This window comes from Tenrec ecaudatus, chromosome 14, assembly GCF_050624435.1.
Source record: "Tenrec ecaudatus isolate mTenEca1 chromosome 14, mTenEca1.hap1, whole genome shotgun sequence".
NCBI classification, from domain to species: Eukaryota; Metazoa; Chordata; class Mammalia; order Afrosoricida; family Tenrecidae; genus Tenrec; species Tenrec ecaudatus.
In genome coordinates, this window is record NC_134543.1 from 121,770,960 (window position 1) to 122,059,317 (window position 288,358).

At 45.3% G+C, this 288,358-nt stretch overlaps 3 protein-coding genes across 3 annotated transcripts; all 3 read right to left on the bottom strand.

Annotated features, from left to right (window-relative positions):
• Positions 1–18,401: 18,401 nt before the first annotated feature.
• Positions 18,402–77,621, bottom strand: ICE2 (interactor of little elongation complex ELL subunit 2). Its single transcript, XM_075532102.1, has 16 exons — positions 77,484–77,621; positions 76,697–76,816; positions 74,694–74,798; positions 65,364–65,625; positions 64,138–64,257; positions 57,152–57,289; positions 55,231–55,347; positions 54,895–55,054; positions 52,867–53,048; positions 49,756–50,758; positions 48,555–48,730; positions 43,734–43,863; positions 31,102–31,186; positions 29,739–29,789; positions 24,527–24,785; positions 18,402–21,136 (listed from the first exon to the last, which is right to left on the bottom strand). Exons 2-16 carry the CDS (start codon positions 76,735–76,737, stop codon positions 21,008–21,010), a joined length of 2,958 nt encoding a protein of 985 aa, XP_075388217.1. The 5' UTR covers positions 76,738–76,816; positions 77,484–77,621; the 3' UTR covers positions 18,402–21,007.
• LOC142426191 (small ribosomal subunit protein uS8-like) lies at positions 35,405–36,361 on the bottom strand. The gene has a single exon (XM_075531646.1). It carries the CDS (start codon positions 35,860–35,862, stop codon positions 35,464–35,466), a length of 399 nt encoding a protein of 132 aa, XP_075387761.1. The 5' UTR covers positions 35,863–36,361; the 3' UTR covers positions 35,405–35,463.
• Positions 77,622–97,526: 19,905 nt separating the features above from the next.
• RORA (RAR related orphan receptor A) lies at positions 97,527–209,992 on the bottom strand. The gene is made up of 10 exons (XM_075532325.1): positions 209,815–209,992; positions 147,430–147,515; positions 128,746–128,887; positions 125,713–126,108; positions 119,149–119,270; positions 116,873–117,005; positions 116,132–116,239; positions 113,221–113,331; positions 112,194–112,306; positions 97,527–106,402 (listed from the first exon to the last, which is right to left on the bottom strand). The coding sequence occupies exons 1-10, from the start codon at positions 209,843–209,845 to the stop codon at positions 106,238–106,240; spliced, it is 1,407 nt and encodes a 468-aa protein (XP_075388440.1). The 5' UTR covers positions 209,846–209,992; the 3' UTR covers positions 97,527–106,237.
• Between the last annotated feature and the right edge of the window lie 78,366 nt (positions 209,993–288,358).

Sequence of the window (288,358 nt, forward strand, 5' to 3'; positions counted from 1 at the left end):
GTTCCAAAGATGGGCTCTTGGTCCAAGTGCAGTGAGCACACCTAATGCTCTAGAATTCACATTCTTCTCAACATTAAATATTGTTCGTTATGGTCCACACAGTTGAATGCCGTTACATAGTCAATCAAATATAAGTGATTATCTTACTGGTATTCTCTGCTTTCAGTCAAGTTCCTTTTGACATTAGCAATTATATCCCTCATTTTTTGTTACTCTTTTTAAAAATAATCATTTTACTGGTGACTCACACAGCTCTTATCACAATCTGTACATCCATCTTCTGTGCCAAGCACATTTGTACATTTGTTGCTACCATCATTTTCAAAACATTTTCTTTCTACTTGAGCCGATAGCCCTCTTTCTATGTCTGCTTCTGAGTGTGGCTTGAATTTCTGGTAGGTCTCTGTTGATGTACTGAGAATTATCTGAGAGGCGAGACTATATGAAGAAGAATGTGGGATCAGGATTGTAGGAATACTCATTCACCTGTGTATTCAGATAACACAAACTTGCTTGCTGAAAGGAAGAGGACTTGAAGTGCTTAGTGATGAAGATCCAAGAGTATAGCCTCAATCTGAACCACACCACACCATAAAGAAAATAAAGTCCTCATAACTGGACCAACAAGCCACATCAGGATAACAAGACAAAGTACCAAAGTACTGATGTTGTGATGGATTGTATTTTACTCATCTGCATGAGAAACTGGACATGAGTAAGGAAGACCGAAGACAAATTCACGTCTTGGATTTAAGGCGGTGCTGAAGAAGATCTGACTGTACTATGACCCGCCAGAAGGAGTACAGCCAGAACACTCCTGAGAAGTGAGGATGAGCAGACTCGTCCTGCTGACTCACGACACAGCATCACGAGAAAGGCATCCTTCTTGGTGCGATAACAGCAACACAAACAAAAGCAAGCTCACTGTGATCGAGTCCACGCTGACTCATAGAGCTCCTGCAGGAGAGCGTAGAACTGCACGGCAATACCGTATGGGCGGAGGCAACTGCATCTTTCTCCTGAACAGTAGACAAGTGCTTCCAAACCAGGTTCTCTGGTGAAATAAAGAGCCGGTGGAAAACAGGACACTCTGCCATGAGATGGACGGAGCCAAGGGCGGCGATGGCACAGGCCTGGGCAGTGTGTTATTCTGTGGGCGAGGGGTCACTGTGAGTTAGAACCAGCTGGATGACACCTAACAACCCCGTACCCAAGAGAAACTCCTTGAGGACAGACGTTCCGTTATTTCATCTCATCTTTGTGTCAGCATGGTCTCAACTGCTACTGTTACTTTTTGGATTTCTCTCCATCAGTACATAACTTGGTCCTTGTTTGCATTTCAACTCACCTGGCAAAAATCAAAAGTTGATGGTTTCCATATAGAAATGGCTGACAAAATGCCGGCATGGAGTAGGGAACCAGTGGAGAGGTCTGAGGGGCCGGCCCCAATCCCAACTACACAGACAGCTGCCCCTCCCCCAGAAGAATTTATTTCAGAGGACAGCACTGAAGCCACAGCTCCTGGAGAGGGACATGTCTGATCAGAACACACGGGAGCAAATGAAGGGGGAGGAAGAGAGAGTGGAGCACATTCTGGCCCACCAAGCCTTAAGGATAATATCCCCGCTCAGAGGAGCCAATCCACACAGAAGACCATGTGGCTGGCCCCACTATGATATAGGACATCCCTCATGATCCATAGCCCTAGAGGGGACAACACCTGAGACACAGTGTGGGAATTCCACCCGATCTGGTCCCACCACACCAAGGCAAAACACTAAGGGCATGCAACAGAACAGCAGGGGAACAGAGCAATGAAGTCCCTAGGGAATGCCAAAAACAGACTTTGGAGCCAGGGCTTAGCGCCCCATCAGACTCAACTGGAAAACCCGCCTAAAGGCCAACAAACAGTCCTTGAACTAACTACAAGCTTTTCCCCCCTTGTTGTTGTATATTATTTTCTTTTGTTGTCATTGGCTTGGTGGTGCTGGTGTTTTGTTTCATTTTATTGCTTGGTTTTGCTCTGTCTTGTTTTTGTGCAAGTTAATATCTCCGCAGGTCTGTCTAAATAAGATAGGCTGGATGAACAATCTAGTGGAGAAAACAATGGGACCAACAGTTCAGGGGGCACCTGGGTTAGAGGGTGGTGGGGGAAAAGGAAGTGGTGTTAACAAACCCAGGGACAAGGGAACAAGTGATCCAAATCAGTGGAGAGGAGGGTGTAGGAGTCCTGGTAGGGTGTGACCAAGGGTAATGTAACCGAGAAGAATTACTAAAACTCAAATGAAGGCTGAACATGATAGTGGGACAAGACGAAAGTAAAAGGAAACAGAGGAAAGAGCTGGGAGGCAAAGGACATTTATAGAGGTCTAAATAAAGGCATGTATATATGAAAATATATTTATATATGAGGATGGGGAAATCGATCTATGTGCATATATGTATAGGTTTAGTATTAAGGTAGCAGATGGACATTGGGCCCCCACTCAAGTACTCCCTCAATGCAAGAATACTTTCTTCTATTCAACACACATTTCATGATGCTCACCTTCCCAACACAATCACCGAAGACAAAGCAGGTGCATAAGCAAATGTGGTGAAGAAAGCTGATGGTACCCGGCTATCAAAAGATATAGTGTCTGGGGTCTTAAAGGCTTGAAGGTAAACAAGCGGCCATCTAGCTCAGAAACAACAAAGCCCACATGGAAGAAGCACACCAGCCTGTGCAAGATCATGAGGTGTTGAAGAGATCAGGTATCAGGCATCATCAGAACAAAAAATCTTATCATAGTGAATGAAGGTTGGTAGTGGAGAGTGGAGACACAAAGCCCATTTGCAGGCCACTGGACATCCCCTTACAGAAGGGTCTCAGGGAAGAGACCAGCCAGTTAGGGTGTGATGTAGCAATGATGAAACTCAACTTTCTTCTAGTTCCTAAATGCTCCTCCCTCCCCCACTATCATGATCCCAATTCTACCTTACAAATCTTGCTAGACCATAGGATGTACACTGGTATAGATGGGAACTGGAAATACAGGGAATCCAGGGTGGATGATCCCTTCAGGACTAGTGGTGAGCGTGGTGATACCAGGAGGGTGTAGGGAGGGTGGGGTGAAAAGGGGGAACTTTCAAGGTTCTACATATAACCTCCTCCCTGGGGGACAGACAACAGAAAAGTAGGTGAAGGCAGACGTTGGACAGTGTAAGATATGACAAAATGATTTATAAATTATCAAGGCTTCATAAGGGAGGGGGGAAAGGGAAGGAGAGGGAGGGGGAAAATGAGGAGCTGATGCCAGGGGCTTAAGTAGAGAGCAAATGTTTTGAGAATGATGATGGCAATGAATGTACAAATGTGCTTGACACAATTGATGTATGTATGGATTGTGATAAGAGTTGTATGAGCCCCTAATAAAATGATTTAAATTTTTTTAATGTTCTAGTCTTGTTATAAGATGGCAAATTTCACTTTTGTCCAGAAACTCTTCAAAGAAAAGTTAGAATTTTTCTTATAAAGAAGCTTGGAATCAACCTCACTTCTGAAACACTGAGCATAAATTATCCCTTGAGTCCTATCTATTAAGATTGTTCTGAAATGTTGACTGCCTAATTTGAAGAAGAAAAATAGAGATGTTCAAAATATTTATGAAAATCGTATCAAGTTTTCCATTTGGGACACTTTAAATTGTCCTCTCTCTTTCCATATATGAACGTTTACCATTCCCTTTTGATTTTCCGCTCTTCTCAAACTGTGCTCTGACTTTCAGTATCCAACCTGTCTGTAGTCTGTGTGTATTGCACAGACTCCCATACTCCAAGGAAAAATCTGTCATCTAATCAATGCTAACTCCTAGTGACCCTACAGGACAGAGAAGAACTACCCCTTTGGGGTCCCAAACCTTAAATCTTTGAAAAAGGCTGCAGAGTAACAGGGGGTTCGAACCATTGACCTTATGAATAGCAGTTCAATGCATAACCAAGTAGCCACCATGGTTCCATATACAGCTTCCCTTGGAAGTCCTTTAATACCTAATTCTTTTCAAATATTTCTTGCCTTTTCAAACTTATCCTGTAATTTGTGGGTCCGGTTCTTCACATATTTAAGATAAATCAATAAATTTTTATGACCTAATAGCTGAAAATATAATGGAACACGATATCTAAGAAACTAGAACTGATGCAGCCTATGCAATTTGATTTTATGAATCAGAACCCCAAATAAACCAAGGACAGGCCTAAATTCCAAGACACCAAGAAAACATGTGTGTGTATGTGGGGGGGCACAGGTTGTGAACCCCAATTAGGTGGGGCTAAAGTTAACATATTTAATATCCCATACACACACACATATATATACACAAAAAGGTTTGCTAAGCAAATTAATATGATAACTTGTGGCATGAGGTTTATGGGAAGAGTAGAGTTGATGACTTATAACCTTTGTATTATTACTTGCCATTTCTTATCTCACAGTGCCATGACTGTATATACACCAGGCTGGGAGCTACCTGATCATCTTTGAAATGCCACCACCTCACGCCATGCTGGGCCCCTAACTGGCTCTCCGTATTTAGAGACCTGATTGTCTTGGATTTAAGTCTATTCCAGGGCACTGTGTTAATCACAGAAATCAGAACACCTGGGTCTGTTCCTTGCTCCTGTGCGCATTAGTGTATTTGCCCAGGCCACCTCACCTCAGTGGCTTTCAGTTTCTTCTCTGAAAAATGAGAAGATTTGACTAGATAATCTTCAGGGTTTCTTTCAGCTCCTGAAATCCATACTTAAGAGGGAAATCGAATGAATAAATGATAGTATTTGTGAATAATAAAACTGTATACATGCTTTCCAAGTTGGTCAATAAATCATTTTTCTCAGACTTCCATTTTGTCTCCATTATCTCATTCTCCAAACCAGGAAGGCCATCCCTTGTGTTAATGAAGATGCCCGTATAAGGATGCTGCTCTGCAGAACATGAGATTACAGTGTGAAGCCTTGGTGGTGTAGTGGTTACACACTGGGCTGTGATCCACATGGTCAGATGTTCAAAACCACCAGCAGACCTGCAGACCTGAAGGAGAAAGACTGGACTTTCCACTCCCATAAAATGTTACTTTCTCAGAAACCTTAGAGGGCATCGCTGCAGAGTCAGCATTGACTCGATGGCTTAAGAGAGAGGTCATTCAAACATACACCTGTAACTGAATAGCACAACTTTAAAATGGGGCTGTTGAAAACATTATGAAAAATAATATTAACAGACAAGTATCGCATATCCCTAATGTTGCCAAGGAATTTAGGTTTAGAATATTGCAAACCTATGATAACACACTAGCTGGGAGATTTTACATGGGTGATACACATCTACAGATGCCAGTATGATCAATGATTTTTTTCTCTCCTTTCTGAGGAAATAGTGACAAAACACTGGGAGTTCCAAGTCTACTTTTTTAACTTGAAAGGCCAGAGTTGTGCATGCGTGCTATGGAAGGACCTTAGAAGTTGAGGCAGGTCTGAGCCCATACAGAAGCAAACCAAGAAGGAGTGAGAGACTAGACTCATCACTGGCACACCACACCCTGCGATGACGTCCCTGCACGGGGCTGCGGGGGCACTAAGAGGAGCAGAGCGCTGACAACAGCTCAACGGGATTTCCCCTCACTGGAACATACCAAGACAGAAGACAATACTAGCACACACGGCAGGGACTTAGTCCTGTCTGACCACCCCACAGTGGGGCAAACCAAGAAGGGAACATAACAGATCAGCAACAGGGGCAAAGCCAAGCCAAAAAGTCCCCAAGGAGCCCCCAAACAGACTTCAGGCTAGGAGGGTCAGTTCCCAGAACCCCCCAAGACTGGTGGGAAGATAGTCATAAAGGTCAGCAGACAGACCTGGAATTATGTATGCTTTTTCATTTTGTTGTTGTTTCTCTTTTTATTCGGTCTTTTGTTTTCTCTTTGTTTTGTCTCCGTTATTGTTGGTTTACCTACCTATATAAGATAGGCATGGGACGCAAGCCTAAGGAGACAGCAATGGACCCACAATTCTGGAGGGACTTGGGGGGAGGAGGAGGCAGGGGACAGGAGCAGTGAGCAAACAATGCCACAGACAGGGGAACAACTAGGGAACTAAAATGAACAATGAGGAGGATATAGAGATACTGGTGGTGTTGGAGCAACAGCAATCTGGCTGAGAGGAATTACTAAGAGGTTGAAGAAGGGCAAGTATGGTGGTGGGGTAAAAGAAGGTAAAAAGAAACAGAGGAATGATCTAGGAAGCAAAGCTATGGATAGAGGTATAAACCTAGGTGTGCCTCTCTCAACACAAGAACACTTTGTTCTAACAACCTGGCTTTCTGTGATGCTCACCCTCCCAGCACAATCTCTGAAGACAAAATGGTTGCATAAGCAAATGTGGTGAAGAAAGAGGATAGTGTCCGGCTATCAAAAGATATAGCGTCTGGGGTCTAAAAGGCTTGAAGTTAAATAAGCGGCCACATCGCTCCAAAGAAACAAGCCCATGTGAAACAAGCACAACAGCCCGTGTGAACAAGAGGTGCCAACAGGATCAGCAAACAGGCATGAAAAGATCCAAAACAACAACAACCTCCCCCCAACATTTTGTTGAGACCGAGAACAGGATCAGAGACCCAAAACCCATCTGTAGACAATAGGACATGCCCTCACAGAAGAGTCACAAGGAAGGGGTGAGTCAACCAGGGTGCAGTATAGCACCTATGTAACACACAAATATTCCTCTGGTTCTTTGAGGCTTCCTCACCCCCCACTCTCATGACCCCAGTCCTGCCTTTCAGTTCTGACTAGACCAGAGCATGTCCACTGGCACAGAGAAGAGTGCATGATGCATGGGACCCAAGTCAGATAAACCCCTCAGGAACAGCAATGGGAGTAGTGATACCGGGAGGGTAGGGGGAAGTTAAGGGGAGTAGGGAAGAGTGGGAGCACAATGATTGACACATTATTCCCCACCCCCGCGGGGGGGGGATGAACAACAGAAAGGATGACGGGAGACAGAGGTTAGTGTAAGATATGAAAATAATTATAATTTATAATTTATCAAGGGTTCATGAGGGTGGGAGGAAGGAGGGATGAAAAAAAGAGGAGCTGATCACAAGGGCTCAAATAGTAAATGTTTAGAAAATTATGATGGCAACATATGTGCATATATTCTTGATAAAATTGATGTATGGAATGTTATAAGAGCTGTAAGAGCCCCCGATAAAATGATCTTTAAAAAAAGAAGCAGAAATAGACAAACCTTGGTTAAAAATAAATCTCTCGATCTCCTGCCCTCTCTGTTGAGGTCATGGCCGTGGAGGTCATGGCCGTGGAGGTCATGGCTGCTGAGGTCATGGCCGTGGAGGTCATGGCTGTTGAGGTCATGGCCGTCTAGGAGCCACAGAAGTCCTTGAACAGTAACACAAGCAGGTAAACACTCAGTGGCTGCTCCAAAGGTTGATGGCTGCACCCATCCAGGGGTACCTCTGCGACGTGTCTCTCAAAGGTCCCAGCCACGACAACCCGACTGAGCGGTCCTACTGTGCACCCACAAGGTTGCTGGGAACCAGAACCCACTGGACAGCACCTGGTTATTTGCAACCATATCGGGGTGTTTTTTTTCCTCAATTATTTTTACGTTGACCTTTCTGTACCCTTCTGTCAAATATAATAAACGCATTACTCTTTTCCTGGCCCCCCCCCCCAAAAAAAGGGGCAGCAGAAGTTGAGGCAGAGCTAATTTACATAGCAAAGGAGGCTGTGATCTCTCAGAAAGGCACAGGACAGGACAAAGCGGAATCAGTGGAGGAAGTCGAGGGTCTGCAGCTGGCACAGCACCCAGCAAGGAGAAGACCAAGGAGGAGCATGGTGGTAAGTGACTGTTGATGGTATCCTCGTACCTCTGGGTGCCAAAGACCTGGGAGGCCTTATGTGGGGGTTGGTCAGGGGTGGTGGGCTGAAGGCAGGCTGGTTAGCATGAAAAGCTGGCATGAAGGCTAAACCCAGTTCTAGCATTTCTTCAAAAGCCAACGGCATACAGGCGAGGGGAGGAGGAGGAGGAGAGAATGACAATACTGAAGGCGGAGGAAAGTGTTTCGGAAAAAATGCTGAGAGGCTCTGATACACAGAGAGAGGAACTGAGAGTCCACAATGCGCCCCAAGGCCCATCTGGAATTTCTTAACATCTTAATCTTTGTTTCGGCAGCTCAGATGTAAACGTTTGAGCCTAGAGCATATCTAAGATCCTTGCTCGCTCTTAAAACCTTTAAGGTAGGAAAAAAATTAATAAATGAAGAAAAAAATGAAATAAGAATGGTGGGAGGTGGGGAAAGGGGTAGGGGGAGCCCTCCAGATGCCTAACCCCTCAGATCTCAACATTGGTCTGCGTGGCTGATGTAGGAGGAAAAGTGAAACCGAAGCGCACTTGGAGGCATCGATGACATCCAAGTTCATGTCAAACACATGGAAAGACAATCATAAATTGATCAAAATCTCTAAGATTCAGTTAAAACAACCACCGAGGGATTCCTAATCCAACTTCATGACTCTGGAAGTCAAACTTGCACTGGAAGCCTTGAGATTTGGGCGTCTGGTCTCCCTGACTCCAGGCCCTTGGTAAGAATGCTGATTGCCTGCCAGTGGGGCGGGGTCAGGGTTGCTGGAAGGAAAATGCAAAACAGATGTGAAAGTTGCTCTAATCAACTCTGGTCACATCCCCCCCCTCTCCCCCACGAGCCCCTCCTAACCACACCCCCCCCTGATTTTTTTTTTAATGAGAGGTTTGTCCTCTCCAGCTCCCAACGCTCTGCTCCCTAATTTGGAAAGGAACCTGATGATTTCACCGGTACTTCCCTCCTCCGGTTTCTATGATTCATCAGTCACAGCAACTAGGGTGTGGTCATGACACAGCCCTAGGATTTCGGTTAGATTGCAGTTCCGAGGGAAGAAAGCTCAGGAAAACGATTAGGATTCCCAGAGAGGACAGCTATCAATCTCGTTTAGAACCTATCCCCAAAATATTTCCTTGGATTTCTTCCCACATTCCAGGTCCCCTAATTTCCTTTCATTACCGATTGCATACCTGGTTTAGAAAGTGTTCTGCAAATGCTTTTCTGGGCTTGAGTCAGGAAGTGCTAATTCTAGGACAGATGGGAGCCCATTGTTTCTGACCACGCGGACCTCTGGAAAAGCTGCCCATTACGCTCTACAAATCAGGAAGCTTCCTTGAATGTAACAGAACTTGACTATCCACTAAATGCCAGGCACTGTGGCATGTCTTTGTAGTAGAAAAAACCACCTGGTGCTTCCACCCACAAGGTAAATTAAGTCATTATCCCTTGGTAAAGGTATCAGGAATGAAATCAAAGTGCTTGAGAATGACTAACCCTACCAAGGACAGTTAACCATTAAAGACAGTAAGACATTTCGTCTTGACCAATGAAATTATAGTGACTCAGTTATTCAAGGTCATTGCTTAACCATAAAAGAGGAAGTAGAAACATAATCAATGTACTCTGTATAAGCAGAAAGATCCAGGAAGAAAGTTATAAAAACAGCTAAAGAGAATTAATCCCCAGATAAGCAGGATATTGGTTTCATTAACGATACCAGTGTGAAAATAATTTGGAATTCCTATATTACCTTCAAAGTCTGATCACATGAGAGAAGTTTTGAGGGGCAGCAGGTCATTCTAATCCACACCTAGTGACTAAGTTGGGCAAAGACTAGCAGGAGCACCCACGTACCCATTGGGATACTGGGGGTGCCAAGGCAAGGGCCTTGGAAAAGTTCAGGTAAAAATTCCCTTATCTTTAAATTCCATTCTTCCTTGAACTTTTTGAAGACCCATTGGACAAGAATCTTTCTGCCCTTCCTATCAATCAAACAGAAAAGGAGCTGGGTGGGGCACTCGCTGGGACGCACACGGGCTGTCAATACTGGTCTCCGTATGCTTGTTTGGCGTTCACTGGTGGAATTCAGTTTTCTCCATTGTAAACACTTGGGCACTCACATGAGCACATTCTGAGGAGGTGGACACAGCAGGGCATGCCCTATTTTCCGGGCCCTCGGGGAGAGCAATTTGGGTTTCATTTGGAGCATCTGGATTCAGATTCAGCTGTTTGGATACTTCTAGGCGTGTTGTTTCCTTCGAGAGTGGAAAGTCCAAGTAGTAAGAGAACTGGAGAGACTAAGTAGAGAAGAGTAGTCTTCAAGGAGCTAGCCATTCTATTCCAAGTGACTTTCACTGGAGGGACACTCGCCTTTTTCTACTCCCAAGGATATAATTTGAATTTCATTATTTTGTTGGGGGCCAGAGGAAAAGAAGAAGGGGGGCCTGTTGTACTTAGCACAGGCGTGGCAGGTGTAGTTGTGAGCACAGAAAGGAGGGCAACGCTAGATGCCTGTTCCCAACCCCATCCTCCATTTGACTTTTCATCTGAGGATAACGGCCAGTCTTTAGTAAAGTGGCCAAGGCTTTCTCTCACAACTTCTCTCCGGCCACCTTCTTTCAGTCCTAGTGCTGGTCTACCTGAGGATACTCAGCCACGCTGACTCACTCCCCCAACAAGCTCCGTGTGCTAATGCCTCTGTATCCTTGCTCATCTGTTAGCCCCAGCTGGAAATTAATCTATCGGGTAAATTCCTCCTTATCCTTCAAGTTCTAGAGTAAATGACACCTTCTGATGACTTTGATCTGACAAGAGTTCACGTTTATCCAAACTTTACCAAAGAAATGACTGAAGCGCGAAGAAGATGAAGAGTTTTCATAGCAAATGGACTTGAACCTATAAGTCAGTGTACACACACACACACACACACACCCCTCCGCCCCCCCCTTCCCCCCCATCTCATCCAACACATTGCAACTCTGGGATGTCTACTTCTAAGACTCAGTCGCTCACAGGTCTCGGCTCTCAAAGTTGCAGCTGACAACTGAAGGCTCTGGACTCCCCCATGGCTGGGTGTGAATTAGCTCCAGCACTGGGCCCCAGGGAAGCCGGAGGCTTCCTGACAGCAAGCTCAGCAATCCCCTCTATGCAAAATGACATTTTGGCCTTAGGCACTTACTAAGTTGCACGGCCCTGGCTCCGTGAGAGTGGAAGTTTTCAGGCACCAAGTGTAGCATGAGCAGAAGCCACACTGAATTAGGGACTGACCTACCGCTTTGTTAGTCCCTCAACATGCACACATCGACAGAGGCATCCGAGCCTACTGCACTGTGATTTCAGTGTTTCTCTCTGCCCTCCTTTCTGAAAAGAAACTCCTTGTGCAGTTTTGCGAAGCTGAATATTGGGACTGACCAGAAACTATTTCCAGCTAGCTGCCCATGCTGGATCTTGAGAAATTAACATTTGCATCACTTTCGGTGGGGCAGAGGGCAGACATTATACTTGCAAAATATGTTCAATTATTTATTTTTCGCATTAGGAAAACTGCTGTTTGCACATCGTTGGGACCCGTCAGTAAATAGTTAACAATAAAGCACAAAATCCGCCAAAGACAAGCTATTCCTTAGTCACATGAAGATTTTTAAATTTATGCTGCCACTACGTCACGTAGATTAAGATTTCTTTTTCTAACTTGTATCTCATGTTCACTTGAAAACTTCAGGAGCAGATGTAAATAATGTTTCATGAAGGTTGATATGTTCCGGGGGGCCGTTTTCAGACGGAATGTTCTATGTATGGACAGAGTCCCATCTAACAGAAAACAAGAGTCAACTACGTTTCCTTTCAGGAGCTTAAGTTGGGCAGAGGTTAGTTGAAAGACCAGTTTGCCAAACTGTGGATGATTTATGTTTGCCTGACATTGGGGAACATGATTTGCAGACAGAGAGGCTTCAAAGGTTGTGTAAAAAGAAGACACATTCTTTCCAGACCATCTGTGATTGGATACAGCACAGGGCCTCCCTTTGGCACGAGATAAGCTTTTTATTCCTCCCCCTGCCCCGGGAGAGATAGGAGATTACAGATTCATGTTTAGACTGAGTCTTGACTGCTGGGTTGAATGTTTTTAAAGAGGTCTTGCAAAATGCTGTCTTCAGAATTATTAAATCTAACCCGAATTGCACTTTTTTAAGTTGCCGTTGCTCTTAAACGGTACAGAGTACCATTACACGAATTACACACTATTATGAACATGTATCCCAAACTTGGAATTTTTGTTTCTTGAGTGGTTAGTATATGACCTTAAATTTTTATTTCTCTTCTTGCAGAGGGCTCGTAGCGCGACCCTTTAACACAGTTCCTCGTGTTGTGGTGACACCCCAACCATAAAATTATTTTCATTGCTACTTCATCACTGTCATTTTGCTGCTGTTATTAATTGGGTGATTCATAACCCCTGTGAACGGGTCGTTAGACAGCCCCCCCCCCCCACCAAGGAGTCACGACCCACAGGTTGAGAACCACTGCTTTAAAGTGATTCTTGTGAAAATGCTGGCAAAGAACTGTGTCACATATTGCTTCATGGGGGTACTGTCAGGGCTCAGCATAATTCAGTTCTTGTTGACTATCCACCATTTGCCTAGCCTCGTGTTGAGCCTTTGGTTAGAAACAGGCATAAAAAGACACCATGATTACTCATGAGCTTACAATCCGTTGAGGGTGTATGATGTAGTAAGGTACTTGAACAAGAATGACGCCAGGGGACTGCTGGGGGAAGCTGCCGTATTACAATCGGGAGAGTAAGAACTGAGACGAGGAGAGACTTCGGTGGACTTGGAATTTGAGGACCGTGCCCTAGACACTAAACAGGAAGCCCTGAATTTTGTTCTATTGCATCAGTTGTTGGAGAACCACCTCCTCATTTGTTTCTTTATCAGTTAGAATATTTCTAGAGATAAGTAACAGAAAACCAAAAACCAAAACCTACTGCCATAGAGCCAATTCCGACTCATAGCAACTCTATAGGACAGAGTGGAAGCACCCTGTGCATTTCAGAGGCTGGCAATCTTTAAGTTTTTTAATCGTTTTATTGGGGGCACATACAACTCTTATCACAATCCATACATACATCAATTGTGTCAAGCACATTTGTACATTCATTGCCCTCATCATTCTCAAAACATCTGCTCTCCACCTAACCCCCTGACATCAGGTCCTCATTTTTTCCCCTCCTCCCCCGCTGACCCCTCCCTCATGAACCCTTGATAATTTATAAATTATTATTTTGTCATATCTTGCACCACTATTCTGCTGTCCGTCCCCCAGGGATGAGGTCACATGTAGATCCTTGTAATTGGTTCCCTCTTTCCAACCCACCCTCCCAGTATCACCATTCACACCACTGGTCCTGAAGGGATCATCCGCCCTGGATTCCCTGTGTTTTTGGTTCCTATCTGTACCAGTGTACACCCTCTGGTCTAGCCAGACTTGCAAGGTAGAATTGGGATCTTGATAGTAGGTGTGTGTGTGGGGGGAGGGGACGTGGTGGAGGAAGCATTTAGGAATTAGAGGAAAGTTGTATTTTTCATTGTTGCTACATTGCACCCTCTGGCTCATCTCTGCCTCACAACCCTTCTGTAAGGGGATGTCCACTGGCCTACAAATGGGCTTTGGGTCTCTACTCTGCACTCCCCGCCTCATTCACTATATTGTTTTTTTGTTCTGATGATACCTGATACCTGATCACTTCAGCACCTCGTGATCTCACAGGCTGGCGTGCTTCGTCCATGTGGGCTTTGTTGCTTCTGAGCTAGATGGCCGCTTGTTTACCTTCAGGCCCTTAAGACCCCAGACACTATCTCTTTTGATAGCCGGGCACCAACAGTTTTCTTCGCCACATTTGCTTGTGCATCCACTTGTCTTCAGTGAGCGTGTCAGGGAGGTGAGCACACAATGATGATTTTGTTCTTTGATGTCTGATAACTGAACCCTTCGGCCCCTCGTGGTGACACAGGGTTGTGTGCTTCTTCCACGTGGGTTTTGTTGCTTCTGTGCCAGACGACTGCTTGTTTACCTTCAAGCCCCCAGATGCTATATCTTTTGAGAGCTGGGCACCATCAGCTTTCTTCACCACATTTGCATATTCACCTGCTTTGTCCTCAGAGGTTGTGTCTGGAACATGAGCATCATAGAATGCCAATTTAATAAGAATGTGTTCTTGCATTGAGGGAATATTTGAGTGGAGGCCCAATGTCCTTCTGCTACCTTAATAATAAACCTGTAAATATATGCACATAGATTTCCCCATCCTCATATATAAATATATTTGCATATATGCATGTCTTTTATCTAGACCTCTATAAATTCCCTTTGCCTCCCAGCTCTTTCCTCTATTTCCTTTGACTTTCCACCTCTCCACTATCATGCTCAGTCCCCAACAGGGCTTCAGCAATTTAGAGGCTGGAAATCTTGATAGGGGTAGAAAGTCATATCTTTCTCCCACACGGGGGCTGGTGGTTTGGGGTTAGCAGCCCAACATGTAACCCCCGATGCCACCAAGACTCCAAGTAACAGGAAAGCCTGCTCAAACTGGCTTATAGGAAAAGACGGGTCCACCATCATTCATATTGAGGGAGAGGTGCCTCATCCTGTCAATCGCTAACCAGAGTCCTAAGCCTTGTCCTGATTGGACACTATCCCCAAACCATGCCACAATGGATGGAATATAGGGTCTTTTTGGTGGTGGGGATGGGAGGGGAAAGGAGGTTGGAGAGGACAAGAAACTTCACGTTAAGCCTTTACATATAGGATCTTGATCTTTTTATCCACCTGCATCCTTATCCCAAGACCTCCCAGTTTCTCTACCAAGTATTAGCCCTTTGATTTGCATCTGCTGTCACTTCCATTTATAGGTATAATTCCCATGATGTAGAAAGAAAAATGTCTGCACTAATCTAAAAACAATGCTTCTCCTTCTGGGTTCACTTTCCAGTTGCTGATCTATCTTGCTTCCTCAATAATTTTCCTGAATTGCATTTCTAAGTGGTCCCCTCCCTCATCTCTTATTTACTGCTCAGCCCACGCTGTCTTGTTGATGGCTTTGCAGCAGTTCACTGGTCAACTCCAACAGCCTTTTAGACTCCTCTCATGTCATAGTTACACACACACACACACACACACACAACCGTTTCCTGCGGTCCCTCATTCCTGGTTCTGCTCTTCTGCCCACTCCTACCCTCACCCCTATCAGCTTGAAGAACAGGCACATGGGTGTACAATACACATTTATGGAAACCTTCACCATTCACCAGGCTCTGTTCTGGATGCTGTTAACGCCGGCATGTAGGTTCGGACCCAGTGACCCTACCCACAACAGGATGTGTGTGATTCTAGAGAGAGGGGTGCAGGGGTCCTCAAACTTTTTAAACAGGGGCCAGTCCACTGTCCCTCAGACCCGTTGGAGGGCCGGAGTATAGTTTTTTAAAAAAAATAACTATGAACAAATTCCTACGCACACTGCATATATCTTATTTTGAAGTAAAAAACCAAATGGGGTAAAAACACACGGCGGGGCCAGATAAATGTCCTCAGCGGGCCGCATGTAGCCTGCGGGCTATAGTTTGAGGACGCTTAAAACATGATTTTCAACTCAAACTTCACTTTAGAATTTGTAAAAATTCTTTTGGGGTAGAAGCAACTGCCATTCCTTTTCCATAATCTAATTACAAAACTTGAATTTGGGGGCACACATTTCACAATATTCTTCACTGTAAACGCTGGTTGAAGAGGACTTTTCATCCCCCTTGCGGTCTCCCACACCCAGCACAGTATCTTTTATGAAGCTGTGACTCAGTGTCCTATTAGCAAACACTCATTTGGAGGGTCAGATCTCATCAATGCTACCTTTAAAACGATTGTCTACTCGACATCTCCCCGTTATGCCTCTTCTTTATTCTTTACATTTTAACCTTCCTGAAATTGATCATGCCAACTTGCTCAAAGCTTTCAATGTCTCCTGACTGCTTCAAGAATAAGTTTGGGGGATAACATTCAAGACGTTCCACTCTAAGATTTAACTCACCACTTCAACTTTTCCTTTCTATTGTCTTTCATCCTTCTGCTTGTGTGGCAGAACCGTTCTTAGGATTTTCCCTTATGCTGTAACACCCCGCTCCTCTTTTGGTCCACATTCATATTCTACTGGTCTCTCAACAGTTTCAATGTCACTTGTACCATGCCACTCTCTTACTTCTAGGCCTAATATCAACACTCCCCCACTTTTTCCCTTCACTCCCATGCACTATTGTTCTTCTTGAACATTCTAAACTCCATTATAGCTAAGTGTGCGTATCTCTAGCCCCAACTGGATTAGGAAATACCCTTAAGGCAGAAACCAATCTTATTCATCTTTAAATCCCGTGAGATTGGGAATAATGCATTACACCCAATGCACGCTCAAAACTGCTATCAATAGACAGGCCAGGTTTTGATAGGTGATGATGAATTCAAGCAGATGTAGTTTCACAAGCGAGAGCATGCCGGCAGGGGCAAGAATGTCTCATTTGTGAGCTGGTGAATCTTGGCTGCAGCAGATGCTGCATTAATGCAGGGCTCTGGAGGGAATGGAAATCCATGGCTCCAGTATGGTCCTGCCTGACTCGAGTGTGACTCCTAAGGTTACCTTGTACATACGTCCCTGTGCTGGATATTGTAGGGTAAACAAGATCTAGGATAGGAAATACAGAATATTGCTAATTTCCCCCCAAGAAGCACCTATTCCCCAGTAAGGGGGTAGATTCAACTAATTACAGAATCTCTGGGGCTTTCCCTTTCAATGCAATTCATACTCGTTTTTTTCTTCATTCCTTGGGGAATTAAACAGGTCATATACCATGCACCGGCAGCAAAACCAACTTCTTGTGCACCGTTTGCTTGTTCACTTTAAATTGAGTTCATGTATTTAAGACAAATACAGCGACCATAGTGAACCCTTGACTGTTTGACTCTTCTTGTTTGATGGAGCAAATCAACCTAGTTATCTGACCCAGGAACTGTGCTTCAACTCCTAGGGAGCTTTGCTTGGCAGGTCAGACAAGAGAGTGTGCTCTTAAGGATCTTGATAGACTGCACATTAGCCAAGGGAACACGGCATGTGAAAGGACCAGTAAAATACATCCTCATACATCTACAGCTCAGAGAGAAACTCAATAAACATTGCTATAAAATATAACATCTTCTTGATTTCTTTCCTTGCACACCCATCAGGAACTTCAGATCGAGCATTTTGGTCACGAAACATTTAAACGAGTGTTCTCTTGGTCCTAAACTTGATCCCCTTCTGTATATGCTGTGGATTACAAAATGTAACGGAATCCAAGCAGCAGGATTAGCTCTTCTTAAAAAAAAACAACACAAGTCTTTCTCTTCACACTAAAAGGGTTTCTTCTTCTATATCCAAAACTGTTCCCGGCATGTGTGGTGGCTTGAAAATACATGGTAACTTCTTTCACAATTCTCCCATCCAGAATTGGAGTATAAGCATGTGGGCGTAGTGACTGACCTACGGGCAGTTTAAAGACTGGGATGGAAGTGATGTGTACGGTCGACACGACTAGGTCACAGAAGACATTGCAGCAGCTTCTTTGCTAGTTCTTGGCTTGCTGTCTAGGGGAAGCTAGCTGCCATGCATGAGGACACCCCAACAGACTCAGAGGGTGCGTGTGGCCAGCAGCTGAGGTGTCCTGCCAAGAACCAGTGAGACATGGAAGTCTTTAACCAAGAGCCATGTGAGGGAGACTTAAGGAAGCCGATGCACCAGCTCCAGGCAAAGCCTCTGATGACTGCGACCTTCCGTCAGACCTGGGGCTGGACAGGCCCGGCTAAGTCGTGGCTGGGTTCCTTACCCAGGGAAACTGTGAGACAATAATGTATACTGCTTTACGTAGCTGAGTGTTCCCACTCCAACCCCACTCCTATTCTCTCAACGAAAGGGTTACAACTACCAATTACAAAAGCGGGTGAAGGGGGACAGCGGGCAGTATAAGAGAAAATAATAATTTATAAATTATCAAGGGTTCACAAGGGAGGGGGGAATGGGGAGGGAGGGAGGGAAAAAAATGAGCTGATAGCAAGGGCTCAAGTGGAAAGCAAATGTTTTGAGAATGATGAGGGCAACAAATGTACGATGTGCTTGACACAATGGATGGATGTATGGATTGTGATGAGTTGTACGAGCCCCCAATAAAATGATTTTTTTAAAAAGGGTTATAACTTACCCAGTGTCCCCATTGAGAAACCCAGAAGTCGTACCTGACCCTCACAATCTATGGCATCACCACGTTCTCTTTTCCCTCTGCCTGTTATCACTGGAGGCCACCTCTCCTAACTGCTTTAATTCAGGGGCTTGTCTGGCTTTTTCAATGATCTGATGCAGCGTTCCCATTTCTCTCATTCCACTCTCTAGATAAACGCCAACAAGAGCTTTTGCAAATATACATGTGATTTTATTAAGATCCATTACACACCACCTGTTTTGGGAGAAGGGCAGTGAGAATGCTCCTCAGAAGTAGGATGGCAAGCTTTTATCTCACACCCGCTGGACAGGTTAGCAGGAAGGCCGGTCCTTGGGGAAGGACATCATGCTTGGCAGAGTGGAGAAACAGTCAAAGAGGAAGACCCGGATTGCGATGTACTGACACAGTGGCTACCACAATAGGCTCAGACAGTGACTGTGGGGACGGGGCAGGACCAGCAGTGCTTCATTCTGCTGCGCCACAGGGTGCTCCAAGTCAGAAAGAACTTGATAACGCCCAAGAGCAACAAGTATTGGTTCCCCGTGGCTTAGGACAAAATTAAAATGTCTTAGCATGGAATGTGTGTCCTTGTCCCAACGCTTCCTCTCTTGTCTCAGTTCACACCCCAAGTTGGGCCATCTTCCAGCCTTCACATCTGCTGCTCCTTTCTTTGTAGAGCATCCTTCATTCTTCCTTCATACCTCTGTACACGATTTATCTTAGGAAACGTTCCTTAATTATCAGGTTTAGGTCAGATGTGTTTGCTATAATACTTTATCAGAGCACTCAGTGCATAGATTGATACTGTTTACTATCAAACTTATGTCTTCTTTATATCTACATATTGATTTATTCGTGCATTTGACTTATATGTTATAAGCAACTACATGACAGGCAGTACACTAGGTATTTTCGATAAAAGGGTATAAACACAGTTAATATGCTTTTGCCCTTGTGGAGCTTACAGTGTATTCAAGAAGACAGTTAATAAGTCAAATGCTGTGAGATGCAAAAAAGAATTTTATGCAAGAGTTAACAGTAGAGATGTACTTTAGGTTGCATAGTATAAAATGCGTACTGATCAAATTGTTTTCCAGTGTATGTAAATTTCCCCTTAAACAATGGAGTAGAAGTTCCCAGGTTCATTGTATCCTTGACACTACAGGTAGGGTTTAACCATTAAAAAAAAAAAAAAAAAGAAATAGTTTTGCTTACTTATGTACGGTCAATACTAAAAGAAAATATATATATATAGGTCAAGTTCTATTAAAATTTTGATTATGCACAAGTAGATTAACTATATATTATCAAAACCAAAAAACAAACTCTCTCCCATCAAGTCAATTTAAATGTATGGCTAATATAATTTTTAAAGCCATCACTTGTAAGACCATACATTTTATTATGTGAAAAATACTATTTAAAGAGTAGAAGTCAAGTCTTTCTGGTATTCAGAAGTCTGTAGCAATAGTCGTTCAGCTTTTTAAAAAGAGGAAATTTCAAGGGAATCCCTGCCACTCCCTTGGCTCAGTGCCGCATGATTCAGGACTGAAATATTATGGGATATGTGCAAATGTGACTGAAATAAAGCTTTCGAAAAAGAGGTCATGTTCACTAAAATAACGACAGCCAAATTCTAATCACTTAAACAATTAAGAAAGTTTTATACTTGACTGAAAAACCACAACTAAGTAGTTGAAGATAAAAGATTATTTATAACAGTTAATGACTTTTAAAGACCTAGTTACCTATGTTAATATAAACCACATTTTCAAAATTCTGAAAAAAGAGAAAATATTGCCTTCGGTAAGGAAGCTTGTGTTTTACAGGCGACATTCATTTCTGAAATATTTAGTGCATATTAAACAACCAGGGGACAAAATTTTAGATTTTGTTCCTTAACTCCAAATGGATTACAGTTACGTCACCTGATCATACCCCTTTCCACAGTATTCTCTTTAAAATATGGTCCTGGAAAATTTTTATGAATGAGTACAGGTGAGAAAAGACAGCTCACGTCTGACCACTCATCAACTATTTTGGTGGGCACAATGGGCTCTTTCTGGAAAACAACCCCCTCGCTTCGCTCACCCTCTTGTGCACAGAGGAAGAGGCACTCACAGCCAACCTGTCACATCACTTGTTTTGTTTTTAAAGCAAACTGATTGCACACCAACAAAGCACAACGTGCATGGCTTCTCGGCCTCTTGGCTCAGCTCGGGTGAAGAAAGGACAACACGCGACTTTTCAGAGGCAGCTCACAAATAAACCTGTTGGGGGCCTCCTCTGTAATAGATGCTCACTAAGTTTTGTTTTTTAGTTTTTAACTTTATTAATCGGCAGCAACCCTAGTTTTAAAGTGGTCTATAAAAACTGTCACTAAGGGTCAGGAAGGGGTGACACTGTTCTGAGTTATCTGCCATTGGCCAGATTTAACCTTTTAATCAATCCAATCTCAACAGAATGGAGGTATAACTTAAATTATTAGCATAATATTTAATGGTAAACTTTGTTCTTTAAAAAAGCAAGTCTGTCTACTATTTACAACGCTTAGAAAAGGTCTACTATAAAGAGTTCCTTGTCCATTGATTCCCTGCCACAAGGTTAAACACTTGGAGACTCCCCCCAGCGTATGAGTTCTCATTCACATGGCCCGCATCCTTTCTCAAGACGCTCTGGGAATATCGAGGTCACTTACATGAAACCTGTCCTCAGGCCTACTGATATTCTAGGCATCTTCCTCCCACACCTTTCCCAAATTTAACATCGCTACAGCCGTTTCCCTGGATTTCGTTCACTAGTACAGCCCTTAAGTTATTTTTCTTTTATTTGTAGCCGCTCCTCCATGTTCAACTTGCTGAGCAGACAAGCATCTGCTTCTGGTTTCCATGGAAACTGGATTCCTGAGGCTACGCGTAAGCATTCTCGTTCCACCAACCTAGGAGAGAGGAAGCAAAGAGCAGACAAGCTTAACATATTTACAACATACCTAGTGCACAGCCAAATCTGTCTAATTTACACACGTGCTAATCACGTTGTAAGTGAACCTTTCCATATTGTTAACCCCTGGCCTCCTGGTTGTTTCTGAACAAACTCAACTCTGACAGTTTCAAATCTCCGAACTTGTGAGTCTCCATGAGGGCCGGAGTTAACAGACCTGAGCAGAGTGGAATGGACTGAAGGGGACACACTCCTGGTTCATCTAGGAGGGGCAGAAAAACTCAACTAGAGAGTGAGGGAGCAGCACCCTTCTGAGCTATGTGTTGCTCTGCACTGAGGAAGCTAAAGGGCTGCTGGAAGGCAGACAGGAGAGATGTCAGAGATGGTAAAAAAATAACATGTGCCCCACCGCCCACCATGATGATCCCAATTCTACCTTACAAATCTGGCTGGACCGGAGGATATACACAGGTACAGATATGAACTGGAAACACAGGGAATCCAGAACAGTTAAACGCCTCAGGTCCAATAGTGAAAGTAGCGATACCAGGAGGGTAAGGGAAAGGTGGGGGAAGAAAAGGGGAACCAATCACAATGATTGACAGACAATAGAAAAGTGGGTGAAGGGGGACATAGGATAGTGTAAGACAGGAAAAAATAATGATTTATAAATTATCAAGAGTTTGTAAGGGAGGGAGGGGGAAATGAGGAGCTCAAGTAGAAAGAAAATGTTTTGAGAATGATGAAGGCAATACATATGTACAAATGTGCATGACACCATGGATGGATGTAGGGATTGTGATAAGAGTTGTACAAGCCCCCTGGATTACAAGGGTCAGAAGCAAGATAGGGAAGACGGGAAAGGAAATGGAGGAAGACATCAAGATTAGGAAAAACAGAAAGCCCCAAAGAAAAGCGCAGAGAAGAGAAGCTAAAGGGGAAAGGACAGGCTGCGGGGAGGGAGAGTGGAGAGGAAGAGAGAACGCAGACCGGGAGGAAGACCCTGAGAGACTCTGAGGGCAGCAAAGGGGAAGCCATGGCTGCACAGGGGTCTGAGGGCAAGACTGAGCGTGCGGCTTCTGCCTCAGCACAGGCTGGCTGCGCGTCCAGTGCAAGGGCTGAGGTCAATTCTGCGGACCCTAACCCTGCTGAGGATGAGACATGAAAACCCTGCAATCTCTTTGGCCACTGAGAATGGGGAAAGGTTTTAAAAAGAGTAGTTGAGGAGGTCAGTGTTGGAGGACACCCCCCAGAATCTGCCTCTACCCTTCCAGCGTCCCTACGTCGTGTCCACTGGACCCCAGGCTGGAAGGGATGGGCTGCATGTGCATGTATCCCCTCTGCTGTTCGCTGTCATGCACTTCTGACTCCAGGCCACCCACATGTGGCCAGCAAGACTGCTCTACAGGCTTCTGAGGCTGTGGCCTTTGGAAGCAAATCACCAAGCCTGTCTTCTGAGGCAACTATGAGTGCCTTTGAACTGCCAACCACCAATCTTTCAGCTACTAGTTGAGCACTCAAATGCTCGGGCCACTCAGGGACTCCTCTCGTAGTCCTATGCCACTAAAAATAGCACTGGGTGGCTCTCTGTGACTACTGGCTCACTAAGAGTGGATCAACTCAAGTTTCCCTCACCCACTATCTTCTGTCTTTTGGGGGCACTTTTTTGGTTTACTATTATCTGAATCAAGAATCTCCCAGTCTGTATGACTCTGGTAATCTTTTGTAATGGTAACACACTGACTTAAAAACTGCCATAACTTTTTAGATTATGCCGCTCTAGACTCAACTGATAAATGTTAAGTCAGTGGCATTGCCTATAAAAGTATAATGCATCTAATTATATCTACTGGAGACAGTGAGGCTCAGTGGCAACATTCTTGTCTTCCATGCTGGGGCCTGGGTTTGATTCGCAGTCAGTGCACCTCAAGCATTGCTACCAATCATCCGTCAGTGGAGGCTTGCATGAACGAGCTTCAGGAGAGCTTCCAGACTAAGATGAGGAAGAAAGGCCAGTTGATCTGCTTCAGCAGCCAGCCAATGAAAACCCTCTGGATCCCAGGGGTCTGTTGTGCATGCGGAGAGCATGAGTTGGGGCACAATTTGATGACGAGGACAGCAACAGAGCAACTATACGGAAAGTAAACATTGTGAACACTTCCATTGTGCAATCATCTATGTGTGCATGCCTCTATGTGTAATGAAAGAGAGCAGGGATGGGGACGGACTAGCAGTGGAACAAATAAGGAGTAGCACACGAATCCAATGAGACCCGCCAACAGAAATCTGTTAAGTGCAGCTGAGCGGGAGATGCAGGTTATGCTGTTTCCCCTGACTTAATACCTAGGGTTCGCCATAAAGGAGATCTGAGTTCAAGTGGGCTAGGGCCTAAGGAATCATATTTGAGGAAGAAACATTTGTTGTATGCATTTTACACTGTGACATCTACGTGGAAAACTGATCTGCTCTCTAAACCACCCGACTCACAATAAAGAGTTAAAAAAGAAAAAAAGGAAAGTCATTCAACTGTTATTTCTGGAAAGGATTCTGTAGGGGCAGTAACAATAATTGTACCTCACTGAGCGGTGGCCCAGTGGGTGCTAATCACCAGGTTGGCAGTTTGAAGCCACCAGCTGTTCCATGGGAGAAAGAAAAGGCTCCTACTCTGCTGAAGTTGCAGTCTCAGAGGCGCACAGGGCAGTCAAATCCTGTCCAACAGGTCACTGTGAGTTAGAATTGACTAAATGGCAGTGACCTGAGAAATATTTTGTCACATAACATTTGACAAAACAAAAATTAGACCTTAAGACTTTAGTGGCACTTTTAATAAAGTCCCCCATTCACTAAGTATTAACACTTGCTTGTATGTATATACATATATATACCTCATCGGTTTTAGTAGAATGTTTAACTCTATAAATTTCACCAAATATTTTATGAAATGAAACAGGACCACAGAAATTACAAAAATTGCCGTCACCATTAAAGATGGATCTTCCTGTGCCTACACAGATTCACAGCCTAGAAAATCCACAGGGGAGGTGATACCATTGCTAGGAGTTAAAACTGACTAGATGACAGTGGGAGTTAATGAAACAAAGGAAGCACAGGGATTACATTTGTGGACACAGCACCCCCATACCCTCACTGGGGAAGGCAACAGATGTTTCCCCAGGTGACTTGTGAATCTGATACAAATAGAAGGTTCCACTGACATGAAGACCAGACTCAGCAGCACATCTCTAACCTCTCTATGGATAAAGGTTTTAGAACGCTGCTGTGGTAAAATATGCCAAATGTGAACATTAGGTAGAAATATTGTATAATCAGCAAAATAGTACAAATAAATAACTAATGAACATTTCATTTTTAAAAAAAGGAATCTTACCTTTTGTTGTGCTTTCGGACTTACTGATTTAGGTGGGAAAGTACAAGGTATTCTTCCATGATGGACATGATAGGGTAATAGGAGACCAGGGTCTAATGGGACCCAGGGAACCGAGAGACTGGAAGGTACAGCAGGCAGGTCAGCGTGGGCTTTGTACAAATTGTATGCAGTACGAGTAACTTTTCCATCAGAGGTCTTGTAGATCAACAGCGAAGAATCTTCTGCCGCATGAGACAACAGGTAGGAACCTTCCTGCAAGCTAAATCCATACAATACGACTCAGCTCACAGGCTCACTGTGCCAACTTCAACAGCACTTTCTGAAGCACAGACTACCAGTGACACTGAAAACAATGGTGGGAAATGGAATATCACCTCTAACAATACTTTTATAATAAAAGAAATTTAGAAATAATTTTAGCTATTTTCTTTAAAAAAATCATTTTATTGGGGGATCCTACAATTCTTATCACAATTCCTACATACATCCATTGTATAAAGCACATTTGTACCTTCGTTACGCTCATCCTCAAAACATTTGCTCTTCACGTAAGCCCCTGGCGTCAGCTCCTCATTTTTCCCCCTCCCTGCTGCTCCCTCCCTCATGAACCCTTGGTAATTTATTGTCATATCTTACTCTGTCGACGTCTCCCTTCACCCACTTTTCTGTTGTCTGTCCCCCAGGGAGGAGGTTATAAGTAGATCCTTATAATCGGTTCCCCTACTCTACCCCGCCCTCCCGGTATTGCCACTCTTACCACTGGTCCTGAAGGGATCACCTGTCCTGGATTCCCTGTGTTTCCAGTTCCTATCTGTACCAGTGTACATCCTCTGGTCTAGCCAGATTTGTAAGGTAGAATTGGGATCATGATAGAGGGTGTGGAGGAAGCATTATTTTAGCTATGTTCATGTCTTTTGGTCAACAAATTAAAAATTTTTCCTTGAAAGTCCACAATTTGATTATTTTCTTTTTACTGTTATATCAGTCAATTTGTAAGAAGAGATGTCAATAACTTACACCTGTAAATAAAGTGGCAGAAACAATCATTAGGAAAACTGTAAGACAATATGAGGTCCTACTAGGATGGCAGTAGAACAAGGACCCGTAACAGCAAAAGGCCTGGCGCCGTACCACCAGCGGCTGTGTGGCACAAAGATGAGGGTGGTTTCTACTTGCATTAAGAGCTACACTGCTGGAAGCCTGCAGAAGCAGGTATGTACTACTTCTGGCTCACTGTGAGTCAGAATTAACGTGATGCCAGTGAGTCTCAGTTTTGACCTACTATTTATGGAGCCTTGGTGGCATAGTGGATACACATTGTGCTGCTAACAGGAAGGTCAGCAATTTGAAACTACTAGCTGCTCTGCAGAACTAGCTTTCTAGTCCCATAGAGTTAGTCTTGGAAGATCAGTTCTACCTATAGGGAAACTAACTATGAGTCAGAATCTAATCGATGGCAGTGAGTTCTGAAATTACAGTTGTTCGTGTGCATTTTCTCAGTGAGTTCCCCCAACAACCCTACAAGGCTAGTATTATTAAGCCCTTACCAGAGATGAAGATATGAGCATTAGAGACTTTAGGCAATTTGCCCAAAGTAGTGATTCAAGGGCTGAGATTGAAACCCAGGCCATTAAATGTCACAGGATATCCCCTTCACTAGGATCTGAGTTATTTAAAACAACAAATTCTATAATTTTCCTTCTTCTTTAGAGAACTTAAGGGATTCAACAAATTATCATAAAAAGCTAAATGGATATGTTTTTTTGGGGATTCCTCCTCTGAATTTAAGTGCTAGGGAGGATATTAATTCTCTCCCACAATACATTATTAAAAATAAAGAATACTCATACGTTATGTGGATAGACCTACAAGCATAATCAATTGTTTTCATTGACTTTTCAAACAGAAAAGTAGCAAGTGTTGACAAACGAGGGCCACAGAATTATTTTTGTGCTCTAGGCAATCTGCCTCCCCAACCCCCACATTAAACAAATAGTAACTGATTTGGTAATAGAAACAAATAGCTTCTCAATGAAATCATTTATCTAATGACCTTGACTAAAAGATGTAATTCTTTTTTTTTTTACAGAAAAATACATGTGACTCACTGAAAATAATGAGACACACTATATGAATGGCCACAACTCTGTGTGGCAGAAGGAGGGCCTCTCCAAAGCCTAAGTTCTACACCCAGAGCCTGGGGATATATTATATGGTATAAGGGAATTTGGGTAGCAGATGGAATTAAAGTTGCACCTGATTTTAAAATGGAGAAATCATCCTGGATTATCTGAGTGGTACAATGTGAGAACAATTTGGTTTGCTTTTGCAATTCTGAAAGGGGAAGAGGGCCATGGGACAGGAGTGAAAGTGGTCCCTGTGAGCCAGAAACGGTAAGACTCGGAGCCTACAAAGAGGAACAAAGTCCTGCCAGCACCTTGATCTTCCCTCGGCTGGACAGATCTGAAAGTTCAGAAGTACTGGACAATGCCTGTGCAGTGCTTTGTCACTGCAGCGATGGGAAATCACGACATTTCAAACCCACTGGTCCATTTGCATGTAGGCACGTGTTTCACCTGAAGAACAGAACACACAACAAAACTTCTACCACAGAATCTCCGAACTGACAAGCACCTGAGAGACTCGTACGCTGAACGCCACCACTTTACAAATCAGGAAAGTAACATCCAGTTGGATAATAAATTAAGTGGACTAGAACTTTTGAGAAACGGAAGCTCTGAAATGGTTTTCTGATTTATCTTCTGGTAAAGGCATAGCAGAAGAAATATTAAAAAGTTCCTATCGTGAAACAGCTTAATGAATTATGATGCAAAGACTATATAATTTAAGATTCACAAGTCTTTTAATTATTAGGTATGTGTTGTACCCTTATCCTGTCAATCCACGTAATATATGGTAGCACTGACTCCTTCCAAGTCCATGTTCTGATCATAACCTGAGAATATATTGTCTTCTATGGGTTTGTAGAGGTGCGAATATGGCAGGTGGGTAGATGATAAAATCACAAGTGTCTTACTAAGTGAGGCAGAGGGAGCCACCACTGCTACAGAAGGAAAACGAGAAATGTGTTGACAGGAGCAGAGATTGGGTTGGGGCAATATGAAGACAGAGGAGCTGTAAGAGGGGACGCTCCCCCACCCCAAAAACAAACAGAAAAAAGCTCCAGGGGGTGACCTTTCATAGCACGTGTTTTTCCAGCTAGTACCTCGGGTAGTTTATAAAGATGACATGTCCTTGACTCAAGTCTGAGGACTATCCGGGAAGGAGGGACAGTGAGCTGCCCCTGACAACAGCTGGCAAAGGCACTGGACCCCAGCTGGAATCGCCCTCCACGAGGGTCTGTGGGGGTTTCGTTCTCCATCCATCTAATTTGAAACCAAGATCCAGGCTTCTCTATTTGTGTGCACATCCATTGGCTCAAGTTTGTTCCAAGACCACGCTCTCTAAGTGGCAGCTGAAGGAACAAGTATGGGTGTGTGTGAGACACATAAATCGAGGTACCCAAGAACCAGTGGAATTGTGCTGCATCAAACAGAGCTTTCATAGCGGGCAATTTCCCCACGACGCGAGCACTGAGCAACTCGCTCTGAGTTAGTGCACCCAGGACGCCACCCGGGAAGGTTCTCTCTGGTCACAGTGAAATTTTTTGCGAAAGCAGTTTTGCCTAATACTTGTTTTTAGTGATGGCTGATTTAAGAGAACATTGCGTGTGGCTGTGAAATGTTTCTTGTTCGGGAAAAATGCTGCAGAAACTGTTATGATGTTGAACACAGCTTACAAGGACCATGGTATGGGAAAAACTCAAGTGTATGAATAGTTTTCTCAAGGTGAAATGTTGATTGACACACCTCATTCTGGAAGTCCATCAACTTCCCAAACTGACAAAAATGTTAACTTGTAGTGCATTTGGAGTTCATTTCACCAGGTCAGACTGTTAATCAAGCTTTCTATTTAGAGGTTTTGAAAAGATTGTACAGCAGTGCGCAACAAAAAAGGCCTGATTTGTGGCAGATGGGGTACTGGTTTTGCCACCACAAAAATGCACCTACCCACGCAGCCATCTCAGTGCACCAGCTTTGGGCAAAAAAAAAAACAACCCAGCATGCTTCTGCCCCATGTAACTGACTCATCTGTCCTTGCTCTGTGTGACTTCTTTTTGTTTCCATGAATGCAGAGGGACATGAAAAGTCAGCGATTTAATAATGTCGAAAAGGTGAAGAAAAAAATGAGGTAGATGGTGTTAGCCATCCAAACAGAGAGTTTGCAAAACGTTTCCTACATGGGAATTACAGATTTGACAAATGTATTAAGCATAATGAAGAGTAACTTTGAAGGTGATGATTGCTTTGTAAAAAAATTCAAATACATAGCTTAGAAAAAAATATTTATTTGATCAAGGGGTCACGAGGGTGGGGGAGGTGCAGGAAAGGAAAAAAGAGGAGCAGATAGCAAGGGCTCAACAGAAAGTAAATGTTTAGAAAATAATGATGGCAACATATGTACAAATATGCTTGATACAATTGATGTATGGATTGTTATTAGAGTTGTAAGAGCCTCCAATAAAATGATCTTTTAATATATGTTAAAAACAAAAAAATCCTGGTTTTGGGGGGTACCTCCTTGGATAAGCCAAAGAATATGAGGGGGCTTCAAAATATTTTGAGGACAAATAACATTATCCTTCAATTCTGTTTTTCTAAGAGCTTTTGAAAACCTATTGTGCAAGTGGTACTAGAAATTGGGATTAAAAAAAAACCCAGAGAAATAATTCTCTCCCATTAAGACCAGCACGAGAAGAATCAAGCCAGACTGACACTGAGGCTCGGCCCAGTCAAGCTTGCTTTGGACTTCTGACTCACAAAGCCGGCACGGCTTCAGTCTATGGTTTTTTAACCATCACATTTACAGTACCTTGTCACATGCAGCACCAGTGTGAAAGAATACAACTGTCTCACAGGAAAATGCAGTGCACGCCCACTGAAGGTAAAGGCCATCACAGATGGCTTCTCCACTTATCTCCGTAAACTGGATTCCAACACAATTTTAAAACTATTTTGTATTTCTAAGTTGTTTTCCTAACTATGCATGTAAAACTTTAAATTTTTAATGAATTTTATTCAACAAAATGAGATAGATCAAAGTAATGTTCAAAAATACTTACCCTCCCCCCACCACAAACAAACAGACTTACCTACTTAATTTCTTTAGGATGTGTTGGAGGATGTTAAATAAACTTGAAATCCTGTAAAAATAAATTAATATAAAATTAAAGCACACGAAACAGCCCTCAATAACAAATGGAAAAAGAACATGTCAAACTCAGAATCTCAAAGCTTATGTCTATTTGGTTTAAATTATAAAACTTATTTTTCTTTGCCATTTTTTGTTTCTCTCCATAATCATAAAAGTATTTAGCTTTTTGCCAGAGGAACTGTACAGAGATCACCATTTTATGTTCGTTCACGTTGTATACTTTGAAACTTATTCAGAAGGGTTTAGCAGAATTCAGCTGCAAGAAAAGGATGCTTTTTAGAAATGGTGGTAAATTCACTTCCAGAGAAACTGATGGGTGCACTAAGTTCTGCTGACGGAGAAGCTACTAGGTGGCAAATCAGAGGCTAAAATACAAAAGAAATCTATTATTTTATATATTTTATTAATATTCTAATAAGATTTATTCGTTTTCACTCAGAAGCTAGGGCAGGGAGCTATAGGGCATGTGAAAACTTTTTTATTCACACAAACTACGTTCTTCTTAGGAAAAGCAGTCCCCACAATGGAGTGGACATCTGTAAACACAAGCAGGAGTCCTCAAGTTTAAACCTGGGCCTTTAGGAAACCTGTGCCAAGCTCCAAGGCGAGCCTTAGACAGCCAGCCAGTCGGCCTCATAGGTCAACTGTATGTCTGGGACAAGTCACCTTCAAGTCTCAATTTCCTCACATCGAAAACGGAGAGCCTTTCCATGCAAGTTGTGAGATTTAAATGAGATAGTTCTTCAGAAATCATTTTTCTTTTGGATTTAAGCACTCAAAGTTCTGAGCATAAAAACCTAATTTCCCTCTGTTGTCTAATAATCCTTGGTAAATGGACAAAGTTTTAGATGTTAACTCTCAACGCCATCAAATCACTTTGACTCACAGCCACCCTACAAGATAGGGTACAACTGCTCTGTGGGTTTCTGAGACTGTAACTCTACGGGAGTAGACAGCCTTGTCCTTCTAGTGGCTTCAAACTGCTGACCTTGCAACCGCATTGCAGCCCAATGCATAACCACTATCCGAGTAGATAATCAGGGAGCGAAGAGAGGGTAACTGTCCGGCCCCAAACCTCCCCAGTGAGCCACTCTTATTCTATCTCCCATTATCTTATGTAGAAAGGCTGTTGTCCTAGCAACACATTTAACTTGGAGATGATTAACACGGTCGCATTTGGGTAAAGGGAAGCCTCAATGTATAAAAAGCCTTGAAAATAACTTAACCAATATTTAGAGATAAAGGAAAAACAATCGTATTAGTAAGCTTTTCTATTGCTACCACAAAGTAAACTTTCTTACTTGAGAGCTGACAACTTTTCTTTTAATTCTTCGGAGGTAATTTCCTCAAGCAGGAAGAGTTTTGAAGTAAATGCGTCAATATGCCCTAACACAGAATATCAAAGTTAAAAAAGTACTGCAGTATTTAAAAACCCAAAATCTAATGAGTTATTTAATTTCCTTAAAAGATGTCTTTATAACATATTAATAATGGGAAAATATCTTTAAATACATTCTAAAAGAACAATAAAACTTATGTATGTAACGTATTTAAAAGACAAAATATAATATGTATTCATTATCACATATTTGCTAAATGGTCACATACAAAATTCACCTCTAAGGCCAAAATTTAAGAATAACAAGTATTAAAATATTGGTGTTTCTAATAGCAATTAAAGTTACATAACAAAGGAATTTCTTAACGAAAAATGTGCTATTGCCAAAGGAAGCCAATAAGGCCAATATTGGTCACAATCTGTTGCTTCTCTCATTCTTCGGGAAAAAACAGTGGCTTATTATTTTTAATTGAAATGGTCCATAGGATTTCCGAAGGCTAAAATAAAAGTCTGTTGGAAAAAGTCTTACTTTAGTACAAACATGAGATAACTCTAGAATTCTCAAAAGACAACATAGCAAACTTCCTTTTAAAAAAGTAATGTGTATACTCCTAACACAGGCAGTAACACAACACTGGGGCCTTGGGGTGTACCAAGGAAGATTGCCGAGAAAGACAATCCTCATCACATGTTCTATGGTTAATTCAAGTAAAAATAACAGAGAGGTTATTGTACCATCAATTGCCCTGAGTATAACCTTTCACCAATGCTAAAAACAATACTACTTTTGTTTTTATTTTTAACTTTCAGTATTTAATTATTAAAACAAGTTCCCTGGGGAGCTGACATCATTAAGCATTATCTAACATCTCATTTTCATATCTAGCCCCCTTTTATTCATTTGCTCTGTACACATAAAAAGATTTACAAATATTTTTAAAATGTGTGTTCCTTCGAGGACAACAAATCCCCTTGCTCCCACGCCCACTTGCTACTTTCCTGTGTCAAGCTGTGGCTTGGCCTCTGCCTTTCTCAGCCTCACGAGACAGTGGTGCTTCCACTAATGATGACATATTTTATGGGAGCCCAGATGGCGGTGTGGCAGACGTGGTGGGCTGCTTATAACCTGGACCGTTGGTGATTCAAATCTCATTAAGATTTTCAATCTTGGAAGCCCTATATAGTGTCTTTGTAAGTCAGAAATGACTTCTTGGCAGTTGGGTATCACACACTTCAATGGTTTAATAACCGGGAAAAAACTCACACTCACAGCCAAGGTGTCAATGCCGACTCATCGCAAAGCCCTGCGGGTTTCTGAGACTAACCGTTATGGGAGTAGAAACCCCGGGCTTTCTTCCATGGAGCTCCTGGTGATTTCAACCTGCTGATGTTTCGGATTATAGCCCAACTCATAGCCACGATACCACCATAGGTGTAGACAACTCCAGAATTCAAACTAAATCCACTGCCATCGACTCTATTTCAGCTCACAGTGACCCTACAGGACAGAGCAGAACTGCCCCGTGGGCTTCCAAGGCTGCCACAATCGAGGGGAGGAGAAAAGAGCTGGTGGCTTTGCCCTGCTGACCCCGCGGCTAGCAGCCCAATGCAGAACCCCTATGGCACCAGCGCTCCCTCGGAAGTACAGGAAAGGGGGATCAAGTACAACTAACATTGTAATACGCACATTAAATATATCTTTGGGGATACTCGTGAACAATTCTTACCTTTCCAAAGGTATCTCACAAGAAGTACGTACTATTGTATATGTCAAATACAGGTAGTCAAACATAAGAGGGGCCTCAGAAAGTTCATGGGAAAGCAGAACGAAAGGACAATGGGATTCATCCCCTTCCCTAGGAATTAGACACACATGCGACGAACACCAAGCGAAGTGCTAGGACAACATAGAGCATCAAGGAGTTGACCATCTCTGAATTCTGAGGCTTTCTAACCTGTGGGCCTCAAGTGAATCATACATGTGCTTGAGATGTTTTTCTCTTCAGTCAGTCTTGGTCTGATCATTGCTCGTCAGCCATGAGCAATCTCTTCTGTATCAGTGTGTGCTCTATACTTTTAAAAATGTGCATCAAAGTTGGGAAGTAGTATCTTATATAATACTAATACAAATGAAGTACGTTTGTGAATGCATAAAAACCTAAAACAAAACACTGCTATGGAGTCAATTCCGACTCATAGCAACCCTACTAGGACAGAGTAGACCTGTCCCTTGGGGTTTCAGAGATTTTAAATATTTACAGGAGTAGACAGCTTCAATTTTTGCCCCCATGGGTAGTTGATGGGTTCGAACCACTGACCTTGTGGTCCGCAGCTCAGTATGTAATGCACTATGGTGCCAGAGGTAGTCCCTCGAGCAGCAACAGTGGGACAGTATGATGCACATAATGTATATCGGACTCTAACTTGAAGATTGGTCAGTTTTGCCATTCTGCTGGGTATAAACGTGAGCCATCTCAGAAACGAGATCAGAGAATCCAACACTATCAAGAAAAAAGGGCCACTAGCAGAGTGCACGTCAGATCTCTGCCTGAAGTGGCGCAGGCAGAAGAGGCGCTAGGGGCCGCTGTACTGAGACCATGAGATAAAGCAGAGGAACTAACTGTGCACCAGAACAGCAGGTAAGCTTCCTGTCCTGGGGGACGAAGAACAGACCAAGGGACCACAAGGCCAAGAAACCAAGGACCAGAGCAGGACGAGTCTTCCAGGACGGCAGAGACAAGGCTCTGTGGACAAAAATAACTGTGTGCTCAACACTTTCCTTCCCTAATAAACTCCACAGTCACGAGCATTGTCTATGAGTTGTGTGTGGCTACTGCAACACATTATCAAGCCCAGGAGAGAAATAGAATGTTTGGGAGAGTCAATGTCAGAATAGGGCAAAGGAAATTGGAGTGGAGTCATGTCTGGTCTCTGCATCACAGGAATCGGCCTTGGGCAAATGTGGCATTAGATTTCCCTTTTCCTTTGCCTACGACCCATATGCTATTTCATCGGGTCAGAAGGGAAGTTTGTACTTTATGAAAATGTTCATAGTCAATATAGCAGGGTATCTGTATGTCAGTTGTCTATAACACAGATATGTAAGACCGGAAGGTGCATACAGAAGATGGGATAGGGCTCCCTGGGAAATTTCTGTAGACAGGTACATCTTAAGGCTCTTATGGTGCTACATGATAAAAGGAGTACTAGAATCTCGAAGAGAAAATGTTCATAACAAAGCAACAAAAAAAGCAGTACAACTATCTTTTTTTCCTGAGATACAAGAGCAGTAGTTCTCAAGTATGGTCCCTGGACCAGCAGCATCAGCATCAGTGTCATGTGAGAACATACTAGGAATCCAGACCAACAAACAGATGCCAGGGTCAGCGATCTCTACTTACAAAGTTCTCCAAATGATTGCGTCGCACACTAAAGTTTAAGAACTACTCAACTAGAATCCTGTAACACAAGACGCTCTTCAGTTAAAGGAAATAATTTGTTTCCTGAGATAGGTCACTTATACCTCATAAAATATATGCCTAATCTGAATCTTTAAATCATGTAGGTCATCTCTACCTCTATTGGTCATTAAAAAAAAAATCTTTGTAATGACCATCAACCTAATTTCTGAGGAGAAATGATCTTGAAATTTCCGTGAAGTCTTGAGATTATGAGAATGGACTGGGGAGATGTGCGATCAAATAGTTAAACAGAGGAGTGGCTAGCAGTGGTTGGATGTGGAAAATCCAGGTCACAGCTGAGAAAGAAATATGGAGCACTGAGTGCATGAATGAGAGGGCAGGAGCACATGGGAATCTTCAGGCTAGATTTTACAATTCTAAGACACATGAGAAGAGTCCTGGTGGCACAGTGGGAGCATGCTGATCTGTTAACCACATAGTCAGCAGTGCGAAACCACCAGCCAGTACTCAGGAAAAAGATGAGACCAACATGTTTTGAAATGATATAAAAATATACAATGTATTAGTCATGCTTCATTTTCACTTAAGTCTTAGTTTAATAAATAAATACTGTGATGCAACTATGTGAAGTGTGTATGTATATATATATATATACATACCTTAAAAAAAAAAAAGGAATTTTACCCCCGTAGGTATGTATTTGAACTTTTTTACAAAACAACCTTATCACCTTCAAAGTACTCTCCGTTACACTTAACACATTTGTCAAATCTGAGATTCCATTCTTGGAAACATTTTTTAAACTCATCTGTTGGGATGGCTGACAGCACCTTCCTAATTTTTTTCCCTCACTTTTTTTTTTATCCAATTCGGCGTTTTATTTGTTTCGATGCATTACATCCCTAGAAAAAGAAGCCCAGGATTTTCCCTCCTGTGTGTTTCCGCCTGGCTTCCTCGTGGTCCATGATGCCGGCGGAGGGCGTCAGCACGATGAAACCGAACTGCCGGGAAGGGAGCAGGTTGTTCTGCCACTTTTCTAGATCTTTGAGCTGCACGTCAACTCTAGGGCTGATCACTCCGCACTTGTTTAATCTTAATCTGCCCGTGAGAGTCACTACAATTTTCCCAGCTCTGTGGTCATCAATGATTTCAAATTCACCAATGTAGCCGTGCTTCACCAACACAGTAAGAAACGGGACAATGACCTTGGAGCACGGCCTAATGAGAACCTGGCGCTTGCCTCTCTTCTCGGCATTATTGATGCTCTTGAGAGCGTCGGCCAGGACGTTCATGCGCACCATGATGGCGGCACGGAAAGAGGAAGCCCCTCACTTTTTCTATGTCATCAGATTGCTGTCCTTTCCAGCCCCTATGCAACTGTGGAAACAAAAAGAAGCCACACAGAGTGAGGTCAGGTGAATCAGGTGTGTGAGGCAAGAGAGGCACGATGTTTTTAGCCAAAATCTGGCACATGGAGGTGGCTGCATAAGCAGATGCACTGTCGTGGTGGCAAAACCTGTCTTCCATCTGCCACAAATCAGGCCTTTTTTTTTTCCCTGTACACTGTTAGGCAATCTTTCCAGAATCTCTGAATTGAAAGCTTGATTAACAATCTGAGCTGGTGGGATGGACTCCAAATGCAGTACGAGTTGACAGTTTTGTCGTCTGTTCGGGAACCTGGTGGACATCCAGAATGAGGTTTGTCATCAATCAATATTTTACCTTTTTTGAAACGAGAAAACCACTTGTACGCTTGAGTTTTTCCCATAGTGCTGTCCTTGTAAGCTGTGTTCAACATCACAACAGTTTCTGAAGCATTTTTCCTAAACAGGAAACAAAATTTCACAGCCGCACACAGCTCTCTTAAATCAGGCATCACAAAAAACAAACAAACAAAAAAAAAACCCAACTAACTTTGAGGAAAACTGCTTTCATGAAAAAATTCCTGTGACCAGAGAGAACCTTCCCAGGCAGCGCCACTGGGTGCACTGACTCAGAGCGAGTTGCTCTATGCTTATCTAGCAGGAAAATGCACACTTCAAAAGCTCTCCTCCACCCGGCACAATTTCGGATTTTCGAGGGGGCTTCCCCCTTGTATAAACAATGATTCTATGATCGATAGGGAACAAGTTTATCATTGCTATCATTACTAAAGCATGATGTTTTTATAAATACCATCCATCAGTTGCACAAAGGTTTTAGCTGAAATTTTTCTAGTAACTGTCCATCTATCCTAATGCTATTCAGGTTTTCTTTATTTTCTAAAAGATGCTGAGAGGGCTGCATTCCAATCTCTGAAGGCAGCTGCCACTCAGGGGACTCTAGCATCCACTCTATGACACAGTAGGAACTGTTCTATAGGGTTTCTGAGACTGTACATCTTTATGGAAGTGGAAAGTCTTGTATTCCTCTTACAGAGCGGATGGAGCATTTGAACTACAGATTTGCAGATAACAGCCTAAGGCTTACTCCACAGCACCACTCCATAGTTGCTGTAAAGTCTCGGGTTTTTAACTCCCAAGTCAGAGAAGGAACAGACGCCTATTGCCGGAGAATGTACTTGTTACAAGAACTAACAGTTCACAGAACCAGGCCTGAAACAACTTGAGGGCTTGGGGAGATTTTTAAGGCAGTTTTCATCCTTAATTGGATTCCAATCTTTAATAAACTTGCAGTATGATGCACTTTTGACAATAAGTGATATTCAACATTCTTCATTTCTGGCAACAAAATCAATGAACACATTTCAAGCACCTGTTTTCAAAATGCTCTTTCCATAGTATAGGGGACTTTAAAAGTTTGTGGAAAAACGCCATTATCTTTTAATTATATTTTCCTACCAACTTTGACAGTCCCTTATATTACAAAGTATCTTTCAAAAAAGTAGCTCATCCACATTAAACTCCACTTCTACCATGGAAAGGCAGATTATGTGGAAAAAGGCAGCAATACTGATATTATTAATAAATGGTCTTAAGATTCAAGGAACGATGAGCATATATGTAGAACTTTTGATTTAAAATAAATATAAGTCCAACAACTTGTTTCATTTTTCTTTTCAATTTTTTAAGTGCTGCTATAAAATAATCAGCAAACCTCTTGTGTTACATGCAAGATTGTCATGATCTCTCTCAATACCATCAATAGAAAGTACCTTATGTTTTGCATTATTATTCCTAATAAAGTTAATCTAGAGATGTCCTGTAGTGGGAAAGCACACTGTAACAACTTAGGGCACAATGTCAATCCTTATAGGATGACAAAGTAGTATTTTTTTCCCTCTCTGCGTACACAAGGATGCTCTATTGCACAACTCTGGGTGACGATTCTTGTGGGGTTTAGGAAACTGTCTCCTGAAGCCAGACGGAGATTCTCTCAGTATCGCTACAGATACTGAGGATTCCTTCCATGCTAACTGGGCAGGACTCTATAACAAACATTAAAGAGAATTCACCACTTGTCAAATGACATATGCGTTATGAGTACTACTTTTAATTTTTGTAGGGAAAATGAACTATTAAGAAATGGTCTGATATTTTCTGTGTGTATCCCAATGCTTTTGTTTATTCTTGCTTGGAACAGTAAATAGAGAATATGAATTTCAGGGTCAATTTTCTACCATTTCCTCTATCCTCCACTTTTACGGTTTCTTCAACCAAATACGGACGCCCACTTTATTCATTCTGTAAGTATTTACTGAATATTCCCTATGTGCTAGGTGCTTGTGATATCAAGTAGCGAAAGCAAAAGATAGGTAAGAAATATTGTAAGTGATGACAGCACAGAGAAACTAGGAAAGAGGAGTGGGAATATGTTTGTGAAGGTAGAAGAGCCAACACTTAGAGGAAGGAGGACTCCCATAGCCATAAGCCTGGCTCTGACAGCTGCTTCTAACTTATTAGTGTCTGTCAAATCGGGAAAAGGCCACAGAGAGGCTAAGAAACGAATGAGTTTTCAACAATCTTCTGTGATTAGGGAAGCAAAAACTGGAATTTAAGGACCATTAATGAGGTAAACTCTTACAACTTTGAATTGGGATCCTATGTCTGAGGTAGCCCAGACTACCCACAGGTTTTGTGACTGTCTATTACAGATCAGAGGACTCAGAAGATAAACGAGCTATAAAATTTTTTACAGTACCACTCTTGGCTAAGATTTGTAACAGCGAGAAGATACAAAGCAAAAGGAAGACCAGCAAGAGGAAATGCAGCATGGGGCAAAGTAGAGAGAGAGAGAGACACACAGGCAGAAGAGTCCTCCCCGACCAGGGCGCACTGCAGTTCTCCAGTGAGCTACGCACTAGCGCAGGGAACTGGTCAGAGACTCCATGTTCAAGATCGCACACCAAACTAGATTCTCGGGAAATAAAAGATATTTGGAATAAGCCACAGTGTTTGTACAATTTAGGCACACTGTACCATGTTTATGGGTTCGTGTACATTTTAAGTCAGTGTGGCCAACTGTTTGTTTGTCAAACTCCCAAGCTCCAGCCAAAGGCCAGCTTTGCAAAGAGGCCTTTCTAGAGACGGGCAGTTTCAGGTGTGCTACACTAATTCTTCTGTTCACAGGTACTGAATGGCTACACCTTAGTGAAACAAGAGCAAACCAGCCCTGTTCCTGTCCAGAGCCGAGGCTGCAATCATCTCAGTGCATGTCATTTGATTAAGGTGAGCCAGGACTGCCAGTGCTGCTGGCTGCTGGTCAAAAGCAAAGAAAAGCAATTCTATCAAAGGAAACAACTTAGTCCTCAAATCATTACTTTTCATAAACACTATCTGGCCCTAGTCTACAACATGGGGAAAAATACACAACAAAAGACAAATTTATATAGCAGTTACTAGAAACAGAAATAATTATACCTGTTTAAGAAAAAAGAATTTCCAGAGAGCTATAAACTATATATATGTGTATGTGTGTATATATATATATATATATATATATATATAAATTTTAAAAATTTAGAACCGTGGTTCTCAACCTTCCTAATGCTGCGACCCTTTCATACAGTTCCTCATGCTGTGATGAACCCCCAACCATAACATTATTTTCGTTGCTACTGAAAAACTGTAATTTTGGTATTGTTATGAACGGGTGACCCCTGTGAAAGGGTCATTCAACCCCCAAAGGGGTCGCAACCCACAGTTTGAGAACCGCCGATCTAGAGATTAAAAATACAATATTTGCAATTAAGGGCTCAACTGATGGCTTAAAAAAAAAAAAAAGAGTAGACACAGCTTAGTAAGGGGAAATAATAACAGATTTTAAAAGTTCCTGAACAGCAGTGTCAAATAGCATATAGCAAAACATATTATTAAACATAAATTCAAATTCATTAATTTGAGTAATTATCACAGTTCCTAAGGGCCCTCATGCTATAATTACATATTGCTGCTAACCGCAAGGTCAGTAGTTCTAAACCACCAGCCACTCCACAGGAGAAAGACAAGGCTTTCTACTCATAAAGAGTCACAGTCCTAGAAACCCACAAGGGAACTTCTATTTACACAAACCATGGGGTTAATGGTAGGGGAACACCATCAATACGAGGGCTGCAGTGCTTGATCTCCATCAGCAAGGGCTTCAAGTCTTCCTTAGGTTCAAGCAAGCAAGGTTATGCCATCTGCTTATCACAGGCTGTACATAAATCTTCCTCCAACCCTGACGCCGCACTCTTCTTCCTATAATCTACTCTGGATAGTGTGGGTAGATATTCACAAACTTATTCTAAAATTTGAAATGCAAAGGGCAACAGTAGCCCAAAACTCTGAAACAAATCATACGTCTAGTGTAATTAGGAAGGTGTGGTATAGACAACGAGGAAGGCCGGAGTCAGACCAACACGTATGACCTGTACACAGTGGCACTGGAGAACAGCGGGGAAAGGATGATCTTTCTAGTAAAGGACGCTACACACTGGCCATTCTATGAGGCCTCCTTTTCTATATTAATTCCAGGTAAATTATATATCTAAAAGGATGAAAACAATACACTTCTGGATGGGAACAAGCAGATTAACTTCATGACCTTGCTGTACAGGAAGATTTCTTAAGTAATGATAAAAAGTACTAACCACACAGAAAAGAGACTCCATGCCAGTTGAAAAGACACCATTAAGAGAATGCAAAAGGCAAATCACAAAACGGGTCGCAAACGTGTGTAACATACCTATCAAGAGGGCAGGCAGACAGACAACTCAAAAGAAAAACTGGTAGAAGGTATGAGCAGGCAACTCACAACCAAAATTCTATTTGAATCGAACAGCCAAGTGATTATGTAATCACATGAAAGAAGGCCCAACCTCATATATAACCAAGGAAGAGCAATTAAGGTACTCAGATATTAATATGCAAACTCGACAGCTACACTAAACAGACTGACAAGGCCAAGTAATTGGCCAGAATAAGAAGAAGCTGGGATATACACTGCTAATAAATGTGTAACTCTGAGTAAGCACAACTTCTATGGAAAACTTTGGAATTATCTTCGGAAGTTAAATGTATGCTTAACCTATAACCTAGTATTTCCAGCATTAGTACATATACTGTGTGTACACTGTACTAATACACATTTACAGGAATGTTTTTAGCTGCACTGAAATGGAAAGCACTCAAGTAATAAAGTAGGAGGAGAGTGGCAGTGAGTGATTATAAATCTAACCATGTTTGCTTTAGGTTAACAAGTGAATCCTTCATTTTTTCGTAAAATACGAAAACAATTTCATAATTGTTTATGATTAATCAATTTGGAAAAAATTCAAGGGACTGAAAAGAAGCAGGAAAGACACATTCCTAGAATGAAGGACATACAAAGGAATTCAGCTAAGCACTAAGAGAATATAGTTTCATCAGAAACTGGTCACAAAGGTAACACTGGCAGCAGCAGGGAGAGGAGGGTCTTTCTGATAACAATGACTTAGTAAATACTATCTAGTGGGAAGATGGGCTAGGGCTAAAATAAAAATCCACACGTAAAAATAAAAAGTACGCTGAGGCTCATGGAAGAGCAGCTAAGTGTAATGCATGGGATTAGGTATTGTAGTTCCTGAGGACAGTATCAATTATAGTGAACAAGTAATCCATTACACGAATTACACGAGGGGTACCCGAAGACGACTGGACTGGCGCTGGCGGAGCGGGGCTTTCATAAGACACATTTTCCCATTAGGAAAGCATCGAACAACTCACTCGAGTCAGTGCGCCCAGTGGCGTTGCCTGGGAAGGTTCTCTCTGGTCACAGTGAATTTTTCCGTGAAAGCAATTTTGCTCGAACCTTGTTTTTTGTGATGGCCGATTTCAGAGAACAGTGTGTGGCTGTGAAATTTTGTTTCCTGCTTGGGAAAAATGGCGCAGAGACTGTTGTGATGTTGAACACAAAGCTATGGGAAGACCTCAAGTGTACGAGTGGAGTTTGTTTCATCAGGTCAGACTGTTAATCAGGCTTTCTAGTAGAGGTTCTCTAAAGACTGCATTACAGGGTGGGACAAAAAAGGCCTGATTTGTGGCAGACAGGGGACTGGTTTTGCCACCATGACATGCTCACACAGCCATCTATCTCAGTGTGCCAGTTTTTGACCCCAAAACAGCATGCTTCTCTTGAGCCATGCACCTTATTTACCTGACCTCTCTCCATGTGACTTCTTTTTGTTTCTGGGAATGAAGAAGGACATGAAAGGACAGTGATTTGATGGTGTAGAAGAGGTGAAGAAAAAAGCGAGGGTGGTGCTGTCAGCCATCCAAACAGATGACTTTGAAAAATGTTTCCAAGAATGGAATCGCAGATTTGACAAATGCATTAAGTGTAATGGAGATTACTTTGAAGGTGATAAGGTTGTTTTGTAAAAAAATTTAAATACATAACTTTGGGAAAAAAATCTGCTTTTTAGGGGTACCCCTTTGTATCTACTGTTCATGAATTTGTGACCAACGCAATTTAAACCCTTAGCTATCTCATTTGAAAAACAAAAATTGTCAAAGGTCACTCCATTCAGAGATTTGAGATGTTTAAAAGATTATAACCATTTTAAGAAAATTTCAAAATAGGTTTAAGCTAATAAGCTAGTATCTTAAGAAGCTTGTTAGAAAACATATCTATATTTTAAAATAATTATACTGTACAATAAATGTTTTAATTATTAAGCTATCTTGCTAGCTATATAGGCATAGACTAAAAGAAAATCAAAACATTAGACATCACTAGCTCTATTCTGCAATTTAATTATGCAGGAACGGTGCTTTAATAGAAAGTTAGGTAAACAATCATGACCTTGGAAACACAAAACTACCTGGCAGCAATGGGTACAAGGAAGACAATGATCAAAAGTTCAACGTGGTGATGGTTACACAACCCTTTTTAATATGATTGAACGACTGAATTATATGATGTTAATTATAGCACAATAGAACTATTAAAAAACAACAGTTTGAGACTTGTGGTAGTTATAAAAACGTTGGTCAACTGGAGCAGATTCAGAGTGAAGAGGTGGAGTCTAGCCTCTCAATCAGATCATAGCCAAGGAGGCCTCTGGGTGGGCACGGCCTTCTCCTGAGAACTCTGGGAAATCCGTTATTTCCTCCTTGGAGGCAGGAGACACACACATGCTCTCTCTCTCTGCTCAGTCCCTGCGAGACATACTAGCTGACAAGATACATGGAACTACGCTAGAACCCTGGGAGCTGGAAAAGCCATGTGGAGACCTGTGTCAGCGCTGAGATGCTTACAACACCACTGGATCCACAAGACTTCCCACCCACTGGCCTGTGACCTTCCTACATTCCGCGTCACTTCATGTGTTTTGTGAGTCAGAAGAGGGCTTTATAGATTGGTACCGAACATATGGGCTAATATCAGACTTACGGACTTGATCTGGACTGGGCTGGGATGTTTTCTCAATATTCAATTGCTCTTGTATATAAACCTCTTTTTAATACACAAATGCGTGTTAATAAATTTGTTTTTCAAGTCAACCGGATTAACACAATACTAAATGTGGGCAGCTAAGCTCAATGTCCCCTTCACTGTGATTACAAAAAAAGTTTTCCACCTTCCCAGAGGTAACGTTCAAACTAAACAATATGCCAAAATCCACAAAAACAAAGCAAAAAAGAAAATACAAAACTAATGAATGGACAAGATTTTTAAAGGAGAAAGAACCAAAGGCTCTAATATAACTTACCAACATAAAATGAGCAGTTGGAATGCAATAAACTTTCAGTCCATAAACGACAAAGTTCACTTTCAGTCAGAGCTTCAACTCCGTAACAAGCTTGATATTCCACCTTTGGTAGCACATACACTGGAAATTGCTGCAATGCAAGGTTGTTCAATTTTTTTAAAGATCCACTGATTTAGTAGCAAATACATTTTACTTATGTAGCGGGGCTTCAAACAGGTTCCCAGGGATTTCATCATGGCAGACACAAGAAGAGCATATATGTCCCACGCAACAGGCACATTTCTAGTATGGTGGGATGTGACAGGCTGCAGTGCCCTGCTCAAAGATGACAGACTCCTGTGCTGCTCTGAGCGTGGGACGGCTGCCATCTTTCAGTGGGGCCCTGTTGCCTATTTCCTACTTGTCAAAATCCACTGAGAATAGATAGGCAAGAAGTGGAAGTAAGAGAGAGAACCTTGCACTCCAAATCAACATATTCTCCACATGGATGCACACATTCTACTTGTCAGGAAATACGACTGACAGCAGAAACCCTGGGACCAGTCTTATGAGACATCATTTGAGCATCATTGCTCAAAAGTTCACAACGAGATGCTGAAAGGCAATGAGTGTGAAATATAAAATTTATTCTCAAGAGGATAAAAAAGCGTAAAGATTCAGGTTTCTGCCCCTTCAAAGAAGGAGTCACATTGTATTAAGACAAATATTTGGAGAAAAATGTTTTCCATTCTATAAATACACAAGCATTAATACCTGCCTGGATACCTGTGGATGTCACCATCTTCATTAATACAAACGCTTTATTCCAGGCACTAAGTGTTGAGCTGCGTCCCTTCAAAACTATGTTGATGTCCTAATGCCACAGCTGTACCCAAGACCCTGTCTGGAAATAGGGGTTTCTTGTTGTGTTAATGAGTGCATGGGGAAGGTGGGCCCTAAACCTAAGCCCTTCTGATGGCCTCTCATTAGAACAGAATAGGCACAGGGAAACGTCATGTGGCAAGGACGGCAGATACCTGCAAGCAACCACTATCTCAACACGGCTAAATCCTCATTTGGAATGATAAGCTCCCAGACAGTGAGAAAATAAATGTCTGTTCTTTGTGGTGTTATTGCTACAGCAGCACTAGGAAACATATTATCCATTCAGAGTTTACTGGATACGGAATAAAGGACTATCTATTATTAGTTTAAAAGAGGATAGATATGTAGGGAATACAGGATCTTTGTGAAGTAATATAACTCTAGTGGTACCCACTACACTCGTGTTTTTATTTTTGTAAAAAAAATTATACTTTGAATCGAGGTCTTTCCATTTTCAGCTATGGTTAGAAAACGTTACGATTTAAAGGACTTAGGCAAAATGGTATGGTTAATTAGCACTTCTGAAATTGTCTTGAGCTTTCTTCATTCATATAATCGAGTCAATATTTCCACTTTTCCTGTTTTTCACAAAGTGACAAACTTAGTGGGCTTGGTACAATGGAGATGGTAAGAACAATTTAAATCCAATGGTATTTGCTGTCAACAGCACATAAGATGCATATTTGAACCTTTGAATGGTATAAAACAAAAGCAGAATTTCTTATAGCATGGTGATTTTATTAAAATGCAGATTCCGGGGTGGGAACCAATGTTTTTGACTTTTAACAAGTTGTACTTTTAGAAACCATACTTTGAGTAATAAGACCCTAAAATGTCGGAATTAAAAAATAAGTAAGTACAGTGATAATAGCATAATTATAATTTTAAAAGCACTTGTCTATATTTCTTTGGTAGCTGATAGTCTGCGTATAATGTATAATCTCTTATAGTACCTCTTACAGTAGATAGATGCAAGATTTTTTTTTTTAAGAAATCTACAAATTGAGAAACCGGCTCAAGGACATCTGGCTGGGTTAGAGCAGAGTTAGGAAAAGAATGACTAATAAGGCAAATTCTCTTTCTGGATAATGAATGGACACGAGAGCTAACTCCAGTTGGTTTTTTAACATAAAAAATATAAAGAATTCCTGAAAAAAAGTTACTTTGGGGGACTTTCTTTGATCATAATGCTCTATATGTACAAAATACAAGCCGTAAATCTGGTTTTAATTTCTATATGTAGTCTACTGCCATCTCCAGGAAGCCAGTGGAAAGAAAACATAAGTATTTTTTCTTAAAAATTAAAATCTTAAGTACAATCAGTTTTTAGAAAAACTAAATTTACTATTTGCTGGATAGCTCCTATCCCTGCCAAGGGCTAGGGCTGCTTGGTTCTCTGCTTCCCAATTTTTCACATACATCTTTGAAATGTTAAAAAAAAAAGAAAAATAATCTTTGAAATGTTTTTATATGAATTTCCAAGTCGCTATTTCAGTGAGCTGCTAAGCACAAGGTGAGTATTTTACACCCACAGGCAGCTTCTCGGGGAAAAGAGGAGGCTCAGCCCCCCTAATGGCTGGATAGCCTCAGACAACCTCAGGAGCAGCTGTCCTCTGTCCTAGCGGGCCTCTGAGTTGACCACAACTCAAAAGCAGTGGGCTTGGTTGGGGGTGTCTCGCTGATCCCATTAGCTATCTTCTTTCCTTCCATTTGGCATCCTCAGGATTCTTTAGTCTGGCCCTCAAATACCAATGCAAATTTCAAATTAACTGCATCTAAATAGTTGAACCATTTCTGGATACAATAGGAAATCTTGTTAACTGAGAATAGACAGTAACAGATACTAGCAAATAATTCAAAGTTACTCAGTCGGGATTTCGTAATTATGCGTAGGGTTCATGAAGTTACAGCTTAATCCGAAGTTCACATGGATCCTTGTCATAGCATTCCGTCATTTGGCACTGGCTTCTCTATTAAAGTTCTCTGAAGTACACCTCGTAGGTGTCAAGGAGAGGCTTCTGACAAGGAAGGGCACATACATGATCATGGAAAGTAAAATCTCAACAGCCATTAAAACAGAATGAATAGTCAAGGAGAAGCAGCAGAGAGATGGTTCTTGAATATCACAGGTGGAAGAAACTTACTAAAGCTTTGGCTAAAGTTGAACTGTAAGTAAGAAAATATTAAAGATGCATTCTTACCTAATTCAACCTTAAATAGGACCAACTTTAAAATGGCTTCAACCCTTTTAAAGTTCCATTCCTTTAACACCATCCCTGTTCTGGTGACGAAGACTTAAATCCTACCGAGAGTCGTAAACCCCGTGCATTAACTTATTTAATACAATGATAACTACAATGATCACAAGTACTAATTGCAATATTTAAATTCTACTCTAGGTGGGACAAATCAGAAAAACGTAAGATTTCTATTTAGCTATTCGTTGGGGCTCTCCTTTTTCCATGTGTTTTGATGAAGACTGAATTATTGCCTATACACAAAGTTATGTCTGCACAGTTACAAACCACACTCTAGCCCAGTGAATGACAAGGCCCTTAAGTCACTTCATTCGAGAATTAAACCAGTGTCCACAATCTGCTTGAGCTTTTTTTATTTAAGAGATAATGGGCATGAACCTTTGTTCTAAATATAGATAAAACGGCGGTTTCACAGGGCAAGATGTGAAAGAAACTAGCTGGCTTAGATCCAAAATAACTTCAGCTAGGTAACAAGAAACAATGGAAGGAATAAAATCTTGAAAATGCAACTCATGGCACTGATAATATAAATTTCCAAGGTGTTCATGAGCTTTCAGACACTAATCACATTAAATGATCAAAATTGGCAAATACAGTTAAGGCTGGGGGAAATTATCACACAAAGTCGAATCTTTTAGTACAGAGAACATCACTATGTATCTAAGAGAAGACTGATCAAGTCCGTAACAGTTTGGCATGTCTTCATTTCTATTATGAAAAGCACTGCTCTCAGGCACCTAATCCGCAGCCTCTTGGGCTCTAACATTTCTAGTGTGGACCAATCTTTTACTCGTTTCACTTCTTCTTGAATATGATTAAGTAGTAGTCAGGGACTTGATCCAGAACAATCAAAGTTGGAGCACCTTCATTTTTAAATTTACTCAATCCCTAGCCTAAACCAGAGACACTGTAGGGCTCACTGATGCTTCTTACTGGGTAGTGGGGTAGAAAGCGAGAGCACAAGAGTATACTACGACAAATTCTCACCAAGGGAAAAATACTCTTTTAAGTTAGAGGAAAAAATGTTCAATGTTTTTATGTAATCAATTGTGATATAAAAGTTCCTCTTTATTTACAAGAATTTAGTGGTCACACAAGTGTAAAAATCACACTAGTCTCAAAAAGAACTTCAAATTTCTAAAAGTCAAAACCAGCCAGTACTGTTCAAAGAATTATATTCAAATTGTGACAAAGTATTTTTAACTGTGGAAAAATATGTGTCAGGCCCGAAAAAACAAAAAACCAAACCAACAATAGAAAAGACAGACAGAAATTTGGCTTTCTAATACACCTAGAAAACTTTTAAATGTGTGTGCAGGCCTCTTTTCAGAATATGGGCCTTAAAATGAATCAGGAAGCCCCCACATGAGAGAGAGCGGGCTCATGTTGCCTACTGGAGAGCTAGATTCTCTGAGAAAGCAGGGGTATCAGCCAATCCAGGTCAGATGTGTAGTGGTACACCTTCCCCCCACAAAATCTATATAATCGACGCAACCATGCGATAGGTCCTCATGACTAGTACAGGTAATAGAATACTTTATCTTCTTAAAATTAATCTCAGTATTTTACTAAGAAATTCATGGAAATACTACTATAAACGTGATCAACAATTTATGAATGAATTTCACAATAATTACATATTAAATGTTTGCTGATTATCTACTTATGTTATCATATCCTAACTTCCAAAATAACTTACTCTTCTGATTTTCTTCCGTTTTTTAGAACGTGGTCTTGTCTCTATCCTCTGGACACTGCAACGCACGAGTAACAACAGGTCTTGAAGACTAAATAACTTATAAACAAAGTTTCCTTCCTTAGGAGCTACGTATTCTGATGTATCTTCAACATAGTCCTGAAGTTCATATGGCAATCCTTTAAAAATAATAGTCATATGTTCTTATTTGATTCTACAATAGATTAGCCCCTTATCCACCATAACTGAACCAAACCCACTGCTGGCAGGTGGACTCCCGACTCCTGGCCGCGATGCTACTGGGCAGAGTAGAACTGCCCTGCAGGTTTCCTAGGCTGTAATCTTTACAGAAGCACACGGCCGCATCTTTCTCCCACGGAGCCCTTGACGGATTAAACAACGGCCAATCTTTCTGTTAGCAGCTAAGCTCTCAACCACAGCGTGAACAAGGCTCCCTTTTGTCCACCATAATCCAAGGTAAAACAATTCAATTATTTACTGATAGGTGGGTCACAGAAAAGTTTTTCTTCAACATCTATAAATTTTAACTCTCGATTTTGTCTACAAGGCCCGGTGCAATTTTCCATTGCTGTTTACTTTGGCTAGAATTGCTTTAGGGCCTTCTTCCTTTTAACCACTACTTTCACTAATGCTCCGCAGAGTTTAACTGGTGAGTCTGCATATCAAGCAAGAAGAAGAATGCAAGAATAATATTATTCTTAATCTGGGCAGAGCTGAGATTAAGCTGCTATGGAAGCAGCTTTACATTTATTTCACAAAATGAGAAAGTACAAAAGAAACTGGACTCTCTTGGAGTAGAACTGTGCTCCACAAGGCTTTCAAGGGCTGCTTTGTTCCAAGTAGATCACCAGGCTCCCCCCCGCCCTACCCGAGGTGCCCCTAGAGGACTTCAACTTCCAACCTTTCAGAGAGCAGACAAGCATGCTGAGGATTTGGTAATATCCAGGGGTAGAGTTTTAGAGCCGCCGTTTACGTCAACTGAAAAACCCACACACTCTGGGTGCACATCTAGAGAGAGTTTGGAAGCCGAAACACTTATCGGTAGGTTAAAAATGAATCACCTTATCAATGATTATGTGAAAATTAAACAACAAATTACAACAAAGAATACGTAAAGGAATACGAAAAACTTAAGGGAAAGCGGTAAAACAGATAGAAACATTGACTTTAAATACTGACTTACGTCCTTTTGGCTTCTGAAAGGCAGATGGCCACGGAGACTTCGGCCAACAGGAGGCACCAGCTGAAGGGCCACAGGGTTGCTGGGGAGCAGGCGGCTCTGCAGGGTTTTCTAAATTCATTAAGGGCAACTCGTGTACTTTTCTAGAAACAGGCTTTAAGAGTTCATCTTGCATTTTCAAAATTTCCCCAACTGGATCAAACTTCTTATATACTCTTTTGATAGGCTTTTTTAAAATGCATGACTCCTCGGGACTAGAAGTGGTAGGAGGCCAGTTCGCTGCAGAAGCGCGGCCCGAGGAAGGACTTGTGACAGCTGCTTTAGAACTTGAATTAGAACTCACATCAGCTGTTTTCTCATTACTACTACTTTTACACTCCGTATCAATGATTAAGCAGTCTTCATCTGTATCACTACTACTATGAATTGCATCGTCAATTTTGTCTGCTTCTGAAGTAACGGTCTTTCCCTCTGAACTGCCTGCATTCTCAACGACACTGCATCTTTCACCAGCATGGACTTTACCAGGTGCCACGCCATTTTTACCAAGGGTTTCAGGTCCCTTCGTCTGAGAACTTCCTAATTGCAAGGCGGCAGGCGTTTTCAATTCGCTGTCTTGCATCAAAGACTTGTCAGGATTTGGTACTGGAGTGCCACGTGGTCCAGTTCCCTGATCACCGTCCTTCCTGCTCGGTTCAGGGACCCCATCTGCACCGGTCACCAGCTGTTTCTCCTTTAGCAGCTGTTCCATGAGAATCTGAGATAAACTTCGAGAAGAAGCAGACACGTCTGGAGGGGCTGGTGCCACAGGTGCTGGGGCCGCCTTGAGGAGGGCGGAAAAATCCGTCCTGTTTGTGGCTGTGGAAGCACTTGTTGGGCTTGGGGACTCTGATGAGCTGATGGTGGTTACTCCAAAAGTTTCAAGTTCTGTGACATCATCATCAAACTCCAGATCCACACTTCCAGGATTTTCAGTGTTCCGGCACTCATTAACTTCACGAGGCATCTTAGGAAAACGTATTGGTAAACTATTAGCAAAAAAGGTCTTTGTTTTCACCGGATGTCCCACCCCTAGTACAGTTCAAGGAACTTTAGAAAAGTCTAGCATCTCTGGAAAGTTCTTGCTTAATTCATTACTAATTATTTTTTGTTTTTATATTTTATAGTATTTTTTAATAGAATGCACAGAGTTATTGAGTGACTTTAAAACTTTTGTTACATATGATGGGGGTTTATCGCTGTGTGGTACCCATAGTGTCCTGATAGATTCAGTGGGGTGAGGCATGGGAAAAAATACGCACTTTAATGCTGCCCATTTTCAAACAGCGCACCTTCTAGATAACACGAGCAAGCAGTAAAATACTAACAAGCTGCCATCACACTGCGCAGCAGACCAAAGAGACACACTGACTCAATCAGGACTCAGCACTTCAATCTCTCAACTCAGTATGTCTCTGAGAAGCTCCTCTCTGGTTCACATGGTTACACAAGTCTTCAGCTGGTGCCAGGGCATAACGGGGAAAGCCTCCCCAGACACCCCACAGGACGGAAAAACAAGTGGTAATGTTATGTAACCACAGGCTAGTTTAATATTAAACGACTAACAGCTAATTTGCTCAAGAGTTTCTTCCCACCGAAGGGCTCATCACAACGCAAGCATATTTTCCAAGTTGTAACCGGAGTATACACTGACCCGATTATCAGCTGAGGCACCTAATTTTACCACAAAAACGGCATAAAAAATGTGCCGAAAAACTTGGCTTATACATGAGTAGATATGGTACCTCCAGAGGAATTTCCACTTATCAAAAAACAGACAAGACCACAGAGAAGAAATGCACAGCCAAACCAGAAGGCAATATATTTCCATCCGTGCCCACACTCTAGGCCAGTGGTTCTCAACCTGTGGGTCGCGACCCCTTTGGGGGTCAAATGACCCTTTCCCAGGGTGGCCCGATTCCTCGCAGTAGCACAATGAGAGTGAAGCAGTAGCAGTGAAGGCAATGCTGTGGTTGGAGGGTCACCACACGAGGAGCTGTCCTGACGGGTCGCAGCATGAGGGCGCTTGAGAAGCAAGCTCTCGGCTGTATGGCCGCCCTGGGGGAGCATGCCTTTCCTAACTCTGTCACTTTGAATCGCTCGCACCCACCCCACTCGGCATCGCACTGGTTCTTCTCTGACACTCACCTCACACGACTGTGGATTTAAAAGTCAAATGTAAAAGCAGCAAACTTTTAATAGTTGAAAGTGTTTTACCACACACCAACGTATTTTATAATTAAAAGGCAAATGACAGAGAAAAACATAAAAAACAAGTATGAGAGATAAAGGTAGGAGCTCAGTATAAAACAATATTTTATTTTCTAATTTTGTTGGCTCCTTTATTTTATTCAAGATTATCTCCACTGTAATTCCTGTCCTCAGATAGACCTTAATTGTTCATCTAAAATTTATCAATCTCACTCTCACACATTTTCTCCTTCACTTACCTCTTTCTTCAGACCATCTATACTGCCTGCTTCTTTCCTTTCTTTATACTGTTGCTTTATTAAATATCTGTAGCCTCCTATATTATTTTAACCTCCAAGAGAAAAAATATTTTGCTTTTATTCATAGCTATGCCCTAAGTCCAGAAGTTTATCAGCTGAATAAATATTTGTGAAATGAAGTCTTCGATAAACAGAATATCCTGCTTTTAGAGAGAAAAATATCTAAAAGTCTGCAAAATTATAAAAGATGTTATTTATGGATTGCCAGATATTGCTCTACATGTTTCATAAGGCCACTTAAATAAAACCTCACATTAATTATCAGCATGACTGTCACCACGATCACTGACTGAGTTCTTGATCTGTTCATGTTGAAAACTGTGTTGAGCATTTTATATACAATGTTGAACTTCATCCTCAGTGTGACCTTGTGATACAGGGAGTGGCATCTTTGTCTTATGAAGAAGGAAAGTGAAGTTAAAAAAGATCAAGTTAGTTACCTAAAGCCTTCCTAAGACGGGGGTTCAATTTAAAGTCTGAATTGAAACTCTGCATTTTGATATACTAGCGTGAGAGACGTGCAATGGGAGACACGCAGGGGTGGCAACAACATGGTGGGACTTACAGCTGCTTCGGCCGGCCACTCTTCAGGTTTGTCCATGAAGACTGCAGACACTGGAGCTGATGAGTTTTTGGACATCATGCACTTTAATGGAACTTCATGAAAGATTTGATTTCTTTCTCTCATTGTCATTTTCTTTTGAGGAAGTGGTGAATTAATATAAATTACTTTAACTGGTTTTGATCCTTAAAACAAAAACAGGACACGGTGATTAGTTTCTAAGTAATTAGGCTGGGAAAAACAAAGACAAGAAAAAACAACTGAAAACAGAGCAGTAAGTCCCATGTACCTGCCACCTTAAACATATTCTTTCATATCCTATACTTATGTTGTTATATATTATATATATTTTAGTTGGGGGTTCTTACAGCTCTTATTAACCATCCATCCTTCAATTGTATCACACACATTTGTACATGTTGCCATCATCATTTTGAAAACATTTTCTTCCCCCCCTCCCCCAGCCCTGTGAACCCATGATAAATTATCATGTTCATATCTTACACTGTCTGCCGTCTCTCTTCACCTATGTCTCTGTTGTTTGTCCTCTGGGGGGGGGGGGGTTGTGTGGAGTGAAAGGGCTTTATTGTCATCAGTCCCCCCCTTCTCCCCCTCCTTCCCCACCCTCATGGTATCGCTACTTCCATTACTGTTTGGATTCCCTGTGTTAAGGGCTCTTACCTGTACCAGTGCACATGCTCTGGTCTAGCCGGATTTGTAAGGTAGAACCGGGGTCATGAAAGTGGGATGGGGATGGTGGGTGGGAAGCATTAAAGAACTAGAGGAATGTTGTGTTCCGTCAGTGCTATTCTGCACCCTGGCTGCCTCGTCCCTTCCTTATGACCCCTCTGGGAGGGGGTGTTCAATTGTCTACAGATGGACATTGGGTCTCCACTCCAACACTCCTTGTTTACATCAATATGATTGCTTGTTTGGTTCTTCTAATACCTGATACCTTTGACACCTCGTGATCACACAGGCTGGTGTGCTTCTTCCATGCGGGCTTTGTTGCTTCCCTGCTAGATGGCTGTTTGTTTACCTTCAAGCCTTTAAGACCTCAGACGCTATAGCTTTTGATAGCGGGCACCATCAGCTTTCTTCACCATATTTGCTTATGCACCCATTTTGTCTTCGGTGATTGTGTCAGGCAGGTGAGCATCACAGAATGCTAGGTTATTAGAACAAGGAGTTCTTGCATTGAAGGGCTTGAGTAGAAGCTCAATGTCCATCCACTATCTTAATATTTAACATATAAATGTACATAGACCTATATCCCTATCGACAGAATAATATTAATTCTGGAGCCATGTCAGAAAATATTAAATAAGAACTCAAACAAGGGATTCATGTGTTGCAGAGAAATATATGTGAAAATGCCAATTCAACTGTCAATGCACACTCTCCTAAGCTTCGAAGTATAAGGTTACTTTAATTCTGGATTCCAACAATAGACCGACTGACTGTCCTGGCAATTCACCCAATTGAGGCTGTCTAAAGGAACCCAGGGAGTGCAGTGGGTTAAGTGCAAAGGGTCAATGGCTAAAGCCTATCAAGTCTTTCACGGAGAAAGATGAAGCCGTTTGCTGCTGTCCCGACCCACAGCCTCAGCAACCCTATGTAGCAGGCTGCAGAGGTGCCACGAGTAGGAAAGGACCCAGAGGCTTGGTTTGGGAGTGTAGGGGTTGTCTAATACAGCCCTGCATTCCTTTCATTTCAGTGGGAATGAGACCGAAGAACCCCACCATCAATTCAAGGATTTATGGCCACCTGATGCCATGACTTTTCTAACTATCACTCACCACCCCACTAGTCTGCCACAGATAGGGTGGCCCCCATCATTCATTGCCCAGTTTCTGCCCTATGGTAACCCGAGGTTGAACAGGTCTACCGAATGCCTCTATCAATGCACATCCTCCTCAGTCGAAGAGTTTCACTTCTTATTTGACAGTCATCACACATTGAGACAGCTGAAACAGAACCACACTAGAAACCCTCTTTTGAGAACATTACTTGGACGGGCAAATCACAAACCTGCAGCGGGTATTAGCTGAACACACACAGGAATTTCCCACTGTTCCTTATAGCTTGGTCCGTAATTATTTAATAAGGTAAATAACGATTGACTAGTTAGAACGATGTGTGGGTGATATCTTGAAACAAGTTTCTCTGCATTGGGATCTTTACTAATATCCTGAAAAACAACATGAAACTTGTTACTCGATTCTACTGGCTGAGCATTTGTTCACTAGATTAATGAAAACAGAGGAGAGACTTGAGGGGAGAAATGTAGCAGCATCAAGTTCCATGCACGTTGCCAGGGGTAACAGGTTACTTCAGATGATCCAAGTACTTGCCCCGGCTACTCACGTCATGCATAGCTGCAGCGAGCTGCTCTGGCGTTTCAGCGGAAGCCATGTTATCTTTGGTTAGCTGCACCTTTGCAGGCATTGAGGGAAATACTGTTTTCACATATTTTACATTGCCCTAAAGGGGAAAAAAGAGTTTCATTGCAAAAATGTTAATGTAATTTTATTTTCCTAAGTAAAGTATTTTCTTACCACCTGACAATCTACACTATACTGAATGAAAACGTCAGATTTCCAGACTCCTTTATAATAGCTTTCTGTTTCTTCCCTCAACAAGCACACTTGTTTTATGGAGAGAGAAAAGACCAGAAGAAAGGCTTCGTGAATCCTGATCTTCTTCCTTTACATTCTAACTTCTCACTGTGTGAGATACTAGGAGGAACTCGAAATTATCCTGTCCACACACTGATTTGCAATACGACGGTGAGTAAATCTCTTAAAAGAAGAGAGGATTTTCTGCTGGCACTCAAGAGCACTGTGAAGTGGGAATAAATAGGGAGAAAAAAACCAAGTTGGTGGTGGGATTTTTAAAAATAAAAGAGGATGAAGTTGAAGTATGGTTATCTATACACAAAAAACGATTAGTATACTTATTTTAAATGCTGTATCAGTACAAACCCCCAATAAAATGATTTTAAAAATAATAAAAATAAATCAACAAATGAATGGCTATACAAAATACATATACAATGGTATAGTATACAGCCATAACGAAAGACTAAGTTCTGATCCACCTCAGACATGGACAAACCTTGAAAACAGTATGCGAAGTGAAGTAAGTCAGACCTAAAAGAATGATATTATATAGTCTCATTCATATGAAATATCTACGACAGGAAAATGCTTTCAGATTTAAGTTTATCGGTGACTACAAGGGTCTGGGGCTAGCGAAAGTGGGGAGTAATTGTGAAAGAGATTTCTAGATGGTGGTAGAAAAAAAGGGGAAATAGACAGTGGTGATGATTACACAACATGGTTAGTGACTGTAATTAATATTGAAGCACACACTTAAAAATGGTTCACGATGGATTCTGGGCTCACACTAAATCCTAGCTCCAACTTAAGAACAACGAGTTCTTACATCATGACCCTGCTCGATATTCGCCCTCAGGAAGGGAACACAGAAAACATGGGCGCTATAGCAAAGTGTGGTGAAGAATGTAGATGGTGCCCGGTTATCAGAGAAAATAGCATCTGGGTCTAAAAGGCTTGTCTCCTAACAAACAGCCACCTAAGTGAGATACCAACTAAGTCCACATGGAAGAAGCACACCACCGTCAGTCACCAAAGGATTATAAATCATACAATCCAAAGTTGAAGGAGGGATTAGTAACAGGGCCTAAATAGTGAGAACCCGATTTGCAGAAAACTATGGATGACAGTGGGAGTCCAAGACTCATTTGTGGGGAACTGCATAGGAAATGAGCCTCCGGTGAACTCCCTCTACCCACAATCAAGGGATGCGAGGAAAGAGATCGCTGAACAGAGTGCCCTGGAGAGATGAGTACAGAAGACCAAATGCATAAGTTTGACTTCAACAGCTAAAACTTTGTCAGCTGAGAGGCCCTTTCTGATACAGGCTGAATCTGATCTGGTTTTCAACATTTTCTGTAGAAGGGTGACAATGTCAAGGAGTCCAGGAAGAAAAAGAATGCTTGGAAACTGACTGTGATAGCAAGTGTATAATTCTGCTTGAGGTAATTGAATTATGCAACGATCGATGTATTAACTCCCAATTAATAATACATTTTTTAAGTGGAAAAAAAAAGATCCACAGAAAAATTTGTTATAAGTATTTTACCACAAAAGCAGATAAAGCTAATTACTCACAGGTTATTTTAAAACACAACCAAACATTTCTATGAACTATGGAAGATGTTTCAGATAAAAAGAAGTTGCTATTGTGATATAGTAAACTTTACCAATGCAAGAAGAGTCTTTTCTAACTTTAATCCCATCTCTGTTTTGAATGGGAAGAATCCCATTAAGCTGGTCACTTCATGCAGAGTATACAATTCTGGGTAGTTTTTCACTTGTTCAATGCAAGCTTTTAAAATTTGCTAGGAAATAAAGATAAAAAAATAATTCATTGGTGGAATGTTTTTTTTCTGAAAATGAAACAAAACTGTCTTAGTTACATATAGCTACAAAATAATATTCCAAACATTAATTTCATTAATCAAACTTCTAATAATCCAGACATGCTATTTGTGCCTTTTGGATTTAATCCTTTGTTTTGTAGAATAATTTCCTTTTAACCTAATTGCTTAAAATACTGGTATTCAAGAGTACTAAGATTAGCAATATCATTAAAATTTAAAACTAGAGAATCCCCACTATATTTTCTAGGCTATTTAAGAAACTGTCAGAGAAATCAATGCATATGAAAATTTAAGCATAATAACTGCAATAAAAATGGTTATATGAATGACTAGCAATGTTTAATATCCTAAAAGGTTTGCAAGCACAATGAATTAATAAAAACAGTGGAGGCCATTCTATCTACAATATGAAAGATAAATGAGAAATGGTATAATTAATTCAAATAACGGATTTAGTATTTGTCTTCTCTGAAATGTTTTCAAACTATTGATGACTTACGAGGAAATGTCATAAGGAAATAAAATTCAAAGCTCTCGTCAGAAAGATGTGCCACTTGGATAACACTGAAATAACAGAAAGGCATAGTGGAATTTTGGGGGGAAGACTTATAATTAAAACATGCACATATATTAAAACATGTTTTTCCTTTCCTGTTAATGAATCCTTTTTCATGTATTTTAGCTCTCAAAGGCTTTGGTTGTTGTGTGCTTTTGAGTTGATTCCGACTCACAGCGTTGACTCTTGATGGCAGAGTGGAACTCTTTCCTAGGCTGTAATCTATAAGGGAGCAGACTGCTAGTTTATTTCTTCTGAAGGGCGGCAGGCGAGTTTGAACCACCAACCTTTCTGTTATGCACCAAGCGCTTAACCAATGCGCCACCAGGAATCCTTTAGGAATAAGCCTATCTTCCTACTGTCAAATTACAATGATCTAAATTCAATATATCTTTTCTGGTTTCACATACCTTCCCTGCTTCGCCAATCCCCATCTCCTGCTATCTTTCCTAACTCCCTCCTTTATGTACTTTTCCAAAGATGATCTTGATACTTAATTCAGGATATTTATTACTTGTCACTAAGGTAGATATGGGCTAATATAAAAAAGGTATTTTTAAGACCCCTCGACAGCTGACATGTACATCTGTTCCTTATTTATGGCCACAGTTAACTTTCACCCCTAAACCCCCTCCCCAGTGGAAATTACAAGCATTTGAGCATGCAAAGAAAAGTACATCAAGTCTATGTGACCAGAGACTTTTCTGGTTGGCTATTTATTGGCATCTCCTTTTTGATTAAACTGTGTAGGATTTTAAGTGTTTTCAGATGTATTTCACTATATTAATTATGACATGGTCAAGGTATTAAGTGCGTAAATCTCAAAGACGGCTTTATACTTGTTCTCAGGTACGTGAAGGGTCTTCAATAAGTTAATGGATAAATAAGATGGAATTGAAAGATAATAGAATTTTTCCATGTACCTTTTAAAGCCCCCCACCTTGGACCAAACCACTATCAATGTTATTTCACATTAGTAGGTATTTCAAGGAGGGGCTCTGATGCTGCTGTCAGGTAGGTATGCATTTCAAACCTCAAGGTCAGTGGGTCAAACCCAGCAGCTGCTTTGGGGGAGAACAGTGAGGCTAGCTATGCCAGATGTACAGTTTCAGAAACCCTACCCAGGGTCACTGTGAGTTGGCAATGCTTGATGGCAGTAAGCTTGGTGAGGCATTTTAAGTAATCAAGGGGTCGTTATTGATATAATAAAATGTTTTAAACTAATCATTTTACTTTGACCCTAAATAGGGTTTCCAAGACTGAAAACTCTTTAAAGGAACAGTCTTATCTTCCTTCTGCAGAGCAGGTGGTGGGCTTGAACTGCCAACCTTGGTTTTAGCAGTTCATAGCACCACCAGGGTGCCTATTGATCACACAGTAACACCCCCCCCCCCAAAAAAAAACCCAAGAAACAAAAACCTTGAACAAGAATACCTCATCATAAGTAAAATTCTGCAAATATATAAAGAACTTTCCTATTCGGTGAAAAGTAGGACAAAAAAACCCTTTGGCTAAAGTTAAAGACATTGACACACCAAGTGTTAGCGAAGATGTGCAGGAAGCGGCACCTGCGTGTTGCTGGTGAGACTGAACAATGGCACAGCCACCATCAAAAACAACTGGGTAGTTTCTAATAAAATTACACCTGCCATAGCATTTGCAGGTCTCCTGGTGGGGTAAAAAGTTTGCACTTTACTACTAACTTAAGGGTTGGCAGTTCAAACCCATCCCGGGGCACCAGGGAAGAGAGATCTGACCATCTGGTCTGTGAAGATGATCATAAAAGAATCCACGAAGCAGTTCTACTCTGTAGAGTACAGGGCTTCCATAGCTTAGAATCAACTTAATTTTCTCACACTAGTTTATGTCATCTATTGATTGGTAGGATTAGTAATCCTGAAGCTTTGGTGACTACACTGTGAGATATACAAATGAAAAGTTGTTTTTTTCCTGTTTGGTTTTTCCGTTTCCTTGAATATATGCCCTAGCTCTGTTCACTGCATAGTCAGAAACAATGGTTAACTCAGAATCCATAAGCATCCTCAGTGCCCAGACGGCAGTCTTGAAATACCAATTCCTACTATAAGAAACGAGGGCTTTGGGGAAATGGCTGCTTGCAGGGCAGGAATAAGCAAAATGCATCTCAAAGACTCCCAGTGTCATTCAAAAGGACTTAGCAACCAATAAAGAAGCTCACTGCTCACAAGTGATACAATTGGAACATTAAAACTGACACCCATCAAATATGTTTAACTCTATAATAACAATATCGATCATGGCTGGAGAGTAAGGAGAAATCAAACAATTCTTTCTGCTACAAGGTGAGTTACATGAACTGGGAAATAAATTAACACAAGGGGAAACCGTCACTCAAACATTCTAAACAATAAATGATGCAATAAGAATTACAATTTCACAACCAAAGTGAATGAATGGCTCTACTCATTGAGCATCGATAACTAAGAGCACACACACCAAGAAAAAACTAGGCATTATGTGTCACGGGATTAAAGAATGCATCTTGATCTATACATTTGATTCCTTTAGCCAGACCGAGTGTGACTAAGCCTGGGATCTGGCTGTCAAGTTGCAGAAAATACAAATGAAAGAGAAACATGTTGACTATCATTCCGAGTATGCACTTACCAAAATGTAGACTGTGGGAAATTAGAGGTCAAATGACCTAGGTTCAAGTGATCTAGACACTTTAATACATTTTTAAGGGGGAACAAAAGAGGGATTGAACCTGTGTCCAAGGTTTTAAAAGTCCCTGTGGCGAGTCTTCCCACATGCCTCCCTGCCATCCAGCCCCTCCTGACTCACACTGACCCAGCAGGGCCGCGCAGAGCTGCTCCTGGGTTCCGGAGACTTGAACTCTTAAACTCGAAAGCCTCATCCTTCTCCCCTGGAGCCCAGCTGTTGGGGTTTGAACTGCTCACCCTGAAGTTGGCAGTCCAGTGTGTGACCCACTATGCCACCAGGTCTCCTTCCACCTAACACTCTTATTCAGACGGTAGCCTGCACTGACCTGGGCCTCTGCCATGTCTCCCCTTGCAAGGTAAAAATTCATAGAAAAGTCATTATTTTCTAATTCAATTTTCCTATGAAAATTTTGCAGTCCCCTGTATGAAGAAACTTTATTTAACCCCTCCCCAGACAACATCTATAACCCACGTAGTTCTTACACTTTTACAAAGAACTTCCACATATAAACAAGCAAGATCGGCAACCTAGCAGAATAAAGGGTAAGACTTGAACAGTCAACTCACAAGAGTAAATCTAACTGTCCGCTAAGTGAAAGGTGCTCAACTTCTATGTGTGTATCACTCCCTACATACAGTTAAACTAAACTAACTGTAAATACGAATTGCTACCGCAGGTAAAACCTAACGGACTTCTTAAACACCGATGGCTGCTGGGAAAATTGGTAGTCACTTCAGAACACATTTTGACATTTTTAAACCTGAAGGTATGCATACTCTATGACCCAAAAGAAATGTGCATACCCAAAAGGGGTATGTTTGAGAATTTTCATAGCAACCGTATTTAGAATAGCTCCAAATCGGAAGCAAATGTTGACCAGATAAAGATTTGTCTATGTAATGGCAAAATGCTTAGAAGCGAAAGGAATGAACTTTAATTACACAAAATAATTACATTCACATAAAGTTAAAGCACAGGCAGAGGAACTCATAAACAAGCGTGGAAATCTCACCGCGGAGGCTAGGACAGTGATTACCTATTCATGGAAGGAGAACATTCTTACCTAGGAGGGGACACTCAGGGAGCTTTGGGGTTTCTGATAAATGTTTTATTTCTTGACTTGGATAACAGTTACATAGGTGTTCACATTATAATTGTTAAATTGTTTATATTTATTCTATACACTTTTCAGTATGCACACACTAATTCATAAGATAAAATTTTAAACTGTGAGAAGTATTAGGAAAAAAATTCAACGTGACTTTTGGCAGGGGTATAAAAAATGAGAGAAACTACTGCTTAACAACTTAATGTTTATTTCTAGCTGCCTAACAATGTACTTTGCTAATAAACATTTTGTTAGTGATTCAACAATTGTTAACATTGAGTAGTTACGATGTGCCAGGCACCATGCTAAGAATCGGGAATATGATAGCGAACAAAAAAGTCGTTACATACAGGCACGTAAAGAAAAATAAAGCAGGCAAGGGTAATGAGAACACCGAGGTGATGCTACGTCCTGTAGGGCGATCAGAAACATCCTCATCGATAGACAACATCTGATCAGAGTGACCTGGAGGAATCAAGGCACAAATCCATGCAGGTCTTTGCGGAACACGTGGCTGGGAAACAGATAGGAACAGGCATCTGGAGAACAGGTGTCTTTGCGGAAAGGTGGGAACTGCAAATGCCAAAGGTCTCAGAGCAAGACCACGCCTGCAGCATCAAGGACCAGCCAAGAGGTCAGTAGGCTGAAGTGGAACAACTGTAGAAGGCCAAGCTGGAGGGAGGGGTTAGGATCATGTCTGGTATTGAAAAACTTCATATAGGCTCTGTTTTTTCCTGAGTAAAATAGAAAGCAATTTTAAAGCAGAAAAACGAGGGGTTATAATATATACTTAAAAACATTGCTCTGGTCCACACAAAAGCACCATTACACTGAGAACAGCTGCCAGTGTCTTTTCCATATGAAAAACTACTGCATTCCATCTGAGGATGTAATACTTTGATATCAAGAGAATCATCATCAAGTCTTTCCTTTTAGGCTCACACAACTCTTCTGATTCACATTAAAGCCACAATTCTACCTTCATAAGTGTTTTGTTTTAAACAGTTAAAATAATCTCCATACCCATCCTAGTTTAAAGTGACTAGTTTTACATGGCTTAAAAAAATTTCATACCGGTAAGAGTTTATAGATGAGCTCTATTATACAAATAGAGATTTAACAGTGTAGTAATGTGCTCTAAATCACCCGTATTCCTACTGAATTATTACAGGATACAAGCTAGGGTCATTTACAGGCATTCATCATATGCTTGTGTGAATGCCTTACGTATCAAAAAACAACCTGAGATAAAGTATATCACTTGGTGAATGGTTATCATGAAGATAATAAGTACAAGTCCATGTGGCTGAATTTTAAAGGATCATTCAAGTTTTTAAGAACCATGAAAACTCAAACCTACTTTCTTTCACTAGGGAAATCAGGGGCTCAGATCAAAGCATACATAAGAGTAAACCAGAAATTTCAGACAGTCGTTAGCTCATTTAAAAAGAAATTAATCACACATGAATGCAATGTATAGCCAGTATCTGGGCTCTAAGTACCAGACTCAGAACGTGTAATTATAAGCACCTCCCATCTAAACACATTATATTAAAATTTTGAGGTACATACATGGTTTTTAATAACAAATGGCAGTGCACCAAAACATTCATATTATTATCATGCTAAAGATGTTTTAGTTTATCTGGAAGTGTTTGTTAGGAACCCTGATGGCACAGTGAGCTAAGTGTTAAGCTGTTAGGCACAAGGTCAACAGTTCAAATCTACCAGTGATCAAAAGGAGAAAGATGAGGTTTTTCTGATCCCACTAAGATTTATGGCCTCGGAAACTCAAAAGCGAAATTCTAATCTGTCCTACAGAGCTGCTGTGACTCAAAATTAACCTGATGGCAGCGAGGTGGAAAGTATGGATTTTTTTAAATGCATAGGACGATATATGTGTGTGTAAGTCTATACATATGTGTACACACACACACACACACACCCTCACTGCTGTTGACTCCAATTCTTAGTAGCACTAAAGGATTGAGTAGAACTGCCCACAGAGGTTCCAAGGCTGCAAATCCTTATGGAACCAGTTTGCCGCATATTTCATCGCAGAATGTCTGGTACATTCAAAATGCCAACATTTTAGTTAGCAACCTGAGCTCTTTCAGCTCTGTACCTCCAGAACTCCTTACAGAAAGGTACAATATATACTAAGACAAACCTTTGACTAACTGGCACTAGGTAAGAACACAGACCTAAATATTCTATGTACAGATTTGATATAAAAACAGATTTAGGAATGGAATCCATTCGTAACCCAAGAACTACCTGTCCTATGCAATTTGGGGTTGTAGTTTGAGTTGTACTTAAATACATGATGACTACGTTGATCTTGAAATTGCATATGCTTTTCACAGGGTCGTCACACATTTTGGAAAGCTGCTAATATCTGTTACTGTGCAGCTTATATAAATGTGATTTACTTCTTACCTCCGTGAAGAGACGAGCATCTTCAGTAACAATGTTATAATCTTGTGCGCATTTCTTTGCAGAATTCTGCAGAAACTTTAAAAATTCACTAACTTCTTCATCCACATTCTTTTTCATATCCTGATTTTGAAATAACAGACACGTTTTAGAATAAAAGGTTGGGTTCAGCAGAAACGTCCATTTCTCAGCTATTACTCGAGTAACTTGAAGAGTAAAGCAGCACATCCAAAGCAAGGACCACGGAGTCAATTAACATTCTTACCTCGTCATGATCGACCTGCTACTAAGAACTCCAAAAAATGAAAATGAAAAGCAAACGACTACTGCTGCCATTCATGCTTAAAAGCTGAGCTTAGTTTTACAGTGAACCTGTGACAGCGAGTTTTCAACAGAAGGCCCCTTTCCCTGGGTCTCACAAGTATTCCCCGGACAGGGCACAGTATCAGTACTTTCCTGTGATTTTCTATTAGTGGAATAGATTCGCGTTTTCCTTCTCTGTCAGGTGTCTGTCTTACATCGGTTGTAGCTTTTAAATGCTTTACTGTAAAATGATAGTACTATTAAAAATCAATCAAACATGCTAATGGGAAAAGTAGCATGCAGTATGCATAAGCAACCACAAAAGAAGAAATGAAAATGGCTAGCAGGGAGCCGTGGTGGCACGGCAGCTAAGCAGTTGGACATTAACTGAAAGATGAGCACTTTGAACCCACCAGCTATTCTGTAGGAAGATGACGTGGCAGTCTGTTTCCATCAATGCACAGCCTTGGCATTGAACAATATGTAAATGCAGAGGGAAGAATTTAAAAACATGCTAAATGAAGTCTTTCATCTGGCCACTTCACTTTTAAGAATTCCTCTTACGTAAACAACCATAGGTAGGAACAAAGCAAAGAAAGATTTGCTACAAAGCTGCCCAGTACACTATCCTTTACAGAACTTGGAATCTGGAAATGACAGTGAGTGTTCAGTAATAAAGAAACAGGTCAGTATATGATGCTACTTCTTAAGCCGTGAACTGGACTGAGACACGCTCAGAAGTAGGCAAAATGGCTACACTCTCACGAACCAACAAGCTTGAATTAAAGGGCCGTGCTCTGCCAAATAAACTCCTTAAAGTTCTATTTGGGTTCATATGAATGACCACGTGTGAAAATCTGGAAAACGTTTGAAAGTATTTCCCAGTTTTTAATATTTCCACTGAAGATGAGAAAGAGAACACATACCAGATATTGCACAAAGTCATTTTTACTTATTGCGACATCTTTGGAACTTGCCGGAATCTTTGCATATTTAACCAACAAATCCACGTACTTCCTCTGCTCTCGCTGTGAGAAGCGAGAGAAACGAGGATAAGGAACTCTTGGCTTTGGAAGGAGAACCATTCCAGTGGAGGCCGTAACTTTTTCCTTCGCGGGAGCTGTTGAAGGAGCCGCCGGCTCACTTTCCATAGAACTTGTGGAGGCATTCATATTTTCTCCTCTACGTCTGGAGAGAAACAATAACATAGGATTTACAAATAGGTGCCTTTTACATACAGATTACGATCACAGAGCTTCATGATTCTCAATCACCAGGGAGAATGTAGTGTGATTGACACAGTAAAATTCTAGATTACTATCTAACTCTGCCACCTGCATTTTTATGTTCCGCCATTTAGTGTAGATTAGGTATACTGCAGGATAGGCTGCATTGCAAACTTACCTTCAATTGCTCCTTGAAAAGGAAGAGATACACATGTTATACTAGTTATTCGGTGTGCAAAAATTTTTCCTTTATAAAAAAAAAAGCAAAATTGCTCTAATTTATATGCGGGTACTTCATACTCATCTTTTTATTTGACTATAATACAGGTCTAAGCGTTTTTTCTTTATCCAGTAAGATATATCATTTAATGACAGTAAATAAATCATTAAAAGCAGACTATAGGAGCGGGGGGGTTAGATAAAAATTTGTTAACAGTCATTAAAATCTGTTTTCCTTTTGCCTTATCTCAGGAATTAAAATAATAAAGAAAAATAGAAAAGTTGTATACTAGCCTCACTTTTGAGCCTTGCACAGATGAATTTTGGTGTACCTATAATAAAATGTACCAGCAGAGGACGTAGTGGGTACCAAGAGGGCCGTTACCACATTTGTGTAGGAAATGTTCCCATTCGCTTTTGCGTCCATGGGTGGAGCATATTGTTCATCCACTCCACTCTAAATGCAACTTTCACCCAGTGGCACTTCGGAAGACAGGCCTAGCCATCGACTTCTGAAGAGCCAGCATGAAAACCCTGAAAGCAGTTCTACTCTGAGGCTGAGATCGCCATGAGTAGGATCTGACTGGCCAGCAAAGCTCAATTTTAAAGAAACTTACCACCCCAATAAAGGTATGTGAATACAAAGTAGTGTAGTCAGATGTTGTTCTTAATCTAGCTCTATTTCTGGGAAAACTCATATTTTAAACAGAATCTTCATGTCTACATTTCCTAGGTCAGCACTCAACATCCATAACTCTAATTTGCAATACAACATATTCTCATGGGTGGTTTAAAATGTAACTGTAGCAAAACACACACAACCAAACAGTCCCCAATTCAACTTCTACACATACAACTCACTGCCAATGATTATACTCTTCATGTTACACCGTCATTAGTGATATCCTTTTTCCTAATTATTCTACCACCATTAACATAAATTAAATGATCCCTAAGCAATAACCTACCCTCTGTCACCCATGGTAACCATTGGTCACCTTTTTTTAAAGTACTTTTTGGGATATAATATTCATATACCACACACTTCCATGATGAAGTTGCTTTTAAAAAGAGTTGTATACACATCACAATCAGTTCTAGTGCTCCCCAATCTTCCATCTCCCTGATCCTCAATCTCCAATACTTGGCCCCTGTCGCTGATAAACCACTGTTATCAGTCTTTGTCTCTGTGCAGCCACTCCTTTTGTGGGTCATAAACTGGGAGACATAATAGAAACAATATAAAACAAAAAGAAACAGAAAGAAAATAATAATTTGAAGATAAAAAGAAAAGGCCATTATTTTTTAAAATCCAGAGGAAAAAATTTGTCATGGAACAAACAAGAAATATTTGAGCCTAGAGCAAATTCAGGTTGGGTCAAGAGGTCGGACAACAGACCCAATATATTACATATGGTTTAATCCGCCACAATCAAGCTTATAATAATATCTGGCTGAGAGTAAAGCTGTTCGAGTCCCTTGCTTGTGGCTATAGGGGACCTGCTATTTAATCTTAATAGATACACTACAGATGAATTTTGGGCTCCCACTGTCCTCCATCCCCTTCTACAAATTAGGAATTCACTCTTTGAGCTCTGATGCTTTTCCCTTCATTCTCTGGATCTTGTTATTGTCATCTTTGGATCACACAGGCTGGAGTGCTTCTTCGATGTGGACTTGGATGATGCCTTACGACCCCAGACACTATTCCAACTGATAGCCTGCATCATCTGCCTTCTTCACCACACTTTGCTGAAGCACTCAGATCTTCAGTGATCACTTCATGAAGGTCCTGACCAGGTCCATGTTATGAGAACTATTCTTGGGTTAGGGCTAGAATTAAATGGGAGCCCAGAATCCATCTTCTTGGTTTACAAATTATTTTTCCTCCTTTAATTAAAAGACCTACTCATAGTGACCTTATAGGGCAAGGTCTGCCTCATTTCCCAGACTGCAACTCTTTATGAGAGTAGAAAGCCTCGTCTATAGCTGGTGTTGTTAAATAGCACACTTTGCAGTTAACAGACCCACTACACCTACTGATGGCAGGTTTGTTTTTGGTTTAAGGAACTCTAGTAGTACTGCTGGGTAACCATTGGAATGCTAACCACAAGGTCACTGCTTTAAATCCACCAGCTGCTCAGCAGGAGAAAGATGAAGCTGACTGTTCTAGTAAATCCCTGCAGTGTCATGGAATTCAGGTCAGATCAACCCCTCAGGGGCAGAAATGGGAGTAGCCATACCAGGAGGGTAGGAAGGGGGAAAGGATCACAATGAACAACAGAAACGTGGGTGAAAGGAGACAGTGTAAGATATGAAAAAAATAATTTATCAAGGGGTCACAGGGTGGCAGGGGGGAAGAAGGGAAATAAGAGGAGCTAATACCAAGGGCTCAAATGAAAGTTAATGTTTAGAAAATGATGGCAACATATGCACAAATGTGCTTAATACAACTGATGTATGGAAATTAATAAGTTCTATAAGAGTACCAATAAAAGGATTTTTAAAATAAAAGATTTACAGTGTCAGAAGCCCTAGAGAGAGTGCCTATGATTCAGAATTGACTCAATTTAAGAGGAGTATGTGCCAGTCCTATGTTACATGATGGAGACACAACCAATACAGTGAGAAAGATGCAAATAACAAGGAGGGAGGGTATGTTTAAAACAATGCACATGGATATAAAACAAAATCCATGTCTGAGAATTATAAAGATACCATCATCAGAGATGAAGAGGTGAAAGGGGGAGCAATATCCGAGCAGTGGTTCCCAACCTTCTAGTGTTTAGTCCCCAAAGGCATTTTCGAAGCCTCAAGTTGGCTGCATCTGGCTGTCATAAAGGAAGGGGAGGCTATTGCCCATTGCTTACAGGTGCTGTGGATTGTTCTGACTCACAACAACTCTCTGAATAGCAGAAAATGTTGCTCTTTACTATATCATCTTCATACCTTGTTTGAGCCCACTTTTATAGCCACTGTCTGTCGTTCCATCTTCTGGAGGGACTTCCTCTTTTTATTGATGCTGTTTTACCAAGCAAGATGTCCTTCTCCAAGGATTAGTCTCTCTCTCCTGATAACATGTCCCAAGTGCATGAGACGGTTTCTTCATCCTCATCTCAGGAACATTCTCGCTGTACTTCCTCCAAGACAGATTTATTTTCCTGACAGTTAAAATGTAACAATTCCTTTAATCTTCCTTTTTGGTGGTCCATCTTACACATGCATATGAAGTGACTGAAAATACCATGCTTGGGTCAGGCACAGCTTACGAGGAGTTAACTCTGCGTTTTAAAGAAGACTTTTGCAAGAAATTTGTCCACTGCAATGCATTCTTTTGTCTTGACTGTGGTTCCTGTGGGCATTGATTGTGGAGCCAAGTAAAATGAAATCTTCGACAATTTTTTAGCAACTGTTTTTTCGGTTTATCGTGAGGTTCCTTACTGGACCAATTGTGAGGATTTTCATTTTCTTTACACTGAGTAGTGAAAGCAAATCTTTGATCTTTCTCAGGAAGTGTTTTGTGTCCTTTTCATGTTGGTCAAGCGAGGTGGTAGAACGTGTGGTTGTCGTGTTGCACACAGAACAAAACCAAGGACTGCACAACTTTTCAAAAGCCACTCCAGATTTTCTCTTATCAATTCCAAATAAACCTGGTCTCTTACTACTTATAACATTTTATTTTATTTTCCCATGAATTTTTTACAGTAGTTTGTCTCCCAATTTCTCTTAAATTTAAAGTCATTCATTTTAACTCATGCATGCATTTAACTTCATTCTGATTTCCAGTATACTAGGGCATTTATAGACTAAGTAGATACTTTATATAATAAACATATTATTTTAATGATTTCCTTTTATCTCATCTTTTACATTTAGAATATATTCTTAAAAGTTATATGTGCAGTCATTGTCTATAAATTCAATTTTAAGCTAGTACACCATGTGTTTTACTTCTTAAAAATATTTAGTATAAAAGGTAGTCTGTGATTTTTGCCGGATAAGGTTGAGAATGATCAATTTAGAGTTGTCAGGGTGAAGTGAAAATGACGTCAGGATAAAGGGTGAAAAACTATAAATGACGTGTTCCACATCAAAATTTCAATACTAACATCAGATGGTAATAATTTCAGAAGGTGATGAGAGTATTTTTAAAAAAGAAATGTAGGATCTTAAAGAGGAATAGTCTAGAATACTGTTAGAGCTAAGGCGTAGCCAAAAAAATTAGTCAAGAGAGCTGGTTGGTATATGAGAAAAGTATTTTAAAATTTTTATAGTTTTCACTATTTTTAGATTTTTTACTATGATTTGAGTGAAAGTTTACTGGACAAATCAGTTTCCCATTCGACAATCTGTACATATTTTGTTTTGTGACACTGACTGCAGTCCCTGAAATGTAACTGCACTCCTCCCAATCTTCGGTTTACTGTACTGGAAAGAATTCTTGAAAATTAAAATAAGGATGCTTTAAGTTCGTTCTGAAAATACAGGTGAAAGAAGATGACATACTTATCTACTAAACTTTCTCCAGAAACTAACTATATAAAAATAAGAATATTTTAGGTTAACAAAATGAATATTAACTGCTGATCTTGGGAGAAATGTATTACAGCAAATTGATTTCTCACTAAAAAAATGTCTTGAGAGCTATTCAAACCTAACAGTATTGTGTCCGCAACTCTTAACAATACTGCTTCACAGCTGTCTCCCTGAATATGAGAACCTGTCTGTCCTTGTGGCACACACTGGCAAATTTAATTAAGCTGCAGCAGCAACAAGATGCTGACTCAGATAAGCCAGCGCATGAATGTCAAGAAATTCTAGCAGTTTAAATTGGCTCCATTCAGCAAAGCACGGAACAGCAGCACATCAAGATCATTTCAGGGACAGTGCTGGCAAAGTCTTCATCAGGGTGCACACCCGAAGCGTCTGATAGGGTTTCTCCATCCACATTACAGCGTTCCATTTTATTTCAGTTGATGGTTTGAAGTTTCCCCCTTCATTTTGTCAACTACCCGCTCTCCTTTTTAACTGAAAGTTTCTACTGGGGGTGGGGGGGTGGGGAGAGGGGGTGGAAGACAGAATGGAAAACTTTTCATTTCTTAGCCTCCCAGTTTGGATAGCTCAAATCCAATGCCATCGAGTCAATTCTGACTCACTGCAGCCTCCTACATAGGAGTTTTGAGATGACACATTTTTACAGCAGGCGACAGCTTCATCTGTATCCCATGGAGCAGCAGGTGCGTTTGCATCACGGGCTCACTGCCGAATCTATAGCACCACCAGGGCTCCATATCAGTTTTCATAGTTTCTGAAGGAAGCAGAATCTGGAAATGGTGTTTTATGCCCTCAAAATCCACTTATACCTGCTAGGTGTGGTTCACCTTTCGACTACACATACTAAAGTTTCCCATTTCTCTACTTACAGTTACATCTCTCTATTGATTTAAAACGTTGTTATATATTATGGGAACCAGAATTTTTAATTTAAAACAAAAGGCAAACAAAGAATGAAAGAAGGCACAGTAAAACGTGTATAGGGGTTATATCTACATTCATGGCTCATAGAACATGTAACTTCCTCCCTTTGTTCTTAAGAGTACTTCCCACAGTCTACAATAAATGTAACTTGTTTTGTACCTCACAAAAATACCATTTTGTTTTAAACATCATTCATCTGTAATAAAGACATGATTCGAGTTGTCCTTTCATTTTATGAAGACTTATAGGTGTAAAAGGAAATCTTCTTATTGAAAAATAAAGTAAAAAGCCTTTTTGTGAAGGGAGACAAGTTGAATAAGAACTTTTCACCGTTGAAAGCAGTGCAATTAAATATACCAGTATTTTTCAAAATGTTAAGAACAGACGCCCCAACAATACCAAGAAACGCTAATAAAAATTTAACACCCTTCAAGGTTTTTCTCAAAACAAACAAAAACAGTTGAAAGTTAATATAGTCTGAAAATCCATTCCTATAACAGATTTTAATGAAAAATAAGGCTTAAGGAAAAATACTGGGAACATAGCAATATCTGTGCCTTTATTTTTTCTGTGCTAAAAGGTAAATTATACCAATAAATGGTATTCTGCTCTATAAACCATCTAAGAAAATAAGCATATATGCTAAGGGGAAAAAAAGCCTTTAGGCGTTAGGCACACCTAACCGCCAGGAAAGCCCGGTTATAAACCACAGCTAGGCTAGGATGAGCTTCAGGAGGTGGGACTGGACCAGCGGAACCATTACCAGTAACCAAGAAACAGCAGGCTGAAGATTTACATGAGAATCTTTAAAAATAAGAATATGAAGGTTGAGATGAAGCTCATAAAATGATGAGATTTAAAAAAAAGACAAAAGATATGATTACTAAATCTCAAGAATCTAAAAACTGCAAGGCCTTCTTTGATTCAAATATAAGCAATTCTTTACTTATTTGGTAACGAGTTACTCCAAGACATGAGACAAATCGAACAGAAGCAGTTTTTAAAAATAACCATAGCAAAAAGGAACAAATGGTAACGGCCAGGGCAGGAAGTGGCCCCCCCTGACGGCCTCCACGCTGCAGGGCACACACGGGGACCCGCACATCATCGGCGAGCACTTTGGCAAGAAGAAGGTTGTCTCTGAAAATGTCCCCTGAAAATACTCACTTTGGAAATTACCCCTTTAATGCAACCGCTTGCTTTTAAGTTACTTAGTCGCTGGATGGGATCAAAATGCACTTGCGTCCTTACTGTGGGTATGGCAAAATACAGACTGTCTTCAAGTGAGCACAGCCTCGTCCTCGAGGAAGTCTATCACACCCACACAAGCAGTTTGGTTTACCATACAAGAAGTACAAAAGGACCCTCACTGCAACAGACAAAGAATGGCAATACATGAAGAGGGGTCGATTTAAAAATTATGATGCACCCATACAAAATAGACAGATATGAGAAAGAACAAGGCTAACTGCTATGTGCAAACATGAAGAGATCACTGAATTACGTTGTGTGCTGTTGGTTCCAACATCTCTACGGGACAGTGCCACCCCAAAGGGTTCCTTCCCTAAGGCAAAATCTTCACAGGAGATTGCCAGACCTCTTCTTCTATTGGTGGGCTTGAATTGCTCATGTTTCCATTAGCAACGGAAAGTTTAACCACTGAGAAAAAAGTACAATGTGGACTACCATATACAATATGGTCTGAGATAAGGAGTGACTATAAGTGCACAGGGGTATTAATAAGGGGTTGGCTGCTAAATAAAAGGTTGGTAACTGAATGTCTGAGTCACCTGCAGAAGAAAAACTATGGCAGTCAGCTTCCATCACGCCTGCAGCCTTGCTAGAAAGGGGATCATCGCAGATGCAGATAGGTTAAAATGTAACACCTTATCATTTGATCTCCCTTTGACCCATTTTAAATTTGTACTAGTTTTTGCATTTTCCACTTTCTATTCAAGAGTTTTTCTGCTTTATTTTATTGCTATTGGTTTTTCTTTGGTATGTTTTTCTGTACATGAAATCCAGGCTCGGTAAATCTAACTGGATTAATGACTTCTTGGGAAGGTGGTGGGGGGATAGAATGAGGAACTAATAACGAGTACAAGAAGAGGAAAATGTTCTAAAACTGACTGCAGTAATAATTGTACAACTCTTCTTGATACGACTGAACTACTGAATTGCATGTTATGTGGATTATGTACAAATAAAACGGTTGAAAAAGAAAAGTAAAACGAAAGACTAGCCTTGGAGACTTAATGGGGCAGTTGTACCCTGTTCCATAGGGTGCGGTTACTATGAGTCAAAATCAACTTGATGGCAGTGTTTTTTCATTGTTTTGATAATACTATAAGTAAATACATTCATTGATTATAGCGGGATTTCATTCCCCAGATGCATCCTCGGGGGCTCTGGGTCAAAATATTAGGTTGAGAATAGAAAATCTGTGTTTTATAAAAGCTCCACTGACAGAAAGATGGTAAAAACTGAAAAATACCACAGTAACCAAAAGGACAACGAGGCGAGTGAGCTATCCAGACGGCCTCGTGCTTACTGATGATCCGAGAGTGGTGTCCATGGAGCGAGGGAGGACGCCGATTACAGTAGAAGGAAGTGCAGTGTGCTGTGCAGTGAGTGGAGAGGCAGGAAAAAATGAGTTCCCATTCATAAGCATGGTAAAGGATAAGGGAAAAGATGAGAGGTAAATGATAAGGTGCTCCCCTAACCCTTCCTTTGGTATATTTATATACCTTTCCAGTAAACTCCAGTAGTTGATTTCATAATTCACTCACAAGTCAGAGTCAATCAAAAAGAAGAGCAGCTGAGTAATAAGAAGTGAAAATAATCATGTCATAGGCATGTTCATACCAGAGAGAATAAAACCTTTAACAATTTGCCAGTACCTATTAAAACATACAATGTACACTATCTGGTGTAAACAATTCTGCACCTATTAATTAATCTTATAGAAATATTGATAAAAAGTTCACCAATATGATCCCTGTAATTACAAAAGTGGGAACATCCCAAACATTTAGCAATATAGTTCTAGCTAAATTATTTCAAATATATATATATTTTCAAAATATGTATTCAAATATATATTTGCAAATATTATATATTCAAAATATATCTATGTAGGTAATATGCAACCATTTAAAAAAGGCCATGCTATCTGTGTTGGAGCATGGAAAGACATACAAATTACCTTTTCCAATGAGATTTTTTTGTCCAATGAGATTTAACAGTTGTTTATAATATGAAAAAACAGTTCATTTGGTACTGAATAAATCAATACACACATATCAGAAAAATAACTATCAAATAAATAATTACCTGTTAGATAAAACACATAGTTCTTTTAAGCTTGGAGCCATGGAATAATCTCTATAATTCTCTCGAGAGAAAAATGTCGTAAGGCCATTTTTGGGGGAGATATCCCTGTGAAACAAAATAATTCATTTGCATTTAACTATTTAACATCTTATGAAACATGGTGCAACAATAATTTACAATTGTGTCTTTCCTAAGCAATCACCTTTTAACAATTTTAATTCCATGTACCAGACCTGTGACCTTAGATTTTTTCACTTTTTGGATCACTTCTATTCTAGGCCCATTCTGAAACTCTCCAGTTCTACAATCAGTCTTTTTTTTTATTTAATTCCCAACTAAATAAATCCCAGAGAGAGTTGAGAGTCAAGATAGGCAGAATGAAGTAAAATGCAGGGGTAGGGCTCCCCACTGGCTGGGAAGCATAAGATTAAAATATTGGAAGGCTGAAGAAATATGCTACTCAACTTAATCCTACCTATTTCCATTAATTTGGCAGATTTGTAATTCATTCACAGATTGGGTAAATGGTGTGATTTTGTGAAAACTGCCCCCTAAAGTGATTCTTATTTGATTTTTTTTGTAACATAATTTAGACTACCATGTTGTAGCCATTAGTCAATAGTCTGCCTAAAGTAAGCACTCAGTAAATGGTGGTTTGATGAAGGAATTAGAAAATCAGTAAAACTGAGAACTGCTGCTAATCTAGTGAGAACAAAGGCTAGGCTGCGTGGGAAGAATCCCAAGGTGACAATACCGTGCAAAGGCTGTAAGGCACCCTTGGTTCCACAGTCTCGGTGGTGTAAAAAGCATCCACACTGTCTCCAAACACTCACTTTATGGTAATGGCAAGGAATGCAATGCATACTTCTGAAAACCTACAATGAAACTTCTGAATGGCTGGCACATTCGCAAAATAACTCCGTCATCGGGTCGATTCTGACCCTGCCTATAGTCTAGTGTAGAACTGTCCCTGTGGGTTTCGCAGACTCACTCTTTACGGGAGTAGAAAACCTCATTGTTCCCTGTGGAGTTGAGTGTCTGGTAGTTTTGAACTGCTGACCCTGCAGTTAGCCGCTCAAAGCATAACTACACCACCACTCTAGCCTATTGTTCCATTCCACTGCTTATTGTTGACTCAGTAGTTAAGTGTTCAAATGCTAACCAAAACAATGGGCGTACAATCCTACCAGGCACTTCATGGAAGTCAGATGTGGCAGTTTGTTTCCATTAAGATTACAATTTTGGACATTCTACAGGCAGTTCTGTCCTGTCCGATAGGGTCACCATGAATTGGAATTCATAGGTTTGTTTTGGTGTGATTTAGGCTGGCCAGGAGTACATGCTCAGCAAATGTGCAATGAATTGAATCCAAGCGGCACACTCCATTAGATTTCTACAACGCCCATGTATGAATTCATTGGGTGCTCGCTCTACTTGCAAAATTCTATACTTCTGGAATGAGGGAGAAGCATTTACATAAACACTTGACATGGACTCCAACAGAGCACAAGGCTCCTGTAGTCTCAAGAGCAACCTTTACTATGTATCTGGAAATGGCTAAGGTTCTTAGACACAGGAAGAAAACATTCAAGCATCCCTCCTCTGCGAAGAAATCAATGTATGTGCATCCTTGAATTGGACCTAACAGCAATGTGAGTGCTGCGTAGTTTTCAGACTGGAAATGCAGTCGGCTCTGTCTCCTGGATAAGATGGACCGACACCGTGGCTGGGCAATGGGCTCAAGCAAGATGATGGAGAAGATGGCAGTGTTTGCTTCTGCTGGACGTACGGCTGCTGCGAGTGGGAACCGGCTGGAAGGCACCTAACAACCACAACGTATTTCCCAAGTGCTCACTCAGCATGTGACAAGGGGACGGGGTGAATTCTGCGACCCCTGAACATCGATCCTGCACCCTCCGAGCCTCTGCAGGCCGGAAACCCTCCCTAGCCACCACGCCTCGCTGGGGTGCTCCTCCGGGGGAAAACAAGCAGATGCAACTCACCAGTCCAGCCTGGGTTCCCCCAACACCATCTTGGAGCTCATGATGCCTAGATGGCTGCTTCACTTTGTTAGCTCAACGCGGCTGTCTGACAGTGCGGGCGTCCCCAGAGTCGACCCCCAACTGTGGAGGGGAAGGGGGGGAAGAAACAAAAGGTCAAGATCAAAAGGAGGGGCAGTTCACTTGGACGTAGGCAGAACTTCATCCCAAACCCCACCAGCCCGAATCGTTAGCACGAGAAGGCAGCAAGGTCCTAAGCTGCTTTGCAGAGGGGCGGCCAGGACGCTGTGCGACGTCCTTCCGAATCCGCGGGCGGCCCGAGCACCTTCGGTGGGGAGGGGGACGTGAGGAGGCGGGGGTCTGGCCTCGGGCGGCGCTGGGGCCCGTTCGAGGGGCGCCTGCGGCCGGCGATCAAGAAGCCTCGCCCGGGAGGGGCCTGGCGAAGACGGCCTCCCCTGTGAGGCGACGCGGCCTGGCCACGGAGGTGACTGCTGGATCCGGTGCTACCTGGACCCCCGACGCTCCCAGGGGGCCGGCCTCCCACCTAGTCCCTTGTACCCAGGGCAGAAGCCGTTACTGAAGGCGACCGAGCAAAAGCCACCTCAGGGCAAGGTGGCCCCAAGGCGAGGAGTTACACAGGGGCGTGCAGAGAGGAGGAGGTCGCGCCAACGCGGGGAGCGGAGGGGCCCGGCCCGCGCCAACGGAGCCGCCATGTCTCCTCTTCCCGCCCCTGGAGAACGCGCCCGCCATTCCGGCCGCGTCTCCACTGCAAGGCAGCCTGTCCGCCCACCTCGTGGTCCGCCGCGGCTCCGGCCGAGGGGCCCCCAAACGCCACCCCGCTCCTCACGCCGTAGCGCGCACTCGCGCGGTCGGGGAAAACCTTATATAAAGGACGTGGCCGCGGCGCCGCCGACGGCCTGCGTGATGACGTCACCAGAGGCGAAGTGGGTGGGGCCTGTACTACCTGAAGGGGCTGACCTCGCTATGCGTACTATGCGGGTGTTTCATTTAGCGGAAGCCGAAGGGTCTAGGTACAGTGTGGTTCTCGACCTTCCTAATGCCTCGACCCTTCCAGACAGTTCTTCATGTTGTGGTGACACCCCCCCCCAACCATAAAATTATTTTTGGTTGCTACTTCATAACTGTCGTTTTGCTACTCTTATGAATCGTCATGCAAATATCTGCTAGGCAGGATGTATTTTCATTGTTACAAATTGAACATAATTAAAGCATAGTGATTAATCACAAACTATGTAATTATATATTATGAAATATTTATTTCTAATGACAAATAAATGAAATTTTGTCTTGAAGCATGGTGTAGCATGGGTAACAGTCTTAATATAACAACAGTAAACTACATTGCTACATTTTGCGATAGTATGCATAAAAAGCCAACATCGGTGTGAAGGTTGAGATAGCTTCTTTCTCACCAGATCAGCATATCTGCATGTGGGCGGACCCCCTGGAGACGGAGAGAGGAGCCATATCAGAAACATATGTTTCCCGATGGTCTTAGGCGACCCCTGTGAAAGGCTTGTTTGACTCCCAAAGGGGCCGGGACCCATGGTTGGTCTAGGAGGTGCTTGTCATAGAAAGTCCTTGACCTTGGTGAAAAGTCTCATCAATTTCAGGTGATGAAATGAAAAGAGAACAATCTCATTTGTAAAATGCTGGGGATAGTGTTAGCATGGGGGTGGGGTGGGGGGCAAGGGCGGGGCTATTTGAAAGGATTAAGTTAAATAAGAGCTGAAGCTGTGCTCTATGCAGTATCTGGCACCTAGTACTCAGTGCCATCAGGTGGACTCCAGCTTAGACCACTCCCCTCTGCTCCTCTCCAATCCCACGTCTACATGCCAGCTCCCAGCGCTGGTTTTGTTTACGTTTATTCTGAAGAGGCTGGAGAACAGACAGAGAAACAGGGAAGTTGTCAAGGGTTTCATGCGCAATTGTGTTTGCATTCACAATCAACGCTCAAGGAAGAAGCAGTCATTGAGTAAAAAGTTACATTGGGTGGATCTGCTGCACAAATCCTTTTTTTCTTCTGCTTCAAGCTTTATTTATTTAAAAACAATTTTATTGCCACATACTTGATGTGTTAGTCCAGGTAGACCAGAGAAACAAATTCATAGACAGTCATATATGTATAAAAAAGAGCTTTATATAAAAGAACAATTATATATTGAGAAAATATCCCAGCCCAGTCCAGATCAAGTCCATAGTCCGATATTAGCCCATATGTCCAATACCAATCTGTAAATTTCTCTTCAGACTCACGTAACACTTGCAAAGATGCTGAATGCAGGAAGATCACAGGCCAGTGGGTGGAAAGTCTTGTGGCTACAGTGGCAGTGGAAGCATCCCACCTCTGGGGAAGAAGACAAGAGTTCCCAGAATCCTCAGGAGAAGGCCAGGCTCACAAAGAGGCCTCATTGACTGTGACCTGATTGGCAGGCTAGACTCCACCCCTTATCGAGTTGACAGATTATGTAACTGCCACACTCCACGTAGCATACAAGCCAATAGTTCAATCATATCAAGAAGAGTCGTACAATCATTAGGACAATCTGTGTTAGAACATTTTCTTCTTTCTTGTACTCCTTATTATAGGCTTCCTGTTTTCCCCACAGTCTCCTCTGCCGAATACCCAAGGAGCATCAATCCTCTAGCAAGGACGTTACTTTGAGAACTAAGGCGCTCTGGAACCAAGCCATTCTACTTTCAATTGCCTTATACGCATGTGAAAGTTGAACATATAATAAGGAAGAGACGAGGTAGAAGCTCTGCATCGACAGCTTAAAGCCAGGCCAGGGGCTGCCTGTGGAACAGACCATCAATCGCTCGTCTGTAAGTTCCGGTGAAGCCGAAGAAAACTCGAACAAGCATGTAAGAGCCAAAATAACCACCTTGCGTCTATCCCTCCTGAATTTTGAGAATATCTGAAGAACAAATTTGACGCATTCAACGCTAAGGTCCTGATGAGTTGTGGGGGAACATCAAGATCTCCATTCATGAAGAAATCAAAAGGTTCTCAAAGACGGGAAAGGAAGAAAGGATCAGATGTCAGAATAGACTGTGAAACCTGCTCTTAATGGTAGAAATGGAATTTCTGTAAATTGAACAAATGATTGAGTCAAAGAACTGAATAGAAAACTTCAAAGGGCAGCTCGAGAAGACAAACTCAAATACTACAAGTAAATGAATGTATAAAAATAGAATGTGATAAACGATTTATGATTAAATGTATTCAGAGAGGAGCATAGAACATTTTTGAATAGGCAAAGAGATTTATGGAAGACTTACTAGAGAGTCCTAGGCTCTGGTGGCATAGTGGTAATGATTTGAGCTGCTATCTGAAAATTCAGCAGTTCAGAACCACTAGTTGCTTCTTGGGAGTCAGAAGAGGCTTTACTCGGGTTAAAAAAAACAAAACAAGTTACGGTTTTGGAAACCCACAAGAGCAGTTCTACCCTGTCCTATAGAGTCTCTATAAATGGGCATTAACTTGATAGTAGTTAGGAAGAGAGGGCAGGGGGAAGAAGGGGGCGGGGAGGGGAGGAGGGAGAGGAGAGAAAAAGAGAGAACACTTTAGGGGCATTTGTGGGTAGTGTATTTATGCTTTGGGCTATTAAATGCCAGGCAGTTTGAAACCACTGACTCATGTCTCCCTTCACCTACTTTTCTGTTGTCCGTCCCCATGGGAGGGGGTTATATATAGATCATTGTCATTGGTGCCCCCTTTCTCACCCCACCTTCCCCTTCCCCTCCTGGTATCCCTACTTTGATTATTGGTCCTGAGGGGTTTATCTGTCCTGGATTCCCTGTGTTTCCAGTTCTTATCCGTACCCATGTGCATGCTCTGGTCTAGCCATATTTTTAAGATAGAATGGGGTTATGATAGTGGTGGGGAGGAAGCCTTCAAGGCCTAGAGGAAAGTTGTATGTTTCAACAGTGCTATACTGCACACTGACTGGTTTGTCTCCTCCCCTCGACCCTTCTGTAAGGGGATATCCAGTTGCCTACAGATGGACTTTGGGTCTCCACTCCACACTCCCTCTCATTCCAATTGATATGATTTTTTGTTTTGGGTCCCTGATGCCTGATACCTGATCCCATCAACACCTGGTGATCACACAGGCTGGTGTGCTTCTTCCATGTGGGCTTTGTTGCTTCTCAGATGGCTGCTTGTTTGTCTTCAAACCTTAAAGACCCCAGAAGCTCTATCTTTTGATAGCTGGGCACCATGAGATTTCTTCACCACATTTTTGCACCCATTTGTCTTCAGTGATCACGTGTGGGGAAGCTGAGCATCACCGAACACCATGTTATTAGAACAGAGTGCTCTTGCAATGAGGGAGTACTTGAGTAGAAGCCTAATGTCCGTCTGCTACCTTAATACTAAATCTATAAATATATGTACAGAGATCTATTTCCCTATCATTATATATAAATATATTTACATATGTACATGCTTGTATTTAGACCTCTATAAATATCGCACTATCATGTTCGGCCTTCATGTGGGTTTCAGTAATTCCTCTCTATTACATTGTCCTTGATCAAGCCCCACCAGGCATCCTACACCCTCTTCACCATTGATTTTAGATCACTTGTTGTTCCCTTGTACCTGGGTTACCTAACACCCACTTCCATTCCCCCCTCCCCCTCTCTTTATGCCCTCCCACCCCCAGAACCATCATTCCTTTGTTTTCTCCTCCAGATGGTTCATCCAGTCTATCTTAGCTAGATAGACCTGCAGAGATAATAATATGCCCCCAAACAAGACATAGAAAAACAAAGCAACAAATGAAAATAAAACAAAACAACAAAAACAATTAAAAAAAAATAAAAGCCTGTAAATAGTTCCAGGTCTGTTTGTTGACCTTTAGGGGTGTTTTCCGGTCAAGTCTGATGGGGTGTCTCTCCCTGGCTCCAAAGTCTATTTTTGGTATTCCCTGGGGACTTAATTGCTTTGCTCCCCTTGCTGCTCTGTTTCACACCCTTAGAATTTCACCCTGGAGTGGTGGGATCAGATCGGGCACATTTCCCACACAGTACCTCCAGTGTTGTCCCTCGAAGTGCTATGGGTCAGTAAAGGACGTCTTGTCTTGTGGTTGGGCCAAACCTATGGTCCTCTCTGTGCATTGGGTGCTCTGAGCAGGAATACTGTCCTAGGGGATTGGTGGGTGGGATGTGTTCCACTCTCTCTCCCTCCCTCTTTGTTTGCTCCTATGTGCTCTGATCAGAGGCTCCCCTCTCCCTGAGATGTAGCTTCAATGCTCTTCGCTGAAGTGAGTTCTTCTGGGAAGAGAGGGTGGTGTCCAAGTAGTTGGGATTGGGGCCAGCCCCTCGGATCTCCCCGTTGGTTCCCTGCTTCATGCTGGTATGTTGCATCCAAGTCTTGGTGCACCGGGTTGAAGTCTGGTCCCTCTCTCCCCTCTCTTGGAGATCTAAACAACACCCTCCCCTTGGGTTAGTGCCCTGTTCTCCTGCTACCCATGTTTGTGCTACTTTATCTTATAGCAGTGGTTCTCCACTTTCCTGATGCTGCACGACCCTGTAAGATAGTTCCTCATGTTGTGGAACATAAAATTATTGTAGTTGATATTTCATAATTGTAATTTTGCTACTGTTATGAATCAGACAACCCCTGTGAAAGGGTCATTCGACCCTGAGATAGTTAAGGTTATTTTTCCAAGTTGACTAATAAAACACATGCAGGATAACTGAAGGACAGAGAGATAAATGGCTTGGTGAGCCTCACCTTTCTAGTTAGTTCTCGGGTCTCTTGCTTTCTGGTGGTAAGACCAGGGTGCAGCTGCCTTAGCCAGTTCCCTGCTTCTGCTGGAAAGGCTCACTTCCTGCAAGACATCCCTGAGGAGAAGCCACATGGACCTACCCCAATGCAGCCCTGAGTGCTGGAGCAGCCGTGTGGAGACCCACCCCAGCGCTGAGATGGTTACATGTTCACTGATTCGTCTTTCCTCCTGCAGTTGGCATCATTGCATGTGTTTTGTGAGATTGAGGAGGACTTTGTGGATTGGTGTCAGACATATGGGTTAATGTTGGACTTGTGGGCTTGGGCAGCACTGGGTTGGGATACTTTCTTAATGTATACTTACCCTTTATATAAAACTCTCTTATACATATGAGTGTCTGTGGATTTGTTTCCCTAGTTTACCCAGACTAACACAGACTGCTCAAAGGGTTGAGAAGCGCTGTCTTATGGGGTCACTAAGAGTCAAAATCAACTCCAGGGCATTGAGTGTTGTTTTGCTTTGTTTTGTTCATTGTTCAGAGAGTCAGCCAAGGTGCTGCTGTCAGGTAAAGGTTGGATTACCAGTGAACTGCAAGGTCAAGTGGTTCACCAGCCACTCTGCGAGACTAAGATGAGGTTATCTGCTCTCCTTGAAGATGCTCAGCCTCCTCCCCAAGTCCGTGCAGTGTCCCCCACATGGAGGCGCTCCTCTGGTGATAACAAGGCTGTTCCCATCCCTGGACGATGGTCATCCCTCTGACAGAAAGGGATGTCAGACAGAAAGCATTGTGAAGTGGATTCTGGCAGATGGTCGTTAGGTTGAAATTTAACTCTGTACCATTTGAATTCCCTTTGACCCTTTAAAAATGTTTTCCCTGCTTTCTTTTCAATTGAGGTTTTCCTCGGTTTAATTTTGTCATTTTTGTGTGTGTATGTTATGTTTTTCTTAAATATGAAATCCAGGATTGGTAAACCTATAGAGACAGTAACTAAATGAATAGGGTGACTGGGGCAAAATGGGGAGCTAAGCCAGTGGTTCTCAACCTTCCTAATGTCGTGATCCTTTAATACAGTTCCTCAAGAGAGGAAAGAACTAGGAGGCAAAAGGCATTTATAGAGGTCTAAATACAGGCTTGTACATATGTAAGTATATTTATATATGATGATGGGGAAATAGAGCTATGTGCATATATTTATAGGTTTAGTATTAAGGTAGCAGATGGACATTGGGGTTCTACTCAAGTATTTACTCAATGCAAGAACACTTTGTTCTATTAAACTGACATTCCATGATGCTCAGCTTCCCCGGCATAATCATTGAAGACAAAGCAGGTGCATAAGCAAATGTGGTAAAGAAAGTTGATGGTGCCCGGCTATTAAAAGATATAATATCTGGGGTCTTAAAAGCTTGAAGATACACAAGCAGCCATCTAGCTGAGAAGCAACAAAGTCCATATGGAAGAAGCACACCAGCCTGTGCAATCACGAGGTGCTGAAGGGATCAGGTATAAGGCATCATCAGAACAAAAAATCGTATCTATGGGAATGAGGGGGAGTGTGGAGTGGAGAGCCAAAACCCATCTGTAGGCAACTGGATATCCTCTTACAGAAGGGTCAAGGGGAGGAGATGAGCCAGTCAGTGTGCAGTATAGCACTGTTGAAACATACAACTTTCCTCTAGTTCTTTAATGCTTCCTTTTTCCCACTATCATGATTCCAATTCTACCTTACAAATCCGGCTATACCAGAGGTTGTGCACTGGTACAGATAAGAACTGGAAACACAGGAAATCCAGGACAGACAAATCCCTCAGGACCAATAATGAGAGTGGTGGTACTAGGAGGGGAAGGGGAAGATGGGGGAGAAAGGGAGAACTGATCACAAGGTTCTACATGTAATTCCCTCCCTGGGGGACGTACAACAGAAAAGTGAGTGAAGGGAGACATCAGACAGTGAAAGAAATGTTAAAAAAAATTATAAATTGTCAAGGGTTCATGAGGGAGGGGGCACCAGAAGGGAGGTGAAAAAATGAGGAGCAGATGCCAAGGGCTCAAGTAGAAAGAAAATGCTTGGAGAATGATGATGGCAACAAATGTGCTCGACACAACGGATGTATGTGCGGATTGTGATAAGAGTTGTATGAGCCCCCAATAAAATGATTTTAAAAAGAAAAAAAATACAGTTCCTCATGTTGTGGTGACCCCCCAACCATAAAATTATTTCCGTTGCTACTTCATCACTGTCATTGTGCTACTGGTGAAAGGGTTGTTCGACCCCTAAAGGGGTTGCGACCCACAGGTTGAGAACCACTGAGCGAAACAGTGAGTACAAGAAAGAAGAAAATGTTCTAAAAGCCGGTTGTGGTGGTGATGGCACAACTGTAATTACGTGATACATGAATTATACGGGGCTACTCCCCTCCAAAATGGAATTAAAAAAAGTTATGTATTTAAATTTTTTTACAAAGCAACCTTATCATCTTCAAAGTATTCTCAATTACACTTAATACGTTTCTCAAATCTGCGATTCCATTCTTGGAAGCATTTTTCAAACTCATCTGTTTGGATGGCTGACAGCACCTCCCTCATTATTTTCTTCACCTCTTCTGTGTCGTCAAATCTCTGTCCTCTCATGTCCCTCTTCATTTGCAGAAACAAAAGAAGTTGCACGGAGAGATGTCAGCTGAGTAAGGTGCAGGGGCAAGAGAGGCATGGTGGGATTTTTTTTTTTTTGTCACAAACTGGCACGCTGAGATGGCTGCGTCAGCAGGTGCATTGTTGTGGTGGCAAAACCAGTCCCCCGTCTGCCACAAATCAGTCCTTTTTTGGTCACACACAGTTAAACAATCTTTTCAGAACCTCTAAATAGAAAACTCGATTAACAGTCTGACCCATGGAACAAACTGCAAATGCACTGAGAGTTGACATTTTTATCCATTCCAGAAGTTGATGGACATCCAGAATGAGGTTTGTCATCAATCGATATTTCACCCTTTGGGAAATGAGAAAACCACTCATACACTTGAGTTTTTCCCATAATGCTGCCCTTGGAAGCTGTGTTCAACAACATCACAACAGTTTCTGTGGCATTTTTCCAGAGCAGGAAACAAAATTTCACATCCTCATGCTGTTCTCTTAAATCGGTCATTAAAAAAACAAAAAAACCAACCATAAGGTTCAAGTGAGCCTGCTTTTATGAAAAAATTCACTGTGACCAGAGAGACCATTCCCAGCTGACACCACTGGGTGCACTAACTCAGAGCGAGTTGCCCGATGCTGGCCCAGCAGGAAAAATGCAAACTACGAAAGCTCTGCTCTGCCCAGCACAATTCTGGTTTTTGGGGAGTACCCCCATGTAAGTCAATAACACTTTAAAAATTTTTACAGCCTCAGAAGCCCTACGTGAGGTTGCTAGGAGTCTTAGTTTACTAGATGGCAATGCAATTTGTTTGAGCTTTATTAAATTCTATTAACAAAAATTATGCTTATGCTTTTAAAATTCTCTTCAATAAAGAGCCCTTTGGGGAGTTTATTTTGGCTGTAATGCAAGGTGTGTCAAAGGGATGGTTGTTTTGAGATTCTGCCAAACCATTGCCAACCCATGGCGACCTCGTGTGTCCGAATAGCATTGCCCAGTGGGGTTTTCTGAGCTATAAAGGAAAAGTCTTTTTCCCATGGTGAGCTCAAACTACCACCCTGGTGCCTTAATGGTGTGTCACCAGTGCTCCTTTGTGAAGGGAAACAGAAAAGAGGGGCTTGGAAAAATAGGCTGGTTGGGCCAGATTAGAGACTCTTGAGAGCCAAACTAGGGAGTGCTTGTTGTATGGGAAGGGGAATGCTGCTTAAAAAACAAAATAAGACAAAACATACAAACAAACAAAACTACCTTATAAGCCAGCGGTTCTCAACCTGTGGGTCGCGACCCCTTTGGAGCTGAAGGACCTTTTCACAGGGGTCGCCTAAGACCATCGGAAAACACATATTTCTGATGGTTTTAGGAACCGAGACACCGCTCCTCTATCCGTCTCCAGGAGGGTCTGCCCACACGCAGATACGCCCACATGCACGAAGACTGTTACCCAAGCTACACCGTGCTTCAAGCCAAAATTTCATTGATTTGTCATTAGAAATAAATATTTCACAATGTATAATGACATATTGTTTTGTGATTCATCACTATGCTTTAATTAGGTTCAATTTGTAACCATGAAAATACATCCTGCAGATCAGATATTTACATGAAGATTCATCACAGTAGCAAAACTGCAGTTATGAAGTAGCAATGAAAATAATTTTATGGTTGGGGCATCACCAGAACAGGAGGAACTGTATGAAAGGGTGGTGGCCTTAGGAAGGGGGAGAGCCACTGTGATAAGCAGAAGGTAACACACTGAGAGCAGCTGTGCTTCAGGATTGCTTACCTGGTGATGTAATGTATGATTGAAGGAGGTCAATTAGGAGGCAGGGTTTGTAAATGCTTGCAACCAGCAGGGAAATGCCCGGCACTCTGTGAGTAGCATTTTCTATTGATGATTTGTCCAGCCATTATGGAAGCATAGAATTTGAAGGGTTGCAGTCACAGACATTCCGAGCCTTTAACAGCAATGATCATTGGTCAAGAATTCACTCTGCTGGAATGTACCAGCCCATGGTAGTGTGGTATAAGCAGCGTCACCCGCCATGCCCTCTGTTAAGATTCTCCATGGCCATCAAATAACACTCTCTGCCCTGGTGTGCCTTTCTGGTGGGTTCGAGATAGCACAGAGAAGCAGCATTTTCAAAGCAAGATGGAACGCCAGCTGGAGTTAACCCAGTCCAGCACTCTCATTCTCCTGATAAGGAAGCTGAGGTCTAGATTGCCGAGCGGCTTTTCCAGAACCACAAAATCAGTAATGAAACAGACATGCACAGTCAGAGCACTTCACTTTTGCCATTAGAATGCATTGTAAGCTAACAGTTATAATACGCACTGTCTTTCTTCTTTATGGCCTACCTTGTGAACTAGAAGCAGCTTCATAAGCAGGCCATGGATTTTGGGAGCCCAATGGCTCTATCTCAGTTGCGTATCTGTTTTTCTGCCAGCTGGCAGTTCAATTCCAAAGCACGTGGGACTTACGTTTCTCCTCCAAAGGTGTGGGGGAGAAACGAATAAAATTCCCAAAGATTAATTTGTTATCAATTCCCCAGTTGGATAATGGGCACAATAATAACTCATTTATAGGCTAATTCTGAACACTTGCGGGAATAGATAAAAAGTACATTGCAAAGAGTAAACCTTTAACAAATGGCAACCCGTCAGCGTTGAGCTGATTCTCAATAGGATTCCAAAGCTGTAATCTCTATGGGAGTGGACGGCACATATTCTCCCACAGAGTGATCGGTGCATTCCAACCCCTGACCTTTGCATTAGCGGGCAAGTACTTAACCACTGTGCCACTAGGGTGTGGGAAACAGCACTGGGAAGAAGTGTATGCAGATAAACTCCCAACATTCATACGTTAAGGAGTCTGGAAGGCCAAAGCTCCCACGGAGAAAACCTTCACATTTGTGGGTTGGAGTTGCATCCCACTCGCATTCTCCTAAGTAAAAGTTATTCCCCATGATGTCCCCCCACCCCAGAATAATGCCAAATCTAAGGTGCTGTTTGCAAACACAGGGGATAAAAGACCATTCCCCTGAAGTTGAGCTCAAAGACACCTATGGTCAAGCCAACTCAGGGATGGCCAAGGTTAGCCTGCATTCTTGACTCTAGATCCCACCCGTCTCTTTACATGGATGCCTTCCTGTCACATGTGTGCCTCTAGTGCCTCCCCTTATATTTCATATATGCCCCTAGCTCATCCCCCTCCTGTTACGTGTAGGCCTATTGCATAACCCCTTCCTGGTACATATGTGCTTAGCATGACCTTCATGCCTGAAATTATATAAGGCCGTGAGATTGCTCTCTCTGCTCAGACCTGGCTCCTGAAGTCACGACTGAGAGGTGAGCCCTTACATGCTTTATCTTGTCTGATAATTTACCCCTCAATTACACAACCACCCCATAGAGCCATTCAATTGTGTGGAGACTGGTCCCCCACACTAGGGCACTCTCAAGAAAAGGTAATTATTAGTAAATGCTTTCTTTCTATGCTAAAAAAGAAAACCAAAGATGAGTGAAACCCAGTAGGAAACAAAGAAGCGTGAAAACCATCAGTCCAGCGGACTAAAGGACCAGGAGACCATCAGTCTCCATGACCCTGAGAGCAGACACCGGACAGTGTCCAGCTACCACTACCAGCTGCTGTGGAAAGAATTCCATAAGCGTGGGAGAGAGCTGTGGAACAAAAGCTCAAACGCATGAAGGAGACGAGGCTTCTGATCAGAAAGAGACCAGTGAAACCACCAAGATTATGACACGTGGTCACTCCTCCAGCCTCGAGCTAACCCTTGTGGCTCAATTTTCAGACCAACAGTAGACAGGCTCAGGAGGCAGAACCATAAAACTAGTGAGCTGCGTGCACTTCAGAATAACCAACATTTGGGAACAGAAGGGCAGTGTTTACCCAAGTGCAAAGTTCAGAAGGAGGAATGGAGACAGGAAATGCAGGATAAAGGTAGGATAGGTGATGTCCCATTGACGGAATAGTTGTTACAGAGAACGTGATGAAACAGAACGTGTATGAATCATGGCATGTAAGGCTAATGTTCTGCTCCATAGAGCTTCTTCACCCAGTTCACAATACGGTTTTTATAAAGATCGCATGTTTGATGGTGCCGTTCAGTGATTTTTTTTTTTTTTAGTAAATGAATAGAGTTGGGCAACCATCAGTGTTCTGCAGTTTCAAAACAGGTTCATTACCTTGAAAGATGCTTTATGCCCACTTGTAATCAATCATCATTCCCGCTGTGAGCCCCAGCCCAGGCTGCCTGAGTCTGCTATCTCCAGAGATTTTCTGAGACATTTCTAGACATTTCATAGAAAAGGAACCCGCTGAAAGACCCACTGCTGTGAAGCTGATTCCAATTAAATTAGCCACGCTGTCGGACCGAGTAGAGCTCCTCGCGAGAGCTTCTGTGACTGCAAACCTTTATGGAAGTTGACTAGCCTCGTTCTCCCTTCAAGAGGCTGGTGGCTTTGAGCCGCCAACCTTTCATTTATTGACTCTGGAATCCTACACCCGATAGCCTTGTGCAGTTAGCTCGTTTCTCTCAAAAGCAGACTTGTATTTCCAAGGATCAGACATGTTTTGCAGCAGGCACCAGTTGTTCCTTCATTTCTGTGGCTGAAGATGACTGTGTATAGATCCATTTTTAAAAATCATTTTACTGGGGGCTCGTCCAGCCCTCATCACAATCCATCCATTGTGCCAAGCACAGTTGTACACGTGTTGCCCTCATCATTTCCAAAACAGCTTCTCATTTTTAAAAAATCAGCTCCTCATTTTTAAAAAATCCATGTGCTCCACACTAACGTGGTTTCCGTGTCGTGACTGTTGGGCATACTGTTAGACATGTGTACAAGTCTTTGTGGAGAGATAAGTTATTCGTTCTCTTGGCTAGATACCTAGGAATGGACTTGCTAAGCAGTATGGTAAATTCAGGTTTACCTTTTTTTTTAAAGAATTCACTTGTTCTGAGCTTTTGGGATGTTTCATCCACACATGTCAAAAAGAATTCTTGAAATCACTAACACCTAGCTAAGTAAAGTTCTAAGAAAAGTTATCAGATAAAATTAACATAGTTATCACAGTTGTTTCTAGATAGGAATTTCTTCCGGTGGGGGGGGGTGGCCAAATTAAGACAGAGAACTATAAAAGACTATCGCCCCCCGCCCCCATTACTAGAACCGAGTCATTTTCCCACCTCCAGCTAGCAAGCTTCCTTTGCTTGATTTGGGGTAAATTTGGTGTGTGTATAGCTTGGTGAGTGTATTGCTTGCTGAGTGCTTCACTCAGGGAATTGCTTCATGAGTTTACACTCATCTATAAGGTACTTTCAAAACGAGAATCCAGAAAGAGGCCTCCCTCCCACAAAGAGGTTGCAATCTGGTAACCGATCAGGAACTGTCGGAAAACACCGTTGCTAACAACAGCTTGTTCATCTCAGGCTTTTCAGCCATCGCTGGCATTTCTTAGGGGATGGAGTCACCGGTAGTGCTGCAGACTCTGGCGCAGGACACGCTGTGTCAGAACAGAGTGGTTCGAGTCCCCACTTTCCCCCTCGGAAGATAACACTTCTTGAAGTGTGCTTAATTGTGCGTGCATGGCATGGTGTGCAGGCTGAGAGTATCCAGAGAGATCCATCATTTGAATGGTGGTCTTTTATCAGGAGCTCCTAAGAAGTTCCTGGCGTGGGGTGGGGGTGCCGTTGGCTTGTTTGGCTGCTAACTGAAAGGTTAGTGATGGGAATCCACCCGGAGGGCCCTCAGAAGTGAGACCTGATGAGCTACTGGCTCAAAGTCACTTACTGAAGCTCCGTGGAGCTCCGTTCTACCCAGATCCACACGTGAGGTCGTGCGTTGGGACTGATTCCCTGGCTGTTGATTGTTGCCGTTTTCCACAGTCGTTTAAGTGTGTCCCAGGGAGAGAACAGATGATTCTGGGAAAACTGATTGAGAACATATTTATATCTGTTTTTAAGTTTGGGTGTGTATTTCAGTATGGGGGTTGAGAAAGAATGGCAGAAGGGGAAGATGTAGAGCCTGCTTGGGGGGGGACACTCATAATTAATATGGCGTGAAGCTAATATTAAAATGAATTATCCTCTAAGTGCAGGGCCAGAGGAATGGTGAAGTGGGTGTCTTGTTGGAGTACTACTTGCAAGGTCAGCAGTTCGAATCCATGAATCCTATAAGGAAAACTGAGATGTTCTGCTCCTGTTAAGATTTACAGCCTCAGAAACCCACAGGGAAAGTTCTACTCTGCCTGTAGAGTTACTATGAGTCAGAATCCACTCGCTAGTGGTAAGCTGGGATTCTGGTTTTGGTAAGCACAGAATCATCGATAGACAGAATCAGCCTTCCTCTGGGTCCCCACCCGCAATGGGGAATCGCCTGGAATGAAAAATGCCGTGTGAGCGGTTCATTGAGTGGGACCCAGAAGCAAATCAAACGCTCAAAGATTAATTTGCTCTCTTTTTACTCCATCCTCGTGCGAAATGACACGAGGGGGAAAACCAAACACAAGTACGGGATTCTTCTTCATCTTGGCGCTGGGGGCACTGCCACAAGATACGGTGACTGCTAACCCGGCAAGAGGCTTCTGCTACCATCAGAAGCAGCTGTCTTCTGTGGTGCCTCTGGGTGGGTGAGAACCACCAGCCTTTCTGTTTGTAATAATTCACAAACCACCGGTGTCCCGTGGGACATTATGAGAGTCAGGGTGCTTCCTTTGTGGTTTTCTTTGGCTTTGCCAGGTGTTTGCACATATTAATGCATCTGCATGTCTATCTAGGTGAGATAGGCGGGATAAATAATTCGGAGATGAAAAGAATGAGACAATGGTTCTGGGAGGATATGGGAGAAGGGGAGGTGGGAGAAAGGAAGAGGTGTGTGTAACCAAGCCAGGGACAAGGGAACAACAAGTAAACTAAGATCAATGGAAGGAAGGTGGTTGGATGCCTACTGGGGCTTAATCAAGGGCAATGTAGCAGCGAGGAATTACTAAACCTGAATGAAGGCCAAACGTGATGGTGGGAGCAGAGGAAAGTGAAAGGGAATAGAGGAAAGAGCCAGGAGGGAAAGCACATTTATGGAGGCCTAAATACAGGCGTGTACATATGCAAGTACATATATAATGAGAGGGGAATAGAACTATGTACTCATCTATATGTTAAGAATTAAGGTTGCAGATGGACATTGGGCCTCGACTCAAGTACTCCCTCAACACAAGAACACTTTGTTCTAACAATCCGGCATTCTGTGATGCTCACCTTCCTGACACAATGGCTGAAGACAAAATGGATGCATAAGCAAATATGGTGAAGAGAGCTGATAGGGCCTGGCTATCAAAAGATATAGCGTCTGGTGTTTTAAAGGCTTGAAGATAAACAAGTGCCATCTATCTCAGAAGCAACAAAGCCCACATGGAAGAAGCACATCAACCTGTGTGATCATGAGGTTTTGATGGGATCAGGTATCAGGCATCTAAGACCCAGAACAAAACCATACCCAAGTTGAATGGGGTTGGGGGGGCATGAAGTAGAGACCCAATGCCCCTCTGTAGATAATTGGACAATCTCTCACAGAGGGGTCACAGGGAAGAGACGAGCCAGTCAGGGTGTAGTATAGCACCGATGAAACACAACTGTCCTGTAGTTCTTTGGTGCTTCCTTCCCGCCACTATCATGACCTCAATTCTACCTTACAAATCAGATTACACCAGAGCATGCACACTGATACAGATAAGAGCCCGAAAAACAGGGAATCCAGGATAGATAAACCCCTCAGGACCAACAAGCAGAGTAGAGGTACCAGTAGGATTAGGGGAGGGTGGGGGAGAAAGAGGGAGCCAATCAAAAGGATCAACCTAGAACCTCCTCCCAGGGGACAAATAATGGAAAAGTGGGTGAGGGGTGATGGAGGACAATGTAAGATATGGAAATAATAATCTATAACTTATCAAGGGTTCATGAGGGAGAATGGGTAGGGGAGGGGGGGAAGAAATGGGGAGCTGATCTCAGGGGCTCAAGTGGGAAGAGAATGCTTTGAACATGATGATGGCCGCACATGTGCAAATGTGCTCGATACACTGGATGAATGTATGGATTGTGACGGAAGAGCTAACCAATAAAATAATTTAAAAAAGCAAATAGCAAAATGTTAGCATTTGTCAAATATCATCAATGTGTATATTTTAAAAAAAGAAAGAAAGAAAAGCAAGGCAAAGTCAGAGAGTGGGAGAGGGTTGCGGGAAGCGGGATTTGACTGAAACCACACACTGTTATTCTGAAATTGGCTGGGATCTCAGGACAAAAATTCTCTTAAGTTTCAAGAGGGTGGAGATACCTTTTTGGTTCTTCCCGTCTCAGATGACTTTTTTAAGTTAAAAAGGTATTGCTATAAATGACAGAAACCTTTTATTAAGCACAAATATCAGACTGTGAAGTGATTACTTCTCAACCTAGCCAGCATCTTGTTCTGTGTGCTTCATCTCTGAGACCTTTCTCTGAACAATCCTGATCTCCTCCATTTACATGTCGTCGAAAGCCAGTTTGGGCGGAGGGGCTCACGTCTTACTCCTTTTCAATATGATCGTCTCTGAATTTCAGGGACAAAAAGGAGTCTGCGGGGACACGATCAAGGCTCCAGGGTGGAAGGCTAAGGTTTCCCACAGGAACTCTGGTAGGACCGTCCATGTCATCTTGAAAAACGAGTGGGCGCAGCGTAGTGATAAGGGTCCTCGGTGCAACTTACCTTCTCTGTTTGTCAACATTGCCGTTTCCAAATTTCTGAAAACGTCTTCCTAACAAGCCCCGGTGATTATCCTATGTCTTTGGACAATAATCTATGAAGCTTATCCCTTGGGAATCTCCCCAAATAGTTCCTATAACGTTTTGCCTTGACCTTCTTGTCTTGCAGTAAACCCAGTAGAACCTGAGAAGTCACTGTTTTGATTGGACCTCCCCCCCCCCTTTTTTTTGGAAGGCACCCTACCAAGACTAAGAGAACGTGTCTGCAGTCATCCACCGATCATGAGACACGCCGCTTCGCTCACTCGCATCTCAGAGGAATGACCTCTTTATGACCAGGGGTCCAGCACTATGGAACCCCATCTCAAGTTCCTTTAGCACAAGGGGAAGACAAGGTGCTGAGCCACCTGTCAGGGCACCGGCAGTCCCCTGCCCTCGTCAGTGTGCAGCTGCGTTCGGATTTCTCACAGCCCTCCCACGAGAAGCAGGGGCCCCTGCACCCAGCTCCCTTGATTTCCAGTGCTCGCAGGGCGCCTCTAATTCATAGGACTGAGCTGCCTGATCTCGCCTCAAAAAGCAAAGCACAGCAGTAAGAGCAGCAAGCAGTAGAACCAGGTGGCTGGATCTGACTGGCCAGCCTGTGGTTATTACTTTTGCTTCCTTCCTTCCCATTTCTAGTTGATTAGTAACCTTCCCATTTTCCTCGTGCTCTCATTATGAACAGAGCACTCCCAACACCCTCTTAAGCTCTTGTTGAAGCGCCCTTCTTGAAGGTGAGCAAGGGAATCCAAGATGGCGCGAGGGGCGTGCACACCATGGTTTGCAGTGGCAATGGAAGCAGCTTGGAAAGGTTGGTCATAATTACTCCTAGAGGCACAGTGCCCAGTCCACACGGCTTCCTTCCGCTGATTTACTAGTCTGTAGCAAACAACCTCACATGGGCTGCACCACAGCTTTGATATGACGAAACGTGTGAAACTCTTCCACCACAAATTAATAAGGCAGCACAAGAAAGGGGCGCCGCCCTGCTTTGTGGGGGACTCTGTCCCTGGGAGGGGCTGTACATTTGAAGAGAGACTGCTTCTGTAGGAAGGTCCTGTGCGGTGGGGAAAGAGACAGGTGGCAGCCAGACCTTGAAACCGAATCTCTGCTATGGTGAGAAATAAGAAATGGTCCACTACAGATCAGTAAGGAAGCAGAAGTCAGTCTGTGCTTACTTTGCCTATCGGGCAATCCAACACTGATGATTTGTATTGCCTCTCGATGTTCAGAGACACTGGACAGAACTTGGTAGTCTGTCGAGATCCACAGGCATCAGCTCCTCCTCTCTTCTCGGAGGTGGTGGAAATAAAAGCAGTACTAGGACGATGCGCTAAGTCCAGCAACTCTTCCGACCCACTGAAATATTTAATGAGTGCTCTGTGCCAGGATATGTAGTCAGTGCAGTTTGTGTAAGGAGGAAATTGTGCATGAAGATGATTAAAAATCTTGGCACCATGGCTATCAAAAGATATAGCATCCAAAGTCTTAAAGGCCTGAAGGTAAACAAGCAGCCATCTAGCTGAGAAACAACAAAGAACACATGGAAGAAGCACACCAGCCTGTCCCAACTCGATCCCTGAGGACATAAGCAAAAGTGTTGAAGAAAAGTGATGGTGCCCGGCTATCAAAAGATACAGTGTCTGGGGTCTTAAAGGCTTGAAGATAAACAGGTGGCCATCTAGCTCAGAAGCAACAAAGCCCACATGGAAGAAGCACACCAGCATGTCCCGACAAGATTGCTGAGGACAAAGCAGGTGTATAAGCAAATGCAGTGAAGAAAGCTGATGGTGCCTGAATGGCAAAAGATATGTAATCAGGGTTCCCATAGACTGGAAGATAAAACAAGGGGCCATCTAACTGAGAAACAACAAAGCCCACATGGAAGAAGCACACCAGCTTGTGAGATCACAAGGCGTCGAAGGGATCAAGTATCAGGCATCAAAGACCCCCATCCTCTCCCCAAAAATCATAGCACTGTGAATAAGGAGAAGTGCGGAGTGGGGACCCAGGGCCCATCTGTGGGAAATTGGACATCCCTTTGCAGAAGGGCTGTGGGGAAGAGACGAGCCGGTCAGGGTGCAGTGTAGCAATGATGAAACATAAAATTTTCCTCTAGTTCTTTAATGCTCCTCCCCCGCCCCCACTATCATGATCCCAATTCTACCTTACAAATCCAACTGGACTGGAGGATGTACACTGGTACAGATAGGAACTGGAAAACACAGGGAATCCAGGGCAGATGATCCCCTCAGGACCAGTGGTGAGAGTAGCGATACCAGGAGGGTAGAGGGAGGGTGGGGTGGAAAGGGGGAACAGATTACAAGGATCTACATATAACTTCCTCCCTGGGGGACAGACAGTGGAGAAGTGGGTGAACGGCGGTGTCAGATGGTGTAAGATATGACACAATAATTATAATTTATAAGTTATCAAGGGTTCATGGAGGAGGAGGGAGCGGGGAGGGAAGGGAAGGGAAAAAATGAGGAGCTGATACCAAGGGCTCAAGTAGAAAGCAAATGTTTTTAGCATGATGATGGCAACAAATGTACAAATGTGCTTGACACATGGATGCAGGGATTGTGATAAGAGTTGTACGAGCTCCCAATAAAATAATTTTTAAAAATCTTGGCACCAATTAAAATAGAGGGATATTTACTAGTTGCCATGGTGTCTTTACCTCGTCACGGTGACCCTTGTGTATAGAACAGAACGTGCTCTACAGAGTTTTCCAGAGGGTCTTTGAGAAGCACACTTCCGGGCTAGTCTCCTGGGGTCCCTGTATGCAGGTTTGACTCGCAACCTCTCTGTCTTCCAGCTACAGCAGTTGAGCCCTTAAGAGTTTGCGCCACTAGGACCTCCCTATGATAACTGGATGATTTTTGATTCTAGGTGATGCTGCTGCCACTGGTCCATGAAACACACTGACAAGGGTCTGGCAGACCACGTACTGGTAGCAAGGTGTAACATCGAGAATGCTCTAGAAAACCAGGCACAATGCAATTCAGTCACCAAGAAAACAAGAGAAGCCAGGCAGCTGTTCCATTAGAAGCTGAAGTTTTATTATAGGATAATTGTACATAAAGCACATCTAAAATTGATGTGTTCAATGCACTTTTAATAAAGGTAATGTAATATTAAAGGTACAGTTTCTAAGTACAATATAACAACATTCATATTAGAATGAAAATTGGAGTATTTAAAAGACAACATTAAATCTCTCTTTTTTTTACAGCTTGTATTTACAAAATGAATCAAAATATTTTTTTAATTCAGCACTCAATAAAATAACAAACAGCTGGAAATAAGCAGATTACTGTAAGAGTGAATTGAAAGGAAAACCCAATGTAAGTGAAAAGTTGGAGGAGCCTCTAATAAAGATCATTAGCAAAGTTTTAGTCCAATACTATTTTGGGGATTCCCATACATGGCTTGCAATTTTAGTGTGGCAGAAAAAGGTTCTTTTTTTGTTTTGCTTTGACATACTGTACAAAAAACACAGAGCGTATACAGTACAGTATTACTGGTTCCACACTTGCATGTCTATTTACAGAAGGCTGAGTGTCGCTACTCACCACGTTGTGTGAACTTTGTGTGCTTAATCCTCAAGACCTACACACAATGAGAGCCAGCATTTCAGGGTTGGTTTTTTTTTTTTAATGTGGCTTTAATACTTGGTTATAGAAGAAATTGTTTGCCATAGGCTTGGTATGCTATATAAATTGACCAAAACCACCCAGGGTTATACTTGCTGTCAATTAACCTTAGTTAAGTATGGATATGTGCCGGCCCTGGCGCAGACTCAGAGAGATCTCAATCTCTATCCCCGGGAGGTTTAGGAGTGTGTGTGTGTGTGTGTGTGTGTGTGTATTTCTTTCTCCCCAATCTTCAAATGATTTCAACCATGTTCTAAGTAAAGCCATCTGGAATGATGTGATTTGTACTCACAGAACTTTCTCCCTACACTTCAGCCAATTCACTTCAAAAGGCTAGCCTGCTAGCATTCGCTCTCATTAACCACACATGACTGCATGTATCAGTAAGGTAACAGCGCCTCTTCCACAGAAATGGGTAATGCCTAGAATTATGGGTGAGTATGCAACGCATGGAAGCCATCCATCATGGCTTGAGAATTTATCACCTTCAATTACAAAAAGTGCAGTAAACAGAAACATTTGCTCTAGATTTATAAATTGCTCAAAAAATCTTTGCTAAAGATCTTACAAATTCGGTAATGTTGGAGAACAATTCTAAGCAATATTTAAGAAGGCTAACTACATCCTTAGTGAGATATTTGATATGCTCTGACTTTTGAGAGTGCCCCTACGTCTTGGGAAACTAGATGAAAGAGTTTAATTAAGGTTAACAATACATTACTTTTAAAAGGAAAGTCCTCCACTCAGTTCATGGAACTGGCTGAGGTGATTCAATAGAGCAGGACTTCCTTGTTGGGTTTTGCTGGATAGCCCAGGTCCTGGCAAGGGATGCCTCCATACGTCACGGGACTCCAGTGGGAAGGGAAAGGGATATTCTGCTTCCAGGCTACCGAGGATATTTTTGTAGACTCTTAATATTCGTCAAAGGAGCTAGGCACACAACTCTGTCAGCAGACAGTAACCCAATCCCTTCACAAGAGGTGAAAAAGCACGCTACTCCACTCAGTAGAGTGTTTTTTCAGGATCCTACAGGCCTGGCACATCGTTTTTCAGCTCAGGCGATGCGGTATTAAGCCAAGTAGCAAACGTAAAGTAACGGATACGTTTTCATATATCAATATTTATAAACAGATGTCAAATATCCATACTAAGGAAGTAATTTTATCCCAATTAAATATACTCTAGAATAATTTGTATAACGATATTATGTATTTAAAGAGAAAAGCGTACCCCAAATCCAGCACTCTGATACAGCTGCCAGTTGGGCACAGGTATGTATATATATATATATTTATATGTATATATATACACAAATATATAGTTATACTCAGTGAAATTAACAAGACCCAAAGGTGGTAGTTTCTAGGAATAAAAGGGGTTTTTTTTTTTTGTTGTTGTTCACAAAAGTAACTTATCTAGCACCACACATCAGAAAAACACAAAAATAGCACGCTCTAGTTCTAAACAGCTATGTCTAAAATAGATTATATAGTAAAACCTGTATTATACAGCATATTGTGGTATTTGATCAACAGATAAATATTTGCACTGAGTAGGCTGTTTATCATATAACATTTTTCTTATCTATACAGAATGAAAGCCAAAAAGTTAACTGTATAGAGATGTGCAGAACGACATTAAATATTATGACTCAAAAGCAGAGACAAAGGTAAATTTGAAAGGAGAGTAAGAGAAAATGTTTACAGGCCATTACAAGTTCTTAAGTTAAGAGTAAATAAGGAATCAATTGCTCAAGTTGAAGAAAGCAGTAAACAAGAGGTTGCATTTACATGCAGATGTCTAAAATTTGTATTTTTTTAAAATCTATGCACAAAAGTCATTTGTTTTATTGCTTGACATTCAGTTATGGCTAGATTATTTAACCTATTTTTTTTGTACTTTGGAAACAAGAATATTGTTAAAGGTGCCATAAAAATGGACAACATTGAAAACGGTTTGCAAATAAACCACCTAACACTGCAGTTCTTTATACATATCAAAAGCCTTGTCTGGGGTTTGTCATATGTTAAATATATTTAAACTGGGAAAATATGTTGCAGCTTGAAGCCTCCCATTGGCCCAAACATCCAATACAAAAACACGTCTCCATTAAAGGAGCAGGCAGACAATACAGGTACATTTAAAGAAGCAGCCAGCTAATGTCCTATTGTTTATAAATCGACCACTGTTTTCGATGAGACTTCAAACCATTGTGGATAAGAAGAGCCTTTTGGATTCAGGAAGGTGTGTACAGTACATACGAATTTTTTGTGTGAACGCTGATTCACTATATTGCTCAAGAACGATCTGCATTTACACCTGCAATCCGCTCCAGGATAACCAAGCTCCTAGGAAGAGTCTTCATCCACATGAAAGTCAGAATGAGCGAGAAAGGCCTCACACACACACACACACACACACACACACACACACACACACACACTGGAGAGGATCTCGTTGTTCTTCGAGAACAACCTCATGGCCTGTGCAGTGTGTCAAAGCGAATGGTGGGCGTACTGTCTTTCATTATTTCTTAGAAGGACCAGAGAGAAGGACACGGGGGTACTGCTTCACGTGGCAAAGCACATGGAGTGTAAAAAACAAGCACACATTCTCTCAGCCTCCTTGGCCAATCCTCCCCTGCGTGTTCTCCATCCAGGGCTCCGTGTTATGTGGCATCACTGGAGAAGAAGGATGGTTTCTATTTGGATTGAATCTTCCGTCATTCATGGATGCATAAATGACCGAATATATTTATTGCTCTAAGTTCTGAGGGTCTGGTTGAACATGGACACCACCCCCCCCGTCTGTGATGATGGCTTGGGATGAAGCCAGGCATCTGGGTTCCTTTTAAAATCATCTGAGAGCCTGACAAAAACGAACTCACCCAAACAAATGTGCAAACGAGCAAACCAAGGAACAAACGGGACCCCAAGGTGAAGCCAACTGCTCTGGGAAGGCATTGCTGCTCACCCTGTTCACGGCTCAAAGTCAGATAGTAAGAAAACATCCACCCCCACCTCACCCCCCTGAAATCTAGTCACACCTTTTCATAATACTAACATTTGGGGGTTAAAATGAAGACCTGGTTAGGGACTACTAGCAACAGATCCAGACTTACTAATCCCAGGGCAGTTCTTGGCACATAATTTGATCCGTCATATCAAGTTGCTTTATGGGGGAGCCTCTCGCAAGGAAGAAGTGACACTCATGTGTAATAACACGTAGAAAAAAACCCTCAATAATCTGCCTATATATGCATATATGGTGTGTGCCAGTTCCCTTGGGTTTCTTACAAAAAACAAGATGAAGTTATCTTTTTGATCTGTGAAGCCTGGAAGTTCTTTTGGTACCGAGAACATATGTAACATTGCCTGTGAATACATGGTTCAGGTGTGGAACAATGAAAGTCAACAAGAACCCTAAGGTTGACTGACACGATGGGAGAAAAAATAAATGAGAATATGAAAACAGGACTGTATTTCAAAACTGTGAACTGCCATCCTAAAAGCTGGTTCTGGTGTCGTAATACGGGCAGGTGTCATTTTTCAACACTAGCCTCTGAATTCACAGGTAAAAACCATGAATGTACTAGTAGAAGCATCATTGTACTTACAGGGATATTTGTTTCGCACCCTCCACCCCTATATGAGGACAGAGGGCACACAAGCATAATTACTGCCATTAAAAAAAAGTGCGTCATTTTTTTACCTACCTCACTACACAGATGGGTCTCTCACAGGGCCACTGGTTTTTAACAACTTTTAAAAAAAATTTGTAGTCTGCAGAGTTAGAATTTGAAATAGCTCTTGACACATACAGCTTTTAAGATCCTCGAGGAAAACGTTTTATTGAGTAGAGCTTGGCGAATGGCGAAAAGTGGGACTGCATATTGAGCGGCGGCTTTTTTGTCCTGACTTTCGATACGGATTTACCTTTCGAACAAAACTGGCGTGACTTCGCACTGCTTTGGAAGTGATTCCCAATGTCCAAGCACACAAGACCAAATAGTACACTACGTGCCAAACTCAACACAAAGAGATAGTAAGACGTCTACACTCACACACACCCCCACACACCCCCAGTGCTACACAGCTCACTTGTGCCTTTGAGGGATAGTATTATTATCATTATGAAAAGAAAAAAAAAAACACCACACAATTTGTCCCAGTAGTACTGGCCACCCTGTTTTAAGAGTTTTAGAAGATCCCTGAGCACATGGTTTCTGACTCTTAACCCCAACTCCAAAATGATAGGGTTTCTGTTGTTGATAGCAAGATGGATTGTCATTCACAGTAAGTCAATCATAAGGTGCTTATTTACCCTTCTCTCTCTTTCTCTCTCTCTCTCTCTCAGTCTCTCTCACCTATCAGCACAACGACTTGTCAGAAAATAACTTAAAGATTATTATTATCTTAAAAGAATAGCACTAGCAGGACACGTGATTGACACACTCAATGTTGGAAACAGTGGCTTTAGGATCATTATCTGGCTGCCTCCCACACGCGACGTCAGTCGACATTCCTTAGCCCGCAACCAAAAAGGCAAACAAACCAAAACACGAACAACAACCAAAAAAACTGTACACATATGTATTTTTTCCCTGAGGGATCAAGGTACACCCGCGAGTGCTCAATGTACATATTGCACTAGAGAGGAATGAAGAACATGTGCAAACAAGCCACGGCGAGAGAAGCTGACGGACGACTTCCCCAACCTCTTCACGAAAGGACTCTTCAAGGTGGGTTAGCATTTTGGAATGTCGGAACACAAGCTTCTATTCCTTAGTCTAAACTAAACACACAGATGTCTACTATGGCACATTCAATGAAATAAAAAGTTTCCCAAAGACAGATAGACAAATTCCATCAAGAAAATAATACAAAGTTTGTTTGTTTTGTATCTTTTTTTTTAGAAAATTACATTACTTTCTTTCATTGTTTCACATTACAAAATCTTTTTTTTTCTTTACACAAATCACATTTTATTGCAGGAATAGCTCAAGTGCCATCAAATATTTATAGAAGGGTTAAAAAAATAGAAATCTCTCTAAAGTGGTCCAGACAAGGCTTTGTATAGAATAAATCTTTTTTTTTCCATCTTTAAGTTTTGATTTAACTGTTTTGAATACATTTTCTTTTCCATTGACACTTAGTAGCCTAAGAAGCAGTCTGGCGCACGCACATCACACGCACGCACACGCGTGTACATACACACACGTGCGCTCACGCCTCACCTCACCCCACCGCACGCTCACAGAGATCTGGGAATCCACACTATAAAGACAACCAAACTTAGAAGCAGTGTCATAAGTCATGTTTTCCTTATCGCAGGAAGGGCGAATGAGGGTGTCACAGACTGGGGAACATCTGTAGCTGTCACACAAAGTAGGATGCTGGACACTTAAGGGAAAAAACAACAGAGCTTTAATGCAATTGACAAACTGCCCCCAAGCACTTTCATCTGCTCTTTTCTTGTCACTGTGCCAGTGTTTCCACACCTAACACAACTCTTTGGGCACCACTGTTCCGGCTTTCTCCCAGTCTCACTGATCCTACCTTCAAGAACAGAGAGTACGCATGCAGCACAGCAGCCAAGATGACAGGGACAGTTCCAATCCGGAAAACACTGGGGGATATTTAAATTTTGGAAACTCTACCTGTAACCTGGCGCCACCAAGCCTTTTTTTTTTTTTTTTTTAGGTGTTTCTATAACAAGGAAGGGGGAAAAAAAAAACCCAAACGCAACGTTTTCCACATAATTTTCTGGACCCTGTAATTTTTTTTTCTGACTGAATTTATGGTTTAACTTTACTTCCCAATGTAGATCCAAATACTCATCACACCTAGCACAGCCCCATGGTTCTGTTCCTACGTAGCCGGCGAACCTTGCTCTTCTCCCACCGAGCAGCAGGGTTACATCACTCTTCCCCGCTTAACTCTAAAGCAATGCCACACAGGAAGTGACCTCTATTGAGACTGGAGTATCTCTTTTCTTTTTGCATTAAGTACATGCAAAATCCTTCCTGGCAAAGGAATACCTTTTAACTTCCGCATTAAGTTCTCCCTCACCCTCTGCGGTTCTCCTAACGCTGATCATCTCATCGCGAACACTGAAAATAGGTTTAGTTGCTCTTTAATGCGCTAGCACCTGAGGCTGGTCATATTCAGAAAGCTTTGGTTAAAAAGAAGTTAATGAACTTTAAGGAAACCATTCCCAAATTGTGTGACTTGGAATGACCACCAACAAAACAGCACAGCACAAGATGCCCACCCCCAAACCAAACACATTTTACTCCAACGAACAAAGACTAGAATACAATGGACAAATAAATAACTGAACTAGGCTTAGAACTCTTTTTAGAGTATAAATACTATTTGTCTTTTAAAGGAACTATGCTTACTTAAATTTTAAGCAATTTGATTTAACCCTTTTTACCCAGATATAAATACTATATGCTGACACTTAACCTCTCTATATAAACACATAAAGTTTTATATATCTGTAAGAAATTTAAGTAAATATTACTCTCGTCTTCTAGTTATGGTTAAACTCTTACTCTATTTTGGGGGGAAACAACAACAACAACAAAAGACTGAGATGTTATTTAGGCTTCATACATACTTCTGTGTAAATCACTTCTTCCTTCTGCCAAGTCCCTTTGGAAATATGTTAAAAAGTCAGTGGAGTTTAAAGCACAATGAGGGCTGTGGGGAACCCAGGCTGGGGAGCGAGGCTGGGAATCCAGTCTCTCACATCAGGAGGCCCAAGGCCTGGGGAAAGCTCAGGAGGGATCCAAGGGACAGGCTAGACACTTGCTGGGTTGTAAAGGGCTCCTTGGAAACTCCCGTCTCTATGCCCTGGGAAGATGTTTCCTTTCTGTACAAACGAGGCTGTGGGGGTCAGCCTCGAGGTCTCAACCCCATACCCGGTGTGAATAACACATTCGAAATGCTCTGGTTCCTAAAAGATCACGCTCTTTTCTAAAACACGCGCACCTGCACACACATTAGACTTCTCCATTCCCCCCCGCCCCCCCGAATTGGGGACTATAAAAACCTCAAGAAGCCCAAACGAAAACAAATCAATAAGCCTCACCTGAGCACAAGAACTGAACAATCTTCAACGCTTTTAATAAAATAAATTACAGTCCACAGTTGTCTAGTGAGGATAAACCCACAAGTAAAGGCTTGCAGCTCGTATCAACTTCACTTTAAAGGTTTAAGATACCTATTCTGTAAATCAGAGAAAGCCCCTTCAATACCCTCCCAGCCTTCCTCACCCTCCCCATCCCTGTCTGGATGAGCAATCCACGGAAACGACCACACGGAGAGGTCTAGAATTAGTCCGCTCTGGACAAACTCTTAAACAGAAGCACCGCCCCCCCCCCCAAGGAATGCTTCCCATCCCCCTAGGTGGGGTGTGCGTCTCCGCTCCTGATAAAATCGTTGGATCCTTCTTAAAATAAAATTTGTAGAGAAGCGAGATTCTAATAAGTACTCGTGACTGATTTGCTCTCAAAGTGTTAAGGGTTCCAAATGGAGACCAAGTCCTTTGCCCGACGAAACTGCACAAAGAGCCTTTCCTCGGCCTCCGCCACGAGGGGCCATTGAAAAAGCGACCCCCCCTGCCCCCCGTGTCCCGCTCCCGCTCCTACTCCGGCAGTGTGCATGTTCGGGTAAATCCGCAACATCTACGGAAGATTCAGCTTTGTATGAAGCATAAACACATCGACTCAGAAGCTGACCCCAAAGCAAAGTATAATTTAGAGAGAGTTCCATTTCTAAATTCATGTCTATATATTAAAAAAGGAAAAAAAAAAAAGAAAACTCAACATGGTGATTTCTAGATATGACCAGCCAGTCTTTGAAAAGTTAGTCTGTACACAGCAGCATAAACATCTCCCAGCGTACCTTCCAAGCCTTCTCAGTTCAACTTGTGTTTCTGGTGCACATGCGACATGACAGTGAACACCCTAGTATTTAATTCAAAGAAAAAGGTGCGAAATGAAAGTGCCTTATCAATTCAACAGGAAAAGCTACACCAGTAACTACATTTTATATTAATTAAAACAATAATATAAACAATATCTCTTTTAGCTATATATAGTCTTCATGCCCATTTACCCTGTAATATATTATAATGCTATTTTGCTAGTGCTGTGGACACGTTTCATGCCGTCCCTGCAGCTGGCAATAATCGGTGAGCAAAACAAAACAGAACGAAACAAAAGCGGACGCACACACACACGCGCACACACAAAAACTTCCTTCATGAAAACAAAGAGCAAGTTGTGCAAAGTAACGCCGCAACCTCCGCGATGCACGCCGGCCACTGACGACTGCTGGACCCTGCTGCTCCGGGCGGATGGGGGATGCTGTAGAGAGTCTGTGGGCAGTGAGCTACAAGAAAAGGGGCTTCCCCGACCTTAGTACCCTCCTTCTGGGTGAACAGAGGTCAACGGTCAAGAAGCTGAGAAAGAAAAAGGGTCCATATCTGTGGGCATAATGGAAATCATACGCATGAGAAAAACAAGTTCAGCTTTTCTACGTGTCGTTGTTTTCCCTCGTTGGCCTGACCCTGACCGCGAGAAGATGCTCAGGGGGTTGGCGTTCCAGGTCTGTGCAGGGCCATAGAGAGTGTTTTGTTTGCTTTTCCTGTTGGTACGTCAGACATTCTAGAAGTGCTTAGGTGATTACGTTTACCCATCAATTTGCATCGCTGGCTCAAATTCTGAAGTGAACAACTCCTTGTATAACGGAGGAAAGTGAAGTCGCACAATGTCTGGGTATATTGCTTTAAACGCCATGAGCTTTTCCGTGTGTCGTCCGCATAAGGCTCTTAATGTCGACACCTTGCATATTAACTGTAAACGGAAAGGGAGACATGCTGTTAGGAGGCAGCGGGCATGAGAATCAAGGGGCGGGGGACGAGGAGGGTCGTGACCACATTCTTTACCCTGGTGAGACATCTGAAGCCAACTTCAATGTCCCATCACCACGGGCTGGCAAACAGTAATGGGGATGCAGTCGTGTCCTAGAATACCAGAGCTACTTTCTTTAAAAAAAAAATCATTTTATTGGGGTCTCACATAATTCTTATCACAATCCATACATCCATCCACTGTGTCAAGCACATTTGTACATTTGTTGCCTTCATCATTCTCAAAACGTTTGGTTTCTACTGGAGCCCTTGATAGCAGCTCATCATCTTCTCCCCTCCCTCTCCATTCCCCCCTCCCTCATGAACCCTTCATAATTCGTAAATTATTATTATTTTTGTCATAGCTTACACAGTCCGACGTCGCCCTTCACCCACTTTTGTGTTGTCCATCCCCCAGGGAGGAGGTTAAACATAGATCGTTGTAATCGGTTCCTCCTTTCTACCTCACCTTCCCTCCACCCTCCTGGTATCACCACTCTCGCCACTGGTCCTGAAGGGGTCACCTGTCCTGCATTCCCTGTGTTTCCAGTTCCTGTCTGTACCAATGCACATCCTCTGGTCTAGCCAGACTTGTATGGTAGAATTGGGATCATGATAGTGGGGAGAGGAAACATTTAAGAATTAGAGGAAAGTTGTATGTTTCATTGGTGCTACCCTGCACCCTGACTGGCTGGTCTCCTCCTTGCAACCGTTCAGTAAGGGGGTGTCCAGTTCCTACAGATGGACTTTGGGTCTTCTCTCTGCACTCCGCCTCATTTACAATGATATTATTTTTTGTTCTTAGATGGCTGATACCTAATCTCTTCGACACCTTATGCTCACACAGGCTGGTGTGTTTCTTCCATGTGAGCTTTGTTGCTTCTCAGCTAGATGGCCACTTGCTTATCTTCAAGCTTTTAAGACCCCAGACGCTATATCTTTTGATAGCCGGGCACCATCAGCTTTCTTCACCACATTTGCTTATGCACCCATTTGCCTTCAGCGATCATACTGGGAAGGCGGGCACCCACTGATACGATTTTTTGTTCTTTGATGCCAGACCTACTTTCAACGTGGTTTGGAAGATGCAGAATTGGATCACATGGAAAGTTGCTCATTAGCAAAAGTGGGCGCAGCCTGCTAGCGGCAGAGTTGAGATGAACACCGAGTCTTGACAGTTCTTTCTGTCCCAACATGCTTTCTGCTTTACCATGTTTCCCTTCCTGTATGAGTCAGAAATGACTGCGTGGCAGCGAGGCATATATTTTTTAAGTGTTTGTTATCAATTCTGGAGCAGAAGAGGTGTTAGGGCCTGAGACCACCACCAACATTCCCTTGTGTCACTTAGAACAAGGACTAGTCAACCCCAGTGTGACAGGATTCTCCACCATGAGGGACAGGGCTCGGCACCATGTAACTACGGGTTTGCACAAAAGATCCTGAGTGAAAACCAAACTAAGCTAAAGAAGGCCTGGACTTTACTCCCAGTACCGACCACTTCCTTGCTGGAATAACAATTATGATTGATAAACAGGATATGACATATATATATTCTCAATTAATAAATACATTCCAAAATGCTTGATAAACTTAAAAAATTTTAAACGTAAAACGCTTGTTACTTCGACCCCAAAAAACCAAATGCAAGAACTGTGTTCACCAGGTCCACAGCTCTCTTAAAAATAAAGAAAAGGACCCAAGGGTGCATTAACAGAACCCTGGTGGTGCGGTGGTTACAGCACCAAGAGGGAGGCAGTTCTAACCCACCCGCCTGCTCTGCACGTGGGAGGAGAGACCCAGCCATGGGCTGCCTTGCAGATGGCAGCCTACTGGGGTCCTGAGTCTGAAGCAACAGGATGGCCGTCTGCAACAAGGGCACCCTGACATTGGGGTCAGGGAGAGAGGAGAGTGCAACTCCCAACTCTTCTTTCCCCGCCACTCCCTATTTCTTCCCCAATTTCTCATTTACCAAAACCATAATAAAAAAAGCAACCCAGCAATTCACCTCCCACTTCCTCTATCCGTCCTTACACGTTCTACACAAGCTATCAGGAGAAAATAAAACAATGAACCCACGAGGCCCAACACGAAACAAAAGCTTTCAAATCCCCTTGTGAACATGAAAACACACACACCCTACTCTAAGGACGAGTAAAGCTGATTGTTCTAAAGCACACAATTCAAACGGCAAGAAGAGGAGTGCATCTTAAATTGATGCGAAAGCATTAAGAACCAAGGCGAAACCTTCTACTCTGAAGCTGATGGAGAAAGTACAAACGTCATTTACTAGTGATGACAAAGAACTGCCCCCCCCCCCCGCGCACCTTGTTTATAAAGTGAGGTCCTACACTATTTGCGGATTGGGTTATTTCACTCTGCACAATGTTTCCAAGCTCCATCCATACTATGGCATGGGCCGTTACTTCTGTTTCTCTGACTGGCTGAGTAGTCTGTAGAGGAACCGCGCTGTGTTCGTCTGCTGATGGGCAGGCTGTTCCCACCTCTGGGCCATGGCAATGAACAGTGTCTACTTTTAAGTCCCTGGGGTGACATCCTGAAGTCCGAGTGGACTTGCTGGGGCATTGGCAGTTCTAGAAGGAGCTCTCATGGTGCAATGGTTCCTTAGTGGACTGTTCACGCAGGTTGAGCAGTTCAAAACCCTCAGCTGTTTTTGACCTCCGTAAAGATGTATGATCTCAGACACCCACAGGGGGCGTGGTTCTACTCTGACCTACATACAGGTGCGCCCTGAGCTGGAAAGGACTCCCTGGCCGTGAGCTGGGTTTGGTAGTTCCATCTTTCGGAGGATTCCCCATACTGTTTCTCAGGAAGGCTGAACCATTTTGCTTTCTTGCCTGCAATGGATAAGGGTTTCAATGTGTTACTGTCTGCTTGGTTTGATGTTTTTATCATATCACCTATTGAGAGAGGCAGCTCATTGTGGTTTTATCCTGTGCGTCATCTTGCTGATGACTGACATGCATGAGCTTTCCCCATGTGCTCAGTGGTCATGTGAATGTCTTCTTTGGGGAGATGTCTATTCCAGCGGTTCTCAGCCTGTGGGTCACGACCCTTTTGGGGGTCGAACAACCCTTTCGCAGGGGTCGCCCGATTCATATCAGTAGCAAAATGACAGTTACGAAGTAACAATGAAAGTAATTTAAGGTGTGTGTGGGGGGGTCACCTTGACATGAGGAACTGTATGAAAGGGTCGCGGCAGTAGGACGGTTGAGAACCGCTGCTTTATTCAAATCCTTTGCCCATTTTATGATGGGTTTGTCTCAGTTGTTAGGTGGTCCAGGTTTTAGGTATATTTTGTTATTAGATTTTTGATAGATATGCGGTTTATAAATTCTTTCAGGTGGTAGGTAACTTTTCCCTTTTTGGCCAAGTCTTTCGATGCACAGTAGTTTTTAATTTTTAATGAGGTTTCATTGATTTACTTTGGTTTTTTTTTGTTTTTTTTGCTGTTTGTCCCTTGTTATCTTGGGTTGCCTGTTGTTAAAAGCTAGGTCTAACAGCATTGTCCCCTTGTCCTTCTAAGAATTTTACAGTTTTAGTTTCTTGCTTCGGTCCATAACCCACTTTGAATTTGTCTTTGTGGGTTGTATGACGAGGCATGGATCCCGTTTCATTTTTCCGAAGGTGGAAATCCAATTTTTCCGGAACCATTGTTGGAGAGATTCTTCTCCATTGGATGAACTTAGAACTCCTGTCAAAAATCAGGTGAGCACAGACAGACATGTGCGTTTACTTCTGGACCGAAGTTAGTCCTTCCCAACTCTGCTTAGATTTATTCCTAGGTAGTTCATTTCCTTTGATGCGAATATAACTGGAGTTATTTCCCTACATCTCTTTTCAGATTTGGTCATTGCTGGCATATAGAAACTCAGCCGATTTTCCATTTGTCGACACCGGACCCTGTACCTTTGCTAAATTCTTCTGCCGCCATGGGTTCATGTGATCCACAAAGAGAGAGACGCTGATTTCTTTTCCAACTTGGCTCTCTTACGCCCGCTCTCTCTCGCTTCATTGCCCCAGTCAGGACTTTTAATACAATATGGAAAAGAAGTGGCACCTGTTCCTTATTCCGTTTCAAGGGCAAAATTCTCAGTGCTTCTCCAGTCAGTAAACGTTGGCTTTTCCCATAAGCTCTGAATCCTATTAAGGAATTTCCCTTCTATTCCAGCAGTTTTTAGGACTTGCATCAAGGAAGCACGCTGGATCCTATCAAACACCTCCTCTTTGCATCCAGAGAGCTGATCATGGGTGTCCCTTCCTCTTGCTGTATTGATCCGGTGTGCTATGACTGACTTTCCTGGAATAACTCCATCACGATAGACGGCACTCCTCTGATTTGCCTTTGGAGGATGCGCACTGGCATTTTGCACTATATTGGCCTGGAGTTTTCTTTTCCTGTGGCGCCTTGATCTGGGTTGAGTGTCAGGGTTATGAGGCTTCATAAGACGAATTAGGAAATATTCCTTCCTTCTCTGTCTTTTAAAAGAATTTAAATAGCACTGGTGCTAAGTCTGCTCTGAATGCGTGGCACGATGTTCCAGTGACGTCATCTGGTCCAGGACCTCTTCCTTGGTGGGGATGGAGGTGGGGTCCCCATTGATGATTTCTTCACAAGTTGTGGGTCTGTTGGGATGTTCTATTTCCTCTTGAGTCAGCCTGGTTAGGCTGTGTGCTTCTAAGAATTTTTCCATTTCATCAAGGTTATCAGGTTATTGCCATACAGTTGTTCATAAGATTTTATCATACTTCTTTATTTCTATTGCCTCAGTTGCACGGTTCCCCCTTTATTCCTCCCTCGAATTTGATTATCTCTATTTTATCTTCTTTGTCAGTCCAGTTTTGGCAAAAGGCTTGTCAATTTCATCGATCCTTTAAAATAGTCAGCTTCTGGTTTTAATGATTCTATTGCTTTTCTGATTTCAATTTTCTTTATGCTCTGATCTTGGTTATATTCTTCTGGTAGAATGTAGTTACTAGAATTGTCCAGTTAGGCCGTTAATTCAAGATTGTTCCTCTTCTCTTTCTTCTTTTGGTTAGCATTTATTGCTATAAATTTCCCTGTATTATCTTCACTGCTCTTTGTAAGTGTTCGTATGCTACATTTTCATATTTATTTGCATCTAATAAACTTGTGATTTCTTCCTTAACCCCTTGGTACTTTTATGGTACGTTGCTTAATTTAATTACTATTGCCTTTCATGAAAACAGAGTGAATTAATTTTAAAGTATATAGTTAATTCTTTTAGCCTTCTAAATTCAGCTTTCTTTTAATCAATCAAGAACACGAGCTCAACTTTATCCTCAATTTTTATGGGAAAAAGACAGGACTTCTAGTTCCCTAAAGAGTTACAGTCTCGGAAACTCACACGGTCGCTATGACTTGGCATTGACTCAATGGCAGTGAGTTTGGTATTTTTGGTTTGTCCTAGAAGGTGTCCAGGATGTGCTACCGATTAAAACTAATTTCTCAGACTGTGTTCCTATTATTCAAGCTACTTTGTAACGATCATGAATATGATTCCATCTAAAGAATGGGTTTAGTCCGAACAACGTTTTAAAACATGAAGACAATTCTTTTCAATCGGGGGTTGCTTACAGGGACTTTTGGAGGCTTGTCAGCAGACCCATTTCTTCTACTTACAAGGGCGGCGGCTATCATGAGCCGTGCCAGGGAACAGTTCAGTTCCTGCCACTGGAGACCCTTTGTGTCTTACCTTTGTCAGTATTCCGTCCTCTCGGTGATTTTTCTGTAGGACGTGCTGAAGAGCTAGCTGGATTTTCTGTTGCAGCTTTTCGATTTTGACCTTTTCCTGCAGCCACGAGCGATCTAAACATGAAAAGTGACACAACTTAATGTTCCTCCACCGTGGTGTGGAGACACCCGTCTCCTTTGGACTCCTATGCACAGGTTATTAGGCCACGGCGCCTACTTCAAGGCGAATGGACCAGTGTCTACAGCAATGCAAAATCAACCTGGGACAGTCAGAGAAGAGGATGTGAAACCCTTGGGTGGTCACTGAGCCTTAAAAGGAGGAAGGGGCATCCCCTTTCAAAAGGACAGCCATGTAAATTTAAGGTCGTACCTGGAACGGGTACAAATAAAACCACAGTTCCAGAAGCCATCCCAATAATTACATTTCTCAATGAAATATTCAGGATTATTCTTGCTAATTTTTCTAGAAAACATGACCATCTCCTTTATAATCCAAGGCAACTAAAAAGTGACTTAAGGAAGGGGAATTCGGGAGAATGTTTTTATTTACAAGAATCCCAGAGAGAAGAGAGTAAATTTTCAAAAAACCTGATTACTTTCATGAGACTGAAACTAGATTAAATGCAGATAAACTTGTAGATGACATTCAAATGAATTTTAAGAAAAAGAAAGATGTCTTAAAAACCACCTCTTATCTTGGATATTGGGGTCATGAAAGACAACCTTACCATACCAAAGGCTTAGGAAGTTATTTCTAGACTAGATTTTATTTTTTTCAATTCTCATTTCTTAAAGTTTTATCAAAACAGCATGAGATCTTTTGAAAGGTGGCATTTGTGTGGGCATATGTGTGGGGGAGAGTGTGACTTGAAAACCATAAAATTATATTTCATAAAGGTAACAATCTTCCCTCCCCACACCTGCTAATATTCTACAGACACTAGAAGTTATGCACCTTGTTAAAAAAAAAAAACTCTTTACCTGGACAGTTGTAAAGGCGTTTTATTTTTAAATAAATAAAAGCTCACCTGCGGACATCAGCACAAATGCAGAAAATAATGCAATTTCATCTTCAGTCAGGTGCATAGAACATAAACTCTTCCCAAACTCAAACACAAAGCTAATGAAGTCTTCACAACCTGCCGAAATTGAAAGAGACAGGATTTGGGTTATTATTACAGCGGGAAAAGAGAAAGAAAGTAAGAAAGGCTGGTGCTGACTCCAAGCAATCCTACGGACACTGGAAGAGAACCCTGCCTGGTCCTGCGCCATCCTCAATCTTTGCTGGATTTGAACCCGCTCTTACAGCCACCCTGCAAGTCCATCTCTTGATGGTATTCCTCTTTTTCAGTGATTTACCAGGTAGGCTGTCTTTCTCCAGGTCCAGGTCCTGGTCCCTCCTGACTTCAGGTCCTAACGATGTGGACTTGAAGCGCCACCATCCCTCACCACGTAAGGAGCAATCTGCTGGACGTCCCACACAGAGCGGCCCTTTCTGTGGCCGTCTGAGCTGCATGCTATGTTCGTCATCCACACCGTGATCCAGAGCCAGCGCCTCGTCGTCGGGCTTCCTCATCCCCAGGCTGGCTGTCACATGCAGATGATGGCTCCCGCTCATCTTACTCTTCAAAGCGACAACTTCACGTTTTCATACGTTCAAGAGCGCGTCGGCAGCAGATGTGACCAGTGAAACATGCCACTGGGTTTCTTGACTGCTGCTCTCATGGGTGTTGACTTCAGATTCAAGTGCAAGGTCAACTTCAATCCTTTCTCTGCTTATCACGATGCTCTTTATTGGTCCCGTTGTAAGGATGTTTGTTTTCTTGATATTAAGCTGTAATTCATACTGGCTACCGTAGTCTCTAATCTTTATTAGTAAGTGGTTCAAGTCACCTTTACTTGCGGCAAGCCAGGTGGTGTCCTCTGAAAACTGCAGGCTATTAATGAGTAAGACTCAATGCCTTGCCATTCTCCATAGGGTCCTGCTCTCAGATAATTTGCTCAGCACACAGACTGAACAAGGAGGGTGAAAGAATATAACCCCTGATGTGCAATCCTTTCCTAACTGTTAAAAAAATATTTTAATGGGGGCTTGTATAACTCTTATCACAACCCATCCATCCATCCATTGTGTCGAGCACATTTGTACATTTGTTGCCCTCATCATTCTCAAAACATTTGCTTTCCACTTGAGCCCCGGGCGTCAGCTCGAACCTCTAGTTGGATTTGAACGACTGCCCCCTGGTCTACGTACAGTGTCTACATCAGCACCATTAGATAACTAATGAGTTGTCCTAGAATTTCATTCTTCACAACACTATCCATGATCTGTTATGCTCCACTCTGGATGCCATTACATAGTCAGTAAACGTAGCTAAATATCTTCCTGTTATCTCTCTTCCTCTCAGCCACGATCCATCTGCTATTGGCAATGCTGTCTCTTATACCACATTGTTTCCTGAACCTGGCTTGAATTTCTTTCAGGCTGCTTGTGAATGTGCTGCTGTCATGGTTTTGCATTATCTTCAGTGAAAGTTTACTTGTGTGTGGTATTAATGATATTGGATCACCTCTCCTTGGAATATAGATCTCTCCTCGATGATTGGCCTGGTAGCTATCACCATTTTTGGGAAAGAACATGCGTGCTCTTCCAGCTTCACGTCGTTTGTTGAAACATCTCAATTGGTCAACTTTGTCAACTCAAATGTATATCTGTTTCATGACTCAAATCCTGAAGTGCGTAACTCCTTGTATAATGGGGGAAAATGAAGCTGCACAATGTCTGGGTGTGTTGCTCTAATTGTCATTGCCCGTCCACATAAGGCTCTTAATGTCAACACTTGCCACTGAACACATGTCTAAATTGACACTATATTGAACTAGAGACACCATCAGTTTTTTTGCTTATTCCCCCCCCCCACCCGAAACCATCTAACAACATATAATGGGTATTTTCAATTCTTTTTAACAACAACAACAAACACATTAATAAACATTTGCTCATTTTCTCAGCGTTTGGGAGGCTAGAATCTGAATTGAGGGCACCAGCTACAGGGGAGGCTTTTTCCTGTCAGCTCCGGAGGAAGGTCCTTGACCAGGAGTTCCACAGCACAGGGATGGACGCCTGATCCGAAGGACACACTCACCTCCTGGCTCCTCTTTCTTGGTGGCAGGAGGTCTCTTTCCCTCCTATTCTTTTTGAATGACTACATTCTACTTTATTTGAGATTTAAACCTACCAATACTTAATTTACAATGGTCATGAGGTCCCTTAGCGATATTTTGTTTCTTTGATACCTGGATCTAATTGTCATTGATCATCTCTGTTGGAGGGGATAGAAAAGTAGACTTTCAGCTCCTTGCTTCCTTGCATACCTTCTAAGTGATCTGAGGGGTATATCTGTCATAACTCTGGTTTCTACGATCTATCTTATGAGTCTGGTTTCTGGAAGGACATTTAAATCCCTTTGATTGCCTACAACAAGATAAAGCGACAGGAGTCCTGATGGCAGAGTGGGTTACTTGGTGGGCTAACCACCAGGTCGGCGGTTTGAAGCCACCAGCAGTTCCATGGGAGAACTCTGAGGCTTTCTTGGACATCCACAGGGGCGTCCTGCTCTGTCCTGTGAGCACTACCACGTGGCATTGCCTTGATGGCGGTGAGTTTTTTGTTTGAGATAAAAAGATATGCTAGAACCTTTACACATAATATAGATATTAAAAAGCTGCTGAGCTGCGTTAATCTTCTATAGGGATTCAGTATAAAGGATAAGAGTACTTCACATGAGGCTCACCCGCAGACCCCGGCTATGGAGTAGAACCCTGTACTTTTTGTTCCCGAATAGCTGGTGTCTACTTTGTCCAATCAGAGCCTTCCCCCCACCCCCGCCTTTTCCTGCAGCCCTGATGTGAAGAGGAAGCACGGTGCAGTTTTCTCACCTAAGGATTTGAAGACCTCTGGGCTGGCATACTTCCCATCAAAGTAGACGGTGTTCGTCTGAGAGTCAAAGGCACGGCACATTCTGATGAACACCACCTCCAGGGAACCTGAGCAAGGCAGACACGGTCCGTCCAGATTAGTGCACGTGACCGCACCCACCCACACGCACCGTGGGAGGCGAGTCTGCTTTCGGCCCCAACGATCCTCAAAGGGTGAGGCGTTTGACTGTAATTAAAGACTATGGAACTGAAGCTGAGGACTCTCTGACAGGGGAGCACTGATTTCCACACATACCTCCATGGCCCCATTTTGCCTCACCTGGAAAAATTCTCAGCGTTGCTAGAAAAACATCCATGTATCGTTGCTTTGAAAAACACTCACCCCATACCAACAAAAACAGGACGATCTCTCTGAGTTCGACCAACACCCTTCATCTTAACCACTCTGTAACGGCCAGCGGGCCTGGGGTGCAGAAGCAACACAGAGACAAGGGCAAACTGGGGAACTGCAGGCAATGTTCAAATGACCCACTTTGCTCAGGTGGGAGCAAAAGGGAGGAGTTGGTTCTTGAAAGGAGCTTAAGAGAAATGACCGAGTACAGAGTTTCTGCTATGAGAAGCTTACGTGATTCTCACTGGAGGAAAACCACCCCCAAGACCACCCCCAGCAAGCATTTCTTTCACAAGTGGGTGAAAGGAGGTTGGGAAGAGCCCGCAAGATTCGCCTGCGAAAGCACCCACCTGCTTTTAGAAGCACGATCTGATCGTTCTGACACAGTTCCATAAATCCATCGATGCGTTTGGCAAACTCCACCACATACTGGATCGCCTCTGTAATCTTGATGGCACACAACTGCCACATCACCTCCCGCTGCTGGGGAAGAGGCAGACACCAACGGACGCGGTTACCCCTAGCCCTGGCCCAACCGGCCTTCCTAGTCCTGGTTCTGCGAGACTGGCGCTGAGCAAGGGGTTGAATCAGGCTAGGCAGGAGTCCGCAAACTTTTTAAACAGGGGCCAGTTCACTGTCCCTCAGACCCGTTGGAGGGCCGGACTATAGTTTTAAAAAAACTATGAACAAATTCCTATGCACACTGCACATAGCTTATTTTGAATTAAAAAAATGGGGCAAAAACACCCAGCGGGCCGGATAAATGTCCTCGGCGGGCCGCATGTGGCCCAGAGGGCCGTAGTTGGAGGACCCCTGGGCTAGAGGATGAGGACATCAAAAGCCAAACCCAGGGCCAGGCAGGGCCATCTGGGCCAGGACAGAGTACAGCAGCATTGTCTCTGGTTTGAGGGGTTTTAATGGAGGAAGGGAAAGAAAGGGAGTCCGTTAAGTTCCTGTGGACGTACTATGGACTGGTTTGCTCTATGACTTTCTTGCCTCACTTTGCTTTCACAAGACCCCATTTCTGTTTCACAGAGGTGGGTACTAAAGCTCACAACAGCTTCACAGCCAGGACATAGACAAGCTGTCATTCAGGCCCTCGTCTGTCTTACTCTGAAATCCCATTGCAAACGTTTTGCTACCTCAAAGTGCCGCCTTGACTTCCCTTCAGGGGCCCCGATGGCAGAGGGCTACGGGCGGGGCTGCTAACTGCAAGCTTGGTCGTCTGAAACCACGAGCTGTTCTGTGGGAGAAAGACCAGGCTTTCTACCCCATGGAGAGTGACAGTCCCGGAGACCCACAGGGGCAGTTCTACCCAGCCCTATTGGGCAATTATGAGTCGGCATCAACTTGCTGGAAGTGAGGCGTGTGTGTGTGGGTGTGTGTGATTATGGCTATCGGCACTGCATGTTCCTTAAGGACAAATCAATGGATGCGCTGCTAGTCCCTCACCTGCCCTGTTTAATTCCTGGTATAAGCTCACGCTCCAATTCCGCGACAGGGTGATCTCAGATGGCTGCACTGTTCGCTTGTTTCTTTAATCTCAGTTTAAGGCTATTTCTACCAATCTGAGTGGGTGGAAGAAACACTGATGGAAAAGCCAATGGTCGGTCCTGGTAGTGCAACACTTATGTGCTTAGCGGCTAACCCAAGGACTGGTGGTTTGCACCCACGCAGCAGACCCACAGGAGAAATGCCTGGCGTTCTGACTCAGTCGATGACCGCAGTCTAGAACACCTAAGGGTGCAGGTGTGCTGTGTCACCTGGGGTGGGTGTCACGCAACCACAGTCGCTGATTCTAGTTTGGATGTCTTCACTCTTCAGCCATGTGCCGCGGGGTCTTCAGTGACCTCACAGGGAAACGTGGACACACCTTTAGTCTCTCTGGGACTTGAGTTTCCGTGTGCATAAAATAAAGGGGCAACCGAAGCCAGGGCTTCGAATCTAGGTCGTCTCCAAGGGTCTGTTCAACCTTGAACTTGGTTGAGGGAAAAATGGCAACATGCTTTTTCATCAGCGACAGACGGACAATTGTAAGTTCCCCGCCTCCGTTCTTGCCCCCTTCTACCCCTGCTGGCCTAGTGTCTTATTGAGCAGAGGGTTCTTTTAGAAGAAGGTAAATAGCGACCTAATTTTTATAGTCTCACATTGCTAGGTTCAGAGTGGAGCTCAGACCTTAGTTATGATCCGGCCTTTTAAAACACATCGTCTTTAATAAACCCCCTCTTGTTCCTTTCTGGAAACAGGAAGCCAAGACGATGCTGTCACTCCAGCGTCCTGACCTAACACCCGCCATTGCGACACTGGGACAAATCCCAATTCCCCAACCTTTCGGACGGCAGTTTCCTCTGGTCGCTTGGGGACAAATCGCGGGAGAGATGAGCAGAGTTGTAAGCACAAAAGACCCCATCCATGACCACTGGAAGTTCACTAGCAGGTCTGTCGGTGAGATGGAAAGGCCCAGAGCAGTCCATCATCAGCTCTGCACCCAACTCTGCAACCGAAGGCTGGCTTCCCGTGAAAAGCCCTCTCTCTTTCGTGTGTTGTAGATGCTGGGCCAACTCTCCGGCACCCACACATCCGTCCCACGGTTCCCTCCCCCTCGGGAGAAGCCCTGCGATGATACCTTGTTCTGATAGTTTTCAATCTCCTCCTGCAGGAAGGTCTGCCACGTTATCTGCTGGAGTTCTTCTCTCAAGTACTGGCAAGTCTCCAGGTGCGACTTCGATATATTCTGTGCCAGGTGCTCTAAGGAGGAGGGAGAGGACAGCATGCACACGGTCAGTCAGGGGTCAGGGGACCATCGGTCAGCTCTGTCATACACACGTGGGCCGAGTCTAAAGGCCGGAGCTATTTGCAGTGCTGTACTTAACCTGTGCTGTACTAATTTGGTGGCATCGTTGGGCTGGGAATGGCAAGGTGGGCAGTTTGAAGCCCCCGGCTGTTCCTACGTGTGAGAAAGATGGGCTTTCGCCTCCAGGAAAGAGTTACAGTCTCAGAGACTCCAAGGGGCAGTCCCACCCTGTCCTGTACAGTCGCTATGAGTTGGCGTCCGCTCCGTGGCAATGGCGTTCGAGTGAGCACTAATTAGAAGCTCTTCTGCACTTGGGAGCGTGGGAGAGGAAGGGAGAGGGTCTGGAACTCAACAGTTCACAATAAGGCTTGGTGACTTCCACGGCCCTCCTGGCCTTGCCTTTGTTAGGTGCCTCCACACAGTTGTACGGGAAGGAATATATCGTGATGCTCACCACAAGGCCAGCAGTTTGAAACCGCCAGCAGCTACGAGAGAGAAAGAGGAGGCGGCTTTCTATCCCTGCACCTAGTTTACAGGGCTAGTGTGAGAATTGAGCCATTCAAGCAGCTAGGCAGGGCAGTCCTGTAGCATGAGCTATGCAAGCGTTAGTATAATAATGCATTAGGGATTTGGAGCTATTAAATAAATAGCTGTCAAAAAAAGGTGTTTTTTTTTAGGAACTTCTCATCCAGTGGATGTGAATGGACACCCTGGGTGGGCTGGGGGCTGGGGCAATTAAGGACAGGAGATCGTTGAATAGAAAACTGAATCCTAAAAGAGAAAGGGGAAAATAGAGATCAACATTGGCTTGGTGGAAACAGGGGTGGGCCTGAGGGTTAAGGGCTTGGCGGCTGGTTTGTTTTTGGGCAGAAGAACACTTGAGGAACCTGGTGGTGTGTAGGATCGGTAGGCAGAGGCCTTGGGTGTGGAAAGGGAGGCTAGTCCCACTGAGGGGGTGCATGTACAGAGGAGGGGGAAGACTTGCTGACGTGCCCAGAGCAAAACACACCTGGATAGATGAGCATCCTGGTCACCAAGAATCGTGAACGTCGGGTCAGAGTTTGGATTTGTTGCAAAAATGAAAACCCGGAGGGATTCTCAGTGGGAAGCCGTGGATTGGAAATAGCTGGGGCGACAGGGCAAGTAGTTCGTGCGTGGTGGGTCAGTGCAGGGGCAGGTTGGAGGCGGGAGGACCAGTGAGAAGGCTGTTGGGACCTAGCAAACAGCTAGGAGCAAGTGGACAACAATTGGTATAGATGAGAAGGAGGAATTCAACACGGTTTTTTTTTTTTAAAAAAAAGACCTATCATGTTCCCCGTTCCTCTCCTCTCCCCGAATCATGACTCCATTTCTCTGATCCTGAACACATGCTACAGAAGTGATCTAAACAAATGATGCTGAATTTCTTAGCTCAAACCGAGGCAGTCTTGTGCGGAGGGGGGTAGGGTGGGGGATGGGGTGGACAGAGCAGGCTCACCTAGATGGAGCTAGAAACTAGAATCTCCTTAGAGACCCAGAAACACAATCCACCTTCAAGGCTTTTGGCAACACACAGACACTGAGGCCACATCGATACATACGGAAGTAAAACATAAGTAAAAGGCAAAAAGCAAGGGAAGAAACAGAGGCAGAGTAAGGGGAGAGGGAAGCTGGAAAAGCTTGAGTCTGAGAACCAATAACATTTGGGGAAAGATGAAGGGAATAAAGACAAAAATAGTGTGGATTAGAGACACAAAAGCAAGTGTGAAAATAAGGTTGTGAGCTATCGCTTATCAAAAGACCTCTACGTTGATGAGATTTTTTAGAGCATCAGCCAATTTTCACTCAGACTCAGTGCCACTGAGTCAATTCTGATTTTTGGCAACCCTATTGGGCAGGGAAGAACTGCAGTCGGGGGCTTCTGAGAATATACATCTTTATGGGAGCAGGAAGTCCCATTTGTCTCTGTCTGAGTAGTCCCAGGGTTTGAACTAATGGCCTTGAAGTTAGCAGCCCAATGCCTGATCCACTGCACCACTTTAGTTTAGCTTTTAGCAGAAGGAATGGTGCAATGTGTGTATGCTACCAGCAGAGGGCAGTGGCTGCATTCTCACCAATCGCTATTAAGCCTTTGATTCCAATTCACGGTCAATTTGGCTAGTGTAAGTTTTTGGACACTACTATGTTTAAATCTCTATTTCAGCAAAGAAGAATATGTCAAGTCCAAGTAAAAGTGAGTGTAATAAGTTAGTGCGATTTCTCAGAAAAAACATCCAGGGATAGTGAAATACCCTGGAACGAGGAATTACGGCATAATTTTTGGCCTTCACTCAGTCGATCCCTTATTTTTGTGCTCACATTAAGTTACGTCACCTCCTTGACTATGATTATTTACTTCATCGATCAAAGCAGGGTTACTTGAGCTATAAAATCCTGGCTTCTGTCTTAGCCACAGATTTCCACAATGCGAAGGAATGGGTTGGAATTGACTTCATGGTAGAGGGCTTGGGATGTAGCATCTGCTACAGCCTCTATTTGATCTCTTTATACTATATGCCAAGTATAAAACAATGTATCTAATCGATGTATGACTTAGCCCTCCCAGCAACCTAAGTAGTCATATGAGCTCTATTGCACAGGTAAAGAAACAGAGACCAAATGGGGTTACGGTGTGCCAGCCGCCAAGAGGCAGAGCCAGGTCTCAAACCCAGGTTGGCTCGAGTCTGTGCTTGTCGACACAGGATACGGAGATGGAGATTCCATGGCATGTATCCAGGGTCTGTACCCCACACAAGGGGCCCTGGGGGCACGGTGGGTACATGTTGGGCTGCAACCCACATGGTCGGCAGTTGCAAACCACCACCAGCTCCTCGGGAGAAAGACTGGGCTTTATACGCCCATGAACAGTTTACAATCTCAGAAACCCACAGGGGGTCACTGTGCGTCAGCAGCGACTTGATGGCCGTGAGTTCTCAGATACCGCAGACAGTGCAGCTAGGACCACAATCCACAGAAACTAACTCCTGGTCTCTGGCTGTCCCTCCTGCAGGAGGCTTGAGTTTTCAGCGACGGCAGCAAGCACAGTTACATTTTGCTTGGAGTGAAGCTAAGCTGCTTATCTGGAAATGCACAATTCTAAAATGACTCAGCCGGGGTTGCATGGCGAGACCAAACTTCCTCGTAAGGGATGCAAATGCGGCTCCATCACAAGGCACCGGCTGTGGGCACAGCCACAGAATGACAAGCTGGGAGGCGCAAGATCCGCGAGCCTTTCAGATTGTGTAATAGGTTTCCTTTGTTCACAACTCACATCAAAAACGGAGCCTTAAATTGGGTTACGGGCTCCACTTGGAGGCAATACCAGGGGCCGTGGGGTGGCTTCGAAGAAGCAGCGGTGAAGTCTCTGGACACCTGGCTACTCTGAGCTTGCTGAGCAGCTCGGTGTGCGTCAGTGGAGGAGAGAGAAGTGGAGCGCAATTAGACCCTCTGCAGGTACGCTCTAGTTTCTTTTGGGGTTTGGGGTTAATCCTAGGGATGAGCTGGTTTTACTCATCCTGGAAAATGCCGCACTATGTTTGATTAGAAGAACGTAGAGGAAATACGCGGGCCCGGGGAGCCCAGACGGCACTGGAGCTGACAACTGAGGACCAACCTGGTGAGTGTGCATGGGGTCAGGGGGATTAGCCTTAGCCGCTGCTGGCCCTGCTCGCTCGGGCACTAGTGCACGCTAAGCCTAAAGCGCCCTGTTCATGGGCAACGCTCAGGGTTGGACATGTGACAAGCGGTCAGGAGAGGCCCGCTTGGGATCACAGTAAGGTGGAAGCAAACTCAGTGAGCCACGCCATTTTTTCACAGACTCCTGTGGGCCTTCTGTGAAATCCTTCTTTAGTTCTGAAAATGTTACTTTCATTCCAGGGCTGCTGAAGGCTCAGCCAACTAAGATTTCATGACAAAAATGGAAGGTTTTTGTTCTAGTTCGAGAGGGGGAAAAAAATGAAAAAGAAGAAGAGGAAGAAGAATCAAGCCCAACTCTGCCCAGCTTGACTTCTAGTTCACAGGTTTCTCTCTTAATCAAAAGAGCTGTGTTCCAACTTTAATGCTGTTCAGTAGTTAAAGACCGGGCTGAAAATGTCCCTGCTCTGGAGGACTTAAATTTAGACCCATGAAGAGGTGCTTGTGTAAAAACCATAAAGAACATTCCAATTTGTTCTATTTGGAGAAAGATTTAACTGGACATATACATTTTCACTTTAAAAATGTGTTATGGGTGCCTAGCGACTGCAACCAAACTGCTTTCGACTCACAGTCACCTTTGCAGGACAGAACAGAACTGATCCGCGGGTTTCCAAGGTGGAAAATCTTCCTGGAAGCAGAATGCCCGACATTTCTCCGGCTGAGCTGCTGGTGGGTTCGAACCGCCTATATTTTACCAGCAGCAGAGTGCTTTAACCACTGTGCCACCAGGCCGCCTCTCTGGGGTTCAGAGGTGGCAAAATCACCATAAGGAACATGACAATTATTTCTCTGAACTAAGGATTTCTGTGCTTCGGTCAGAATCAGCCGGCTTCCTTCCATCTGACTCCCTTCCATCTCCCTTTCAACTTAGCACCCGATTAATTACAAAGGCCTTGAGCCTTATGTGAAGAACCACAGACGGAAGAGTCACATCAGAAGGAGGAGATCTGCACACTGGAGAGGCCCTCACCAAAGTCTCCTTAATAATAGTGCCTTGAGTAGACAGCTCAGCCACTTATTGCTATTGAGTAGACTCCATCCTATAGTGACCTGTAAGAACAGTGTGGATCTGCCCATATGGGTTTATAAGGCCGTCACTCTACGGGAGTAGAAAACCTCATTTTTCTCCTGAGGAACTGTGCGTGGTTTCAAACTGCTGACCTCGTGGTTAGCAGCCCAACGCATAGCCCATGACGCCACCAGGTCCTTAACTCTATAGCAGAGAAGAGGAACACAACTTCGTTGGATAGAAGTGTTCCACGCTCTGTGTGACCCACATTTCTAGGCCACGCTTCCCAAGCAGCAGCCACGTCACGGCAACAAGGAAATAATGCTTTTGCTTTGGGCTTACTGAACGAGCCTTCAGTGAAGCGCTTCCACTTCACCGTCAGTATCCACCACCCAAACTCACAGGCACTTAAAGAAGCCAGTGCTTCTTCGCCGTCTAGAGTGGCCAGGCCACCTTCAGAGGTTTCCTGGGTTCAGTTTCAGGCCCCTGCCGCCACGGTCGAGGGCGGATCGGAAGAAGGCAGCCGCCTGGATTTTCGGTTGCCAGTGCATTAAAAGTAGAGTGTGCAATAAGAGCAGCGTGCGAGAAGTTTGCCGTGCTCTGGGGATTGCCAGAATCCAGAGACGTGGCGGGAGCACGTGCTGTTGACAGATGTGCTGAGCACGGGGTGGCTACAGGCCTTTGAGTCCTACCTAAGACAAACAGCAGAGCCTGCGAAACACCGACACACGAGGTGCGCCTGTGTGCCAGGGGTTGGGCAGCTGATGGGCGAGAAGTGAGCCCAGTTGTACACCAGGGCCGAGTTTCCGAGCCAGGGCCGGAGGCATTGATGAAAGAGGGTTCTGTGCAAGCTCCTTGTTTTGCAGGCATATAAGAAGCTCGCCAAAGGAGCTGGGAATCTGGGCTTTTCTTTGTCATTCTCCAGATTTTAAACGTCAGCGACTGCTTCGATAAGCACACAACTCTGTACACGTTACACAATAAATGAATGAAAAATCTTTCGTGGACCAGATTCAAGGAGCGCTGGCAGATTTGTGGGCGATGCACTGAGCTGCGGACCGCAAAGCCTGCAGTTCAAACCCACCAGCTGCTCTGTGGGAGAAAGATGAGGAGAGTGACAGTCTCAGGAACCCCAAGGGGCAGTTCTACCCTGTCCTATAGGGTCACTGGGAGTCAGAATCAAATCCCGTGAGTTTGATTTTTTTTAAAGAATGTATGAAGTGGATTTCATTCGATGGCTGCCATTTCGTGACCTGCGGCATACGCAACACCTGGAAAATAAATCACTCAGTACCTAGTGAAATCCACATGTCAAGCTTGCTCTGGAATTCCAGGGATGCTTTAAGGTCACCCTCACGCCACCCCCAGCCTCTGACACGGAGAGGTCAGTCCAGGAGTGGAACGAACCACGACCACAGCAGACAGTCAAGGGGACAGGGCAGGATGGTCCTGGGTGGGGTGGGGGTGAGGCAAATGGCGAAGATGAATTTCCCTTCTCGTTGCAGCGTTTTAAGAATTCGACTCTTGAGCCGAAAGTGGAAGGCGTCTGTCTGTCCCCTTTACTGCAAGAGGCATGGATGTGCTGCTCTGCCCCCAACACACACACACACACACACACACGCACACACACGCACACACGCACGCACACCGACAGGAGTGGCAGTGCCATTTACCTAATTCTGCCATGGACACGGTGGGGGACGTCTCTCCGTTGGTGAAAGAGCAGTAGGGGAAGAAGCCCGAAGCTGGCGTGTAGTCACATATCGGCTCTGGTTTGATGCCATTGATGTCCAGACCCGACTGGTCCGGCGAAGGCTGGATGTCCAGGTAGAAGCTGCTGACTGCAGAGTCTGCCTTGCTGCCCTCGGGGGTGTGCCCGTCGATGTAGCTGCCAAGGTCATCGTGGAGGTCTGTCAGCCCGTTGGCCGAAATGTTGTAGGTGGGCGTCAGCGGCTCGGCCTCCCCGGGCTGCTGCTGGTGGTCACGCTGCTGCTGCTGCATCCGATGCTTCTGCACCTCCGCGTACAAGCTGTCTCGCTGCTTTTTCGACATGCGGCCAAATTTGACGGCTGGAAGAAAACACAGTCAAACCACACGTCGCAAGCTACAGGCTTCCCTTCATTAGCCTCAGCCAGCCGCAAGCGAAAGCCGCCTGCCCGCCCCAGGACAGGACGACACCGCAACTCCCCCCCCCCCCCCCCATGGACGCTGTCCTGCATCGTGCAGGCAGCCCCACGTCTGGTAGCCAGAACACCCCACGAGGAACTGATGGGTCAGAACTAGACCCCTGGCAATGCCCACCCATGTCACGTACTCCAAGGTGTCACGTGCTAGTTCACTGTTTCTCCATGTAGCTGGCCACACTGCCTCTTTCCCTGCTTAACGGTCAGCCCACGGGTGCACGGATGCACAGGGATAGTTCCCTACTCTGTACCTTCTGTATGTTTCATGCATTTCTTCCCAGTCCATGAAGGAATGCTGAGGCCTTATTGAGAGACCCGACCGGACCGAACCAGTCTCGGTCATTCCTGAAACGAGATCCCAGAATCTACTGGACTTAGGTCAGGGTCGACCTAGGGTCCACCGTTCAAGGTCACTTTCTGTTGATATCCGTTAGCCTCCAGGACAAGGACCCTCGGGGCTTTGGAAAGGCTGAGCCCTGTGTGAGACACGGTGGGCGAGCTGATGGGGTGGTGCTTCTTGGCAGGCCAGGGGGCTTCTAAAGGTGCCGATTGGAACCGAGAGAGAGGAGAAGGGGTGTCTCCAGGAGACCAGCGAGGCCCACGCAGTTTCCTCCATATTTCACACAGAGCAACGTCGGGGGAACTCCGCTTATTTCCTTTCCCCAAGGGCATTTCCCGCGCCACCCCATGGCAAAGAAAAATAAAAAGGATTTCCTGGTCTGAATCCTCCCACTGATTCAGTTAATTTCTCCCCGAGACTCGGAATACCTAGGTAATGCCTGTGCAGGAGGGACTTACTTGTTCTAACAGAGGATGGGTAACTTAATAATGGAATTTATCTCTTGTCTCGAAGAGATAATTAATAAACTGATAACGGATTTAACTAGGGAAACTAATCGATGGTGGATAAATAGAGCACTATGGATGAATTCGTCCACATGGCTGTCGCACAGTCATGTGACAAGGTATGTCCACGTGGCAGGACAGATGGAAGTGGGGGGGGATGGTGGCAAGGCGGTGGCAGCTGGTGGCTTCTTTGCATGCCAAGGAGTATGATGCGCTGCCTTTTTACGCAGGGAGCGGGAAGCTGGGAGACTGGTCACTTTGGGAGCTCCACAATTCAGGTGACAGTTAGAGACACCCTTGGGTGGGGGTGGGTAGACAGCAGTCTGGCTGATATGGACCTGAGATTCGGGCTCATGCTTTTGTAAGTCCCCACACTCACTCAAGGTGTGTTGTCTATGGTGGGCACAATCTAAAGAAGGTAAACTCAAGACATTTTTTTGGTGGGGGGGAGGATAGACCAGGGCACCCATAAGGATGAGTACCCACGGGTGAACCTCCTTACACCGGGACTATGCGACTGCGCTGCCCTTTGCCTTTGCCCCCAGTATTATCAACAGTCCGATGCCGCCACATACACGAACTAGAAAGGCCCGCTCTTGAGCAAGGGTACATACAACTCGGGACTCAATACACAAGTTCAGGAAAGACCTGCCGGGTTGTGTCAGCTGAGTGCCCCGGGAGAGGGAATCGGGGTGCATCCTAGGCGTTTCCAAGAATGCTGTGTTGGCAACTTCCAAAGCCTAGGGTTCCACCTTGGCTCCTTACATATTCTGAGGGGGCCAGTCCACGTCCCGCTACTGGAGATTGCTGGAACAGGTGCCTGGGAGGATCAGCAGGCCCGAGAGTACCTGGTTATGGAGAAGGCTGACTTCCAGAAAGTCTGGCCTGCCTGGCGTTCAGAAGGTTCACCCTTGGGTGGGTGCTTTCAGAAGGAACCCCACTGGAAGAGACGCTCCCTTCCAGGGGGGGTGGGCATCCTATAAGGACCAGCTGGTATTTCAGGAGCAGTCCTTAAAATGGACATGCTGCATTTTCTGCCCAGTTTCCACGTATCAGAATAGTTGTCTTGAAATCTGGTGCACTGAAGATAATTTTCCAGGGAGATCTGGAAATGGTTTATAATTGGAGGGTAGATGATCGTCTATCTCTTAAAATAGCTTCATGTAACGAAGACAGCATTTGCCTCTGAGCCAGGCTCTGCGCTACTTTCACACATTCTGTAGGTACACATATTTGAACCGGACACGGGATTTAAAACATCTGGGTAGCATGAACACAAACCCATCCCATGTGCCAATAAGCTCAGGAATGCTACATGGTGGTGGGTGGGCAGTGCTTCCGACCGGGCAAGGGGAAAGCCCAGGCCCTAGGGAGGGTTTGCCTCTCCGATGACACTCACCGGCAGCTGCTTCATGCACCTGCAAGGGCTGAACCCTCAGAAAACGGACGGTGGTCTGTCTGCTGGGCCTGTCCTTCCCTCACCACCTCCCAGCAGCCACCCCGCAGACCAGGGGAGGAACCCACTGCTGTGATGCCCACAGGTTGGCCAGAGGAGGCTCTAGGAGAGTGGGGAAGATCCTATTTTGGCTGCTCTGGGTCCAGCTTCTGGAAGGCACCTCGGCATCCCTGACCCCCACAGCCGATCCGATCACTCAGGCTGGGGACCCCCGCACTCACCATCTCGGGACATCCCGACGGCAAGGCATTTCTGTAAGCGACAGTGCTGGCATCGGTTCCGACTAGTCCGATCAATCAAACAGTTCTTCTGCCGAGGACAGGAGTAGGTGGCGTTGCTTTGCTGACTCCTCCTGAAGAAGCCCTGTGATTCGGTTATAAAACACGAAGCAGGTTAGTGTCCGTTTGGGCCGTGCTGCGCTAAAGACCGTGGAGGACGCACTGAGCAGCATTAATATTTAATGGAGAATTAAACTTGTAGCAGCGTCATGCAGGAAACCATTAATGAAATTAAAGCGACTTCTTTTTCCTTCAGTAAAATTGATCCCAGGAGCCCGGTCCTCCGGTCCCTGACACATGCAAAACTTTCCCGAACACCAACAGACAGGTACCTCTTCAAAGGCACAGGGTCAGGCCCCGTCCGCGGCGTCCGCTGAGCAAAAGGAACATGCTGGTGGCGCAGCAGACAGGGGCCTATCCTGCACTTTCATCTCCAAACCAGTTTTTGTTTTAGTGAAATAAACACATGGCGCTTCTCTGCTACGTCAGAGATTCTGGAAGTGAAGCCGCTCCACCATCCAGGGAAGCTGCCATTGTGGCCTAGTGGGCGTCTGGGCTGCCCACTTCAACCACCACCCTTCTGGGCGCCTTGTGGAGGCAGCTGGGTGGTGCAGTGGTTGAAGTGCTCCGCTGCTGACGGAAATAGCCGGGAGCTTGACCCTCCGGCCGATCTGTGGGAGACTGGCTGGCGGCCCACTTCTAACAAACAGAAATCCAAGAGGGCGGCTCCGCTTGTAGGAGGTGGGAGCACCCTCAACAGCAGGGGTGTGTCATGGAGACAGCTGACTTCAAAACGGTGGGAAAATGGAACGACAATAGGGTGGGGCTTCCCTACTCACCTTTGGAAGCTCTCTGATGTATATGTGTGTATACAACAATAATTACCCCCCAAAATAAGAGATGTAAGCAACACAACTAGATGCTCATTAAGCTCCTGTGTAGATCGTGAGCACCGTTTGGGAAAGGAGAGGGCAAACCAAGACGGCCAAGGACGAGCTGCTGCTCTAAAGGTTGTAGTTTGTTAATGTCTTAAGCGGGATCTTCAGTTTCATTCTTTTGTTAAAACGATCAAGGATCTTTTTTTTTAATTGGGGGCTCATACAACTCTTATCACAATCCATACATATACATACATCAATTGTATAAAGCACATCAGTACATTCTTTGCCCTCATCATTTTCAAAGCATTTGCTCTCCACTTAAGCCCTTTGCATCAGGTCCTCTTTTTTTCCCCTCCCTCCCCGTACCCCCTTCCCTCATGAGCCCTTGGTAATTTATACATCGTTATTTTGTCATATCTTGCCCTATCCGGAGTCTCCCTTCCCCCCTTCTCTGCTGTCCGTCCCCCAGGGAAGAGGTCACATGTGGATCCTTGTAATCAGTTCCCCCTTCCAACCCACTCACCCTCCACTCACCCAGCATCGCCCCTCACACCCCTGGTCCTGAAGGTATCATCCACCCTGGATTCCCTGTGCCTCCAGCTCCTATCTGCACCAGTGTACAACCTCTGCCCTATCCAGACTTGCAATGTAGAATTTGGATCATGGTAGTGGGGGGGCGGGGACGATCAAGGATCTTTTGGGCTACATTTTAACTGGAACCCACATATTTTTCTACATAGGTTTCAGAATAAATCATTTGGAAAAGTATTTCAACGATATTTCAAAATTACAATTATTGATGTAGAAAAGTGAAAAAGATATATACACCTGAGTTTTAAAAAAAGCATGCTAAGAAGCTAAACCTACTACAATTCAATTCCTGGGTGGGAGATTAACACAGAAGAAAGTCTGGCAAGTTATGAGCCCCAAAACGGCTGTGATTGGTTGTACCAAGGTTGATTTCAATGTTTATTTTACCTGTGCTTTCTGACTTTTCCACAGCCCAAAGCACTATACGGATATGCGTATTACACATATGCATAACTCACAAAGTATGTGTATCAAAAGGGAAGAACCTTCTAGAACATCTGCTTTCTCCATGATGGTGGTGGTGGTGGGTCTTTGTGGATCAAGTTGATGTTTCTGATGCTAATGCTCAGTGCTTTCTTTTGAAAATCAATCTGGGCTTTCATCCCCCTGTGGCTTCCCTCCGCTGGGAGCTGGGACTCTGAGTGTGTGCCTTAGTCTCCTGGGCTTTCCAAGGAGAGGAGTGGGAGTGCCATGGTCAAGGCGAGATGACACAGTCTTCCTGAAGCCCGTGGTGCCTCACCCAGAGAACACGCTCCTTCAAATGCACGGATCTGCATCACCATCAGAGTGCAGAGTGTGTTCTCTCTCTCTCTCTCTCTCTTTCACACACACACACACACACACACACACACACACACACACACACAGAAGCTGCGGCTCACTTCCCCTCAGGCAAGAAGACCAGGTGTCCCAGCGCCTTAGGCGAGCTCCACTGCACTTTCAATCCACCCAACACCAGGTCCCGCTTTCTCTGCGAGACAGTCTCCCGCTTCCCCAAATACCTACAGCAGTGTGTTCAAACTGTTTTTGTTTATGGGTTTATTTTTCGCCCCCTCCCCTGAAAAGGAAGTGGAACGAAGGAGAGCTTTCTCAGGACTTGGTGCGGAAAAGTCAAGAAGATACGGATGGTAACGGCGCCTGGTAATCCTTAGCAAGGGCTACCCAGCGGTCACCTGTCTAGGTCTTCATTTTGGCCCGAGGCACCGAATCTGGGCCAAAGCCAAGAGGCGCTAATCTCTTTCTCGAAAAAGCCGCCGTCAAGCTGACGCTCCGTGCTTCCTATCACGGTCTGTGTACAGAGGGGTCTAGGACCAGGGCGGTATTTGCTGTTCTTGTCGCTGACCTTGAATTCCGCTCGCTTCACATTAAGCTGTGTGTGTTGTGCTCCAGGGTCACTGAATATGGAAACTGTCTCCACAGCTTCTTTCTTTCTCTCGATGGAACCACGTGGACGGCTTCTAACCCATCCCCCTGAGAGCTCTCGTCCATCACCCTTCCCTTCCTCCTGCATCAGGATCCTTTTTTTGAGAAGAGAAATTGTCTTTCAAGAATATAAAACAGAAAAAAAAACCAAACCCAACCAGCTCCAAACGGGCACAGCGTGAATAATGATGAGGTCAAAGAATGCTGCTTTCCAGTTTCCATGTATGAAGGGGTTTCAGAAAGTTCATGAAAACTGGAATTAAGTGATAATAGAATGTTACCACAGGAGCCCTCGTGGCATATGGAGAAGCCCCGGCAGAGCAGTGATTACGTGCTGGGCTGCTAACTGCAAGGCCAGGAGTTCAAAACCACCAGCTGTTCCGAGGGGGAAGGGTGAGGCTTTGTACTCCCGTGAAGAGTGAGAGTCTCAGAAACCCACAGGGGCAGTTCCCTTCTGTCCTATATACAGTAGGCCTGTTTCTTCAGACTCATGCAGCTAGACTGTAGGGTCACTGTGAGTCAGCATCTTCTGGGCAACAGTGAGTTTGGAGTTTTTTTTGGCATTTTCCTCGGATCTTCCCGAAGCCCCTTTGCTTTAAACTCAGGCTAATAACCCCCCACCCCCAAGGAAGATCCAGGATGTTAGCAGAGGCCATAGCTACCTTCTAGTTTGCTCCACCATTGGGGCACTCTGAGCTGGCCCATCGAGGATGCAGATGCGTGCATTTGAAGGAGCGTGTTCTCTGGGCGAGGCACCACGGGCTTCAGGTAGACTGCGTCATCTCACCTTGACCATGGCACTCCCACTCCCCTCCTTGGAAAGCCCAAGAGACTAAGGCCGAGACAGTCACTCACTCAGAGTCCCACCCGCGTGAGCCCGTGTGAGCTGACCAACATTAGCTCTGCTCAGACACTGGGCAAAGGGCTCCCCTCCACCTGCCTCCTGAACCAGGCTGGTTCACTTGACAAGTCCAGTTCCCCGATTCTACTTCCTCTCCGTCCTGATCAGAAGCATTATGGCTGCTCTAGTTCTCTCTAGTTGACTTTGGTTCCTTTATCATAAAGAAGTCAATATGATATTTACTTTTTAACTCTTTTAAGGGTCAAATATTTTCTGCTCCCAATGTGTTGCTGAAACCATGGTGTTTTTCAGTAAGGCATGTTGAATGAAAAGAAAATTCTTCCTTTTTTTTTTTTTTAACATAACACGGGTTTTGAAGCCATTAGGGGGACACAACAGCTGCTGCTGAGGTTGGTGGGCTGAGGCTCCTGTGTTCAGATCCACGCAATCACACCGGCCCTCACCGGATTGTAGCACATGCAGAGAGTGGGAGAGGGGCTTCCCATGAAACTCCAGAGGAACAAAACATAGGTGTGTCCTATATGTCCTTTGGGTCACAAAAGGGTCGATGGTGCCATCAACTGTGAAGGCAAACCACAGCAGGCATCTCCTATGGGTGTCCTGTAATGCCACTCTGGTTGGCACGAGTGTCTAGCTTCCAAGTGACCTACTTTGAAGTGGACTCTCCTGGGGAGTGGGCAAGCGCTCTCCTGTAAACTGTGGGGCAGAGTGGAAGTGGATCCGATAGGCATGTGATTGGCGATGCACACATTAACTTAGAGTTCCAAGGAGTCTCCTGTGTGGTGTCATGGGTTATATATGTGCAGGAGTTTAAGCCTACCTGCCATTCCTTGGGAGAGAGGGAGTCTACTGCCATGAAGCTTTACAGCAGCGGTTCTCAGCCTGCGGGGCATGACCCCTTTGGGGATCGAACAACCCTCTCACATGGGTCGCCTGATTCTTAACAGTAGCACAGTGGCAGTTATGAAGCAGCAAGGAAAACAATTTTATGGTTGGGGGGGGGGGGTCACCACAACATGACGAACTGCATTAAAGGGTCGCAGCATGAGGAAGGTGGAGAACCACTGATTTAGAGCCTCAGAAACCCACCGGAGCAATTCTAACTCTGTGCTATAAGGTCACTATGAGCAGGAATCAATTCGACAGCAGAGAGTTGAGTTGAATTTAATTTAGACACCTAAGCTTTGAAGAGTTAGGGGAAACCAGTGAGCAGACACTTCTTACTCTTTCCTAGATCATCGATTCCTCCACTGAGTCAACTGAGCAAAAGGCTCTGAATAAGATGTGGGAGAGCCATCATTGTGAACATGAGGTCTCTCTCTCTCTTTCTGTGTCTCTCTCTCTCTCCCCTCCTTGGGTTGCCAACCGTGTCTATGGAGCACTACCAAGGGGTCAAGCGGAGTTCCACTGTAATGAACGGAGAATGAGGCCTCTGTGTGTCACACACTCTGAGGTTGGCTGTTCAAACAGAAAGGGGGCTTGGCCCATTTTAAAATTCTGTAGAAAGCCCATCCTTGTGATTTCGCCAAGGTGTAAGTATTTGGGAGTCCAACAGATCAAGTGTTAAACACTGAGGAGAGCAGGTTAGAAAGAGGGATGAGAAGAGCCAGAAGGAGGAGGGGAAAAGTAGGAACTTAGAGGGAAACATTTCTTATAGACGTGGGATCTTGGCTGAGGGTGGAGCCATCCTGGAGAAAGTCCCACTGAGAGCTGAATGGGTGGAGAGGCACACTCTTGGGGTGTTGGGGAGACGGAGAGCACACAGAGAGGAAGGTCAGCACAAGCCAGTGCATGGAGACTTGGATGGAATGGAGGAAGGGTGTAGAAAGGAGGAAGTGCTGAGCTTGTGATTAAGGTATTCTGATTAGCTAGGGAAAATATTAAGTGCATAATTTGGGGTTTCATAATGTCTAAAAACTGGGTTTGGCTTTTGTAAAAAATCTCTTGTTAGGGGTGTGTACTTATAAACATGGTGGGCTTGACTCCATGGGCCACCATGGTGAAATTTCAGGGTAGGGTTGACTTAGTGTGACTGTGGCACACCACTGCCACCTAGCGGCAGCATTCTCACATGCAGCTAACACAAACAGTCCATTAGAATCCTGCAAACACCCAGTACCAAATATGCAGTGGACGCCTGCCCCTCCCGGCAGAAGAATTTATTTCAAAGGACGGCATTGAATCTGCAGCTCTGGGAGAGGGGCATATCTGATCGGAGCACACGGGAGCAGATGACGGGGGAGGAGGAGAGAGTGGAGCACAGCCTGGCCCACCAGGCCTTGAGGACGATGACCCCAATTAGAGCAGCCAGTCCACAGACAGGACCACATGGCCAGCCCCACTATGAGACATGACGTCCCTCACTGACCCATGGCCCCGCATGGGACAGCACCGGAGACACAGTGTGGGAATTGAACCCGACCTGATCCCACCACACCGAGGCAAAGCACTGGGGTAGTGCAGCGGAACAGCAAGTGAATGGAGCGGCGAAGTCCCCAGGGAATGCTGAAAGTGGACTTTGGGGCCAGGGCATGGTGCCCCAACAGACTGGACTGGAAAACACTCCTAAAGGCCAGCAAACAATCCTTGAACTAACTACAAAAAAAAAAGAAAAGAAAGAAAGAAATCTTCAGGTATGTTCAGAGAGTCTCGGGTCTTCTAGTGCTGACCAGATAGCATATGAGAAGCACCCTGATTGATTTTAAATCAATCAACTTCTGATTGATTTTAAATACATCTTGGCATGTTGGAACTGGAACCTTTGGGGATGTGCCTAGGCACCCTTATTAGTTTGAACAATATGAACCTATGATTTCATGATTATGAGCCCAAAGGGGGAAGGGACCAATTTTATATGCTTAATATGTTTACAACTCCACCCCCCCTAGGATTCTGATATCTTCTGCTTCTAGATCTCCTCTAGTTTCTGACTTGGCAGATAACAAAAATAAAGCTCCGGGTGGTAAGGCACTGGTGGAGGTCCCGTGGCTGGTGTGGGCCAGGGCTGGGTCTCACCCTGCAGAGGCTGGCTCTGAGCCCCGTGCTCTCTGACTTCAGGCTCCCTTCCTGAGAGTGCAACTGACACGCTGACAGCACAAGGTTTGGATCCCCTGGTGCACAGACTTCCTGCATTTCAACCTGGACTCATGTCCCCACTGTCACATGGAAAAAACTGTGGTGTCTCTCCATGGGTGTCACCCTGTCTTCCCAAGGGATGCTCATCGACTTTTAGTTCGGATATTCTGTTTTTCGATTTCTGGAAAATTCTGTTGCACAGTACTTGTGTTTTTTGTTTGTTTGCTTGTTTTGTTTTATAAACCCGAAGGACCATGCTGTTGTTCTTCGGTGCCTTCCAGTGGGTTATGACCCACAGCGACCCTATGTCCACATGACTAAAACCCTGTGAAATTGCTCACTGACCCTGCAGAGTTGGATCTCCCTAGAACCAGGCCTAGGCAATGGTGTGCGGGCCAAGGCTTGTGGTGACTTGCAATGCATGATTGCTAAAAGTTTCAGGAATTTTGAGGCTCTGACTATTAAGCATGCTCATTGCAGACAGTCTCTGGGTTCTGAGGCTTTGATAGATGTACGGGCACCTCCTACTCATCCTTTACATTTAACTTCCCTTTGAGAGAACTGAACCAACTCTTAAAAAAAACAAACCCAAACCAAACCTGCTGCCGTTGAATCGATGCCCAACCTTAGAGACCCCCTATAAGGCTTCTGAGACTAGCAATCGATAGAAGCGGACAGCTGCCTCTTTTGCCTTTAGAGCGGTTGGTGAGATTAAACCTTAGATCTTGTAATTCGCAGCACGACACCTAATCCGCAGCACCACTACCACGCCTTGAGCTGCCCCCTCCTCACAGCTAAGTCTCTTTATCACAGTCACCTCCAAATGCCGCTCATTTCAACTCACAGAAAAGGCTCGGAGACTTTTCTCACACTAAGGCAAGGCTAAATAACTGGATGCACCTGTTTTACTTGCCTACATCCTTCACTTAAGAGGCACAGGATTGGATAGAATTCGCAACCTGGGACTGCCTATATTAAAATGAACTTGCATAAACTTACACTTAAATAAATTATATTAAAAGCAAGGCGAATACACATTTCTCATACTTTCCTAGTTATTTCATGGGGAAAGATTCTTACACCATTAGTTTCGCTACTATTGCATTGCCCTCTGTGTTCTTTTACCTCGACGGTAGCTCATCGATAGAAAGGCCATCCAATGGTGGTCCATGCTCTATCTTTTCTCAACCCTGGATTGGCTGAGATGCCATGCCGAGTCACTTGAAACTAGTGATGTGCTGGGAGAATTTACACCAAAGAAATTGACACACGACGCAGATTCTGGGCTTCTTTGTTGTTTTGTGTCTACACCTTTGAGCGCATTCTCGGACCAAGGCTGGCCGAGGAACCCCCATGAAAACCGGTAACTAACCAGTTAGTTGCTCCTGAGTCGACTGTGACTCATGCTCCCCCCTCCCCACAAAGACCAGAGTAGAAGTGCGCCACAGCAGGTGCACGTGGTGAGGGAGAGGGCATTACACACTGCACTGAAGACCAGGTCTCCATCGAGAGAGGAAACCACATTCACCTGCTAGATTGACTGGATTAAAAAGCTCAGGAAGATACCTGGCATGACCTATTGGGGGGTTATTCATAGTTTTGTCCATGAGAGTGGGTTGGTGGCTGCCCAGCAGGGAGGTGGGCGAGCGGGGGACCAAGGGGAGTATTTCAGAAGGTCGAGCTCCGAGGGGGCTCCTCCTGCTGGGGGCTCCTTCTTGGTAAAGCATGGGCTGAAATGCTGATCTGATGTTTGGTCTTTTGACAATTTTCACTTAATGAATTGATTCCTACAGTTCATTAACATACCCACTTCCACTTCTGTATACACATATGTCTTAATTAGCTGCTCATTGGCTGTTTAATTACAAGAAAACAGCTGACAGCTGCCTCGCTGAATTCTAATGGCAGACTCTTTTGGATGGCTACACATTTGCCTTTGACAGCCCAGATTTATTCATAACTCTGTGATTTATTGTGAATGTTCAGATGCCTGCCCCAGTGATGGTACTTCCTAAAGAACTGAAAATGTGGGACTTGGGGGGCTTTGGGGGTGGTGTGTGTCTCCCTCAAAGCCCATCTCCAAGGCTGGGAAGAGCAGGGTACCCAAGGTGTTAAAAGGATGCCCTATGGCACAGCTTGACATGCCTTGGGGACCTTCTGTCAGGAGGGCAGAGAAGCATCCGGGAGCAGGGAAGGGAAATGCTTTGGGGTTTATTAAGTATGGAGAGGAAGTGAAGTACCCAGATAAAGGAGAGGGTAAGATGGCACCTGCCAACAGGTTTATTGAGGGGATCGTGGGTGGGGTGGGAGGAAATGATCAAATGAAAAGGATGGGGGCAGGGGTGATTCTTCCCAAGGGAGCAAATGGGGAAGTACCATATATACTCGTGTATAAGCCGATCCGACTATCAGCCGAGGCACCTGATTTTTTAAAAAATTTATTTATTTTAATCATTTTATTAAGGGCTCATACAACTAATCACAATCCACCCATCCATCCACTGTGTTAAGCACATTTGTACATTCATTGCCTTCATCATTCTCAAAACATTTGTTCTCCACTTAAGCCCCTGGCATCAGCTCCTCATTTTCCCCCTCCCTCGTGAACCCTTGATAATTTATAAATTATTATTCTGTCATATCTTACACTGTCCGACATCTCCCTTCACCCACTTTTCTGTTGTCCATCCCCCAGGGAGGAAGTAATATGTAGATCCTTGTAATTGGTTCCCCCTTTCTACCCCACCCTCCTGGTATCGCCACTCTCAGCACTGGTCCTGAAGGGATCATCTGCCCTGGATTCCCTTTGTTTCCAGTTCCCATCTGTACCAGTGTCCATCCTGTGGTCTAGCTGGATTAGTAAGGTAGAATTGGGATCCTGAGAGTGGGGGTGAGGAAGCATTTAGGAACTAGAGGAAAGTTGTGGGTTTCATTATTGCTACACTGCACCCTGAGTGGCTCATTGTCTCCTCCTGGCAACCTTTCTCTAAGGGGATGTCCAATTGCCCACACATGTGTCCTGGGTCCCTACTCGGCACCCCCCTTCATTCACAATGACATGATTGTTTTTGTTCTGATGATGCGAGGCACCTAATTTTACCACAAAAACTGCATTAAAAAATGGGCTGAAAAAACGGTATATTTGCTCTTGAGAAAAGAACAGGCTGCCTCCTTGGCCAGACTTGGAGGGTACAGCCCCCCATGCAAGGATCTGGCTGCAGTACATGACAGCAGCTCGGTTTCCTAAACAGCTCCTTGCTCCGTCCCTGCTAACAACGGGTCTCCGTGCCGAACTGTCTGCGCAAAGGGTCGCTGACCCTATGTGTCTACCTGGTAAGTGTGCATGTCTGGTTTGGACTGTACTTTGCCATTCTCAGAAACAACTCATGTGATCACACTTCACAACAGGCACTGTTGGGCCAGGCCCAGGGCGAGAGGCCTGGTCAGAGCCTCTGTCTGAGACATGGCCACCAGCCCAGTGTCTGCTGGAGAGCCAAGGCAGCACAGCAGTTCCATGATAAAGACCAAAGTCAACCAACCCGCAGGACAAACAAAAGCCCAATCATTTGGACACACGTGGGGGTCGCACACATTCCTAGCCAATGGTGCCTCCCATCGCCGGACGGGAAGATTCAGCTAAACCCAAAGGTGTGCTAATCACCAGTACTCCACAGGACTGACGGGCTGACGTCACCAAGCAGCAGCCACAGCCCACCATGCCACCCCAAGTCCCAGTTCCATTCACAATGAAATGGCTAATCCTGATGGGGAGGAAGGGGCAGGTGCTAAGGTTTAAACTGAAAGGTCCAGCACGAGTGTTTCATTGGTGAACGGGGCGCGGAACTAGGAACACTTCTATCATGGAAATAAAAACATTAGAGACTTTTACAAGATAATGTGGGTCAGAAAGGAATATTTTGGGGAGATTTATTTGCATATTAATACATATAAAATGCTTCAGAAATTGCTCTATTTTCTTTGGGTATGGGTGTATGGGGTGCGCGCGCACACACACCCCATAGGTGTTTTTGAAAAGGCTTTTAAAATTACAAATTTAAAAGACTACATTTGGTAATAGTATATTAGCAAACATAGTCTTTTATATTAGCAAGGAAGAGATTCTAAGCTCGCCCTTCACTAGGTGGGAGAGGACACTTTGTGCAGGCCATTCTCTTAAATGTGGTGTGTGTGTGTGTGTGTGTGTGTGTGCAGTCAGTATTTGACCCACAAAAGCTACTTTATTCTTTATCAAGAGCAACTGGTTCTAAATGCAACTCACTGGTTCTAAAAACCCCAAATCACCCCAATCCTTAACTGTACATTTTCATAAGTAAGAGTTGAAATAGTACAGCTATGGGGTATAAACATTATAAGGATAAAATGAAGGTCTTAACAATGAAAGTTTTTTTTAATTCCGTAATAAATTTTCATCAACTTAGCAATCATCGTATCTTCTAATGAAGCTAGAGACTGACGCGGAATGAGAAGTGTTACCAATTTTCAAAAGACATGTCCCCAACCAATGATCCATTTTATTTAAACACTTCATTTTGACATTTCGTGTGCGGATGGAGCCTTAGCCCCAGCGTGGCAAGCTCGTGTATTATTTCTGGCTTTTTCCTCTGCCCGACTGTTCCAAGACATGTTCCCCCTCCCACGCAGGCCCGCCTAGCTCACCAGCCTCCACTTCCTAGCTCTGACCCTGGTCTGGCCCTACATTCTATGCCCAGAGCTCAGACGTGTCTCTACAGAACAGACAGGACTAGCCCTCCGCAGGCCAGGACTTTAACAGGAGCGTCTCTGAAATGCTGTATGGAATGGCGCCTGCGCAGTGAAGAGTTTCTTCCTTCTTTCAGAAGAACAAGTAAAGCATCTTTGTCATAAAAATGTTGGCACGGCTTTAGAGGAAAGCATGTAGGGCCCCATGCCTGTCTGCTTTTAGCTTCCTCTCTCCACTGGCAAACGAGGTCATAAAGCAAGACAAAGCAAACCCAAACAGCCCTGTGGCCATCAAGTCCATTTTGAAGCCAGTGGCCGCACAGCAATTCTAGAGGACGGAGCTGACTGCCCTCTAAGGTCCCCATAGCAGCCATCTCTATGGAGGACCCATGGTAGAGGAGTGGGTTATGCTCTGGCCTGCTAGCTGCAAGGTCATCTGTTCAAATCCACCAGCAGCTCCTTGGGGAAAAGGCAAGGCTGCCTGCTTTGGTGAAGAGTCACAATCTCAGTTGTACTCTTGTCTGTTCTACAGGGTCCCTATGAGTCAGAATAGACCAGACGGTAGTGGGTTTCGTTTATGCAAGCAGATTGCCACATCTTTCTTAAGCGTGCTTGCTGGGTTCCAACTGCAACCTTTCAGGAAGCAGCCCTGTGCCACTAGGGGTCCCTTCTGGGTGATAGATCCACTGCCCTCAAAGGAAACCACAACCACTGGTCGATTGGATGTGTTATGGTGCTTGCTATGCTGCTGGAAGCTAAGCTGATTCCATCATTGGTGGCCAAGTCCCAGTGGATTTTCCAGACAAGACTAATGCCAAGACACAGCCAATGGAAAACTATGGATCACCATTGGATACTGTCTGGCTCGATGGTTTGGGGCAGCTCATCAGAAGCAAGCCATGGCTGGAGTCGCCGTCATGGCTGGTGAAGCAGAGGCCCTCAGTGAAGTAGATGGGCACCGCAGCCATGACAGTGGCCTCCAACATCCCCCTGACCATGAGGATGATTTAGGACCAGGCAGTGTTTCATTCTAAGAGCCCTGGTGGTGTAGTGGCCATGCGTTGGGCTGTGATTTGCATGCTGGGCAGTTCAAAACCACTAGCAGCTCTGAGGGAGAAAGACTGGGCTTTCTACTCCAGTTAATAGTTATAGTCTGAGAAACCCAGATGGGGTGGCCATGAGTCAACATTGACTTAATGCCAAGGAATTTTGTTTGGAGTGTTTCATTGGAGGAGCCCTGGTGGCCTCGTTCATTACACGCTGGGCTGCAAACCCCAAGGTCAGTAGTTCAAAAGCACCAGCTGCTCCAAGGGAGAGAGATGAGACTTTCTACTCCTGTCATGTTTTACAGTCTTAGTTTGAAAGCAAATGATTTGAGAACGATGACGGCAACAAATGTACAAATGCCCTTGACACAATGGATGGATGCATGGATTGTGATAAGAGTCATATGAGCACCCCAAAAATGATTAACAAAACGTTTTACAGTCTTAGAAACCCACAGGGCAAGTTCCACTCTGCTGTAGGGTTGCTGGGAGTCAGAATCGACCTGATGGCAGTGAGAGAGTGAGGGAGCGAGCGAGCATGCTTCGTTCTGTTGTCCAACATGTTGGCATGGGTTCGTGTTGACTCAGAGGCAGCTATCTACCGAAATAGAACCACAGCTTCTTCCATTCCTGGCTGTCTGTCTCTGCCATTGCCTGCTCCGCTGACTCTCCCACCCAGGATTTCCTTCCAACTCTCTTGCTCTGTCCAAATCCTCTTTCTTTATTTCCCAGCTCACTGTTGGTCCCTCTGCAATAAATAAATGCTTTACCTGATTGCATTGTGATTAGCTACGATGGAGCTGCAACCCTCATTTTCAGATCTGGAGAAACTGTAGCACAAGACAGTTGGCTACAGAGGTAAGTAGCAGAGCCGGGATTCAAACCCAGGTAGCTTGCTTGACTCTAGTGTTAAAGCTTCAGCCTGGCACAATACTGCCCCCCACACAAACCAAAAGGGAAGTACTGGGGGTATCCATAGGAAACGACTCAATTATTAACTGAAAAGTCAGTGATCCAAATCCACTTGGGAAAAATTTTTAAAGTCCCGGTGATCTAGTCCTTAAAAATCAGCCACTCATGTGTTAGTGTGTCAGGCGTGGTTATGCCTTTGCAGATGAGTGTTACTGAAAGTACTGCTGTATCCCCAACCCTCATGGCATGTGTACCTAGTGTCCAGTCATCTATGTCTTAAAGGTGTACAGGTTCGCAATTCATGTGTTGGTGCCTCACATGTATAAACCCGTTTGATCAATGGTGTGGCCTCACTGACTAACATGAATGTCACTATCAGTAGAATTACCTAAAGCCTCACGGGGATGATTTATGATGTACTAAAATAAAATGACAATTGTGTCTCTAAAAGTGAGCCAGGAACAAAGAGAAACCATAATTCTATGAAGGAATGTTGAGCTCTCACTTGATTGTTGCTCTAACAATTAGTTCTTAGGACATGGCCCTGCCCAGCATTCATGAGATTTTCACCGAAGACATGTGTGTCAGAGCCAAGTATGGTGAAGAAAACCGATGGTGCCGGGCTATCATGAAAGACAGTGACTGAGTTCTTAAAAGCTTGTCTCAAAACAAGCAGCCATCGAAGTGAGAAGTCAGCTAAGCCCACACAGAAGCAGCACACCAGCCTGTGCGATCTAAGGATTATAAATAAGATACAAGTCCAGAGGAGGGAATGGTAAGAGTGCTCAAATTCTAAACACTCAGTTTCAGAACACTATGAATTATAATAGTATCCACAAAGGGGGTGTCCCTTCATGGATTGAGTCTCTAGTGTGTCACCATGTCCATGGACCAGGAATGTGCACCATCCTACTAACAGAACATCGTAAAGGGGATTTTAGGAGCCGTACTTGGGCTGAAATATAACCACCTTGTCATTAGATCTCCCTTTGAACCCACCATGAATTTATTCTAAAATTTTAATATTCTCTGAGATTTCTCTTAAGATTGAGACCTTTCTATGATGATCGTTGCTAGGTCCTCATTTTTCAACCCCGCCTTGTTTCCTATCTATTTGTCTAGGGAAACTGGGATGGGTGGATGTATGAAAACAGAGCTGGATTTAAGATTGCCTGGGAGCATGGGTGGGGAGGGTGGGGGGAAAGAGCCAACACCAATGGGAACAAGAAGGGAGAAAATGTTCCGCAATTGATCAAAGGGACGACCTTGCTGGATAGGAGGGAATTGTATATGTTAATTCTAGTTTAAAAAGTAGATATAAGGGGAAAATAACCAGTCACTGAAAACCTATGGGCCACAGTTCTACTCTGACCACAAGGGGCCGCCACGAGTCAGAATCAGCCCGTGAGTAATGAGTCTGGTATTGCTCCACAGGGCGTGGGAGTGCGGCTAGGAGCGAGCCGCTGGGACAAGACAAGGAGCTGCTCACAGCAACCTTTTCTGCTGTCCAGGCGCCATCTTACCTGAGCAGAGCTGTGCTGAAACAGATAATTGTTTCAGTAATTAAACCGGTTCTCTAGTTTCTTAAGGTTTCAGGCAGTTGGCTTTGAGATGCAATTGGAAATACGCTCACAAAATGATTAGTTCAAAAATGACCGAGTCACGTTCTCGCCTCTCATTAAATATCTATTTAATATAGCTAATTAGAAAACGTCCCCATATCTACTTATACCATCACAGAGATACATTATTTACAATTGGTCATGGCAGAATCACTTTCACCTGCTTAGAACATGACAAATCAGTCACATCAATGCTGTGATTGGCAGAAAGCCCAGGGTTTTTTTTAAAACTGCGTCCTAACATCCTGTCCCGGAGTCAACGCTGGCTCACCGCCATAAGTGGGGACAAAAATATTAATACAGTGGACAGAAGTGATAACGCAGAACAAATATGATATGGATTTAACATGGACACATAACACTCTACAAAGACCTTGGCTGGGCACACGCCCCGTATCTAATTAGACTGTTTCAATGATTTACTTTTGTGGCTTCTGTTGATGTCAATATACAACTGAGGCCAAGGGCCATGGGTGACTGAGAACCACTTTTGTCACCGAGGCTGTGAACGGGAAGGGTTTGCAAAGGAATTTAGTGAAGAAAAAAAAAAAGAAATAATAGCTGTTTTTTTTTTTTTCTTTCCTTGTTGTTTCTACTTTTGTCATGTGTCAACTCTGGATGGGGAGGCATGAGGTCTGTGCCTGTGTCTGTTGCCATGGCGATAATCTGCCGGTCAGTTCAGGTGTGACTGACCATATATTCAATTGCTCTTCTAAGTTGAAGGGTATTACACAAAAAGGAGCCCCACCCCCAAAGGGCCCTGGTGGCACCATGGTTCAGCACTCCCCTGCCACCTTATCGGTCAGCAGGTGACTCCACCGGCTGCCTCACTCAAGAAAAGGCCCAGCCATCTCATAAAGACTGTAGCCTGGTGAAGCGACTGGCGGTCGGCTCGAACTCTGTTATCTGGGGTCACTGTGGGTTGGAATCAACTCCAGGGCACCAAGCACCAACCAGCATCCTGGCCCCGCCCTCCCCCTCTGCTCCTGCCCCAGACTTGATTCCCAGACTCTACATCGGCCCACAGGAAAGACGAGGGACAAGGGATGCGGCATTGTGGGGACCGCAATCAATGACAGGAGACAAAATGTGTGTGACGTGTTGAATGGAAAACTGATTTGTACTGCACAAACACCACCCCCATCAATAACACCCCAAAACTACACATGAAAGTGGCCGGATGTTTAGACAGCCTGAAGAGACATGAAGTGGATTTGCACCCAGGATGCTGCCTAGACCCCAATGCATTAAATAACAAAAACAATAACCCACGAAGGGGAGATGCCACATTCAGAAAGCAAGCCTGCTTGGGGGTGCAGGCAGGAACGTCGCTAAGGCGGTTTGACTTTCATGGGGGAAGGCCATTGACACAGCTTTGGGAGATGGTACCCTAAGGGATTGAGGGCAGAGGTTCACACCTCCCTGCCCCGCCACCTCTAAAAACCAGTGCTCAACGGTCGTCATGGCCGCACACTCTCGGCCTCACATCCTGGGACAGCACAGGCCAGGCAGTCCATTTCATTTTCATTTCCTTTTATTAAAAGGAGCCCCAGGGGTGTAGTGGTTGCACATTGGGCTGCGAACTGCAAGGTCAGCAGTTCGAAACCACTAGCTGCTCCTCGGGGGAAAGACATGGCTTTTTACTCCCGTAAAGAGTCTCAGAAACCCACAGGGGGCAGTTCTACCCTTCTCTATGGAGTCACTATGAGATGGAACAGACTCGATGGCAGAGTTTTTTATTTTATTTATTTTGAAAGAGGGCCGGTTGAGAAAGTAACAGGGTAGAACCTTTTCCCTTTCTACATATCTTTTAAAAATATTTTATTTAATTTTTTTTATCATTTTAGTAGGGGCTCATACAACTCTATCACAATCCATATCTACATACCTCTTTATGGGAATAAAAAGCCCTCTCTTTCTCCCAAGGAGTGGCTGGTGGAGGGGTTCTCATAGAAATGAATAATTCAAAAAAACCAAAAAGAAATGAATAATTCAAATTCCCCTTTAAGGTGCCAGGCAGGTGTTTTGTTTTTGTTAAATAAAGTGTGTTAGTTGGTGGGTGTGCAGAAATCTCCAAGGAAGAGCTTCCCTGGGATGGCTTCAACCTTAAGCATTTGCGCATGCACCATGGTCAACAGGCCAACCAAGAATGAAGGCAAACAAGACAATTTCCGGGAAGCCTCTGAGTCATGATTGGTCCATAACAGTGACTTTATGCTTGATGCCTCTTCTTTCTAATTTTTAGTGTTTTGCATCAGCCTCACTCCCACCTGGTGGCAGCAACTGGCTGTCGCCAGGGTTCCGACATTCTGAGAGAGCTTGTCTCCTGTTTGTTTTTCACAGTTTCATCTTCTAAGCTGTCTCGAGGCCCTTCCAGCAGGAGCAGGAGGATTTAAATCTTAATCAACTGAAATTTGAATAATGGGAGAAACCTAGGCTGGCTTGGGAGGGGGTCTCGCATAATTAGGACTGACGTCTCAATTTTCCATCTCCCTATTGGGCTTGGGCTGTATGTGTGCCCTGAGGTCAGTCATAAATAAAAGCAGTAACAACATCAATAATAAGGGCCGGTTCTTAAATGTAAGTAGCACTTTTGGGCTAAGAAGGACTCTCTATCTACAGTTATCAAGTGTTCATCAGGGAGGGGGGAGGGAGAGGGCAAAATGAGGAGCTGATCCCAAGGGCTCAAGTAGAAAGCAACTGTTTTGAGAATGAGGATGGCAGCAAATGTACAAATGTGCTTGACACAATGGATGGCTGGATGGATTGTGATAAGAATTGTACGAGCCCCCAATAAAATGGTTACAAAAAAAAAAAAGGTGCGAAGTACAGGTACCAGGCTTGATTTGGGGATGAAGGAGCTGAGTCCCCAGCTGATGAAGACCTGCCCCAAATCACGTGGGCAAATGGCAGAGCCGATATCAGATCGCAATTCTTTCTAATACCTTTCCTCTAATTGTATCGGCTGTGTCAGCATCCGTGAGCCAATAAGGCTCCCGATCACATCCCAGTGCGATTTACTGGGAATGCCTTCTGATGACACTTCTATGGGATATAGAAGTTGTCATTTTATCAATCTGGGGTTGAAGAGGCAATCAATACAAGTGGTGTCTGAATATGTTTTGGCAGCTTACATTTTGGAGGGAGGAGCTAAAATATTTTTGTATATGAATGCCTTCAAGGTTGGAGGTTCAAACCCACCAGCTACTCCTTGGGAGATAGATGAGGCCGTCGGTTCTCATAAAGGTTTACAAAGCCGTGGGAACCCTACACGGGTCACCATGACGCAGAAATGACTCCCCAGCAGTTAATTGTCACTGAAGACAGAAACAGTTACCACGATCTGTCATTTCCCATCACTCACAATCCCAAGGAGTTGAAGTTTTAGAAATAGTAGCAGTTAAAAAAAAAAGCAAAAGAACACACAACAAAACCAAACCCCACACAAGTACCTTCCAGCAATAATAGAAACAACACCACCAATTAAAAAGGCTTACCTTGCAGCCCTCACATGTAATGACACCATAATGGATTCCTGATGATTTGTCTCCACAGATCTTGCATGGAATAATTTCAATTTGAGCTGCAACAGAAGCACGCAACCAGTTAATTACATTTTCTTTTAAACACCTTATAAAAGCGGTCCCTGATCAGCATTTGTATGGTGAAAACTAATAACCTGCTAAACATTATACTGCATTAACTATTCATTGCTGAACTGTGAGGGTCCCCCTAGAGCCCTGGACTAAATTATGGCTGCTCGTTATATAATAGCTTTCGGGTTATTAAAATGGGTCATTTGAGAAGGTGTTTAAGAACCCACCAGAAGGCTGGGATCAGCATTTCAAAGCCTGCAAGAACCAGAGAGTTCGCAGTTTAGGCCTCAGAGCAAAGCAGATACTAAAATGTTTCCTCCGATCTCATTTTCCATCATTATTTTTAAAAGGTCATAAATCTGCCGTGGCTGAGCATTGTGGCTTGGCTGGTGGGGAAAACTCAATTCCAAAAAGCCAGGTCTACTTAGGAAAATAATTCAGAGCTCCAAACATTAAGATAGAAAAGTAAGTGAAGGATTCCGACTCATCTTCAGTTAATGTAGGTACCACGTGCTCACAATTCACCCCTCTACAGACCACCCAAAGCTCCCAGCCATGAACTCAATATTCTATCTGGACTTAACAAGGACGAACCCCCGACAAATCAGATATGTAGCTTCTGAGTTATTTATGGGGAAGCTGATTGCCTGCTACAGCATCCATGTGTTTCTGCCATATGATTGCTTAAAGAAGCTACACACTGGAAGATTAACCAAATAATGAATAGACATCACACCAAAGTTATCAGATATGATAAAGTGTATTCCTAAGCAAACCTAGGCATCTCGAGCAGCGCTGGAAATAGTACCATTAAGGATCAAGCACAACAATAAACAACCAACCCGAGGAGTAGAATAATTGAACCCCCATTTAAGTAGAATCTATACATAAAAAAAGATCCGACACCAAGCGGCATAGACGGTAATGACAATGTTTCCCAGCTCACCTGGAGTATTCCTTGATGCTGAATTTATTAGTCCAAGATTTCCACCACTAGGTATTATGCCAGGTTATCTACTAAACTCACACACACAAACACAATTGCAAGCACACTCAGAATGCCTCTTAGAAGCAAAGCAAGGAAGGCGGAACATCAGCTCATGGACTTTGGGCATGTGGTCAGGAGAGGCCCGACCCTGGAGAATGACGTCATGCTTGGTAGAGAGCTAGGGAAACAGAAGAGCGTCAACAGTGGCAGGAACAACGGGCTTAAACACGACAGAGATTGTGCAGATGGCGCGGGGCTGGGTGGTGTTTTGTTCCATTGGACAGAAGCCTGCTATGAGTCAGAGTCAACTCGATGCCACTTACTTAACCAAAAAACTAAAACCAAACCAGCTTCATTTTTATATAGCCCTAACCTAGCTCTAGACCGTGCACAGAGCAATGTCTACATTCAAAGGCTAGGCCTCATAATGGAAGAAATGTATAGAAGAAGGGAATCCCCCCAAAAAACCAGAATTGTGCTCGGTGGAGTGGAACTTTTGTAATACACATTTTCTCTCCTAGTGAGCATCAAGCAACTCGCTCTGAGTTAGTGCACCTGGTGCCGTCACCCGGGAAGGTTCTCTGTGGTCACAGTGAATATTTTTGTGAAAGCAGTTTCTCTTGAACCTCGTGTTTTGTGACGGTTGATTGAAGAGAACACTGTACAGCTGTGAAATTTTGTTTCCTGCTTGGGAAAAATGCTGCAGAAACTGTTGTGATGCTGAACACGGCTTACATGGGCAGCGCTATGGGAAGAACTCAAATGTAGGAGTGGTTTTCTTGTTTCGAAAAATGTGAAATGTTGACTGATGACAAACCTCATTCTGGACGTCGATCAACTTCCTGAACAGATGAAAATGCTGACTGGTTGTGCCTTTGGAGTCCGTTCTACTAGGTCAGACTGTTAACCAAGCTTTCTATTTAGAGGTTGTGAAAAGATTGCAGGTTAGTGTGCCACAACAAAGGCCTGATTGGTGGCAGACTGGTTTTGCCACCACGACAACGCACCTGCTCAAGCAGCCATCTCAGTGTGCCAGTTTTTGGCAGAAAACAGCGTGCCTCTCTTGCCCCACCTACCTTACTCACCTGACCTCGCTCTGTGTGACTCTTTGTTTTGGAGAACGAAGAGGGACACAAAAGGACAGCAATTCGACAACGTAGAAGATGCAAAAAACAAAACGAGGGAGGTGCTGTCAGCCATCCAAACCACTGAGTTTGGAGAATGTTTCCAAGAATGGAATCGCAGATTTGACCAAAAATGTATTAAGTGTAATGGGGCGTCCTCTGAAGGTGATAAGGTTATTTTGTAAAAAAAATTTAAATACAAGATTTGAAAAAAAATTTGGGTTGGGGGGAATCCTCTCGTGTACACACAGCCCCCTGGATATACTAAGATAACGTCCACACTCACTCACTCTGGACCTGCATGAGGGTGCATTCAATACCTAGAAAGAGCATGCCTGGCTGTGTGTTCCTGGCAACTTCCTTTCCCCTTCCACAGAGTGGGAACAATTCTACAGGAATCCTGGTGACGCAGTGATTGCGTGTTGGGCTGTGGTCCTCAAGGTGGGCAATTTGAAGCCACCAGCCGCTCGGGAGAAAGATGAGGCTTTCTACTCTTGTCAGCAGGCACAGCCTTCCAAACTCGAAGGGGACAATTCTACTCTGTCCTGGAAGGCCGTTCTGAGTTAGTATTGACTGGATGGCAGCGAGTTTTTTGGAAGCAATTCTACAAGGACAATTCCTTCACTTTTAGTGTGGACATGTAGCATCTTTTTGCTCAACCTGACTTAGAGATGATCTGAAATCTCACCCCCACTATGTTGCCCATAATCCTGAAGCTCTCCACGATCCCATTCATGTAGTGTTTGTGTCCTCTTTGATTTGTATAATCTCAGGTATGCACCTCAACATCAGGTTGCACTTAACAGAAATATGGCCATTGATAAGCCTGTCTCCCCATGTTAGCACCTCAGTTGATTTCTTCAAGGAAGATTCTTTCTGAATTCTGAAATTAGAATACCTTCAATATTTTCAATACACTCGATGCTATTGAGTCAATGCTGACTTGCAACCAGCCCCTTGCGGGTTTCTGAGACGGCAACTGTTTATGGGAGTAGACAGTCCAGTCTTTCTTCTGAGGAGCTGCTGGTGGTTTTGAACTGCCGACCATGCTGATCGCAGCCCAACGTGTAACCACTACGCCAGCAGGGCTCCATATTATTCTATGCAGTCAAAGAAAAACATATTGTGCCACAGACCGCCTCCAAATCTAAAGGGGGCCATGAGGTCCAACAGTTTTTGAAGATTCACAAGAGCCATGTGGAGCAAGAGAAACACTGAAGGGTAAGACTAGGAGCCAAGAGCTGCTGCCTGGACTCTCTCACATGAATCAACTAGTTGACAATGAAAACCTGCCTCCCTCACCTGGCCCATAAGGAACAGAATGCTTAGGCAAAACACAGTGCTCCACCACCTGCTCAACAGCATTGATGTGTGAAGTAAGACAGGCTGGCACTGAGCTTCTGCTTACAGCTCACCGTAAAGTGTAATCATGGAAACTGGAATGGGCCCAATGCTTTAAGTAAGCATTAAAGCCACCCAGAGCCATCAATTCAACACTGACACTAAGATTTGGTCTTTTCAAGAGTTATCGCCGTTCCGTCTTAAGAACAGGAAGACCAAGCATCACTACATGTCCTTTGTTAAAAATACGGTGGCCCTGGGCGAGTCATATTGGGAACGCCAAGTTAAACTGAACTGAGTCTGGGTCAAATTAAAAAATGACTTATTGCTTCTCAGTCAGACGGTTCTCTTGGCGCGTCCCCCAGGTCTATAGAAATGACTGCGTCTGAGGGCTTGGCATCAACGCCTGCTAACTGCTCCTCCAAACCCTGGAAGTTGCACTGAGATCTGATCAGGATGGGGTGGGTGGTCCTGGAGCTCTGGCAGGCCCTAGCAGAGCCCCCCGCGCCCCTTGGGGTGGTTCATGGTTGAGAGGTGTTTGTGTGATTGACATTCAAATTCTTGGGTTTAAACCTTGTACCAAATTCCAGGGTCTCTCAGCTTTGGAAGGTACATATGAGGGCCCACTCGTAAGACTTATGGAGACCAGTCAGCATGGTGCAAGTGGGTTCCTGTAGAATGACCTCGAGTTGCCAAGGAGGAGGGTATTCACCCAGACCTTGGCTTTCACTGGTCTGTGCTGAGTCCTGGGATGGACCACTGGCCAAAGTATAAGAATTCCCAAGCGCAGACATCACTGAGAGCGAGTCTCTCTACCGAGGCGATCGATAGTTCCTTTAGGTATTCTGACTGGTGGGATTAAACCGTGCTACCAGTTGTGTGGCAGTCCTCTCAGAAGCAAACCTCAGGCCCAAGTGTTCTTTAGGAAACAACTGAAATCCACTTGTTTACTCCAAAGGGCAAGGTGATGACACGTGATCTGATCGGACAGGTTGATATTGGCAGAGAGCAAACATGTGCACATGGGTGCGGGACACTTGAAAGTGGGCTTCAAAAAGTTCCTGGGGGGTAAAATGGGATTAAAAGATGATGAAAATTTCCCAGGAACTTTGGGGACATTAGCTCTCCATTCAATCGAACCTCTTAAGAAGATTAATTTACAGAATTCAAGTGAATCAACAAAGTGCAAGGTGGGTGAGAGGACGAGTAATGAAGGCCTTGTGGAGCTCTCAAAAGGAAGGTAGTAGAGTTCTATAAACTCTATTTTTCAGCTTAACAAGCGAGGAAAAGTCAAAAAATCCTGTTGCTCTGCCTCCCCCCCTCAGACATCTCCATTTCTGAGCAGGTAGTGCTGTGTCTTCTCTAAATAATTCGCTTTTAACACAAATTATACGAGTCTTGGCCCGTCTCTCTGCTGCACATATCCACCCAGGCAGCATTTCAAAGGATGAGCTCTGCCAGACACCACGACTGTCAACGCGTACAAGTATATTGATTAAATTAGCGCACATACATATTCATTGCAGCAAAGAGGTTTATTGTGTCATGGGGTATTTGAAGCAAGACGTGCACATAGAATCATGAATTGGCTTAACAATGAACAATCTTGCTATGGAAAATTCTAATTTGCCCACATTTTCAGCTCTATTGCCTAAATAATTCGCTCTTTTATGTGCCCTAAGTAATCCAAACAGGCTCTCCACACCTGCATAGGGAAATGCTGGAAGTTTCAAGGCGCTGACAACAAGTGGCTGCGGGGGGTGGGGGGGTGGGGGGGGGTGGGGGGAATGGGGAATCCTGGCCAGCAAGTGCACTAATTAATGATGGGGTCCTGAGGCCGGGCTGCCATCGAGCACTGTTTTTAGTATTGAAAGTGGGTTTCTATTCACAATTGTAAAATGAATGAGTTGGTGAACATTGGTCTGCTCAACACCTCATTTATTTCTCCAGACTTGTCTTGGGAGCTGTGTTGTTCCAGAGACAGACCCCCGCCTTCCCAAAGAGTTTGGAACATACATTATAGCACAGATGCACCCATCACTGCATTCTTGGGCCTCTCAATAACAGGCTGATGGGTTGACCATAGCAAATAGGATCGTCGGATGCCCGGGTACACAAGCGTGGCTGATCATTGGGGTCACGTGGGGACCCAGAGAAACCACAGCTCCTCGGGCTTCACTTGGCACCCCGTGAATCCGAATCTCTAGAGGGAGGGGCCCAGGGATCTGAAGTGTCACCAGATCCGCCTAGGCAGGCCCCAAGGTCGCTTGTGTGCATCATGTGCTGGTCCCTCTCCCAGCAGCCCGCACTGTTGAGACACACTTTACAGGTGAGAAAAGAGAGTTGCGGAGAAATTCAGTGACAACTTGGCCGAAGTCAGAAAGCTGGGAAGCGGCGAGACGGCGCGAGTTAAACACATTTTCTCGTTTTCCCTAAGGCAAACGGTGCGCTTGTCCCATCCCCCCCTTCCTGCCACACTGCCGCCCCAAACTCCGGCACTCACAGACTTCAGTGGCATCCTGCCTTCGGCGGGCGGTTCTTTGCTGAGGATTCAGACCGTGCGCGCACGTGAGCGGTCAGGCCCCACTCACCCACCACTGGGCCACTGGGGTCGCGATGCCCTTCTCGGGAGTTATCAGCCTACATGGGGGCTGGAAGCAATCCGCAAACGCTTTTCAGCCCAATGCTACAGAAGTTCTGGGTAGAGTTTTTGATCTTTACGGTGACTACAACTAAGATCTGACAATTCTGGCCAATCACTTACCCTCTCTGAGGCTCACTCTTAGTCGAAGATCAAATCATATGCCTGGATGTTGTACACAGGATCATTCTGATAGATGCATTCCACGCGGAAAGCACAGTCCCTGGAAAGAGCTAGCACTCAACAAACGGTAGTTATTATTATTGCTGTTGTTGATAAGAAATCCTGTCTTATAGCCAAATGAAATTCTTTTCTGCAGACTTTAAGCTCTTTCCAAAGGGGATAGAGCAAAGCTGCTTATCCTCCAAAGAACACGGCAGGCAGCTCACAGCAGGGGCCTCCGCAACCCTGTGTGACAACCGCACTTCACAGTTCGCTGCAACAACGTTGCAATCAGTTGTGGGGTGTGCCACAAGGAATCGGTTGCAATATATATATATGTTTAAAGTAGATATATGTTTATATATATATAACTATATATATGTTTAAAGTTTTATATTGGTTCACATAAGACTCAACTGACAAGGCTCTGCTTTCTCCGTCACCATCGCCACATGCTCTTAGGTGCATGTACGAGAGTATGCTTCACACACAAACACCGGTCAGTTTTGTTGTGCATGGCAAAAACCATCTAGAATTATTGTTTTTAGAAAAGCTATCATTCCTACCGATCTGTTGGCAGGTGTTTTTTCCCCCTTCTGGCCCCTCTTTGAAGGGCTGAATATAGGGAAGACTTTTCACTTGCCGTGTTACATATTTTTCTAATGTCTGAATTTTCACAAGCACCATGTATTACTTTTGTAAGCATAAAAACCAATAAAGATTAAAAAGGAAAACCCCAAGGCATTTGATTTTTATTTTTCAGTAAAAATGGCTTGAGTCCTTTATGGATTAGTCACTTTATTTTATCCCCCGCTTGAAACTACTGGGGTATTAAAGGCTTCTGCAACTGCCTGGCGGGGGTGGCCTGGACTGTAGGCAAGGGCGGCTGGCTGGGGCCTTTCAATTCTGCTCTCTGGAAGGAGCGCTGGGGGTTTCCTGGCTTCTAGAGTTTTGTGGTGAGGAGTCTGACGGTGTAATGGATATGCATTGGACTGCAAAGTCTGAGGTTCAAAATCATCAGCCGCTCTGAGGGAGAAAGACAGGCTTTCTACTCCCATAAAGAGTTACAGTCTTAAAAGTTCTGACCCAGTTCTAGCCTGTCCTACAGGGTCACTATGAGTCGGCCATGGACCCCATGGCAGTGACTTTGGTTTAATAGAGAGTTTGTGAGTCTGGCTCCTTCCTTGTTTCACCGCCTTCCAGGTCAGATGTGCAGACTGCGCTGCTCACTGGAGTCGGGTAGAGGGGGCCAAGGTCAGGGCTGAAATTCACCTGGCTGAGGGAGGGGTCCTGCTGGAGTTGTCACCAGCACCTCTGCTTGTCCGCCCAGGGGTCTCCTATTTTTCAAACCATTTTTTTTCCAAAGCAGGCATCCTTGTCTACACTGTGCACCCGTGTTGCACGTGTTCAGCCCGAACAAGCAAACAGAACCACCAAACTGCGGCAGTAGATTCTGACTCAGCCAGGTGTCGGAGGCCAGCTGCACCGGGCCTTTTTTCTAGGAGGCCTGGGGTGCACAGTTAAACACCTGGCCGCTATCTGAGAGGCTGCAGTTAAACACCTGGCTGCTATCTGAGAGGCTGGCAGTTGGACCCCCCCTCCCCGCCCCCGAGGGCTCCAATGAGAGAAAGCTTGGCAATTGATCTGTCCCACTACAGATCATCTCCTAGAACCCTGTGGGGCCGGTCCTCCCTGTCATACGGGGATGCTAGGAGTCAAACACAGACTACAGTCTAGACACTACCCGCTTCCTTCTGCAGGGCTGCTGAGTGGCACTGAAAGCCAACCTCTGGGTGGCCGTTATGTGGAGCCTCTGGGCCCTGGTAAAGCTCTGCAGAGCCCTCTCGTCACATCCCTGTGGGCACGCAGACCCATGAGGTCTGCTGGGGGTGTCGAGCAGTCCTGCACATCCTGCGGTGGCCTGGGAGCCAGCACCGCACACAGCATAGCCCGGGCATGCTTAGAGCCACTCTGGGCCAGGGAGGGTCCCAGTACAATCACAAATGGCGCAAGCTAGCAATGGACTCATTGTGCCATTTTTTGTCTCCTACATATATACGCACCCTAACACTAACACGTTGCTCGAACACAGGCCTTTCTTCTGTAATGATTTAGTTTATGACAATACTTCATCCCTGCTGTCCATCCCTGACACGATGAGAACCCAATCAGACCGCTCCTGCAGGCAGTGGCCTGACAAGTCAATGTCGGCAACAGTACTAACGCCCACGATTTTCAGGGTTCTACATAGTTTTAAACGTTTTTGTTCGTCTGAGCTCATTTTGATTTTAGTGCTCACAACAACCCTGAAGTGAGCGGATGGGTATTGTTATCCCCATTTTACAGATGTGGGGAATGAGCCTCAGGAGGTGAAATGGCTTGTTCTCTGTGTCTCAGATTTCCCACAGCTTAATTAGAACAGTGCACGTGTGCGCACACACATACACACACGTGCTGTCCTACCATTTGTAGGTGACCACTTGAGGAGGGAATCTCAAGGCCAAGTGAGACCAGGGAGGAAAAGCTGGAGGTTGAGTCAGCCAAGAAATGGAAGCTGGCATTTATGTCTCACTCTGACACCTGACTCCCCGGGTGGCCCCATGCCAGTCACTTACATGTCCACTTCCTCCATCTATAAAATGGGAATAACTCTTACCTCCCAGGCAGGTGGTGGTAAACGAGAGCTCACACAGGTCTTTGAAGATGAAAAGATCTATATAAATGTGAAGCTTAGGAAGCTTGGCATATCATTCCTGACAAAGACCAGGACGCTGTAGCCTTCCTACCCACACACGCTCTTCCACTTAGAGAATAAAGAAAAATATATAGAACTGTAATTTGCCTCTACTAACTAGTCTTATTCAATTTTTAAAAAAATCATTGCTTCCAACCTGCTTTTCTGAAGGACTGCTGGGTCCAGAAGTTTTTAACTTAGTCTTACTTTAAAAGGGGAGAAGAGTGGAAGCACCCAGGTGAGAAGTCACCTATCTATGATAGCTGTCACATGCAAAGCCACAGGACCAGACTTTAAGGTGTTGGGTGCTAATTGAAAAGTTAGAGTCAAGCCACCCAGAGGTATCTCAGAAGAAAGACTGGGTGATCTCATTCAGACAGAAAGCAGCCCATGAAAATCCTTCGGAGCAGTTTTACCCTGACATTCATAGGGTCATCCTGAGTCAGGCTGCTTGATGGCCATCTTCTCTCTCCTTCCTGTGACAGTCCTGGTGGGGCATCACGGGACATTTATGCAGTGCAACAAACATACTTGTCACCCTCTGAGCCACGAGGCTCTAGCAATTCCTCACACTGAAAAGACTATCAAATTATATCTGCCTTTAAAAAGAACTCAGCACTTTACTGTTTAAGTCACTTCTTAAAAGCTTTCGCTTGTTTATGACGTCTGCTGAAACTTTAACACTTAAAAAAATCATTTTTTAACATAACTGTGTTGCACACACCTGCCATATGCACAAACACGCCTCTCTTGCAAACCGACCGTAAAGTCAGGCACAGGTTGCTCACTGGAAGGTTCACAATTTTCCTTGATCAGTGCATATCTATATCTATCTAATCTATCTCTATCTCTATCTTTATCTCTATCTAGAATCGATCATCAGTTTAGACTTCCACAGAGAAGAGTTAAACCTGGGGTCAGATGGCCTGTGTGGATTCAGAGGAAACAGCTGTGCACGGAGAGAATCTCTGAAGATGAAGAAGCGGTGCACCTTCTCCCGTGGCTGTCTGCGAATATACGGGCAGTTCGGATGATGGGAAGTGATGGCTAGATTTTTTGGTAATTTATTTCTATCCCAACTAGCTTAAGCTTTCTGGAGAAACGGACTCACGTTCCCTGAAGCTTATGCATCTTTGCAAAAAGATAAATCCAAATGAGCGCTTTTGCCCCTAGCCTATGACTCTCGTCAAATCAGGGAGGAAACAGATTTCCTATCAAGAAAGAGAGGCTATGCCTTTGATTTTCGCCCTGATTCTTGGTAGGTACTTTAAGTGCACAAAATGTTTCCCTTTAAGGCAGCCAGTCTTCACTTCTTCTAACCAGCCCTGGCAATCAACTAAGGCTTGAGTAAGACATCCGAGCAGCCAGGACCTCAAAATGCTCCCTGTCATGGCGTTGACTCAGAGCAAGTCACAGCGACCCGATAGCACAGGGTGGAGCGGCCCCTGTGGCTTTCCGAGGCTGTAATTTGGAATTCCTCATGTGAGGAGAGGGGAAAGCCTCATTTTCCCTCAGAGCAGCTGGTGGATTTCAACTGCTGACCCTGAGCTGAGCGGACCACGTTTAAGGAAATTCCTCATAACTTCTTTTCCACCAACAGGTGTCCTTTCTATAGTGCCGACAGTGCTAGGAAGGAAGGAAAGCCACCGGACTCACACATCTGCATGTAATCTCCAGTGATCGCCCTCACTCTCCACACCAGTCCCTCCTTCCCCCTTAGAGGAGAACAATTACGCCACGTGTAGGTGAAGGCTTCCTTACTCACAGTTGAAAGCAATGGGGTCAGCCCAGGGCTCTCTTCAAGGCAAAGTCTGCTTTTCACATCAGAAAAGAGCATCTTTAAAACCAAGCAAATGTCGTGATCTTATCTAGTTTCTGCTGAACCAGAAACATCGGAATTACAGCTCCATCCTCCTTCACACAACTACCTCAACGTTGACACATCTAAGGCCAAGAAATAGCCACTCACCTTATAGGACTCTTAACTGGACGCCTGCCCATGTGTATGGATAGGTTGAGCTAGACCCATTGTATATCTTATTTTTGATACTTTTACTCATTTATTTTTAAATTGGGTGACTAACACGAGCACATCTGGTGATCTGGTTGCAAGTTATCATGACCCCAATTCTACCTTGAGGACCTGGTTAGACCAGAGGATGCACAGCGGTGCAGTAGGGATCTGGAAAGACAGGGAATCTAGGACGGATGAACCCCTCAACACCAGCGGTGGGATTGGCGACACCAGGAGGGAAGGGGGTGTAGACAGGGAGAACCGATCTTGGAGATCTATGTGTAACTTCCTTTCTGGGAGATGGGCAATGGGAAGGTGGGTGAGGGGAGACGCCGGGCAGTGTAAGATAAGATAAAATAATTATTTACAAACTATTTAGGGACCGGGGAGAAGGGGGGAGCGGGGAGGGAGGGGAAAGGGGAAAAAAAGGAAACTGAGCTGATTCCAGGAACCCAAGTGAAAGGCAAATTTTGAGAATGAGGAGGGCAACGAATATATAAGGGTGCTTTGCTCAATTGATGTATGTGTGGATTGTGATAAGAGCTGTATGAGCCCCAATAAAAAGATTTATTAATTTAAAAAAATTTAAAAAAAAACAAACAAATACAGGAAAAAAATCTTGGTGACACAGATATGAGCTTTCTAACAAGGAAGGTATTTTTAGAAACCATTTTATTGGGGCTCTTACCGCTCTAACTCCAAGTAGGGTGTTTTTTCAGATCTGTTTGTCCTGTGGCTTCATATGAGTCTGGTGCCAGACTCACATTGTATATTGAGCCACTGGTAGCAGAGTAGGCTGTGTTTTGGGCAATCAACCACAAGGTCAGCAGTTTGAAAGCACCAGCCACTCCTTGGGAGAATGATGATGGTTTCTACTCCCTATAAAGACTTACAGTCCTGGACACCCACAGGGGCAATTTGACTCTGGTCTACAGGCTCTGACGATGAATCACAGTGAACTTGATGCCAGTGAGTCTTAGAGTTTTTATTGTCAGTCCCAATGACGCGTTTTTTAACCCCCTCATTGTGTTATCACCAAACAGAAGTGGGCTGACGTAACCAGAATCCAGGTTAAATCGCTAAAGCTTACCAGACACAAAGATCTATAGCTTCTTTCTATTAACTTGTCTGTTTTTTTAACCATTGGTTAAATATCGCTCACTTAAAACAAGATGGTCATTTAAGAACCGCCCCCCACCTAAATCAACCAAATATTGGAAATAACTTGTAACTACACTTTAAAAATTCATTAAGTACTTCTGTATCAAGTCCAAAGGAACTCTGATGATGCAGCGATTAAGTGCTTGCTTGTTAGTAGAGATGTCAGGGGAATCTATAGAGACCAAGCCTTGGACACTGCACGGAGTCGTTCTCGTCTTTTCCATAGGGTCTGCAGGAGTTGCAATCAGCTGGCGCAGGCCTGGCCGTAAAGTCACGGAGTCCCTGGTAACGCACATGGTTAACAGAGTGAAGCTAATCAAAGGGTCGGTAGGAGCACACTCGAAGCGCTTCGTAAGAAAGGCCGGGTGATCGACTCCTGAGTCATCTGCCATGGAAAACTGGGGAGACGACTCAAGGGCAACTTCCTTTTCAACAGGAAGCCACAGAGGATTAAAACGACACTGGAAATTTCCCCACGTCTATAGATAACAGGTGATTCCGCAGCACACACCTCCAACTCCACCTCTGTGCAGCTCCCCCTTCTGAAAGATCTCCCTAGACCAGTGGTTCTCCACCTTCCTCAAGCCATGACCCTTTCAATCAGTTCCTCATGTGGTGGTGACCACCCAACCACAACACTATTTTCGTTGCTACTTCATCACTGTCATTTTGCTACTGCTATGAATGGAGCGACCCCAGTGAAAGGGTCGTTCGACCCCCAAAGGGGTCACGACCCACAGGTTGAGGACCGCCGCCCTAGAATGCCAAGGGAAATGGAACGGTGGGTGTGAGACCAGGCACCGACCTGCCATTTGTGACAAATCACATCTGATTTACGGATGTCAGTAGCAGAAGTGTAGAGACTGACATATTAAGACCAAATGATCTTGCAGGATTAACGACCAACTCCTGGTACAGGAGGTTAAGCATTGAGCTGTAATCTGCAAGGTCAGAGGGCCTAACACACCAGCATTTCTCAGGAGAGGGAAGTGGCTCTCTGTGCCCATAAGAAGGTACAGCCTTGGGGGTACAGACCCCCCATGCAGTCAGAATGGGCTTGATGGCAGTGTTTTTTCCCCGTCTCTCCCCTCTACGAGGAATAGTCTCCTGCTTTGCCACCTCCAATTTGCAGGACATTTAAACCAAAGAAATGGCAACTTCTAAACTTTCAGACACGTCACAGATGTATTTTTGGACAGTTGGTCAAAAGTATTGTGTAACAATCTCTTTTATAATGCTTTTCTGAGACAGTCAGTTTGGGCAGGCATAGGAATGGCTACACATACCGCCTGAGGGCTGTTGCTAATACCCTCTTAAGAGATGCCAGCTCTTGAAATTTGCTTATTAAAGAAACATTTCCATTCTTAATGACAATAACCTGGCCAACCAGAAAATGGGTAACAATATTTGCGGACAGCCAAAGCCCAGTTGTTTCTGTGTTTACTCCAGGGCTTCCAGGTGCCTCCCTGTGATTGGACCCCCTGCTAAGGATTTGTACACACAGAATCTGAAGCTACACCTTAACAAGATCTTATATCTACATAAGAATCACCTGGGGATCTTGTTAGACTGTAATTATGATTCAGTGTATCGGGGTGGAAAGGCAAAGTCTCAGCAGAATGAACTCCTAGGAAGCCCTGTCTCTTCCCAAAGGGAGAAAGCAGAGGTTGGCTGCTCTCCTTTGGTGGGGAAGTAAAGCCCCTTGGGCACACTGAGTACCTGAGATAGGAGAGGGAAGGTGGTGGGCCACACTAAGGAACTATCAGATTTATTCTAAGGTCTGAAAGCTGAGCATCAATTCAGAGAAGAGAACACTTAATAATTTCTCTTTTCAACTAAAGGAGATGTGGATCTGGGGTGTTTATCTTGAAGCTACCTGTTCTCATGTAAGTCATGCACTTGAGGTGCATTAAGAATGCAGAGCCATGTACAGGTAGCACAGCCAAAGGCTCCACACTGTCCTGAATCCCAAGCCATTTTCCGTCTTGGCTCCGAGAGGCCACGGGCCTTCTTGCAGTTGCTCTGCTGGATATTCAGAGCAAACTCCGAGCAGCAACCCAGACACCCGTGTGTTTGTCACTGAAGACAGAGTGAGCAAGTGCTACGATATGTGTGAAACAAGAGACTCTAATTTGCAGGAAAGTGTACCATTCACACTCTTTGGTACTTGGGTATGGGAAGGCTTTGAAATCCACTTCACCAGTGATGGTGGTACCGCTCAGCTTTCACGGAAGTACATTCAGACTGTTAACAACCACGCCGGGCCCGTCTTACTGTGGCAGCCACAGCTCAGAACAGCAGGTTCCCTTTACTACCATTGCCTGTTACCATCTCAAGTCCTGCACACACACACACACACACACACACGGGCTCGCACCTGGGGGCCCTTCAGCTGCCAGTCCTCAACCACTTGCGGAGGACCCGCAGGTCCGGGCCTGGACACAGGGCCCACCTGTGGCACCTGGTTCATCGCACAGAATTTTCCAGTAGAAGCGAAAACTTCTTAAAGGAGAAGAGAGTGGAGTATGACCTCTTGAGGACAGGTGTCAAAGTTGCAAGTACGAGCTCTAAAGCCAGAGGACCCGGGAATCCCTCGTCCTGTCACTTGGCTCCCTGTCTTGTCACTTACTATCCATGCTAGCTTGGGTAGCTTCCGCAATTGCTCTGTGCCTCCATTTCCTCATCTTCAAAAGGACACTTACCTCAGTCTGCAGGACACACAAGCACAGTACAGAATGAGTGTCTGGCACATAGGAAGTTCTCATGACATCTTTGAAAAAATATACATCCCCATCACCTATCAGAAGGTGAAAGAGGGATAAGCCACCCTAGCCCGTTGGCATAAAGACAGACATAGGGTTGGACAACTATGTTTCTGGACACAGAGGTCTCATGGGAGAAGCAATCCTAGGGGTGCACAGTATGCCGGAGAAGAACCCAGTGGGTTAAGTCAGCCAGCCACTTGCTGGGTACCGCCCACAGTTGGGTTGACATCTTGAAGATGGGGTACGAAGAGGATGTGGCAGGGTGCAGTGTAGCACAGATGAAACATACAACTCTCCTCTAGTTCTTTAATGCTTCCTCCCTCCCACAATCACGACCCCAGTTCTACCTTACAAATCTGGGTAGACCAGAGTATGTATGCTGGTACGGATAAGAGCTCAAAACACAGGGAACCCAGGACAGATAACCCCCTCAGGACCAATAATGAGAGTAGCCATACCAGGAGGGTAAGGGGAAGGTGGGGGAACCAATCACAATGATCTATATATAACCCCCTCCCAGGGGGAGGAACAACAGAACACAGCTTTTATACACCTGTCTTCTCAAAATGTTATGCCTATATGTATATATTTTTTATGTTGACGACTATCAGTCCAAGAGAAATCCTTCTGATAACACACCCTGCCGTCACCAGAGAGCCAGGACAACCCGATGTTAACACAGGACTGACTGCTGGAGAAGGAATGATGGTCTTCCTGCCATAGCCAAATATTTTTGTTGACTCTGCTGTGACAGAGTTACATTGACTTTGTTCTCTCTCTCTCTCTCTCTCTCTCTCTCTAAAAGCCACTAATAACGTGCTCTTGCTTTCAATCAATAGACGGCAAAGCTCATGGCAGGTGGTGTCAGTACTGAAAATCTCTTTCCTATTGTTCATTTTTTTCTAAACAAAGCAGTTTCCATAAGCAAGGCATTTTAAGATCTCCACTTGCATGGATCCCAGCTGCAACTGTGTGAGGGACTAGATGTGTGTAACAGGCCCAAGGCAAGGGCCATTGGAGAGTTGAGAAGTAACCAGAAGTAGGCACCGGTGATAACACAGCAGTGTACTCGCAGACAGAAGCCTTCCCTGAGAGGTTGGGGAACCAATAAGCAGCAAGGTTGGGGAACCAATAAGCAGCAACCAAGGCTCCAGAAAAACCAACCTAAGCACCCCCTGATTCGGCCTTCGCTGTGACCCAAAAGCACTTGGTGCATCTCTGAAAATGCAATTCCAAGAAATGAAAAAGGAGCTTTTGAGAAAGTGTTTGAATAAGTGGGAAGACATCCATATTGAAATTCTGAATGGGACATGATTTTTTTTTTCAGGTGAAGAAAAATATATATATATTATGAATCGCACTTCAAACATACCCACCAATATCCAGAATGACTCGCTTCCTTGCGACATTATTAGTCAATTAACACGTCCTTTAAAATACGTCAGGAAGATTAGTTTGCCTAGTCTTAGCTTATCTCCACCTTCCAAAGTAAACAAAGAGTCTGGCCAATTTCCTGTTCTTGGAATCAGAGTTTTGGTCTTCAGACTAGATGAGCTGATTACGTTGCAAAAGAACTTCCTGCAGCAGAGTAGGTTGGGTCGGCAGAGAAATACCAGCCATTTCTAAAGGTTCTCTGAAAGATCAGGCCTTTCCCTTCTTCCTCGTAGGTTCATGAAAATGGGGCATTCCATTGCTCAACGAGACAGCCTGGTCCATTTCAGAGGGCTTCCCTCCTGTTTCTTGAATATTTGGGACCCTACACCTCACTTATCAACTATCTCATCAACATTTCACACACGTCACAATAGTTTTAAAAATCCACTATGCAACCGTCCTGCACATTGACAACATCCAAAGCACAAGGTGTGCGTAGCTGTCGGTGATGTTCAACACCATCTGTTACATTGGCCAGACCACGATTCTCAGGTAGTTATGTAAAGACGTAGTCAGCCTCCATTTTCAAATCATGCTGATTTTCACGCGGCATACTTGGTCTTTGGAACTTGATTATGTCTTAAGTGAGGAATGATGTGCGACTCTCAAAGCATATTTCCTTTGGGCATGGTTTTATAAGTCTTCCGGGTGAACTAGATCAAAGTTTGAGACACACAGTGCATGGCCATCAGTAAGGCAGAGGAGATTTCCCAGCACAGCGCTATCTAAGACTCCAAGAGGTCTTTGTGAATTTTCCTTTCTATGGCTCCCCAGTAAAGGTTTAAGATTGCGATTCCAGGGGCTGTGGAGCCATCGGCTCCACTTCACACCTTGATTTATCACAATTTCCTAACTTTACACACAGCCACGTGACCATCTCTCTTCCTGGCAACGTTGCCAGGTCCTATTTTTATCCAGCTTTAACCAAAAAAAGTGAAGCCAAGAACAGATTATATAGAAGAATGTTGAAAAACCAGAAGTCAACTAACACAGTGCCTAATGATGTATTTTAATATCCAAGGGATTCAAATAGCTATTAACCGGAATTAATGGTTGGCTTATCTTTTGAGAGGAATTGCTAACCTGGTGAAATTCACCACAGCTATTTTTACAATGGGGCTAAATTTACAATGGGCCACAGGGCTTCAGGTGGTGAGGGATGCTTTTTCCCAAGAAAGTCGTCAATCACTGCCAGACACGGGTGTGTTCTGTGCCTCCCCCCTCCACAGCACACAATCTCACACACACACATATACACACACACACATCTGCAGCAAGCCAAAGCAGTCACTAGGGGCAAGTCACAGAGGCAGAATGATAGGTAGTAACTCCTATATACTCTTCAAGAACAACTCATCAGCTTAAAAAAAACCAAAAACCAAATATTTAAGACAGTGCAATGTTACTTGCCCAAATTGAGGCATGGAATACAACCACAGCCATACTTCCAAAGGTCATCTGGACTTCAACTGGAGAAGCTTCAACGTCAAGACTGAAAATTGATGCAGAATTCCCCAAGGCACCCTTGTCTCAAACCCTATGCCCAAGTCATTATGGTCTGCTGTGCTGAGCCCAGACACAAGGCTTTGTGTACGGACGGCAGCAGCACACTGCGCTGCTGTCCCAGGACCAAATGGCTGCTTCTTGGTGAACTCTACACGGCAGTCCAAGTCAGCATTCTCCTGTGATGAGCGTCAGGTTAGGACAACGAGTCACCCGGCCCATATCCTCCTGGGCAAGGGGTTCCCTCTCTCCCCCCTCCATGCAGCTTCTCACAATCCTTCCTGGCTGCACACACTTCTCAGCGAGGAGAGTAGTAATGCTGAGACGACAGAAGACATACACAAGGAATGATAACCCAGTTTAATTCTGACTCTCCCTGCAGGTGGGGCGATGCTCTTAGGCTCCAAGGGAAAGAGAAATGTTCAATGGCCCTTGTTGGTGGTGTGCTCACCATCAGCCAACCACCCGCCTTTTCGGGAAGCTGGAAATTAATGGGCAGTATCTTCTCCCAACCAAACCCCTATCACCAACTTTTCTTCCAACAGGAGGTTGATCGGCAAGCAGCGCTGCCGCCATCAATCCAAATGACCTTGAACACCACTGTTCTGACTGCTCAGAGTGCCAACTGGACCCTTTGAACGGGTTCCCTCTTGTTGGATCCAATTGCTGACAATTTCCTTTCCCACCCAGGCTATACTGGATCAAAAGCTCCCTCTGAACAAGATCACCAGGTGACATGATCTTGCTCGAATACAGATTCTGATTCAGCGTGTCCGGGGTAAAGACACACATTCTCACCAGGGCCCCGGAAGGGAAGGAACTGGTTGGAAGCCCTGCAATGAGATGACAAAGAAACTGTGATGGTTTGTATAGTAACAGCTTACATCTGGATTTGTTGAAAAAAGAAAACAGCCTGGTTCAATCGCCTACCTACTTTAGTCACTAAAATCATTCTGGATTGTCTTAAAAAAAAAAAAAAAAACAACCCAGATATACTCTTTCAGGAGAACAAGGGCCGCCATGTAGAAAAGGGTGATGTTGCTGAAGGAGTGGAAAGCTGTCCCGGAACAGGAATTAGGCTTGCTTTTGGCAGCGTTGTCCAGCGATTGGCAGAGATGGCTAGTCTCCCCAGTTGACTTCTTTGAAAGGGACCACGTTCATGGGGAAGCGTACCTTCTAGGACATTTGTTAAAATAAAATCAGCCTCATTGCCCGGTAGCAGAAATGACTGAGTATTGTGTTCTATTTCTCCTTACGGTACTGCTCAATTAGAGTGGGCTATGTGGAAACGCTGATTTCTTTACCCTCGCCGCTGCATTAAAATATGCTTCCTGATGTCATGCTCCCAAATAAACTATGTTGTTTGCTCCAACTACCTACACACAAATTAGAAAATTATATGACAAGGAGTTTAATACAGACTGCAGCTGGAACACAGGTTATTACTCAAAGTCCTCGCCGGCCTGGTTTCTAGTTTCGCAGTAAAAGAAGACGACTTGAAAGGGCTCAGTGGTTTTGAAGCTCTTCTGAAATGAAAACACGGAGTGACTGCACAGCGTTGGGCTGTCATTAATGTCACCCATGCGAAAACACTGTCTCCATGAGCACTACACTCATCCCCATTGAGGCCACGACTTTCCAGCCTCTGGCATTCCGGGCACTCTGCTAGGGCTTTTTCCAAGCGTGGGGCTCTGGGCGATCCACTCTAGGTAGTTGCCAAAAAGGCATCTTTAACTTTCACTGGGTTATAGTGTCCTATCCAGAAAATATCCATAGGCATGTATCAGTTACCAAACGAAGGGAATTAAAGGCACTGTCAGATGGTGGGCTGCTAACCAAAAAGTCAGTGGTTCAAGTCCCCTCCAAGGGAGAAAGCTGAGGCAGTCTGCTTTTTCTATGAGTCAGAATCCACTCAAAGGCAGGGGAAGGATTTTGTCAGGATCAGACTTCATGGGGAAAGAATTCATCTTTTGTTGTTTGCTTTCCTCACGGGCAGTCATCAGCGGATGCAAACGCACACACACATTTGGGCGACTCCCAAAGGGTCAATTTCATTCGGAAACAATAAAAGCTCAAGCAACGAATGGTTGAATTCACACCGCAACATCACACCAAACCCAGCAGTACAAAAAGAAGATTTCAATTGTGCGGAGATGTTGGTGCAGGAGATTTCGCTGCCTGACTCCCTTGCTTCTGCCAGCACTAGGCCACCAGGTTCAGAGAGGATGACACAGGTCTGATTTAAGGGGTAGCTCTTCAGCTCTCTGCAAGGTTTCTGCACCCAGGCTGCCCGGGGATTCCATAATGACCTCAATTAAGTAATAGTCGAGCTACACAGAGAATAAATACACAGCACATCAATATCACCGTGCACGTGTATTTTCAGCATTTTGGAAATGGCTAGTGAGGGTGATGCAGGGCACCGGTTTTCTTGATAAGCTCGTGTCTTCTAAGATCAAGGAAATGAAGGCCACGGAACAGTTCTACCAGCCTGACCTCCACCAGGGAGTGTGAGGACAGATAACAAGGAAGTAGGAGACAGCCCCTTCCGGAAGTAAGTGATTTTGATGCTTATTCTGTGCTCAGTTCCCACATCTTGGTCAGCAGATTCGGCTGGCTTGGTTAGAATCTGCTAGTTCTAAAGTTTTAGCAATTAGACATAACTTGGGCATATGATAAGCCTTCTTCTTGGTTTCTATCTCATTAGTAACCTCAGGAAGAGGCCATTTCTTAAGCTGTCCTGAAAAAGGGACATTTTTAAAAACTTCCAATAATTTCGCCGACTACCCTGCAGTGACACCCCAGTGGCCTCCTTGCTTGTCCCCAACTCCTCCCCGGGTGAGGCATCCAGCGGGGGGAGTCGCTACCTGTAGTGAATCACGGCTTTTGGTCTGCTTCGCTGAGGCTGAAGAGCCAAACGATAGTTTAGTTCATAGACTTCCAGACTGGTACGGACTGCGGAGATTAACCAGTGCAAGCCTCTGCTGCTCAGCGAAGCAAACGGAGGCTCAGAGAAGCCAAGCCTGCCCTGAAATGAGCAAGGGGAGCCCAGGCCGAGGTGGAGGTGGAACCACGTCCTCCCTCTGTTCCTGGTTCCTGTCATCCTCTCAACAAGTTTACCCCCCCACCCCAATCTGACAGACGGGGAAAACAGAACCATTGTCCACACAAGTAGCTCACTTGGGAGAGAAGTGGGTGGATGCTAGCGTTTCCAGGTAGTCAGCCCAAGCTTTGCCACCACAGGGACCTGATCTTGAGGACAAGAAGCTGGACATCTATAAAGGATCAGTGAGGTAGTGAGGTTATTGTGCCAAACTGGCCGATAAGCACGTGGGGTTAATTGAAGGGTGGAGAGATAAATGGCTCAGTGAGCCTCGCCTTTCTAGTTCTTAGGTCTCTTGCTTTCTGATGGTCAGACCAGGGTGCAGCTGCCTTAGCCAGTTCCCTGCTTCAGCTGGCAAGGCTCACTTCCTACAAGACATCCCTGAGAAGCCACATGGACCCACCCTGATGCAGCCCTGAGTGCTGGAGCACCCGTGTGGAGCCCCTGCCAGCACTGAGATGCTTACATGTTCACTGATTCGGCTTTACTCCTGCAGTCGGCATCATTGTGTGTGTTTTGTGAGATGGAAGAGGACTTTGTGGATTGGTGTCAGACATATGGGTTAATGTTGGACTTGTGGGCTTGGGCAGCACTGTTGTGATGTTTTCTTGATGAGCACTTACCCCTTATATAAAACTCTCTCTTATACATGAGTTTCTGTTGATTTGTTTCTCTAAAGTACCCAGACGAACACAATCAGGGACCGGGGCAGTGGGTAGGGGGCCGGGGTGTCAGGCAAAGCAGAGAGGGTCTGGCACAGCAAGCAGAATGCTGGATAGATGGGGGGCGAGCAGAGAGGTGTTACAGACAGGAGGTACCGGATACCTGGGAAAAGGACAGAAATGCCAAAGAAGAAGATGACGTAAGACCGGGTCGGTTTTACATTTTGCCTGAAGTCCAGTCCTCATCACAGATGAATGATAGACACCTACCGACGGGACAGCTTAACTTGCCTTCTCAAGTTTTCCTTCGTATTTGTCCCGACTCCACTGGAGACAGTCAACTCGTCCTCCCACACCCATAAATAAACCCGCCTGCTATTATACTACCTGGATGGCTGCTTATTTATTAGCTGTCATATTAGAAGGTACGGTGTACAGAGGAGGAACCTGTCTCTCTTCCTCATCCTGTATCCCAAATGTCTCGCTCAGAGCCCGACACAGGGCAGGTATGCAAAACAGGAATGAATAAAGAAAGGAGTCCCGGCCCTGGTGGTACAGCAGCTCAAGCGCACAGTTCCTAACCAAAAGCTGTGTGGTTCAAAGCTACCCCAGCTCTGAGGATCAAACACCAGGCAAGCTGCTCCCCTAAAAATGACAGGCTTGGCAATCTCGTGGCGCATTTGTTGCTATGCTGCCCTCTAGGGCTGCCACGAGTCGGAATGCCCTCGGCGGCAGAGGTTTGGTTTGATTTGCTGACATCTGCTTCTAGTATGTAATCCACCCCTTCCCCCCCCACTCTCTCTCATGGAAGGAAGGGGTTAGTAAAGATATTTTTGTGCCTTTCCTTCTAGGCTGATAACTCTAAGAATGAAACAATTCAAGTGTTCCCAGTTTATCATAAAATGAAACAAGCAAACCGAACATCAACGGGGGCAGGTATTTCTTTTCTGAACTACATTTCCTAGAGCACGTAGCTCAAAAGATGCCTAAAAGAATTCCGAGGGCTGAAGAAAGGCAGGGGAGGAACACTCTTCTGACATCTGCGCTGTGCTGTGAGGGGTCCACATCTGGCTACTCCAGTAGTGCCCCGTTATGACCAGGAGAGTGGCCTTCCAAGCCAGGCAGCCGAGGGCACAACTGCTAGGTCTGCCACGTCCTAGCCCTGGAGTCTTGGGCAAATCATCTCACCTTTTTTCAGACCCTGATTCCAAAGCTGTGCCGCGGGTTAACAGCAGGTCCCCTGTGGGCTTGTTATGAGGGAGCACACACACAGGGATGCATATGAAGCAACTGCTTGGTGCCTGGCACCTAATGGTAGCTGCAATTACTATTACTAGATAAGCAATTGGTACTTTTGTTTGATCTCAGATAATACTCAATAATCAAAGTTAATCTCCATCTGCTTTTCGGAAGCAGGAATTACTGCTTTATCCTGGGATTACGATCAGGCCATGATGGCAAGTGGGATTTGCAGGGGTTGCGGGCGGAAAAGCATTGTTCTGAGATTGATGGTAACGTCTGCCTAGGGTGTGGGGCCAGGCTCCCTGGTTCTAATACTAGAATTGGTAAGCCTCTGCCAGTAGCCTAGAGACTCGCCCTATTTTCATATTATATAGCACAGCACAGGGAAACGGAAAGAGTGGACTAAGGGGTGGTCTGGGCTTTAATTCTAGCTTGCGGCTAACTGGCTGAACAATTTCAATCCAGTCACTTCTTCTTCCCCATAAGGCCATTTCCTGCTCAACTCCTATGATGTGTGTATGTCAGTCTCTCCTCTCAAAAAATGTTGCTACTATACGAAGGGGTACCCCCTACCCCAAATCGGAAAAAGCTCTGCTGGGTGAAGCTTTTATAATATGCATTTTTCCTGCAAGGCGAGCATCCAGCAACTTGCTCTGAGTTAGTGCAGCCAGTGGCGTCACCTGGGAAGGTTCTCTCTGGTCACAGTGAATTTTTTCGTGAAAGCGGTTTCACTTGAACCTCTTTTTTTGGGTGATGGACGATTTAAGTGAACATTCTGTGGCTGTGAAATGTTGTTTCCTGCTCAGGAAAAATGCTGAAAAACTGCTGTGATGTTGAACACAGCTTCCCAGGGCAGCACTATGGGAAGAACTCAAGTGCAGGAGTGGTTTTCTCATTTCAAAAAAAGGTGAAATGTCGATGGAGGACAAATCTCGTTCTGGGTATCCATTCAACTTCCTGAACAGATGGAAATGTCAACTTGTAGGGCATTTGGAGTTTGTTCCACCAAGTCGGACTGTTAATCAAGCTTTCTATTTAGAGGTTTTGAAAAGAATGAGGGACAGTGTGTGATAAAAAGGTCTGATTTGTGGCAGGTGGGGGACAGGGTTTTGCCACCACGACAATGCACCTGCTCACTCAGCCATCCCAGTGAGCCATTTTTGGCAAAAAACCCAGCATGTCTCTCTTGTCCCTTGCACCTTACTCACCGGACCTCACTCTGTGCAACTTCTTTTTGCTTCTGCGAATGAAGAGGGACGTGAAAGGACAGCGATTTGATGCCATAGAAGAGGTGAAGATAAAGACTAGGGAGATGCTCTCAGTCTTCCAAACAGTTGAGTTTGGAAAATGTTTCCAAGAATGGAATCACAGCTTTGACAAATGTATTAAGTGTAATATCAAGTACTTTGAAGGTGATAGGTTGTTTTGCAAAAAAGATTTAAATACATAGCTTTAAAAATTTTTTAAATTAATTGAGGGGGGCGGTAACCTCCCTGTATATAAAGGACAGGGCCTGGCCAGCAGGAGGAGGATGTCCTGCCTGGGTATTTTCTGAGATCCTTTGAGAAAAAAGTAAAGCATCAAGCTTTGAAAAGAAGTGTGACTGCTAGGTATTATTCTGCCTTCCTTCAAAAGCGAGTCTCTTCCCACCAGTGAGAAAATCTATTTGAAATGAGAAAAGATGATAATATTTTTGACACTAAAAAAAGACAATCAGCTAATGCTTCACGATGCTGGAAGAAAGACGGGTTGTTATGAATAAGGCAGCCTTTTCATACCCAAGGCCTCATTTAAATATAGCTGGGATTAATTACAGGGCTAATGACCCATGGAAGGGCTTATTTAAATACCAAAGCCAGCACTGAACAGTCATGGAAAATGTGGCTTAAAAGGGTTTTGAGAGAGAGAGCAGAAGCCAGGACTTGCAGTTGCAACAAAAGCACAGTATCCCAGAACACTGGTTACTTTGGTGAGAGCCACTCAGGCAGGCCGTGGACATCTCGGGGGAGCTAGAGAAGCCACACGGAGCCATGGAAAGACAAGAAGATGACACACGGTCACCTGCTCGGAAAAGAAGGGCTTCGATTCAGTATTCATCCCGAGAGGGGAACCCCTTCTCCCAGGTTTGCTTCTCCCGTCTCACGCCCTTGTCTTCCCACTATGAACGTGCTGCAAGAGAACGGGAACGTTTCCACACGGGGAGCACTGTATACCCCAATAAGTCTCAGTGTATAATCTAATAAGCTATTTTAAAGCTGTACTCTCTCCCGAGTTTCCTGTGTCTCGTTCCCTGGGTCCGCACCATCACACGCCAAGAAGACAAGGTGCTAATCTTCTTCAGTCATGCCCTACTTGCCAGGCAAAAGCGAAACCGCTGCACTTCTTCGCTACTCTCTGTACCCAAATGGCCTTTGTGCCCATCCGTATCCCGGGAGCACTCCAGGTGGCCGGTGCTGGCGCGGTTTCATTATTCCATTCATGCCCATTTATTAAATGCATAACTCTTCCCCTTATTGACTGCAGCCCAGACACGCTTGGTAGTTGCCTTGGGACCATAAAAGTGTAATGGAATCAAAGGTTCCAAAGCTCTTGAGATCTCAAGGTGGGGGTGTGCGGGGGTGGCAGCGAGGCACTCCTGACGCAGATTGGTTTCAAGGAGCAAATATAAATTTTAGTATAAATTGCTGCTCACAATAACGCTTTTAAACCGGCAATTATTTATACTGTACGCCCTGAGGAACCCTGTAATTATTCTGAAAGCTCTTGCCAACGTCTACCCCTGTTTCATAATTGCCAACACAGCCTTGTTCACAAGAATTAGTGGCGCTGCTAAAACTCTGTTGTTGTTGTGTTGTTGTTTTTCCAGGATACTGTTTGCCACCAGAAGTGAGTGCACCGCTTTGCGAGACTGAAGCAGAGTGAGGGGCCCACTAGAACGGAAGGACACTGTCTTATGATGACAGGCAGGGAGAGGAGGCAGGCACCGCTGCTGGAAGGACAAGCATAGGCTCTGGAGTTGGTCTTAGTTTGTTTTCTTTTTTAATACCGTTTTCAAGGAATACTGTCATCGGTTGAACAAAAGACTTTAAGGAAACTTTTCTTAAAAAAATTTCAAGGACTAGTTATATGCAAGACAAACGATACCCCATTTCTATCTCTTCCTCATTCCTTCTTGCTCGGCAAATATTTTTCCACTTTCGGCCTTCGCTCCTAACATCAGTACGTGAATCTGATAAGGGCTTCGCGATCCACAACATACACATCTAAGGATAACTATCTGTGTCAGTCATGAGACTTTGTTGACCTATTTTTGGCTATTTCTCTCTATTGTACAAATCTCCCTCACATGAAAGAGTAGAAGTGGGTTTCCTTGCCTGTAAAACACGCACAGCACAGAGAGACTCTTGGGGTTTGCAATGAAGGCATTTGGGCCATTAGGCCTTTCAGGATGAGTGTTTAGCCAACCCCACTGTCGCTTTCATTCCACGGTCCCTGGATTGGTCATCCTCCCCCCACCCCCACCCCCCGCAACAAATCGCCCTGCCTCTCTTTCTCTCTGTCTCTGGTCCTCGCCAATGCGCCGAAGGCCCAGTTCCAGGAGCCGTAGAAAAGTTTGCTGAACCCGTCTCAAGTCAAGCCCACAGCGACCAACTTGCTCCAGCCAGTCCTACAGTGCAAGCAGTTGTGAGCGCTGGGAACTAAAGCCTGGGGCTGGTGGGCGGGAAAAGAGGCTGCAGCCAAGGACACATGTGGTTTGGCCTTCCTTAGGAAATAGCAGGAATCCTCGAGGGGGCTGGAGATTCTCCCAGAAGAAGGGCCAGGGGAGGGAGCATGTGTCTCGGTACTTTGTAATGAGATGCACGGTCAGCCTACACCGCTTGGGGTGGAAACATAAACAGAGGAAGTTCTGAGTGGAGTCCGCAGTTGGACCAGCCCCCTGTGCAGAATGAGCACATTCCCTTGGGGCCAAAAGGAAACAGGATGGATGGACACTAGGAGCATAGACGTCTGGGGAATTCTTTAAAGAATTCCAGGGAGTAAATTCTCCTAACGCTAGAAGTCTTGTGAACCGTACACGTTTTGGGACTTCTCCAGGACACATTGATATACATCTCTGGCTTTTGAGTGAAAATTATCAAAGAACTGAATTTTCAAATTGCTGAAGTTTTGTCCAATTAGGCACATCAAAACAACAACAACAACAAAAATCCAAAAGGAATAGTTATCATAAGCAATTCTAATCCCTTTTCCTCAAATTATAACGGGTTTCCTTTCTTCTTAAAAGTATTCTGGACATAATTTACTTTCCTACAATGATAGAGAATCATTCTACAAACTCACTTGAAAACTTAATTGAAAATCTCCTCCCTCATTTAAAAGCATCTTAGTCAGATTTCAAATTTTGTTTTTGGAAAAATTCCTCCCAATCAAGAGAGAGTAACTTCTGTCCAAAATAATCTTAAGGTGGAAGAAAATAAGTCATGATTTTAGAAATGGTGCAAACACATCTAAAAGGCCTTGGCCTATCTGTTACACTTAACACTGTTTCCTTTCCCCCCTTTTAACACTTAACACTGTTTTCTCCTCCCCCCTTTTAGTTTTATTTCTTCCACTTGTCAGCATATGGTGAATCATTTGAGGTCCTCCCTGTTATTGGTCATCAATATTTTATCTTAGAAGTGGCTTTGGGATCAAACCCCAACCCGAAAACCAAGCTTGTCAAAGGACCTACGTATGAACTGATTTTAAACAGGATGGATCGTGTCCAAAAGAATTCCCTCTAAGCCAAGTGTGCTGGCACTTGATGGCTGTTTTGGCAGCCTAGAGGCCTCGGGATGCTGCTTAGTGCTTAGGTCCCCCATGGCTCTTCATGTAAGGGTAGCGTGAAGACAGCTCCATCAAAGGTGAGACATTACTATGGTAGGAAGGCAACAGCGGTGGCCCAAAGACCATGCTCCTCAATCACCCAGAGACAGGGTGGTGGGCGTGGGTGAAGTTGTCTACCTACGTCTGTGCATCCTGATACGTCTCCGTGAGCTTCGGCAGCACATTCAGTCTGAGTCAGTTTCTCCGTCGCTTTTCAATGCCGTCAAATCGAGGTTTTTTTCAAGAACGGCCAACTGATTTAATATTTACTTAAGCCAAGCACATGTCATGCTCCAAAGGTAAAGGATTACAAAGTCAAACACGAGTGCTTGTTTAGATATAGAAATTTGCCTTCTGTTTCCTGCCCACTGGCTTCTTCTTTGCTCTCAATTGTCAAGCACCGGCATAGCTGCTTTTTCTTTTCGTTTCAAAAATCATTTGATTGGGGCTCGTACAGCTCTTATCACAATCCAGACAGCCATCTATGTGTCGAGCATATTTGTACATTTGTTGCCCTCATCATTCTCAAAACGTTTGCTTTCTACTTGAGCTCTTGGTATCAGCTCATTCCCACCCCATGAACCCTTGATAATTTATAAATTATTATTTTGTCATGCCTTACACTGTCCGATGTCTCCCTTTACTCACTTTTCTGTTGTCTGTCCCCCAGGGAGGTTATATGTAGATCCTTGTAATCGGTTCCCCCTTTCTACCTCACCTTCCCTCAACCCTCCTGCAATCCCCACTCTCACCACTGGCCCTGAAAGAGTCATCTGTCCTGGATTCCCTATGTTTCCAGTTCCTATTTGCACCAGTGTACATCCTCTGGTCTAGCCGGTTTTGAATGTAGAATTGGGATCATGATAGTGGGAGGGGGTAAGCATTCAAGAATTAAAGGAAAGTTGTATGTTTCATCGTTGCTACACTGCAGCCTGACTGGCTCGTCTCCTCCCCACGACCCTTCTGAAAGGGGATGTCCAGTTGCCTACAAATGGACTTTGGGTCTCCACTCCCCACTGTCCCTCATTCTCAATGATGTGATTTTTTTGTTCTTTGATGCCTAGTACCTGATCCCTTCGACACCTTGTGATTGCACAGGCTGGTGTGCTTCTTCCTTGGGGGTTTTGTTCCTTCTGAGTTAGATGGCTGCTTGTTTACCATCAAGTCTTTAAGACCCCAGATGCTATAACTTTTGATAGTCGGGCACCATCAGCTTTCTTCACCACATTTGCTTATGCACCCATTAGCCTTCAGCAATCGTGTCAGGAAGGTGAGCATCATGGAATGCCAAGTTGATAGAACAAAGTGTTCGTGCATTGAGGGAGTACTTGAGTGGAGGCCCAATGTGTGTCCATCTGCTACCTTAATACTAAAACTATAAATATATGTATATAGATCTATTTCCCCATCATCCCATATAAATATATTTACGTATGTACATGCCTGTATTTAGACTTCTATAAATATCCTTTGCATGGCTGCCCTTTTTTAACAAAAGAAACAAGAAGCCTCCACTCTGTGGCTTTAGTTCAACTTCTGAACCATGTCCACCATTCAAGTGCAGTTCCTCTCTTGCAAAGGACAGTTTATCAGAGCAACTCTCCACTGGGTTCCCGACGGGAAGGCAGGGGTCTCTGAGATGCCCACTCGCCAGTAAAACACTGGTGGCCTGAACCCACCCAGCGGCACCCGTGCAGACAGGCCTGGGGGTGCACTCCCAGAAGGTCACAGCGGGGTGGGGCTTGCTACTCTGCACACAGGGAATTAATGGAGGGCAGCTGACTGCAATACGTTTAGATCCTGTTTGAGAAATCACCTCACCTCCTCGGAAGCCTTAGGTGGACAATCATCGCGGAGCCCCCAACGCAGCTCAGTGGGATTGTTAAAAACGGTTGCCTGCCAGTGGCAAGAGGGCTTTCCTGGAAGGTGTTCTTCTTCTTGGCAAGAGTGTTTCCTGAAACCGTCCAATTCCTGTGAGCTAGTTAGGAGCACCTTTCCCTGGTCACACCTTTATTATTTCATTACTGAGTTGTCACTCTATGTTTGTTATGCTTTAGCTTTAAAAAAAAAAGAGACAGAGAAAGAAACCCCAAAGTAAACAGATGGCCAGTTCTGACTCTTAACGACCAAGGCAAAAGTGCCCTGCAAGGGGTTTCCAAGCTGTCAATATTCACCAAAGCAGACAGCCTCCCCTTTCTATCATGGAACCGCTGGTGGGTTCAGACCGCTGACCTTTTGATTAGCAGGCCAGCACTTTAACCAGTGTGCCACCACAGATCCGTATGTGTAATAACTCTATTTTCATGGCTATTCTTTGAATGTGGCTGCCTGAGCAATCTGTCCATCTTCCCTCAGAAGCAGCTGCTGGCACTGAACGGTGGTTTCAGGCTATCCGTTTTTCCTACTCTTAGGCATACTGAAGCGCATTTAAAAAACACACACACACACACACACACAAATGATAAGGAAAAAAGAAAACACGTATTCATAGCCATTACTCCTAGATATCACCAAGGCTTTAAAATAGGGAAAAATATATATACATTGCTGAAAACGTGTATAAGCATACACATATACTCATATTGCCCACGATGTTTGCAAGGCATGGGGTATCTTAAAATGGGTGGGTTTTTTTAATTATTAGAAAATGCATACTAATGATAAAGGATGGAGTTTTAAGCATGGTATTAAATAGTTTTAAGTATGGTGACAAGAACATAATGCGGGAAAAAAACCAATGAAGTATTTTAACGTTGAAACAGAGGTAAGAATTTCACCCGAGGATGGAGATGTAGGAAACTTTAAGCGGGTGCATTTGCCACACGATGGCTCCCAAGGACCTTGGCCCACTTCCATGAAGTGACAGGCTCAGTTTGAATGGTCAAACACCAACACCGTTCAGAAAGGATCGAGCTGTACCGAGTGAACGTGTTTGTCAATCCAAAAGTATAGCCCCAGAAGCAGAAATGTGCCCAGTGTGAACAGGGAACCAGCTGATTCCAGGAAAACCCAAATGAGGCCATCATTTGACTGTTCAGCCAGCAATCTGCAAGACTGACAAAGCAAGGACCACACATACTGGATTAGCACCCTATGTTCTGACAAGGCACACACCAGGGCTGCCAGAGACCTGGCCAGTCTTGTCAGGTCCTCTGCCTACCTACACACACAAGCGATGCTCCTCGTGGGTCTGCATTCCCTGTATTCTGCATGAATCACACAACGTCTTGAGACCTGGGAACTGGAAGGTGTCTCCCTTCACTTCCAGATACATCCTTCCTTGTGAGTTTGATTAGGGACCTCTGCCTTCATGCCAGGTTAGCCTCTGACGTACAAGGGGGCTTCAAAAAGTGTGTGGGAAGATGGAATAAAAAGGTAATGCCACTTTCCAACAGACTTCCTGCAGCCCCTATGAATGCTGTCAGTTGCTGTGGTCTTGAACGTGCTTAACGTTCTAGGCCTGTCCTGTGAGTATGTCTCAGGGCAATGCCTTTGACTCTCAGTATCTTTGGCTGCACGGGGATCTTACCGTTCACCCCAGCCCACGGTGGTCTAAGAAGAACACAAAGAGATAGTGTGGTTCTTGCTGGATTTAGGCCCCTCTGTAAACAGTAGCTCTTAAGATGTTGGGCAAATGGATCCCCAGAGGTTCCAAAGCAAAACAAAACAAACAAACAAACAAACAAAAAACCCACTATCATCCAAATCCAATGGCATGGAGTTGATTCCAACTCACAGGGACCCGATGGGTTACAAAGACTTGCTCCCCAGGGTTTTCTTGACTGCCATCCTTAGGCAAGCTGTGTGCCAAGCCTTGGTGCTGCTGAGCCACCAGGAGGGTTTGAATTGCCAACCACCAGGTTAGTGGTTGAGTACAAATGGCTTGTGTCACGCCGGAGGTTGAAACCAGAGCTTCTTCTGTGGGGTGACATCACAGGCAGTGTTTACCTGAAGACACAGACGGTGGCTTGTTCTTAGTGGCCATGGTAACTTTGCTCCAACAGAGCAAGCACGCCACAGGGAAAGATGGGCTCTAAATATTAATTGGTCAGTGAGCCTGGTGCTTAATATTCACTGAAACATTTCCAGAGGATTCTATGGTGCTTTGTCTTCGAATGTAGGAGGCTTCCCTCATTCCTTGTCACCATATACATCGATTCGTCTGTGACTTGTCTGTCCAGACGATAACACAGCCTGTAAAACATCAGCAAGCACATCATCGGGAGGTATCACAGCTGTCTCTGCGGCATGGTGGAGAAGTTGAGAGTGGGACAGACCTAAATTCAAGCTGCAGTCCACCCCGCTGTGTCAGCTTGTGCCAGTCACTTTCACCTCTTCGGCCCTCAGCTCCTCTCATTTGCCAAGTGGGGAGAACAACATTTCCTACATCAGAGAGTTGATGAAAGCTAACTATGGTCACGCATGTTGAGTGGTTAGCCTCTCAAACCAAAAATCCCGCTGCCGTCTGGCCAGTTCTGACTCATTGCGAAGATATAGCCCGGTGCTTGGCAATCAATGCCAGCTTGTGTGGTTGTGATTACTGACCTGGTCCTCCAACAATGCTCCCCGTATCTGCCTCATTCAATCAGTTCTGTGTTTGAAGCTCCTGGTACATTGTTGCTTCGTTTCTGAGAGGCATGAGAATCAATACAGAGCCTGGGTCGCTCAGTGATAAGGTCCCTTAGCTGCTAACAGGAAGGTTGGTGAATTGAGCCCACGGGCAGCTCCTTGGGAGGAAAGTGTGGGAAAGCCTGTGGGGGAGTTCTACCCTGTCCTACAGGGTCCCACTGCACTCAGTGGCAGTGGGTTGGGTTTTAAATTTTTAAATATAATGGTCTACTAACTCCTATCTGTGAGCTCTGTGAATCTTGCCCATTGTGGTCCACCAGTGTCTCACCAAAAAGACAGGAGTGTCCCAACGACCTCAGTCTGTGCATATGTCCTGCAGGGCTTCGAAGCGGAACATGGTCTTCTTTTTATGGGAGCTGATCGCTGGGACAATCCAGGTTGAACTGAGGACAGCCATTGGACTTGGAGGAAACTGGTCTCAAGAATTCGTCCATAAAGGTAAGGCCCATAGATATCACACCACCTTTTCCTCTTTTCTTTCTCATCGTTAACAGAGCTCCTGATTGGCCGCCAGAAGCCCAAGCGCCATGCTGTTCAAAGCGTAGGTTTCTGACATTGGTCAGGGGGCGAGCATCATTCTGCAAATGTCGCTCAAATAAACATAACCTGTTTTATTTGATCATTAGCACAGCCATTTGGAACGCCAAATTCCTGAAGAGGGAGACAAATTGCATTTGCCCAATAACCTCCCGTTCTCTATAACGTTTAAAATTAGCCTTGGGCCTACACTTTGGGTATCCAGCCACCAACTCTGTCTCATTCACAATGGATCTCTTCAGATGGATCTGCTTCATCTTAAAATGAACAATCAAGGTAGCTTTAAAAAAAAATGGAACAGGCAATAGCAACTTCTGAAATCATAGCCCAATGGGGATAACTTAACTATTAAGCAAGTCACCTACATAGAACCGAGATGATGCTAAAACACAATTTAGCTCAAACAGCCATAGGTATCACCTCTGCTTAAAAAAAAAAAGAAGAAGAAAGAAAGAAAGCTCATTATGACCTGACCTGAGAGCTAGCACACCCCCTGTAGACAATCATTCAAACACTTAAGGAAAATGAATTGCCATTGGTCTCAGGTCAGGTATTTGATGAATTTATGACTGTCACTTGCCTCCTGGCAGGAAAACAAGTTAATTCTGATTCAAGTTGCTTGCCCACCTACCCCCTTGATGTTGGTAAATTGCTAAGTAAGCATTTGGGTAATATGATGCAAAATTAATGAAAGAGGCCTATAATTAAATCATACTCATACACGCACTCTAAAAATAGGGGATCAAGGAAAGTCTTCCTCCCAGGCAACGAGATCAAGAATTAATTGGTTAATGTCTGTACAGCCAAGTGTATATAAATAAAATGTATGATTATTATAATTACGGAGAGCCTAGTTCAAAATCCACTTCGAGTTGAAAGAATAGTAATTTATACATCTAAGTATAGACGCAAATAGCCGTGTAAAAATACTTATTTTAAATGTTATTCCAAATGTTTAATAAGTACCGGTGTTCCTGGCATTTCGAAAGTACACTTCATGCCACCTTGCTTTCCTGGAAGACGGAAGACCTACATTAGTCCCAAGAGACCAAAAGGAAGAAATCCAGGAAGTGTGTGTGTGTGTGTGTGTGTGTGTGTGTGTGTGTGTGGTGGTGGTGGGGGGGGGGACTGATGGAAAAAAAGAGGAGCTGATACCAAGGGTTCAAGTAGAACAAAAATGTCCTGAAAATGATGATAGCAACACATGTACAACGTGCTTGACGCAATGGATGTATGGATTGTTACAAGATCTCTAAGAGCCCCCAATAAAATGATCATAGAAAACAACAAGAAATCTGGAAGATCTGTGCTTTCGTGAGGAAAAGGTGAACCGTGAACCCAGCATCCTGCTTTGGTCGCTGTTGTGGGTGAGGCAGCGAGCCAGGAGACAGGGGCTTCGACGACGGGGGACTAGCCAGGCTCCCTCGCAGCCACGGGGTCACACAGGGGAGATGTCTGTAGGCACGAAGTAAATATTATTTTTGGCTGTGTATGTTACTTGGTATGATTTTGTTAGGTTATTTCTGAGTCTCTGAGAATACTCAAAGCACCCTCCCCACCCCCACGTCCCCACCCCCACCTGGCCATATAAATGCCCGGCAATCCCCTCTTCCCTCTGTAACCTTCTGGTTACACACGGTTCACAGGTATGTACTACTTCTGGATGGCGCGGCTGGGGTGGGGAGCTGCACCACCCATCTGTCCCATTTTTGCTTTCCTCTTCTTAAAAAAAGCTTTCCATAATGCAGGAAAAGAAATCATAATTCCCTTACTGCATGCCAAACCAACGAAACACCCAAACCTGCCGCTATTGAGTGGATGCACACTCTAGCGAGCCTATAGGACAGGGTAGAATTGCCCCTGTGTGTTTCTGACTCTGGACCTCTTAACAGGAGTAGAAACCCCATCTTTCTCCTGAGGAGCGACTGGTGGTTTTGAACTGGTGACCTTGTGGATTGCAGCCCAACTTAGTGCAGTAGTAACATTCCAATGTTCTTTGCAGCTTTAAAAAAAAAAAAATATATATATATATATATATATATATATATATATATAGAGAGAGAGAGAGAGAGAGAGAGAGAGAGAGAGAGAGAGAGAGAGCGAGCCAGGTGAAAAGAAAGGGGGAATTTTTAGGTTACATAACTGTTGAAACTTTCTTGTTAAACACAGAGCATGCTGGCGGGCACTTAGGAGGTGGTTTAAATTTACCAGCGGCTAAGTTTATATGGAAGAATAAGGAATAAGTAACCTTGGGGGCCGATCCTCAAAATCCAATATATTACAGGGACCCAGGAGATAATCAGATGAGTACATGGTTGCAAAGATCCTGAGAACATCATCCAGAAAGCCCAGACTTTTGGCGGAAGATCATCAGGAAGCTCACGGGCCATTTGATCTGGGTGATGCCGGGTGAACAGCCTTGTTCAGGAGGCGGAGCATGGAGAGAAGGGGGTGGGAAAGCCATGGGGCGTTCAGAGAGGCTGACTGCACATCAAGGAGAGGTAAGGGACGCAAAGGTTCAATATGTGTAGGACGTAGGGAACCGATGGGGCGCGCCCCTAGCTTTGTGGTTGCTGCCGCTAGTGCTCATCCGGAGCTTCGATACTCTGCTAACTAGTTTAGACTTGATTTCAAAGTCCGTAAAACCTGGGGCACAGATTAGGCCCAGCCCGTTGGCAGTTTAGGATGAAAAGAAAGTTGTCTCTGAGATTTAAGAAGCCAGGGGTCACTGCTTTCCGGATCTCCGGATTCTGCTGTGATAGGGAAAGAGCGGGTGATGGTGGCCAGTTGAGTGCTGGTAACACCACCAGGCCCGACTCAGGGTTGGTATATGTGCTGTCGGGGGGGGGGGGGTCCCCTCTTCTCTGCCACACTCAGGTCACCCGACTGACAGCACTAAGCCCTTAGGCAGCACCTTCCCTTTCAAAGGGCCTGCATATCCTAGTGGGAGTCTCTCTACCATTACCTGCAGTAGAAACAATAATTAGCGAGTTAATTCTTTTGATCTTTGGCTTCTCCTGCTAACAACGCCTCCCCTTGCCCCCTGTTTTGGTCACTCGTGCCAATGAGATTGTGCATATATTCCTGTATGTAAAAGTGAAGACAAACGTTGGGAAAGGAATCTATTTGGCGGTGGTGGGGGAGGGGGGCAGACAGAGTCAAGTGCAGGCGGTCTGTGAGGAACACAGGGCGGAGAGCTCACTCCAGGGGAGGGCTTCTCGACCTGACCTCGGCACTGTTGACATTCTGGGCGTGAGAATTCCTGGTTGTGGGGCTGCCCCTAGGAGTCCCGGGACGTTTATCAGCACCCCTGGCCTTCCTCCAGGTGTCAGTAGCAGCCCCACTTGTGAGAACCACAGCCTCCAGACACTGCCAGATACACTCTATGGGTCACAGGTGACCCAGACTGAGAGCCACACACTGCTCTAGGAGCAGGGCACTTCCAGGGCGACAGTGCACCTGGCCCAAGCCACGGTGTTTACCTCCACCTCTCATTCAGTTGGACACGGAATCAAGAAGACAGAAAAAGAATCCATGCATTTGAACTATGGGGCTGGCCAAGATGTTGAAAGGCCCCTGGACTACCGGAAGAAGCAATCCATCTGTCTTGGGAGAAGTATAGTCAAACTACTCCTTAGAGGTATGGATGGCGAGACTTCGTCTCAAGTCCTTTGGACATGCTATCAGGAGAGACCAGTCCCTGGAGAGGACTCATGCTCGGCAGAGTGAAGGGGCACGAAGAAGAGGAGGGCTCGTGCCCATGAGACGGACGGACACAGGGGCTGCACCAATCACCTCCAGCGTAAGAGCAACAGTAACGGTGGTGCAGGGCTGGGTGGTGTGTTCCTTCTGTTGTACATAAGGATGCTACATGTTAGAATCAACTCAACAACAAGAAGGTCTGGGTTAGAGGGGTGGGCTCCCTGCTTGGGAATGCACAGGGCAATGCCTTGTACAACATGCTGGTATCTCTGCACCTGGACACTTTCCCATTCTAGCTGGGGCCAAGGGTGTGCCCAACCTGAGGGAGCGAAATGAACAGCCAGGCAGCTTCAGCTCGAGATGGCTCCAGACCTCTCCTACCTGTGTGAATCTTCAAGAGGTAGCCTGCTGGTGAAGCCTCCTCTCTCTGCTCGATTGCTGATGGCGTCGAGAAAGGACAGCCCTTGCCTTCTCTGTTCTCAAATCCAAACCTCGGCTCACACGCTGGTCACCGGTGCCATCCATGAGGAAGAGAGCCTATTGCCATCCAGTCGATCCTGACTCACAGCGACCTGAGACAGGGGTTATGAGACTGCACATCTTTATCGACAGCCTCATTTTTCTCCGGTGGGGTGGCTGGTGGGTTTGAAGTGCTGACCCTGTGGTTAGAAACCCAACGCCTAGCTTACAGTGCCATCAGAAACCTGTTTCCCTAACAAGGTATAGGGAAGTCTTGTGTGCCTGCTGATATCTGATTGGGAAGGAGGCCAGGTGCTGGTCTCAGAATGTGTGAGACCAGGTCCCCAAGGCCTCAGTCACAGAGCTCACCGAGCTCAGCGTGACTTTCTCCTTTCCTGTAAAATGAGTTACCTTGAATGTAAGCAAGATTGCTCTGTTATCAGACCCTCACGACGGTTTTATGTTTTCTTTTTTTTTTTCATTGTATGTTTTCATAGTGGAAGTTTTTGGGGTTTTTTTTTTAAGTTTCTTTTATTGGGGAAGGAGCAAGCGTGTTTTTGGTTTTTGTTTTAAAGTTTCTTTTATTGGGGAAGGATCAAACATGGAGTTGTTGAATAATCAAGCTGAGAAGTAGGTGACAACTTACTGAATCCTTTTCATCTTTTTTCACATTGATTTCTGTTTGGGTTGGTTTTGCCCTTACTCAAAAAAAAAAAAATCAAGATTCTAGCACTTCCCGTAGTCTTAAGTAGGCTGAAAATATGATTTACAAAAGCTCTTTTTGTGGTTAATATCTTTTCACACCTCTTCTGGCATTTAGAACCTAATCATTTCTCTCTGTGAGCGGTATTGGATACAGAAAATGTGCTGAATGGATCGACGTGAGCGCCTGGCTCCCTGTGCACCCCTTCTCAAGAGAAAGCAGGGTCCGAAGGTTTACAAAACCCACGTCTTCAGAGTGATGTTCAGGAACTAATACGGAGTAGCTGCTTAATATGGTTCGGCTAATGACAACCTTCGTTCTAGTTGCCACCGCCGTGGTCATTTAAGGAGCCCTGGGGTGCCGTGGTTAAATTTTGGCTGCTAATCTAAAAGTTGAGCAGTTTGAATCTCCCGTCACTCTGCGGGGGAGAAGCAGTCTGCTTCTGAGAAGATTTGGAGCGTTGAAACCCCGTAGGGCAGGTCTACCTGTACTAGAGGGTCCCTCTGGGTGGGAAGCTACTGGACAGCCATGGGCTTGGCTTGGGAACAATGACTTGAGGGAGAGAGTGGAGATTAAAAGTGAAAGGAGGGCAAGAGCAAAGAGAAAGGAAAGACGATCAGACTGCTCATTCCCTAGGGGGGGGAGCAAGTGTAACAGCACTACCACCCTCCCCGCTCCTCCCACCCCCCCAAAAAAAAAGAAAACCCACAACAAACAGAGAAGGGGCTTAGAGGCACAGCAGCTCAAAAGGAGGCGGAGAAGGGTTTAAGAGGCTTGCAGACAAGGACGGTTTTGCTTCTGAGTAAGTAAATCAAGCCTACTGGTGACAAAGAGTGCTCAGAAAGCAGGGCCGGGCGCTGAAGCATCCTATTATACACCATTCAATGGAAGCCATTCAAGCTGCTATGGTGTGATTAGCAGATACTAACTGCAGCTAAAGTGATACAAATACGTCAGCAAAGGGGTCAACACAATACACCCACACTGGCGCAAGGAGAAGCATACAGAGACTGACCTTTCAAGACAAGATTAGAGATAGACAGGACCAGAGGAAAGCGAGACCAGTCAGCATGCCATCCTGGACACAGAGGGAGGGGAAGGGGACAAGGCCAAGGAGACCTTCCAGCTCTCCGCCTGCGAGGCTCAAAGGCAAGAGAGGATCACTGGTCAGGGGACACGGGGAACGCGCAGTACAGCCCGGGCACCCAAGACGTTTGTGAACGTCTGAACGATCATGAGCAATCCCTCCCTTACTCACAAGCCTTTGTCTGGGGGAGAAGCTTAAAATCCCGAGCGTTTTTAAGGATGATTTCAAATCACCTGTCCATTGAGTGCGACTTCCATATGCTTCATCTGATGTCCCGGACGCCAAACCCATTCAATTAGAGGGTCATGGCACGGTGGTCGGAGCGTCGAGAGTCAAGAGACCCAGGCTCCAAAATTGGCTTTGCTGCTAAGTGTGTGATGCCGGTCCAGCTACTTAACCTCTCAGAATTTCTGTGTCCTCTGGAGTCACAGCCACGGCCAGCTCCACATAACCTCTCAGGCCCCTCTTAGCGTCCTGCATGTGCAGTGGTGCCCCTTTCCCCGCTCACCACACAGAAGCCTTCCCTCCCTCGCTTGCTCGCTTGCCCAATGTTGCCTGGCACAGAAAACATTTTTCTTTCCTCTCCCTCAATTTGCCAGCCAGTGGCTTGTCAACAGTACTTTATATAATCAATTCTGGAAATGTTTACCCATCTGTATTATCTGACGGTTGTTATTTACTGTGCTCGGGTTTTTTTTTTTTTCATTTTCCTTTTTTCTTTTTCCTTGGGGCGGGGACGGAATTTTGATGTGTCTCCCGCAGGGAGACCACAGCCAACAAGGATACATTTTCACCATCGTCAGCATGAAGGACGCGGAGCTGCTGGCTTCCCTGACACCGTCTGAATTCATTGTAATGCTGTATTTGAAGTGTTTTCCTGGGCTTTTAAAGACGAAGTGAAGGATGGGGTGCATATAGTCTTTTGTGTTCCTACTCTTAGCTGGGATTCATTTTGCACATGCGCACACACACACACACACACACACACACAGGAAGATCAACTGGATCTTTTGGTTAAAATGTATCGCCAAGCATCCAGCTGCTCACCGACTGATCAGCGGTTCGAAGCCATCCAGCCGCTCTGCCAGGTGGAAGAGAGGCTGGTGACCCATTGCTGAACAGGGAAACCCTGGGCCGCAGTCCCTGTCTGTGATGAGGCTGGGCTGACCACACAGCAACAGGGCTGACCACACAACAAGAGTCCATCACATGCCTTGCTCCGCTCCATTCGTTACAATGTTGTTGCTGCCCTTGAGTCAGTTCCTAGCACAGCAGAAGGAAACATTGGCGGCTATGTTTGGACCATTGTGGCAGCCCCGTGTCAATCCAGCTCATCAAGGGCCTTCCTCTTTTTCGCCTGGTGCCCCTTTCTCCGGACTGGTCCGACCTGATCACACGTCCAGAGTCTGATACCATATGTGCCTAAAGCCTCTGCAGAAATCTTTGGGGGGGGGGGGGCACTGCATGGGCAGTGGAAAATGGTTAGGAGAACCTGGCTCTCATCCTTAACCTGTCCCTAATGACTCCTGGGCAATTCATTTTTAATTTCCCGACTACCTGATTTATAAAGTAAATTAATCTGATTAGATGAGTTTTAAGGTTGCTTACAGGTCTCAAACCCAAACTACACCTGCTGCCATCAGGTACCCTTAGATTAGAGACACGGCAACTCAGAGAAGCCTGTCCCGCAGGGCTTCCAGGGCTGTCCATCTTTACCGACGTGGGTGACACCTCTTCTTTCCGGAGCCAGGTTCTTCTTACACCTGGCTGGTAGGCTTGGACTGCTGAGCTTCTTCTGGTTGCCACCCGCACACTTAAGCCACCGCCCTCCAGACTCCCTATAGATCTAATATTCTAGACCACATGGTGGTAGGCTGGGCAGGGATTGTGGTTTTTAGCTACGGCACCTCTGTACGATCCAAATTCTGCTCCAGCTGTGGAATTACCAAATGCAACCTGTCAGAACGCCGTGCAAAGCAGACGTCGACTTCGTCACCTTTCTGTTACCTCCTCATTCAAAAGCAGTACCCCCCCACCCCCCGCATGAGTGTGGTGTGTGAGGGTGATTTGTACAATTTTCATGAAAAGCCTGCTGCGATCGGACTGAAGCGTCTTCGTGGAGAGCTGGTTAAAGCACTCAGCCACTAGCCAAGAGACAGGCGGTTTGAACTCATCAGCCCTATGGTGGAAGCAAGTTGTGGCCGCCTGCGTCCGTAAGGTCGTACAGCCTCGGGCCCCGATGGAGCAGGGCTGCAGGGCTGCAATGGGTTGGCGTGGCCGCGGGGGTAGTGGTTTGCTTTTCTTTGGCCTAAAATACATTGCTGGAGACACAGGCGTTGCTCCTAAGTCTCAACCTTCCAAGGTGGGCAGAGGAGGCCAGTCAAGGGCAAAGCTGTTAGCAAGAGCGAGAGGATGGCCATTCAGTCCCATTCCCTCTCCCATCACATCATCACATCCAGTTTGCTAGATAATATTGATGACAAGGCCCCATTTAGTAAGGGGGCCAAATATCGCAAATGTCTGATCTCATCGGAATCCTCAATATTGTCCCACGGGGTGGATGCCATTACCATTCTCCTGGATGGGTGAGAGCTGAGCAGGTCAATCCACAGGCCTCTGTCCTGGAGACACGTGCCGACTTTCTGTTGAACACCAGGAGGAGAAACAGCCCGACAGGCACCTGACAGTGTTATTTACTTCTCCAGCGTTTGGGCATAAGTCCTTCCTAACGCGTATTCAATTACCAACCAGATCGTGAAATACTTGTATGCTACAGCAAGTTCAAATTCAAACCGCCGTCTCCAATACAATCATTACACGAGCCGAGGCGGGAGTTCAGCCGAGTGTGTTTTTATTTTAACAAGCTTGAGTAAGTGCAGCGTGTGGGCTGAGCTTTTTGCTCGACAGCCCATACTTGAAAGCTGGCTCCAACCTTGAGTTTAAACATCCACTTGTAGCACCAGCCTGGGCCACAGGGTTTCTGGTATCAAAGTCACACTCCCCCACCCTTTCATGGGGCAACTTCTGCAAGCAGTGTGATGGAACTGCGGCCCCAGAGAAAAGTGTTTCCCCTCCTCCCGGCAGCACCGGCCCCAACAGCACGGCCCCATTCATCTTTGCGACATCGTAATGACATCCCTGAATCAATGTCTAACCAGCAAAGTGCAAAACCCACTGAAGGTGTCTTGAGCGCAATGCTTGTCACACGTCTCCCAACAACACACACGAGGCAGACGATCTTCACAAGGACCTAAATCGGACCAAAGAAAGGCCCTGCGCTACAGCCCCAAAGCCATTTCCTCTTTCTGTTCGCTTTCCCTGCCCCCCTGCCTCTTTCGATTTCCCAAAATGATGACGGGAAAGGAAGTGACCTCAAACATCGGACTATCACAAATGATTCTTTTCATGTGTCTTAAAAATCTGCTGGGCAGCCTCCTACGTGGCTTACATTTCCCTCTCTATGAAGAATACTCCCCCAGGATGGCAGCCAGGGCTCAGCAGGGCCTGGACTCCTGCAGTCCTGCTAGCTGTCTCCTCGTCTCTCCTCTCCTGCCAGTTCCTACGGGAATGACCAGCCATTCCCAACAGGGCCGTTCGTTCACTAGCCTTTGAGAATGGTCACGGCAGTCTCCTTTGCTGGTGTCCCTGGATGGAGCACCTGAGTAAAGCACCACTAGCCCAAAGGCTGGCCATTCTGGACGCACCAGAAGCAGCGAGGAAGAAAACCCTGGGAATCTGTACCCCAAAGGTCCCCGCCATTGAGCATCTGATGGGGGCCAGTTCTACCTCGTAGCAGGTGGGGTTGCCACGGATCAGAATCAGATCAACGGCAACTGGCTTGGTTTTCGGTGCCCTTTGCTGGGAATAACAGGAGCCCCGGTGGGACTGTCAGGGAACTGTTTAGGTTTGACTGGTAACCTCAAGGTCAGCAGTTCAAACCCAATGGCTCCTTGGAAAAGATGAGGCCGACACCAAAAAATGAACAGAACCCCCGAAAACCAATACAGGGGCTCTGTGATTTGGAAATGACTCCATGGCAGTAGTAGTGGGTTTGGTTTGGGGGAGTAACCGTCCTTTAATTCTGAGTAGAGATAAGCCATCGCCTCCTCACAAGAGCGGTTCCTCACCCTCTGCCTGGCAGGGGAGGCCGCTCCTGTCTGCCACTGAACCTTGTCTAACGCTAACCGGCACCCACTTAGGCGGCAGGGTTGTTTTTTTTTAATTTCCACCTTTGGCTGGCCTGTGGGCTTCTTGAAGGCAGGGTCACACCACACCTTTGCTCGCCGGTTCTGGGACTTTACCTAGCGGCAGGCGGTCCGCAGATGCCCCAGCAGCATCTGCTCGCATTTTGCCAAGCTAGATTTCGCAGAAGGATTGAGAGAGAACCCCCAGCCCCAATGTGCACAGTAACCTGTGTCCAGAGTCTGGGATGATGTATTTTTTCGGGAGACTGGAAGTGCTGGGGGTGGGTGCCTCCGAATAGCAAGGGTTAGCAGCCAGGCCTTTGGCGTCAGAGACACACGCCCTCCAACGGCAGCCACGGGTCATCCTGTGCTCTGGATGAGCTCCTTGGCCCCGCCGAACCTCATTTTCCTCCTCTGTAAAGGGGCCGATGGGAAACGAGCACAAGGGTTCAATGTAGCAATCTACTTCCCAGTCCTTGGCACAGAGGAAGCGGCTTAGAAGTGACAGGCTGGGAGCACGCGTTACTGGTTACAACGGGGGGGCCCTGCGTGCAGAATCAGGAGCCTTTTACGTTGCAGGATGAGAAAGAATCATTATCGTTAAAGTTCCCCCTTTGCCAGACTGTGTGACCCATGTCTTTAGATCCTGGCAAAATCCAAAACCGACTCACTTACAGTGACCCTACATGACAGAGCAGAACTTCCCCTGTGGGTCTGAGGCTGTGACTCTTTATGGGAGTAGAAAGCATTCTCTCTCTCCTGGGGAGTGGCTGGTGGGGCTCGAACTGTTGATCTTGCAGTTAGCAGCCCCACTCATAATCCACTACGCCACCAGCACTCCTTTCTTATGCCTGGCACTCGGGCCCTGTTAAGATGCCGTGTTCCAATGGATACATGAATGGATTATGATAAGAGTTGTACGAGCCCCTAATAAAATGATTTAAAAAAAAAAAAAAAGAAGCCGTGTTCTAGCTGAGATCAGATTGGATGGAAGCGATGTGCTATCTCTCAGCTTGCATATGTGAGGTGCGCCATTCACCACAGGGGCATGATGATGAAGATACTGATAACCACATTCTTTCTGTTTCTACCCTGTGCCAAGTGCCTCCCACATCGGGACAGGTCTGGGAGTCCGTACATGCCTCCCAGGCGTCATCCGTTCCTTTTCAAAACCTACACATGGTGGGTATTATCAACTTCATTTCTCAAATGATAAAACAGGAGGAGACACTGTACAACTTGCCCAAGGTCATTCGGCTACCAAGTAGCATTTCTCAGACTTAAACCTCAGCTTCGGCGAAAATTCCAATTGTATGCACGTTCTTACAGCTATGGAAAATTCCTTCCACTCCTGCCTGTTCACTTAGCCCCAGAAAATACCAGGAGAGAATGGGAGGCGAGACCCGAGCGAGCACAGTGTCAGGCGAGGGAGGCGTGAGGGGAAGCAAGCTGGAGAGACGCACTCCTTGGTTCTGTGCTGACCCACCTCCTCACTTGGCTGCTCAGCCAGGGACCACTGAGCACTTGGGGAAAGGAAGTAAGTGATGGATTTTGGAAACCTCGTTGGTCTGCCCGACCCAGGCCAGAATGTCTAGCAAGGTGCACTTCTAGTCCTGAGGGTGGAATCTACAAAAATATTATTAGAATGTCCCTGCCATTCAGGAAGTTGTTTTTTTTTTTTAATTGATGTGCTTAGACAGAAACAGGCAGAACTCTGAAATATCGAGCTTGATGAATTTGCAGACAGCGAGCATGCCCAGATCAAGAACCACGGTGTCCTTTGGTGTTGAAAGTTAGTGTTCCGTGCCGGGTCAAGGCCACTGACAAATATAAAATGTTAACTCTAACATGCTCTTACTTTCACTTCAGTTAGCAGGGAAATGCTAGAGATGTAATAAAGCCCTTCGTCAAAAACAGATCGATTACAAAGTGATCGATTATCGTGGAGGTCGGGCTGTCTTTTTAGCCAAGCATGTTCACGCCGTGCTTTCTGTAAACTAGCTGACGCGGAGTTCACGCTGACTCATGGCGACCCCACGCGTGCCAGCCAGGACGGTGCGTTTTCACCAGGCCTTTCCTCTGGGGGATCTGAATCAACTTGAACTTCCGACCTTCCAGTTCGTAGCTGAGCGAGTCAGCACAGCCCAGGACTCTTGTTTCTGTGGCCCTTTGAAAAGCCTCCTTTTCTCAAATTCACCTTCCCAAGTGCCCTTCTAAGGATACAGAATGACTGTCTTTGCTTTCATCCATTCCGCCCCCCCCACACCATACATTATGACCTTGGTTTATTCTAGAACTCGGTGGTCACACTTCCCTCAGCCCTCATGATTTGGGGGGGGGGGGGAGTTCCATCCAGGGAAGGAATGAGGTGCTTATTTCTCAGGGCCAGCCTCGCTGTGGGTTATTGCATAACCTTTGTTTAGAATAGCGAGGGTGTCTCAGCTGCACTTTAATTAGCTCATAAAACCCCGTGTAAGTTAGGTGCCTCAAAACGCCAGGCTTCCTCTGGCTGCTGGCGCACCAGCTCCCCACTCTGAATTAAGTGGAGGACTCGGGTGGTCTGGCGTGTGCCAAGGTACATTTGCCTCCACTCGACTGACAGCCTGTGGATTAGAAACCAAGTGGAATTCAGGCCCTGCCTGATCGTAACCAAAAGGTGGCTGTAAAGGCAAAAGGCAGCCAGCAGAAGGCAATGCAAATGCATAAAAGCAAGATGCCAACACGCGATGATAAAATTAGGAACAAGTGTTTGGGCCTAGCTTTGTAACCACACATGATTTTTCACGAGACATCCTGGGGAAGGTTGGACTTGCCTACATTTCATTAGCATAATGGAACTGATTTTGCCAAGAGTCTGTTGAGCTAGTTGCTCCCCTACTTGCCTACTGATCTGTGGGCAGAACTCCCGTCTCCTGGAGAGAAGGTCTCAGGGAGACGGAATGGATGGACCTGCCACCTGTGTGGTGGGAGGACTTGTGAGTGCTCTCCATCATTCCATCACACTCCCAAGGGCAGAAAGGTCTGACCGCATAGAAGTTGGCAGAGCCCTGGAACTGGTGCTAACTATACTAAATATTTTTTCCTAAAATAGCTTAAGGAGTTGGAGATGAGGGACTGTAAGTTGTCAGGCTTCTTATTTCACCATTTTATACCATCTCTGTTGCATGAAGACAAGAAGACCATGAAAAGATAGGATCAGCAATGACTTTTTCTTTTCACTCCCAACCCCCTCAAAAAAACCCCAACAAAACAACAACACCATTTTGATTCTGAGGTTAAACAAAAGGAGGACTCCAACGATTACAAACTTGCCCTGCCACTACAGAGTAAATTGTGGCAAAGAAGATGTGTTATCAGTTAACACAATTCATCTGTCCAAGTGTAAATCTCCTATTTTCAAAAGATAATCCTATTGGTATGGAATTCCCATATCATACAATTTGTTTCCTTCTCTTGTTACTTTGTACTTGGCCACAAAACCTTCGATGCCCCCAAACATTAAACTGCAGAGCACGGCCCACAACATTTCCCAGCCCCAGGACCTTCCGGATGCTATGAAGACACACAGTCTTTGTTGATGTTTAGTTACATAGAACGAATTGCCATGTTAAAACTGGGCCTGATACCCATGCACCATTTATTCGAAAGTAAACTTCTTGCATGTTAACATAAAGTGTTTTTCTGAACACAAGTATCTTTTCCTTAACGTTAAGGAGAAGAATGCCAATATTTTACATTTTTGAAAATCTCTTTCATGTTGGACTTAATAGAAAACAAGGTTCTCATGTCTGCTTCTGCATTCAGTCTGATGTATTATTTTCTTCTGGTGGAAGTATGTGAAGGAAGTCGACCTTGATATAGCTATGTAGCTAGAAAAGGGCAGAGCAGTTAAACAGCCTTTTCAGAGAATATTGGACATGCCTCTTTGATAGTACACCCAAACTCAACAAGTGGGAGTTTCTTAAAGGTTAGTTGCAATATAGAACCTTAACTGTGTCAGTAACTCTTTGTAGCCTGCTACTTTCAAAAGCAATGGCACATTTTGTACTCTGAATGAATCTCTTTTGCACGCGCCCGTTTGTAACATCATGTGCTAGTTATCTGGAAACTATTGGCTCACCGAGTAATGCCACTCTTCCAGATATTGACACATTTCATGATACTACATTATCAAATAGTCTCATTTATATTGCCACCCACGTCATTAGAAAAGTAATTAATGGGGAGCTGTTGAGTTTATCACATTGGAAACAAGTTTTCTAAAATTCGTCTTCCAGTGTAAATTCAGGGGCAATCGATGCCATCAGTTGTTTCTCTTGAAATTCCAGGCTCACTGCAATCATTCTTGAGAAAATGTATCAGATATACCCAAGCTTGAATAACCACAGCCAGTCATCTCATTAAGCAGAGTGGCATTCCCTTTAAGAAGCAGCTAGTTCAGCTCTTAACTCAAACAATGGCACACATTTCTCCCGGGAGATAAACGTCAGGCTTTGGCATGGAGCAGAAATGCTTCCTATGAGTAGCAAGGCTCTATATGGATTCTTCATGTTGTCAGAAAGAATATTAAACACATGTGTACTCAAGATGTAAAAAACTTAATATTTACTGCTTCATCAAGATGGAAATTGTTTTGTTTTGTTTTTTTCCCAGCAAGAAGACAGCACAAAGGAACACAAGACACCTGGTGCAGTTGGGGGCCACTGCCTCGATTCATGTTATGCTTTCCAATGTTGACTCTCCACTGCTTTTGTGTCATTTGTACAGATGTCAACATATAAGAAAGAAAGAAAGAAGAGCATCTGCGTATTAACATACAGTTGTTTTTCTCTCTTGGGATCCCTGGACGGGCCTGGGAGGCTCCCAGGCGACCGAGGAGCCCACGTTGCGGATCCCTACTCTGGAGGACAGTACTTGTATAAATCCAAATACTTTCTAATCTGCTCAAGGCTGGCGCCCTTGTGGGGTTCAGACCAAGATTTGAAAGGTTCATTTCTGTCTCCACCCTTCTGCCCCCTCTGCCTTCGGGGCAGGGGAACAAAACCACAGGGTAATGCAGCATAAACAGTGCGCACAGAACAAAGAAACGGTACTGCTCTTGGTTCCATCAGCAGTTTTCCTCCCTAACAAAGAAAGCTACTCCACGCGACTATTGAGAAAGCTCGCATGAGTTATAGGAAATGCTCGGTCCCCCCACCACCCCACCCACCTCCCAGCCCTCCCCTCCCTAACCTTTCACTTTGGGGGATTTTGGATGAGCTTTTTGTAATGTCCTCGGAAATAATTGGGTGTCCTAATTCAGCCACATGCTAATGAATGCTCCCGAAAGAGGCCTGATTATAATTTCCAGCCCTTGATGTCTACAGAATCCCCTATAGTTCTTTAACTTCTTGCTCTCTAACTTCTGTTTACCGATGCGCTCCTTTTGTCAGTTCAGTATAGCATCAATTAGTAACACAGTGGTGTTTATTAGGTCTCCCCAGAGCTTTGAGAAAGCTGCTTTTGTATTTATTAATGACTCCACAGAGCACTACTATTTTTCAATACCAGTTAAAAATGAGCAAATTACTAAAGATGAACTAGAAAGAAACGCCAAATGTCAAAGGCAAGCCAAAGAAAGAAAAGAAAGAAAGCACATTATTTTGAACCCACCCGTAATACTTGGGCGGTTCATTTTATTTTCAGCCTACTTCGGGGAGAAAGAGTGAGCGAAGACAGAAGTCAAGCCCAGACTGCTCGGTGTGCTCCGCTTGGGGCGTTCTCAGCCAGAGTGATGGACCTGAGGCAGGAGCAGGTGTGGCAATTACAGAGGAGCTGGTTGAACAGGTCTACGCTTCATTATCACACACACCTGTTAGGTAAGGCACACCTGATTCAGCAAAAATCCACCCGCCAAGACGCATTTAAGAAAAATAAAATACAAACTCATGATGGGGGTGGGGGAGGCATGACTCCACTAATTTGGACCCAGTTTTATGTTTCCAATCAGAATGCCCAGCAAGCGACGTGAAATGTCACCCCCTTGCACTGGCTTATTGAACAGGGGCTACCTCTATGCCCTCTACTACGAGGTGGGGAGAGCTGCCCACGCGGAGACCGAAGGAGACCAGTGGGCCCACTCCCTCCTGCGAGGAGTCCTTCGGAGCCAAACGCAAAGTGACGGGGAGCAATAAGAGTGTTCATCTGCCCCGCTGTTATATTCCTGGTCATTTATGAAACGAAGACGCTGATCTACAGGAAAATCACTTAGCATTCATGAAAGTAGTTCTGGGAGGGCCCCCTGAAGATCTGACTATGCGGCAGAAGCATACCTCAGCGCACTTCCTTTGTCTTGCGCTCCGTCTTTGATGTGCAACTCGCTGGCGGAGTCAGCTGTGAGGGCTTTGATGTTGAACTTGGAGACTTTATTGTTACTAGCAAGCCTACAAGGAGACCTGTCAGTCACGTCTTCACATCTGAACAGCCATGCTGCTTTACGGCACCTCTTTTACAAGCATCACTCCTTAAATACATGTTTTCGAATTCCTGCTGATTACAGCACTATCTTTGGGGTGGGTGGATGGGGGGGGGGTGTTGTGCGTGCTCAAATATAACTACAGCACCCACATTTTCTGTAAACACCCGGAGGCATCATCAGATGGCTGGTAACCAAACTTCTTCGACAAGAGATGGCGGAGTGCAAAACACAGTTCCAGCAAATGAAAACATTCTGAAAACACGCCTCGTCTTTACACTCGACAGGAATCGTCACAGAGAAACTTCCACACCACTTCAAAAGGGATTCAGAATCCAACGGCAGCAGGGGGCTTGGAAAGTCTGCCAAAATTCGGAGACATCTTAACTCCTGCTAAACAGCTTTGTTTCTCTGCAGTAGCAGCACCGGGAGCCCACCACTAGTGCTGGTCCTGCATGGCTTTGCTCGGGACAGATAGATTCCTTTGGAAATAGATTTCTACCACACCAATTGTTCTGTGGGGACAAAAAAAATATCCCATTTTCCGAAGGTGCTTAGTAGCGGATGCAATGTAAGCTCCAGGAAGATGTTCTCTCATCACCTTACGTCCAGGGCTTTCCGTCTTGAGGTAGACATGTGGAGGGTGCTCATCCTGTGGGCATACTTTCTCAAACAGATCCGCACAAAACTAGGCAATATGCTACTCTTGAAAAAACATCTCTGGTGAAAATGGCTAGTTGCATCTGCTCGATCCCATCAGGTACTCGTTTCCAACTCCTTTATCACTTCCGGCACTGCGAGAGAGTATCAAATTCCACTAGGCCATTCGGCACCCAAAGAAAATAAAGTTGAAGCACTTCCATCACTGCACGTTGGTTTGTGATGAGTTGCCATCTTCCTGAATTAACATCGCAGCGAAACGAATGTCCTTGGGTGCAACCCAACCCAGGTACAACCAATGGCACCCCGTCACTCCTGGCGACCCCTGAGGACAGAGTAGAACTGCCCCCTTAGAATTTCCAGGCTCTCCGTCTTTAGGGGTGCAGACGGTGAGCCCTCTCTTAGAGGTTTGTATCATGAACTTTGGGTCGGCAGCCCCGCGCACTAAAGACTGCCGCCACTAGGGGCGCCTTGTGCTTAGAGAGAGCGACTTTCAACCGAGGAAGTTAAATAAGATTTGTCAAGACGGGAGTTCAAGTTTTGGGATCCTCTCCTTAGTCGCTGACCACCCCCAGGAGATGCAGGGTTGGCGTTCTGGCTGGGATATTTGGTTAAGAGTGCCATGATTAAGGCTATTCCATGCCCCCCCCCCTTTAAGCACCAGCACCCTCAGTTTTAACCCAACCATCAAAGGTAGAAAGGGCTTCGGGACAGGGCTGCATAAATGAGGAGTGACCGAAATGCCTCAGAACTAAGACGTGTGGGCACGGCCGCTCTGCATATCCATAAAAGCGTGTTGGCTCCTAAATATTTTCACGTGGAATTCTCTTCTTCCTACCTGAGATTGTCACTTCCAAAAGGAACGTGTTCCCTGGTTGTAGGGCTGATAGCAAGGGTGGGAGGCGGACAGGGAACACAGGAATGAAAGGGGCTTGCTTCTTCCAAGTCGTGGACAAGAACCCAGTCTCATTGTCTGTTGCACTAGATACATGTTCGCAGCATGGTAGGGCTGTGGAAGACCCTGAGGGCTATCGAGGGTAACAGTCTAATTATAAATATCCAGAGACTGGGAAATTGTGGCATCCTGACAAAAGTGGTGTAGCAAATTTGGGGTCAGAACCACCCATCAGTTGAAAAAAATGACTGGAGTCCATTCCCCCGGTGTCCATCTATGAGATCATGTTCAGAGACCAGAGACTAAGTCTCTGCTTAGCATTCGCTGCTGTACCAACAGCCCCCCAGCATGGTATCTATAAGAGGATGGGCAACCATCGCCCGTGAAGGGGATGGGTGGGACTTACTATGTGGAAGGGGGCAGGTTCCTCTCCATCACACCAACCAGAGGCAATTCCAGTTGTATCTGTTTTACTGCACTGCACTCTAGGTTGCATGAAGGCGGGGGCTTTGAGCCCTCAATTGTCTGGATACTACATGCTCAGTCATGGACTTGCCTCTCGTACGTCAGGAGCACCGACCATCTTGCTGGGCACTGACACCTTTACTTTGTTGCTGAGAACCAGCAACAGAGAGAAGGCAGCACAGTGTCTACCTCAGTTGGTCCTGGCTCCCAGGACACAGTCCCCATCTGGCCCGACTCTGTCCCTGGACACATGGAGGGGAAGCACGCAGCCCATCCTTGTCCCGGGCAGAGACCAGATCTCACTGGCAAGGCTCCATGCAAACAGGAGACTCGTGTTTGGGACGAGCAAGGCATCTTCAACACGCAATAGCCCCGGGGTCTCCCTTCTTTGGGCCGTTGAGGGTCAAGTATTTGGAACCTACCCACTTCCTCCTACACGTTAACTAATGGTTGAGTTGATATAAACAGAGGGGTCGCTGGGTGGTACTCACAGCTCATGCGCACAAAGGCTGAAGGTTCCTTCCACCCAGAGGCCCAGCAGAAGAAAGATGGGGCAAAACAATGTCTGACTGAAACATTAACCACCGAACACCCTCGCGACTGAGCGCAGGTCTACGCTGACACACACTGACACACACACGAGGCGCCAGGAGTCACAGCGACAGGATTTTCAGTACTGAGAAAATGTGCTCCCGTGTGAAAGGGCATTGGCGTGGTGGGTGAAAGGATGTTTAAGAGGTTGGAAGGGAAGCTTTAACTTACCTCCGCATCCTTTACCCCCACAAAGACTCGCTTTCCTCCTTCGTAAAAGGAGATGCCCAAACCCTGCTGATCCTCATATCAACCAAAGGAGCTCTCACGCGCAGAACCTCGGCCTCACCCCAGCCTATCAGACAGAGTCTGTGCAGCCGGCGGTGATGGGAAACAGAAATGTGAAGATCGTTGAGAGCCACTGACCTGTAGGAGGTCTCTAAGGGCCATTTAGCAAAGCCAGGCTTGGGCAGGAGTTTGTACAGGGAGCTCTGCGGACAACCTGTCTCGGAAATACCGAGCTAGGTATAAAAATGGGAATGCCTGAGCTCCGCCCGAGATTGGTGCATCTCCGGGGGTGGGATCGAGGAATCTACCTTTTTCACAGACTCCTTGGGGTCCCACAGGGAGCAGTTGGAAACCACCAACCACTTGCAAGAAGGACCGGACTTTCTGTTTCCAGAAAGAGTGACCGTCTCAGAAATCGCAGGAGCAGTTCTATCGTCCGGTCAGAATCAGCTCCACGGCAGAGCATTTGGTGTGGAGTTTATCCTCTCACAAAGCAGGCCTGGGATAAGCATTTGGCTGCCAACAGTAAGGAGAGTAGTTCAAACCCACCAGTCACCGTCTGGGAGAAAGATGCAGCTGTCTGTCTGCTCCCATGACGGTTGACAGCCTCAGAAACCCTGTGCAGAGTCAATACCAATTCAATGGCACTGGATTTGGGGGTAGCTTCTCACGCTGACATTTCCGAACCATGACTCCAGGCAGTAATTTAGAGCTAACCCGCCCATGATCTGGGCACCAGTCACATGCACATTTTAAAAGCAGGCTGGCCACACCCAACACATTACATTGGACTTCTTTGCATGTCAAAAACAACACTTGCTTTGTCTAAAGAACACATGGCTTAGAGAAACCATTAATCCAGTAAGCCAATGGATTGATTCGATGTTGTTGGGGGTGGGGGCATATTATGGGATGTACCATCAGAGTACCAGTGAGGGAATCAGCTGTACTGCTTTGGGAAGGACCCCTGGCTCCAGCATTTGGTGGCCTGGGCTTCCCTTCTCCTGAAGCCCCATCCCCACAGCACAGCACACTCCACCAGTAGCTTAGCTTTCTCTGGTAAGACAACTGCTGATTCCTCACTGCATTTTTGAAAATGCTGATTCATGTCTTAGGGCACACGATGGGGAGGAAGATGTCTCAGCTTTGTGACAAAAGTGCGCACACAGCACCTGGATAACCCAGCACGCAGTAGGTCTTCAAAATGTGAAATGGAAACACGTTTGTTTATTGCATCATCCAACCCGGCGTTCTAAAAAAGATTTTAAATGAGATGATATGCAATGTGTGTATGTGTGTGTGTGTGTGTGTGTGTGTAACTCTAGAGAGGTGTAACAACACCAACACAGGGGAGGTGGTACCAACAACTAAACAATGAAAATCACATTCTGTGCACCAGAGTCGACTTCTCTCATGTGCCACAAGCATCACACTCCTGGGTAGTGCTGTTTGAAAAAGTGATTGTTGCAATAGCTGATCTGCAGCTTAACCACAAGCTTCGCTTCTGAACCACTGTCTTATCACTGCGATGGGGGGGGGGGGTCTCACAGCAGGTATTTACTACCTAATTTCTTTCCCTTCCGTGTTTGCCATGAAACAGTGAGATGTCATGTTCTCAGTGAAAACAAGCGAGGCTGACTATCCTTTAAAACCTTAGCGATTGCCCATGGCTTCTAAGACCCAGGTAATTCCAGCTCAGAGCGGAAGTTGTGACTTTGTGGGCCACGGAAGCAGAGTCCGTGCACACTTGAGTTCTCCGTGGCTTCCCCAACAAGTGGCATCCACGGGCACGGGGAAGGCAGTCCTTAGCCCTCTGATGCCAACACACTCGACACACGGGCAACCAAAGTGAGAGCCCATTGGTCACCAGCATTATCTATTTTTCTCCAAAATCCACCTCAGCAGGGGCTTCTTGATCATCGTGCAGGGTTTTGAAGAGTAGCCCATACGAAGGCTTTTTAAAAATTTGAAATAAAACATGCTCTTTTGAGTTTTAGGCAAACCCTAGAGAGCCAGGCGACCGACCACCGGCTGTCAGCAATCAAGGGTTCATACACTTTTGAAGCCACGTTTATAATGGCTTTCTTGCACGAGGAGCTATGGTATTGTATCTTTCTAAGCATCTATCTTTTTTGAAAATGAAACTCTGGATTTCAAGAGGAAAGCAAGACTGCGCAAAGTGGATCAGCAAGAGTGACTACCTTGATTAAACACACACACACAGGTGTAGGGGAAAAGCGTTAAGGAAGATACAGGTATTACTGACTATAGTAATTATCTACTCACTAACGAAACTGCATTTATACTTACGGCAGAGAAAAACACTTATAAAAGTTTTAAAAGTTTAAAACTTTCGTCAATTCCGTCCATGCAAACTTTTAAAATCCAGTGTACCCCACGGTTACATTCCTAAGTAAGCGTGACAACAGTGAATAATACTCTTGCATCTGGATGGAGAGGGGCCCACAGAGACTGAGAACACAATGTCAACCTCTGACCTTCTCCACTAGCCTGATGGGAAATTCATTGGCACGCGCCTAGCTTTTAGCGTTTCAGCAGTCAGTAACCACTAGAGGGCAACCTTCTCTCAGCTCTGACGCACGACACTACAAAGCAATACCACTGAGCAGCTTCTAAGGTTCCTTCAATTATTTTATTTTATTTTATTTTTTTGCAATGCCTTTGATTTTCCGGGAGACGTAATAATCAATTTCAGTTGAACTACAATTATTCCTAAACAGATCAAAGTTCGCTTTCGGAGGTTACAATACCAAGCAAGGACTTGTCGTGAGATGGACTTAGGATACTGCCTAAGGTAGGTCTTTTCGTCCTCCCTACTCAGTGGTAAGCAGAGGGCTGAGGCAGTCATACGGCTAGTGGAACGGGCTTCCACTTTCAGCGTCCAAAGTCCAGCAGATCTAGTCCAACTGAAATATATTTGAGGAAGAAATCAGGCAGAGGGTAGGCAGATCATAAACTTCAATATCGTTTAGATGGACTGGAGGGGGACAGCGGAAGTAAAGGGTTAGAGGGGGTGTGGTGGTGGTGGTGGTGGTGGTGTGTGTGTGTGTGTATGTGTGTGTGTGTGTGTGCTGTTGTTAGTTTGCTACCACGGAGTGGGTTCCAACCACACCACTGTGTAACAGAAAGAAACTTCTGCCCAGTCCTGCACCAACTTCACGAGCTCTGAGGCCATCTCAGGGAGGCTGTTGTCCATCTTCACTGACCATCTACTTTGCACATTTCTGAGTGCCCCGTGCCAGCAGCTGCCAACTTACTGACAACTTTTCATTTGAGAGATGGATTACTGTGCTCTTGCCAGGCCCAAAGGGGGTTTATTGATGTATGTATGGATTGTGATAAGAGTCGTATGAGCCCAATAAAATGATTTAAAACAAAACAAAAAAAGAATTAAGAAAAAAGAATAACAACAAAAAAACCCTTAAGGATTGAAAATAAAAAAGGACATAGTTATATTCGATTTAATTTAATATAGTTGATGGATAGTTATTGATGTATAGTTTATGGATAGTTATGGGTATGTAATATAAGATATGGAATACACTATCTTTAAAGACATCAGATATTTATCTTTGGGAACATTCACACAAGCCAGATATACATTGGGCAGGAATGCTGTGGAGAAGACCCACTTGCTAAAGGCACATTTATCTGAACTTCCAGGTTTCTTCTAGCTCCAAGAGTCTATGAAATAATGGACATTTGCTTTCAGATAAACACACTTCAATCCAACAGTTAGATAAACACCCATCAAGTGACACACGGGCTTTTCCTGGCCTATCTATTTGGAAAACTTTTACAAGCAAAAGACAAGCAAGCAAAACAAACAAAACCATTGCCTGTGAGTTGGTTCCAGCTCCAGAGGCCCCAGCAGGAGAGAGCTGAGCTGCCCCAGAGGATTTGGAGGCCTGGAAGTCTTTCCGGAAGTCGACTGCCAGTCAAGCACTCAATCACTGCAACACCAGGGCTCCTTGGGTGATTTTTCAAAAGACAACAACTTCTTCAGAGTCTGTCTGCCATCATGTCCTTGAGCGGTCATGGAAACAAATAGGAAGGCACCCAAAAGCACCAGGATTCTCGCGCTTTCCATTAGAGGAAGGCTTATGAACACTGGAAGATGCACGTGTGGAAGCTCGCGTGGCCAAAGATAAGACAGGGCACATGGGTTACTCTCGAGTTCGGTTCCATGCCCTGCAGACAGATTACGCAGGTCTGGTGGCATTTCGTGGCATTCCGTATTCTTGAGGAAACTGTAATGCTTGCATCTCATCCAGATCCTCTTAAAATAAGAGGGCTTAATAAAAACCATGGATGTAGAGAGCTAATGGTAAGCAAATAAGAATAACCGCATTTGCACCGAATTGATTTTATTAAATAGTAATTTAAAGATATTAGGCTCAGCAAAGCATTACATAATTGAATCTATTTTTTCCCCCACATAAATGCCAGAGTTATAATTTCCACTAACTAGAGAGACAAAGTTCCATCCGGGGCATTTTCACATCTTCCTCCAGAGGCGGCAGCATGAAGGGAGCAGACATTAGGGGCTGGTCCCTGTTCCGCCATGTGTCAGCCGGGAGCGCGTGGGCACGTCTTACAACCTCCATGGGCCTCAATTTCTTCAACTAAAAACGATGACCAAGGTTGTATCAGGGAGGATGAAGTGAGATAAGTGTCGTTGGGAGCTATAAAGCAGCACATAACTATACATTAACACCACCCCTCTGTTTCTTTATGAAATGCCCAGGACACTTCACAGACAATAAAACTCCAAAGGGTGGTGGTGGCGGTGGTGGTGGATGAAATCACTAGCAAACTAGGGAGCTCACTTGAGATCACTCTTTTCCTTGGGCGAAGGTTTTCAAATGATCAATCAGGCTGCCTTCTTATAATACAACGAAGGCTAACACGGTTCACGTATCAAACAAAAGCCTAGACCCGAAAGATTCCGGATGCTTTCTTACACTCATCGGCAGTACGTGCTATTATTTGTTCATCCTCTTCTTTCGGGACATAGTACTCTCGGCCATTTGCAGAGAAACCAACTCCATTGTAGCATCCACGAGACCGGTAGCTAGAGTCTGGCGCTCAGTCCATGGCTCCAAAGGCGAGCACAGAAGGTAAGCATCGTCGGTGGACAAATGACATGTTTTCCCTTCTCCCCTGCGTGCCCGCCCCCGTTGCCCCTCATCTGGGTAAACACAAAAACTGTAGTTGCTGACGGTGAGTGTCTACTTACAGTTTTCAAAATTACCAGATGTGAACTGCATTACGGCAGCCTTGACTTCTTAGTAAGAAATAGGTGTGGCCAGTGAAAAGGCACACAGGAAGCGTTTCTATGGCGAGGTATTCTTAGGAGATTCCTTTCATCTAGGAAGTTACGAAACCTAAAATAAAAGAGATGTTACCGAATACCGAACATCTCTCTACGTGTGCAAATGGATCTCTCTATCCATCCGTCCAGATAATTTTTCTCTCTCAGGGACCAGTCATTTGCAAAGAGCATTTTCTTAGGCACGCCAGAGCAAGGTGCAAAGTGGCTGGGGGCTGGCGCGGGAACTTGGCAATGACCCAGTTCTTGATCTCCTCCACGATACAGGCAGCGAACGAGATCTGTTTCTATCCGTGACTTTGAGAACGCAAGGTGAGTCCGAACAGGTGCATACAGCTCTTGGTGAACCTTACTTTAGGGCAAGAAAAGGAGGCCTGGTGGTGAAGTGGTTTATATGCTGGGCTGCTAACTGAAAGGTCAGCAGTTTGAACCCACCAGCATCTCCTTAGGAGAGTGGTGAGGCTTTCTGTTCCCATAAGATTTAAGGTCTCGGGAACCCTAATTGAGGGGTTCTACTCTGCCTAATAAGGCAATGATGAGTCGTAATCCACGCAATAGCAGTGGATTTAGTTTGCGGTTAGAGCAATCACAGGTTCAAAGCATTCATCAGCGATCGATAAGCTGTAGGTGCAGCAGGTGAAGGTGAGTGTGATAAAGAATTGCTTGTGAGCAGAGGCTGGTTCAATCTTTGCAGAGTGAGGGCACCTGTAGAGAACACGAAATGACAGGGAGGGGTTGTCCTTAAGTCTGATGGGATATTGAGAGCTGATCCTGTGAATTGCTTGGCTGGGGGAGGTGGCAGGGGACAGATGTGAGAAAAAACGTTATCAGGACAATTAATATACTGACTAGATCGATCAGAAACTAAGACTTCAATCATATAGGATATCTGCCCCCCTCCCCTGGCAAAAATAAAGGGCAATTCCTATTTAGAAATTGTATCTCAGAGCAAGAAGTGTTAAATAAATGAGTTGGCACTGAGGTGGCCTTGCATTTCAAGGCCCTTCACTGGAATAGACTCCAAAGGATGCCCACGAGAGCCGTGCTATTAAAATCCTCGGAGCGTCCTGGCCGCCTCTCCTCCCACGGACAGACGGATGGACTAGCTGATTTTGAGATCCCCTCTGGCTTCTAACTAGCTGACCCCCTCGTGACAGGTGAGTGCTCTGCCGTGGGAGCAACTGGGGTTTGCTCTTTTCAAGCCCCCACTCCCTGCCACAGAAGCAAGGCTGCTTCAGAATGCCCCATAGGACCTCGCTGTCACCTTCTTTCCAATCTTAGCCATCAAAAGTCACAAAAATGGGACAAATCTCCAGCAACATGAGTACCGGCACTGAAACACTGCTTAAAAAGCGACTGAGACTAAAAGGCAAACTTCATTTGGTTAAGAAAGGCCATCTTTAACAACCAACACGCCGCTTTTATTAGAAATTCACATTACCAATATACACAGTTATTTTCCGAGCGGTAGGGCACCGTGTTTGTGCTTAAGAACTGTATTGAGGGGAGAATCTATCATGGGACAGAAATTCCCTCCCGCGCCTCCCTTCACTCAGCTAAAGCAGCCCTGGTGGCGCGCTGGTTACAGTGCCTGTCTGCTTAGGAAAGGCTGGTGGTTTGAGCTCACCAGCTGCTCCTCAGGAGAAAGATGTACGGGGTAGGCTGCTTCCGTAAAGATTTATGGCCTTAGAAATCCTAAGGGGCAGTTTACTCTGCCCCATAGGGTCCCTGTGAGTCGGAATCAGCCTGATGGCCGTGGTTCGGACGGTCACTGTCTGCGCTCAGTGTACATGACCACGGGCAGACACGTACACGAGGCAGAGATAAATCTAACTGAAACTGATGAGCCGCTTCCATTTCCTTTAAGCACCGGGCGGGTGCACGTTCATGAGTAGCACACAGCCTCCTGTGATCACAAGCGTTATCGCCAGCTCTTTCCCTTTGCCGAGAAGCAATCAAACTGGATTGGACTTTTGTTGTTAATTAAACAAACAAACACAAATACAAAACTAAAGGCTTGCACTACAGTGGGTCGGGCAAAGATTTATTACTTCTGCGCAGGAAACCACTTAAAGCCTAAAGTTAACTGACAACTAACGCAAAGGGAGGCTTGTCTTCTTTGGTGAGTTCAAAAGGCCTGATTTAATGATGTTTAAAAAACATAAGCAAGTCAGCCAACAAAGAGAATGTTTCTTTTTTGTGGTGGCTTGTTCTCTCCTCCCTTGTCCACATGCATACACATATCAAAAAGCTACATTGTAAAGAGTGTCTCTGTTTTGCATGAAAAGCCTAATTATACAAAGTCTCCTACATATGGGACCAATTTGCTATTAAAACTGAGAGGCAGCAGGGAAGTATTTAATATGATTTGGGGACTGTTTCCCGCCCCCCCCCTTAAGGAAACATTTATAGCATTTCTCATTTTCCCACAAACTATTTTCCTTTCGTTTAAATCTGCACCAAAGCAAGATAATCCTATTAAAATCCAAGATGTTATGATATTGGGAATGAAATATTCTAATTGTCTGGATGGATTCTATTTCTCCCTCTCAGGCCGCTGAACTTATTGGGAAAAAATGCATTGTTAGTACTTCTAAGTGATTTTTCTTAAGGCATATAACACTAGGAATCTATTATTCTATGGCTGGCAGAGGTCAATCCAAGACAAATATGTGAACTTGGGCTTTGACGTGTGTGTGTGTGTGTGTGTGTGTGTGTAAAAGGAAGGGAGGGTATAGAACTTTATTTGGTACGAGGACCGCAAGTCTACTTAAGGAGGGAATATCACTATGAAATAAAAATGTTAGAATGTACTTTCCTTATTAATTTGGGGGGCAGTGACAGTTCACCAGGAGAATAGAAATTCAAAATATCTTAGACCGCCTCCACACCAACACAACAAATTAAAATAAAATCGACAGATTGACATTGTCACCCCCCCCCCCAAAAAGGCAGTATCTATCTTGTGATTAAAAGGAAAAAAAGCAAGCGTCAGTCGATGTCAGAACTACAATATTCTCTTCGTTTTACACTGGCCATTTTAAGGAAATACAGGGAATAGCATAAAAGTTTTCTTGGAGAATACATTTATTGTATATAAAAATCGGTAATATTTTTCTTCCCCAAATGATTCTGAGCATTGAAAAGCACAAATCGGGGTTCTTCGCTTTTTACGGTATAAGCTGCATATTCCAAAAAACGATAAAGTCCCATTTCCCGCATACCACAGGGTAGAAGAGCGCCCATTTTCTCTGGGTACACCTTATAGAAAGATTTCATCTCCACAGCCCAGCTGGGCGCCCAGTCCATTTCGGCCTGTTAATTATTAATACAAGAGATGCCACCCAATCTCAAGTGAAGAAAGGCAAAGCCCAGTGATCCGAAAGTAACCCCCGCAGAGATACCAAACTCATGTCCTTCACCCCGGACTGCCACGACTCCCCAGCCAAGCAAATGTGTACCGCGCGCTGGGCGCCGGCCCAGCCGGGACCCGCAGGACACGCCGGGGTCTGCGGAAAGGCGGCGCCCCCGGGGAGCCCTGTCCGCAGAGAACGCGGGGCTCTCCATCAGCACAGCGCCCTGAGGCCCGCTCGCTCGGTCGGATTCTCCACCGCGGACCTGCCCGCGCGTTCGCGTGCTCTGGGGCTGTTTGTAAGAATCCCAAGAACGACTTCTGCACACCTCTAAACTTTGGCTCGCCCACCAGGAACTTCGCTACTTCGCCAGGACTTCTTTCCGCCTCACCTGGGAGGCCCGCGAGCCAGTCCCCCCGGCCGCCGGCCGACTAAAGAGTCCGGAGCTGGGCCGAAGGCCAGTCCGGCTGGATTTGGCCGCGCGCAGGGCTGTCTGCCTGCGACAGACCCGTGCCCGTCCGTCCTCACTACGCGTCACCTCCCCGTCTGCCCGCGCACCCCGTGGCCAGAGAAGTGCTCTCCCCACATGCATCGCACCCCAAAGTAGCCAGCGGAGCTGCGCGCAGGCTGCGGGCGGCCGCGGAAGGCGTCCCGGCCCGCTCGGGCCCGCGCGCTTTCGGAAGTGGCCGCGGCGGGACGCAGGCCGGACCGGCCAGGGAGCCGGGGAGCTCGGGGCCGCCCGGCCGCCTAGTGCGGAGCGCGCGGAGCCCGGGGCGCTGACCAGTCCCGGGGATGACAACGCGTCGGCGCGCGCGCACGGCCCGGCCGCGGCGCCTCCCCCACGTAGGCCGGAGCGCTTCGGGGTGCGGGCCCGGGGCCCTGGCCGCGGGCGCCCCCGACTCGGATCGTCCCCTCCCGGCCCGAAGCGCGGCGACTCGCAGCAAACTTTCTCCCGGAGCCGCGCCGGGTGCCAAGCGGACCCGAGCGAGTGACCGAGCCGGAAGGGCCCGCGCGGGGCGTCCGGCCCCCCTCCCCGGTCCGGTGCCCCAGCAGGAGACGGGCGGCCCCCGCGGGCGGGCTCCGGAGGCGCCGCGGCGGTGGCCCGGAAGGCCCGGGCGGGCTCCCGCGTCCAGCGCAAGGCAGTACGTGCGCCGGGGCAGGCGCGCCCACCCCTCCCCCTGCGCGCCCTCCTCCCCGCCCCCCGGAGCAGCCAGCCCACCGGGCCCGGCGGGGCGCCCCGGCTCACCTTTCATCGCTGCGATCACAAAATACATCATTTAAGCCGCGGTGCGGAGAGCGCAGCGAGCGCCGATGGTCCGACCCCGGAGCCCCCTCTGCCGCCGCCGCCGCGCCGCCGCCGCCCGAGCCACAGCAGCAGCTGCCGCAGCTGCCCGCCCGCCGAGAGCCATCCCGAGCCATAAGAGGCTCCATGTGACCGGCTGACATCACGGCCGCCGCTCTGTTTACACCGCGCCCCTTGGCTTCCTCCCGGGCGGGAGGCGGGAGCCCGGGAGCCCCAGCGCCGCGCCGCGCCCCGCCCCGCCCCGCCCCCGTGGGCAGGTGAGCGGCGCGGCAGGGCGAGTCCACCCCGGCCCTGCGCTCCCCTCGGCGCCCCCGGCCCGCGCGGGCACTCCGGGCCCCCTTCTCTGCCCCCAGAGCACCTGTGGCCGCCGGGGCGCACGCTGCACAGTGCCCCGCGGAACCTGCCCACTTTCTCAAACCCCCAAACCCTGGAACTAGAGGTTCGCAACCCAACGCCACGTTCCCACTCTCAGCCTCTTCCACCCCCTTGGGGTGCGGAGGGGCAAACCTGATGGCAACGGGAAGGGGCCGGGTTTGGGGGCTCCCAAGAGCGCCCAACTATGACTGGAGGCTATCGCCGTCGCCTCCTCTAGGGCCCTGAAGCAGGAGATCCCAGAAAGGAGCTGGGCCTAGGCGAGGAGGTAGAGCAAACAAGTCCAGTCTGGAGGGAGGTGGATTCTCAGGCCCCTCTTCACACCGAATCCAAGATCTGGGTTTATCCTACTGTTGGGACAGGGAACTCTCACGCAAATGAGCTCTGTCTCCAGCCCTTTGGAGCCATAAGATTACCAGGCTGTTCCACACCAGCATTCCCTCTAGCGAGCCCATCTACAAGTCAGATAGGCTCGACTTTCAACTTTTTTAAAAAGAAAGAGATTGTGTACTCCGGACAGGGAAAGAAAAAGGTCTCTCTGAAAGTCGACTTTGTGACTTTTCACTTGCAACCAAGAGTTTAATACCCTCCAAACGTCGACCGCTCACTCTTTACTGGCCTCATGGAACCCCCTCAAATACTTATTTGTCCTCATTACTACTAGTACAGACGAATTCCAGTGGTACCTTCTCTAAGTCTGCGTTACAACTTGGGCGAACCATCTACAGCATTGAGAGTACAGACCCAATTCTCAGAAGTCAAATTTGCATACCGATTGCTCTTCAAGTAATTTCAATTCTGCTTTCTGCCAGTCTTAGGTTTCCATTGACAGCTTATAATACTAGATGGCTATTTGTTGTGGCCATCCTAGTGATCAAAAGGGAGTGTTCTCACCCCACTCCCACCCCCATCTCCCTGATGTCATCCTTGAAACCGAGTTCAGCCTTGATTTAAAACACACTTAGACAGCATTGTGGACAAGGGTTCACACATGCTCCCATCCGCACCACTCTCAGGGCACAATGTAATCTTTCAAACAGTTCCACTCCGACTTAAGAGATCAAAATTAAATCAAGCACGGCCTTATACAAGTTTGATTTTAGATAAAGTCATCCTACAACAGGTTTTTTTTTGTAGTTCCCCTCCTTAGAAACATTTCCAAATAAACCCACCAAACCACGTAAAGAGAAATGATAAAAATGTGAAGCCAAGACCTACCCATGTTAACTCAGCTGTCCAGCCATAGCAAACTGGACATGAGTCTCCAATGAATCAACCGTACCCACTGCCGTGTTTACAATGATGAAATTAAATCACCCCACACTTCATAACGCAATGACATCTCCCAGGGAGACAACACCTCTTGCTTACACTGACACCACCACTCGTGCGTGGTTCTTGGTTTCCTTTGGTGTTCACAGGGTAAGGAGGAAAGAGAATGGTAAGCTATCCTGTAGGTAGGTCCTAGGTCCCTCTCACTGCCATAGTCAATCCTGATTCAGTGGGACCCGATCGGACAGTGTGGAGCTGCCCCTGTGGGTTTTCTGAGACTGTAACTCTTTATGATTGTAGAAAGCCTGGTCTTTCTGCTGGTGATTTTGTACTACTGACTTTGGGGTTAGCAGCCCAGCACGTTAACACGACGCCACTAGGGCTCCCTGTCCCCTAGGGAGGTCCCATGTAGCATTCCTGATCCTAGGTATGTTCTTCCAAAGTAGTTTCAAACGAGTCTAGGTGTGCAATTCTGAAGAGTCACCATGTTCCTCTGCCACCGCATTCTGCTTTTAGCAAACAGAGCTTTATGAACAAACGAATCCATTCATGCTGGCACTGCCCATCAGACACCTGACCCCAAGGTCTCATCTTCTATTCCTATTAATCAGTTGTTTATTTCAAGACAATTTCAAATGAAGTCAGCAATCAAGAATGACAGGGCCACGGCTTATGCTGCTGTTGTAACAAATAGTAGAAGCATTTATCCTGTCGGTGCACCGCCAACAGAAATATCCCTTAGAATACTTATTTGAAATATTTACGCATTTATTCAACGAAGACACTTTCAGAATAATGTGCTGCTAACCTTGACCTTTGAAAACGTATCTCACTTGTAGATGACAACTAATGGGCAACAGAAATTCAGATACTGAATCTGAACTTTCCTGTGTGGCTAGGTGTGATTTGTAGCACATGAGCCCATTGAATGTCTTCAGCTTTGAATCTATAGGATCCTTAGGTGAACCCAAAGCCCTCATCAAACTTTGAAAATGAAAAATGAGAGACCGCTTATAAAAACAAGAAGAGCCACTTACATTTTTGAAATAGAATACTAAAAACAGAATTACGAATTCCCAAGCAAATCAATCAGGAATGAAATAATTCGTATCTCCCTCCAATACTTTTTGAACGAGAGCTATAAATGAAGCACAATTCAGTGCAATTTTTTATCCAATGCATATTAATGGAGGAATAATTTAGGTCAACAAATGGTTATGGTTCACCAGTATAGAGGAAAACACTCCTTATGAGTTGGGTTGCTATCTGAAAGGTCAGCAGTTTGAAACCACCGGGGAATCCTTGGGAGAAAAATGGGGCTTTCTACTCCCATAAGGACCGACAGTCTCAGAAACTCAGCGGGCAGTTCTACCTGGTCTTACATGGTTGCTGTGAGTTGGCACCAACTGGATGGCATTGAGTTTGGGAAGATTGTTGCTTTTTTATTTTCCTCTGTCGCTTTACCAAGTATCTTGAGGCGGGGAAGGGGATGGCCCAAAAATCAAAACCAGAAAAACAATACTGCTGAAATGAAGATAAATAACCAGGATGGAAATTCTGTGCTGTGAATGGGAGTCTGTTATGTATTAATTCTTGACTCAATTTTTTCCCCCTTGTTGGCTAATCTCAGAAAGAGAAGACACACAGAACGCTTATGAACACATGCAATTCATCTCAGAGCCCCCTAGAGATGGCCACAGCCCCACGTGGTGTTCCTGTGTGCCGAGTTTCACACTGGATCTGTCGCTTAGAAAGGAAACAGGCAATCACTTCTGATGCCAGATTGTTCCAAATGGCCACGAGAAAAGCCTGCGCAGTTCCGCAGGGACTGAGGCAGGAGGATGGTCACAAAATCGGTGCCAATGTCCCCACGATGGGGGTTAAAATGAAGAAATGCTATTTACCTTTGTGATTGGTTTTCCTTCACTCAGTTTCTGAGTTCAGGGCAGGGCACTCTGAATCATGCGCGCACACACGCACACAAGGTGTTTTTGAGGAGAATCTCAAGTTGGCAGGTGGCCAAACACCAAAGTCTGTTGATGACTCTGGGAGGGAGGGTTTGGGCTTTGCAGTTTGTCTCACCTGGCCCGGCTTCTCTTTCTCCGGTGCGTGGCAGCTTGTTAATTCACTTAAAGGCTGATGTGGTCCTAACAGCTTGACTCCCTTGAATCCGTATTCATCATCCCCAAAGTCTTGTGCTCTCTGGGAGGTGGGCCCTTTGGGGTGTCATAGAGCCAGGGGCCTAGGTTTTCTTAGACCAAATGGGGTCTGACAGAGAATGTTCCAGGCAGGACTACTTAGGAAGCCATCCAAAGGAATAGGCTTATGTACAATAGTTCCTAGTTTTGCTTAAAATTCTGATGCTGGATGGAGCCACAGTCTCATACAGGGACATTTGTCAATGGATTAATACTGGTGAGATCTAGACTCTAAAGAAGGTAGACAGCTGGTAAACCCACTGATGACAAATTGATTCTGACTCGCAGTGACCTGACCCCGGCTGACTGAGTGGAACTGGCCCGTAGTGTCCCCCAGGCTGTAACCTTCATGGACTCCAACGGCCACATCTTCCTCCCGTGGAGTGGCTGCTGGTAGGGTAGGCTGCGCGCGTCACCACTAGTACGCCTTACAGGGGACAAAGGGCCCTTATTTATGTGTGACAAGAGTAGAGAAATGAGCAGATTACTATAGCTCCTTGATCTTACTTGTGATTTGAAAACAAAATAGAAAGATGTCGATTTAATGGTGTGTGTGTGTGTGTGTGTATGACTTCAAAAAAAAAAAAAAAAAGACCGTGGAAAAGTGGAATCAAAAAGGCATGGAGTTTCCCAACAAACTTTTGAGTGTATTTGAAGGTAGGTTAAAAACATTGCAACGAAATCATATCAACCTTTAATAAACAAAAATAATCAACATGTGAACCTACTGTTGCTCCTTATAGCCTCTATCGCGGTCTAGGCACTTGGGAAGCGGTAGCTTCCGTCTCTCTGACCCTCCAGTGCACGTCAGGTCAAAGCAGCAGGCTTGGGCTCCTTGGAGGACTCTGGTTGTGTTCCCTTGAAATGTTCCTTGGGGTATGGGAACAAAACAACTCTGAAGGGGAAAAGATGAGGCTTTAGGGTGGAGGAATTTGATTTGCCAATGAGATTCTCGTAGGGCAGCTCTTGTAATTCACAAAAAATGAGCATGTGCATCACCAAGATGGGGGTAAAAATAAAACCTTGGTAGGATTTCCTTGGTGTTTTCCTCACCAATGGAGCTTTCCGTTTTCTTGAAACGTCTTTATGATAAGTCCCCGTACTAGTCCCGTGTCCTTTGAGAAAACTGATCCAAATGACCCCCTCAGAAGTCCCCCAAGCAGTCACCATGGCACGAGCTGACCCCTCTGCCCTAACTTTAAGTGGTTCAGCAGATCTTGTAAACCACTACTTTGATTGTACCGTGCTGTCTGGATTGTTCTGGGAAATAAATCCAAGACTGACCCAAAGGTATGATTTGTCCCATAAAATGATCTTCACAAGCTTCAATCGTGTTTGACAGAACGAGGGGCGGGTCAGCCGTTTGAGCTCACTGATCTTTGTACGACACCGCGGGCACCAGTTGAGCAGAAACATTGCTGAGGTCAAGAAAACCGCTTACAGTTTAAATTGCCGAGCCGCGTGGGGTCCAACTTCAGCACTTACCGCATCTAGAGGAATGCCATGGTCTTCTTCGTGAGGTCCTAGATTTCAGCCATTTTCTTCATTTGTGGAGGTTGACAGTCTTCCCTCTGTTGGTTCATCTTTGAGGTCTTTTTGGCCTACCACAAAATGCCTGATCCTACCCAAAATGGTTGTTTTCCATGGGGCAGCCTCCCCATAAACGAAAAGTAAAGCTTCGGTGATCTGGGAAATCACCGATTTGGGTTTTGTTAAAAATTTGGGATTAGTCCTGACCTCTGGATAATTTTTTTCCATGGTACAAAAAGTATTTTTTTGAAGTCCCCTTACTAGAGTAAGGCAAGAGTGCTACTGATAGGATATGTTTGACCAGATATGACCGACCAGTCAACCGCTGCCATTGAGTGATTCTGACTCAGTGACCCAAGACCGAGTAGGCTTTCAGAGACTGAAAATCGTTATGGGAGCAGATAGTCTTATCTTTCAGACTGTCTGGTGGGTTTGAACAGCTAAACTTGTGGTTAGCAGCCCATGCTTAACATACGGCACCACCAGGGATCCCGTAGTTCATGAAAAAATGGAATAAAAAGATAACGGAGCTTTAAATGTTTGAGGAACACACACCACCCCCGGGCTCACTGTAAGGTGAGTGATTCAAATCACCAGCTGTTCCATGGGAGAAAGATAGAGCTTCATTGGACTGTAAATCCATTGGAGATTTACCGTCTCTGCAACCCTGTGAAGCGCTGTTGAGTTAGAATTGAGCAGATGGCTGTGACTTTGGAGATATAGCTCTGTATATTCAACCACATGCTACATATATGCTTATGATGCACCCGGCATGGTGTTACAAACTGAAGAATTGAATAAGATCCGGACAGAAGCCCTGATCTAGAGAGGCTCACTGATGTGCTGGCCTTTGCTCTGAGTGTGGACACTCAAAGAGGGCAGTGTCCAGTGGCTACCAAAAAGACGTCTGCCCAGCGATTTGCTACTCGCAGCTGATAGTTGGCTGCGAATTATTAAAGGTGGCCATTAATGTAGTGGGATGTTGGAGGTGAGAGATTAGGCTGGATAGAGACAATGATACAGGGACTTGGATTTCTGGAACCACATAGCTTGTACACCTATTAGGAAATTCAGAGACACGGCATATGTTTTGTAACCTTCACAATGAAGAAAAGAGTAAAGTTCACAGGCATACAGAGTGAGCGATCGCCACAGATAGGTAGTGGCAGGTGCTTCACTACGCACGTACGTTCCAGGGCAGAGAAGAGAGCCATACACACCGTGGCCAGAAACCCTCCATCCCTCACTGTTCTCCTGGGCTGTCCTCGCTCGGCTCCTGCAACTGTCAGTGGAACAAGTCTTTAAGGAAACCATTCGTAGTGACGGGTATAGGACGAATAGATATGAACTTGGGACCTAGAGACCTGGGTTCTAGTCTCCAACTGCCGGCACATCCTTGGGTAGGTCTTTTAAACTCTGTGGCCATTGGATTCCTCGCCTGCAGAGTTAAGGGGTGGGGACAGACCCCAAAGACCTCCTTTGACATCTCAGAACAGTTTTCAGGATGATTTCCATTCACTTTCCTGGAACACCTCCCTCCCCTTCTTTCTTCTAAACCATGTTTACTTAGTCCCCCCCCCCCCAAGGAGCCTCCTTGTTTCATTGTAGCTTGTGGTGTGGTAGCATAAATTGTGGCACTTCACAAAGCTGGCTCTAACCCAACTTCCATCCCACTCACCAGCTGAGGGATCTTGAGTAAACCTTTGTTTTCTCACCTGTGAAATAGAGAATAGTAGATCCCTCTTGGGCCCCAGGGATGACTCAATGAAAGAACATAAAGAAAGGGCAGAGGGACCACATCTTAGTAGGGCCGTAAGATGTGCAGGGGCCATCCCCACCAGCAGTCTCTGTGTTGGTGTACAGACAGCTGGTATTTGGAATATACATTTGGCATCAAATAGACTCAGCACCTGCTAAGCAGTCAGGCTTTGAGTTTGAATTGGCTGACTGACAGTGGGTTTAAGTCCTGGTGGTAACATGATAGATCAGAATAACACCTTGTATAGCAGTTCTCAACCTGTGGGTCGCGGCCCCTTTGGGCGGGGGGTTGAATGACCCTTACATAGCGGTTGTCCGATTCACAGCAGTAGCAAACTTACATTGATGAAGTGGCAGCGAAAATAATTTTATGGTTGGGGGGGTCACCACAACATGAGGAACTGTATTAAAGGGTCATGGCATTAGGAAGGTTGAGAATCACTGACTTAGGAGGCCTCATGGTTTAGTAAACTTTCTGTGCCTGATTTCCTGAGGTAGTCAGTTTATTGTGCCAACCTGGCTGATAAACACATGTGGGGTTAATTGAAGAGCAGAGGGATAAATGACTCGGTGAGCCTCACCTTTTGAGTTCTCGGGTCTCCTGTTTTCTGGTGGTTGGACCAGGGTGCAACTGCCTTAGCCACCCATGTGGAAACCCCTGTCAGTGCTGAGATGCTTACATGTTCACAGATTCGGCTTTCCTCCTGCAGTCTGAATCATTTCGTGTGTTTTGTGAGATGGAGGAGGACTTTGTGGATTGGTGTAGGACATATGGGTTACTGTTGGACTTGTGGGCTTGGGCAGCACTGGGTTGGGATGTTTTCTTGATGCGCACTTAGCCTTTACATAAAACTCTCTCTTTTACATGAGTTTCTGTGGATTTGTTTCTCTAAAGTTCCCAGACTAACACACTTCCTATTAGAGCAAGTTCTTCGAGGAGAGAGTTCATTTACTTGTCACCACAATGACTAACCGTCTTCTGTGTGGATTAGTTTGAGGTAGGGCAAAAGGAGGGAAGGACAAAGGTCAGGGTGTCAGTCTTTCTTTCTCTCAAGAAGCTGACATCTCAAAGGAACCAGACACAATCCTGATCACGCAAAACAGAAGTTCGGGGCACGCTTGAAGATTTCCGGGTGTAACAAGCTGTGTACGCCAAGAATAAGGGAAATGACTTTGTGCAGGGGTAACCTCTGGCCGGCTTCATGAGAAGAAAGACTTCATGGCTGAGGGTTTGAGCTCGACTTTGAAGGACAAATCAAATTACAATGGACGCAAAGGGGAATGAAGGGCATTTTAGGAGGAGGATAGGGCACACGCACACACACACACACACACACACACACACACACACACACGAGACCAAAAAATGCATCCCTCTGGACAACGGGCCTCGACTCAAGTACTCCCTCAATGCAACAGCATGTAATTCTATTAATCCACCATTCTGTGATTCTCGCCTTCCTGACACAATTGCTGAAGACAAAATGGGTGCCTAAGCAAATGTGATGAAGAAAGTCGATGGTGCCCAGCTATCAAAAGATACAGCGTCTGGGGTCTTAAAGGCTTGAGGATAAACAAGAGCCATCTAGCTCAGAAACAATGAAGCCCACATGGAAGAAGCACACCAGCCTGTGTGATCACGTGGTGTCTATAGGATCAGGTATCAGGCATCTGAGACCCAGAACACAAAATCTTATCAATGAGAATGAGGGGAAGCGTGGAGACCCAAAGCCAATCTGTAGAAAATTGGACATCCCCTTACAGAAGGGTCAAAGGAAGAGATGAGCCAGTCAGGGTGCAGAATAGCACCGATGAAACATACAACTTTCCTCTAGTTCTTTAATCCCCCCCCCCCCGTCCCGGCCACTATCATGATCCCAGTTCTACCATACAAATTCCGCTAGACCAGAGGATGTACACTGGTGGTACAGATAAGAGCTTGAAACACAGAGAACCCAGGACAGATAAACCCCTCAGGACCAATGACGAGAGTAGTGATACCAGAAGGGAAAGGGGAAAGTGGAGGGAGAAAGGGAGAACCAATCACAATGATCAACATATAACTCTCTCCCAGAGGATCAGACAACAGAAAAGTGGGTAAAGGGAAAGAGCAGTGGTGTAAAACATGAAAAAAAAATTGAGAGATTATCAAGGGTTCACGAGGGAGGGAGGAAAAACATCAGCTGATATCAAGGACTCAAGTAGAAAGAATATGTTTTGAAAATGATGATGGCAACATATGTACAAATGTACTTCATACAATTGGTGTGTGTATGGATTGTGATAAGAGCTGCAAAAGTCCCCAATAAAATGATATATATATAAATGCATATTTCTCAAATATATATATGCATCTCTCTGTCAAGGGCCAACTGGAAATCCAGGTTTACAGTAGCAGATGTACAGAGCTCAACAGGGGGTCACTGCTATTTTTTCTGCATCTCCCCCAGGGTGCCTAGTCTTCTGGAGCTGTGCAAACTGGACAGGCAGGAATGTAGCTTTTGAAATTTTAAACAAAAGTGAGGGCAGAAGAGGGATCTTCTGCTTCAGAAAATAAATCCCTTTCGCAGTAGGCCTATTTCATAGTCTTCTTGTAAGGATTAATCGTTGGTGTGGCAGTCATCAAGTTCAATTACACTTAATAAAACTCAGAGAGCAAAAGAGGTCCCCATCACAGCGAGGAAGAATAAAACTAGAAAGGGGAGTTATTTCATCGGAGTGAGAAAGCTCCGTGGGGCATTTTTGGATGAACAAGACAGACGGAATGTTATTCGCGTTTGTCTCTTGTCCGTTTCCGTGCTGGAGATGATCCGAGACAGTTCTATTAATATAAGAGCTTCGCATATAAGCCACGTTTCGTTGTTAGTGCTTTAAAAGGCACTATCTTAAAATTATAGTTTCAAATCCTGAAGGAAAGATAAGCAGTTACAGATGGCTCTCCTTGTTTCTATTTTTTGTCGTGCCTGATCCAGGGCCCCAGGGGAACAAGGGCTTCTTGGGGAAATCCCAGACTCCCAAGTCTCCCTGCTACTAGAGGTCTGGAAGCCAACGCTGGCATCCCTTCGCTTTCATGGAGAAAATATGTTTCTGTTCAGTCAAGCGAAGTAATCAATTATTCTGCATTATGAAATCCTCATTTTATAACTATTGACAGTTCAGGCAGTTGGTGCCACATGTCAATAGTGGCTTTTACTGCTCCTACTTTAGCTTCAGCTTATAGGACGGGACCATCAGATTGACAGTGTCTCATCAGAAGTCCGTTCTCTGCTCCCAGAAGTACATCTATTATTTATGGCCAGTCCAGCACTGGAGAAGTGTGTTGTGAGCAGTGAAATAAGAATAGACTTGGATATATATTTCTTCTTTTAATAAATATGTTAGATTCTTCTAAATATATCAGACCCAGATCAAGAAATAATCACCCCCCCTCCCCTTGACCTCAAAACCACGTTTACATGTTGTAAGATCGCGGTGAGCTTCATGAGGCCCGCCATTCAGAGGCTCCACGTGGCCCTTGGGATTTTCAGTGCCCAGTTAAAATGTGTGCCCCCAAAGGTAATGTTCTGAAACGGAAAGGGCTTTACAATATTTATAGACTCTCTTTGCTGCTGCAGCTACGAGCTCACTTACTGGCTAACATTTCCTGGGGGCTTACTGGATGTGCTCACTCTTTTTTTATGGTCTTTTAAACAGCTGACTCATGCCTGCACACTCCGGACTTTTATGGTGCCCATTTTGCTGGTGAGGAAATGGAGGCAGGGATACATTATTCCAGGTGTCCACTAGGATGGCACTGACGTTCACATCTAGGGATGTTGATCGTAGGACTTGCAGCCTCAAACCAATAGGGTACCCCTCTCAAAGATGTCCTTAAATCCTCCTTGAATTTTGCACTACTCACTATGTTGAAAGCAGCCAACTGACTTTGTCGGTAATCGGAAATTACTGCCCTAATAAAATTTGGGCATGTGTTCAGGAAAATTCCTTTATCACTAGCTCCTGTAATTGAGCACGGTTAGCATGTGTCATTATGAGTTACTGCACAATTTAGTGAGTTGTTTAATTACTTACTAATGAAGAAACATACTGTAGATGGTGGTAATTATCCTATTTGAAAACAATGTTGCATGTGTACATTTAAGAAACCACTTGCTACACTTTAAGTTAACCCTGGAAGGGAGTTCTTCTGCGGTTTGGAATAATGAAGTATCTCGAAGTGTTGATAGTGGAAGGCCAGATCAGAAGGCAAGGAACCCAAAAGTCCAAACACCAGCACTCCCCTGCTCCCGGTGACCGCCGCTTCCCCATCGGGCCACAGCTCAGCGCTTTCCTTTTCATAAATAATATTTGTTTTTGCAATATATGAAAAGAAATAAGAAAAGAATTGCTACTACGATTCCGGTCCCACACAGACAGGTTTAGTCCAAACAAAACATGTTCTGTTAAACAGGTTAAACATGTGACATGTTACACGTGTCTCTGCAATCAGTAAATGGTTGCAGACGAGTCATCTCGGGACTACACTTGGCTTCATCTTAGGGTACTTTCCAGAAAGAGGTGTAATCAAAACAGTGGCTTCCAGGGAGTCTGCTACACCAAGGAATCCCTTTCACACCCCTATCCCAACCCTGCGCCCGCTCATCCTTCAAAGGCAGCAAAGTCTGTGGTCCTGGTGGAAATTTGTTGGGAAGCCTGACCCCATCCACCTGTAAGCCCCACTCTTGCCCATGACTGCAGTCCCTTGGGGAAGCCACACCTGCCGTTTTGTAACGATCTAGATCAAAGGGTGCAGAACTCCTCCTGGGAAGAGCTGAGAGTCGGAAACACTGCCCTCCGAAATGGACAGGCCTAGAGGAGGCATATGTGAAGGAACAAGCGTTTCCCATGTTGGCATTTTGTTTCATAAATGTTTCTAAGATTTTGTAGCAATTCTTTGCTCAACTTACCCTTGTATGTCAAATAATATAGCATTTGATTCACTTACTTTAATCACCCAGCAAATGACTTTGATAGCATAATAATCTTAAATAGAACCACTTAGTTTTCAGTGCAGTTTGAATAAATTATTTTTTCACATTTATTAAGTGACTATAGCGATAGTTGGCCTTGCTATTTATGCAGATAGACAGTACATAGCCTGGAGCTATTTTGACAATGCATCTTGAGTCAAATATAGATAAAGCAATTTTCAGAATGTCATAATACAAGTGTGAAAGAGTGATGTATTTGTGTAAGCTATGGCACACATTATTGAGAAATTACTGATATGTCTTATTGAATTTGCTGTAATATGCCTTGAGAAGAATAATAGTCTCAGCAAGATGAACTTTTCCATTATTCCAAAGGTCAAGCACATGCTGTACCATGACTTTCATAAACTGGAACACCATAGTGACTTGATGTACAACAACGTTGTTCCCTGGAATCTAGCAGAGGCAGTCTGACAAAGGAATTCTTGCATCTTGCAAACCAGAAGGGAGGCTGGAGGGTCAGGTCCACAGGTACCTGAGAAGAAAGCCCTAGCAATCAAATATTTGGGGGGGAAATTCAGCCCTGGAAAACTCAGTTTTCCAAAAGCATAGTTCTACACTGACATGAGTCACCACGAATTCTTGACAGGTAACTGTTTTTTAACGTGGAGAAGGCAAAAACAAGGAAGAGTGAAAAATGGAAACATAAGGTACAGAAAAGGCTCAGAGAAACCATGTGCTAGGTCTCCCTGCTTCCAACGAAGAGCGTATGTAAGCCATCCAGGTCCAACGTGCTGCAGACCCTGAAATACTCAGCTATAAACCCAACCAAAATCACTGCCATCGAGTCAGTCCCAACTCATAGAAACCCTCTAGGGCAGTATAGAACTGCCCCTATGGGTTTCTGAAACTATAAGTCTTTACAGGAGTTCAAAGCCACATCTTGTTCTCCTGCAGATCGGTGGGTGGTTTCGAACTGCTCAGCCGCTGTGCCGCCAGGTCACTGCACACCAGCAACGGGAACGATATAGCCCTGTCGCTGTGTCGGCGGTCTGGTTTTCTCTATTCTCCCGAGGCCAAACTGTCACTTAACTGAGTGAATAAAACCAAGCAACCCCCCCCCCTCTGATAAATAACACTTATGTTAGACTTACAGGATTTCTTGCAGATTTCTACATTTGCTCACAAACAGTTAGAAACGGTTTCCCTGTCCTAACCAAGCAGTAAGAGAAAAGACAGCATGTTCATTCCGTTCAGGCCCAACCCAGTTCAATTTGTAGTGTAACAGAAACTACTCCTTAGTGTTGATTGCACCCAATCAGTATTTATAGACTCTCAAACAAACAACAGCAAACCCACTGCCACTGAGTGGCCTGCAGTCAAACGCCTGGGGCGCTCTCTGCTTGAATGGCATTTGCTGCTGGGGCTGTAACCAAGTGGAAGAATGGAATTCAATTCATCCTTCAGATGGCCGAGGTTTGGTTTTCTTTTCATTTAATAAACTGAAATCATTTACATGGAGTAACATTCACTCTTCCTGGTGTACAGGCCTCCCAAGTTTTGACTCAGGCACTTGGTGGGGCAATCATCAATACACGGAACGTGTGCAACAGCTCCATCCACCCTAAGTCACTGTGTGCTTCTCCATCGTCAACTATGCCCCAGCCCCACCCAAACTCCCGCTGCCCCTGGAGGATTGTCTCCTTATAGTTTCCCCTTAAAAAAAACTGAGGTAGATGTGATCACAGAGTATATCGTCTTTTAATTCCAGTTTACTCCACTTAATATAATGCACTTGAGATTCAGATGTGTTTTCATGTTTTTAACCTTTGAGTAATAAAGCATTCCACCGTTTGTTTACCCATGCCCCAATTTTTTGACACTTGGGTTATTTTATTCATTGAGGATGGCAAATAAAGCTGCTACGACCACACACACACACACAGAGAGGTTTTGTGTGAACCAGAGTTTTCATTTTCTCTGGGTAATACTTAGGAATGGGACAGCTAGATTGTAAAGGCCTTTCTAGCTTAACTTTCCTTTAAAAAAGCCAAGTGATTTTCCAACGTGGCTGCACTGCTTACCATTCCCATCAGCAATAATTCAGTTGTTCTTCATTCTGGTTAGCACTTGATCCTCTCAGGACTATCTATCTATCGATCTATCTATCTATCTATCTATCTATCTATCTATCTATCTATCTATCTATCATCTATCTACCTACTTACCTATCTCATAGCCACTCTATAGGTCAGGTTAGATTGCCCGCGTGGGTTTCAATATTGTGACTCTTTATGGGACTGGAAAGCCTCGTGGAACACACTTGAGTGCACTGAGTTTCTGTGTTGATCTCTCTGGAGCGTTGGTGCTATGGAGGTGACGTGGGGTTGGCTGTTCACAATCTCCAGACGCTCCATGGGAGAGAGATGAGGCTATTTCCTCCATAGATTCAGAAACTCACCAGGGCAGGTCTACTGCGTCCTATCAAGTCGCTGTGGGTGGACATAGATTCGATGGCAGTGGGTTTGAGTGTGACATGTCTGTCTGTCTGTCTGTGTTGTCATATGTCTTAAACAAACCCCTTCTCTACATCATGCTACCTTGGACTGCTGTCAGCATCCCACGTGGTCTAATGCACCTCTGCCTTTCTCGTGTACTATTAGGGGTTCTCGTGGTTCCTGGCACATTCAAGGTATTTGATAAAGATTTATTAAGTGAACGAGTACCTTTTTGAAAGCGGGAGATATGGCAGAAAGAGTGTTGGACTTGAAGTTAGAAAATCAAGTTTCTCACCCAAGTTCTAACCTAGTGGCTGTATGACTGGAGGCAAGTGCCTCATCTAAAAAATTAGAGGGGGAAAATGTCTACCTCTCAAGACTTTCGAGGACCTAAAAAGTCCAACAATATATGTGAAAACTACCAGTGTCTGGCACTTAGTTGATAAGCAATAGTCATCGGGTTGAATGACCTAGTAACCAGGGCGCTGCCATGCCAATTCTGATACATGGTGACTCTGTCTGACAACGTAACACTTCCCATGGGGCTTCCTACGCGGTAATCTGTATCAGAGCCGACTGCCAGGTGGGTTCAACACACCGCCCCATTTGACCATTGTACCATCAAGGCTTCGAACCACAATTACAGGAGCAAGACAGAACACACTGGTAAACAGTATGAACCATGAGTTCATTTAGCAATTCGGACCCTGGCAGCGCCCCAAGTGTTCAGTGCTTGTACTCCCAGCATTCAAACGTGAGAACTTTACACAGTCCCTTGGTCATTCTGCCACCCGTGCGTCAGGTTCAGTATCGAAGGTTACACATGCTACATACCGTGAGCATTGTTTTAGGTTCTGTTACGTCAGCCCTGACTCCAAGTGACCCCGTGTCCAATGAAATAAATCACCGTGGCCTGGCACCATTCTCACAATTGTTGGTATGCTCCGTCCATTGTTTCAGCCACTGGGCCAGTCCATTCCCTGCATGGGTTTCTTCATCTTCTTCTTTTAAAAAATATGAAATCATTTTATTATGGTATCTTACAGGATATTTTAACAATCCATAAATCAATGATGCCAAGCGAACTTGTACCCATGTTTCCATCATCATTTTGAAAATATTATCTTTCTACTTGAGCCCTTTGATATCAGCTCCTCCTCCTTTTACCCTCCCTCCATCACCCTACCAGCCTGATAAACCCTTAATAAATTATTTATGATTATTATGATTCATATCTTATACTGACCGCTGTATCCCTTCACCTACACTTCTGGGATTCATCCCCTTCAAGGGGGAGGGGGTTACACACCCATCATTGCTATCAATTCCCCTTTACTCCCTGCCCCCCCTTCCCTCCCCCTACCCTCATGGGATTGCTACTCCCATTACTGTTCCTGAGGGGTTTATGGGTTTCTTCTTTTGATGATGCTGTACTTTTCCCAGAGACTAGCCTGTCCTGATAACATGTCTGAAGCCCATGAGACAAGCATTCTGATTGTACTTTCCCCCAGCAATATTTGTTTGTTCTGGTAGTCCACGATACTTCCAATCTTCTCAGCCAACACCATCATTCCAGTGTATCAATTCCTCTCCAGTCTTCCTCACTTCGTGTCCAACGTGCACATGCATGAGAGGCGACAGGAAACACCGAGGCTAGGGACAGGCACAGCTTAGTCTTCACAGCGGTATTTTTGCTTTTCCACACTGTAACGAGGGCTTGCACAGCAGAATGCCCAATGCAATGCTCTCCGTGCGCGCTTGGGTTTCTTGATTGCTGCTTCCATGAACCTTCGGTGTGGATCCACATTCAAAAGAAAAAAAAGTTCACAATGTCACTCTTTTCCATTAATCACAATGTTGTTTCTTGGTGCCGTTGTGAGGATTTTGATTTTCTTTACGTGAAGTTGTGCTCCGTACTGAAGGAGGCAGGCCTTGGGCTTCATCAGGCAGTGCTTCCAGTTCTCTGCACCTTCAGCAAGATTTCAGGTTTGGGGCAATTACATACGATGGGTTGTTAATGAGCCTTCCTCCAGCTTGGACACCTTTTTCTTCTTCCTATCATCCGTCTTCTCAGGTTATTTGCTCAGCATTCCAAAAAAACCTTGGCACAATGCTCATGATTGAAGGCTGTGTATACTATATGTATATATTTTTTGTTTTTCTTTTATTAGGGGTTCATATGTATACTATACAAAAGTGATATGCCTTCATAAAAACCATTGATTTCTCTACCCATTTCAAAAATATTACTGGAAGATTTAAAAATGATTCTTCAATAACAGAATTTGTACTCTCTGGAAAAAAGATAGTTTAGATAATCCCCCTCCTTGCCAAAAAATGATATTTACTTGAACTAATAAACATATTAGTTTATTAGTCCTGGCTGCCTAAAATGCTTCCTTACAAAGAGCTGCTGTGTCCCTTAAGACCACGAGCCAATGAGAAAAATATCAATACAAAAATATCACATCACCACTTCCTTTCTGTTTGTAACCAAAGTTAACAAACATAATCAAACGCTGCCCTAGCCTGGAGGAGGAGTGACGCACACCGCGCAATGGCGACTTCGCCCAAGACGTAGGCCTATGATTGTCTTACAAAATTCTGATGCTCAGATATGATAAGGTGGCATTATTGAAGATTATTGGCTTTTAACAGATGCAAAAGACGATGATTCACTGACAAAGCAAGTTACTGGGAGGGAGGGGAGAGGGAGCGTGAGATGTTAGCTGTGTGGATTTGATGACAAAGCAGAACCTAGAAGAAAAACCCACAGAATCAATAATTATGATTTCATATGTTTCTCAGCTTACATTTATATCAACTTCCTGGACGGGGCATTTTAAAAACACATGCATTCTCAGATGGAGCCTGACAACAGGGCTAAATGAAAACCAGGGCTGTAAAGCAGCACCGGCCAACAGGCATCCTCCACGTGTTTTCCACACAGGCACACCGCTTTGGATGATTTTCCGGCTGTTTGCAATGTTCTTGGGCAAGGGCACTAAGGACCTTGTCAGGGGAGAGGAACGTGTAAGGACAACGCCCCCTCCGTCAAAGTTCTTTCCAGCACGTGCTCTCTGGGGTCACTCTAGCCGCATCAAGGTGTCTTGAAGAACAAGGTCAGCTTCACCACGTTCAAGCTTTAAGGTAACATATGGCAGCAGGACTCTGCTTCCTACCACCTTCCCGTTCTGGCCCCCGAAGCCTGTTTCTAGAGAGTGTGTGTCTGAGCCGCCGGCCGTCCCCAGCGAGCCCCAGAAGGCAGTCACTAAGCACTGTTAGAATGAATGAATGAATGAATGAATGAATGAATGAATGAAGTAAAGAGTTTCTAATTATGAGCTATCAAGTCCTCCATCAAGAAAACAATCCCAGAGGAAAGCTTCAATGTACTTAGCATTCCTAGCTATGAAAATCATTCTATTTCAAGCTCTTTAACCGTTAAAATCTTTTAAAAAATCATTTATGTTCCACTTGGTCTTGTTTGTTTTCCTTTTTAAACCAAGGTGTGAAAAACACGGGCAATTCTCCAGACTATGAAAGAAAACTCTCGTTCCTAGAAAGTTTTACTTGTGTGTCGCTTGTGTGTGACAATCATGTTTCGATTGCAGTTAATCACCTGATATGTTCCTGGGGACACTGGGTGGGGAAGGCACTGGCCTCCCATAGGAAGCTGGGAAGAAGGAAACCCGCTGTTGCTTACTTCCACACCAAGACAGGTGTTAAGATTCAGGAAGGTGTACCGTTTCCAGCATGCCCACATGTGAGCCAAATGGTTAACAAGAGTAATTCCAAATTACAACTGCTGTCACCAAAGTAAAATGGAGCCCGGGTGGCATAGTGTGTTGTGCATTGGCCTGCTAACCGTGAGGTCAGCAGTTCAAAACCTTTAGCCTCTTGAGGGAGAAGGGCAAGGTTTTCTACTCCCTTAAAGTTTTAAAGCCTTGGAAACTCACAGCCATGGTTCTACTCTGTCTTTTAAAAAAATTTTTATTGGGGGAAGGGAGACTCCGGATGGGGCAAGATATGACAAAATAACAATATATAAATTATCAAGGGATCATGAGGGAGGGGGAGGGGAGGGAGGGGGAAAAAAAAGAGGACCTGATGCAAAGGGCTTAAGTGTAGAGCAAATGCTTTGAAAATGATTAGGGCAAAGAATGTACGGATGTGCTTTATACAATTGATGTATGTATATGTAAGGATTGTGATAAGAGCTGTATGAGCCCCTAATAAAATGTAAAAAAAAAAAAAAGAGAGAAAAAATTTTATTAAGTACTTTTAATGGAGGCTCTTACATCTCTTATCCCAATCCATACATTCATCCATCGTGTCAAGCACATTTATAATATGTTGCCATCATCATTTTAAGGGCTTTTCTTTTTTTTTTTTTATTCTCAAGGCCTTTATTTTTTTATATCAGCATCCGAAGAAATCCGAACTCTCTCATCATTCCTGATTTCGTTGATCTTTTTCTTTTATTAAAAATCATTTTATTGGGGGATCATACAGCTCTTATCACAATCCATACGTACATCCACTGTGTGAAGCATATTTGTGCCCTGTCTTAGACTTGACTAGATCGCAGTGAGTATGAGCTTTACCCTAGAAGGATAAACGATCACTTTAATACTTTCCTCTTATTGGTTGAGTAACCGGAGACAGATTTCTTTTACTCTTTGAGCTTCAATTTCCTTATTTGAAAAATTAGAGAAATAATATCTCGTCAGTTCAAAAAACAATTTTGTTTTCATTCCTCAATAGTCAGACAATAAATATGGAAACCATCAATATTTGGCACACAGTTGATACCCAATACATTGACATGGACTGATAGTTCCCAATTTGAACTCTAGTATAAAATCCCCTGCCAACCCAGGGGGGGGGGGGGCAGACAGAGGAGAAAGAAAGAAAAAGCATGAGCCACAAAGACTGTGCTAAAATTCCAAGAACCGAAGTTCACATATGTACCTGGAAACCTCCCACTGGCCTTCACGCAAGTGAAACCATTTACTCTCTGTAGGACATTGCTTCATCAACGATGCTATCTGGCTAGCAATAAATAAAACGTATACAAAATCTCAGCAAAAAGGAAGTGGCGTGTTCTGCTCACAAGAGCAAGAAGAAGCAATAAAAATGGCGGGAAGGCATTTTTATAAATGATAAAAGTTAGAAACCCCGGCAGCACGAGGCTGGTTAGTAGGGAGAAACACCCAGAGAGCCCTCAGAGCTCCCCCAACGTCCTGTGTCACAACATACTGGACATGCCACAGTAATAAAGGCTTCCTGTGACTTGGAGTGCTTAAGAATGATTTCTAAGAAGCAGGAAAACAGTGCTGGGACCAAACCAGAGAAGCCTTTGTCAAACACAAGTAGCAAGAGCCCAGGCTACTGTTTCTCCTCAAGGCCAGTCATCTGGGTGTTCACATGTCGGAAGGTGGGGCTTCTGTCTTTCTGACCCTTCCCTGGGCAATGCTGAGCTCTTTGATTTACATTCCCCCCACAACCCCCCCCCCACCCCTCCGGGCCCCACATCAAGTTCCTCTGAAATGTCTTTGAGCACTTTGAAAACCAAATGAAGCCGGTTGCAGAAGCTCTGTGTAAGGCCTCCTCATGAAATCCTCCTAGGCCAGCCCTTGCCACCACCCTCTGAGAATGAGCCAGTGCGCTGCTGTCACAGGAAAAACCACACAAAACATGCGAACGACCTCCCTGGTCTTTTATAAGTCAACGCGGTTTTCCAATTTTCTGACGACGCAGAGGAAGCCCCCATGATCATCCTGACCTTCAAGAAAAATCAATCAGATAGGAACAGTTGCCACAACTTCCTGAGCCACTCTCTCTACCGTCAATGAACTGGCCCAGCAGACCTGCGCAGAAGGCACCAGACCAATTGGGACTGTTATTTGAAGGCCCTCTGAGCAGGCTTAGAGAGGACTTGTCTTCGGCCATCTACTAATTGCAGAAACATGTTTCGACACGTTTTGTTTAGAAGACACACCTGTATGTGGATGAATTGGAACCGGAGTAGCAATACTTTCTGACCGGTATATATATATATATATATGTTTCTGACTGGTATATATATATATGTATATATATATATCCATCCCACCTGCACAAATCAAGGCAGTTATCATGGAGATTAGACCCTAGGAAATGATTTTATAAGGAAGACCTTATTTTTCACGAATAGTTGTGAATGAGGCATTGCTAGACCTACGTCAAGCAATAATCCGAAGGAAATTCCTTACGGCACTGCAAGCGGAGGCTGAGCTCCAGTTTTAGGGAGATTGAAAGATTAGAACGTTTTCCATAGGAGGCTAAGTCTTCCTCCCTAAACACGGGGATTTGATTCGATTCTCCCATTGGACACATAGCGGGAGGAACAATGATAATCACAGGAACCGTTCAGACACACCTTGGATGCATTTTTGGCAATTGCTTACTTGAGTTTTGAGAGCTGAGCTTTAAACAGCTACTATTTGATTAAAACACATGCTGTAGCTGCTCATTACCGAACCACGTTCAACCCGCTGGCACTGTGTGGCAAGGAAAGGTGACCATCTAGAGCGAGTCTGATGGCAAAGAAATGAAACCGCGGACACAGCTGGGCACCGTTTACCCCAGCGCAGGCGAAGGGGCAGGATTTGAAAAGTATGCGCTCCACATGCACACACATGATACCAATCCCTCCTTCGTGGCTGCAAATATTCTGGTTTCCTTTCCCCTTTTCTCCTTCAAAACTGCTGGGCTGTTTCCAAGGCAGCTGCAAAACATCCGTGCAAGCTCGTTCATTTATTAAAGGCACAGAAACTGCTGCCTCTCCACCTGCCAGGCTCGATCCACACTGTTCCCACGCCACATGGCAGGATCGGATGCTCCTGAAATGAATTCTCACGGTTCCCGCCTAGACTTGGGAAGGGTGAGCCTGTGCCGTGAAGATGCCGGGCCTGGGGCTTCTCTGCGTATTCTCCGGACTGCGGGAACAAGGTCATCTTGGGTGTCGTTGGGTGCCGTCCATGCCATGCACAATAGAACAGAACACCTATTGCACCACCCCCAGATGGCCATGCACAAGTATATTTTTGTGATTATTTTGAGGTGGTTGTTCATGAGACAATCATTTGAGGCTTGAGAAAAACACACACACGCCCGGGAGGCATTTAGCAGGGTTCGCACATAAACACAGGTGGGCTAAACCACGCGTGGAGAGGACTGATGACGTGGCCTGGGTCACAAGACTGACGCCGAGTTCGGATGTAAGCCAGGGTTTCGGACTCCTTGTCCAGTGCTCACTCCACGCTGCTGCAAGTCAGACAGGGAAACTCGTGTCCCGGTCGCTGCAAGCCTATTTTCCGGTTGGCAAGGGTGCAGCAAGTATTTGTCGCAGGGTTTTTGAAAGTGACACACCAAGGCTATCTTGCATTCCTTCCCAAGGTTTGTGCTTTTAACTCCCCCCCCCCTTTCTTGTTGGGACATCCTTATATTATCTATTCATTCCTGCTGCAATGCATAATTCACGTGGCTCTCCACCATGTTCCATCAAGGAGCCAACGGCTGATTTTCTATTAATGGAGTCTCCTTCCAATCGATGGGAAAGAGACAAAGTCACGTCCCGCAGCACGCTCACCAACCTTGTTCCGGACCATGGTCTCAGAGCCCCTTCGAGCCCTTTCAAAAGCAGTGCTCCCTGGGCTGTTGGTGAGAAGCCTGGTGCCGATCAGATGTTAAAATGTATTTTTTTAAAATATGTCTCTCTCTTTTTGGCTTTTGTTTTTCACTGATTTAGTCAAATATCTCTGGTACCGTTGACTGTTTACTGAATTCGTGTAGGAAAACACCAGAGTAGGTTGTACAAACTCTTTTGAAAATACACACAAGTGGCCTTCAAAAAATCTCATCTAACACTGGAATGAAAAGATAACAGAATTTCTCCATTAACTTTTCAAAGCCACCCCCCGTCTCCCCCTGCTGCAGCCTCCCTATATTCTTCGCACCAGGAATTCTGAAATCAAACCTGTGAACTCTTCATTTGGGCACAACCACATGCAAAAGTAAATCTCAGGGACGTTCCAGGGGTCAGTGGCTTGTATGAAGTCCTCGCTGGAGATCCTGACAGGTCCCCAAACCAAACCTTCCGAGTCATTTTTGGAGCAGGTGTGCTGATCATCCCGACATCCCTCAGGAATAGGACCAGCGGACGAGCTGTGGAAACCCGTCTGATGGCGAGGAGATGGCCTCCCTTCCCTCATTTGAGATGATCAGAGACAAAGTGCTTTATAAAAATACCTGCCATCACAGGAGCTGCCGTATCTCAATAAAAAGCGAGAAGACACAGAAGAGGTTGATAAAAAAAATGAAACCATGATCCACGAATTCCTTTCCTATCACCAAGGCGCCGGCCCACAGAGGGATCTCTCCACAATTGCCCGATGAAAGGTTCGGAGGCTGGACTACCCACTGTGGAAGCCAGGCCCACGAAGGGAGGGAATGGCCTCTCCTTCGGAGGGCTGAATGGCTGGACTTTGTGAAATGAATAGACGGCACCATTGCAGAACAGAGGCTGGAGATGAAAGGGGAAGCCGGTGTGCACACAGGGATGGAAGAAAACCATCAAAGTGGTGAGATATGACAAAAGTCCAGGTTCTGGTGGGATCAGCACCCAAAGGCTAAAACTGTAATGTGTGTGTGTGTGTGTGTGAGAGAGAGAGAGAGAGAGAAGTGTTTGAAGCGGCCAAAGAGATTGAATACAATCTGGAATGAACAGAAATGGCCAACAAATAAAAGGGAAGGACCACTGAGGGACCTTAAGGAAAGGCAGCTTAGCAGAACGTGAACCCCTGGAAAGGGCTCACTTTGCAAAAATGTCCTTTTGAACATCTCAATCATTCTAAAGTGTGGTTTAACACACACGCGCGCGCGCACTCGTGCACGCACACACACACGCTGGGGTCAGTGGAGAATTTTTCTGGGAACTGCTCATCAAAACTCTTAAATAATGCAAGGCAAAGGCAACCCACCCGGTCTTCCACTCCGAGGACCAGGAGCCAAGAACAGACACAGGTTTCATCAAAGCGGCCTCTGATCTTGCTAGCACATCAGCAATGTCCATCGCACGGGGGGTGACCTTCCACGTGACCTTTGGGGGCGATGTGCTCTCCGGCTTTGTCTGGGCTGCAGTTTAATTCAGCAGGAAGCAGGCTGTGGCTGGGAACCACAGCACAAAGGAAATCATCGCAAGGAGGTGGAAAAATGTGGACTGATGGGCAAGACGGGAGATGAACGAAACGACTCGCCGTGCTGTGGTTGTTGTTGTTGTAATTAGATTTAAGAGCATAAAAAACAGGATGGGCTATCCCTCTGAAGGTTGATTCCCATCGCTGGTGCTCAGTAGGCACTGATAGAAACAGCACCATTGAGCAAGAATCTGGGAGAAGGAGGGAGGGAAGGAGGGAAGGGTGGAGGGGGAGGAGACAAGGAAACGAAAGCTCTTTAGGACTGTGTCCAACAGAGGAGCAGCTGAGTAAAAGCATGACCGTCCACTCAAGGAGATAGATTGCAGTGCGGAGACAGAATACAGGGATTGCAAACCCCACCCCGCACTCGGCAACCCCAATGCGGGAGGGAGGGCGTTTTTGTTCCTGTAAAGGGTGCCATCACAGGATGATCTAAAGTGTGGTGTGTGTGTGTGTGGTGTACACAGCTAACGAGGTGTGTCACTCACAGTTTATGGCCGTGTGGCATTCTTGGTGGTGATCTCCACTCCAATCGAAGGTAAAGGAATTTTCTCTCCTTTCCCCTACATTGTGCGGAGTAGGAGACCGGTCCTGGTGAAGGGGGCCCACCCTTGACTCTTGGGCAGGTGCCATCAAACTCTCACACCTCAGAGGAGTTCCGTGGGGTTCTCCATCAGAGGAGGGACAGGGACCATGCTTTGTCCCCTTGCATTGCCTCACTCCTCATCAGCAATCAAACAGGCAAAGATGGAGGACCAGAGGGCTTGCATCCGCCCCAGCTCGGGCCCTCCGCAAGGCATCCACGATGACTGGATTTCTACCAACATGGAAAGCGCCCTGTCCACAATTCCATTCCTCACTTTACGCTCTCTGCCCTCGCAGAAAGCAAACACGCCGCCTCTCTCCATCGCACCCCAGCCGTAGGCTTTGGTAGGAAGCGCAGCATGGAGTCTTCTTTGCTCGAAGCACCTAGTAGGTGCTCAACAATTACCAGCCCCAAGGCCAGGGTCGCTTGCTCAGACAGTTGGCCAGAGAGACAAAAACTGCTTTGGGAAACATGCTGAAGAGGCCCGCCTTTCTGGCCGAGCCTTGCTCGCTCTTTCATCACTGTACTCAAAGATATTACTGATGTTGGTCCTCTGGTTTGGCTGCTTTTTTCCTGACTGGACTAACTGAGTCTAGTCTGCTCACTAGCTGCCACTTCAGAATCCTGTCACGCAGCGGAAGGCCAAAGGACATTTTCCCCTAAGTCCTTTGAACTTCCTGGCTTTCGGTTTTTCAACCCCACATTAAAGGTGCTCATGTTTCATCCTAGTCCTACCAGCCAATGGGTGGCCTCAAGTTAGACTAGGCAGGGCTTCTACTGGCTCTGGCCCTGTTGGGCACGGGGAGAAGGAGCCCAGGAAACATATTTTCTCAAGTTCATGTTGTACTTGTTCCCTTGGACACTATCAGCGCATCTCTGAGGTCATTTATTAAGAAAGAGACGCATTCAAATCGAATGCACAACAGATGTCCACCCAGGGCCACCGTTGGCCAGCAAGACCTATTTCTTCGCAAGTTCTCAAGAATAATTTTTGTTCTCTCTCTTTGCCTGCCTTTTCCTTCACACCACACCCCACAGCCCCACGTCCTTCTCACCCAACGCCCAGGTGTCTCATACTCCGTGAAAGCTGGGTATGCCGATGCTGTTTCTTTTCCTGAGACAAGCCCTGCCAACTTGAGAAACAAAAATGAGCCCCCCTAGCTCCCCACGCCCTCATGTTGCCCTGTTCCTTCCTCCAAGCCTCAGCTAGCCTCAGGCAGGAGCAGGTGGATGTGCGCCCCGTGAGGCTCGAGGTGAGAGTCACGCACTTTTACCTGGACCGTTCCCCCATCTCTCACCCTTGGTACGCTTGGGCCAGGCTTTAGCAAACCTAAGAGACTAGCCTGTGTCCTAAGCAGAATGGGCTCAGAGACACCGCTGGCTCCGATAAGAATACCTGCCCCTCCCACCCCTCCAGTTTGAGTGGCACAGGGAGCTCTTCAGACATGAAATTTATTTATATGTTAAGACCGTCTGCATGACTAATTCCTGGGATGCTAAACAGGGCATCCTCCCCAGGGACTGCACCTATGATTCTTGGGCCGGGGTGAGTGGACATTTTGACTTTTCGTTCAGGGCGACCTCACCCATCACCGTGCAAAATGCTCTGTCCTTGTTAGCAATCTTTTGCTCTTAGACTCAGATAACTGAAATCATCCAAGAGTTTCTAAAGGAAGAAAACGCTACATGAGGTTTTGCTTTCTTGATGCCTTCTGCTCAAGGATTACTGAAAACAAAACAAAAATACCACCACTACCAAATTCCATTTGGGGAAAAAAAGTGTCGACGAAGGGGATATATCTTTCCGAAGTCAGTATAAGAAATGGGTTGCTTCAGCGACGTCACCTCAATGAAGCACTAAGCAGGTCGGATGCTAAAATATCCGCAAAATCCATTATGAGGAATACGTCTCCGATTAGCAATACCACCACCTCCCTCATCACACTGGAATACATTTACATACATTTTATAGTCTCCAGGTGCTTGCGCATATACCCCTGTGACACTGACCTTAGAGTCTTTTCTGTTTCTTTACCCGGGTGACGCGCCGTGGTCGAGGCACCTTGGAAATGGCACGTGGGGCAGGCCTTATTTTGTGAGAGTTTTCTAGGGGAGAAGGAGCTTTGAGGTCCAGCAAACCCATTTCTGAATCTTGTTCTGTCCCTCCTCAACTGGGCGGGAGCTCTATCTTTCTGGTTGGTTTCTTCTATGGTAAACGAGGAGAGGAGATTCTCTCCTCCATAAAAGGTGGTCCTGAGATACAAGTGAATCAACTCACTGTGAAATGCCCCACCAGGGAGCCAGGCGATTTCTTCCTGATTGGCCATGCCAGGAGTCCCTGGGGGGGAGGGGGCAGGGGTGATGTTCAGACAGCTTGGCTGCTGGCTAAAGCTTGGCAGTTCCAGTCTCACCAGGGGCACCGCAGGAAGAAAGGCTGGTGGCGCACTGCTGATCCCTGCACCCGTTGGGGGCGCATGAGCTGCCAGGAGAGCAAATGGATCCCACAGCGACAAACAGGAATGGGATGACCAAGGTGCCGGAAAGGGGGGCTTAAAATACAAGACTTTCTTCCTTCATTTCTACTGTTCCGGTCAGTGGTCACCTCCACAATCTCAGGTAGATGGCTCTGAGGATGCCCAGGGGGTAGAATGGGAAGGCTAACAATAGCCCTGTGGAGCTAAACCCTCTCTACTTGAAGTCAGGGCTAGGAAGCCACATGGGAGAAGCGCCCACACTATACTGTGAAGTGGAAAAAGAAAAGATGTTTCCTCTATTCAATGACAGAGCAAACCTCACAGTGACAGAGGGATGGGATAGAGATGAAAAAGGGGAAAGGAGACATTTTTGGTTGTGGGAAAGAAGGTACATTTTTCTCTTTTCATGTATGATGTTCTTGGTCATTCTTATGTAGACATTTGGGTGGAAAATAACGGATTCTATGATTCGGGTATCAACCTTTTAGGTCAATGGGCTAGTTATTCAAGGGGCAAATATTTTAGGAATGTAGATTAAATACAATTTAGCTTAATGGAGCATGCTTCTCCTAATAGCACAGAGGGGACGTGAGTGTTGACTGAGTTAGAGAAGACCAAGGGTCATGTTGGCAGGTGGCCAGCAGCTGAGGGCCACAGTCTTGGAGAAAGTAGCCTGGGCAGGTGCCGGGCAGGAAGGTAAAGGCACAGATAAGGAGACTGGCTGTGTAGGAGGTGCTTTTAAAAGGTCGATCGGGTTGTGTGTGTGTGTGTGTGTGTGTGTGTGTTTCTTAAGAAAAGAGGCCTCAATAAGTTGCATTGCTAAATTCCATGTCTCTCGAGAAGACTCCCCAAAAAGCACCTAAAAGCTTGGAATTCAGCTCACTTACAATGTGATTTGCAAAGACATTACTTCTGTGTGGCTTTTATGAACCTTAGGGAGACAGCCTGGCACAGCAGGAAGACTGTGGCTCTGGGGCTTGACAGAACCAGGTTCACATCTACCGATGCCACACGTGAACTAGTCCAGTGGCTGAACATCTGACACACAGGTGCTTTTTTTCCCCCAACAATGAAACAAGAGCTGCTTAACAGTCACGATGGCCATAAGGTTTAAATGAGATTCGAGACACCCATACCATGACATACACCAGAGATGCCTGGAACATGGCAAGCCCTCAAAGAGTGTACCTGTTCTTGACTCAGGGAGCAGGCAAGAGAGGAACTTGCGTGCTGAGCTGATAAGAAAATAAACGGAATCTAAACAGTCTCAGTTTATGTGCACGAGCGGGACCAGAAGAGCCTTCTCAGGGAACTGTGGGTTTAAACACCTGCCCGAGAAACATCAATCAGCTCTAGCCTACAGGCCCCCATTCTGCTGCCTCGCATGTCCGTGGATGGTCTGTGTGATCATCAGAGGCACGTGCTGAAAGGTCGTTGTGTTCTTCATTTTAGGGCTAGAGGGCTTGGCCATGTGGCTTTCTCTCATTCCCGTCTTTTAAATTCTGTCAGGCCCCATGCCTGCCCTCTTTGGGGTCAGAGAATACAAGTAAAGAGACATAAGGTGCCCACCGAGTCCCGAGAGACTATTTCTAAACCCCGGCTGTCTGCCTGTCTCCTCTGGACACCTCCTGAGAAGACAGAGCATCACTCTTACTGGCATCTCTAACCGTCGCCCTGCAACACGGGTGACGTGAGGGAGGGAGCAGATTCTCTGCAGAGTCTAACGGGATAGGGGGCTGAGGGTTTATCGGGAGCTTGGAAGGTAGGTAACTTGGAACTCCATCAGCAGCCCGGGAGAGAGGGCTAATACTAGGATTAGCAGTTTTCCCAGCAAAATCGGAAGACACGTACCCCCTGGTAGGTGGAGGAAGAATGCAAGCACCAGGATAGCCAAGTTCTGGGGAAGCTGCTTCCTGCCAATCCAGCTCACGTGAAAACGGTTTATGTTTTCTGTTTGCCAAAAATCCTTTGTGTGTTGGAAACCTGTCCGTCCTGAACTCTTCACAATGAACACACGACGACCAGCTCACCAGCTGACAAGCTGTTTTGCTAATGAGTAAGCAATGATGTGGATGGCGCCCTGCCACCATGAAAACCCTTCGGTGCCTGGGCTTTCGTGGACCAGGCTTCAGAGAGCTGTTTTGGAAGAAACCTTCACCCTCCCACGTGAACCTTCTCCTTGGCGCATGGACACGCTGTCAGCATGAGTGTTGTCGTGGGCATGTCTCATTGGGGGGAGCGGAAATTACTTTGTCCAGAAAGTACCACTGGTCCATGGGAAGCAAATGCCGGTCCATGAAATAAATCTTATAAAACTCCATATAGAGAGTATCATTCAGTACATAACACGAATGCCGAACATTAGTCATCTATTTATATATGCTTATGTGTGTGTGTCTGTGTATGCTCACACACATGAACACTTTGCATGGGTGCATGCATACATATGCATATATGTGTTTGTGGTCCGGGCATCCCGGGCAAGATGAACTGGAGAATATGTGAGATGACGGTGTTAAACAATTAAAGTGTTCGTGCAGTCCCGTCAGGGCGTGTGTTCCCCAGGGCAGTACTATCATGTGTTTCCAGCATGTATGAGATTAAGGCTGGTGCCTCTCGCTCTCTCTTTCCTCTCTCTCACCTTGTCTATTAAAATCTGTCTCCCACACTTGCCAGCCACCCTCCTGGTTACAGGAGGACGATTGTTGGTTGGGGAGGATTGGGAAATTCTGACTTCTGTTTGTCGATTTCCTGGTGCCTGTCGTTCAGCAGAAGTTAGGAAACAGCCCCTCTGGTGCATGGGAAGGGCCTGACGATTCGGGGATCTGGAAGAGCAGCGAAGGAGTGTTTGGGAGGAGGCTCAGGGACACTCTGGTCACAGGGCTCCAGAGACTTTGATCTCCAGAGCCAAACACACCCCTGGAGGACAAGAGCACAGTGCGTGCGTGCGTCTTCCTCAGGCCTGGAGTTTGTTTCAGGAAGAGCACCCGGGAAAGGAAGCTTTCAAAGTAAAAGGAAACAGACTCTGTCGGCATAACCTTGCCCTTGGAGCGAATCAGCATGGCCCACCCCTCCATTCTGCCGATGGCTCGGGGCCATCCAGGGCCAGTCTGACTAATGCAAAAGGGTACCCAGTCCGTGTCAGGACGACAGGAACCCCAACCCCCACTCCTTGTTCTCACCCAGTCACACCGGCCCCTGAAGGTCGCTGGGTGAGCTTTCCTGCGGAATACCTTGGAGAACTTTATCTGAGATGCTCTTATTATGGCGGGGAAGTTCATGTGAAGGATAAGGACTTTTTTGAGAAGACGTCTGCAATCTGGAGTCAATTAAACCCAACGGCAGCGCCATGCTGTTTCCTGTCAGTCCTAGTACAACTTATGCGAGGCAGGGTGAGCTCAGGGAACAGGGACTGTGCTTGTCTTGCTCAGCGTTACAGTCTCCGAGCCTGTGATAGGGCCTGGCACACCGAAGATGCTATTTTTGCCTCCTTATTTGCTGAATAAACAAATTGTATCTGGTCGGGAACCCAGTATGTATTCAATGAGTGCTTGGTGACTAGTGAAGGTACTAAAACCAGACCAGCTACAAGTGAAATTTGAGCTCCGTGTTAAGGAGTCTCAGTGGCACGGTGATTAAAATCCTCGGTTGCTAACTGGAAGGTTGGCAGTTCAAAACCATCTAGTGACTCCAGGGGAGAACGATGCGGCAGTCTGCCTCCATCAAGATTTACAGCCTAGGAAACTTTATCGAGCAGTTCTGCTCTGCCCTACGGGACCCCTATGAATCAGAGTTGACTCCAAGGCAAGGGGTCTTGCTTACTTTTACAGCCGGGAGTCCTGGAATGTTGTAAACCGGTGACATGTCAGATAACAAAGTGAAAGGTTGGTGGTTTGAAATGATGTGGATGTGCCTCAGGAGACAGATCGGGTCCTCTGCTTTCTCGAAGGGTCACAGTCTTTCACACCCTATGGAGCGGTTTGACTCTGTACACATGGAGCTGACTCGGCAGCGACTAAGCCCAACTGTGAGGCTGGCACAGGACGGGCGCCGGGCAGTCTTCTGTCATGTTGTACACAGGATCAGGAAGCGCCAGGACTGAAAGGGCACCTGCTGCACTTCAGACATACAAGAATCCAGAGCTAGTGGGATTTTCCCAAGAAGTGTTTGAAGACACTCATAGAGGAGTACAAGGTCACCTCTTACAGAGCAACATGGTCTATGGTAGTAAGTTAGCAAGGGGAGAGCCGTGGCAGGGAGGAGGCCTTCTCCCAGAACACCTGACTCACAGAGCTGCCACCACAAGGGCCAGTTTCAGTGCTTGTTACAGCTTCATTGCACAGAGGACGATGAGCTGTATTAATCACAAAGGGAGAAAATCAAGCAAATCTAAATACGAGGGGTTACCCAAACAAAACTGGAATTTTTTTCAAAGCTATGTATCAAACATTTTTTTTTTTACAAAACAACTTTATTACCTTCCAAGTGCTCTCCATTACACTTAATACATTTGACACATCTACGATTTCATTCTTAGGAACATTTTTCAAACTCATCTGTTTGGATGGCGTTTTAGTCTGGGTAGACCAGAGGAAATTTATAGACACTCTTGAGTATAATAAAGAGTTTTATATATAAGAGTAATTGAATATCGAGAAAACATCCCACCCCAGTCCAGATCAAGCCCATAGCCCAATATTAGCCCATATGTCCAATATCAATCTAGAAAGTCCTCTTCAGACTCAAGAAACACATGCAATGATGCTGAATGCAAGGCAATCATAGGACAGTGGGTAGAAAGTCTTGTGGATCCAGTGGCAGTGTAAGCATCTTAGCACTGGGGGTCTCTATGTGGCTCCTCCAGCTCCCAGGGCTACAAAGACATTTTGTCTGTTCAGGAAATTGATGGGCCTCCAGAACCAGGTTTGTCATCAATGGACATTTCTCCTTTTTTTGAAACAAGAAAACCACTCGTACACCAGAGTGTTCCCCATAGCGCCTTCCTTGTAAGTTGTGTTCAACATCACAACAGTTTCTGCGGCATTTTTCTCGAGCAGGAAACAACATTCCACAGCCACATGCTGTTCTCTTAAATCGGCCATCACAAAAATGCGGTGCAAACCAAACTGCTTTTATGAAAAAAATTCAGTGTGACCAGAGAAGCTTTCCAGGCGACACCACTAGGCTGACTAAATGGTGAACCAAACTTCAGACAAGGTCTAGACATGTTAGGCGCCCTGTGTGTAAGGGGGAAGATGAGGAGAGGGTTTGTGATGAGAGTTGTTTGAATAGGAGGTGCCAAGGACAAGCCCACACGTTGGTTTTTTTAAAACTACCAAGGCACAGAGGAATATCTGGGGTTTACAATGGAGACCGATTCCAATTCTCATTAGGGACAAGGTCTATTAGAGGCCTTAGAGAAGCGTTTTAAACAGAAACTCTCCCAATGCCAGGGAAGTTTCTTTTCTTGGGCATTAACACAGGGTGGCATGTTTTCCCCTCTTGAGTGCCTGAAGGTGAAGCAGCATCAACTAGTGAGCTGTAGAATCGGACGGCAACTCTAGCCTCCCGAGCAGTGATGGTTACGTGGGTCTCAGATTTCACCAACCACCAAACCAAACCCACTGACAGCGGGTCAATTCTTACTCATGACTCCCTCAAGTCAGATGTTGGGCAAGAGCATCAACCCAACCGTCACTCACGACAGCTCTCCCTTTGCTGACTCCCACCTATCAGATTCCCCACATAAACCCACTTGGTAGATGCACACTTGCAGCGCCTGTAAGACACACACACACACACACACACACACACACACACACACACCCGTGATTCAACTCCTGTCCTCTCGTGACTGTGGCTAACTGCAGGCTCTTGACAAGTGTTGGTCTTGCTAGATCTAGAACAAAGTTCCCTCGGTGGCACAAGAGGTTTGTACTTTCCTCTTAACCTAAACATCGGAAGTTCAAGTTCACCCAGCACAGCTACAGAAGAAAGACCTGGTGATCAGATTCGGCGAAAAGGTTACAGCCAGGAAAGCCCTACTCCCACCCCAGAGTAGTAATCCTGTGCTGTAACACAGGGGTCACCGTGCACTGGCATTGAATGGATAGCAACGGGTCTGGTTGGTTTGGTGGTACCTAGAAGATAAGCTTCCCAAAGGGAGACATACCTGTGCTGCTTACTGTTATACTCTCAGGTATAATATGGAGTCATAGAGTAGTGCTCAAGGAATATCTAATATTGACAAACTGGATCGACATATCAGGAGGCAGGACGCCAACTTCATCCTGTCATTGTCTTGACCAAGTTTGAATTCCCAGTAAAATGATGTGGACACTACTTTCTTTGTGCATTTGTTCTCTAGGAGTTTTGTGGGAGTCAGGGCCTACAGGTAGTGTGTTCCTGTTCTTTAGTGATGAAAAAAAGAATCCTTTCTTTTCAAGGTAGCTGAAAGTCATCTTTCCTGTGCATTTTTACCTTTCAGAAAATCCTCCGCTCACATCCCAAAATAACCCTGCGAATCTCTCTTCTTAACATTTATGTGTCATGGGAATGGATGCTTTCTTTGGGAGTCTGGCCTGGCCATTTCCCCATCATTTTACTCCCATGCCGGGTTTAAAGCTCACATAAGATTTTTGGTCTGCTAATTTTGCTTTCCTTCTTCTCATGTGCCCCAACACCTCCTCATGGCACATGCCCAGGAGGTGCCCGGCTTAAGAAGGGAGTGGTCTTCAAAAACATACCAGACGTGTTCCTTGTTCAAGTGAAAATCTGATAGGCAGTCTCCTAAGAAGACCTGGACCTTTTCCCTCAACAGCTGTACGAAAGGTTGAAACTTGTTCCTGGCACAGGCGGCAGGACTGGGACATCCAACATGAAGTTTCCTTTCTTGTGGTTCACTCAACTCTAATTGCGATCATGTTGGATATACGCAGCTCACCGTAATGTTTCCTAATGAAAAGAACACTCCAGAATCCAGGACATGGCAATGGCATAAAGCAGGATCATGGTCATTCGAACCGTAGTTAAAAATGTATACATCTTCCTCGGGAGTTCATCTACCTTTGAAGCCAAAGACAAGTTCAGATACCCACAGATTGCATTTGGATTTCTACATCATCGGAGGTCATTTTGGTTTCGTGTGATCAATTTTGGGGAAAAAATATCTTGGGGTTACATATGTGGCAACCCACACTCCCGGATGATGTGTTCTAATGGTTCTTTGGGTAGCGAGATCATAAGGAGCCCTGGTAGCACAGTGGTTAAGGTGCTGAGGGTCTGACCAAGGGTGCAGGTTGGAGCTCAGTAACTTTCTGTAGGGAGAAATGTGAGGCAGCTCCAGCATTAGAGCCTTGGAAACCCTACGGAGCAGTTCTATTGTGTCCCATGGACAGAGTTGCTGTGAATTGGAATGAACTCGACAGTGGGTTTGGTTTGCAGGTTTGGGAGGATATCATAGAAAGAAGCCGGGAATGCCACTCAGTGAGAAAGCCACTCCGAATCCTGGAGCCGTAAAGACACTAGTTATCGACCCTCTTCTTTCTTCTGCCTCACAGCACTGAATCTGGGTACATTCTGGCTGCCATTCTGCTGGTCTCCAAGCTTCTCTGACTTGTTAGTTCATCCTACTTATGCTGACTTGCAAGACAAGGTTCAGTCATCTTTTTTACAGAAGGTGGATTGTACTAGGCTGGCTTCAAGGATCAAGGGAGTCTCACCTCCATGTTTGATTCTGGAGTTCATTTACCTGAAGCCAACTTTTATTTGTTGAAGAGCTCCACCTACATTCTCTGGGTCCTTTATCAACCATTCCTGTCTGTAAGACTCTCCGTCTCCTTTTGATGCCAGTTAAAAGTTCTCATGGCCAGCTCTGCTCACCACCTGATTTTGGGTGGGGTAAGTGTTGGGCTGTTAACTGCAAGGTTGGTGGTTCAAACCCACTGGTCACGCAGCAGGAGACAGATGAGGCAGTCTGCTCCTATAAAGATTTACAGTTTCAGAAAGACCAGGGAGCACTTCAATAGGGTGGTTCTGAGTTGGAATCTACTTAATGATAATGGGATTTAACTAACCTTGGCTGCAATCTAAAAGGTTGAAAGTTGGCGTCTACCCAGAGGCATCTTGAAAGAAAGCCCTGGGGATCTATTTAAAAAAAAAATTAGTCCCGGAAAACCCTATGGAGCACAACTCTATTCTGACACAACGTAAATGCCCAATGAGGATAAGCAAATGCTATTGGTTTTAGAATGGGGACTACGGGGGAGCCTCAACACATTCATAGAAGCCACTTCCTGTGCCTTGGATTTATTTGGGGTCCAGAATAGGTAATGTGCATCAGTATCAGTGCATATTTTAAAACAGGTTGATGAGATTGCTGACGACGTCATTGTCCAATGGGAAAGTCAGTGAAAAGGATTTAGGGAACATGGGAGTGTGGTCTTGGCTCAAGTGAAGGTCCCCGTCTTAGCGTCTTAAGTTCCTTAACCAACCTACGCCTCAGGGTTCGCATCCCCAAAAGTCAGACAATCGTACCTACTTCCTAGTCGGCTATGAGAATTCAATGAGTCCACACTTGTAACGTGCCGAGAACCGTGCCAGGCATGTTGCAAATGTCCCATAAGCATTTATTAAATAAACATGAAAATGAAATGGCACTGTCCTGCCAAACTCCACCATCCTGCCAGCTGTGGGGCAGCTGCTCAATAACTGCTGAACGCAACTGCCTTCTGGGTGGGGACACTCGAACCTGCGTGGGCCTGGGTCGAAGGAGCAGCCAAGGCTGCTGGTGGTCAGGCTGTCCAGCACCACGGAAGTCTCCAGGTTCCGTCACAAACTTGGCTCAGCTGGCACACTCCCCAGGCTGGGGATGTGTAGCTTTTGGGGGGATGTTAGCCAGGGAAGCTGCAGTCACCACGAACCCTGGCACAGGGCCGGTGGTGGTGGTAGTGGTGGTGCCATAGGCTAGAGAAGGGTACAGCTTGGAGCTCCGTCCGCCTCCACGCTCTCCGCCCAGAGCCGGGATGGAAAGTTCCAACGTGCTAACACGGCAGGCACAACGGAAAGGCCAGAGTTGCTAGGGACTGAAAGCTCAGGATGTTTCTTATGCTCCAGGCACGGCTCTGCAGAGAGCTTGTCTACACACGTTCCCTGCTCCTAACCATATTCTTTCAGCGGTAAGTACATTTTTGGGAGGAGGGAATGGTTGAGGAGTGGCAGTGAGGCACGAGCCAAGATCCTGGTGATGCTTTCTTCTTGTCCTAAAACGTACCCTTCTGCCCGCCCCCCATTTCCTAACACCAACCAGAGGAGCCTTGGTAGGTCACGGTTAAAGAGCTCTGACAGTAACCAATAGGTCAGTGGGGTCGGCGCCCCAGAGGCTCCATGGGACAAAGGTCTTGGTGATAAGATGGCAGCCTCGGAAACCTGATGGCCTGTTTGGCTCTGTCGTCTGGTGGCTACAGTGGGAATCAAGTCACGGCAACCATGATGTCTGGCAGTCTGCGCCCCGGGATCTTTTTTTCTTTTTCTTTTTTTATTGGGGGCTCGTACAATGCTCATCACAATCCATCCATCCATCCATCCATCGTGTCAAGCACATTTGTCCATTCGTTGCCATCATCCTTCTCAAAACATTTGCTTTCTACTTGAGCCCTTGGTCTCGGTTCCTCACAGGCCAGTGTGGGGAGGGACAGTAACTTATTGCTCTGCAGTGTGTAGGGACGTGACAGGGACACACAAGAGGGCCATGGGCAGGGAAATTCATCCTGCCAGGTGGAGCGAGCAGCCCACACCAGCCCGCAGGAAGGCTGGTTGGAAGTGGGCTTGGTGTGATGTCAGCGAAGAGGAAAAGCAGGTGAACAGCTGGCCTAGTTGGGCGGTGATACATTCGTCATCGTCGTCCCACACCTGCTCCTTCAAGTGAAGTTTGGAAAATCCAACAGCGGCCTGGGGGTTGTATGGTAGACCTCTGCTGATGTCACATTCCCTGATTGGTATCCTTTTACTGTGCTCACGGAAGAGAAAGATCCATTAGTCAATTCTGTCGTGTGCTATCAACAGGGAGGACTTACCCAACAAGCAAAGGTCTTAATTGTACCTGCTTACTCATCTGTAGTGCACAATTTCACCTGGGTGTCACCCCCGCAGATTAGTGTCACCTTGCTCATAGGAAGCCGCCACAGCCCTGCTTGTTTTTGATGCATTTTCAATGCAAGAAACAAAAATGAATGGTAACCACAGAAGCAAACCCTTACCAAAGTCACCCCTTTGGTGCAGTGAGTGACATGCCGGGCTACAAACCAGAAGCTCAGCCGATCAAACCTGTCAGCTGCCTCTTGAGATGGAAGAGGTTGGCGGTTCCTGTAAAGATTTACAGCCTCGGAAGCCCTAAAGGGGCAGTTCTAGTCTGTCCTAGAAGGTCGCTGAGTTGGAATTGGCTGGGTGGCATTGGGTTACTATATTGATGCTACACAATAGTTTCATGAGGTGGGTAGGCTAGATATTGACAGTTTACAGATGCGTGGACTGAGGCCCTTTCAGTCAGGAGTGACTGGTATTTTATCTATCTATCTGTATATCTAATATTTAGATATTCGATATAAATTCAAGTAGCTTTTGCCTTTAGGATGCTACTATCCTGAGCATGGGAACAGAGAATTTCAAAGGGCAGGGAAGAAGAAATAACGCCCGATGACTGAGTGGTGGGAATGAGGCGGGTGCTTGCTTTCATTTTGATGCAGAAAAAGAAGACCAACGACTAAATAAAATCCATGTTATTGACTGATAACCCCCGATTCGATCGTTAAAGTTTAGGAAAGGTGTGTCTAGCAGGAAATCTTTATCACTCAATACGTTGTTTTGGTATTTGAAATCCGAGACAACTTCTGCTAACATTTTCCCACTAAAAGACCTGCCTTGAGTTGGAATTGTCCATGCGCGCTCTGTGTGTCTACTACATGGTGGTGGGTGGAGACCGTGGGGTGGGAAGAAGTGCAACGGTGGGATAGGGGAGGACTCCGTGGTGGGAATGGGTATGGCTGGGCTTTCTGTTCAATAGAGATCAACATTGGAAGGAAATAACAGCGCTTAATTAAGGCTGCCCTCCACCTTCTCCCCTCTTTACCTTCCTCCTTCTTCTAGAAGAGAGACGATAGAAGGGAATGCTCATTTTTCATATTCACAGAGACTCAAAGCAGAGAGCTCCCGGGTGACCTAAGGCCCAAGCGTGTCTCCCCTTGTACCCAGGGACCCCAAATCCAGATGGTCTTTAATCCCTTTCCCAAGGTAGAGACGAGAGACAGTTCAATTGGTTGCTTATCCATAAATGGTCGCTCACTGGAAATGTACCCACAATGAATACATTTGGACAAGCAGAGGGACAGACAGTGAAAGCCAGGCACCATGCTGGTTAGCTTGTATTCTGTTCTCAGTCACTGTCTGGCTAGAAATCAGAGCTTCCCGGCCGATGCATCTATGTTCAAAGCTGCTTTTGAGAGAGCCAAGGTAAGGACTTATTGCTGTCAGGTGCTTTAGGGTCCCGACAAAGAAGCTGTGTAAATACTGGGAATTACTGAGCATTATCGACCCGGTCTCATTCCCCGGGTATTATTAGGGCTTTGGACAATTAATGCAGAAATGGGCTTTGGTATATTGGCCGCAGCTATCGCTTCTGGAAAGATTCCACGTGACTTTCTCTTGGGGAGTGTAGGATTTGGTGATAACCCTCCTCCAAGAATGATTTTCTGCATTTGCAAATTAAAACCACCAAGGATGAAAGCTTGTTGCAGTATGAACATGAATAAAAATTAAAGTTTTTAAACCGAGTTCTAATGGATAGGATAAGGTACCATGAGTGTGCGCACGCGTGTGTGCACGTGTGTGGGTGCTCGTGTGTGCGTGTACTCACGGGTGCACACAGGTATCTGCGAAGGAGACAGAGACAGAGGCAGGCAAATGAACAGCAGCACGTACTCACACACAGACACGCAAGGCTTTACCCCTATGTTCATCATCGCTACAAAACCATAATCGCATCTGAAAGGAAAAGATCATTGACGCGTGGTACAAGCTTGGTGCAACACACAGTCATCTTAAAGTTTCCATGGAAGATGAATGTGCAGGGTAGCCGACGGCAGAGTGACACTCTCCATCGACCTAACAATTCCACTGCCGGGCCCTGATTCTGCTCATTAATTTGCACACGTACAGACTGGTGCTCACCCAGGGACAGTCGCTGAGGAGTGTTTGTATTTGCAGAGGAGTGGAAACAGTTGAGGGTTGATTCGAAGTGAATTGTTATATAAATGAGAGGGTCCCCATAAACTGCGCTAGAATAGCACAGAGCTGTTAAAAAGTGGGGGCTTTGCACAAACTGTTATGCATGATCCCTAAAGATGTAATGTTCTCTGACAAAACCCATGAGGCAGGAGAGTCTATACAAATAAGAGAGCTCTTCAAAAAGTTTATAGAAAAATTGAATCAAAAGATAATGAGATTTTTTTCCATTAGCTTTTTGGAGGATATACACCCACACCCACACCCACACACTTATGGTACATATTCAAAAACACATACACGTATATGTTTGAATATGTTACATAATACTCATTTGTTCAGGGATGGGTTTCCAAAAGCTTGCATTAGAAATTGGAAAACATGGCTAAGGGATGGGGCTTACTTTTACTTCTATATTCTTTTGTGATTTTTGAATAATATATTGTGTACTCATAGGACCTATTTAGTAGAAAGAAATGAAATCATGTTTATGTGCATGACACCACTGTGATTAAAAAAGTACAGCAACGAAGTTGGTAACGTTCTCTGGGAACAGGGATGGATGCAGTGTGTCTTCAGAGCTTTCCCATGTTCCCCTCAGTGCCCCCTCCTCCCGAGGGCCATGCCTGCCAGGGCCAGGGCCAGGGAGCCCAGGATGAGCCCAGGAATGCCCAACCTGCACTCTGCCTGAGCCCAGCAGCCCATGACTAATATGCCTGCCGGTGACTTCCCTTGACCAACCTGTGCAGAACACAGCCCAGTGATTGTTCTGCACATTAAAAATAAGGTGCACGGAGTATGTATGTGCCCAGAATTGGACCAAATACTTTATAGAGATGATATCATTTCAACCTCACCCTACACCCAGGAGGCTACCATGTCATAGCGGAGAATGTTTGGACTGGTACAGGTCACTGGTGCCTCAGAGTGGACGAGCCTTGTGGAAAAGGGCGCTGGAGAACCTGCTGGTTTCTTCATTTTACTCTCCAGCCTCATAGAGACCTGCTCCCCCTTGTAGCCTTGCTTCTCTCCTATGATAGAAGTTGGCTGATTTTCTGCCTCCTGGGCTCATTCATTGATTTTTGCTGGCTTGTTAATGCCAGGTCCCCCCATCCTTTCTGATTCCCCTCTACCTCAAGGCGTCTTTTGTATTTTAGTGGCCACTCCTAGAGGCCTCCTCCTCTTCAGACCTCCAGTTCCTACGCCTGAGTGAGAAACATCAGAAGGTTATCCTGGCACCAGAGGTCAGCTGTATCCCTGGTCACTCCCTGGCCAACAGATTGGCTGGCCCAGATCCAGTTCCCATCTTGTTCCATTTATCTGTGACTGACAGGTGACTTTAGAACAGGCATTGGCATGGTGACAAAATAATCAGCAGAATACAGTCTTTTCTCCCAGGGCACTTTCCTTCTAGCTTCTTTGCCTGTCATTATGGGTATGTCAGGCATTTGGGCCTGTCCAGTTCAGACAAGTGGCTAACAATTGACCACTGGCCTCTTGCTCAGTCCCTAAGTCACTGCCTCCTATGGTTATCTGCATTGTGGGCCGTAGAGGTCAAGGTGATTCAACAAATGTTTCCAGTAGCTAGCAGAACAACGAAGAAGCCTCCTGGTAGATCTCTTAGGGACCCTGTGGATCAGTTGTCATGGGCAGTAGACTTGCAGCCACAAATAATGAGGTTACTAATTAGTCTACCCAAACTGCTCTGCAAACACCCAAGCTACGTTTCTATTCTTGTTTCTCTCATCCCTTCTTCTAGTAACAAGATATTTAATGGGCTCTCTGTCTTGCTTAATGGTATTTACTAGGCCCGAATTAACCTTTTCCAGGTTTGGCTTCCATCCTTCAAACTCCTAGTAAGTCTTTAAAACCCAGTCCGAGGCACTGTCCTCCTCGGTGAGTTCCTCCGTAGATTCTTAGAGATAACCGTGGCCTCATTTGGGTAGCTTTTGTAATTGACGCATAATTGAATCATACTATATTTTAAAAAGATGTCCATCTCCTCTACTAGGGCTTAGGCTCATTGAGGGCAGAGATCTTAGTTTTCTCTCTGTTTATGTCAATTTAAATGAGCTATTTTAGAATAGTTTTAGATGGCCAGAGAGCCTGCTAAGAAGAGTCCAGAGGAGTTACTGTATGTCCCCTCACCCAGCTCTCACTGTAAACATCTTGCATTATTGTGGTACATCTGTGACAAGCAAGAGGTCAGCAATGGCTCCTTATTCCTAACACAGTTTATTTGGACTTTCCTACTTTCCCTCAGTGTCCTTAATGTACCCATGAAGGGTACCATATGACATTCAGTCATCAACTCTTTGTCTCCTCTGGTGACAGTGTCTCAGACTACCCTGGTGTTCAATGACCTTGAAAGTTTTGAGGAGGTCAGGCAGGAATAGGAAGCCCTTCAATTTGGATTTGTCCGGTGTTTTCCTCATGATTTAGACTTGTAAGCACCAGCACTCAGCGAGCATATACCTTCCAGCATAGACCAGGCGTTTGATTAATGTTCATTGAACTGAATAGAATTCAAGTATTTCCTGAGTACCTTCTGTATAAATAGAATCCTGATAGTTGCCCTTGGAGAGATGCAATAGAGAACGCAAGTTCTATAAAGATCTTCCACACAGCTGAATAACAAAAGACAGCATGCAACCAGATGTCAGGTAAGTGGAGCCAAGAGAATGACCTATGGCAGCTAGGAGATGGACTAATCCAGGTTAGCAGGTGAGGTCAGCAACTTCTCTGTGGAAGGTCTCTTTCAAGTTCTCAAACACCCCGCACTTTTCCCTGACCTGCTCACAAGCTGAGTCCTGTGTCTGGAATATCTCCTAGCTGGCTTATTCTCCTTCCTGAGTTCCTGACTTCATGGGCCAGTTTTCTAAAATAGGTTCCCGCTGTCAATCTGTCTTCCATGACTCTGTTTTCTTCTTCCTGACTGTTGACAAAGTTTGAAATGTTGGGATGCTTATTCCTTTAATGTCCCTCTCCCTCACTAGAGTCCAAGCATCTTGCTGGCAATTCCTATATTTTCTATTCACCCTAAAGAGCACATTACAAGGCACATAGTGCAAATCAATGGTATCTTGTTTAGTGAATGAATGGCTTGATGTTGGATGAGCCTGACAAGACTGAGATGGTTACAACAAGATATGGAGCACCTGCCATAAGAGGCAAGGCAATGGAGCAAGAGTGGACTGGGTAGGCAGATGGGATGCTGCCAAGTCATAAGATGGATCACAATGGTGTCAGGTCATCCTGAATGGGGTGGCATAATTTGGTCAAAGGCCAGCAATGTACTAAGTGCAGGCCTTACCAAGGTTCAGGCCATCTAGTACTTTTCCATTGGGAAGGCCAACAAGGGCTCATTGGGCAATAAGAAACAACCAGGGCCAAGGGAGGGTCAGGGGCTTTAAAAGTATCTCCATAAATGACCACTGAGAAGACATTCCACGCATGAGAATAATACAGAATGCCCCATAAAGGCAAGAGTAGTACTCACTTTAACAACTCTTATGTTGGCACCAGCCCAACTCGGCCAAGGGTGCTATGTAATGAATGCTTCCCAGTAAGAAAGATTAACAAGGTGCACCAATGTCTAGAAAACTGTGGCCATCTTTGGAATCACGAGGAAATCTCAATGAACTTCAGGGCTTAGAGCGGAAATGGTTTTGTAGAAGTTTTCTCTTTTCCACCACGCTTTCTACAAGGTTACAAAGGACAGAATCAGGTATACGCTGCTCACCTTGAAAAGCATATACAAGACTGTTTGAAGCATTCAAGGACACAAGACGGTGCTCCATATCCTACTTTGGTGAGTAGTGACTGGGGTCTTAAAAGCTCCTGAGTGACCATCTGTGGGCTGTTGGTTTCTCTCAGTCTTGAGGAAAGGAAAAGTGAGGAGAATGGAAGACATATATAAATAATTAGTCCAACAGCCTCCACAACCCAGGGACCAGAAGAAATAGATGATGCCCGGCTACCATTACCATTCGCTCTGAAAGAGACCCCAGTAGATTGTTCCGGATAGAGTGGGGGGAAATGCAGGACCCATCTCAAAATCATAAAAGAGACCAAAAGTACTTGTCAAGTAGAGTGTGGTGGAACCCCTGTGTTTATGCCCCTAAGCCATCCATCACATCTGGAAATGAACGCACCTCGGCGACTCACTTTCCACCCAAACAAGAGACAAGGCTGTAGGAGGAACAATAGCTCTGGGGAGCAGTACACATATTAGGCTAATCAATCATTCCAGATGAATGGGGCAACATTTGCAGATGGAGAAGGAAAAGGGGAGACAGGGAAACAGGAAACCCAGGGCACAAGTAGGAGAAGAGGTGTTTCGGGAAACTGCAGTGAATGAGATAAAACAAAATGTGTATGAATTGTCGAATGGGAAACTAATCTGCTCTGTGAACCTTCATCCAATTCACAAGAAAAAAATTTTTTTAATAAGTCATTTCATTGGGGACTCTTCCAGCTCTTATAACAATCCATCCACCAATTGGGTGAGCACACTTGTACATATGTTGCCATCATCATTTTCAAAACATTTTTCTTTTCTTTCTACTTGAGCCCTTGGTATCACACCAGCATTTTTTAAAGATTGTGAACAAATGGAATTTCAAAACAATGGAATCTTTCTATGAACTTTTTGATGTCCCCTTTTATATTCCTCCCCAAGTTCATTTTTTTAATGTTGACCAAACGAGAGGTGTTTTATAGAGATTTTGACTAAAAGGAGCCACCTTAAAAAAGGCAAAGACACTTGGATTCTGCAGTGTGATTTAGTAACAAAAATGTGGTATATCTCATCTTTGTATACCCACACCAATAATTGTGATGGTTGAACTCGGGTCTGAGGAACAGCTTTGAAAAAGGAAGGTGACAGTGACCTATGTCTATGGAAGTCCAGAGGGACAGTTAGTGACAGAGCTCACAGGGCTCCTGGGAAGACCAAGGACGACAAGGTAGGTGGTGGGCAGCGACCTATAAAGAATGACTGCGCGTTACACTGCTGAAGGTCAGAACAAAGGATCAAGGAGAGGGTCTCTATTATTTTAAATCTCTAGCCTTCGAGCCCTCCGCAGGTAAGTGGTTGAGTCTTGTTCACAGACTTGTGTGTAACTCAGGAATTGTCTATCCTCTGAACCTACACAGAGATTCAGGGCTCAAAAGGACCCCTGGTATCAGTCTTTCTGATCCCGTCACTTGATAGCGGAGGAAACGGACATCCAGGAGACACGTGCCTGCTCAGACAGCCAGGCGGTTGGTGTTTGAACCTGGATGAGGTGTTCCTGGGCCATCTTCCACTTTACGATCCCTAACAGCCCATCTGGGGACATGGCAGTGCTTGGCTACCCATCTTGGTGTTGGTGCCACAATTTGAGTCCCCTGGCCTGTTCATTTGAAAGTAGGAGCATGCTCTCCATCTTTTTCCGGATCGTCCTTTTGCAAGAACTTTGAGGTGACCGGGAAGGAAAGTGGGGGGAACCCTACCCACCCACATTACCACGTGTTTTAATGAAATACACGCCAGGTATCTGACCCCGACTCCTCCATCCTTGCCAAAGTTCAGCTCATGTCAATTCATGTCCCTAACCGAAAACAGGTGTCAACTTTGGAGCTGGAAAGTAATTGTCTTGCAAATATCCGCAGAGAGGTGACTAGCCCTTCTTGACAGTTTTATTATTACTCTTGTTTCCAGCAGAGGTGGGGCACACGACAGTTACCGGGTAGGACAGTGGTTCAAAACTGTGGAGCCTCTAAATTTGTATGAAGTTTAACGTCAGAGGGTAAAATGAGAAACGAAGAAGTGTTCCAGCAGCATGCTGAGTAGGGCCAAGGACTCTCACTGGACCCGGACTTTTGCCTTCCCTCCCCCGCCCCCCCCGCCCACTGCAGATCCGGAACCATCACCAGGAGGTTCAGGGAAACAATCTGAGGTCCCGGAACAGTCAGCTCACAGGTGGGCAGTTGAGGCGATTTGTCAGCGACTGCTGGTAAACATGAGTTATCTGTTCATCGACAAGGTAAGCCAACTGGAGGAAGTGAACTTGTTTGACTCTTGATTCAGTAGAAGGTCCTAACCTTTGACTGTAATCCAATGAGTTAGCTCTTTCACTCTGAGACAAGAAAACCAGTCACTACAAATACAACGAAATGAGTACTTCATTGATATATGCGCTTTTCCCTAATAGTCGTTTAAATGGAGGGATTCTTTTTAAATTGATGTTGACAACTTATGTGTTTTCTAAGGAATGAGATAGTATGGGTCTAGATTTGTCTGAGAAAATATATAGGATGTCCAGTTAAAATTGAGTTTCAGATAAATGGTGAATACTTAAGAAACATTTCTAGTATTAGAAAGTGAAAAGAGAATTAATTAGGGGCTTCAAGAAGTCTGTAGAAAAAATGAAATGGAAAGGTCATAGAGTTTTACCCCGGACACTGTCTAATCCAAGTGCATATCCTGTCCCACTTGTCATCGGAGGCCGGGATTTGGTCAGGGAGGGAATTGATACTTTTGACCCCCACAAAAAGATATTATGACCTGTTTTCTATCTATTATTATATCGACAGAACCATCCAAAGACCAGGAATTTTCCGGGCTTGGGTTTTGCCATAGACAGAACGAAAGGCAGACCCCTTCCTTCCATCAAGTCGGTTCTGACCTCCAGAGAACCAGGCCAAACAGCTCCTGGATTCTGAAATGGAAACTCCTTTCAGCAACAGAAGGTACTTTCTCTCCTAGAGAGCAGCTGGGAGTTTCGAACTGCCGATTTTGTGCTTAGCAGACTCACTCAGAAGCCATTATGCCACCCGAGCTCCGTGTGCAGAAAGAGAAGGCGTGGTGGCATTGTGCAACGGCGGGAAGATCAAGTTTACATGAGACCAAACTGGGGTGCGAAAACAATAACAACAACACGCCAAGGGCCAACAAGCCCCAGCGCCCAGCTTCCTTGACTATCATTTCCGAAAAGAAGATAACACTCGGATACCCTAGAAGTAGGAGGTATAAAGAGCGACCATTCTTCCACAACATGGGCAGCCTCTTGGCGCTTAGAGAATGTTGTCACAGGCTGGCGCTGGCCCTGGGATCTGAGCGCACCCAGGTGAGGTTATGCCATCGTGACATCTGCAAAGTGACATTAGCAAATCTTCCAGATGATCCAGGTTTGTGTTGGCAGGAGATAAGCCCAGAGCACCTTTTAATAAAGGCAAGAGACGGTGCACGCAAGGCAGTTTGGATTTTGATGACCTGAACTTCATACCATTTAACTGAAACATTTTATTTCCAAGAGGCTTATTGTTTTCATGGGCAGATAATGTGACTTTTCTCAAATAAAGCCTATGGTTTAATATATAATGTAGCTCTAGGTAGTTACAGGCATATATATACACACACGATATCTATGTTTTTCTGAATTTTCTGAACTCATCCCCTTTATGAGATGAATTCTTCAGGAATTGGATTATATGGCATTGGACTTCAATAGCCCCCTTTCTCAGAGAGTTCAGAGGCCTTTGAAACTACAGGTAATTAAGCCTCCTGGCTCCTGTGAGCTGGCAGAAGAGTGTGACCTCAGTTGAGAGGCCTTGGCTATTGCTACAAGTCAGGTGTCATCGACAGCACTGCTTGGGGACCCACATCCACAAGTTCAGATCCGCTATCTCCGATTCACACAAGGGAAAACTCTGGCAGGAAAGTGGAGAATTGCCTGGAATTGCTGAGTAATTAATAGAAACCACGATTAAGATCAATGGCCCAACCCAAGTCTCATAAGTCTTTTCTCCTGCCTGAGAAACACATATAAAGATTTTTAGTACGGAAACTTCTTTGCATAGGAATACAATTCAATATCATGAGCTGCGGAGGGATTCAAAGCATGATTCACCAATGTGCTCCCCAAATTCTTCTCTTACCTCTCTGCAGGGTTCTGAAGAATATACACCCAATTTATAACAGAGGCCATCTCTAGGGAGGGGAGGTGTTTAGCTTATGTTTTTCTGTAAGGAAGCAGTCTAAAAAAATGTAATTGTTCCTTCCTTCTAGAAAAAGAACACAAGAAAGTCACAAAATACTTGCACTGCTTTTAAAAATCATTCAGCCTAGATTTCGGATAGACCATTTAACATTTCCTTGGTACAAACTGTGTCCTCCCATAGTTTACCCCCGATGGCCTGAAATGTTCAGTAAAATCAGTCGCTGTGTGAGCAAACTCTACTGTGCTCCATAGAATTTTCAGTGCCTGAGTTTTCAGAAGTAGACAGTTCGTCTCAGGTATCTCTGGGTGGATTTGAACCCCCAACCTTACGGTCAGCAGTTTAGCATGTTAGTCATTTGGATGGATCGCCTAGAGAGTTGTCTTCTGGGGAGAACAGTGCTACCATTCCCCCCACCTCCCCTTCAGCCTCTTAAAGTTCTAGCTCTTATCTAATTACTGCATCTCAGCAGGTATGCCCCCCTTGCCCCCACCGCCTCTGTCATGTTTAATATCAGCTTGTTTATATACCCCTCTCTGTGTTGTTCGTCTTACTACTGCTGACATGATTCTTCGTCTTCGTCTTCTTTTCTTTTTCCTGGCTCGACTGAATACAAGAGAGAGATTTGGGCTTTGATTCCTGAAGGATGTTTCACAGAAAGTCAACTCTCATTCCAGGTACTTGATAAACATCTCACTCTCTAATTTCTCACCGTTTCTAAGCGATTAGCATTTTGGTTAGCAAGTCCAGAGCCCTTCAGACACCGTTTGCCTTCTCTACAATGAGACTATGGAGTTACTGAGACGATGGAGTGTGTGGCCTGGCCCTCGGCTTCTCTGTAATGGTTTCTGTCACTTGGGCCCAGTAGAGGCCATGACTCTGCACTTCCATGTGCTGCCTCAGGGCAAGCAGGGGAATGCAAATGAGCGTGGTCCCCAAATTGCAATTTAAGGAGAACTGGTAGGTGCAACTCTTCCCAGACATAACTCTTCCTAACCTCCAAGCTTGAGGATAAAGTGCTATTTTAGCATATTTTTTTAGTGGAGAGAACATTACATCTGAGGGTGATGGTGGGATATTGCTGAATTGTGTGTTTCGGTCTGACGAGAATAAATCAGAAAAGGGGTGTGTGTGTGGTGTGTGTGTGTGTGTGTGTGTGTTTGGTGGGGAGAGGGAAAGAAGGCAAGCTTCGGACACAACCAGGTGCTCAAACCTTGGAAGTATCTGAGGATAGCCCAGGACCAAGCAGCATTTCATTCTGTTGTCCACGGAGTTGCCCTGAGTCGGAACCCAATAATGCAACAGTACCTAACCACAACAACAACAACAACCTCTGCTTAGGCCTTCAGGGGACCATTCAAGAGGTCAGTCCCTGTCAATGCTGAAGATGGCCAGATGGTTGATGGCGGATGAAGACCCCGTCTGCCGGTGTTCTACAAAGTATGTACCCCAAAGTATTTGGCTTTACTCTTGTCAACAGCGGATAGCCTCTGGTGCTGGGATAACAGGTGGTCCCCCCCCCCTTCTTTTTCTTTTACATTGAAACATGAAATGTCTCACATTTACTTTTATTGAATTGTTTTTTTTTTCAAAATTACCCCAAAGTTTTTGTTTGAAACATAATGATCTGTTAAGTATCTTTTGGAAGACCGTGTTGATAAATTGTTACATAGACACAAAAAGAAAATGGGTTTTTTATGTCTTCACCGCTCACCGTCATGGACACAGTGATACGAAAGCTCATCTCGTTAGAAGAGATTTTGTGAAAATGAGAGAGGACATTTGTAAACCAAGTACTTTGCCTCTGAATAAGATTTAACCCCACATGAGTTTGGGAAATGGGAAAAAATGCATGGGGGGTAGGGCATGGGGGGGGCGTAAAGGTTGATTTAAAATCACCGTTCCTAAAAATAAAATAAAATCACCATTTCTAAAGCAAACAGGAAATTTTCGCAATAGATTTCGTTCCCCTCTCTTAACAACCCAGGACTGATGCATCTTCATGCTAAGAAGTAGAGGGTTTTAATTACTTTTCCCACACGAACTCCCTTTTTTTTATCTTTTCTTGGTAATAGAAATGGCGATACTTTTACTGTCTTGAAGATTCTCATTTTTCGTTAATGGTCTCTTCTCTTTTCATAGCTCTCCTTAATTGTCCTGCATTTCATTAGTAGATAATTCTCTCTGGCTGACCAACAGTGATGAGGGGCAGAGTCATGGGCAATAGACTATATTCTGGCTTCGTCTGGCTCGAGGACTGCTAGACCGCGCCTCTTCCCGAATGAGTCACTTTTAAGTGTTCGTGACCGTGAGCCTCAGTGGCAACAATTTTGCCCGGCGTCAGCATTTGAGAATACCTGCTGCGGTTTTTCCCCGCCCCTCTCCCCCCCAAAAGCAAGTTTATCTTTGCTCTTAAACCCTAGGCACGCCTCTGCATTTCTTTTAGATGCCACATTGAAAAGAAATAAAAACCAAGCCCCATGCATATCAATTAAATGCATAAACTATTAGGTAATCGTCCATTTCCCCCCTTAACCCTTTCATGCTTGTTTTCCTTTCTTGGACTGACACTGACATGGCTTCAAAGCATCCGCAGAACCAGCGTCTCTCATGGCAGGGTGCCGGGGCTGGGGAGCGGGCCGGAGAAGGGTCCGGCATGTAAAATCTCTGATCTACGGTAGATGTCCACGCACTTTCTAAAAACGAGGCTTCCAGTGGATAACCCCAGGAGAGAGGGGAAATTTCCTTTCACTCAAACACTGTCAGGACCAATGTGCCTTTCAAGTGATTGCCTGTGAGATGCTGAACACTGAAACTGGAAAAAAATTGAGCTGGACAGATCCTCGCCACCACCTCTCCTGCTAAATATAGATAAGTTGTCATCTAGTTGCACAAGCAATTTCCAGCGATAGCGCCTTAGGAAGGGAGGTAGGGGCTTCCAGAGCTCCTGTTCAAGTGCACAGAGCTGAGCTGACCCAGACTCAGGGATTGTGAGGGCCCAAGAGGGGGGAGAGTGGAAAAAGTCTCAGTTTTAGGACACCAGAGTGACACCGATCGTATTTGCTTGAAGTACTGTTGGGCATCAATGACTTGGAAGAAAGGATATTTGGAGAAAGCCCTGTCCCCTGCCCCAGGTAGTGTCAGGGTTTCTCGTCTTCCATCATCGTAGAAGAGGACGTTCATGTCCCGGCCAACGAACTTCATGCAGAGCTACGACAACGTGTCTGTCCGCAGAGGCTTTCCTGGTGCTGTGATGCTGAGCAGCCTCCAGTGGAGCTTCCAGACTCAGCTGGGCTAGAAAGAAAGGTCTAGCCATCGAATTCCCCAAACCAGCCAGTGCAACCGCTATGAATCACCACAGAACATTTTATCATCAGCAACCGACAACGGAGATTCTGTTGTAGAGTGAGTACCATGAGTCATGGCTGGAACACGGCAGTTACCAACAACATGATGGAAAGAGAGATAGAGTCCAATAGTTCTGTTTGACTTGAGGATAAACTTCTGAGTTTCGGGGTCCTTTTATATAATGTGGTGCCCCTCACCCCCCCCAAAAAAAACAGAGTTGAACTGGGTGGTGTGGAGCTTACTTAATATGAATTTTCCCTGCTAGGCAAGCATAGAGCAACTAACTCAGTCTGAGTTAGTGCACCCAGTGGCATCACCTGGGAAGGTTCTTTCTGGTCACTGCAATTTTTTTTTTTTTGTAAAAGCAGTTTTGTTTGGACCTCATTTTTTGTGATGATTATTTAAGAGAACAGTGTGTGGCTGTGAAATTTTGCATCCTGCTTGGGAAAACTGCTGCAGAAACTGTTGTGATATTGAACACAGCGTACAAGGACAGCACTATGGGGGAAACTCAAGTGTACGAGTGGCTTTCTCCTTTCAAAACAGGTGAAATGTTGGTTGATGACAAACCTCGTTCTTCAACTTCCTGAACAGGACAAACATGTTGACTAGTCATACATTTGGAGTTCGTTCCACCAGGTCAGACTGCTAATCAAGGTTTCTATTTAGAGGTTCTGAAAAGATTGTGGAACAGTGTGCCACAAAAAAGGCCCGATTTGTGGCAGACAGGGGACTGGTTTTGCCACCACGACAATGTACATGCTCACACAGCCATCTCAGTGCACCAGTTTTTTGTTTTATTTGTGTGCAAAAAACAGCATGCCTCTCTTGTCCCACACACCTTACTCACCTGACCTCAGTCCATGTGACCTCTCTTTGTTTCCTCTATGCAGAGGGACATGAAAGGACAGCAATTTGATGACATAGAAGAGACAAAGAAAAAAATGAGGGAGGTGCTGTCAGCCATGCAAACAGATGAATTTGAAAAATGTTTCTAAGAATGGAATTGCAGATTTGAAAAATATATTAAGTGTAATGGACAGTTCTTTGAAGGTGCTATGGTTGTGTTATAAAAAAAATTAGATACATAGCTTTGGAAAAATATTCTGTTTTTTTTGGGGGGGTACCTTGTTATGCACAATGTTAATACAATATTTCCCTTAGAGCGTTATTATTTAAACATTAGGATTCATATGTTAACAATAACATTAATAACAATAGCACTGTCAAATACTCTACATCTGTTGGTATCTGATCTCTTTTGGGTAAGTCATTTAAGATCCCTGGACTCCCGCTGTTTCTCTGTTAGCACGTCCTGTTGGTTCTGCTTCCTAATTACATCCAGAACATAGTCACTTCTCTCTGCCACCATGACTACCGTGACAGTGCAAGCCACGGTCCCTTCTTGCCTGGAACACTGTGATATTTTCCCAAACGGCTTCCCTCCTCTCATTCTCCCGTCCTGTCACAGCTACCGCTGGACTACAGCCAGAGAGAACATCTTATGAAACGTAAATCAAATTATGTCACTCCTCGGCCCCGATGGCTTCTGACTGCAATTAGAATAAAACCCCCAATCCTCTCCACTTTAAAGTCCAACCTCTGCTGATCTCTCTCCCCTCTCACTTCAGCTGCTGCTACCTTCTTGCTCTATTATTATTTTCCAGCCTCTCTGGCCTTCTCTCGGTTGCAAAACCCACAGTTCTGGTTTGAACGTCATGGACCCTGCACCTGCTGTTCCCAAGGCGGGAAGAGGACCGCTGGCGGCATCATGAGCTATGTGCTAGGCCGTCTGCAGGTTCGCAGTCAGAAAGCACCAGCCGCTCTGAGGGAGAACAATGAGGCTTCTGACTCCCATAAAGATGAGTCTCAGACGGGCCAGTCAGGGTGCGATGTAGCAACAATGAGACACACAGCTTTCCTCTAGTTCCTAAATGTTCCTTCCCCACACACACACACCCACTATCATGATCCCAATTCTACCTTACAAATCCGGCTAGACCAGAGCATGTACACTGGTACAGATAGGAACTGGAAACACAGGGAATCCAGGACAGATGATCCCTTCAGGACCAGTACTGAGAGTGGCGATACTGGAGGGTGAAGAGAAGGTGGGGTGAAAAGGGAGAACCAATTATAGGGATCTACATATAACCTCCTCCCTGGGGGACAGACAACAGAAAAGTAGGTGAAGGGAGACGTCTGACAGTGTAAGTATCATAAAATAATAATAATTTGTAAATTTACAAGGGTTCATGAGGGATGGGGAGCAGGGAGGGAGGGTGGGGGGAATGAGGATCTGATGCCAGGGGCTTACGTGGAGAGCAAATGTTTTGAGAATGATGAGGGTAAGGAATGTACAAATGTGCTTTCTACAATGGATGCAGGTATGGATTGTGATAAGAGTTGTATGAGCCCCCAATAAAATGATTCAAAAACAAACAAACATGAGTCTCAGAAACCCACCGGCACGTTTCCCACTCGGTCCTGTCTGTCCCTCTGAGGGGGAGTGCAGGCCGCGGAGGGGAGTATTTTGAGATTTGATGACTTGGGAGAAGATCCTTCCCCTTGCTCTTCTCAATGAAACCCTTTGCAGAGTCAGGCCACTGTTGAAATGTTTCCTTCCAACAGTCGCCTTCCCTGACCTCCCTACTCCGGTCCCCCTTTGCTTTTCTTTGTAGCACTCTTACTACCTGAAGTTGTCCTCGGTTTGGGTTACGTGCTTATTTTCTACTTCCTTCACTAAAATGCAACTTGCGTGAAAGAAGGACACGGTGCGACGGCGAGTCACACTCTCATTGTCACTGCCGCTCACACTGCAATATACTTGCTTTGACTCTTTTAAGGGAAAAATAAAGGATCATTTTTTGCCCTGGGGAGAAAGAAAAAACAGCTTTGAGGTCAGGAATAATATCAAAATTTTAAACAAAAATTCCAGTGAACTCTTTCCCCAGCCACTGAAGTGTTTTCAATACGTTGATGGGAATGGTGTCCACATTAAACACGTTTTCAGGCGGATCACGTATTTTAAAGGCAATCTGGAAAACCGCAGCAATGAGCCAAGAGAGGGAACATTGTCAGCCTTGACAAAGGAAGGAAGTGTGGCTGAAATCCAGAAACTGGTGGAAGAAGGCCATGGCATGACCCTTGATGATGAAAGGACACATGCTTTCCCAGGTGAATTACGGCCCAGTTCGCATAGCAAAACGTTGGGAACAGCTCAAATCCCCATCAGTAGAAGAATATATACAAATAAAACTTTGATATGTACACATAATGGAATAGTACGCATCCCTAAAAAATACACACAACACCTCACAACGTGGTGGCATTATGCTGAGTGAAGTCAGTCGAGCACAGAAGGACAAATATGGTCTGAGTCTACTGCTGGAGGGAGGAGCCCCAGGATGGGAGCAGGCTCAGGCTTTCAGGCCGGCCAGGCAGCTCGGTAGAGAACCTTCCTGACGTCCATGTGCCATCCTCTCTCCGTGAGTATCTCTCTGAGGATGATGATGAGGTCACTTGGACTGGCAGGCATTCCTACCAGAGCAATGAGGGATACTGATGGGAAAATCAAGTCAGGACAGGGAAAAGGGAGCAGACACATATTGGAGAAGACAAACACATGTCTGTTGGTAGAAAAGTGGGGAGAATCAACTTCTTGGCAGGGCAAAAAAATGGATTAACAATACTTGTAAGGTCCTAAGGAAAGGGAATGCCTGGTAATATGCTCCTAAGAAGCCACATTGCTCTGAGTCTCTGCACATACCTCTGGGGACCCAGGTCATGTGCCACACAAGATCGGGAAATTGAACCCTGAATCTTCAAGGTACACACAACACTCCGAAGGTCATAGCAGAGAGATACAATAGGAAAACCTCAGTCGGTGAACTAGACTTTACCTCAAACACACTTGTAACCTGAGGGCTTCAGACTGAAACTACATGGTACGTGAAGAAGCAGAAGACGGCGATACCAAGGATATTTAACTATTGGTAGGCAGACAACCATTGCCTTAATCTGTCAATGTCCCATATGCTGTAATAAGATCTACATTTTTCTGGAAAACCTGTGACTGACATTCTCAATGAATATTATTGTACGTTTTCCCTGACCACCAACTCCCATTGTCTGTGCAAAGTACACAAGAAGCGTCCAGTCACGAAAGTGACTAATCCGTGTTTTGTGATATGTAGTTAGCCTGTACTTGTTCAAACACCCTCTCAATGGTGTTTTAAAACTAGTACGAGGGGCTAATCAATGACACTATAAACAGAAGGTCTTTATGCTCCAGGGAGATGATCTATAAGATTCTTTCCCATTAATTAACAAGGAGGTCCCGAAGGTGAACCAGAAGCAGACGGAAAACATAGACTCGGGAGTGGATTTCAGGCTTGCACTTAATCCTAGCTCCAGTCTAAGAACTAGTTCTTAGCACCTGGCCTTGCCCGATTATTGCGCTCATGAAGGAAACATTGAGAGTACTGAGGGACGACTGTAGTAGATTAAAGTGATCCAGCTGACTTGAATGGTTAAAACCTTGTCACTTGATCTCCCTTCCGATACACTTCCTGCTAGAGCTGGTTTCCAATATGTGTGTGTGTGTGTTTCATATTGGGGTTTGTCTCTGTGCTATTTTGTCATTGTTGGTAGCCTTCTTGAGTCTCTGGTATGCGTTTGCCTATGTTTTCTGGCACGTGAAACTCAGGATAGGGGCATCTATAGAGGCACCAAATAGAAAAGAGTTCCAGGTGGGTGCTGCAGGGCAGGTGGGGATGGGGACTAAGGGGGAGCAGATACACAGGAGTTCGAGAAGGAAGAACATATTTTGGAACAATACTGCTTGATGTGATTACACTACGGAATCATGTGGTATCCACCTTAGCCCCTAGTAAAGTGGTTTGGAAATAAGTCAATAAATAAATGAAAACAATGAACACTATTGATGAGGTAGCCACCAAGGTTGGGATCTCATATGGTTTGGCATGGAACATTCTAAGCGAACATCTTGGCTTTAGCAACGAGTGCCCAAAGCATCTTTTAACCCGGATCGAAGCTCTCGAAGATGATTTTATGGAATGTATCATAACCAGGGCTGAATCTTGAATCTGCCAATCGCATCCAGAGAGCAAAGCCCAGTCACACCAGGGGCTTCTAAGGGTGTCTGCAGAGCCAGTGAAAGTCAAGGGGGGAGAAGTCAGCTGAGAAAAGGATGGTGCTTGTTTTTTGAGACTCTGGAGGAGGTACGCTTGATAGATTTTTCTCAAAGGCTGCAGGAGAATCACAGGGGCTAATTAGGAAGACGTTTTGGAAAACTGCATTGGTGGAAAAGAGGCCAGCAAAGCCGCACTGAGAACATTTCCCCGTCACTGCCACGCATCTGCTCATTTCAAGGGTAGCAGGGGTGCTCTGGGCGAAGTTCCCTGGGACGCCTTACTTGGTCTGCTCTACCGCTCTCAGCTCATCTTGCCCCTCCGACTTCCTCAAACTCAAATTTCAAAGGGCCACAATTTGACTTCCTCAAGGATTGCCTGGCCTTTCTCCTGAGGAAGCTCTGGGTGGGTCTGACGGTCCCCTCTTTCAGCTCTCAGGGGAGGGCTTGACCATTTGATCTAGGCAGGGACTCCTGAAAACCTGCTGCTGTGGACAGGAGCAGTTCGGTTCAGTCTGGCTCAGAGGGGCCCTGTCTGTTCAGCAGAAGGAAACACTGCCCATCTGGCTCCATCTGCACATCCATGTTCCGCTACAGCCCACTGTCACGGAGGGCTTTCCTCCTTGTCCCGGAGCCTCTGCTTTACCACGCACGGTGTCCTTTTCCAGGGACCGGTCCCTCCTGAAAACATATCCAATGTCGCTCTAACCCTCGCTTCTAGCTACTCTCAAATATCTGAAGGCTTCACGTGGAAATATAGATTCTGTGTTATTCCAGGGCGCAAATCTGGAACCGAGGCGTGGAAGTGACTGGGAGGCAGCTTTTGACTCGGCAAAGAGCAGGCATTTCCTGCTTGGAAAGGCAATAAGCAGCTGCCATCATGCAGTCAACAATGACCTACGAGGAGTTCTGTGGGCCTGGTGAACCCTGGACGGCCAGCAGGAAATCCCTCCACACCGTCTAGATCCTCTCGCCGAGTCTAAGAGATAATGCGGCTGCTACTGCTAAGGACACAGCATGGACAACTTCGAATGTCAAAGGTAACCTGAAATCCCAGAGAGGCATGGCTTTATATTCTGACCTTGAAGCAAGTTGCTGGCTGGACCCTACCCAGGAGAGTCCTCTGGAAGCCAGAAGCCGGCTCGTTCTTGGTGAAGAATAGTGTGTCTTCCAAGAATACGCTTGGGTTTGGGGCTGGAGGGGAAGACAGCAGAGTCTGCCAGTGGAATTAGATTGTCTTTCATTTGGAACCTAAGACCTGTCTGTTATTTCTACCTTTCCCTTCTGGCAGGGGCAGCTGGTAATTCTGGGCAGACCCTCATGGACACAACCCCCGCCAACCTCCCTACCCCCCCCCATCAGCTACCCCCCCCCCCCCCCCTGAGTCCTCTTTTCTCCTTCTTTCCTTCCTTTGCCTTTCATTAGAATCTCTAGGAGCCTTTGGATGTTTAGCATGAAAATGAGCCCATTTTACTTTTGGAACCCACAGAGGCAGCCTTGAGGGGAGTTATTGTGTTGCTTTTAGCAACGAAACAAAAAGGTGTGAAATCATTTGCTGGCGGCTCTAGAATGGGAAGAAAATAAACAAAATACACCGAGAAGGGAGGTTCAGGACACTCTGTGGCAACTTGGACGGAACTTCCCCACAGAGGCTTCTCTGAGACTGATTAGCAGGCAGGGTGGCTTTGGGGAGGTCCATGCCTTCTTCCCACCTTCCTAGGACGTCCCGAGAGCAACACGTGACGCCACTGGGGTCTTGAGATGGAGGGTGATTCAGTTTCAGATACTGATGTCCCAGTTAAAGGGATGAGCCTCAGAAAAGGCCCTGGGGCCAGTTTACATGGGTCCCTCTTAAAATGCTTCCCAATATCCCCTGTTTGGGGAGGGGAGAGAACTGGGGGTGCGGGGTGGGGGGATGTGGACACATCGCCGAACTTTCAACCATCAGAAGGCACAGCTTAATCCCGGCATCTTTGATAGGGGATTAGTATTTATTTCTTTGGGGAGTGATTATGGGATTTTGAGAACATATGGAATCTTTTAAAAGGACAAGATACTGAGAACAACCTTTTGCGGCGTGGTAATGCACTTCTGCTCAAGAAGGCTCAGTGGGTGACGTTTGGACCAATCAACTGGAGCACTTAAAAAAATTTTTTTTATTAGGGGCTCATACAACTCTTATCAGTCTATACACACATTAATTATATAAAGCACATTTGTACATTCATTGCCCTCATCATTCTCAAAACATCTGCTCTCCACTTATGCCCCTGGCATCAGCTCCTCCTTTTTTCCCTCCCTCCCTGCTCCATCCTCCCTCATGAACCCTTGATAATTTATAAATTATTATTTTGTCATATCTTACACTGTCCGACGTCTCCCTTCACCCACTTTTCTGTTGTCCATCCCCCAGGGAGGAGGTCACATGTAGATTCTTATAATCTGTTTCCCCTTTCCAACCCCACCTCCTTCTACCCTCCTGGTATCTCCACTCACACCACTGGTCCTGAAGGGATCATCCGCCCTGGATTCCTTTTTAAAATTAAATCAAATGCTATAAATGTGCTCTTCCCAATTCCGTCTCATGCTTCCTTATTCTTCCCTCCAGAGAAGTAAGGCCTGTTCTGTGGATGGTGTGTGCCCTTCCATCTTGGGCCTCTATTCAGGCCAGGCTGAGGAGACGCTCGGTCAACGGACATGGCCTTCCGTGGATGTGCGCACTTGGCATTGGCGCAGTACACTGGGTAGTTACCGGGTGGGTCTTATTAGATGGCTAACACGCGCAGTGTTTGGGGTGATGCCCACTCACAGAGACTGCAGAGGGGACTAGAACTACCTCCGCGGGGGTTCCCAAGCTGCAGTCTGTACCGAAGCAGACTCCTTATCTTTCTCCCTCTGAGGGTTTTGAAATGCCAACCACTGCTCCATCAGGGTTCCCAGTAGGTGGGCAAGCCTCCTTTTGTATTCAGAATTCAAGGCAGTTATGGTTTTTCCAGTCCACTCAAATGCATGGGTGAGCTGGGCGATTAGTGAGGCAGCCCAAAGAACTGAAGCCTTTGCATGATGGTGCTGCTGAAGAATACTGAGTGGACCTTGAACTTCCAGAAGAATGCACAAATCTGCCTTAGAAAAACTGCAGCCAGAAGAGTCCTGAGAGACAACCACGGCGAGACTCTGTCTCCCGCACTTTGGACATGCTATCAGGAGGGGCCAGTCTCTGGGGAGGACATCATGGTAAAGCAGAGGGCTGGCAAAAAAGAGGAAGGCTCAGTGAGATGAATTGATGTGCTGGCTGCTACTTGGGATGAAACAAGGCTTTTGAGGATGACCCAGGACGGGGGCAGTGCTTTGCTCTGTTTGGGCCCGGGCTCGCTATGAGCTGGAGATGCCTCAAGGACACCCAACAACTATAGCAAAAACAACTACAACATACTATAAGGTTTACTATCAGTTAGAGTTTGTTCTAAACTTGATTGTGATGGATGAAACCACGGTATAATATGACCTCCTTCTTGACCCCGTCTGAACTTGCTCTAGGCTTAAATATTTCTTCCTGGTCCATGACAGGTATTTCTTCTCTAGCCTTTTTAATATTGGGGGTGTCTTTTCTTTCTTACTCATTATTTTTAGTTTTAGCTTTAGATTATTTTTTCTTTTTGTTTTTTATTGTTTTTGTTAGGTTTGCCAGTTTATGGAGCACAGAGGAGTGGAATTTTTAATATTGTGGGTGGTCTTTTCTGTCTTACTCTTTATTTTTACTTTTATTTTTCGATGATTATTATTTTTTCTATTTTTATTGTTTTTGTTAGGCTTCCCAAAAGGAAGTGCATGCACAGAGGGAATAACTGATGCAAAGGTTTTTGGGGGCAAGGTGGGGTGTGGAGGGCAAGGAGAATTGGGGAGCACTAGAACTGACTGTGATGATGTACATACAAAATTTTCAAAGCGACTTAACTAGGGAAATGTATCATCTATGAATTTCATATCAAGAAAATGATTACTTCCCCCCTCAAAAAACCCCCTCAAAGTTAACCATTGGTTACCATGGGTGAAGTTAAGGGTTTTTGCTCATGGGGCATTGAGTTTATATTAATGGTGGTGGAATAATTTGGGAATGACATCAATAATGGTTGCACAACATGAAGAGTATAATCAATGGTCCTGAATGATACATAGAGAAGTTGAAGTTGTTGAGTTAGAGAATGTTTTGCTGTGTATATAATAATATTACGTAATAAAAAATAATTACACGAATAACAATGAGTACAAGGAAGAGGAAAACGTTCTAAAATTGATTATGGTAATGATTGTACAACTGTTCTTGATATGTTTGAACAATTAAATTGCATGATATGTGGACAAAGGGCCAACAAAACCATTTCAAACAACAGCATGGTTAGGCTGAGGTATGCTGAGTCATAAGGTACAAGTGAAAATTAAAACCATCATCATACCAAAATTTCTTCCAGAGAGCAAATTTCTTCGGTTTCGGCAAAGGCCACGGCAAGGGAAGCCTTTGAGGAGCTGGGTGAGCGGAGCCGAGAGACAATTCAGCAGAGCTGAGGAGGGCTGTAGGGTGGGGGTGGGGTGGGGGTGCACGGAGAAGAGATGGGGGAAGAGAAATAACTGGGACTCTGGGTGGAAGAGAGAGAAGTGTCACAGCCATAGAATGAAGTGCAAGGGAAGGAAATATGCAGCCAATGCCTTGTTTGGAACAGTCTGTAGTGGTGCAGTTGCTGGAGGATGCTCGCAAGGTCTCTAAGGATCATGGGAAGTCTCTGGGTATCTATGAAATGTATCCATTGTTTATTACTCCTTGCCCCTCCTAGCAAAATCTTCAGTGAAATTAATTTTGTTTTTTAATCAAGAAGGGAGCTGATTTTTAAATGTGGGTTCATGTGGCATGAGACTCAGGCAGCCCATGGAATTTTATCAGCTACTTGAGAACCTGAAATGAATCCGTGAAAGCAGAAATGGAGAGTCAGACGTGGTTATGAAAATGCAGCCCTGGACCCAACTAATCTCTCAAAGGTAGGAATTCTCAGAAATCCTGGCCAAGGTTTTAGCCTTCCGTAAGGCCGGGGGTAAGAGGAATTGAGTGACGTCTCAAAGGACACAGAGAGCTTACTGGACCCCGAGTTGAGAGCTGAACTTATTATTTCAGTTTTATACTGTCGGTTTCAAGGACCATGGTTGGACTATGCAGCTGGATTCTGAAGTGAAGATTTATCAGATCTCAGTGATAACTTCCCAAATGTTGCCCCCCACCTCCTTAGCTCCTACTAGCAAACTCCGACTCACCTTGTAGAGGCTATTTAAATGCCACCTTATCTGTAGAGACTTCCTGGATGTTAATGATGATAATGTTCCTCTTCTAAACTCGACCATCAGGGTTCTCACCCCTCACGGAACTGCATGGCACTGACCTTGAATACAAGCTAGACGTCCAGGGACTCCCTCTGCTAGGCTCCGTGTTTAGGAAGCCATATGGCACCCTTCCCGAGTAAAATCTGGGTTGATGAGTAACAACTGTCACCTGCTGTCAGTTTGTCACACTGCGGTGGCTTTTGTGTTGCTACAGCGCTGGCAGCGATGCCACACGGTTGCCAATTTGGACTCAAACATCAGAACAATTGTGAAGATGGTGCTCGACCGGGTGGTGTTTTGTTCTATTGTGCATACGGTTGCTATGAGTCGGAACCCGCACCTAACAACAACAACCACAACATGGCACAGGCATCTCAAATATATCAGCAGGGTCACCTGTGGTCTGCAGGTTTGAGCAGAGCTTCCAGACTAAGACAGATTAGGACGTAAGGATGGGTGATCTGCTTCAGAAAATAAGCCCGTGAGAACTCTCCAATTCACATCAGGCTCTTGTCTGATACAGGGCTCAAAGAGGAGACCCGCCCCCCCCTAGGCTGGAAGGCATAAGCCCCAAGAAAGACCTCCAGGATCCTACAGATGGTAAAGATGATGTGGGATTGCGAGGTGTTGGGTCTGCTGGACCATGTGGGGGGCGGGCACCGTGAGTCAAAGCCAAGTCGGTGGCAGCTAACAATCTGTGAGTAATAAAGGACACTTGAAAGTGGATGGACCGCTTCAGAAAGGGCAGCATTTCAGGTCCCCAAACAGTGACCTCACTGTCCCCTACTACTTTTGTTATGAGTTGCCTTGTCCCTATTTGAAAGAAGTACCCATTGCTCTCCAGAAGTAAAAGCAACACAATAGTCATGTGTTTGTTTATTTACTCCCCATGCCAAGACCCAGGTGACGAGGCTAGATTGCACATGAGGCGTGGGCAGCAGAAACTGGAAAGTCTCACCCTGCCCAGCCTGTCTGGTTCGTATGCTTGGGCAAGTCACATAGCTCCTGTGGGACTCTGTTTCCTCACCCAGTGGTAATGACTGGCTTCACAGGGTGGCTGCAGATCTTAATTATGGATTGAGAAGGAAGCAGAAAACACAAAGTGCTGCATATAAGCAAATGATTTTCTTGCTACATTTAATTTTGGGTTCGGTAACTTGTGGTAGGAAGTGTTCATGGCATGGAATAAGAGTCTCGCAAGAAACTGAACTAGCTATCTCATTCGAACATGGCCGACTTGGTATGGATTGGGAAATGGACCACGTGTCCTTATTTCTTTGGTCTAGTAAGTTCTGTGGCACTCGCTAGAACTTACTGTGTGGGGCTGGCTAGCTCTAGAGCTCATCTTCTTTGACCAGGCTTCCTCTGTGGCTCCTTTATGCTCAGATGTCCTGTGATGTCTTGAATTAGCCCCTCCAGCCACAGTGAGAAATAAGGATGGTGGACAATCCACCAGTGTGTCAACAGACCCATACGAGTGGGTCCCTGGAACCAAGGGAGATGGACCTGAGAAGCCCTGCCCAGGGGGCACCCCGGCTCTGATCTGCTTGCATGGAACCCCACCTCTCTTCTTAGCCAGCAGGTAGCTTGGCAGTTCAGCGCCAAGGCATGCAGCTTCATGGCTAATTGTTTGTTGAACAAATTGAGCAAAAAGACGACTAGTCCTGAGCCAAGAATAAGGAGAGAGAGAGAGACAGAGAGAGAGAGAAAAACAAACCAAAAGCGTGGGTTGAAAGTCTTACTACTACGATTATTATCATTGTTACTATTCACAGAGGCTGTTTCTATGAATAGCCAAGACCCTGCGCAGTTCAGAAAGGGAAAAGGGCCCAAGTGCCTCATCCACAGGAGGAACTCCAAACAGCGTGTAAAATGGTTCAGAGGTCAACAGAGGCCAGAGCTGCCCATTACTGCTGTTGCCTGCAGTGAGCATGAGGAAGATTCGCCACCACCACCACCCCGCTCCACTGCTGTTGATGTCCTCAGAATCTGTGGGCTCCCTCCCCGAAGGCAGCTGGGTCAGCCATGGGGATCAGGTGAGGAGGAAAGAGAGTGAGACAGGGATGACAGATGGCCTGCCCAGGTGTGGCAGTGGAAGGTTAATACCAGTAAAGCCTGCGTTACTCTTGAGTTGGTGGAGGATGGCGAACAGGAGCCAAAGGGGAGGATGCAATGCTGATCTTGATTGGCTAATTTTACATGAGGCAGCTGGAAGGAGGAGGGAGAGAGAGGGGCAGGGCAGGCTCTTGAAAGCCTAGCAGTGTCTGATTCACATGTGATCATAAAACCAAAACTTCACTGCCACTGAGTCAATCACGACCCGTAGCAACTTTATAGGATGTGGTAGACCTCCTCTTGTCTGTGATTCTAATTCTTTATGGGAGCAGAAAGCACTGTCATTCTCACAAGGGCTGCCTGGCGCCTTTGAAACACCGACTGTGCAGTTGGCAGCCCAGCTCATAATGACCATAGCACCAGGGCTTCTAAAAGACCTTCCAAATATAGTTCTGAAGACTGAGAAAAAACCCCAAACACTGCCATCGAGTTGATGCTGACTCAGTGACCCAATAGGACAGGGTGGGTTTCTGAGACTGTAGCTTTTCTTTCTTTCTTTTTTTAAGAATCATTTTATTGGGGGCTCGTACAACTCCCTCACAGTCCACACATACATCCATTGTATGTCAAACACATTTGTACATTGGTTGCCCTCACCAATCTCAAAATATTTGCTTTCTACTTGAGCCTTTGGTATCAGCTCCTCATTTTCCCCCCTCTCTCCCTACCACGCCTCCCTCATGACCCTTGATAATTTATAAATTATTATTGTCATATCTTACACTGTCCAATGTCCTCTTTCACCCACTTTCCTGCGGGGGGAACCGATGACAAGGATCTACATATAGCCTCCTCCTTGGGGGACGGACAGCAGAGACCGGAGCTTTTCATAGGAGTAGAAAGCCTCATCTCTCTCCCAAGGAGCAGCTGGTGGCTTCAAACTACTGACTCTGTGGTTCGCAGCCCAGTGTGTAACCACTGTCACCAGGGCTCCTGGTGCTGAAGAAGGTGCAAATAATTGTAAAACCTTAACTGCAGTAAGCCACCTGCCGCTCCAAATAGATAGAAACCTGTTAAGTAAGTTCAATGTGTGTAAAACATAAAGTCTATCTGAATTGTGTGGGCAGAGGGTGCACTAATCATATCATTTCTCAACTTCCTTTAAAAGGCACTTTAAGAGACTTCAAAAAGGATTTTCAAGGCAGATCCACTCTGCACTTATTAACCTGGGTAGGTTCCCAAAATCTGGTTGTAATGTGAAAATACGTGCTACAAAAATGGAGGATGATCACACCAAGTAAAAAATAAACAAACAGAGGATAACTACCTTATGATTTACCTGTCAAATTACATCATTACATAAACATGAAACCGCTGGGAATCACGACCAAGTCTAACTGGCATTGACTTAACCATCACAGTGTAACTCTTGCATTGTTCCTGCCAAACGGATGTTATTAAGATGCAAAATAATAAAACTGTAGTTTTTTTTAACGATTATTGTAAATGCAAAATATTTGATAAAGAGCTATTCCATAAAGTGAGGGGTAGGCATATAATATTCACTCCCCGTAGGTAAATTTCTTGGGAAACTATAGTTTGGGGGAATGCTTGCCACATTTCATTTTCAAATGAGAGTTCGAATTCGTTTGTCTAGAGCACAGTTTCCCGTAGAAGCTCTACGATAGAAGAACAGCGTACACTATGGTTGAACACAGAAAACCCCAGCCAATCACATAATATGAAAGCAAATACAGCATGGGATGGGAAGCCCAAATTCGATGAACATGCTCAAACAAGCTTGTCATGAAGTCTGGTCCGACCACCCTCTGTGGGGCAAAAAGCCCGAAAAGAAACAAAAAAACTTTTTTTTTGGCAAACATAATTTAATTTTAAATGTCGCGGTGGGTTCTTGGTGGCCAATGGGCTTAATTTCATCTGCTCTGGAGATTGAAATACAAGGCTCTTTGGAAATTCCCTTCTGATTCTCCAGCCTTTTGTGGAGGAGAGAGCCCCTTCCCCGGGGTGGGTTCTGCAGGCGTCGTGTCGATAATCCCAAACCACTTAACGCAGCCGTTCATGGAGTTCACGTGGGCGGTTCGCTACCAACGTTCTCAACCTACAGCAGACTCTGCGAAGGAGACTCTCAACACAGGTGCACTTGGCCATGAGGCACTCGCGATCCCAGGAGCTGCCACGGCTCTGAGCATGGGGCAACCTTCCTACTCCCAGTTAGAGCCCGTAACCCTGGCGGTTATTCAGATGAGAGGCTTTCTTGGTACCACTCTGACTCACACATGCTGGCGACAGAAAGGCAGCAGGTGAAAGACTTAAAGTGTCACTAAATTGGTTTCCAGTTTCTTCCCGGGGTTAAAAAAAACCCCAAACGATGGCCTATAAAATTCTTGCTTCTGAAACCGGGTGCCTTTTCCACGGTGCTCACAAGCCACGGAACTGAGATCTGCTCAATGCGCACGGTCAGGGGTTCCAAGCTGTACAGAGAGCCATGGCGTTCGTGTGCGCTCTGGAGGCAGGGCAGAGACAAAGCACCCTACACGCATCTGAAATGCCTGCCAAGCCCCTCGGCCCTGACATGCTACTTGTTAGCTCTTCCAACTTGAGAGCATTCTGTTTTAGCAGTTGTCAATTAATTCAACCTCCTCCGCTGTTTTCACAATGTTGATACACATCCACCAGAAAGGAGGCCAAGAAGGAAGAGTCATCTCCTTCATGATCTCCTGCAAATGATCTGACAGCTCGGGGGCCAGACCCCCCACTTCGCCCGGGGTGTTTGCTCCCTGGATTGTTTTGAGCCGGCTGGCTCATTTGGACAGTGCATCCACAGGGCTGAGTAAACATTGAAGACCCATGAATATTAAAATAATAAACAGCCATGCTCATTATCAAAAGCATCCTCAGAAAGCAATAGAACTGCAAACCCACCTGACCTTGTTCTTTGTTTCATCGGCAACCCAAGGCTCAAAGTGCGATTTTTACCTCCTTGCACCATCCTTTATGTTGACATTTCCCCTCTGTGGGGTCGGACCTTCCGGCTGAATGTACATCTAGGGGCATTGTGTTCCCAATGTTTAAGGGGCCGCTCAAGGACACACTGCAGGAGGGAGGCCCAAAGCCAAGGTCACAGGCCTTATCTGTTGGGCCCTGAGAGTTCGAAGAACTTTCTTTCTCCATGGAATGACCTTCGGGACTGGGGGTCGCCACATTCAGAGCAAGGGCATCCTTCCTGAGAAACAGCATTTTCCGTTGCAGCAGAGAAAGCAACAGGCATGCCCTGCAAGGCCTGAGAAAATGAGCGGAGCGCCCACAAAATAAACAAACCTTCCACTCCATCTCAGGAAGCTTAAAAGGATCAAACAGACCGTGGTCTATTGAAGTTGTTCAAGAACATTTACCCTTCCTTCAACCCTGCTGGCTTGTAGACACCGACCTCAGGAGGGCATTCCAACTTCAGCTTATTCACAGAACACCTTCAGTGGAGGCCTGAACACCCTCTCCCCCAGGAAAGGAGGGGAAGGGGCGCTCCCTCAGACTGGGATAAGTTTGCAAACACATTCAAACCACCCTTCTGCCCTTGAGGAGAGAAACTCTCCGAAACTGGAGGGGGGAATTCCACAGAGAGAGGGTGAGAAAGCTTTCGCGCGGTGTGAACATGACTGAGAGGAGGACGTCTTTCCTTGTGGGGTGAAACTGGGAGACAAGGGAGCCTATTTGTGGAGGCTCCGTGCAGGTTTCTGCTCGGGAAGGAGTTTGCAATTTTCTCCCCAGAGTCTCTGAAGCAGCAAGATTTGGTACACGGTTGAATTTTTCAAGCAAATGTCAGCCAGAATAAAAGAGGAACGATGCCAACTCTTTATCGACAATAGCCTTGCTTTGCCAACCTATTGCTTTCCCGTGTGTGGTGCCCCGCATTCTGCGAATGATGCTTTGGATGGCATTTTTATCCCCATTTCATGGAGTAGAAAGTTGGGGCAGAGAGACTAAAAAAAAAAAAAAATAGGTCTAAGGTTATGCAGAGAACACACAGAACAGCTGAGAATCAAACGCGGTTCCTCCTCCCTCCAATGCCTGGTCTCTTTCCAAAGTGCCATCTGTCTTCCGACAGCATCCTTCCTGACCGTGAATACTCTGCCCCTGATGGAAAGAACCAGCAGTGGGGGGAAAGGAAGGAAAGAGTTTCGTGTGGGGAGAGGCCATCGTGCCCAGGGCAGCGTCCTCTTCTGGGTGGTTGTCACTGGGCCCTCCACTTTTCATGGAAACGTACAGAAGCTTCCTCCTCGATCTACCTACGTGTGGGGACCTGCTGGTGAAATTTAAGTCACACCCTACATATGAGGCAAGTACTTGCCAGAAAAGCGGGGGACGAGAGAGCACGCCACTGTCTTAGAAGCGTCAATCCTGAAGGACGAGTGCATCTCAGTTCACAGAAAAGCCACCGGGCTGCTGGTCTCTGGAGCAGGGTTCAGCCAGGGCGACCCACACTTCAGCAGGGACACTTTGTCCATAGCAGAGTCTTCCTCTTTAGACGTGTCTCACTGCATACATAGCTAGTTCTGCGAGCATAAATATCCATTCCGGCTCACGTTGGAGCTTATCAAGAGTCTCCTGTCTGAGCTGAAAAACTCCCCTTTGCAGCGCCTTTGGAAGTGTCAGGTCTTTCCTCATTCCCATAGAATAGATTTGGGATACCCAGACTAGGGCACCATTCTGTGCTAACAAAGCAGTCTGTCTCCCTGCTCCACTCCCAGCCCCTCAACACATCAGGATGCTCAATGTCACAGCAGGATTTCACTCCAGGGAGCTCGTCCCTCCCACAAGCAGCTTTCCACTCTTCCTCTTCCTCCGCTCCTTTACAACTGGACACAACAGGTCCACGGAGTCGGCTGCCCCTTTCAGAGCTCTGCAGGGACATGGCAGTCACCTAAATCCGAGAGAGATAAATTTACAGTCCACTTAGGTTTATGTGGGGAACCGTAAATATCAAGCTTGATCCCCGAGGGCTAGAATTTCATGGGCCATTAGGCATGTCACCAGGTGGAAAGCTGTCTGTGGCTGGGATTTGAGCTACCCAGAGATCAGCACAGTCAGCCTGGCTTAAGAGACTGGAGCCTTGAGCACGTCCTCAGACCCTGTTCCATCACTGCAGGGGCCCATGCCCCCCTCCACCCTGCGTCACAATCTGCCTCCCTCATCACTTGCTAGGTCATTACCATCCATTCCCCAGGTTCAGTAACACAAACCCCAAACTCAATCGCTGTCTGACTGACTTTTACTCATGACGACCCATGAGCGTCAGAGTAGAATTCTGCTCCCAAAGGGATTTCAATCGTAGATTTTTGGAATTGGGTCACCAGACCTGTCTTCCGAGGCCCCTGGGTTGGCTTGAACCTCCAACCTTTCAGTGAGCAGCTGAGTAGGTTAATTGTTTGCACCCTCTGGAGACTTTGCATGCTAGAGAGCAGGCTACCTTCCTCTGAGTGAGAGTGTGTGGCTGGGCATCCTGTGGAAAAAACAGATTGGCCGTGAGGCAGACTTAGATTTCAATCCTGGCTCAGCCACTTGTAGTTAGGGGTCCCAGAGTGAGTTCAGGCTCATTGTGACCCTACCTATGTACGGCAGAACAAAGCAGTGTCACCCTCACGATCACCGCTACCTTTGAAGCCACTGTTGCAGCCCCTGTGTCAATCCATGTCCTTGAAGCTTCCTCTGTTTCGGTGACTCTGCACTTGATTTGGCATGAGGTCATGCCTCTCCTGTGACTGGTCCCTCTGACCGCAGGGTCCAACCACACGGACGCAGTCTTGCCATTTCCCCTTCTAAAGAGCAAGATGGCTGTTCTTTACCTGAGACATCTTTGCCGCTCCTCTGGCAGGTCACGGTCTAGTCAACCTTCCAGGTTAGCCGTGCAAGTCCAAGTCTTCAGTCTTCTCCAGTCTTATTAATGCACTGTGCCCCGCTCTCATTGCGTAGGAGGAGACGACAAAGACCAGGGGCTCGGGCAGCGACCTGCGTCCTCAGCATGAGATCTCTGCTCTGGTACACTTTAAAGAGCTCTTTGGGAGCAGATTTGGCCAATGCAAAATAACTTGTTTGACAGTAGTCATGAAAGCGTGCCCAAAGTTACTTAGCATCGTCCCAGTTTTTCCATTGTACATGTACGGAAGAAAATAGCTTCCTAGCACCAATGGCTAGAGATTGTAGGGAGGTAGCTTTCCTTTCCTACTTAACAGCCAGAAGAACTTTCTATAAACCAATTGGCTCAAACATAGAAAGGGTTTCCTGGAGCACAAATGAAGACGCCATTAGTCTCTATTGGAGGCATGTGTGCATGGTGGGTACATTCTGGGGAAAGATGGGAGTTGGGGCGATTGTGAAGATGCCTGTTAATCTTGAATTACAGGATCCTATGATTTGCATATACGTCTTCTATAAACAACAAGATCAAGCCTCTCAAAATCTTCAGTAGAGTCGGGGGACCGTAAATGACATTGCCCTTTTCTCCTGCTCATATTTCCTCTAGACCACGAATCCTTCCCAGGTTTTCCCCCCTCCTCTCAATCAGTTGGTAGAGAATCCTGTTTCCATCCAGTGCACTGCACACATTTAACAATCTTAAGACACTTCTTAACACAAACCACATGGCCATACGTTTGAAGCACTTCCCATTACACAAATAGTTCCATTTTTAGAAAAATCATAATGCCCTGTGCTGCTTGCCCCTCCTTATCCCCATGGTCTCTCGGCGGTTCTTCCCCAACCTGCCCTCGCTGGCTGAGCCCAGTGGCACCTGCTGATAAAAGTGGTGACGGATTCTGATGCGCACACTGGTTTCCAACAGCAGAGTTCACTTGGTAATCACCGGAGTCCAGCCAGCAAGCCTGGTCTGAGAGCCACTGGGCTTTTTACTTGGGATGCTATGCTGTGGGCTTCCTTTTCTACAGGATATGAACTGCTCTGAAAGTGAATATTTTAGTTTACTAGGGGAAATGACCTCTGGACCTGCAGACGATTCCCAGCTGATTAGGCAAAGCCCAAGCCCTTGCTAGAATGCTGGAGTTTGCCTGGGAAATCAGACGCCAAGTGTGACTCATAGATGCAGGATGGCTGCGACAGGGGTGGGGGAGGAGGGGTAGTGAGGATGATCGAACCTGCTGAGGGCATGGAGCGGATCTTCGTGTACACCTTTCAGAACAGGTAGACACTTTCTGTTTGGCTAAGATAGATATCGTGGTTCTTAGACTGGAGGAAGGGTCACAGAAGACAAAGAAGGGGTGGAGTTCAGCAGAGGGTGAGAGTGAGGCTCCATCCCAGACCGCCATGCTAGCCCTCATTACAAAGTGATGTCATTAGACTGCACTGTTCTGTCGCTTTCTTGGTGCAGAATGTGATTCCTTCTGCCTCCCAGGGCCCAGGTTTGTCACTTCCTCTAATTTTTTTTTTTTTTTTTGCCTCTGATCTCTTATTTTTGTATATTTGTGGCTGGGCCCATCCAACTCGAAGTTGGCTGTCGTATTTGATGAGGTTTTGACTTCTTAGAGATTCACACTTTGGAAATCCATAGGGGCAGTTCTACTTTGTCCCACAGGTTGCTACAGGAAACGACTTGAAGGCAGAGAGGGGTGTTTTATGGGGATTAATTTAACCAAAGAAACTTCTCACTAAAAAAAAAAAATTCCTCCACTAAAATATTTCTCACTGCTTAGGGCAGAAGATTTTTTTTTCTGCCCATTTGCCACCCCCCTCACAAAAAGATGAAAATATTTTCATTCTGAAACCTGGATCATGTGACTGTTTTTTTACACATGGTCGGCATTATGGTTCTGTTTTCAAGATAAAGCTTTGTAAGGGGAAGATACATTGAACCTTCATGGGATTTGAATTTAACAGATGTATTTTCTCCATGTTTTATTTAACAAAGTCACTTCCATGGACGGTAGATGGCTAAAATAAAGCATCAAAAAGATAAACCACCAAAAATACAAAGCACACACACATAAAAGCCCATCTTTTCCTTGCTATGAAAGTGTGTTTTTTAGAATCGTTTTCTTAGGGCTCATACAAGTCTTATCACAATCCATACATACATCAATTGTGTAAAGCACATTTGTACATTCATTGCCCTCATCATTCTCAAAGCATTTGCTCTCCACTTAAGCCCCTGGCATCAGGTCCTCATTCCACCCCACCCCTCCCCGCTCCACACTCCCTTATGAACCCTTGATAATTTATAAATTATTTTCTCATATCTTGTCCTGTCCAAGGTCTCCCTTCACTCACTTTTCTGTTGTCCATCACCCAGGGAGGAGGTTACATATAGATCCTTGTAATCGGTTCCCCCTTTCTAACCCACCCTCCCTCTACCCTCCCAGTATCCCCACTCACACCACTAGTCCTGAAGGGATCATCCACCAGGGATTCCCTGTATTTCCAGTTCCTATCTGTACCAGTGTCCATCCTCTGGTCTAGCCACACTTGCAAGGTAGAATTGGGATCATGATAGTGGGGGGGGGGGCACATTTAGGAACGAGAGGAAAGTTGTAGTTTTTATCATTGTTACATCACACTCTGACAGGCTCATCTCCTCCCCGAGACCCTTCTGTAAGGGATGTACAGTGCCCTATCCGCACTGCCCCCCTCATTCACTATGGTAAGAATTTTTGTTCTGATGATGCCTGATATCTGATCCCTTCAACACCTTGTGATCACACAGGCTGGTGTGCTTCTTCCATGTGGGCTTTGTTGCTTCTGAGCTAGATGGCCGCTTGTTTACTTTCAAGCCTTTAAGACCCCAGATGCTATATCTTTTGATAGCTGGGCACCATCAGCTTTCTTCACCACATTTGCGTATTCACCTGCTTGTCTTCAGCGGTTGTGTCAGGGAAGGTGAGCATCATTGAATGCCAATTTAAGAGAAGAAGGTATTCTTGCATTGAGGGAGTTCTTGAGTGGAGGCCCAATGTCCTTCTGCTACCTTAATACTAAACCTATAAATATATGCACATAGCTCTATTTCCCCATCCTCATATATAAATATATTTTCATATGTACACGTCTTTACCTAGACCTCTATAAATGCCTTTTGCCTCCCAGCTCTTTCCTCTATTTCCTTTGACTTTCCTCCTGTCCCAGAAAGTGTGCTTTTTTAGGTGAGAAGTGTTGTGTATCTCGTTGTGGTAGGCTGAGGAATGCCTGTCTTTCCTCCCTGTATTGCACTCCACCCAAAAGATGCTGTCTCTGTCTTAATCCTTGCAGGCCAGGAGTCTGTTGTCTCACTTGGGAGCCCTTTGGAGCAGCTTTGGTTTCTGTACATGGGGTCGCCATGAGCTAGAATCAACCTGCCGGCAACTGCGACCAACAACACTGCACAAGGGACGTTGCAAGGGTGGTTACACAGAAAGGGCGGTGGAGCAGGAAGCAGAAGGCAGGGAGAGACTGGGAAATGCCCCATGGCTGGCTTTGGGGAGGGTGAGAGAAGACACTAGCATGGGTCCTCCAATGGTCGGAGAAGGCAGGGAACACATTCTCTCTTAAGTGCCTCTGGGAAGAACCAACCCTGAGGAGAAACTTGACTTTAGCCTCAGAAAACTGACTCTGGACTTCTGACTTTCAGGACCATAAGAGACAGAGAGAGAAAACAGTTCTGTTTCGAGCCAAGAGGTTTGTGGAAATGTTTTATAGCAGCCATAGGAAACGAACACTCCTGGTTATCATTCATTTTGTCTATCTCCACTGATTAGGGCTCATAAATTTATATCTATTGGATTGAGTTTAGAACCTGAAAAAGGAAACCACAAGGATAGCATATCCCCAATACACGGGAACCTTTCTGGTTTTGTTTACAAAAGACCACCTAAATCAGAGAATGCGGAGAGCGTTTCTTTAGGGCTCTGCTTGGGGTTGAGTTAGTTGGGCATTTTGTCGTGAAGCTTTGCATTAGCATTACAGACCACACTTGCTCTTTCCTGGGACTAGGCAGGATAAACAGTGGTTCCGAGGCTAATTGGTGTAAGAACATACATTTAGTTCTTCCTGGGACTCAAAGAGGAGCTCTGGCAGCATAGTGGGCTGCACACTGAGGCGCTGCCTACAAGGTCAGTGGTTTGAATCTACCAGGTGCCCCGAGGGAGCAAGATGAGGCTGCCTACGGTGGAAAAGTGTAGTCTCTGAGCCCCAAAGGGACAGGTCTACCTTGTTGCTATGAGTCAGAATCTACTTGAGGAGAGTGAGTTTGGTTTTTGGTGTACAGATGCAAAGTACCAGGGACACAGGGAGGAGAAGCAGTGCTAATATTGTCCAATACAACTAGTCAAGTTGATAAGTGAATGAATGACCTTTAGAGCCATACGTAAATGTTACCCCTCCACCTTTTTTATAACAAAGCATGTGACTCGTCCGAAGTCAGAAGCCAATTCTCCACCACTGTCTACCTGCTCTGCTATGGTGAAATTTTACAGATGAGAAAAGCCTAGGAATTGGAATTGAGTCAATGATAGTAGATTTGGTTTTCTGGTTTTCTGTACCTTCTCAAGCTCTTTCGTTAGCGTTTACTACTGCATATACAGGAGTTGAGCAAAGCAGAGTGCCCTCCAAGCCCAAGTTCAGGTGCACATCCCTGCCTCCTGTCACAGGTGCTTGGGCTTCAGAGACTGCAGCCCACAGACATATAGCTCACCTTTTCTGGCACCCTTTCACCTCTTCACTTCTCGCAGGTCTTTTAATTTAAGGGAAAATCAATGAAGTCTTTCTGGGTATTTGAAGAGAAATTCCCTTAAGGAACTTAACACTCTGTGGTTATATTAGCAACTTACAGTAACTCCTCATTCCGGATTCTTTCAGATGTATTATAGAGCTTAAATCAATATTTTTCTATCGAACTGGAGAAATTTGGGTGAATTTTTATTTTCTGTTTGAGATACTAGGACAGAGGTAATTTGATGATAGAGGAAGAAATAGCTGGAGTTGTCCCAGTCCAAGGCCTGATGGGCTCTTGGAATCATGGTTTAGGATGGGTGTGATTGCCGGTAATCCTCACGTTCGGCTTGCTCACATTGCAAGCACAGATCAGGACTAGCACCCAGGCCTTCGGAGTCCCTCGATGCAAGGCACAAAGCCTCATTTCATCAGAAAATCCCGTTAGACACACAAAAGTAGAACTCCTACAGATCCTGCCGTCTAGCAGGGCACAGAGGACACACGTGTTATATAACCACAGCAAAGGACACAGATGAGACCGACCAAAGAGGTAGCGGTCAAAAAGAGACCCTCAATCATTGACTCCAGAGACCATTTGGTTCATTTTCTAAAATAGTCATTGTCCCAGTGAGCGACGGCACTTCCTCCCTTTTTGCACAATTCCTAGAAACCAAGGACTTGGAATAGAAGTATGTTAAGGATTTCCCAACACATGCTATTTTTGTCTCTGATCTGAAAAACCAACAAACAATGCAGCTAGACCACAGGGTGCAGATGGGATGGGACCTTCTGGGCAGGTCTCTGCCCATCTGCCCAAGTCAGCCAGGTTCCAAGGAGACACGGAGTCCAAAAAGGAAGGAGGAGGGAAGCTTCAATGCACTGACCACCATCTCAGAGGCCCCAGAGATTCTCCTCTCCCTAGTCATGGTGGCTTGCCCGAAAATAAAACTGCTCCATCCAAGCTGTGAGGGGTCGGGGCAAGCCTTGGGTTTGGGAACAAATCACACAGTATAAGCAAAGAGAGATTAGTACTCACCGTAGACTCTCCTCTTGGTAGAATCAGAAGGCTAACAAGACCAGTGAAAGGTGGGGTTTGTGAGCAGTGTAAGCCATGTGTCCACAGCATTCTGAGTTGCCCAAAGAGTCAGCTGTGTGGGTTGGCACACAACTCCATGACCAGTAGGGCCCACACGATCCCAGAGATGTCTGCACAAATTAAACACCACACCTGCAAAGCCCCAGGTTGGAGAGCTACTCGAGGAAGGCAGGCGAAGGCTACTTCGGCACCTCCTTCTTCTCCAGTGTTGGACAGGGCCTCTTTGAAGGCCTAACTGTAACTCATGAGGCTTCTGCCAAAGCCCAGGCCCTCTCCATGACCACGGCCAACTGGGAACCCACAAGTCGCTCTGGAAAATGGGACAGACTCTATTTCTATGAACGCATCCAAGGGACATGTCTCGTTAGCCTGGAAAGGATGAGAGGGCTTACTCTTCAACCAGAATGTGCTGCACGTGGTGGGGCCGGAAGGGGGGCCAGACTCCCCTGAAGCAATCCAGCTACTTCTAAGGCAGAGAGGATCTTGTATCACCTTGGGAGCCCCATACTGAAAGAAAGCGCATCCTAAGGCCAGATCCCTCTGCAGGATTAAGACATGTATCTTGGGTTCTAAATAAATTTAGGAGACCTGTTTTAAGACAGTAGAGGAAAAAAAACAAAATCAAAAGACAGGTGCATGTTTTTACACCCTCAGGCTTGAATAAAGAGTCCCGATGACCCTATAGGGCAGGTTTTGGGCTGTCAACCTTGAAGCTTGGCGGTTCCAACCCACCAGTCACTTGCTGAGAGACAGCTAAGACGATCGGCTCCTGGAAAGATCAGACCTTGAATCAGGCTACTGGGAATCAGAATGGACCCACGGCAGTGAGTTTGGGTTTGGTTTTAAGGATGAAGCATACCTGGGACATAGATCAGCCTTTTCTGGACCTCCATTTCTCTCTGCCCAGAACGCTCTTTGAGTCCCTCTTCCTTCTTTGTCTTTTTCCATCGGTAAGGATTTCTAGAAGCCCCCAGTGGAGGAAGGCGCCCTGTCATTTCTTTCTTCCCGTATCTGTATCTAAAAACCACTTTTTACAATAGATGGTTTCCTAGGCTACCCGCCCCTCCCCTGATGGGAGCAGAGAGCAGAGCTTCCTTATTTCTACCAAAGAGCTGCTGGCAGGCTCGAACAGCCGGTCACTTAACCAGTGCCCCACGAGGGCTCCTCCGTTGACAGCCCTGTCGGGTATGGTTCTTCTCGGAAGCATCTGCACTCAGCTGGAAAAGAGCAATGGGGTTTTCCTTCCTTTATTTTAAAATGTTTTATGTGTGTGGTGGGGAGAGGGTGCTTCTTGAGCGCCAGCATGGAAGGGAAGCCGCAGTTCTCAGGACTGGACTGGAGAACAAGAACCCAGCTCTCCGGCTGGTCCCTCCAGAGGCCACCCGGCAGGCCCAGCTCTCCTGTCTGCACGGCTCTTCCCCCGTCTCTTGGTCGACCTTGAGTTTTAGGAGTTGTTCTTGGCGACGTCCTTCCGAGACCCGGCAAAAACTATTTGGCAAATGACATTCGGCACCTCTACTTTCTCTCAACTAGACATCGGGAAGCCTGGTACAAGGGAGAGACCTCTTTAGCAAAGACGTTTCTGTTTATCAACAAGTGCTGAACACGATTGATTGGTATATATTTTTTTCCATTTGCAGAAAACCATCCCTATTTCAATTGTGCTCTTTGGAATCAGCTGAAACGCCAAAGCTCCCACCGGGGCCTTCGGAAGGAGGCTGGGGTCCGCGGTGGCGCTCTGTCAGCGCAGCGATGAAGGCGATGGAGGCTTCCTGAACCATCTAGCTCCTTGGAAACTCTCCGGGGGTTGTTCTGCTTGGCCCGGTGGGCTCCCTGTGAGTCACAGTGGGCTTGATGGCAGCTGGTTTGGTCCGGCCCTTTGGTTGGGGGGTCCTGGTGGAGTCTCTTCTTTCAGCTCGGTTGTCATTTAAGTCTGTTGACCTGCCCCTGGTAGAAAGTCCATGGACTCCAGACGAGGCAGAACACATCCCCAAACCTGCTGCAGGAGCATTAATAAGAACACAATTTAAAAAAGTGTTCCTTCTGGGAGTTATCACACAACTTGGAAATGGTGTTCAGGAAAAGAAGAGCTGATTTGGGGCCACGTTCCCCAGAAGGAACATCTGAATTGCAGTCACTGGGCTGGATTTAGAAAACGGCTTTGCTCCCCAGAGAGGAGCCTGTTAATGAGTGCTTTAAAGGCCGAGCTCGAGGTAGCCTGATGGCGCTGACGAGGCTACTACTGGATCCGAAGCAAGGCAGGGCTCCTGTCTTGCTGCACCGCTGTAAACAGCCACAGATTTTAAACAAGACACTTCACACCTCCCAGCATAAACCTCCTTGTCTCTCAGCTGGCAGGTGGGGGCCCCCGGATGACCCCCCTCACTCTTTTCGACTCCAAAATCAGGGACTCTATGACCACAGCAACTTTGAAAAGATCGAACAACAAAATGAGCGAGAACATGACACGAAGGTGAAGGAACCTTCGTAATAAAGGCATCATTTCATCATTTCTCATCGTAGGCTATCCCATTCCTAGACCCCCCCCCCCCAATTTGCACATCCAGGCGTGGACTGTAGGTCATTGAAGCGCCCACTGTCAACCTTCTGGCTCTGAGATGATCCTCCTTCTCCCTCCCTTCTCCCTCCCTCCTCCCGGAATACTCATTCTCCCCAGCACTCAAACACCAAATGTAAAAACAATCATTTCATACACAGACAGCAAGGAGCGGGGTTCCTTTACTACACAGAAACTCGCGCGGGGACACAAACATTGAGTTGTGAAAAAATGGAATGAAAAGGTAATGCAAACTCTCATGAGGCTTTGAAACCTGCCCCCAGACACCCTCAAGCACTCGCCCCAGCATCTTGCCTGCTGGCCCACCTCTTTATAGCTGCCGTTCCAACAGACTATTTTTTTCTGGAATATTTTAAGGTAAACCTCAGACTTCCTGTCATTTCACCTTTAATTACTTTAGGCTTGATCTTTACAATTAAAAAAAATAAAACAAAACTATCAGGTCATTATTACAAGTGACAGTATTTTAAAGTGATCTCTGTGTTGTCACCTAAAAATACGAGTTCATAGACAAATTTCCCCAATTGTCTAAAACACGTCTTCTTTTCCGTTTTGGGGTGAATCAACATCTACACAAAGTATCAAGTGAAAAATGGATCTCAGCTAGTTTGTCACTTCTCTTTTTCTCTTAACTACTTCCTTTAGATGCGAACATTACTAAGACACGGAGTCTCCGGGAAACAGACCTTGGGAAGATGGAGGCACAGATAATATAATAGCCCACTGTTTGAAATGTCTGAGTCTATGAATCAAATAAAAGTATAAAGGCTCAGGACCAATAATTCTCCTCACTCTTCCCAAATGCACAAACAATTGGACACTTTTACAACATTTTGTTAACATTCTCAATATTCCCAGAAAAAAAAAATACATCCAAGAAACCCTCAAAGCCTTGTTTATTGTCTGAGACCTTAAGGCACCCCCATAGCCAATGCAGCTTTTTTGTTACTTGAAGCAACTCTGAGAGTGACAGGGGCTTCTCAGTAGGATCCAATTGGCAACCTTTAGGTTAGAAGCCCACT

Excerpts from the sequence above, each read along its gene's own strand:
- ICE2 (XM_075532102.1), bottom strand. The coding sequence starts at position 76,737 with ATGAGCTCCAAGATGGTGTTGGGGGAACCCAGGCTGGACTG. Across the intron at positions 74,799-76,696 it reads GGGGAACCCAGGCTGGACTG|GGATATCTCCCCCAAAAATG; the intron begins GTGAGTTGCATC and ends TTTGTTTCACAG. Across the intron at positions 24,786-29,738 it reads ATCCTAAAGAAATTAAGTAG|CTTGCAGGAAGGTTCCTACC; the intron begins GTAAGTCTGTTT and ends GTATGGATTTAG.
- LOC142426191 (XM_075531646.1), bottom strand. The coding sequence starts at position 35,862 with ATGGTGCGCATGAACGTCCTGGCCGACGCTCTCAAGAGCATCAATAAT.
- RORA (XM_075532325.1), bottom strand. The coding sequence starts at position 209,845 with ATGATGTATTTTGTGATCGCAGCGATGAAAG. Across the intron at positions 126,109-128,745 it reads CGTCGGGATGTCCCGAGATG|CCGTCAAATTTGGCCGCATG; the intron begins GTGAGTGCGGGG and ends GTTTTCTTCCAG. Across the intron at positions 106,403-112,193 it reads AGGACGGAATACTGACAAAG|TTAATATGCAAGGTGTCGAC; the intron begins GTAAGACACAAA and ends TTCCGTTTACAG.